General features: G+C 47.8%; 3 protein-coding genes and 2 long non-coding RNA genes across 29 annotated transcripts; all 5 read left to right on the top strand.

The window, feature by feature from the left end:
* Positions 1–2,939: 2,939 nt before the first annotated feature.
* LOC104138862 (septin-2) lies at positions 2,940–48,714 on the top strand. 17 transcript variants are annotated; one of them, XM_068911584.1, is made up of 15 exons: positions 3,106–3,155; positions 6,059–6,246; positions 7,646–7,738; positions 13,162–13,213; positions 14,305–14,404; positions 15,928–16,014; positions 16,680–16,803; positions 21,543–21,677; positions 22,140–22,257; positions 28,235–28,336; positions 29,155–29,300; positions 30,357–30,440; positions 31,477–31,534; positions 38,966–39,059; positions 47,493–48,714. In XM_068911584.1, the coding sequence occupies exons 4-14, from the start codon at positions 13,187–13,189 to the stop codon at positions 39,032–39,034; spliced, it is 1,050 nt and encodes a 349-aa protein (XP_068767685.1). In that variant the 5' UTR covers positions 3,106–3,155; positions 6,059–6,246; positions 7,646–7,738; positions 13,162–13,186; the 3' UTR covers positions 39,035–39,059; positions 47,493–48,714. The 17 variants fall into 17 exon arrangements, with proteins under 17 accessions (XP_068767678.1, XP_068767677.1, XP_068767687.1 ...); XM_068911579.1 differs by lacking the exons at positions 3,106–3,155; positions 6,059–6,246 and adding exons at positions 6,562–6,667; positions 13,638–13,761 and having other exon boundaries at positions 13,162–13,326; XM_068911586.1 differs by lacking the exon at positions 7,646–7,738 and having other exon boundaries at positions 3,102–3,155.
* On the top strand, positions 18,306–19,508 carry LOC138061429 (uncharacterized). Its single transcript, XR_011135172.1, has 3 exons — positions 18,306–18,392; positions 18,642–18,668; positions 19,437–19,508. It is a non-coding gene; the product is annotated as an uncharacterized lncRNA (long non-coding RNA).
* Positions 48,715–51,931: 3,217 nt separating the features above from the next.
* On the top strand, positions 51,932–101,833 carry SEPTIN5 (septin 5). Of its 8 annotated transcripts, XM_068911596.1 has the most exons (12): positions 69,854–69,992; positions 71,254–71,294; positions 89,210–89,306; positions 90,225–90,311; positions 90,903–91,026; positions 91,197–91,331; positions 92,031–92,148; positions 92,432–92,533; positions 93,298–93,394; positions 95,202–95,337; positions 97,261–97,363; positions 97,999–101,833. In XM_068911596.1, exons 3-12 carry the CDS (start codon positions 89,297–89,299, stop codon positions 98,053–98,055), a joined length of 969 nt encoding a protein of 322 aa, XP_068767697.1. In that variant the 5' UTR covers positions 69,854–69,992; positions 71,254–71,294; positions 89,210–89,296; the 3' UTR covers positions 98,056–101,833. The 8 variants fall into 8 exon arrangements, with proteins under 8 accessions (XP_068767695.1, XP_068767694.1, XP_009665038.1 ...); XM_068911594.1 differs by lacking the exons at positions 69,854–69,992; positions 71,254–71,294 and adding an exon at positions 51,932–52,274; XM_068911593.1 differs by lacking the exons at positions 69,854–69,992; positions 71,254–71,294 and adding an exon at positions 51,938–52,116.
* A 127-nt stretch (positions 101,834–101,960) lies between these two features.
* GP1BB (glycoprotein Ib platelet subunit beta) lies at positions 101,961–106,588 on the top strand. Of its 2 annotated transcripts, XM_068911598.1 has the most exons (3): positions 101,961–103,537; positions 104,333–104,655; positions 105,369–106,588. In XM_068911598.1, the coding sequence occupies exon 3, from the start codon at positions 105,541–105,543 to the stop codon at positions 106,150–106,152; it is 612 nt and encodes a 203-aa protein (XP_068767699.1). In that variant the 5' UTR covers positions 101,961–103,537; positions 104,333–104,655; positions 105,369–105,540; the 3' UTR covers positions 106,153–106,588. The 2 variants fall into 2 exon arrangements, with proteins under 2 accessions (XP_068767699.1, XP_009665035.1); XM_009666740.2 differs by having other exon boundaries at positions 101,961–104,655.
* Positions 106,589–107,421: 833 nt separating this feature from the next.
* On the top strand, positions 107,422–232,662 carry LOC138061404 (uncharacterized). The gene is made up of 3 exons (XR_011135124.1): positions 107,422–108,029; positions 146,878–147,153; positions 232,408–232,662. It is a non-coding gene; the product is annotated as an uncharacterized lncRNA (long non-coding RNA).
* The last annotated feature ends 31,142 nt before the right edge of the window (positions 232,663–263,804 follow it).

Here is a 263,804-nt window from a genome sequence, read left to right on the forward strand (position 1 = left end):
CCCCACCTTATTAAAGCACCTTCCCAACAGAAACATTTCCAGTGACCGCTGTCAGGACCCGCTGGGCTGCGCTGGGGAGCTGCTCTGCACTTAACTCTTCAGCACCTTGTTTTCTGCATTTGACTTTCTACAGGACACTGTAGTGTTACTGGACAAACATAACTCTGTGTTAACAACGTTGGAGGGAAGTTAGTGAGGTGAATGATGGGCCCTGTCCCAGAGCTTAAAATCTAATTTCTGTAAATCAGTATCTAAAAAGCCTGATCATCCTATTCACCAGGAAACTACACTGAATTTCTGCCTAGGCCGTGTCAGTTCAAATACTTCTCATTAATGTTACGGACAGCTCTTGCAAAAGTATTAAAGGCAGGGGAAAGAGCTATGGGAAATAAACATTGTTTCATGCCCAAGGAGCCCATTCTATGTCATGTTTCCTAGCAGGAGAACTAGAGTTTAATTTTGTCCCCTTCCAAAGTTAGCCTCCTTCCACAGACTGTGGTTTATCAGGATTCTGGTAGATCTCTTTCCTATGCAATTTATGGGAAATCACATCAGATGTCACTTTGTAAAGAATAGCATCAGCAAGGACAAATGGTATTGTTTTAAATATACATTGCAGATGTTGAAAGAAATCGGTAAAGACATGACCATGAAGTTAACTGAAAACTCTTCAGGGCTAGGGATGGGAACTATTTCACCTTTCTCAAGTGTCTCAGGAAATTCTAGTTCCTAAGAACCCAGGAGAGGCTTGGAACACCTCCTCTGATTATGCCTGATTCATTCTCAGCTGTGTCGTCCCTATTCTTAACAAAATACACTGGAGACAAGCCCTGTTACTGGGAACGGCGTGTGTCTGTTTTGTCAGTCCTGGTTCTTTTCTTGAAAGTGAAGTTCATTTCCAGTGATATAAAAATTTGGAAGAGCAAAGAAGAAAATGTTTGTTTTTACCTAGAAATGTTACCTGAATAACAACTATCGTGTTGCAGCGCGATTTCCTTCTTAGCAACCATGAGCAGGAAATATCTCTGCGATTCAGAAAAATAGTTAAGAAAATGAAGCCATGAACAAATGAAAAATGAACCAAAAATTGCCAGTTCTTGAAATGTTTGTGAAGCGCTTCAAAGAATGGCTTTTGATGGTGAAAGGACACAAAATATATCTTATTCCTGAGAAGTGTTGTAGGTAAAATATTGCTTCTTCATTGCCATAATTAGCATCTTGAAAAGGTAGGCTTGTACATGCTGGTAAATACAAAAATAACAATTCTATTCCTTGGAGACTGCTGTCGTTCAAAAAACAGTCCTCATTTCCAGTAATGCATCACTAAAAATGACTTTATTTTTTTCATCAAGGGAAAATATTTATCCCTTGCAGATTTTCTTCTGGATTACTAACTAACTTTTAAAGTAGCTTGTGTCCTGGTACATCCACAGGGACTGGTTTAATGTTCTTATACTACCAGAACTCCAGCTCTGAGCTCCACACTTTTAAAGGGCTCAGGAGTGAGATCAGCTTCCAGTGGACCTGAGATTTCCAATTCACCATGCGGCGTGCCTGCAAAAACACAGCTAAATAGAAATTTTGAGATTTTTGAACTGCTGTCCCTGTTAGTGATCCCATAGATAAATCACTACTCAGAAAAGTATTTTGATCAAATAATCAGTTTACCAAACACTAACAGAGAATGGGAAATTCCCTGTTAAATTTATGTCTATCACCACACTCAAATACTAAGAAGAACCCAAGGAATATCTAAACTATCATATCTGACATTCATTGTAGTTTTGCTCAAAGAACTTTTTCATCTGCTCATCCTTTAAAAGAGGATGGTAAGCACAGTGTGCTGCTGCTATGTATTTATTCTTAAGGGGTTTGATCCTGGAGCCATGGACTCTAATTTAGCAAAATATACACAAATATTCTGAATCTTAAACACAAACTTAAATCTCATGGAAATGAAAAGGATTTATGCATATGCTTAGGAATAAGTTGATAAACAGGACTTGAGTAATTTTGTCTCCTGGTGAGAGCTGAAGACGCTCAGTGTCTTACAGTTGTGGCCAATATCTCCATGTACTGCTCTTATAATACAACACAGATGTTGATAGCTCACCCATTACAGGAATCGTACATAATTTTAGGCTAAATCATAGATATTTGACTATGTGAAGAATAGACCCAATCCAAATAAAATCAAGTTAAATGGGATCTCATAACCGAAAAAAAAAAGAGTTTTATTTTGTCTAAGGAATATATCTTCTGTTTTGTTTTAATTTAATCAAAATGATGCCAAGCAATGTAGGGTTGTTTTTTCTCTCAAAACTCAATTTAACCTTCAGTTATATGGTGGTATTTATTTTATGATAATCAGTACCATACTATTTTCTCTGTTAATGAGCAGAACAAAAGATACAAAATATTTTTTGCTGAATGCATGAGATATTTCTAACTTGCTAAGACGTGACTCCATACAAAGTTAAGATTTGAATTCAAGGAAGGAATCTAATTGTGCTTTTGATAATACAAACCAGGCCATATCAGGAACTTTTATAAAAGCAATTAGAGCTTCCAAGAGAAGAATAATAAAAAAAAAATCATTCAGAAATAATAGTTATGGGAATGGGTGCTTCACAGTCAGACTGCCATTCACTGCGTTGATACTTCTAGACTATTAAACCATTTAGGAGGAACAGTGTTGCAAGATACAATGATTTTTCCTCTTTGAACCTCTACTAATACTTGTGAGAGAAGAGCAAGAATGTGGTACGTGTTTTGTGGCCATGCAGTCTGGATAGATTTCTGCAATACGGCATTTCTCAATTACAGGCACCAAATAGTTCCAGTTCTGCTATTCAGTGATCCTGCATACTGCAGTTTCATAACAAGTCTCTTAACAGATTTAAAAACAAACAAAAGTACATTTTCACAAAGTGCGTAATTACGCTGTAAAACTCATTGTCACAGGATGCTATTAATGCCAAAAGTTGAGATGGGTTCAAAAAGCAACTAGAAAAATTCATGGAAGAGAAAACTATCAAGATAAAACTTCTGGCTCAGGAAGTCCCTGAGCCGCAGATTGCCGGAAGCTGGGAGGATATACAGACACAGTGTTACTTTTATCTTCTCCTAAGCATCTGCTACTGGGCACTGCAGAGGTAGGGCACTGGCTGTAATTGATCTTTGCTCTTACCCGAAGTGGTCTTCCTTATGCTGCATTCTGGTACCTGGACCGTGGTGTGTGTCTGTTTTGTCAGTTCTGATTCTTTTCTTAAAAGTGAAGTTGGTTTCCAGTAATATAAAAAATGGGAAGAGCAAAGAAGAAATTGTTCATTTTTACTTAGAAATGTCATTTTACTTAGGAAAGTGCTTTACAAAACTGGACTGTTTGGGGAGGACTGTGAGTTCCCTGGAAATTTGGTATGCCAGTTGGTCAGCCAGTTTACTCACTAATGACTTCCAACATTTATTTGTATTTCTCAGTAATAAGGCATTTTAAATTTCTGAATAGTGTTTCACCCATTGCACTACATCCTGCCAAATGAAGGGAATGACAAACGTGGGAAAGCACTAGCTTCCAGTTGACTCTGTGGATGCCAATCTCTATTCTGGCATTGTCCACGATATTTTCTTGTAATTTCTTTAGGTGCTAAATAGTTGTTTGTAATATCAGTTTATGTGTGTAAAAGCCCTTGTGCATCACAGTGTTCAAATTTAATGAAAGAAAGAAAAGTTGTCATTATTGTTCCTTTGGGGATAATATGAAACATCTATACAGATATCCGTGGAATAATCTAAAAGAAAACCTTAATCTCTACAGATGGCTGAAATATCATCTTTTAATTCCTCCAAGAAGGTAGCGTATAGTAGTACTTTGTGTTATAACAGTATTACACTTTGTCCTAGGAAACGGAACCTGGTTGCACTTTCATTGACTTTTATCTTGTTCTTACTCAGACCACATCAATGCTCAGTTGATGATATGAGCACAATGTGAAGTAGCAAATAATGCCAGTCTGCCTTCAGTAGCATTTGTCTCACTTCCACATTTTCCTGTTGTGAACTGCAACTCTGTTTGCTTAGTGGATGAAAATGCAGGCAAAATAGAACTATGCCTCTTGGTATTCAAAACTGTAAGTCAAACGGGTTGTTTCTAGATCGCACATACAAAGTCTGTCCTCTGCAAAGTGTTCAGATGGATTACTAGGGGCTTTTCTGAATCCGGTCCTTGCAGCTCTTACGTTGGAACAACCCTTTCCTGAACTGCTGCTGATATTTTGCTTTAATCTTGGTGGTGGTGTACTGAGCACTTGAGCCGTGTAACACTGTTTCACCATTAGAAAGTGATCTGGTTCTTTAATCCGGCTGCAGGTATCATTTACACTCTAGGCATATGTATCCTGGCATCCTCGATACCGCCTAGAACATGCATGCCATCACCCTGTGCTTAAATGGAAGGAAACGCAATGATGCAAGAGAAGATAACGATAGCGTATGTAAAACGAGTACATGCATTTTTGCCCAGTATTTTGGAGAAAAAATTGCTTCACATATGGAGGAGCAACTGAAAAGCAAACAAACATGCATTAAAAACTTCATTACAGTCAGATGCCACACAGCTTAAGCTAGATTTCCCACTGTCTATCATACCCATCATACTAAAAGCTTTCCCACTACTAGGACTACCCCTGAAACCTGCCGTAGATGAAGTCAATCTAAAAGCTGAAAGGTATTTGGGTTGGAAATAAGGATAAAAAAAATTGACAAGGGGATTTTTTAAGTGGAATAGGCTCTGACTGTGTTGCATTGTTTAAGATCAGCTCATGCGCATAGCTCCAGACCTAGACCGTTTGTACATGACGGAAGCCAAAATTTAAGTTTGCAGGATGTAAAGTTGATGAAGTAAGACAGACTTGTATAATTCAAAGTCATTACTAATCTCACACTGGCTATCATTTAATTTAATTGGAGTGAAGTGACCACTTTGAGGGGTAACATGTGATGTGTGGCCCCCATGAGACGAGCATTTCTTCTACTTTTTTTCTCTGCGAGGCCGTTGGGATTGGGAGAGGGTCCTCATGTTGGAGCAAGCCACTCACTGATAACAGGGAGAGTCGGTGTACACTGTACCAGGAGTTTTTAGTGTTTTAGTGCAGATTTCCCAAAAGATATTTAAAGTGATATTGTGCAATGGCATTGTTCTGTCTTGAGAAAATGTGAAGCCCCAGCTATTCTAGACAAAAGAGAAGAGGCTGCTTGTGACACAGGAGGCATTAGGAAAAAAGGGATATGCTGGGTTATTATCCCCAGACTGAGTTTTTTTAGCATGTTAAGTCCTGATGTTATATTAACTATTAGTCGATAACTAAGCTACAGATTTACCCAGGGAAAAAAGCATAAAACTAGTGTGATTGTGCCAGGTTACTTTGCCAACCTGCAATTTAACTGTTTTTCCTTTCAAGAGCCCAGTTATGAAAATATGCATGCAGTCACTGTTTCCATAATACAGATTACACCGCCTCCTTGAAAAAACAAACTGACCGCATTGTATTATGGCAAAGCTCAAAGCACACATGGGAAATGAGACACGGGCATTCAAAGAAAGCGAAGAAACTGCTTTTTTTCTATGTGTGGGAATGCCGCTCCGGGGAGCGCCTGTGTTTGGGAGACCGGGTCTGCTGGACGCCGGGCGGCGGGAGCCCCTCGCCGGGAGCAGGGGGGCTGCAGCGGGTCTCCTGGGAAGGGGAGCTGGCGGGGACGGCTGGAGGGGGGCTGCCACCGAGGGCCAGGATTTGGGGGCGAGGGCCAGCTCTCCCCCAGTGCCGCACCGGGGCCTGCCCAGGTGCCGTCTCCTCCGCCGTTGCACGGAGACCCCCGGCTGCCCTCGCCACCGGAGAGGAGGGCAGCGCTGCCCTGCGGCCTGGGTGAAGCTGGGAAGAAAACCTGCCCCTCAGGGCAGGCCCTGCAAGCAGCGGCGTGGGCGCCTCCATTTATTACAGGAATAGTAGTACCGAATCTGACAGTATCTTTTTTTTTGACATTCAACTCTTGTCTTTTCTAGAAATCTAAGACAACTGCACGAGGTAAGCTGAATAGTTATGAGAGTAAGGCCTGCAGCGGAGGTGCAGTTAGGAAGTCAGCGCTTTAGCGGGTGAACTGCGCGGGGCCACATCTCCCGCGCAGCCCGGCTGCGGCCCGAAAGTGCCTGCGTGGGGAGTCCGAGGAAAAGAAGCGCCTCTCCTCTCTGAGGTGTGGGTTTTTTAACAATACATGTTGTGCACTGAATACTTTGTCGTTTGAGATTAAAACTGCCCCGGTGCGTGAGGGGAGGTTCCGCGAGAGGAAAGGGACCCCCGGGGCAGCCTCGGCCCCAGGCCCAGGCCCAGGCCCGGCGCCGAGCAGGGCGCCACAGTCGCCATGGCAACACCCCGGGCGAGGCCGGGTTCCCCGCCCGCGCTGCCACTCAGGCAGGCGGAAGAGACGCTCTATCCCTCTTCTCTGTAGTCCTGAAGCCGTGTCTCCTGGCTATCCCGGGAGGCGGCTGCGATCATAGAGTCGCGAGAAGGTAGTTAGGCGCTCGCCGCGGTGGTGTGTGGGATGCGGGAGGGCTCGGCAGGGGAGGCAGCCGGGAGCGGCGGAGGTGGCGCAGGCTCGGGGGCCTCGGGCTCAGGTAAGCGCGGGGCCCCGCGCCGCCGGCCCTGCCTGCCCGCCCGCCCGCCCCCGCGACCCCCGGCCCGGCGGAGCGCTTGAGCCTGGCGGGGTGGGCCCGTCGTCCCGCGGGGGCTTGGCCCTGGCCCGGCCCGGCCCCTGGCGCTCGGGCCTGGGCCCCACGGGCAGCCCCGGCCGCCCCCCCCCTCCTTCCCCCCGCGGCATCTGCCCGCTGCTGCGTCCCGCCGTTCCTGCTGCCGAGGCTCTGACCCGGCGGTCCCGGCGGCCTCTCCCTCTGATGGGGCGAGGGAGGGATTTTTGAGCTCCTGCGTGAGGAGGGGAGAAGCACATCCGAGCATAAACCCTGCTTTTTTATGTCCCCCTCTTCCCCCCACATAGGCTTAAGATTATAGACTGTTTTGTTCGCGTTTTTATTTGTTCTTAAAGCAAGGCATACGTGATTTTTTAGACATGGACAAGGCCTGTCTGTGCTGCTGTGGTCTGCCCAGCATAATTGAGCCAGAGATGCAGGGTGTGGAGGGAAGCAGGAAGTTCTTTATCCATTTGGCATTCCTCAGATGCTTTTAAAATTGCAGCACCAAGTGCTAGTTGCAGGGGACAAGGGGATGCAGAAGTAGAAAGGCAGGGTCTGCAGCTACAGAAAACCACTTAGATCTGGCAGCAGTTGCAACAAGCGCTTCAATTTTTTTCTTAAGTTATCATTTGCATGCAGGATACAGCCGATGTAGTATTATGGGACTTAAGCATGATATAAGAGCAGCAAGTTAGTTTTTTAAATCGTTTTATGCTATGCATTGTGTGAAATCAAAGAACTCTGTTTTCTTAAATTCCTATGCTTGTGCTTTTAATATGTGCACAACTATAGTTAAGCTTTGTAGCCCTGAGGTAGAGTTGCCTCTTTCCTGATGAGTGATCATGGCTAATGCGTTTACCTTTTTTACTTAAAAAAAAAAAAAAAATCTGCTTTTCATATTTGTAGGACTGCTGTGTGGTATTCTTCTGTGATACAGCAATTCTGGGAAAATACTGCTAAAATCTACTTGTGTAGGAAGTGCAAAAGCTGGTCGTTAAAGTGAGTTATATCACTGCCTCTATTGTGCTTTTTCAATGACTGTATTCATTGAAACAATGATAAGAAAATGAGTTGTCTGAAGTAACATGTTAATACTGAAATGGAAATTTAGGATCAGAACTCCATATTCATGCACTTATTTTTAGACCTTTCGTTTTCCTTTAAAGAACAGCATGTAGACATAGTTCTTCCCTGTCACCTCCTTAGTTCTTGCCTCCCTTTTCTGTGTGTATGCATGCTGTTAAGTCACAGAAGTGCAATATACTGCATTTTCAATGTAGAAGTTGTGACAGGACTTATCTTAACATCAGGAGGGCTTTTAAAGACACTGAAATGAAAAGCACTGCATTCCCATTAATAAAGGTAGTAGTCTATATCGTGTGTCAGTGGTTCAAACACATTATCAAAAAGAAAAATTGTAAAATTCATGAGCGCTGAATGTGAATTCTAAGATAAAGCAGGTGGTAAGCACTTAATTTGATCTATCTGCGAGTGCTGTAGTGCGTCTTTTTTGTTGTATTTGCTGTTGCGTTATGAATTCTGGGTTGGTGAAAGTGCTGTGCTCAGTTTCCTCAACCAGGGCAATGCAGAGATATATAATAAACTGTTAACGTGTAGAAGAGGATTTTTTCAGTTGGTGACAACTGTTTCTGATAGAAGAAAATGGAATCATCCCCAGCCTTTGGTATGGAGGGAGCTGGTTGTTCTTATTGAGAAATCCTCTGATGGGATTTCTAACCTGTGAGATAGAGACACGCTCCCTACAAAGCATGATCAGAGAACAAGCTCTGCTGGACTCGCTGTTGTTTGATGGAGTTGAGCGATTCATAGAAAATTGCTAATGTCAGCTACAAAAAATAGCCTTGAATTAATTGCTTTGTAGTTTAATATGCCCATTTCCAGTTTGGAATACAGTGAGATTTTTTTTTTCTTTTCCCCCCACTGGACTTCCATATTTTTTGGTATGCAAGACACTTTGAGAAGCTCTAAATTCTTTTTTTTTAGGTTCATGCCTCACTACTTGAATCTGATGCTTCTTTCATAGGGTTTTGTGACTGAGAAATCAGGATGTGATATTTTGTTGAAATATTATTGTTTTTCCTCTTGTCTGCTTTAAGTCTGGAAAAGTGACTGCACAGTACTAGTGTTGTTGAGGTCAGTTCCGGCACTCAGAAACCTACTTACTTTGCTGTTTTCTTTTGTAGTTGCTTTTTTGGTTGTCGTATACTTAAGAAACACTCAAAGCTGTATAGCATCAGATGAAAAGAAAGATGACGTTTCAGGAGGACCAATCTGCTTGTAGGGAGGGTTGTTGCAGTCACTCTAAAGTGATTGTTTTAAAATATTATTTAATATCCTTATATGGAAACACTCTGTCCATTTTTCACATAACTTTCTTTGTGCTAGTTACTATTAAGAGACTCCCAGACTGCCTATTGCTAACAGTTTACTTCTTGCATCCTGATGGGAACAAAGGAAATGACCTGTTTTCCTTCCCTTCTCTTTCTCTCTCAGTGGAATGCTTTTTCCTAGCAGGAGATGGTAGGATGGCATGTTCCAGGTCTCTGTATTTGTAGAAGGGGTGACTGCAACTGAACCTAGTGTTTATTTGGTCCCTTCTATTGTAGAACAGCACAGTATTTAGGACGAGAATCCAGTGAGGTCCAGAATTATATCCACAGTCCAGAACTTGAATTTGTTGAACATTCTTATACGATAGCTTAACTATCTCTTTTCTGCTGGATGTGCAAAAATGTGGGCTGTAATGATTTACATGGTTTGACTGCTAATGCACTTGTTAATGCAGTTGCGTTTTATCTACTCCTTTCTTTCTGAAATGTTTTATACATGCTCCTTTGTTCATCTCTTGATGATTGAGATGATCCTTTGAAAATCTAAGGGAAATAGAACAGCCGGGAGTTGTTCTTTTTCCCCCCACCCCAATTTTATTATGGAGAATTGATAAATTCAAACATTATACTTTTTGGATGTGCGGCTGTCCAGAGTGTTGTCAGACATTCAACCTCATGTTATCTTAATGTATGAATCAGTTGGATGCAGCGAGATTTCGGGAGTTTGGCAGTCGCTGACGTTTAGTGTAGTCTAGCCCGTTTATAAGGAAGTACTGGAAAGCAGTGCTTTACATGCTGCAGTGGTTTGATACTGTAAGATGATGTAAGATACTGTATTCTCTTGCTGTCTAATTTTGGTAGTCTGTAAATCTTAGTTTTTTTTTTTTTTTGCAATAATATGATAAAGCTTCAGAACATCAGCTCATGATCATCTAGGGAAGTCAGTTGACTGAATCATTTTCTAGAAAACCTCATGAGGGCAGTATTATGAATCGCGTGAGGTGCTGAGGCTAAGCAACTGAGGATTCTTTTGAACCACAGCATCATATTTAAGCACTTTGGGAAAGCATTTTTTTCTAAAAGTGTGTTAGGTGTGTACCTCTCTTTAGTATCACTGCATTCATTTTAGAATTAATAAATCATACCATGAAGATTATTTGCAATTATTATTATTAAAATTTTAGCCATGCTAAATTATTCCTAGTGGACACACTATCTTTCATAGGTATTAAAAAAACAAACGACAACAAAAACCTTGATGTGTATAAAGATTTAAACCCCTTATAAAATGTCATATGTGCTTGGATTTATGGGCTGAAGTAAAAAAAATTCTAGTCAACTGTCCAATTTCTGTTCAGCTTGAACTCTCCTACCCTTTTGGACAGAAAGGTAGAAAGAAACAGAAGACAAGGAAAAGACTTTTTTTGAAATTAATTCTGTGACGTTAGAGATTGAGGTCACTTGACCTTTAGCTTTGTTCATTTAAAATAACATTCTCTGCATGCAGTAATCACTAGGAAATGTATCTTATGTTCTGACTTACTGTTCAGGAAATCTGTCCAGTGCAACAGATAACGATCTCCTAGAAGATTCTGGAGGTTCGTGATGTGATCTGTTTCAATTCCAACACCTTCGTTGGAAAAATAAGAAGCAGGCACAGATGTCACGTGTTGCTTTTGTAGAACAGTACTTGCATTGAAAGTTGCTCAAGTTTTCCTAAACTCATAGATACATCATGTTTATGTTAAGCTGACTTTTAATGTCAGAACTGTATGGAAGAGGAGTTGAGAACCTCTGAAGGAAACGGGTTGTTAATCCCTGATTTACTGGTATTTTTTTGATTCAAGGTATTTTGTAAGTTTTTAAAAAATGCTTGTAAATGATTTACTTTTCATAAATTCCGTATGTTCATTGAGCTGTGATACCTTAATATTAGGAGGTAAGGAGCAGCAGCTACAAATGCCTGAGCTCAGGAGCAGCTTCATTCAAAGCTCATGTATTATTACATATGGGGTAATTCAATCATAAGATGCAATGCCACAGGAAACTGGCTTTATAAGTTCTGCTTGTGGAATGACTTGTGAATTTAGCTTTTTATGAGATGACAGGCTAATATTTTAAGCCAGATGTGTCATATGCAGTTGACAGTTTTTACTCACCTGCCTTTTAATTGACTGGCTTTGGTTAGTACTGCAGTAGGTGTCTACACTGTCAATTCAAAGCAGAAGTAGCTGCAGAATTTGACGTAAACATTTAAATCTGAGGTCTTTCCCTTTCCCCCTTTCACTCTAGGCAGCTGCTCTGGGTGCGTTCTCTGCTTCCACAGCAGGGAGAAAACAGCCAGAAGGCGCATCTGTGTCAGCACTTAGTGATGATTTCTGGACTCTCTTAAACTCTTGAGTTATGTTACTTCTTTTATAGACAAAAATGACAGCAGAAGTTTCCAAATGTAGCAACAAAACCTGGATGAGGTAGTGAATTGTACTTGTCAGTTAAGTTGTGGCTAAGGAACGCGCTGTCTTCGGGCATCTGTGACATTGGTTGGCCGGAAGCCTGAATGAGCCCTTACATATGGGTCAAAGAAAAATAAACTATTTTTCAAAATTATTCTTGTGGGGTGTTTCCCAGGCTGTTTTGAGGAAAGCCTAGTTAGAGAGAGTCAGAAGATGATTAGGATCAAGACCTCCTTTTTAAAAATTTTTTTCTTCTTTAGGCAATGGATGTAGTAGGCTTTCATTAGCAAGTAAATTAACTGGGTATATGGGAAAGTTGTTGGTGGAGGGGGGGAAAAAGCCTTGCTTACAGGTGGCTGGTGTCTATGCAGCTGACAGAATTTGAAATTCGGGACAATGAAGTGCCACGTGAGCTGAGGATGTGTTTTCATTAAAAATCCAAGTTGCAATTATGTTAATTTTAGGTTTTTCTTTAGCCCAAAGCTTAGCATTTCTATGCTGGGATTTGACTGTCAAACTGCAGTTGTCAGAAACTGTATGATATCCTGCTAGAGTGACTCCCGCTACCCAACAGGAAAGCATCTGTGCCTGAACACGCAGGTGCCTCCATAGGTCACTTCCTCCCTTTCCCAGGCCAAGAGCTGTGTTGTCAACAAATCAAGCTGTGAAGTATTCCTTCCACTTTTTCATTTCCTGTCAGTGTTCTGTAGCTACTCTAAATAAAGGGCCTCACTATTACCATGATAACTAATCTATAGCACAGCTAACATCCTTGAGTAAAAAGACAAGAGCTTGCCAAAATGCAGCTTTTCTGCTTTTTAAAAATAAACTCCAAACGTTTGTGAAAGAATCTTTCAGATCATGGGGAGTTTTCATGTCCAGTGTGGTTTAGCAACAACATTCAGTGTAGTGTTAATGTTTCGGGATAGTACTTTGAAGTGACTGAAAATAATGTTACACCCTTCACCTGGAAAGCCCTAGGTGTTCTGTTTTCTGGAGAATCTTTATATGCAGCCACAACTCTCAAACTTCATTTTTTTGGGCAACTGTTAAATTCAATTATCTGTAAACAATCTTTAAGAAAAGCATAATTCATCCTTGGAAAGGGTAAAAGTGGAAGAAAAAAAGGATCTCCTTCCTCTATTCTGCATGGAGGCTTAGGAACAGAGAGCATTTGAATTTCAGGTTTTAGTAGCTAGTTGCGGAACCAAAGTGAACTTAAAAAATAGTAGTAGTATTATGCATGCTCAGCTTGTGCTTTCAGTGGATGTTTTGTTTTCTTTAAATATAGGGTGATGAAAGCTCTTTAAGGGCACTGAATTTTAATATTTTGAGTTTTAAAGTACTCTTTCTGCTTTAAGACAGTCGAATATTTAAATGCAGTGTTCTGTTTTGGATAATGCTATGTAATTTCTTTTATGTGAATAGCTTCAGAGAAGCAGGCTTTTTCATTGTGGCTAGTTTATTCTGCAGCGTACAGATAATCTTCAAATATGTGACATTTCATTCTACTAGTATAAAATGTGATTATTACATGCACCTCAGTTCATTAGTTCAAAATGCAGTGAATGTAGTCTTTAAGTCAGCTAATATATACACTGTGGATTTTGTTTTCCAGCATCCGAAACTTGGAGAGACCAAACATGTCTCAATCGGGTGAAAAAGTAAAGGTAAACGGATGACTGCATAGCCAAAATTTTGTTTGGAATTTGTTCAACTTCTGAAAGTACCTCTGGCTTTACTGAAGTGTTAAAACTGAATAAATAATATATTATTGCTTCAGGTATATTTCTTAAAAGGAACTTTTTAGTAAAAACACAGCTTGTGTGTAATTCTAGACTTTCAGATATTTGCCAGATATTCCGCGTTTCCAATGGTGTCTTCACCTCCAAAAATTTCATTTGGCAGATCTTCATTTCTAATGTTGTTGCCCATCTGGGTGGGCTTTGAAAGAATTATTAACAAATAATATAATTGTCTGTTAAGTGATTTCTCCCCCCCCTCCCCCCCCCCCCCAAAATTAGAAGTGTTTGCAGTGTGGCATTGTATAGAAACTGTTCTTTTCTTATCTTTGAAGAACGCATTTTGTTACAGCTAGCTAATAAGTCCCTAAATCAAGCGGCTGTAGCTCTTGTCTAAACTCCTATTAGATTTTTCAGTCAATTTGGAGCAGATGGTGAAACAGACTATCGTTTTTATGGCCCCAGTCTTTTACCAGGTAAGTTTTTCAGGCACTTCCCCCCCCCCCCCCTGCTTCTGTGTGAGAAATTTAGCGTTGTGAAGACAGATGAACAGTTTAACAAGCAGAAGATCTTGTTTGATTGCATCTTGGTTATCTCTGCATTACTATATAGTGTTCTTGTTTTTTCTGCATGCAAGCGTCCATGTTATTTATTCTTATAGAAGATGGGAATGGCAAATACACACACTTTTGACCCCTAACTTAGAACTTTTTTTAGCTGAATTTACAGCTTTAGATTAATGGTAGCGTATTCTTATAAGCTTGCAGAATTTGTTATCGAAGGAAAACTTCTGTGTGTAGCCAAAGATACTTACTAAATCTCTACTTGTATCAGTCTACTTGGCAAATGGGCCTGTTTCAAGGTCCACCTTGCTACAGCAGCAGAAAATCATTTCATTTTCTATTTTGCCATGTGATTGTGTACCTGAGTGCTTTATAGTATAAGATTAAGTGAACCCTGTTTCAACTTTTTTGGGGGAAGAGGATCTCATTTTTACTCAGCTTTGTTTTTCTTGTCAGTTTTCTGACTCAGCAGGCTATGTGGGATTTGCTAATCTGCCTAACCAGGTCCACAGGAAGTCTGTAAAGAAGGGCTTTGAATTCACACTGATGGTGGTTGGTATGTGACTTAAATATTTTTGACTGATTAGGGGAAAAAAAAAAAAGTTTTCTTTCACATTAGCCACATATGTGTTCCTAGTTAGCAGTTGTCTGATATAAAGAAGAAAAAAGCTTTGAACCTCTACACGCTCAAATTAATTCTTTTGCTATTTGGTCGTGTTTTGTAGGAGGGAATATTTGTAGTGATTAAAGATGATGACTTTGAGCCAACAGGACATTCTTGCATTCCTGACTCATCATCAGATGTTAGGAATAGTTGCTTAATCTTTCTTTGACTCCTTTTCTCCAGATGAAGACGTGATTGCGCAAAGTGAATGTCTTGCTGTTGAAATTGTGATGCTATTCCTGTAGTTTCTTCTGTTCTAAACTGACTCTGATATTATAAGTAAACTTTTCTTCTGTGAATGAGTGCCCGTAGAAGAATTTGATAGAAGGACCTTTAGGTGCAAAGCCATTTTAAGTGATGCGTTGAATTATACTTGCATTGAATCAGTTTAATGTTGCACAGTAGCATAGGGAGTCTGAGTCACTATCACCTTTTTGTAATAGTTGCTCTGGAATTGTGTTATTGAAAAATGAATGTGAAGAGAGATGCATAACGCTTCCTTTTTCCTGTGCTCTGTAGTACTGTTTGAGATTATTTGGTGACAGCGTTTAACAAAGTCTGTACAATTAACAAGTAATTTGTGATCAACGTAGAACTTTTTATTTCATGGAGTTCGTAATGACAAATGCAGATTGTTTCTCCACCTCTAAGATTAGATTAGTAGCATCTAAAATAACTTGGACAAATTTTTCTAAATGCTGACTCCTATGAGTACTTGGATTAGAGGAAAACTAATTTTCTGAAATAAACCAGTAAATGCGATTACTAAATCTTTAACTTCAATACTTTCATGTAGGAAAAAATAATTTAAAAATGTTTATGACCTAAATTTTAGGATGATGGAACTTTTCAAGTGATTTTTGAATGACTCTTTATGATTTTTTTGTTATTGTTGCATGTTTTATAGGGTGTATATACCCTAAATATAAGGATACTAAGCTGGACTGTTAGTTTGGTATTGCTTTATTCTTTCTGCCTCCTAACAAGGTTCCAGCTTCAATTCCTAGCTTAGGAGAACTTTAAAGTTCACAAAAACTGTCAACAGGAGAGTTACAGCTGCTCACTTCATTAATTTAAATGAAAAAAACATGTATTTCCATGAAGTAAATTAATTATCTCTAGATCTAAAGTCCAAGTGCTGTATGAACTTTCAGCTTTTAATATGAAATGTATTACAGTAAACTTAGCATTTTCATGTAACATTTTTAAACGCAGTAAAGGCTTGTTTTTCCTGTGGTTTTAAAGCTATTTAGCTGAACCTTTGATGTCTTTATCTCAAAAGCTAGGGTGCATCCTGATGAACAAATTATTTTTCCTCCATAATATAGGCTTGGGGAAAGAGGAGTTTTTTTTTTTTTAAAAAGCATGGAGAAAAAGGTGTATGTGCTTAATTGCCTGATTTACTTTGTTTGCAGGTGAGTCTGGCTTGGGCAAATCCACTTTAATTAACAGTCTGTTCCTAACTGATCTTTATCCAGAACGTTATATTCCTGGAGCCGCAGGTAAATGTAGTCTCTCAGTTCCTCTAAAACATACCTCTAACCCTGCTAAATTTCATGTTCTTCCAGTTTACATTGTTTCATTCTGATGATAATTTCAGGCTTTAAACCCTTTCTTCTTGCTATCTGGCCATATTGTAACCCTCCAAATTGTAGTTTCTTGAGTGCTGGGTTTTTTTTGTATTCCCTTTCACAGGCTCGGCAGCTTTTGCTGTTTCTTTATCACTTGTTATCATAACAAATAAACAAATAAACAAAAACCCTGAACCTCTTAGGTATCAGTATGCCTTTACTCGTATCAGTATGCCTTTACTCTAATCCTAGTTTCCTCTAACTTTTTTCACCTATCATGCCTTAAATCCTTATTAGAGGATTCTGTAAAGAATCTAAGATGCTTATTATATTTTGATAATACCATGCGTATTATAATTTTGACTACTTTTGCATATTTACATGTAATACAGCCTATTTTTAGTTCCTTGCCTTTTGTTTACAAAATTTTGACCTTAAATTTTGATTAATTCTTTATAATTTTTCCTTAAAATATTCTACGTCGTGTAGGTTACAATACACTTGAAGCAGCATTTCCTCCTCTACTGTTCTCTCCCACAGGAGTTTCTGCAGCGTTTGGTAAGAGTAATAACAATTAAAATGTTTCTTTATTTTAGAGAAAATAGAGAGAACAGTTCAAATTGAAGCTTCTACAGTAGAGATAGAGGAACGAGGGGTGAAGCTGCGATTAACGGTAGTTGACACGCCAGGATATGGAGATGCCATTAACAGCCAGGACTGGTATGTGTGTAAATACTGCTTTGCTTTGACAGAGTTTATGTTTTACACGTCCACTGCAGTGAATCTGTCTGTCTTTCCCTACCTTGGTGATTCAGCTGGTGGAAATGGTGGCAGTGCATTTGACTTCTCTCTGTGCGTTCGCAGTCCAACTCCTTAAACCCCGTTGCCTTGCAGTTAAGCCTAGTTTTCTAAGAACTTTCACATTCTTTTTGTGCAAGCTTTCAAAACAAGTTTCTTACTACTTTTGTTGCCTAAAATACACAGATCTAGGAGAACAGTATTACTTGTGTATAACTTCCTGTTTCAGTTTTCTCCCCAATCTTTACTTTTTTTGAAGGACTTGGTCAGTGTTCTTCAGACTGTCTAGGATTCTCCCTTAAAAAGAATGGCTTTTGCCCCTGTAAGGTACTCTGTGACATCTGCAGTAAGCTCTGTCTCCATAGCAAGTCTCTTCACCAGAACTCTGCCCTATCTGACATTTTTTGATCATCTTTCTTTTATGTATTTCATGCAGTTTCCATCTTTTTTAAAAGACCAGTACTTTTGATTCTCTTTCCTTTATATTGTAATGCTAGCCCCTTGGATAGAACTATATTTTATTTATGATGCAGTTACTTGTTAGCTCTCTCTAGTGTAAATTTTGTTAGCACTAATAACCTTTAAGAGCTGAACTAGTTCTGTGCAAATATGCTGGACCACATGCATGGTTGCTTAGCAACTCATGAAGAAAGACTATGGTACAACAGCTATGAAGGAACTAGGCAGTTCATAGCATAAAATTAGAATTAATATGTTTGTTCATAAATGTAGCTTCAAAATCATCCTGTATACCTCTCTTCCAATGTGAAAAATTGATCTTGCAATAAGTTTATTAAACGAAAATGTGATATATTACTGTGCTTACTAGGAAGCCTAAGTTATTTCAGTGCAACTGGAAGCTAAACTTTGAATTTCCATGTTGTTGTCTCTTAAGAAGTTCTGAGGTTTTTTTTTTTTTTTTTTGCTTTACTATTCAGGAATCTTAAAGGGAACCAAGTGTTGCTGTGCAGAGAAAGGGAGCATGAAGTAAACATTGATAATGGTTTAAGTTTTTCAGTATAGCAGAGAGACCCGGAAGGAAGCAAATGGCTGATAAAAATAAATATCTACAATGCTAATAATAAAATGTTTTGTAGTCTTTTCTTGACAGGATACTGCACTATTTAGAACGTTCTGAAGAATACAATTATCAGACTTTTTTTTTCTTTTCTTTCTTTGGGGTACTGTAGAAGTCCAGCAAAAATGAAAGAGAGCAAAGGCATTTTAAGGTACATTGCATTAGTGTGAAATCTGTTAAATGAAAGGTTGAAAGTGAAGTTGCAGTGGAATTTATATCTTTATTTTCCTTCCACTTTTCTGATGTTATTAAGAATAATCAAACCTTCAGCATAACAGTAAGGCATCTTTCTGAACTGCAGTATGCTCTTGCTTATTTTCTGCAGTGTTGACTTGAGCTTCCTTCCGCTGGAGTCAAGAGCTCGGCTGCCAGTGTATTGTGTTACATAGAGCTCTTCCTGTTGATTGTGTTCTAATGCCCTTTGTTTATTCTGGTAAGATGTTTCTTAGAGACCTACGTGTTCAGATTTTTTTCCCCTTTCTCTTTAGAGGCCTGCTAAATAAGGTCGTTGTTTGATGATTCAGACTCAGTAGAACAGTTTAGTGTTATATACTTTGTCTTCTGTAGCAGTTCATAGACATCAAAGTACATTGTAGGAACAAATAATACTTGTATGCTACGATATAAAAATATGCAATTGACTTTAAATTTCTTTTTCTATCTCCGTTTTCTTAACTCACAGAGATGATTTTGTTTCTCTGAGCTGCAGGTGAGTTTCCTTTTGACAAACTCTGGTCTTTACAGGTTGTCACAGGAACTTGGACAGATAGATTCTTTGTTTTGAACTGTAGTCAAGACTAACCCTTAACAACTCTCTTCCTTCATTGTTACTTCAGAGGAAGCAGCAAGTTCATGTTCATGAGCGTTTGCTGTAGTTACAGTTAACCAGCAGATGGTGCTAGTCTAGGTTTAAGTTTGTAAACACTTTTTTTTAAGTTGCAGTTTATGCAGTGTTCCAGTTATTCAGGATGATGGATTTTACTGAGATTAGTTTTTGAACAGAGGTGAAGAAAGTCATCAAACTGGCACGACACCTGTAGGAGATGGCAGTCACTGATACTGTCTCAAAAAAGCTTTCTTCTTGAGTAGGTTTCCTAATCATTTTTGGTTTCTACCCTTGGGCTCACGAAATGGTTTACTTTTAGAGTTTGAATTTCAAGGATGGGAGCTGGGGTCAATTTTTATGTACTTCCCATCACAGAAGAAATGCTAGTAATGAGGATGAGTTGGCAGGAGATTGTCCAATGTGTGGCTTAGAACAGAAGAACAATAATACTAGATTAGAAAATGAGTTATTAGAGAATATGTTTTACTAAATCTCTAAAGTAGGTTATATATATATATTTTTAAATAATATTACTACTTAAACAGCCTGTAAGAAAAGGTAGATGCTAACCATAGTGATAACTTTTTTATATTCTGTTTGAAGCTGTAGTTGGAGTTTCAGTTCGGCTTTAACTAGAGTTCTGTGTTCTAGAACCAAGCCAACTAAATCTAGAAACACTCTTGGCATCATCTGAGCCTGTCTTTGGAGAATGGCATAATTCTTTATCGTGGGAGGCTTGAAGCACACAAAGGGTCTGCCATGTGCAAGTATGTTGGGATTGTGGTAAAACTATGTCCTTAAAGTAACATCTTTCATCGGACAGAGGAGAAGGGAATTACAGTAGAAAGAAAGAAGAAAGATTTGGTCCCAATTCTGTGCATGAAGCAGTCATCAAAGAATGATTGACAAAACAATCTACAGAATTAACTTGTTAGATGTTGCTGATTTTACCCCTTGTTTCATCTTTGTTGCAGTGTCACAGGTCATTCTTTGATATGGCTTTCTGGCTGCTGCTAATTTTCTTTTTTTACTGGCTTATGTTGAGTTGGATATGTGTTTTTTGGCAGCTTGGTAATATTGTTCATTTTTCCCCCAGTGGGCTTCTAAATGCGATGGTTACGTTGTTTGCTGTTACAATACAGGATGTGCTATCTCCTAAGTAATGATAGCACAGTGGTATAAGCCAGGTGTTTCCCGGAAGTCAGGAGGTACAGGACACTAACGCCATATTTATAAGGAAAATTATAGCTGTTAGAACTAGAAAACTGCACGTAAACTAATTACATTGCCAGAGAAATGTGTGATAGTTGCTTTCCCATTGTTTGTACTTGGTTTCTGTCCTAATACTTGTACCTCTTCAGTCTTGTTACCTTTCACCAGCTAAGAGGAGAGTATATAAGGATCAACAGGAATATAAAACATGCCCCTTTTCAATATATTTAGGTATTAAGATGCTAGTTCTTAAAAAGATTTAAGCAATACTAAGGCTTAAAAACAATAAGTGAAGGCCTTTCCATGTTTTGCTGTGTCTCCTTCTGTAGTATGATTTACAATGGTGTAAATTTTGCATAACAGAATAAAGGTATTTATATCTTTGGATTTATTCCTCCTAGATCCAAAAGCGTACTTCACTTTGGAAAATCAAGTTCCTTCCAGGGTCCCTTCCACCATTTTTGTTAGTTTACCTCGTTATCTTCATTAGAGCCATGCACCCCAGGGTTGAACTTTGGTGCCTGTCATGATTTTTGCAGTGATTCTGTGTTCATTTTCCTAATCGTTAAATATTTCTGTGCTCTCTTGTTTGTTCCCTCTTTAAATTTCTCTAATCAAATTTGCACTTTCTCAACAACAGAAATACCATTTTTCAACTTAAGCTTTCAGTTCACTTTTTTCCAAGTAGTTTAAGATATGTCCGTGACACATAATTATCTGCCTAATCTTATCTGCATCAGTGTGTTCATTTTCCTTCCCCTGCAGTACTTAATATAAAGTGTCCTTTTATATTAATGTTGTTTGCAGGTGTCTACATGCTTGGAAATATCTTAAGCAACCTTCTTAGTAATACATCAGGTTTTCTTTTCTCTTTTTAATCTCTACTCTATGTTCTGATTAATGCATGTGAACACGCTTTGTATACCTTTACTTCCTTGCAGCACTTATTTTAAATTGCCTTGAACTAAGTAGGAATTATTTTCCTTTGCCAACAGAAAAGGATTTGTAAGGTAACAAAAATAACTTAATAAATCACGTGATGTTTTAGTGCATGACTTTCAAATGTATTTTGACTCAATTCAGGCAGAGTAGAATATCGGAATTTTCTGATAACTAAAGAAACCTAGCTCTGGGGTCAGGATTGTAAATCAGTAGGATATCCGGGATATGTCAGCTGGTTTAAAAACAAATCCTCGCTCCCTACCCCCGAAAAAGAAAAGTCCTAAACCCTACGCTCCTGTCTTTGTGTTGTCTCACCTCTAAGTGCTTTTGTTCTGAGCTTGTACTTGACATTTTTATCCAATGGATAGAGGAATACTTGCAGGCAGCTCTAGGAATAAATAAATGTTCAAGGACTGTTATGAAAATATCTTTTTGCATTACCAAAATATTTTTCCTCAGTGATAGATACAATGCTAGGATGTTGAGTTTTAAAATAGAAGAGGTATTAATAAAAGCATAAAAGCTGCCCTTCTTATCTTTTCATAATTTTTATTATTATTTTAAAGCTGATTTAAGATTTCTTTTTTTTTCCCCATACTACAGCTTCAAAACAATTATCCAGTACATTGACAACCAGTTTGAAAGATACCTTCATGATGAGAGTGGTCTAAACAGGCGGCACATTATAGACAACAGAGTCCATTGCTGTTTTTACTTCATTTCTCCCTTTGGGCATGGGTAAGAAAAGCACTTGTATTTTAGGGTGCCATATCCTGTTCGTGAGTCTGTTGATCACTTGAACTGGAAACCTGGAAACTTAACTTTCATGTTAGTTAAGTTACTTCCTATACTGTCAGTTAGCCAATGCAATTAAAATGGTCTTTTGGGATTAATGCTCTCCCCTTAATTTTTGGTATTTAATATTGCTTTGAAGCAGTCACTATTACACTGTTTATCACCCCGAAGCATAAGAGCTTGTGATATCCACTTTGTCTTAGGGTGACAACTGTAATTGCAATTCAACCCTTACATGACCAGGCTGATCAACACATGCTTTTGGTTTATGCTGGACATGCTATAAATGTTATTTGTGAATACATTACTTGGTCTGCTTAAAAAAAAATTGGGTTTAATTTCTTCTTCTTCTCCCTTCCTCCCCCCCCCCCCCCCCCCCCCCCCACTTTTTTCCCCTGTTGGCAGGCTGAAACCGTTAGATGTAGAATTCATGAAGGCTCTTCATGGAAAAGTCAACATTGTCCCTGTGATTGCTAAGGCTGACACACTGACGCTGAAGGAGAGAGAGAGGCTGAAGAGAAGAGTAGGTTTAACACCTGATCATCAGACCAGTGTAGCCTATACAATGTTAAAGCCAAATATGGAGCAAATTCAAATTGAAGAGCGGTGAATGTTAGCCTTGGACCTAATCTTCAGCAAGTGTGTGGTGGCAAAACTTCACTGAGGTCAGGTGTGCTTCACCAGTATACTGAGAATCTGGCTGTTCCTGGCTTCATCTATCTGCAAGTAGTGCACCCCGATAGAGGAGGCTTGTTGAGCAAAACAGTTGGTAGTGAGGACTCGGTTCCCCCCAGTATGCATGTAGTATAGATGATATTTCTGAATAGCTCTCATTTTGTGGGCATAATGGACATCTGAATGCCTGTTAGTGGTGGGAGAGCGTTAGATGTGTCCCGAGTGTATTTTCAGGTTTAGTTTTATCCAAAAGAAGTCTGGTTTGCGTGCTTTAAGTATCGCATGATTTGTACCAAAACATGGTTAAGTTGGGGTGATTGAGGATTTGCTTAATAAGCACACCCCTGATACAAACTAAATGCTAATATTGAGGCAAGATAATTGGGCTACTGTATTAGCAGGATGGTTTTTTTTTAGCTCCACTGTTATGAGAGGGGGGGGGAAAAAACCCATATTCCCACGTACATTCTTTTCCTAATAGGTTATCTGTTCACATGAAGTACCAGAACAGACGTAGGACTACATTGGAGGAAGTTTTCCAGACAGCGGTACTAAAGCAGATCTTTTTACGTTGGAAGTTTTACTTGCTGTCTTGAATTTTTGTTTACAAACCCTTCCAAGATAGGCCAAATCACTGCGAAATATGTCATTTGTCATTTACAAGAGTAATGTATATGTGCTCATAGAAGTCTTGCACTTTAAATTTAATTTCCATTTAATCTCATCATAGACTGATCTGGCCAAGGAGCGTAAATATTTAATGTTTCCCAGTTTATCCTCTTTGATTTGGTATCTTTTTGATTATGCAGCTGGCTGGAGAAATAAATGCATAGCTGGCTAGATTGTATTAGGCTGAGAAGTGATTCAATAAAATTTATTGCAATTGCAAACTTTTGAATACAGAACTCCCTAAAAAATTGGGGTTGTACTGACTCAAAAGCCATGAGATCAGTTGGAAAGCCCTATGGCTTTGAACCCTACAAAGCAAAATGATTCTTCCTGAATTTTGAAAGTTTGATAAATCGTGCCTTGGGTATAGAGAAAATTAGTACTTCTAAAACACAATTTGTACTTTGCACCAGAGTATGCAAACTTTTTTAGCAGAAAGATTATATCTTAATTTTATATTTTATATTTCATCTTCAAACAATCTTAGCCTACTACTTTCTCTTTCTCTTGGAGGGAGTGGCAGATTTTTTTATTGTGATCCTCTGGCTTCCAGCAGTCATTTGGAATGGTGCTGGTTCCTTAATCCACGGGCTTTTGTGCATAGGTATTTTTCTGTTTTCTTGAAGAGAGATTACAGTTTTATTTTGGCCCAGAAAAACGGTCTAATTCAGATCATGCTTACAAAATAGCATGTTAGCTGAACTCAGCCTAAATTCAGAAGGTTTTTTTTCTTTTTTTCAGAGTAGATCAGTGCCCCAACCAAAGGTGTGATTGTGGTTTGTGTATATTGTAAGCAACTGTATTGTAAGCAACTGTAGTCTAGCAAGGTAAGATACTGCTAGTGGTGTAGTTGTTTGTATAGAGCTCAATGACACAGCAAAACTCACTCGAGAAACAATAAATTGTCTGTGTTTAAGTGAGCAAGTTTAAAGTGAAATCAGTTGTCTCTCACTGAAGGGGAGAAAAGGGTTTATACAAAAGTGACCAGCTTATGATGAACTAGTGTTTTTTTTTTAATTTTGTTTGTTTTTGAATGTTTGTTTGTTTTTTTTTTATATTAAAAACCAAGGCAGATAAGAGGGACCTGTAAATCTTGCTGGGAGAAATTCTGTCCAGGCTCTTGAGCTTTTACTGTGTTCCTCCTTAAATGCTATGAGGAGATGACGGGTACTATGGGCAAATTGAAAGAAGACCTAAGGGAATAAGAATACAGAGATTTGACTGTTTATGCTGGCTTTAATCTCTTCTTTTTTTCACCAACTCAATGCACTCTCAGAAATGATTTTATCTGATAATAACACTGTTCGTGGAGCAGTTAAATGAATAGGAATGTAATCTCACCAGATTTCAGTATTTGCTGTGACTGTCAGGTTTTTTTCTGCTGTGCTGCGTTTGCCTGCTGTTTGGTGGCCTCTCCTAGGGTCAAACATAGCAAAGCACACCGGACGCTTGCTGTTGGACGTTCGCTACTGTGCGTTGTTACGCAGGATATTAGCTGAAACATGACAGTAATGCAAGGAAACCAATTTCCTGATGTGAATTTGGAACTGCTTATTTTTTAGTGCAGTTCTGTAAGTGATGTTAGATTGCGAGTTTATGATGCCTGTATACTTGAAGAGGGAGACGAATCCTGATATACGTCCTGTGATGAACAGGTTAATTTAAAGGCAACCTCTCTTTGCCGTGTTCTGTCTGTGCCCGTTCATGTTTAGCTCTTTCCAGTTTAGAGCACTGTTATTTTTAACGAAGTAGTCTTTTAAAACAGTCATGATGAACAGATATGGACACCACATTGTTATTTATGCATTGAATAACTATAAAAAAAAAATCAACAGTGCTTAGGAAACAGGTAAACAGTAGTCTTTATTTTTGTCCTGCTGGCAAAGGTCATTCTACAAACTGAGTTTATACTAAGTCAAATGTATAATTTGGTTCCAAAGCTTTGAAAGTGTAGTTACTGTATATTGTTCTAACTCACAGCATCTTGGCTAACAGCATCTCTAATCAAGAATAAGAATCAAAACTCCTCTTTGCTGACGCAGCTTGAATTTTTTTTTTTTTTTTAGATGTTTCTGCCATTTGGCCATCAATCTAAAGTAAAATGTTTTTGTTTTACTGCTTTGGACTAAGCAGCAAGATCAGTTTGTGGTGCTTGCAAAGGAAACCCAGCTTGGAGTAATTCCTGTTTTGTCTTTTTGGAATTCAAAGTTATTTTTTAAAAACTCTTGAGTGGGAAGAAATGCAGGGCAGTTTCACAAGCTGTGCCATGCAAGGCTGCTAAGGAAACCTGCTCAAAAGAATGACTTCATGAGAGGGGAACTAATATTTTGACTTTTTTTTGAATTTCCCATGGGAAGGCTAATCTTTAGGAACACAGAATCCTCTGAGGCCAATAAAATTGAGATTTGCAGAAGCAAAATGCTGTTTCATTGTTAGGACCGTAAAATACAGTTTGTTTTTATTGCAATTCTTTTTCCTTTCAGGAAAGCACTAGATTTAACAGCTGTAATATATTATTCTAGCACCCCTTGTTGTTGGCTTTCCCGCTATTGTTTCACTTGAATTTTATCTTTAAGATCTCAGTCAGGTTACATGTGCTTTCTTGTTTCTTGCAGCTACTTAAAGGCAACACAGTGCAGCCCTTCCCCACCTACCCCAGCTGTGCGTGCTCTGTTACCATTTGGTGACAGTTTAACTCTCTGCCATTCTGCAAAGCAGCGGTGGCATTTATCAAGTTAAACGTAATCGAGCTAACGTAACTGTAATTGCTTATTGGCAAAACTAATTTCCAAATGTCTTTTTTCTTTTAAAAAATACTGCTGTTAACTGCTGGTATAGGTGGTAGCTGCTTGGCTGTGTGTGTCTGTCTGTGGTGGGAAGATGTTCATATACCTGGCAGAAAAACACTGTCATAGGAGTAGCTTGTGGTTCATACGTGGTCATTTCTCTTCTAATGGTGTGAGGGATTGTTTTCTTTTAAACAGCTATTTAAACTAGTTCATATCAAGTCTAGTTGGACAAGTTTTATTTATACTGTAGTTACTGGTTGCCATCACAATAGGAGATGAAGGAAGACAACAATATTACGGGAAGCTTCGTCAAGACCTTTCATGCATTCAAAGCCTAGTTGTATTTGTATTATCAAGTTAGCTTTTTTTTTTTTTTTTAATCCTTGCACAGTTATATCGGTACTAATGACATCACAAGTCCTTACATTGATATTTCTGAGTATTTTCATGATCATCTCATTTAAAAAAAAAAAAAAAAACTTTTTGAAGTTGTGGATGCCCAGTCTTTGTCTATGGTAAAAGTTCATTATTGCAGCAGTGCTTCTGCTTGATGTGGGTACTGTTTGTGGGACTGTAGTTGCAGCCCGTGTGTTACCGTTTGGGCATGCTAACACAGGAAGTTTGCACAGTTACTGTGCTTCTGTTAAGACATCCCAGCTCTCTTTGAAGACGGAGTTACTGCAGAATGTCAGCATTCCTGATGTGCTCTCCATACCTCCACGCTTTTTAGTGAAAGCAAATCTTGTCAGTGTATTTGGGGTTTCTTATTCGAATATTTTTCTTTTTTAAAAGAATGGCAGTAGAAGCTTTCTGTTAAGTTTCAGAAAAAGGATTGACTTGTACCACCTTCTGAAACTGCTAGAGCTTAAAGTTATGTTACCCACTTAACCCTACAGTGGTTTCATTATGAAAAGAATGTATGCAGAAATACAGATTAGTTTTTTTTTTTCCTGTTAATCCCAGACATTAATGACAATAAAGAAAACTCTGTATGGGTGGTTTTCTTATTAACGGATTTTGAAAGCTTTCTCCAGTTTAAGTGGGACATAGGCTTAGTCTTTTTAATTCAACTGACAGTAGACATTATCTTTTCAAATTTTATAGATATCATATAAATGAAAACATATTTTAACATAGACTGCATGGTTTCAATGCTGTAGTTAGTGAACCTCTTCTCCGAATTCACTGCCTTGCTGCTTCTTGTTAACTTCTTTTTGTTTTTGTTAGCTCCTGCTTTTTCCTCTACATAAACCTTCTGGTTTTGTTAATGACTTACTTGCAATGACTTTTTAAAACCCATTTTTCTTTCTTTCTTTTCTTTTTTTTTTTTTTTTGCAGATCTTTAGGCCTGTGTTTTTTTTGAAGGTAAAGCCTTTGAGTCAGGTGTCTTGTTTTTAATCTTCAGAAAGTGCTCTGCAAGAATATAGTGTATCACAAATATTGTGTTATTAGTAATGTGACTAATATTCATAACTGTTCTAATTCTGATGTTTGTTCCTTGAGTACAGCTGCAGACAGATCGCTGTCTGAACGTCCTGATTACGTCTTGAGATGTATTTTTTAAGTCTTTATTTCTATTGTCACTGAATATAGAAAAATACGCTAGTTAAGGTCATATGCAAACGTATGTGAAGAATGTCACAAAAAGTATTTAGTCAGTGAGTCTGTCTCTGAGTGCGCAGACAGGTGAGCTGCTCTTGATGTTTAGCTGTTTCTGGTTTTGTAGATTGTGTCACCAACAGATCTTTTCCAAACAGTGTAATTCAGAGTTCATCTCAGCAAATTTGTTGGCTTTTTAAAATGCCTTTTAGTAAGCTCTTCATAACAGAACATATGTAGTTAGCAAATCTCAGAAATGTCTTTAAGATACACTTTCGGAAGAATAAAATAGTCTTTAAAATACAGCCAGATCTAGTGTAGGCTTTCTTTGTTCCTTCTGGGAACGTGATTAATTTCCCACTTAGTATTTGTTTCCTACATGTCAAAACTTGCAGGTTGCTTGGCAAGTGGTTTTCTACGTTGAGCTGTCCTTCCTAGGATATTTAGGGACTTGAGGTGCAAGTCTCTGTTGAATAAAGACAAAATGGAAAAAATGCTGTGATTGGGCTTTTTCTTTGTTTGTTGGTTTGGTTTTTTTCTTCATAGAGTGAAATTAATACAGTGCAAGATAGTCTTGTAGTACATAAGATCCAAGAATAATTCCTGTTGGTTTCTACTTGTGAGTTTTTTAGGTGTTGTCAAACTACTTGGAGCAGAAAAAATAGAAATTCTGAGTTTTCTAGAAGTGGCAAACTGGTACATCAATTTATATGCGTAAAGCTAATAATCTCTTCCCCCCCCCCCCCCTCCCCCCGGCTTTTAACTCAGGTTCTGGATGAGATTTCTGAACACGGCATTCGGATTTACCAGCTCCCTGATGCAGATTCTGATGAAGATGAGGAATTTAAAGAACAAACCAGGGTTCTAAAGGCAAGTTTCACTCTTTCTTAGTTGATTATTTTAATGCAGTAGTTCTTTAAGCTTACAATATGTTTGCAGATACTTTGTTCCTTTATAAAATGTGTTGACATATTGAGTTTTCTTTGGAAAAAATGTTGGTTCTGAGTTACAGTCTTTTTGAGTCTGGTCCTTGCTTCATCAGAGTTCAGCTGTACTATGTTGTGGTTTTCTACTTTTCTTCTTTCTTGTTTTAAATGTAAGGAACCATTCCTCAGGAACTGCGACTTGCTGTCTGTCTCACATACAAGCAAAGAGAGAGCGTGTGCGTGTATTAGGCTTGCTATACTAATTAATGACTTTCCTCTTGTTAGACTAGATAATAAAGGTTTTACTGAAGTCATTTCCTCTTTGTGCTGTGATATTAGTGGCAAAGATACATGGAGAATGTATCTGAAATTTTCAGTCTCTTGCTACTTAATCTGTATCTGAAGTATGTTTCTGTTGGCCGCCTTCCATGCGTGATGTTATGTCAGATGACACATTATGCCCGAACTGTACTTCAACAACAGTCAAGTGTTCCTAAAGCAAAGCGTCATTTCCCTTTGTGCCGTTAAGACAAACCGATCCTAACAAAACTACAGGTGTTAGTAGTGAGAGGTTGCAGTGTTCAGAATAGGATTTATTGGTTTGGCTGATGTGGAAGAATATTAGTTAATGCATTTGTCAACACTGTTTTTCCCCTTCTCTCTTCTGTTTCTTGAGTGTGTCTCTGTGCTTTCCTAAAAAGACCCAAACAAACAAACAAAAAAAACCCCAAACAGTAACTTGTTTTGCTCTGTCTCAACTAGGCTAGCATTCCCTTTGCTGTTATTGGATCCAATCAACTTATTGAGGTGAAAGGGAAAAAAATCAGAGGCCGTCTGTATCCTTGGGGAGTTGTTGAAGTCGAAAATCCAGAGCACAATGATTTCCTTAAATTGCGCACAATGCTGGTGTGAGTAATGGTAAAATTATCCCATTTCCTTCTGTGGTGGCATAACTCTGTTATCACAGCTAGAGAACTCTAAGAATATGAATTCCTTAATTCAGAGCTAGCTCTGACTACAGTGTGGATCCACTTCCCCCTCCTTTCTCCTCCTCCCCCCCTCCCCATCAGCTTGATTTTAGTGCTGTGATCCTCTGAACTGTCACCATGGAAAATATTTTCTATATTTTACGTTGCCATATACTTGTGACGGTTCTTCATATCTTATGTGAACTGATTTTATGGCTTTACATATAAACTGAAGTTGTTTTCTTATATTTGGTTTGGCAGAGAGACTTTTAAAATATTATTTGAACCAATTAATCCATGAACATGAGTATTTTAAAAGTGAAGGTCAGTTTTCTTGGCAGTAGAGGAAATCCTATGTTAAATACGATAACCCTGCTTTATGATTTTATCTGATATGGATATTCTGGCGCATAGATGGTTTTAAGTGAATTTTTTAATGGCATTTCTCTTACTGGAAATGTAATTCTTGGGGATTTCTGATTAGTCTCTACTGAGCAGGGGTTGCCCTCTGCTGGTCATCATTTGTAGCAAGTATGGTTTTTCAGTTGCCAAAAAAAAAAACCAATATTGTTAAGCAACCTTAGCTGTCATGTAAGCCAAGGAGCTCCACCTAGTTTTCGGTTACAAATTGTTCTAAATAGGACTTAAAACAGTCAACAAATACTTTACCAATTAAAACATTTTAAAACTAAGTCTTCATGAGGTTATTACACTGCAAAGAGGGGTGTAAACAGCCTCTATGAAGTAATGAGTGAACAAGAGGAGGACAGCATTCTCTGTCTCACTCTGAAGAATATCGATGCAGGGCACTTAGGTACAAATTAACACTAATGGATGTGATATCAGTATTCTAGCTAGCTGGATGGCGGACTTGGTCTGTGAAGGTTAATTTTCCAATAAGTTCCCTTATATAAAACAAAAATAGAAGATAAAAGGATATTTTTCTTCCCTTTGGCAAGAAGAACAAAGTGTTTAATAGCCCTTTGCATGTTCTAGAACGCACATGCAGGACCTGCAGGAGGTGACCCAAGATTTGCACTATGAGAACTTCCGTTCGGAGAGGCTAAAGCGAACTGGCAAGTGAGTACCTGGGTGTGTGCCTTTGGGCTCTGCTGCTGCTGCTCCTGAGTCTGTTCTTTTCCACTGTGAGACAGGACTTGCTCTTCCTTCTTACTAATCTCTCCTTGAACTCCTTATTTCTCCAGAGACTTCAGTCTGGCGGGGTACTGGAGATTTGTGTGAAACCTTTTCTTAAAAAGGAGTAATGACTAGCTAAGCAATATGCTTACAAACAAATGTTCTTGGTTTTGTATCTACTCCCCTTTCTCTCTTTGTATTTTTTAATTGGAACATGCATAAAGAAGCAGTGGGCAGCAAGCAGGATAGCTTTCTGTTTAATAGTCTCTACTTGGAAAAAATGAACTTCAGTGGGCATATTTGGATAGGCCACAGCCTGTTTGATTTGGTAGGATGTTGCTTCTCCAGTTATAGCAAGACTGCTGTGCTGGTTTTTCTTCTTGCTCCTTCCTGTTGGTTGTATAGCTAGAGAGAGAGGTTTAACCCAGATGATCTTTTTTTGTAACATCTTTTTGTAAGGTTTGTCCTTGGCGGACCTAGTGCTATCAAGGAAGATGAAGCACTAACAGATGTGGTGTTTTTTGCAACTTATTCTTCTCCTTACTTTAGGATTTTTTTATTCTTTAAGTATTCAGCGAAACATTTTGATTTTAAAGGAGAAAGAAAATAGCTTTCACAACTGTTCCACAGCTGCTTTTATGACTGATTTTGCACAATGGATAGATGGCAGAGGAAATCTCTTGATGAGAGTAAATGACCAAAAATGTATGTATGTATAGATATATGGGTGCAGAAATCACATTTTTATGAAACGGAGGAAGAAAATGAGAGGATGGGAGTTACAGAAGTCCATGAGGGTAAAGGATGGTGTTTCACAAAAGGGAAACTTAGATTAAAGAATTTCTTTTCTTTTCCTTTTGAGAGTGCATGTAGACTTTTTTTTTTCCAGTTGTATTACCTAAAATATGAATCTTGAATCTGTTCTAGGAGCCTTTCTCTTCTGTGTTTTGTACCATCAATGTGTTGTTCTGTTCAACAGGCCTGTTGAAGAAGAAGTTGTAGACAAGGATAGAATCCTCCAGCAGAAAGAGGCTGAGGTAAGAGAGAGCTTCTAAAATTGTTTTTTATATAATATGTCACGTTCTGATTTCAGTGTTCTACATCAACGACTGTCCACAAAAAGTGTAAGATGGGAATTGTGGAAAAATAGAGACGTAAAGGGAACATGCAAGTTGCCCATACAAAGTGTTTTGTCTAGCCAGTTGTATACTGGCTTGTATACTGGTTGTATGTAATGTAATGTGTAGATGCCTGATTGTAGACAGGCATCTTTCTGTTGCAATTTTGATGCTGTTTTTCCATAAGCATAACTTCTGTTCTTTGTTAAGTATTGAATTCAATCTGTTTGCCGATTACATGTGCTGTTTAAACATAATATGTTGAGGTGGACTGATCACAAGGAAGATAAGTCTAATATTTCAATCATTGTTTAGTACGAGCAACTCTACAGTAAATTTCTTGTGTCTTTTTGCTATGGAGGAGAAAAAAGTTAATCTTTAAAAATCTCATGCTATAATTAAGGTAAAAACTGTGATGTGAAAAAGCATTTATCAAAGAGTGCAGAAAACAGGACCATCTTTCAAGACTAGCTAATGTAAAAGATTCACAGACTTGATCTCTACCTCTGTATGTGAGGACGTGTCAAGGAGGATGCTATAGCATCCTTGTATATAACCAGTTTCCATGATCCTATGGTTTGTCTGATCTCTTAATCTTTTGTGAATGTAATAGCTTGCATGTTTTTCATCTTAAAAATTTACCTGCAAGTAAAGGTTAATATTTCTTTTGTACAAGTCACTTTATGGATCTGATGTTTTCACTCCATTTTCTTACTTTGGTTTCAAGTTATTGGTAAACCCTTCAACTTACTATTTTTCTGCTGAACTTCTAAAGGTTCAGAGGTTGTTAACTCAGTATTTAAATTCAAGTACTGCAGTGCTAATGCTTATGACTGCTTGCATTATGGAATCACATAAGACTTGCTGCCAGTTGGAAGGTAGTATTTTTTCTCTTTTTATCCGGCTGAACTTGGATCCAAGTCCATAAATGGAGGAAGGCATGACTAAAAAAGTCATGCATACATTAATTGATTTGGAGTAAGAAATAAAACACAAATTTTGTGCGTTTTGGATGCGATGTGCCCTCCAATATACTAAAGTGTATGAACTATAGATACTTCAGTCTGTGCATTTCCTTTTTCCCTTGTAGCATCCAGGTTTAAAAATAGCTAACCCTGGTTAACTGTCATGTTGACATAATTAGCTGCTTCTGCATTTCCTTTCGGAAAATTTTTTGCTATCTGTCAGCATAAGTAGTAGTTAATAATGCGATTTACTGGTGACTAAATGAGACAGCTGCATTTTTATCACTGTGTAACTTCATTTCATCAACATAAGCACTCTTAATGGCTATTCATTTATGGCAGTAGAACTTCTGCAAGTATTCTGTACACTAGTTAACTGCCTTCCATTTACTGATACATGTACTACAACAGTAGACCATCAGTTGATAGCCAGGAACATTAGCTGCTTTGAAAATGTCAAGAGCATTCTTTTAGAAACGTTTTTTCTTTAATAGTTCTAAGATTTAGGCAGTAGATCTAGGCAGTTTAAGTGATAACTGTTTCTCCTTGTTTTATTTGAACTATATGCATTGTACATGCATAGTGATTAAGTGCAAATTTGAGTATCCTTATAGAATTATTTGTCTTCAGGCTTGCACCTGAAAAATTCTGATATTACTGGAAACAGTTAATATGGCAGGCACATCATTATATACTGGTCTGTTTTGACCACTTTGTGCCAATCTGCATATGTAACATATGAACATAATGTAGTTTTAATGTAATAGCTAAGGGGATGAAGTCTTGAACTTCTTGGAGGACAATCTCTGAAAGTTCCCTCTGGGACTGATCAACTCTGCTGCATAACTGCTGCTGAAGTTGCAAAGGATTATGTTGGAACTTGAAAAAACAAATAGATTTTTAACTTCTACTTTCTATTGTCCCTAAGAGATCAAGAGGTTTTGCTGAATCTTCTGTAGATAAGCTGGTATGAAATCCCTTCATCTCCAAATCATCCTAAGTTTCAGACTGGGGAGCAGTCTGGGGAAGAAAGAGGCACAGAGGAAATGGGCTTGCATTCCACGGCCTTCGCAGAGAAAACAAATATCCATTTCCCCTCCCGTTTTGCATTCCCATCAGCAGCGGTGCTTGAAGTTCTATTTACAGTTTTGTGAGGTTTACATAACCTTGGAAGGAATGAATGCTTGGGTTAGTGCCAGGATCATCATTATCAAGGCATCACTTTTGCTAAATGATCTTTAATTATGCCAAAGGATGTGGTCCCCAGTTCAGCCACTTGGAACTGCTAATCTGTCATTTTGGATTTATTGCTCAGTCTGGTTGTGCTTTCTGTTCATCTGCAAGTGATGACCTTTTTCTGCATTGGGAAGTGAAAATAAGAGTAAAGGTATCCAATTCCTTACTGTAAATAGGCTGCATTTCTATTATTACACTGTTGTACAAAGGAGCACAAACTTTTCAGGGAAGTTTATAAAGTTGTGTCGTACTTTTCTTATTCTGAAAATATGTCATAATACAAATCTTTCAAGATTTTGAAAGCTACTATTTCCAGAAAAAATGGTATGGCCATGTTTACATGAAAACAGCAAGGGACAAAGCTTTTTTCATTTTTCAAGTGATCTACCCTAATGCTTTGAGCAAATCCCTTTGCTTCACTGCCTCAGTTTCCTTTCTTGCAAAGGCTTTCTTTGCTGGATTTCAGGAGAAAAGAGATGCTGTGCGATCATATAGTAATTACTGCCTTCAGTGAGGTTTGTGAGCAATAGGCTGAACGCTACAGAATTAATCACAGTCTTGAAATTGTTTTTTTCCTCTGGCCTTCCACTTTTTTTTTTTTTTTAACCCATTGATGACATCAAGAACCCTGGTAATAGGTTTAATATTGGAGCTCCTGGGGGGACAGCCTGCAGTGCCAAGTGCTGTCCTGCCCAGCGTCTAGCAGCAGGTAGGTGAGGATGTGGTGAATGCTCACGGGTGGGAGTAATGGGCTGGAATTGCAGGTATTTGGGAAAGTATTTTCTTGGCGAGGGGAGGGGGGAGAGAGGGAGATGAAGACTATTATGTGGAGAGACAGCATGACTGCTGATGAAGGCCTGTAGACCTGAGAGAAATAAAAACATCTATAAAGTTTAATTTGGTTTTTGGGACTTTGTTACCCACTGTAGGAGGAAGGAGATGTATTCTGTGCAGAACACTACATGTTTCCTCTGTAAAGTGATCAGTCTTAGTCCTGGAAGAAAACCACGAGAAGGAAAATCTTGGTAAATAATTAGCAGTGGCAATCCCTTGGAGGCTTGAATGAATTTTTTATTTTTATTTTTTTGGAATAATTATTTTTTCTTTTGAGTTGTTCTTCGAAGGAACAATACTTGATGCCAGCATAGCACAATGACTTTGGCCGTAGCAACTCCTGCTATTTATAACGTCAACGTGTCTTATGAAACTAGACATTTTTCTTGATTGTAGCCCCTTTTCCAATCCAGTAACTTTGTCAGGAGTATTTTTCTTGTCCTCAATTAACAAGATTAGTTGTACTCCTTGGTATTGAAAGTATTTTTAACAAACAGCAGGTATCATGGGAACATCCTGATGTACTAGAAAATCCACCATCTACAGTTTCATTTTTTCCATCTTGTTTTATTCTTGCAGGCTCTTCCCTTGTGAACTTTCTTACATAAAAATATGGGCAAAAATAATCTTAGCTGGTGTGGGGAGGAGGAGCTGGTTACCAGGAAGTGGATATTGTTCAATTTTCAACATTCCTTTTCCCCTTATCTGTGTTGTTGTTACTGAAGAGCCACTCACCTTGTTCAGATGGGAGTCTGCACTGTGTAGTGCTCTTCTGTATTTTGGGCAAAGCCTTATTCTGGGTGCAATCTCATAGGTAAAGTAAAGCTGTATAATCTGTGGTTTCTTTTAATGGCATGACAGATAGGAAGCAGTATGGCTCACTTTTAATTCTAAAATCTTAACTCTTATTTAAAATGTCTATATCCTTTCCGTGTTACTGCAGTGCTACCCAGTAGTTACATGACATTTTGAACTAAATTTCAGTCCTGACATGAGCTGTAAAGTAGGTGGTGTTTATACTAAGGTTAAGTTCACTTTGTTTGTTTGTTTTCTGGGAATTCACAGGAATTGTATGTTTTAAAAGATCTCCAAACATTGTTTCCTAGCTTCCTTTTCATCATGTGCACCAGCCCTACGCTCTCAGGTTGGAGTACCTTTCTTTAGGGCGTGAATGCGAGTTCTCTGCAAAACGTATTAATGCCGCTCTCATATCAGCAAGTGCATTTACTGCTGAGCAAGACCAAAGTCATGTTATGCCCTTGCTGCTTGCAATCCTGAACAGCCTAGGGGACACCGATCTTGATAAGATAGGAGTTTGTCTTTTGTGTAGTCTTTTAAATTCCTCTTAATAAAGAGGAAAGAATCTGAAACTTGTATTGTAATGTTCAGAAATGATTCTTATGCCCTCTCCTCACTTGAAGAGGGATGTTGTAAGAGATCAATGTAATTACTACTCTGAATACAATGCAGGTTGATTCCTTTCTTTTGGGGCAGGGTGGAGGGGAGAGAAGGCACAGAAGACCCAAGTTCACCTGTTAATTTTGCACTCAAGCTAACAAGATGTATACGTGCAAATGATTTCCTCTCCAAGATATTTATATGCATTCCCCTTCAGCTATTGGCTCTAACTTTAGCAAAGCAGTTATGCAGCCCGGTTTTAGTGTGTAGTATCTATCATTACTCATAGGTTGTCTGCTGAGAATACTGTTATGAAATTGATAGTATGATTAGCGCTCTTCAGTTTTGACAGTAGAAAGCAACCATTCTGGATTGTTTGCATATCAAACGCTCAACGAAAAACTCATAATGCTGATGTAGCCCAGGATGCAGTGGAAAAAAAAATCTTTTGCAGATAGTTGTGCTTAAATACCGATTTTATATATATATATATATAGAGAGAGAGAGAGAGAGAGAGAGAGAGAGATTTTTCCCTACCTTCCTTTATTGAAAGAAACTTCAGTGGCTTCTTACATATTAATGGCCTTAGGAGACAACAGCATACCTAATCTAATAGACTTTGCCTACCCCAAAGTCTTGCACAGAATTGTGCTAAAGTAGCTTCAGAACCTTGCCATTACTTAGCTAAGGGATGAGACTAACTCTTCACTGTTAGATCACAAAACACGGTGTGAAAATGGAAAAGCAAAAATCTTCTTCCTATAAGCTTACCCAATGTTAGAGCAGAGTAGATCTCCTAATTCTTCTGTCCTATCTTACATTTAAGCCATTTGCAACATAAGACTTCTTTCATAGCGTGTGGACATGTTTAGATTTATTAAGGTTGAGAAAATGTGAGATATATTTAGGTTTTAAAATGTGATGTTGGCTCTTAGTGGAGTGCTATGTTTGAGCAAATGACCATAATACATGCACAGCATTATCTTTCCCTGTGATTATTGAATAGTTTCTATTTTGGGCGTGTTTCATGGCTCAGCTTGGAGCACTCTTGGGAAAGCTGAAGTAGGCAAGCTTCCAACAAGCTAGTTTTATTCTGATGGTAAGCCTGCAGAGAGGCAGTTCAAAAGACCAGGTGTCTTACATTTGTATAAACTGATCTTTGAAACTTTTTTCTTGGACCATGGAATCAACTCAGTTCTCTCATTTCTGAGATTTTTTGCTGCCTTTTTCTTATGAAGCTGTATGCTGTTTTTTTGATCAGAGGTCTTATTATTTTAAATATTTATCAGAAAGATGTAGATGGGTATATAATAATATTACAGTGTTTTTTTTAATGTCATACTGTATGTTCCTGTGCAAGTCTCCTTTTGTCTGGTTATCGGTACACTACAGTTACAGGAACCTGAATTAGCCTTTATGCTGCTTCAGCAGGAGATGGATACCAGTATCCAAGCTAGCTAGTTTAGGCAACCTCTGGTATCTCTAGCTACACTGCAGTCACTGCGCTTCAGCTTCTTACTGTTTCTCAGATCTGTATCCAAGGCCAGGCAAGAAAATGTGATATAGCCATCTGTGGTTAATTTTTTCCTGTTCTGTGATACTTCTTTGTAAACAGTTAAAGGAGTTAACAGCTCAACACCAAGTAGATGCATGCACTCAAGTGGTTAGTGCAGATTCTTCTATGCTGGATCTAGTTAAGTAACCAGTATCTCGGTGGCTGGTATGACTGACTGAATGACAATGTAGTGTAACTGTTTAAGCATTGCTCTTTAAGTTGAAGAGGAGTTTCATCCTCTTCCTCCCTCCCCCGATATAAATGAAACTTATTCTGTAAGTGATTATTCCTAAAGAAAAAAAGTTTGACAACAGTGTATTAGAACTACACAATTATTTTCTTGGAATAATGAAAACTTGCAAAGCTAGAGCAGATTATTATGTGATCTCCAGTGTGAAAGGGACTCATATTTTGTATAATATGCATGTAAATTGCGGCCTATTTCTTTTCCAGTTTGTAAGATAGGCCATAAAAGTACACTTGCAATTGTGTTTGTGCGGTTTCCTCAGCTGTATCTGGAAGGAAATACCTCCTTAATTGTGAACCAAATTAGAGACATTTGCATATATGTTTTGAAATTCTGTCTTAGTATTTCTTTTTCTTAGGAATATATATTTAATTTAATGTTATTTTGGGGGGAAAAACCCATGATGCATAACTAGATTTCTTATGAGACGGAAATTAACTCACCAGTGTCTTAGGAAAATGCCTTTAAAGTAGCAGTTATTTCCAAGAAAATATCATCATTTAGATTTAAAAATGTTGGTGCTTAGTATGTTTAGTCTGTCTTTCAGAATTTTGTAAATGTCATCTTATTTTGCTTTTGAAGTAGTTTGTAAATTCTGTCAACAAGTTTGGCTGTTAATGTCGCTAAAAACTTGTGGAATTATCTGGTTAGCCAGAGCAAAACAGAACAGCCAGAAGATCGCCATTCATGCGTGGTATTATGCTCCAAGCACTTGCATCAGAACAAAGTTGCTTCAGCTCACTTGAGCAATGTACCTCTGTATACACAAAGGGAAGGGTGTGCTTTTTCTTTATTCCAGAATAGATCTTAATTCACAGGTCTGCAAATATAGCTGTCTTTATAATATTTGGATTGTATTACTGAATTCTCATTATCAGTATTTTTACGAATCTTTTGTGAAACACAGATGTAATGCTATAAAGGATCTGTGAGAAGAACAAAGTATTCGATGACATGACTTAAAGGAACACTTTCACTTCCTAAAGAGGCAAATAGGGTCTACCTTCTACCATGGAAGAAAAATGTAAAAGTGCCTAGATTTTGGATATTTCCTGTTGAACACTGAGAGAAATTGTGTGACCTCTCCTATACATGTGGGTGTTTTTCTCTTACAGCTGCGCCGCATGCAGGAGATGATTGCCCAGATGCAAGCCCAAATGAGGATGAAGCCTGGTGATGATTAAGATGCTTAACATCTGGGTGCATTAGGTATGATTTTCTGACTTTTATACTCCTCTTATGTAAGGCTTTTGCAATTATTGTTGCTAATTTTTCATTCTGGACTTATCTTTACAGTAATTCTAGAAAAATTAAGATGGGTGGTGTTCTGGGTAGTCTCGAAAAAAAGATATTACTTTTCCAGCTGTTTTGAAGACTTGTAAATGCTTATTTTCAGTGCCATATTTTTGGATCCTCTGGCTTCACTTTCTTTAGCAAACACTGCCCAGAAACTTAATTTGCTTATATGGAAACAGAAGTAGAGTGTATTTGGGCACATCGACAGACTGCTGAATTAATACCATTTTTTTTCAAAAAGCTGAAAGAAATTTTAGACAAACTGGCTGCATGTACTGAATACAGACTTCCTTGATGTTAAGATCTGTATAAGATATATTAGCTGGGATCAGAATGAGTGAAGAAGTTTGTAGTAAATAGTCATGTTTTCTTTAGAATGCAACTTTTCTACTTTTTATTATTGCATTTTTAAAAAGTTATGCTAGAAGGATATGAGGAGTCTTGTTATTGTTGCTTAATACTTTAGTTTAGCCGTTTTGATTGCTGGTCTTCTGGAATGTAAAGCTTGAATAAAATGGATTATATTATCCCTTATGACCTTGTGGCAGCTGCCAACATTCCAAGCCTAAAATAAGGAGATTTTTGTTGCCTTTATTTGAACCTTCAGTCTTCCTGTTTATATTAAAAAAGGTCTCCTAAGGAATAAACTTATCCACTGGATTCCTATTTAAATAGAAGTTGAGGGTTTTACAGGTATGTGTACTATGATCTTTGAGTGAAGTAGTCAAGGAAAAAAATAATTCAAACTCAAATTTCTTACTGTCACAGTTCCAGATCCTGCAAACAGAGGAGTCTTCAAATCATGTCTTCCAGCTTCCATGTTAAGATACATACTCCCAGAACTGGAAGACTAAACGCTGAGGATAGTTCTTGTGGGCAACCGTGCAGTGTAGGGAGTAGCAGTGTCTGCCATGAAGCTCTCGTTTCCTCAGAAAGGAGATGGTCGTTTTACAGCCTGTTAAATGTCTTAGTTGAAGCTGAAGATCTTTATTATCACAGGCCAGGTTCTGACTTCTTGTGAAAATAGCTGTTTGATATAGGAAATCTTACGTACTGTTTTTAGTTTTTCTTGCAAAGGAGCTGAACTCTCACTGCAGCTATCGCATACTTAACATGGCATCCTTCAAACTGATACTGGCGAGAAAAAAAAACCCTAAATCTCATAGTTGTCCGTAATTATTGCTTGCAGAGCAGGACGACGAAAGATACAGACACAGTCAGAGCTCTTTCTTCAGTTAAGATACTGTATTTGCTGTGAAATTCAGTAGCTGAGGGCTAATAGGATGCAGCATTCCCAGTAATGGTTAGCCAGTAACGACACCAGATTCCATCTGTTTCACAAGTACCACATCCAGCATTGCCCAAAGTTTATGTAAAAAAAAAAAAAAATGGAGCATGGTTTTTCCCAGGCCGAATTTGTAGCCGTGGATACAAAAGTAAACAAAGTTCTGAGCATGATCATGTGTGTCCAAGTGAAATGTTATTTTGTAGATACTTTACATTACTGATCTGGAATACATCTTGGACCACTACATGTGTTAAGCAGGGTAGCTTTGGGGATATAACTAAGTATCCACATGATCTGGGGGTGATTTAGTTTGAACTAAATCTTAAAACCCTGAGTTGGTCTGAAATACTCAGTGTGAACAAGTTTGAGAAGGATTTGAATGAGAACTTCATGTGTCCTACTGATTCTTAAGAATCTGCTAAGCTAGAAGATTTCTGCAGCTGCTATGAAAATCATATTGTTTGTCTGACTACTTTCAGGAAAGAATTTCAAACTTTTTTTTTGGTTGATCTTGAGATATTGATTGACTTCTAAAGTAGTTTGTTGGCTAATATACATGGTTTGAACTGTGATTGCCATCCTGCTAAACCACAGTGTTGCTATGTGATCTTGTCAGTATGTTGGAGTGAATCTTCGTTCAGCGCTTAGCCTTAGGGAAGTTTCTCTCTGTTTGTGCATGCTAACTGACTTTGTAGTTTGAGAGGAATGATGATTTCAACTGCTAGCATTCCCATAAGATTTATTTGCTGTATTTGTTGGGTCTTACTATTTTCAGAGAAACCGGGAAACTGGTACTTCCCAGCAGAGGTTGTTTTACGTGGTTCAAGAAATAACCAAATTCATCCTCGCAAAGCAAGGAGTGAAATTCTTGACTAAATTAGGAAGCACAGTAATTGAACAGAACCAAAATGCCAAGAAATTTAAATATACTTTGTATCAGTCTTTTTGTATCACAGCTTACCTCGAGCATCTCTCCGGCTCTTGTTCTACAGGAATTTTAAAGCATCAGCCTATGACAACACTGCTACTGAAAGTGCGCGCTCTCATCCAGTTGCTCTTTTGTACCTTTCTTTCCCTTTATGCTGAGAAAAATATGTAAACGTTTATGTAAAATTACTGTTTTCAGTATTTTTAGTTGGGACAGAAATGTATGTCCACGTTCCCTTCCAAATTCCATTAAAATATTTTTCCTGCACAGATTTAAAGATGTTTTCAGGTATTATGAGGAAAGAGCAGGATGGTGTAGATATCTGCATAAGTAAGAACTGGAGAGAGTGAACGGTAGGATAATCAAATGTGGTAGTGTCTAAATATGTGAAATACCTGCTTTGGGGTTTCAGATTTTTGGGGGGGGGTGGGGCGGAAAGAGAAGGTTTCTGAACTCTTTTGGGTTTTCTGCAAAGAGTCTGGCAGTATGTAATGGTTCAGATGTACTGAACTCAAATCCGTGTCCAAAACACAGAGGAGTCTGTATAGTATAAAATGCTGCACAGATAGGACAACGGGAGGGTCTTTTATAACTGATCCTCTTGGAATAGGGACATCTTCAAAGGTTTATGGAAAGAGCAAAGGGAGAATTTACTTCAAGCAGTTTCCTTTGCTTTCAAGGCTAGAATGACATAGGTGAATGTTATATACAGGGAAAGATATGTTCAGAGTTTCCAAAGAGGATGGGCAAACTGAGTTTGCTGTGCAGAAATGGAAATCTGAGAAGGAGTGAATAGAAGTGCTGGTGGAGCCTGGATCAGAAGTGGGAAAGGAAAGCAATTTTGGGAACAATAGTCACCAGTGTGCAAACTGCATTTTTTTTGGCACAAGTCTGTGAGTTCAGATTTATTCTACCTGATGATGGTGACTGACAGCTTTTGAAAGCAGCCTTAACAAGGATTGGCAGGTCTACCTCACTGTCTCTCTGTTTCTGGCAGTGGACTCCTGTTCTGGCTAAACACCTTGTAGCCTTACCATGCAAACAGTGCGTGCAGAGGTGTTTGTAGCAAGCAGTCAGAGCACCGCTAGACACAGAATACCATTTGAATAAGGAGGAACAATTTTTTTCCTAGCTTCTGATGTACTAATCTTACAAGTCTGTGTGAACCATGACAAAGATTTCAAGACAGGCTTAATTTTCAGATTTTTGCTTCTACAATGCATGACTACTGTTAAATAAGTGTAAGAACTTACTGTTTCTTATATTTGAGCGTTGAAATGAAGGCCTGGCGAGAAAGGAGGTGGAGGGGCGAATAAGAAGTCGCTAAAAACAAAAGCAAATTTAACTTTATTTAGCGGTTCCATTCTGAAAAGTTTCTTCTTGCCTGTTGAAACAAGGCTGCGGTAACTCCAGCAGCATATTTACTAGTTTCTGGACTTGTCTGAGATGAGCAACTATTATGAAAGGATGGAATTTTTCTCATATGAAATGGTGGTTGATTTCTTCCCTTTCCTTCTCTATTTCTGGAAGAGTAGCTTGTTGCAATCTGTTTTCCTCTTCTTGTTCTTACAAATTTGGATGGTCTGTCTTCCACTCAGCTTCAAGATCATATTGGGACAAAATAGTAACAGAAGCCAGGCTATGGAAAACAAATATAGCCAGCTGGTAATGTAGTTATGGTTAGGGAAATGTATTCAGGAGAAAAACAAAACAAAACATTTTGCACTTAGGGTGTTGAAAATTCTTTTAGTATAGCTCATGATTTTCACGAGTACTTAAAAGCATCTTGAGCTCGGTAACACTGTTCTGGTTCTTGATAAGAACAGTATTAAAGGCACCAAACAGCTAGTTCTTTCTACCAGTGAACTGACAACATTTAACAAAACAACACAAAGCATTGTCATAGCAACCGGCCTTCTAAAATGATGCTAGCGAGTGCTGAACTGATCTGATGAAAAATGTCGTTTGAGAAAGTAAGGATTGTATTGTAGTTTTTGGCAGCTAAAATTCAAAGCCTAGAGAATGTGAAGCTTAAGCAAACGTGGAGTGTTTGGAGCAGCCGCCTGGCGCTGACAGCGGCTGTTTCTCTAGCTAGAATAGATGTGCTCCATCGTTCTGCAACTCCTTTCAGCTCTCCTAGGCTTTGAGCTAAGCTAGCTGATGAACGCAGGGTTTGTTGAACAAGTTTGAGTTTTTCTGAGAGTAGACTTCTGATTGAAATTGTTTTCCCTGTACTACTGTATGACTGAAGTGCTGAACTTATGAGGGTCTCTAGGGGTAGTGAGACCTGAAGTTAGCTTGTATAGGAAGATCCTAGCAGGGACCTTAAGAGCCACCCTGTAGCTGCTGCCCGCCTGCCCTTGTTTATAATGTGCAGGGAGCTAAGCAGGCTTCAGATGACTTCATATGTCATCTGAATGTTATATGGCTGGGGAAGGGAAAGATGAGCGGCAGAAGAGTTCAGCATTAATTCATCCTGTGACTCATTCAGTCTCTTTCCTCTGTGAAATGAAAATAGTTGCTTACCTTGCAAGGCTGTTACTTTAATAAATGTAAAACTTGGAATTCTTTGTATGAAAGTCACTATGAAACTTCAGCTGATTTTTGATGTAATGCTAAGGGGTCGGAGGTTTTTTTTTTAAGCTTTTAATCCTTGAGGTATAGGACAATAAAGCTTTCATTTGAGTTTGTTCTTCCAAAAATATTCTTTTACACATCCCTATTAGTCCATTCTGCTCTCAATTGGTAGAACAGTCATGTTCCTTAACTATAAATGGAATGTAATAAAAGATGATGTTGTACTTAGATTATAACGTTGGCTGTTTCACAGCATCTCTGTGGCCTTTGACAGGAAAAAAAAAGTTATTCAGCGCTCTTCCCAATAGGAATAAGGTAGCAATTTGTTAAAGTGATAGGCTTAAAAAGTTATACAGAAGAAATATTAACATGCTTCACAAGTCTGAAGTGTTAGTAGGGTCTGTAAAACTCCTGTTGCTAAATACTGTCTGTCTTCTGGCTCTTGAAGAATTTTGCTTATAGTTTTATCTCTCCACATCTGTTGTGTGTAAAGTTTCCAGGAATTTGTCGGGACCTATTTTTGTAAGGAAAACTTTCTCCTAGAAATTGCAGTGTATCTTTTCGAACTCTCTAGGATAGATGCATGTTGAAAAGCACATTCCCTTCAGTCTGGTTTCCAGAACTGCTATGAAGAAGGGAGGAGAGAGGAAATGGACTCCCCCACCCCTAACCGAAACACTCTATGCTTTGCAGACTTTGAAGTTTTCTAAGGAATGATGCAATGTTTGCAAAATGTAAAACAGAAAAGATGGGAACGCATATGTGATCCTTTTGTGTAGAATAAATGGAGTAATGGAATAAAATAGTATGGTTAAGAATTTTACAGAATAACACAGTCCAGTGTATCAGATTTTCCTATCAATGTGATAGGCGAAATCTTCAGCATAATAATGAAAAGATAGAATAAATTCCTCATTGCAAGATGTATTATTTTCTGATAATTTTACATAACTTCCCAAACCGTACCCGACTATCAAATGAATATCAAATTCCTAATGGGTCACTGCAGAAATCCTGTTTTGTGGGGAAATGTCAAGGGTGAGTGGAAGTTTATTTATTTGCTTTTTAGTAACGTGTAGATGCCTTGGGAAAGATGGATTTCACTGTGCAGTGGCTATAATGACACCCAATTCTTACGAATATGTGCAGTGGGGCCTTGCATTCCAGCTTCTGCCAGGCTTAATTACCCAGGAATGACACAGTTTTAAGTATTCCCACCTTTTGCCATATCTCAGTGAAACAGTGCTGTGCTAGTACAGCCGTGGGATACCTGGATGCAGCGGGTGAAGGGAGATGCTTACTGCTGGAATTCCTAGGGGGAATGCCCTAGTGGGCCTGGGAAGTGCAAAGGCCTATCAAATTCATGCCAAAGACTTCCATGATTTCGTAGTGGGCTTCAGGCAGCGTTTTGCTAAATAAACATTTTCAGAACATTTGTTACAGTTCTGGAGCTTGGAGCCTTGTATATATATGACTCAGTGGATATTAAGGCTTATTAGCATATTAAACTAACTGATAAACACCAGGAAGCAGTTCAAAGGCCAGTTTTGTAACTCTGTATACTTGGCTGATGACATTTACTATGGGGAAATAAAAGATGTTGCTAGAGTCTAGCAAAAGGAAATGGAACAAACTTGAAGCATTCAGCAGAGGATGATTGAAATAACCGTAACCCAAAATGAAGGGTGTGCATGAGAGAATGAGTCAAAACTAGCCAACAGAATGAAGGATGTGATATTCGGTACTCTTTTTTTTATTATTCCAGGAGTAGTAGCAAAATTTCCAAATGCTTTGTATCCTAATACAGAATCTCCATGATTTAAGTATAAAGCACAAGCCTCAGGAAGAGACTCCCTTTCTCAAAATTCTTGCTAGTGATTGGAGAGTAAATGCAGTAGCTGCAGCATAAAATGGTGCTATTTGAAGAAAAAGAATTTGGGTCACTGAGAAAGTTTAACTGCTTATAAAGCAAATTTCTCTCACTGGGAATACAGGCAGAGATGTGAAGTTGTTCTGTGTTGTAGTGGTGTTCCTGGATGCAGCTGCAGGCGACGCACAGGGAAACCTACCTATTCTTTCCTAAATCTGTGTGAGATTCTTAAAGTTTAGTGTGATAAAACTGGAGAGCAAATTTGTAAAGAACTGTATCAGCCTAATGCATCACCAAGTATTGTCTCCTAAGGAGACTAGGAGGACAGAGCAGTGAAATGAATCCACGCTGAAAATGCACAGTGAATGCTCAACGTACTTTGTCCAAGTATCTTCCCCAAGCGTATCAAATATGGATGGTGGGTTGCTCCTGTATATTGGTAGTACCAATCCACGGCTGCACTTACAAGTAGAGTTGTCTTGTTTATTGGAAGCTCAAGTCTTTCTGTGAGTCTGAAACATCGGTCACCATCTCCTTTCGAGACATCTTCAGTTGCAGAGAAATGTCTTTGAATTAGGCAGGCAGTGGCAGAAATTTAGTTTCTCTTTAGAACTTGGAATAGCAGTGTAGTGTAACAGTCGGCAATATGTGGGCTCTGGCCTTAAAGCCTTAGTGCTGGCTTGCTTGTTCTGTTACCTGAAGTGATGGCCTTCTTAAAACGTTAGGTAATTGCGTATTGAACACAATTGCCACTGTGAGTACCACAGAGAGCAAAGGACCTTGGCTTTCCTGTTCCTCGCTCCTCTTCCCCGCTGTACTCGGCAGCTGTTGTCTCGGAGGTGTCGCGCTGCACTTTACAGATGAGTTGCTTACTTGCCACAACAGTGTTTTCTAGGATGTTTCTTTTGTTCCATCCAGATGAATGTTGAGATTTAGCAATTTTTCCTCTTCTGAATGTAGTTTTGTGACTGGAGAATTTGAGGTGTCTCCCGACTTCCAAATTTGACATAGCTTTCTAAGAGGGGGCCTGATTTTCAGAAACAGCTGGAATTCCAGTGTCTACATAGCAACTTTTTCAGTTGGCAAGATGGAAACATCCATCGATGGCTATTTTTGAAATTATAGGACAGTATCTCTCTTTTTTTGCCATGTGAATACTGCTGTGTGAATGCTTGGAAGAAGTTATTTGTTTTCCTGTTATGTCTAAACAGTATTACAAGAGAGTATGTGCATAACATTGAGCTTGGTTACTTTTAGCCCTGCTTAGATGAGAAGCGATGTTAAGTTTAGTTTTTCTCGCCAGAAAACGTAACAGGCTGAGATGGGTTTCTGGTGTGCGTTACCATTTAGCTGAGCCATAACACAGTTTGTATATTCTCACAGACTGAAGGGAGTGTGAGTGCTTAAGAAAATATGTAACTAAAAATAGATTCTCATTTATCTGTTCTTATTAGACATTTGTGATAAATATTTGGGGCCAAACTGCATCAAGGAATTGCTACTATCGTCATCTTACTGGGTTGATTCTAGTTCTAATGCAGGTCCCTGTAATGTGCGACTTAAATTCTCTGTTCTCTGGATTATGCTACTTTGCTAGGAGTGGATCAAAATGTCCCAGAAAACTCTTACAGTGTTGAGAGTTTATCTTTTCTAATGCTCTTTGTTTTCCACTTTCATTCACAGCAGTATACGGTTCTCTAATGGATGGGTGCTCTGTTTTCTTTGACCGAATGGTAACGTTCAAACGCAAAAGCTGGATGCTGCAGACCAAGACCTGCGTTAAAACAAACCAAGTCTGAAGATTGTGTTGTAAAACAGCTTATTTTATGTATTCGATGTTAATCAAGTTATACTGTATCTTTTTGATTCTTTTGGTAACACTGTCTTCATACTTAGAAATGTGGTTTTGCTATCCTTCCTATACCTTTTGATACAGAAACTGATATAGTATACTGTTTGGACTAGTGATTGTGATGGGTTTAAGGAGTTAATCATGTTTCTGCTAGGTTATTCTGAACAGTTTTGTGATTAATACTAAAAGATTTTGTGGCCTGTTTACAGTAAATGTATGTGTTTGCACAGTATCATACCTTTTATTTGCTATTTTAAGCCATTATGTATCTCATCATTAGTTTATTCATAATTTTTACTGTGCTTTGGTTATTTTGTAGCTTCATCTCTGGTGACTTATATATGTGTAATGTATGAGAAAATGTACAAAGCACTGACGATTCACCAGTGATGCAAAGAAGCTGCATTTTCTAAATCATTGTGCCTTAAAATATTGTAAACACTATGCATGCCAAAAACTTCCATGGATGCCTCTGAAGATTTGTCTTCAGTTCTCAAGTATTGCTTGCAGGAATTTCTATCACAGGCATTTTTCTCTCAGCAGAGTGGTGGCATGTACTGAACTTTTTATATACGTAACACTAATTTTCATTGAGATTTTGTAATAAATTGTATGAACATGGAAAAATTTGAATTTTGTTTTTTAGCTAACCCATGAAATGTCATAGCTGCATCATGCACAGTACATATCCAAAGGATACACAATATTTATACTGGAGAATGAAGGCCTTTTCCAGAATATGTCTAATAAAAACTGCTTTGATGTCATTTCAGAACAACTTTAAAAACACTTTAGTTGGAAGTTAGGTAGCAAGTCTTTGCATCTACCTTTTTTCTTTTTCTTTTTTCTTTTTTCTTTTTTTTGGGCAAAGTTCATTAGATGCCTACTGACACCTTTTACGTGTCCAAGTACCTTGAAAAATCTGATCACACACCTTAGTTTACAAAATCATGAATGTTGCTATTTCCTTTATGTCATTAATTGAGTGTATGGCTACCTTTTGCATGCTTTTGTAATCTTGTGCATACATATAAATGTAAATTATTTTGCAAATATGGGATTGAGACACTTTGTCTTCTATACTAAATTGGGACATCTTTCATGTAATGATTAGCCCTAATTCTGTTGCCTGGCAATGACTCTGTTTAATCAGAATAGCATTAGCAAACAGTTTGCTTCACAGGGATGCATATTTGGCTTGTGTTTGGAGTTAAAATGCATAAAATGGACATTACACTGTAATCTCAGAGGCTGCTATAGTGAAGTTGAAAGAAGAAATGAGGTGACTGGTTTGTATTCATATAAAGTGTCTTCAGATATTTATGAAGATTTGAATTACAGACACGTCTGCTGAGGGGGCCAAGGTGGGAGAGATTTAAATGTAAACTTTTTTCTCATGAGTTGAGGAAGATGCATTCCATGATGCACACTTTTTTCCTTCAAAATTTTGTGTCATGTTTTGCAACTATCTTAAAAGGATATGCTTGTGAGAGTCAGGAGAGCTGCACCATTCCTGAGAAACCAAGACATTTCAGTTGCATTCCACATTAGTTCTCTGTGCAAAGGTAACATGAATGGTTCATCTTCCAAAGGAAATTAGGACAGTGGGGAAGCAGGCTTTCAAAAGCATCTAGTATTCACTTTTATTAAAAATAGAGCTTTCCTTTTTTTTCCCAAAGGAAGGCATCTAAAATCACTGCCACAGTTCTTGTGTGGGAAGTTGCATTGAACATGTTTTCCCAAGCAGATGCTGATCAGCAATTGATAGTCGCTGCCTCCTTCTGCTCTTGAGTTCCATTTGGAGCATTTTGGCTCAGAACCTGAGACCTGTTTGCGTGATTGTCCAAGAAGGTGTTACAATACTGCTGATACCCATTTGAGTGCTTTCCTTTTAAACTAGGCTTAATTTCTATGCATTCTGTCTATTCTTTGATGTCTTATGTTATTTCTCAGTTGCATTTGAACTTACTTTTAGTAAGTCTTGTTAGAAGACTTCACAGCTTATGGGGGGGAATGTATATTTGTTAAGCTAGTCTTTGCTGCTGTGAATGTCCCTGAAGAGAGGGCTCTGTCTGGATCCTAATTTCTCACCTTGCATTTCGTTCCTCCCTGTGTCAGGACTGCCGAAGCTGTGAATTCCACCCAGGCCTTTCCCAGGCAGAAGCACTGGGACAAAGAGTCCACACGTAACTATTCTAGTGACTCTGCTTGGCAGGATTAAGTGGGTGACTACAGTCCATTCAATCATCCTTAGATTTAAAATGCTGTGGCAGACTATAAAACAACTCATGAAAGGCTGATTGGATTGTTAGGGCCTTAAATTGTGGTGTGGAGTCTCTAATGGTCTGTGGCTGTCTCACATTTAAAAACAAGCAAATATGATAACAATTACCTTCCCCCCCCCCCCCCAATGCTTTGAATCAATGGGTAAAAAAAGAACTTACGATGGCTTAATAGGTTCTTAAAACATACATGCCTGGGATTGCCAACCTCCGATCTTGGAAGCGTCTCTCTGTTTTGATGTGAGCGATATTTTAAATGAGAAGGTGGAAGAGATGACAGGATAAGTGCTGTGATGACTGTAAGAATTTGAAAAGCTAGTACTATGGCATCGGTGGTGGTTTTGTTCCAAGATAGGGGATAAGCCCTGCAGTTGTTGCAGCCATTGCCATTTCATGCTTATGTTATCCTGTGTTCAAAAGAGATTCAAATGTGATTATTTACCCGTCTTTGAAATGTAGAAGCGATCATCTTCCCTGTCACCCTCTCCAAAAAAGTACTGTCAAAGTCAATGAAAGGAGCTGGGTTTCCTGAGGCTTCAGATGCCGCTTTTTACCATTGCTATTGAGATGTGATTTCTATGAGCTGCTCTTAAATCATTTGCTAGTACTGCTTTTGTAGGGTTTAAAATTCATTTTGGGCTCGCTCCTGCCTCTCCTTAAAACATCATACTGACAGCTTTTATCTAAAATAACTTAGAAACCATCTTAAGAGGGGATATTTAATGGAAACAACGCATTCCTGTTTTGCACAGTACATTTGCAGTATGATTCAGAGCTTCCCACTATATTTTGAGATGCTAAATCTGGAAGCTTTTACTATTTGGTCCAGTTGATTTTTTTTTAAAGTGGCTGTGTTTCTGTTGGAGAGTAAAGGAGTGCTTCAGACTGTAGTATTTGAGTCTCCGCACCTTTGTACCCGTGCATGGTTTGCAGTTACTCCACTGGGATTATTTGCATAGATAAAACGCGGCTTGGCCGTGGTGTGGACCCTGAGGCAGGCGAGAGGCTGGGTCAGGTGCCTTGGGTGCAGGGGAAGCTAGCACAGGGGCAAGGAGAGACTCCAGGCTCCTGCGGGAGCAGCATTTGCACAGTCACTCCTCCGGCCACGGGTGCGGAGCGGTGCCAGCTGGATCTGCCATGCGGGCATGCCGTGCATGCTGTGCCATGCTTTCTAAGACCATGCTGCACCGTGTCTTGCTGGATCATGCCATGCATGCTGTGCCGTGCTCTACAATGCTGCGTTGTGCCATGCTTTACAGTGCTGTGCTGCACCACGCTGGATCATGCCATGCCATGCTGTGCTCTATAATGTCATGCTGTGCTGTGCTGTGCTCTAAAAGGCTGTGCCGTGCTGTACTGTGCTGTGTCATGTCAGATCATGCCATGCTGGGCCGTGCTCTATAATGCCGAGCTGTGTCGGATTGTGCCGTGCTGTGCCAGATCACGCCATGCCATGCTGTGCCATGCTCTATAGTGCCGTGCCGTGCTGTGCCAGATCATGCCATGCCAAGCTGTGCCTTGCTCTATAATGCCGTGCTGTGCCGGATCATGCCATGCCATGTTGCGCTGTGCTGTGCCGGATCTTGCCATGCCAAGCTGTGCCAGATCATGCCATGCCGTGCTGTGCCAGATCATGCCATGCTGTGTTGCGCTGTGCTGTGCCAGATCATGCCATGCCATGTTGCGCTGTGCTGTGCCGGATCTTGCCATGCCAAGCTGTGCCAGATCATGCCATGCTGTGCTGTGCCAGATCATGCCATGCTGTGTTGCGCTGTGCTGTGCCAGATCATGCCATGCCAAGCTGTGCCTTGCTCTATAATGTCATGCTGTGCCAGATCGTGCCATGTCATGCTGTGCTGTGCCAGATCATGCCATGCCATGCCATGCTGTGCTTTACAATGCCGCGCCGCGCCGTGCCGTGCCGTGCCGCGCCGCTGGCGGCGGGGCGGGGCGGGGCGGGCTCGCCGGGATTGGCGGCGGCGGCGGCGGCCCCGGCGGCGGCGGCGGCCCCGCGGCTGGGCGGCCCCTCGGCGCGCACGGCGCTATTGTCGGCGGGCGCCGCGCAGCCCAGCGCACCGCGCCGCGCTCTCCCGGGCGGGCAGGCAGAGCCGCCGGCGCCACCATGAGCACGGGCATGCGGTACAAAAGCAAGCTGGTCAACCCAGGTGAGCCGGCGGGACGCGTGGCTGCCCCGCGCCGCCCCGCGCCCCGCGCATCCCTCACGCCCTCTCCTCTCTTGTTTTCTCTCCGCTGCCGGCTCCTGCCGCGGGCATCCCGCCCTCTCCTGCCGCCGCCCCGCGGACGCGGACCTGCCCCGCAGAAGAGAAGCAGGTAGGTGCGCTGCCTCCGCCGGCCCTTTCCCCGCGGGGATGCGGCAGCTGGGCGGTGTCCTGCTACCTGGCACAGCGGCCGCTCAGCCCTGCCTCGGCGGGCCGGCCTTTCTCTCCGGAGTCATCCGGGAAACGGGCATTTTGCTGGCTTTATCTATCTCCCTGCGTATGGGGTTGGGTTTCCTTTTTTTTTTTTTTTTTTTTTTCCCTCCCCCCCTTCTGCCTTTGGGTGTGTGGAGGAGGCTCGATTGCAGGAAGGCAGCGGAGGGGCTGAAAGGCGTTTCAGTATTAGGAGCACGTCTCTCCGTCTCTCCCGCTTCCCTCCGCACCGCAGGCGCAGACCCGTCCCGCAGCGCAGCCCCCGTGTCGGGGTGACCGGCCACCGCCTCTCAGGCTGGCAGCGTCTGGGCATCTGGGAACATCTGTTTTGCTTTGCAAAGCAAATAGCTCTTTGGAGACATGCCTTTGAGTCCTGGAGAGATGGGGGGAGTGATGTAATCAGATGACATCAGCAGGTTTTTTTGGTTCACCATTTGGTATTTGGAGGGATTTAGGGTGTTTTGCAGGAAGAGGACTTCCTTCTCTGCTACGCTTGAATGCCTAGGTGAGGGGTAAGCAGCAGGGTCCATGTGTTCCTCAGCACCGTCATCGTGATGCCAGCAGCCCCTGCTGCAGAGGGGCTGCCAAGAGCTTTTCTGTCTCGCAGGGGCGGAGGTGATGGTAACACAGCAGGGCGGTGCAGGGGGTTCTGGCAGCAGGAAGAAGCGCGCCCATTGCCAGCCTGGCTTGCACTTGCCATTGGGTCTAGTCTTTCTCTATTTGGGGTGTAATTCCCTACACACCAGACACCTTACCTACTGTGCGGTGGTACTGCATAGCCTTTCTGGACCACAGAAAAGCAAATGTGTTTTGCAGCAGCTTGGGTGTTCCACTGGCCACTGCAAGAAACGGGATTTTCTGTATAATGCAGACTTGAGCCCTGTGAAAAGACACTTGCGCATTTCTGTGTGCTGCTGATTGCAGTGATGAGAAGGGAACAAAGTAAATCTAATGGTAATAGGATAATGGGGTTGTCAGATGCGTTTTTCCCAAGCTAGTAGAGTTCTGCAAGTATTTTGTAGTTATGTGCTAGCATACTGCTGTTATTTCAGTTCTTGCTTTATTTCTGGAGGGAAACACTCCAGAATGCAGTCTGAAATCTGAGTCAGTCTAAGCTGTGAGCTTGGGAAGAGATTTGTGACCCCAAAGAACCCATGCTCTTCTTTAATTTCTTGTTTTTAAACAAAAAGGGAAGCAAGTTCAGTATAGGGTTCTTTTTTTTTGCTCTTGAGGGGAATAAGTGAGGCAAGAGATCAGAGCAATTTATTGTAGATATCACCATAACTCCTACAGGCCCTACAGGCCCATGCTGCGCTGTAGAGAAGAGAGTGGCTGGAGTCCCTGCCCCAGGGAGTTTGTCTGTAGCACAGCATAGCATTCTTCTGGGCAAAGAAGGTCTGTTCTCCAACGCATAGGTATATGCATATACATCCAGGTATTTTATGCTGAAAGTATAGAACGGGTCTTGTATGACAGAGCACAGTTAATTATGAGTTTGTGCCAGCTATGTTATTTGTGAATGGTGGAGGGGAATCAAGCTGTGAATATAAAGCAATCTGCTGAAATGAGAGTGAACGTATAAAAACTCAAGTATCCTTATTCAGTGTCCTTTGAGAGGAGGGATTTTCTTCTTGTGCAGCCTTGTCCAAATCTACTCACACCTGGCAGCAGGTATTAATTTAAAAGACTTTCTAAAGCTGCAAGTTTTGCCTGAACCATTTAAAAACAATTTATCATGAAAGCTAATTTGTATAAATAGTTATGAAGTGTGCTTCTGAGTACAATAGATCACATATAAATAAAGTAGCCTTCAGTAAAATTTTTTTTTGATTTGAGTCCAAAAAATGTAACAATGTGGTGTCAAAGAACGTGAGTTCATCTTCCCTAGTCATAGGGTGATGCATCGTCTGGGGCAAGGGGACTCTGGTTTGTGGGAAGGACTCTAATTGTTGCCGTATATGAACAGAAAATAACAGTAGTGTCCACCTCTCTAATTTCTAAGGAATGATCTGTTAATTCGTGTATTTGGGGCTGAATTCATGCACCAGTGAAATCAGTGGGAGATTTGATGTCTCCATGTGCAGGGCATCCAGCCCCTCCAAGAGGAAGGGTTGTTGTTTAGGACCTTGGATTGGGAGAATCAGTTTCTGGTCTGAGGCTCTACAGCAGGTTGTCTGGTGAGAGCAAGCTCCTTGGTCTCATGATATCTGTTCAGCACGTCCCAAATAGAGATGGTTTCTCTCCTAGAAATTCCTGGACCTTTGGACTGCTAGCTAAGAGGGGTTCTTACTGTGAAGCTGGGCAGACAGGCAAATGAAGCACTGACTAATGTCCCATGCGCAGAAGAGTAGGCACTATGTAAAGGAAACCTACCAAGAAAGAGTGTGCTGACTTGTGATCCAAACAAGGCGAGTGCAGCTGATGGATGCTCCACCAAAGCCTGAGGTGTTGCTGTGGGCGGAGTGCAGGTGAAACCTCCCAAATACCTAGTTAAACTGGAGTCTCCTGGCACGCTCCAGCAGACCATGCTTCTCAGCTCATGGTGTTGGCTTGTGTTTGTTTGGGATGTTCCTCATGGTGTCTCTGGAGCTGGCCCCTGCTCTCTCAGGCCCCCCCCCGTCTCCAATATTCTTTGAAGTCATTATTTCTCTTGAAATTGGGAGGATGGGAACCTCTCCTTCCCAAATTGATCTCTCCACCCATCAACTAGCAAAGCTGTTTGGGTGTGGGAGCAGAGACTATCTGGTGGATCCAGTTCTTTCAGTGGGTTTGAAATTACAGGGCTGTGCCTTTTGCATTCAGCTTGGTCCTTTTCTCTCCTTCAGCATGTTTTGAAGTGGTCTGCCTGTTAGAAAAACATATGTGAGGTACCATGTTTAGAGAAGATGCTGTGCAAAAGGTAGTTTGGCTGGAGGAATGGTTTCAATGCAAGTCTGGGCATTGAGAACTCCTGAATTCATTGCATTTGTATCTCAGTTGTTGAGACTCTGGGTTTTATAACTTCAGACTTTATATCCCAGCTTCTTTGCTTGCTTCTTAGAAAAAAGAAAGAAGCAGAGATTTTCATTGTTCCTGGAACAGTAGATATCACAAGAGCAGAGATGTCCCCCAACTAAAATGGCAACCATACCCACACAGAGCATCATTTTCAGGTTAACCTTCAACCCTAGTCTCACCAACCAGAGGACTTTGGCTAATGGAAATCTCTCAGTTCTCTACTGTGTGCTGACCCTTCTTCCTCCCTCTTTTCTCTGCTGTGCTTATGAAGAGACAAACCTGGATGGGTTGACAAGAAACATGTAAACCCTTAAAAAAAGTTATGAATTGCATAGAGCAGAGGAGCCTGGGATGTTTCTAGCTGTTGTCTTTGACACACTGTGGACCACTCGGGTGCAGGAAGCTACTCATGGCAAAGAGCAGATTAAGAGGAGGGAGGAGTGGTGATTCACGTGTCTCGAGCTGGTTGAGGGTGACCTTAACATGACCCTCAATTTCCATGTAGACACGTGTGTGGTGAAAATTGATCAGCTGGGCTTTGTGAAGTATGTGATGAAAAGTAGTGTGTGAGGAGTAAGTCTCCTTGTGCAGCAGCATGCTCCTGGGCAGATCTTGGTCTTTATAGAGTCCCTTTAAAGAATCCCCTCTAAGTCTGTGTCGCGGCAGCTTGTAGGATTCATACCCGTGTTATATGTTTGTAGCATTGCCATCATTCACCGAAGCAGGTGTTTTCCTTAAAGTAACAGTTCTAGTAATCTTATGATTTGGGGAAAGTTCTGCTTTCTTGTGCCTATGCTTGCAGAGAAAAACTGGGAATCCAGAAGGCAAACAGGAAACCACTGACTTTCTTTTTTAATTGTCTCAGGGTTTGACCTATGATTTTGTAGTCATGATTCTTTGAGTCATTGGGAGTGGCAATATGGATCTGTGTTGGTGTGCACAATCTATCCTATTCTGTATCAGTTCAAGCTTTGGGGTGGTCGTGGTGAGGTTTCTTTCCCTAGCAGAAAGCCAAGTTGTATTTGCAGCTGGTGAGTGGGATATCTCACCAGCTGGATAATCTTTCCTTGGGTCATGGACTGCTCTGGGAATGAGGCTGCTACACTCTGGCTCCTCATCTCAATGTCTCCAGTCCTGGTCTTGCCTTTTGGCCACCAAGGCCTGCCTGCCGGAGAAGGGTAGTGAATTAGTCACAGAATCAGGACGTAAATACTGGAAACACTCTTAAAGCAGCACATATCTCTGCTTGTTTTTCTGTTGTCCCAGGGTATCTTGGCCAGCTGTAGCACAGGAGTCAAAGCTTTTGTTTCTTTGTAAAAAGCCTTATGGAGCTTGCTGAATGTATTTTCCCCCTTCCTTTTTGGCCCATTTGGAGGGCCACAGACATGCCTTTTGGAAACAGGCAAGAGCTCAGTGCTCAGCAGCATTTCAGGAGCTGGGTGCGGCTGCAGCAGGTCAAGAGGCTCGGCCCTATGTGTCCTTCTGCTGCACATCTGTCTAAACAGTCCTACTGCAGGAGGCCCCTGTGTCGCACAGATGGGCTCTTCTGGGCTGGGGAGGGAAGTCTATCCTGGGCACTTTGACATTTTTTGTTCTGGGTTTTTTTCTTCTTCTTTTTTCTCTTGGCTTCTGGGAAAAGGGCTGTAAAAGGAGAGCAGCACATGGGCTGCTTGGTGAAACAGAGTTGCTGGAGAGCTGGGCACAGAATCTGCCTCTTGCTGCTGCTGTTTTCTCTCTTCAATTATTTATGCTCCAAATGGTTAAAATGGTCATCAGTACAGGGCAGAGGACGGGTTCAGCAAGTCACAATCTGCAGTTTAAGTAAAGGAGAAGTAGGTGCTTCCTGCACAGGGATCTTTGTACCTTGAACTTCCAGAAACTGCTCAGCTACTTGTGCGTGTCCACAAATTCTGCTGCTCCTGGGTGAATTGTGCAGGGCCATTTTAGGCACATTAGCCAAATGTGTAAGTGCTGTAGATGATGTGGCCTGATCCCTGCTGATGTCAACAAAGTAGGAGCAAGCCTGGTTTAACCTGAAGAGATGCTTGTGACGCTGTTACTCAACTGTTGGGTTGCAGCCTGCTGGGGTATTACAAAAGACGGATCACAATTGCAGAGGTGAAAACGTTACTGTCATCCAAATGAAGGAGAAAATGAGTCTCTGGATGCTTTTAGTCGCCAAGGTCAAGGAATCTCTTTCAACCTCTTTAAACTGTCAGAAGTTATATCGGCTTCACACTGATGCCATTCTTCATTTAATTGTTCTAGCAATAAATGTAATGGGGTTGTGACTGTATTTTTTTTTCTTCCTTTGGACAGAGGGTGCTTGAGCTGTGAAAGCTAGCTTAGCGAGAGAAACAACTGGTGGAATTCAGTGTCTTCTAGATTCCCTATTGCCTGACCTCTGCTTCAGTCTAAGTTGCCGTCCATTAAATACCTAGTGAGATGGACATCCAGGAAATTCAAGAGAGATTCTACATTCAGCCTGCTATTTGCTTGCTCTGCCAGGTCAGGTTGGTTCCTTGCTGTGCATCTTTAGGGCTTTGCCAAATTAGGTTTAAATGTTTGGTCCAAAGGGTTTCTCCAGCAGTTTTGGGACACCCCGTTACCTGTAGCGATGGCTCTTATGTCATGCTGCAGCAGCTGCCAAGAAAAGCCTGCATGTGCTATATCCAAGCCTGGAAAGTTCTCCCCATCTTTAATGCTTCCAGCGCTTCTTGCTGGGAAATCTCTTAGCTAAGCCAAGAGGGTTTCTCTCTTCTTATCTCTTCCTCCCAGTTCAATTGACTCTTGTGTTGCTCTTTTCTGGATAGCAGAGTATGAACTGGAGAGCACCTTCTTTGCTTACCCGCACGGCTTTCTTGCCTAACCAAGACTAGGATTTTACCTTTCTGCCCAAGGCTGAGATTTCCCTAGGATGGTGAAACCACAGAGATTAATCCCCTAATACTCATGAAACAAACATGTGGCATCTCTAATATATTGTGTGACTTCAGAATTTTGCGAAGCATATGCAAGTTGTTTCATCGCATGCTGGAATGATTCCCACATGGGCTGGCTTTTGTCTGTGTGTGTGCATGTGTATGTCTACAGTGTGGTTAGCCTCAAAGCACAGGGAATAACATTTGTCTGCCGTTACACATTCCTTTTCTCCCCAAGAGTTGTCCCTGAAGCTGTGAAGAGGTGTGCAGTCATTGTGTTCCCACAGTGGTGTTCAGGAGCTGGAATTGTGTGATGCATCAGACAAGCTGGGATGAGATCCCAGAACATGTGCTCCTCATCGGTATGCGTGCTGCTGTTCATCCACAGCTTGCTCCCCTAGAAACAGGGAGGAGTGGAAGGTGGTACTGAGTGTGCTCAGAGGGGGAATTTGTGTATGCAATGCTACCAGTGGTGGCTGGGCTGTGGAAAAGGAAAGGGATCTTCTATTGCTCCCACCTCAAGCAAGAGTCCTTTATGTTTTGAGGGCTGATGGATTAGTATCCTTAATTCCCTCTCTCATGTGAGTTTATTTCCAGTGCTTTAGTTGAAATCTACAATGATTTGCTAATATTCAGCTGTAGGCTGCTGTCCCTTCCCTCGATCTGTTGTGTCCAGCTCCTGCCCGTGAGGCTGTTACACCTGAGCTCCGTCACAGCAGCCACGTGCTAGAGGGCCCCGGGAGAAGAGCAGGCTGGAGGGCCACAGGGACCACTTTGCTGCTGAGCAAAGCCTGGCTAAGTGTTGGCTGAGGGGAGCTGCAGAGGAAGTAAAACCTTGCACAAGCATCTGCAAGGGTGTAATGCCAAGACGGGGAGGAGAATTGTTTAGTTTCACTGGCTTTAGTATAACTGTCCACTCCTGAGGTCAAAAAAATAGAAGCGGAGGCTGAAGTGCTGTTCTAGAGGAGGGGTGTAGCTGTGCCATGCAGGATAGCACAGTGCAGGGATGCTCGAATGGCAGAAACCTCTCTGGATGCAGCTGGGCAGCTTTGATTGCATCAGCCTGAGGCTGTGCCACGGCAGGGAGGGCTGAGGGAGGCTCAGAGCAAGCACAGGAGAAGCACGGTGGGCTGGAGGGTCTCAGGCTGTGGTTCCCACTGCCTCTGGAGTCTGCGCTTGCTGCACAGGGGGATGTGACCCTGGAGCGAGTGTAGTCCTAAGTCAGTGAGAGGTGGGAAGCCCTTGTAGAAGTTTTAACTACAGCTTTTCACTCACCTCTTAAGTCTGGGCTGCGTTTCTGCAGTTACACTGGCTAATAGCAGTAAGAGCCTCTGCCAAGACCGAAATCTTTGCCCTGAAGTTAGTGGACAGGGAGACAGAAGTTGCGTGGTGGCTGACCCCTCTCTGCCTGCCATGGCTGTAGCTGTACCGTGTGGCTGCTCTGACCTGAAAAGCAGGGAAGCCGAGGTCCTTCCCCTGCCAGCTCTGTTCTGCTCCGCTTAGCTCTTTGCTTTCCCTGGGAACTCAGGGAGTGCCCTATTTGTTATGAAGCTGTTATCAAGTGTGTCCAGGGCGTGTGTGTGGAGCTGGGATGGCCTGTCTCTGCTGGACCCCACCCCGGCTGCTCGTGTGTTCTCCCAGAATGACTTCTGGCAGAGGCAACCGGGAGCTGGGAACAGCAGTCTGCGCAAATAAACCACAGGATCATGAGTGCTAGCTCCTGGAGACTGGCCACGGGGTGCGAGCCCGTCCCACTGACCTCTGGAAGTTTTCAGTGCAGAACCAAGAGAAAAAAAGATCCACTAAGTCAGCTTGCGGGGAAAGAGGCTCCGAGGACTTAACGTCTTCCTTCTACTTTCTGTGTGGCAAAGCCACAGATGTGGTCTGTGCTCCAGTGACTGTTTCATTTTTCCTTGCAGACCCCTGGTGCCTGGAGCTGTGTGAACACACAAAAGAGAGCAGGCCTTGCCTTTGACTGCTTCAGTGTGCATTACAATTATTTTTTAAGATCACTTCCCTGGCGAGTCACTTTGCTTTCGGCCTTTTGTATTGTCTCCTGGCTATTTCTTCAGTGTGGGAACTAGTCTAAACCTGCTTGCCACACCGAGCTTATTCTTGCTGTAATACGTTCACACATGAAGTCTCTTCAGATTCTGCAGTCTTATGTCTCCTTTTATTTTAAATTGTATATGACATAAATTACATAGTCAGGTAAAATGTGAGTCACTACATCAGGCATCTGCTATCTGTCTGTCCTACCTTCGCTGTCTCCTTGGTTGTGTTCTTTGTAGTTTAAAGGCTCTCCCGCGTTTCCATGTTGGATGTTAAGTGATGTGATGTACTAGAAACGTATGTGGACAATATTGGAAATGCCCATGTGGACCAATAATAAATTTCCCCTGCCCAGGGCCTGTTGTCAACATGTCAGCGAGGTTTATGGCTCTTAGGGGCCTACAGATTCTTGGAGGTTCTTACTGCTCAGGGAGTAATGGAAGAAGCATCACAGCCTTTGGGGAGCTGGCATTTGCCCTCTTTTATAGGCGGTGGGGTGACTCAAGGCTGAGGGGGTTAAACTCCAAGTGAAATCGCTGGCCTGTAGCAAAGCCTTGCTGCTGTGAGTGTGCAGTGCCGAGGCGAGCAAGAGTGTGTCATCATGACAGCAAGAAATATGCTGTCTGAAATGATCTCTCATCTCCCAGAGGCTGCGCTTACAGTCCCAACTGGTTTCTGCGGCACGGCTGGGGCGGTGCTGTCGCTCCCTTAGCTGGAGCATGCAGAAGTAGAAACGCTCGTGCCTTGCTCCCGAGATGAATACCTTTGCTGTTCGTCTGCTTACTTTAAAGAGTTCTCCTTCCCTTGAAAGGAGCCCTTGGCAGAGTGTGTATTTATGAGGGAAGTGGGTACTGCGGGTACCGAGCATAGTTATTTAACAGGAGTTGGTGCTTTTTCTGGGCAGTTAATCCAGGCACGTGCTTGGGAAGGACTCCAGCTCCTTGGAGCAGCCAAGCACTCTGGATCCGCTCTTGGCTGCCAGCAGCCCTGGAGTGGACACTTGAGAAGTTCAGACCAGGCCCACAGAGGTGGGAAAGACAGGGGTGTGTTTTCTACCCCAGTACTGAGACACTGATCTGTTTGGGACCCTCCTAAACATCACTGATGTGAGCAGGAGATGTTTTCAGTGCAGTGGGAGCGTGTCCTCTTGTTGCTTGAATAAGCCTTGTCTGGCCACCCTTGGCCCATACCAGGTTCACAGGATACGACTTCACAGCTCTTTAAACAAACCCAAATGGGCTGGATGGAGCCCAGGGTTCCTCTTCCTCAGTGCCTGCTCTGTTCAGCCCGCTGGTCCTCAAACAGCAAGGCTGGGTGCCATCACACTGCTGTGTGATGGCATTATTTTCAGCAGCCCTCATTAATGCCAGTGAAAGCCTTTCTGTCTGTGGTGGCCAGGCCAGCCCTCAGCAGCTGCTCGGAGGCTCCGGTCAGTGCCAGGCGTTTTGCTGCCTGGTTTGAATGGCCGATGTGATTTGAACAGCTCCCTGCTCCTCCCGTGATCGCGCTGTCATGGGCAGGTGTCACTCAATAGCACAATTGTTCTCCCAGTAAACAAGTGACGGTGTTTTTGGAATTGTACTTCATGTAGCAGCAGTGCGGCGTGTGAGCAGGGTTGCTAATGTGGGCTGTCCTGGGGCTGGTTGGTCTGAAAGCTCAAGAACCAGCTTCTTGCGTGTCTTTGCAAAGCCCGCGGGGTTGTTTCGTGGTGTGCCTGGTTCCTGTGCTGTCTCTCATGCTTGGAAGTGTTTTGTCCTGAAGTGTTTTGTCGTGTCTCTATAGGACGGAGCTCGCAGCACAGAGGTGGGCGTTTTGGTGGACACGGATCCCGACTGTCACGGCAGTGATCCAGGAAATGTCTGGGAAAGGCCCCTGCTCTCACTGCCACGGACACCGGGCGTGCACCCGAGGGCTGAGCTAACTTGTGGCCCAAGGGGATCCATGTATATTTGGCACCCTGAGCCAGTCCTTTAGGGGTTTAGGGCTTTCCCATCAGGACAAATAACTATTTTTCTTTTTTTTCTTCTTTCTCAGAAAATATAATAAATTAGGGCAACCACCCACCTCTTGGCTGGCATCCTGCAGTGATAAGCCAGCGTGAGTTTGCAGCGGAGGAAAGCAGGTCTTGCCTCATGTTCCTAAGGCAAAGATTTACAAAGGATTATGAAAGGAAAAGTTAGTTTTCCCACTTATGGCAAAATTGCATCAGAAGAGGATCCCATCAGAGTTTCTTAAAGGCAGGCCATGATTTTGGCTTGACGCTGTTGATTCAGTAATGTACAATAGAAATAGGCTGTTCCAGAGGCACACAGGCGAGGGGGTGCGTTATTGTGTGCGTACATCTGAACTTCCTCCATCTGTGCCCTGGTCCTCAGCACTGAAGGTTAGAAATCCTCATCTTACAGATTGCTCTCTCCCCTCGTACTCCCCTGAGGCTGTGGGATTTGCTCTGATTTTGAGTAGCCTGAGGCTGCTGAGAGCCCTACGAGCAGCCATACTGGGGGCCGAACCGCCTCTCTGGGGTAGGACAGTCAGAATGGGGAGTCGGAGGGTGCTGCCAAGCCTGGCTGGTGTGGTGTGATGTTCAGAGCTCAGCTGTGAGGGGATAGCATATTTCTGTCTGGCCCGTGAGGGGCAATGCAGAGAGATCCCACACTAGACCATGACTGGAGAATAAATCCTGGAAAATAAATCCTACAAGACTGCTGTTTGGCCTCATGAGTTGGACCCCAGGCTAGAAACCCAAGAAAATCCCTTTCCATTCTGCCTGTTTGGTCCTGAGATTTGCATGGAGATGGTTAGTCTTGGATTCTTTAAAAATATAAGATTGAACTTTTTGTGCTGTACTGCAGGTCCCAAGAGCTGTTCATGGGTATCTGATCTGATTTTGCACCCGTTCTCATTAAAGGCTGTGAGTGACATGTTAGCTCTTGGCCTGCTGTGGCTGCCACTGGAGCTTTCATTGCTTATGCGTGCGTGGAGTGCTGTCTCCCAGTTAACCTACTGACTGAGCGTTGCTTTGTCCTGCCCAGCTCTTCCTGCTTGCCCGTGTGGCTGTTTCCATTTCTTTTGGGTTGCCTCCTAGGAAAGCACAATTTAGCAAATGCAATTTTTCCACTACGTTGCTTCTGAGTTCTTTCTAATGTTGGGTATTGCTGTGCTTTGCGTGTCCAACAACCATAGCATTTACAGTCAAATGACTTTCTGTCTTGTCTAATATCTTCTTTAATCCAGTTTCATTTCTCTGACTTCCAGAAATCCACTATAATCACTTCAGAAATGACATTTCCATGAACTTTACCTTTCCAGTGCCTGCACCATTAACATCCCCCTTCTTACCCGTCAAGTACTTTCCAAAGGTTGTTATTTTCAGGTAGAGCCCAAAAAGAAGAGAATGAGATCACCGATACTTCTAAAAGAAATCCATGAGAATGAGGAATTTACAATTAGCTATTCCTTCAGAGCAGGACTGTATTAATGAGTCACTGTTAACATTTTGCTACAGGGCAAGCAGAGATTATATTGATCACTGTGATTGGATAAGCTTTAAATTATAGTGGAAATGAAGACTGAAATAGCAGTAAGACCAGCGTCACAGTAATATTGTCTGCAAAGAACAGATGTTATCAAGAACCCAGTTTGTGTTGTGTGGTTAAGCTGTGTCACCGATGCAGTGACATTAGTTATTCAGCTTGGGGCACTAACCTTTTGTAATTGCTTTCTTAATCAATTTGGGTTATAAATCTTACCTCAAGGTGACCAGGTTTTTAAGAGGCATGGTCAATATGATTGGGAATGTGTTTCCTCTAACGAGGCCCTGCAAGTTTTAGGGCTTTCAATCCCCGTCTCCTGCAGTCCGGCTAGGTGCTAAGGTTCACTGCAAAGGCTATGACTTTTCTTGACAAGGAGAGGGGAAAAACCTCTCTCTCAATCTAGGAGAAAATACCATCCCTGAGATTTTGTCAGGATGATCCCAGTACTCCAGGTCTGTCCTGGTCAAACTGAGTTGTCTGGTCTGGCTGTGTTTCTTTATACTGAATGAACGCTGGTGAAATTTGCCAAAATGGCAGGTTGGGTTGTAAGCCCCATGCCTTTATGGGAGGATCATAAAGGAGCTCTGATGTTCTTGCTCCTAGTGCTAAGCCTAACAGGGCCTTGGAGCATGGCGGTGGCGTTACCAGGTGTCTGTGTGCTGATAGTAGTGACGAAGCCCTCCCCTGGGTCGCAGCCCTGCCGTTAGGCATCACGCCAGCCCAGAACTGGGGGTTGTCCCTGCCCCAAATGAAGCGATCCCGCTTGCTGTGCCTCTGAGATTGTCAGCATGTTCTGGATTGACCAAGGAGCTGATATATTCGTCAGGGCTGTGCTGATATTATAGAGATGAAAGACAATAGATGAAACATCAGCTTTTCGACAAAGGCCATTGTGGAACATAGTCATTTTAACGGCAGATCTTTTAGGCAGTTGATTTGCAATAATACAAATGTAAGACCAGCTGCTGCTACTTGTTTTTTTTTTTTTTAAATAGGGATGAAAGCACCTTAGTCCTTTGAAGTTGAGAGGAGCTGGGCACCCCATGTTTTTACAGCTCTCGTCTCAGGCAGGGAGCCTGCCCCTGTTCTCCCCCACGGCCACTCTCACTGATTTGAAATGCTGTGCAGCGCGAGCTCTCGCCCTCTCCCATGAGCAAGCTGCTGCCGAGGAGTTCGCATACCTGGTGCCAGGCTCACAGTTGCCTTTCATGTGCTGTGGTCCGTAGATTAGGTCCAGGAAAGGGGTTGGTGGAGGAAAATAGCTAGGAAAATACTGCAGGAGGTAGGTCCCAAGCAGCTCTGAATGGCCCTTTCATCCTTGCCTCAAAAATCAGCAAGAGCTGTAGAAACAGAAACTCTGTGAAACTAGCTTTGAAGGGATCATGTCCCGTTTCCTCCCTCCAGAGCCTACACATCTGGAGGAGAGAAGCTTATTTTGTGTGGCTCTGTTACACTGCTTGCAAAAGACTCCTTTTTTTTTCCTTTTCCTTCTGATGCCGCTGTAAATGTTTGCCAAGGCAGTTTCTGTGCTGGAGGTGGGCTGTCGGACCAGAGCTGGTCCCAGTGCTAGCTCCAGGCCTGCTGTGTGCCTTGGTGGCCATGGGAGAGGGAGTTCAGCTGGTCTGAATGGGAGGGCTGTATGAAGGACGTGGTTCGGGTTGTTGCAGTGGGACAAAGTGCAGATGCTGAGAGCTCTGGGTGTCCTCTTTCCTCAGCACCATGGCGTGCCCAGAGGGACGGGCTCATCCCTGCCTTGGTCTCTTTGTTGGGATTGAAACTTTTAAAATGGTCCGATCTGTTAGGGACCTTGCTTGGATGAGATGCTTTGTTGTGAATTAGTGTTCTTACATCTGCCCCCACCTTGTTCCTTTTGCAAACTGTCCTCTTTATCCTCCACTAAACTCTTCCTTAAACCCCTCCTGTGCATGCTTGGCAGCCAGTAGCTAGTAGGTAGTCACTATTTATCACACTAGCTGTGCCACTTTCTGACTGATCTGGTGCCTGCTAGTTTTCTTGTGTGTTTCTGATGGCAAGTCCTTTGGGCCTGGGCTGTCCCTTGTGCTCCAGTTGGTTCAGAGCCTCGCGGGTGAGGATGTGCTCCTGGGGCAACATAGGGCTGGTTGCAGTCCGCTCACTGGGCTGCAGTGCCTGACCCCAAGGCTGGGTGTTTCTGCGTCCCCCATGCCTGTTTCTGCTTCTCCTAGACTCTCTACAGGACTAAAACCTCATGCAGGCTTTGCTCTTGCAGATCTCCTCTTGCCTTTTGCAGGGCTGATAACTGAGGACATTTTAGCCCGGCTGACATTCTCGTTGGCCCTGCTTTTTCTAGATGTGCACGTGACATCAAGGGTAGTGAGGCAAAGTGCTTGAGAAGGGCAGCAAAGCAGCTGTTTGCTGCAGCGAGGACGTCTGTATTGACTGCGCTCCATGCAGTTTGGGAACAGGCACTTTCACCTTTAAAATCCAACTCTAAGGCTCCTGCATAAACAGTGAAATAGGATCTGCCCCAAGGGAAACAGTTTATATAGTTAAATCGAAGTATTACTGGAAAAGGAAAATACAACCTTCGTCATCCCTAGCTCTGCCAGGGCACTGTTGGCGTTACGTCTGTGGGATTCCTTTGCATAGAGCAAGCCTGGCTTGCCTGGGAGGAGAGATTTTTCTGGAAGTAGATTAATGTCTTTCTGTGGCTCTTAAAATGCTAATGAGTTCATAGCATCTCTTCCATATCCTCAGATCCTGCTGTCCAAAACATTTAACAGAGCCTCAGTGGACCTTTCCAGCCTGTAGTTTTGGAAAATACAAGGCGTGCAAGTGTGTGTTTACCTGCATCTTTTCTGTGGGTTCCTCAAACATGGTACAGTCTAATTCTTATTAAGCTGCGCTGAGCAAAGCTTTTGCCTCCAGTCTGAATGACTTTTATCTGTATACTGAACAAATGACCAAAAAAAAAAAAAAACAGCCCACATATATAAAGTCTTTGTGGGAGCAGAGTGAATGTCCGCCCTCACGTGCAGGATTATGCCTGTACGGCAGTTCGGAGGATAAAATGGCTGCTCCTTCCAGCACACGGGGAGCAGCTGAGCACTAGGAACGTGGGAAGCTTATAGGAAGCAGAGAGGTCTCCTACAAAGTGTTGGGGGGTTGCATGGGACAGAAGAGGGCTCCAGGCTTCACAGGGTGTCTGGGTGCAGGGAGAAGAGCGCACTTCTTTCCAAACGCCTTCCAGCCGGGGCCCTCGAGGACTCCAGGCAGGGCAAGCTCAGGTGTTCGTGTGAAATTCTCCTCACTGCTGTTTTAGAGGTGGCAGAACTGAAGCCCAGGACATAACACCTCTGCATTGCTGTCTGGAGGCTCCTAAGGCCGTGACTTTCAGGGATACACAGCACCTTACTGTGGTGACAGAGCGGCTCCACACCTCTGTGACTCAGTCACACAAAAACTGAAGCTTCTCAGCAGTGTTTGAGCCTCCAGAAGTCCCTTGAGCCCAATTGCTCAATGCCAGGCCTGCGCCTTCCTTGTGCCGGTGCCGCTCGGCGCGGTGGGGAGTGAAGCACACCCTGATCAGCTCGCTGCTGTCAGGTCTCCTGTCGTGACCTAGTGGCACTGTGTGTAGGATGACTGTAGCTCCTTGTCTCCCCTCCAAGGTGTAACCTATCTGTTGGACATTTGCTTCCTCACAAGGTCTTCTGCATGGTGCTGGCTTCTGCTGGTATCTTAACAAGTTACAGGTGTAAGGCAGAAAGAAGCTGTTGGGAAGGCAGCCAGGGGGCAACGGCCTGCTGCTTGCTCCGCTGAAATGTGTTAGTCCCACAGAGCATTTATTCCTAGTCCATGCCAAAGAGGAACCTCCTGTCCAGCTCAGGTCTCTGCGACCACAGAAGAGGCTCTTTTCTCTGGTGCCTACTGCTTCTAGAAGGGCTGAAGCCCACCAGGGGAAAGCTCTTGCTTTCATTGAGGTTTTGACCAGTTGTACCCAGCATTCAGGGTTATAACTTCTGGAGAGAAGCTGGGAAACAAAGTGCTCTCTGGGAGAAGCAGTCACACAGTACTTCTCCTGCTGTTCAGCGCAAGGGGCGCTGTGCAAGCCAGAGAAACTAGCCCAGGGCTGGTGGCTCAAATGGTCGTGAGTTCTAGTCCTTCATCTGCTGGTAGGAAATCCTAGGTGTATGCACATATGTGATCCATAGCTGTGCGCACAAGCACACTCTGCCCCTCGCTCCTCTAACCATCGCCTTTAACTCCCATTAGTCTAGCACCTGAGAAGGTGCCGTGTCCACAGTTGCTTTGGCCAGTCACTGCTCTGGCACATGTTCGAGGCCAGGCCATGTGTATGCATGGGCGTGGGCAGCAGTTGGATTGGGATCCAAACAGCACATGGATTGCACCAGCTGTATTTTCTTGCAAAATGGCCTCATAGACATGGTGGTTGCTGCTGCAATGAGTGACTGGGAATTCTGGAAGAGACAGGCAAAACCTCAATGCCTTCCTTCTTAGAGCAAAATCTGGGGGGAGGGGAAAAATCCATGGCCATACAGGAGGGAACTATGTGGCAGAGATGTATCTTGGCCGTTACTGCTTGAGGCACTGTGGGACGCTGTGGTCAGCTTAGTGCTTCCAAGAATGAGACAGTGATTTATCTGTGGTCACTGTGTTTTTAAAATGATGCCACTAAACTGTCAGTCTGGCTTCTCCTGGCCAAGCGTGGCTTTTGCAAGGCTCTTTTCCTCAGGACTTCCCTGGGCTGGTGACCTGAATTTCCATCCTCCTTGCTCAGCCTGATTCCTGTGGCGTTGGGTTAAGTAAGTACTGCCTGATCTGCATGTGAGGAGCAGATCTTGCTGCCACCTTGGCCAGTGGTGGTGGCCTAGCTCACATGGGTGTCATCATTCATTGCAGTCCAGACAGCAGCATAGATCACCACCGCTGACTGTCCCGAGGCCTATGGTGGTTTTACGACCTGTGTTACATCCTTGGCTCTGCTACCTCCTTTGAAGCCTGTGCTGTGACCACAGACGAGTTCATCACCCCCCAGGTTCACAGCACAGACCTTTTCTGAGGTCAGGCTTGGCGGCACGCTCTGTGCACGGACGCTGGAGAACGCAGCTGTGCTAGAGAGGCCACAGGCTTGTGGTGCTTGTGCTCAGTGCTGCGTGGATGGGGTTAATGGCCAGTACAAATTGTTTCAAGCGCTATGTGCGTGTGGAGAGAAAGAGAGTTGGGCTGCTGCTGTGCAAGTGTTTGAGGGCCAGCAGTTGGAGCTGTGCACAAGGTGGAGCAGTGTGGCTGAGCTAGTCTGACAGCACTAAGCTGCGATTTCTCCCCACTGCTCTGCTTTGGCTGGATTTGGAGGGGCCTGGGGGTCAGGTGTGGTCCCATGCAGCTTGTGACATACTCTGTTACTAGCTCAAAGCAGCTCCTGCCAGGTTTGCCCTTGCAAGGGAAGGAGGGAGGGAGGTGGAGCATTCAGATGGCAGCCGATGGGGAGGCAGAGATTAATGAAGTGTTGAGCTCCTAATGGAGAACATGCTCCGTTGGTTTGGGTTTCCCTCCCCACCCATCCAGTGCTTTTTAATGTGTGGCATAGTCTTGCAAGCAGCTTGGGAACGGAAGTGATTTCAGACTGGAGATGACCTCATCTGTCTCCAGCTCTGAGATGGAGTGGTGTTTGGTACTTCAGTCACAGCTTTTGCTGCTCTTTGAACAAGGCAGGCGAGAGCTGAGGTGGTGGGCAGAGCCAGTGCTTGCACCTACTCAGCAGGGCACTGCTGGCATGTACAGGGTAGGATCTTGCCCTGAGGCCTCCTGAAGTCTGCCAGCCCCTGTCCCTCTGCTCTCCCAAATGCTGGCTCAGCTCCAGCCCTGCGAGGTCCTGGCAACTTGCCCTAATTGCTGGTATTTAGGGCTTTTTCACAATGTCTGAGCTGCCCTGAGCTGCTTCTGCTGCTCTCTCAAGGGTTGCTACCCCTGCAGGAGGTGTGATGTGGAGCCTTTGGTGGAGGGAATGGCCCTGCTGAAGAGCGCTGGCGCTGTGAAACATCCTCTTGCATCTGCTTGAGAAAGGGAGCGTAACTGGATGCTGGCCTGCAGCACTGTGCAGCCTCACGGTCGGGCTGAGTAAGTGTAGTGGGAAGTGGGCACTGCTTTCAGGTTTTATACCTCTCTATTCTCATCTTTCTAAATGCTGTGGGGAGCGAGGTGAGTGGGAAGGAAGAGAAGACAGAGCAGAGTCCAAAAAAAAGACAAGACCTTTCTAGAAGTGTTGAGTATCGGAGCCGTTCCCCTGGATGGAAGGTCATGTGCTATCCTGCAGGGTGCTGAGGTGTGCCCTGCTAGAAGAATTGTTCAGTGCTATCCTGGGTTGGTGCCCAAGCCCAGGAAGGTGCTGAGGTATGCGTATGGAGAGATGGAAGAGTTCTGCTAGGATCTTAATATCGCAGGGCCCTGTGGATCACTAGGAAGGGGGATCGGAGCCCTCCAAGAAGCGTTGCTTTCTAGGAGTGGAGATGTGTCAATGGAAGTGCTGAGGACCTGGGGCCTAGGGCGGGGGGTGTCAGCTCCAGGTCCCGGGCAGCGCCAAGTTGCTCGGGTCAGCACAGACAGCCGCTGCTTGCAGAAAATAAGAGAATTTTCCTTCCTAACATGGCAGAGGGCCCTTTGTCCTTCTCCTTTGGTGTCTGCTCCTCTGAAACGGCTAAGATTTTCTCTTGCATGGTTGGACTCTGCAGTCCTTGGATGTGCCAGTGCCCAGCAAGCCTAGCTCCACCCTGGCTGCTGGAGCTGGTCTGCCAAGTGCATGCAGCTCTGAGCTTCGATAAATGAGTGTGTGCTCCAGTAAAAAACAGCCTCCAAGTGCCATCTTGCAAGCTGTGTGGGGGAGTCCAGCCACTTCCCCTGAGCCTAGTCTTCTGGCTTGAGCTCAAGCTGAAGAGATGCTGGGCTGTGGCGGGCTATTGCTGGGAATATAAAAGGAGTCTTTTCTAGTGCTCCTGTGGCTGTGTTGCTATGGGAGAAACTCCCTGTAGCTGGGCAGGCAGCACTGGGAGGAGGGATAACTTCACTGGAGGAATTTGCTCTTCTCTTAGCCTCATCCCAGGTGGTATCAAGACTTCTGTGTGGAGATAAACTTTCCCGATCCAGCAGTGGTGGGAGGGAATTTAACCCTTCTCAGGATCTAGCGAGACTTCACCCTCCTGCAGGGAGCAGGGACTGGGAACAGATCTCATCACACAAGTGTGTCACTGTGAGGATGAGAGTTTACAGCCCTGTTTTCCTCCCTCAGAGCTGGCTCCATGCCTGTATGTGATGGAATAATCTGAAAGCGCATGGACAAGCAGGCATTGTGTACTAAAATGTCCTCTTTGTCCCCTCTGCTCAGCATCCCGCAACTCTGCCGGTGACAAGGGAGTGCAGTGGCAGGTAAGCATGGCTGGCCAAGTGGCACAGGAGCTCTGCCGTGTTCTCAGAAGGGGCTTGGGTCAGTGGGGCCCCGAGGGAGGCTTATGCTGCTGTCAGTTTTGAAGGACACACAGTGCCGGCGCTTGCTGCTTGGCAGGGCTCAGGCCCTTGGCAGTCCCCTGCCATCTGCGGTCTCCTGTGTTCAAACTCCAGCAACATCCCAGAAAGGAGCCATTGAGCCCAGAGCCTTGTCTGTCGCCCGTGTCAGTAGGGCACAATAAAGAAGATGTGTCCTGGCGGCAGCCTGGGTAGGTCTCGTGTCAGGAACAAATCAGCCTTTGTACCCGGCCGTGCCTTCGGCGGGAAGTTTGTAAGCTCTGGAGCTGGGGTGCTAATGCTGGGCTCTGTGCCCAGCCCTGCTGAGCTGCTCAGCCCCCCCATTTGGGGCTGACCGGCAGCCTGGTGGCACGCTCACCAGCTCTGCCGTCACTGTGGGTGGTCTTTGCAGCAGGTCCTGCTTGCCTGAGCATTGCTCTGCCTGGTGGGCTGAGTAGCTGCAGGAGGCAGGACTCTCCTGCCCTCTCAAGTCCTGTTCTGGCTGCCCTGGCATTCGACAGCCTGGTTGCTTTGTGGCATGGGTGGGGGCAAGATCTGGAGGCAAAGGAGGTTGTAGATAGAGAAAGTGAGATGATCTATAGGCCTGACTGTCAGAGAAATCTTGCCTGTGAAGGGATCTCCAACTCTTCCAAAGGGAGGACTCACTGAGGGGAATTGTAGAGCCTGGGAAGGCAGGTCTGGAAGAGCGTAAGCTCTTTCCAGGCCTTGACAAACTTTCTGCTCATTCAAAAAGGAAGCAGCAACCACAGGGAAAGGGCAGTTACTGAACCCAAATGACCAAGAATTGAGCAACATGTTTCAAAGCATGAAATCTCCTGTTGAGCAAGAGAACTGGTTTCCCTCCTGAAGCAAGTGTAACTGGTAAAATGAGGAGGCAGAGTCCTCCTGCAGTTCAGCTGCCAGATAGTGCTGATAATTTCCTTAACCCTCTGCGCACACAGTGTCCCCCATTTTTCTCCCTTCCCTCTTGCTGCTACAGTTTTCAGAAACAACCTAGATGTTCCTATGCCACATGCTGCCAGTTTTATCTCCCTTGCGTGCTCTGTGCTTTCATGCTGGCTAGGCCTGGTGCAGACACCCCTGGCACATGTCTTGCCCCTTCTTAGGGTGGATGGATACATGGTTGCCTCAAGTAGTGTGCATAAAAATGAATACATGAAAAAGGAGTCCAGACAGAGATGTTCTGCATATTGTGAACTCTGGAGGACCCTGATGTAGAAAGGGAGAGGGTCTGGTAGCTGTTAATTTGGGGGTCCTGGCTCATCAGTGGCAGATTCTTTCTGGCTTTGTAGAAGGCAGACCCAAGTGATGTGGGAGCAGCTTGGATAACTCCCCCTCTGCTGTGGTGCCCTGCAGATCAGTGAGTAATTCGATGCAGTTGTGCTGTCTGCTGGGAGTACGTTCTCTGTGCCCACAGGGAAGTGTCCTGTGGGTGGATGTATGAAGGAGCTCAGAAGCAAAACCAACCTGGGAGCACTCCCATTCCTCACAGGTGTCTACTTTGCACAGAGGGGAGGTAGTAGGTCACTCTAGGGAGAGTGAATTGAGACTGTATCTGTCCCAACCGGCTGGCTGTTTAGTCCCCCTGTGCTCAGGAGAACAAAGTCTCTCCAGAGCCCTTTGCTCTGTAGCTGCTCCTGTGAGCCAGCAAGTAAATGGAAACAGATGGCATCATCTCAGTGGTCGGTAAGAGTCTCACTGCTGCAGAACTGCTAATGAAGTTTGGGGCTGGACAGAAGCACGCTGAGCTCCTGCACTGACAGGGCTTGCTGGCTTGCTGCTTTCCGCTGGGTGCTGTTATCACCTCTCTGTTGCAGGCAACCCAACGGCTGAGCTGACCTCCCACCCTGGTGAGCAGAGGTACTTCCCTTGCCTGAGTTTCCCGTAGCAGCCTCAGACAGGGTGACCTCTGGTGTCTGCCCTGCTCCTGCTCCGAGATGCCTTGGCAGCACGTCCTCTGTGGGCTGAGGGTAGAGTTTAGGCAGGCTGAGGAAGAAGTGTGGGGTCAGGAACCAAGCGTGTGGAGCTGTTTGCTGTTGTATGACTGCATCTTCTGGCTGGGCTGTTGTGCGATGCTGAGCAGCAGAGGTTGGGTTTGTTCATTTGGGTACCACAGAGCTGTCAGGACTGTCAATGTCTGTTGCTCTCGGTAAATAATCCACATGGGCATCTTTACTGTGAGCTGCAGACCTTTGCATGCGCAGCTGTGCTACGGAAGGGCCTGGATAGCACTCTGCTATCCGGCAGTCTCTACTAACACTCAGAGCTAGCTGCTTCTCCATCCAAGAGGGTCTCTTCTCTCTGTTTTACTGCAAACTCAGGCTAACACTTGAATTTCCTTACTGGTCAGCAGCTCTGATAAGGAGAAGCAGTCAGTAACTGCTGAGCGCTGTTACTGTTAAGCTTGGAAGAAACTTTGCTTAAATTCCCTTTGACAGACAGCACAATTTGATTTAGATTTTCAGTGACTTAAAGTTTTCTCCCATCATCACAGCATTTAACAAAATGCAAATCCATAGTCACACTGCAGGGCGCAGAGAGGTGGTGATGCATGCAGCAGAGATGTAACCAGGCTCAGCACTTGCTGGAGCAAATAGATGGGGGAGGAGGGGAGAGAAGAGCATTGGAAAGCCTCTTCTGATTCCCTTTTTGATTGTTCCAAAGCATCCTCCCCAGCCATGGCCTTGGCATCTGTTCTGGTAGGATACCTGGAGCCAGTGTAAATGGCTGGGTGGCCACATGGCCATAGATGCCAAATAAGGAATGGAAAAATCCAGTTCCCCAGCTTTGTCGATTGGGTTGAGCTGCATGAACCTTGAGCTGTACCAATCTTAACGCTTTGGTCTTTGATGTGTGGGTCTATCTCAGCCATTTGCTGCCTTGCAGCCCTTCTCTCTTCTCTTTTCTTCATGCAGGTAGTTGCCAGACTTTGTATTTGCCTGGCTAGTCCTATCGGTGGCCCACAGCACTGCTGCACTGGGGACCTGCTCCCTTCAGCTAGGGCTGGGGCAGCTGCGTGACGCAATGCTGCAATGTCATTTGGGAACACCATGTGACACTGCTGCCATGCAGCAGCAGTTTCTATCCAACGTGGTCAGTGATGTGCATGGTGTGCCAGGCCCAGGGAAACCTGGCCGGGCCCACCACTGGTGGAAGAGGCACTGGTCTCTCCATGGCTGCAGTGTCTCAGGCCTCCTGGCCTGTGAGCCTGCCAGCAGCACAGCTCTGTGTTGCTAGACCCAGTGCTCAGCAGTTAGCCAGTAGCATGCTGGCACAGATCTTGGGGGAGAAAGTCAGCAGCAAGCTCCTGCAATCTTTCAAAAGTCGCCTCAGAGCCCTCTCTGTGGGGCAGGCAGCAGTTTGGCATTGCAGCTGGCTGGAGAGTAGAAATGGGGCAATGCGGGCAATGATGCAGAACTGCTGAAAATCTCTCAGCAAGATGTCTCAGGAGACTGAGACCCACAGCAGGGGCTCTGGAGATTGCCAGTTTTATTGGCTCTGGAGATTGGCTCTGGAGGCCAGTGTTGCCCTGAGTGGCCCAGGGAGCAGAGGGGTAGCAGCAGGCACTTTGCACTGGAGAACACAATATATGATAGGGTTCAAAAGGCCAGAGGTGACAGATCATCTCTGAAAAGCTCAGTCTGTAGGTCTCCAGTGAAGAGGAATCTATGGAGGAGCAGTAAATCCTCACAAGCTGGCTCCTCTTCTGATGTCCTCTGTTGAGTGGAAATAGTGTCTTGTGCTTCTCTGCAGGGACGGTCAGGGCTTCTGGGACCAGCATTGCTTCCCAGAGAGCTGCTGCTTGGTGGCAGAAGAGAAGGACAGATGTCCTGTATGCAGAATTGGGGTCTCTGTGGATACTTCATCTGGGCGCACGCTCCTTCCCTTCTCTGGGATCACTGAGAGACAGCTCTGCATTGATTTCCCCAGATCTCATGGTTGCTCAGTCTCTTAGCCCATTTTTTTTTTCTCCAGGAGAGTATGCTATGGTCCTTTTGTGAGAGCATCTCACACCACTGCTGGTAAGCAGGTGTGCTTTTTGTAGGCCTTGCCTGAAAGGAATGGCTTGCACCACTGCTCGTAAATTGAGGTGTGCTCCAGCTCCAGTTTAGTTGTTTATTTCTGCTGATTAGTTTATTGCTGCTAATTGGTAACAACATCACACTCATTTTCTGTGTCACTCAGAAGAGAAGGGGCAGGGTGGCAGGTGTGGGAGGGAAACTGGGGTTTGCCAGACTGAAAAGGACAAATGCTTCCGCCATGAAATGCTCAAACTGTTGAAACAGCCCCTGCAGTTCTCTGCTGTTTATGTCGAAGCGAGAGCAACATTTGAGGAGGATGGGAGCAGAATTCCCTTCTGACTAATGCTGCTGGATCATGTGAGGCTACAAGGGAGCTGCCAGGCAGCAAAACCGAGGAAACAGGAAACAGAGAGGGAACCTAATTACCCATCTGCACAGATGAACACTGGTCCTGATGCAGGGCTCCGACCTGGGCAGATTGCTACAGGCAGCAAGGCTGGTGCAAGCTGCTCGGATGGCGGTGCTGGGAAAAGGGGCTCCCGGGGGTCCCCTCGGGGAGGGCGAATGGTCAAGTGCAGAGCTGCGGGGAGCCGGATCAGCCTGAAAACCACTAGCCATGTTAGCCTGGGGCCATGCTGCGCTGCGAGGGGCACTGCTTTGCAGCGGCTCAGCTGGGTCACGTCCCAGGGTGCTGGAGCATGGGCAGAGCTGTGCGGGGAGAAGGGTAACGTCTGGCGCTCCCTTAGCAGGCTCCTCACTTGTGGCAGAGGGAGGGTTGCTGGAGGGACACCCGCAGGAGACCCCTGGGAAGGAGAAGATGCCTGGCCCCCCCTTGTGATGGGCAGCTGCAGGCTATCCTGGGAGGATGTGCTCTGCAGAGCTTTTGGGGTTATTCCTCACACAGGCTGGGGCTGGGCTTATCCTCTCCTGTTGGTTGCCTCCCAGGGTTGAAGGTTACTTTAAATCACTACGTTTATTCCCTTTGCTAATGGAATTAATGATGTAATGAGCTAAGAGTGGGCTTGTTCTCCTTTCCTGTGGGCATCAGCTACTCCTAAAGTTATGTTAATTGTAGCAGGGAGCCCCAGACAGGAGTTGGAAACTTTCCCAAGGCAGCTGGCTTGCCTTCTCCAAATATTGTTTTCGGGAGCCTGCTAGGAGGACAGCATGGTTAAAAAGACCTCCTTGCAGAGCTGGAAGTAGCCACGAGATGGGCGTGCTAGGGATGAACTAGGATCATCCGTACTTGGGTCCCTTTTCCAGCCTTGTTTGTGCAGTGCCTGCTCTCTGCAGTCTGTGATCGGTGCGCTGTTTGCAGGTGTGGTACCCCAGTCTGGACAATCTTCCCCAGCAATGCGCTCGGGATAGCCTCCGCTCGACCAGACATGAGCGTCTCACAATGTTCAGAGGTCGTGATGTCCTCTCAGTTCACAATTTAGCCTTTTTGGTAGACAGGCTTGATCCTGCATCCCTTACTCATGTGAGCAGTTGTTTCTATTTCAATGGGACTACTCGGTGAGTAAGGATCGCAGGATTGGGACCACTACCTATAATTTTAAGGTGGACCTTCAGTAGGATCCTGTCTCCAGCCTTTTGTTGCTTATATATGTTAATATGCATCCAGAATTTCCAGAACTGCTGATGCTCTTGTCATTTGGACGGAGAATCTGAAAGCTGGAGAAGCAGTGCCCCTTTCATTTCTGAGGATAAATCACCATTATTTTCCACCCTCCTTCTCCAGAGGGCTCCCAGCCCAGCCAACTTCTGTGCCATGGGACGATGTGTACCTATTTTTCTCCCAAGTGTGCCTATTCCTGGCTTTCCGGTACTGGCAGTGCTGTGCTCTGTCTCTCTGGTTTTCCTGGCAGTTAACTTGAGATTAGAGGGAAGCAATCTACTTGATCCTTATTTGTACTGCAGAGCTGGTGGAAGAAGACACGGAGGGAAAGATGAGCCGTGGTGGTGCTGCAAGACTGCTGCAGACCTTCCCGCACAGCCTGGTTTCTCCTCTTGTCTGAACAGATGGAGTTTGGAAACCTCTGTCCTTTGTTAAGGTTTTGAACGCGGTCGCAATCAGAGAGGCTGGTTCCTGCGACCCTTCGTGAGGCTGAAGGAAGGAGGGTTGCAGGGTTGATCTGCATATTGATTTCTGTCCGTCCCCTGGTCGAGGAGAGCCGTTGTGGGAGCTCCCTGTTAGTGCTGGCTGCGCCAGCAGGCACAGCCCCGTCACCCCAGCGGCACCCGCTCTTCTGCGGGCTGGCTTCTCCCTCATGTGGAGTATGTTGGTACCACACCAGGGAAGGTCTGTTTGGAGGTGGCTTTTCCTGCACTTCTGATGGAAAAAAGAGCAACTGTTTTGTGGAAAGGTTCCAGCCAGCTTCACATCTGTTCAATTTGTTATATTTAACAGATTACCCTAAACGATGAACAGAGGAGCTGGGTGTGACAAGAGCTGGGAACTTGCTGCAGAGGGATTCACAAGTCTGAACAAGTGAGAGGCAATTTATGATCATTGGTCCTTTTTCAGAGCTGGAAATGGAGGCACCTGGTGGCTCACATGGTGCCTCTTGGGGAGTGTGAGGTACTTCAAGTGCAAGCAGGGAGCCTGAATACTTTTAAAATGCAATTTGATAGGTTTCTGGAGGGATTATGTGACAAAACAGCCATGATGTCTGAGTGGAAATTAAAGCTTGACCTGTGAGGTAAGTAAAAGAAAAGAAGACAGGAGATTTGATAGCTGTGTTGATTGTGCTTGTGGCACTATATGTACAGCGTGCGAATCCCATACTTTGCGAATTCTGCAGTATTGGTCTGGTTTCTTGCTTTTTCCTGAGCAACACAGAGTGAAGCCTGGCTAATGTCAGGGCTCTGATGTTCCCAGTAACCACTGGGAGAAATGATCTGGTTTATGAGCCTTGCTCAGGTGTTCAAGGATAAATTGATCGAGTTTAGATCCACAAGGGATTTTTTCTCAGATCAAGTCAAGGAACCTCAAGGTGAGCGTGCTGCTCTCCCAGTGACGTAGCAGCAAGAGTCCAGACCTTGTGACTTCCTTGAGACTTGCCTGTCCAAAGTTATCACTGTATCCATGCAGTGGGAGAGCAGGGAGTGAGAGGAGAAGGTAGGACCCGAGCAGCAGAGGTTGCCAGCTGCTTGCCTGCAGGGAAGGCACCTGCAGCTCCCTTAGCCTCCCTTGCCCTGGTTCTGGCTGAGGACGGTTCTCCTGCCCATGTCAGGTTTACTGCTTGATGCTGCTCCCGATTGACTTGAACAAGCAGCTTCTCTGGAGCTGTCATTCCCATCTTGATAGAAAGCAGGCAGGAATTGAATTTCCCTTCTGTGGGGAATTCTGAAAATAGCTTTGCCTGCTTCAGAGGAAAAAAACATAAATGCTGTCAGGACGTGACTGCGGTGACCTTCCGGAGGCATAGATATTCAGGGCGTCACAGTCTTCTGCACAAACCAGATCCAGCCAGGTGTGCCCCCCAAGGGGAGGTATTGCCTGGCTCTGTGATGCTCATGCTTCTCAAGGCTGTAGTGGCAGAGGATTTTCCTTCCGTGACGCACAGTGAGCGTTAAGCCTGAGGACTGCAATCTTTAGGCTGTAGCACCTCCCAGGGCAAGCCTTGTGGAGTATTGCTAAGACCAGGGTCCTTTTCTCACCTTGCTTTGCGCACGGCTCTGCTCTCAGCCAGAATCAACCCCCCGCTCCCTCCTCTGCACCTCTCCTCTGAGCTGGTGGGGGCCCTGTCTCCTTGTACCCTGACGCTTCCCCTGTCTCCCCTTTCTCTGGGTGCTCCAGTTGGGGTGAGGAGAGAGCTCTTCTTGCCCAGGCCTCTGGATTTAGCTCCCTTTCTGATTGTTGCTACTGTTCATAGCAGCAGAGCAGAGGAGCTGAGTGGTGCAGGCTCATCGTGGGCTGACATCGCCGTCAGCATTGACAGCGTATTGCTGAGAGGCCACAAGACGTGTCTGTATATATCTTACGGGTGTCAGAGCTGTATTGGCGCGGTGACCCCCAATCTGTATCGCATCAGGGCAGCTCAGCAAGGCCTGGTCCACTCAGCTACGCGATGGGTAGTGCAAAAGGCCTAGCTTGGAGGTTGCCGAGGTGAAATGATGGGAGCTCAGGGCTGCCGGGAGGAAGGCGTGTGGGGCTCTGGTTGTTGTGGCTGGAGCCTGGCCAGAACTATGTGAATTTAGCCAAGGCCAGAATTTCCTCTCCCTGCCCCCATCCCCATGTCTGATCTGTGCTTTGCTCTCCTCGTGCATCCTCACGTCGCTTCCTCTCCCTGCTTGTTACATCCACAGATGTAAAGTGCAGCTCTGCCTGCACGCACTGCATCCCCCTGCCCACGGCTCTCCGGGCCGCGTGCACCCGGAGCTGGCTTCTCGCACAACAGATCAGAGAGACTCTGCAGAAGGGCGGGCACGTGGTTTGCAGGGGCGCTGGCGGACATGCTTTAGCGCTGTCCTGGCTTCTTTGTTAGTGAGCAGCTGCTGAAGGCGATGGGAATAGCGAGGGGTGGAGCTGTGCCGGACAATGCTGACTAATTATTTTTTTTTGTCTTTCTCTTTTCCTGTCACAATTTGACAAGGAAAGGTTAGTCCATGATGTGGGATCAGCTGGATGCACCGCGCGGCTGCGTTTCCCTTGCTGCGTGCCTGGTAGGATGGGGCCGTGGGCGTTGCCCCGCTCTGACAGTCGCAGACCTGGATTCTGGTCCCGGCTCCACCACTGAGCTGCTGCTAGGACGTGACTAACGGGGAGGTTAAAGGTGCACATGTCCCACGAGCCAAGGGAAGAAAACGGTTCAGTTTTGCTCTAGATCTTGAAAGGGCCAAGACATGTGTTTCCCTGCTGAGCTGTGCTGTACGCAGCATGTGAGATCTTTTGTGCACTACTTGTCCTCTATTAAGATGTTGTATGTTAGATTTCTTGTTGGAGGAACAGGCCAGGACTTTGGGAATTTCCAGCTCCTATGTGGAAAGGGAGGCAGGTAATCGGAAAGGGCAGATGCAAAATAAGGTTTGATTTGGCTGCCTTTGGAAAGTTGGCACATGGACCTACCTGAGCCAATGGCTCAGCGTGTGTCATGCAGCACATCTGAGAGGCACAAACGTGTCCTCTCCTTGGCCCATCGTTTGTGGTTTGGCATCTCTGGCAAGAAAAGATGCTAAGATGAGCTCCTCTAGGAGGGGCAGAGGAGGCTGAATCTGCGACCAACTGATGCTCTCCTTAAGCTGTAGCATTGGCCATGCAGTGCGAGGAGGCTCTCTGTAGCCAAGACCTACCCTTCTCGGTTTCTTTTCCCAGTCTGCTCTCTGCATTCCCAGGCGTGGCCTCCTAGCTGGAATTCCTCTCTGGCTGCCCGTCCTGAGAGCCATGTATGATGTGTGCAAGCTCAACGCGCTCAAGAGACAGTAGCTCCTTGTTTCTATCTGCGCTGTCAGCACAGCTCCTGGGGCCATGAACAACACTGTGGTTTTGCTGCAACCAAATCGTTGTGGACTTCGCCCGTGATCCTAACTCAGAAAAATGCTCTGATTTGTTGCAGTGGGCTCGTGTGGACACAGCATATATCTCCATGCCCAGGCAGATGCCTGTGGTTCATGGCCATGTGGCCTGTGGTCTTCTGACAAGGGTTTACCAAGCTGTGAAAATTTGTGGAGGGTAGGGAGGGTTTGGTTGCAGCTATTGTGGCTTATAGTATGGAAATGTTGGTGAAATCTGTGTTATCTCAAGTACACTTTGATGTGTTTCCTGTGAGCCCCAAGCCATTGCCCTTGCGACCCAATACAGACAGCATGGAACCTTTATTGCTCCTCAGTCAGTATAAGCTGCAGACCCCAGCTGTGAAGTCCTCTAGTCAGGGAAGCAGGGATTAGATACTGTAAAAAACGGTGTTGTGAACATGCCCGACCCATTAGTGAGCAGGGAGGACGCTCTAAGGGTTATCGCCTTCCTAAAGAATAGGGCAGTACTGCAAAGCAGGGGAAGAGCAGCTATACAAGGGAGAGAAAGACATGTAGACCTTCCTCCTCCTGTGCATCTCACTGTCATGGACTTGGACAATCCCTCACAGCTGTAGGTTTGCAGCACAGCGTTCTCAGGGCGTAGGTGACCGTGGTGTTCAGGTTGCTTGTGCCTTCTGATTGCTTATGAGTATCCAGAGATACTCCCTTGAATGATGCTCTGCAGGCCTTGTTTTGAGAGTTAGCAAGTCCCTGCCGTGCCTGGGAGGCATCATCTAGGCCTTCTACTTGGCTCTTAAGCCCAGAGATGAATGGGAGCAAAACCTAATGGGTGTAATTTAAAGATGCTACCAGCAGGGCAGGATGGTTTGAGAAAGGGCCTCATGCATGTGGTATGACAGCTGCCATAGGGAGAGAGTTTTCCTGCTTTGGGAACGTCTCCCAGCTCTCCTCACTCTTGTTTTTATCAGTCACTAGGAACCTATAACTACCGTGATCATCTTCCCTCAGCTTTGAGGATGGCAGCACAGGTCCAGCACCTTTCTTCTTGTGTTTTCCTTTTTTTCTCTCTCTCTTTTTTTAGCATATAAAAGTCTGTTTTCTAACACCTCTCCACTCTCATGGCTGCTCCCAAACTTCAGGCCACTGGAGATCTCTCAGAAACTTGCTGCTTTATAGCAGAAGCTTGTATCGGTCATGTATGGGGCGCACAGAGAAGGCCCTGGCTTGCAGCCCTGAAGGTCACCAGGGCAGTCACACTGGTTAGGTGCTCTCTTGAGTTGCTCCAAGAGACCCGTGGTTCTTACAGCTGCAGCTGGAGATGTAGCGGGGAGAGAGACAGGAGTATAGCAGGGTATCTGTGTCCTTCCCTGTGCATAGGCGGGAGCGTGCTCAGGAACCTGCGTGGCCAGGTACAGGTTCCTCTAGCACCACCGATGTTGCTCTCTCTTATGACTTTATCATATGTGCCAAGATATTAAACCCCCAGCTTCTAAAATTGTGTGATTAGATGAGATTATCAGCTTTTCTTTGTTTCAGATGAATTAGGTTTTAGTTTCTATGGCTGCATAGAGAAGCTGGAAAGCAGGTCTTATATGCATCCCAAATGTGAAATTTAAATGATTTTTATGTTAATGCCAAGCTCTTGCTGGGCTGGATGCTTGCACTTGACAAATACACAAATGCTTCTTTATTTTGGACTTACATCAATGTTTTCATCAAAATCAAAAAGGCTTTCATCAAAGGATTGCCATAAGGTCCAGAATACATCCGCTGCCTCATCCAGGGGATGGGGCTCCAAAAGAGCCTGTGCTGGACAATAGAGAGAGCGCTGCACCGTGGGCAGGCAGATCCACCCCAGCCAGGATTAGGGTCTGGGGGTTAAGTTTGGACCCGGCTTTTTGGGAGCTCTTTGGACCCTTTAACTTTCAGACACGCAGGCAGAGGCCGCACGCTCTACCAAGAGCAGGCTTCCTTGCAGCCAACCTTTGTCTTGGCTGCATTAGTCAGGCTGGCTGAGAAATCCTCCAGCCAAATAGGCCCAAAAGGAGTCGGACCACATCCCGTAGGCACAAAACTTCTGCGCAGGACCCTGGCGGGGAGGGAGCCGCTGGCTCTGGCTGCGGCGGTGGCCGCGGTGGCTTTTGTGCTGTCCTTGCTGGCAGGCTCCACCCGCAGCACAGGCGGAGGCAGGAAAACCCGGGCAGCTGCCGTGGGAGCCCGCTCGCCTCTGCTCCTCGCCTCTGCTCCTCGCCTGGCCGGGCCGCGCAGCCCTGCGTGTGTGTGCATGCGTAGGCGGGGGGGCAGCCGCATGGATTTAGCGAAGGCTGGGAGGGAACACATGGGCTGGGTTTTTTTTTTCTTGGCCCGCGGCGGCTGTCGGTCCCGCCGGCCGCGGTTATGGATTCGATCATTATTCAGGAGCGGTTAGTGGAGAAGCTGCTTTCTCCCCGGACGCAGGCACAGCGCAGCCACCCCGCCAGGCTGAAGGTACAGGGTGTATTTATAGCACGGTGTGAGCCAGGGAGCAGCAGGGACAGGAGGGGGGAGAATGGTGCCCGAGCAGAGGCGTGCAGCACAGGATGAGACCTCTGAGGAGCAGAGGAGCGGAAGGAAGCTGGTAAGGGGGAGACGGCAGGGGAGAGAAAGGGGCCGAAGGGGCAATGCGGGGAGGGCAGCAGCCCCGCGGGCGCGGGGTGGGGCGGATCGGACAGCTGGGGGATGCGTGACATGTTTTTGTGCGGTTATTTCATGCGGTGATTGCCTGGTCTGAACGTGCGTGCTTGTGGGGGGGGGGGTGTTCAAGGCACAAGCTAGTGCTGTGTGTGCACCCAAATGCAGTCTGGTTTGTATTAGCATGTTAAATTTTTGTTTTCCTAGCCGGTTTTCTTTCTGCTGCAGCAAATGCTGAGGGCTGAGTGGTTTTGCTGATGCTCCTGTGCTCTGCCCCGGGGCCCGAGGGGGCAGCTGGACGCGGGGAGATGCCCCAGGGGCTGTTTGTGTCGTGAATTGATGCAGCTTTCTGGAAATGAAAGCAAGCAAAGGGTCTGCCTCTGCCCTGGGGATGGGCTGTGCTGGTGTGTGCAGATGCGGATGTGGCGGCCTTGCCTTGCCTGGCCGGGAGGAAGGGCGGCCTGGGAGGGAGCTGGCCGGTTGCTCTGGAGTCTGCAGCAATTAGAGGGCCCTGAGCAATTAGAGGATGCTGCAACCCACCAAATGGCTGCAGCTGACAGGCGTGGGGACATCGTGCTGTTTGTAGGCTCAGAGAAAGGGGAGCAGGCATGGGAAACCGATTTGGGGCCCTAGGTGTGGGTCAGGGCACCAGCATCCCAGCAAAAGCTCTGTCATTTTTGCAGTTTGCTCCCAACCTGGTATAGGGGCCATTCTTTGAATTTTCTGTGGCCCCGTGGTGTTTAATTTTTGCCTATTTGAATACACTCAGCAAGGTCCCATTTATGCCCAGGATAAACGGTGAAACGGCACCAGGCCTGGATCAGTTTGAACGGCACGCGGAGGAAGGGCGGTGAGGAGGGAGTCGGGAAAGCAGGAGCGATGGAGGCCGCGCTGCCTGCCTTGCGCTCCGCTGCGGAGCTGCACGCAGCCCGAGAACGCGCCGCTGTACCTGCGAGGGCTTCTCCTCCGTGCAGCGCGGCTCCCCGTGTCCATACCCCGGTTAGGAACGGGGCCTGAACCCGTCAGTGCTTTGGTCCTTGGCGCGAGCCGCTAGGGAGAGCGTTGCCTGCTGCCGGGGGCCTCGGCTGCCTCCCCGGCTGCGGAGGACGGGAGGGCCCGGCGTGGGGCTGCGCCCGCCGGGGAGCGTGTGCCGCGGGAGAGCAGAGCAGGTGTTTTGCTTGGCTTGAGGAGCGTCGGTTGATAGCAGGGCCTCAGAGGTCGGCGGCCTGCCTTGGTGGCGCTGCTGGGGCGCGCGGTCACGGCCCCGGGCGGGCGAGCGGGCTCCAGCAGAGCACACAAAGGCAGCGCAGAGGCGGCGGCGGGGAGAGCGGCCGAGCGCACCCGGCCCGGGCTGGCCGGGCCCCTTGCTGACAGCTGGCGCTGGCGAGGGCGGCGCGTTCAGCCGCCGGCTGTCCCGGCCGTGGCAGCTTGACAGGAGCTGGCTCGCGAGGGTCAGGAGCGGGGGGGGCTGCGATGCCTCCAGCAGCCCAAGTCTGGTCCAAGTCTGTCACCTGCATATTTAGGAGGTTAGCTTTCTTTTCACGAGTCAGAGAGGCACCTGCCCTCCTCCGCCAAGCCTCCCACCCCTCCACGCACGTCCTGAGGAAGGTGGTGAACGACACAGAGCTTCGAGCGAGGCAGACACCAGGCTCGGGAGGTTCCTTGGGCTCCTTAGAGGCTCCACTGACATCCCCACGCTAGCGGAGACGGTGGCCGCAGCCAGGGCGAGCGGGCCTGTCGCCCTGCCCCGACGCAGCCAGGATGGGAGCGCAGGCTGGGTGCCTCAATGCTGAGATGAGGAGTGGTGGATTTGGGCTGTTCCTGGTGAAAGCAGGGTCCGGGCCCTATCCCACACTTGGTAATAGCCAACTCAGGCCTGTCCTTGCCAGGCCGAGCTGTCTCCCTTTGAGCACTGAGTCGAGCAGCCCAGCTACGGGAACATAAAACCTGTGTGCGCATCCGAGCAGTGAAAGGACCATGCTGCTGATCTCAAGAGAAGGGCTGTCGAAAGGAGGGGATCGGATCCCTCTGCACTATTTCCCCCGCTTCTCTGGCCTTCCCCCTCCCCAGCCGCACGGACGCCGGCTCCCGGGGGGTGCAGCGAGCGCCGAGGCCGGGCCGCAGAGGCAGGGCTGGCGATGGGGCTCTTGCCCTTGCGGCCCTGGCTGCCTCGCGCTGCGGAGCGGGAGCTCTGCCCTTGGCCCTGCGCTCAGCCCTCCCTGCCTTAGCGCAGGGGAAGCAACTGCCAGCTACGGATCAAGGGCAGCAACCTGCACCGGCCAGGATTTACACATATGAAGTGACATGTCCTGATCTCACCGAGCTATGGGGAAGCAACCAGAGTTGCAGTAAATCTGAACTTTCTTGACTGGCCTGAATAGAAACAAGGGATCAGGTTTGGCCAGTTATACTTGACTCACGTAAGCCGAGTTACACCAGAGATCAGCTCCCTGGTATCTCCATTGTCAGCTTTTAGTCATCTTTTAGTCATCTAGTTTAAAAAACAAACAAATGAGAAGAAAACAGAAAAACACCCCGAACAGGCCTCAGCTGTGGTTTATTAGTGCATTATTAATGCTGTTTCACATGCAAAGTCACTGGAGAGATCAGGCAACCATTGTTTTTCCAAAACTTGGTAAAGATGAGTGCAGATCTCTTTCCTGGTCCGGATCCAAAGCTTTGCAGTATCAGAAGCAAATGAGGAAGGATGTTGCACGTTTGTGGCGGTCACCGGACAGCACTGCTATGGGCCGTGGGTTGGTTACGTGCAGGCTTTGGTTTTATTCAGGGTTGTGTTTCGCTAGCAAGCAGAGCAGCTAGAAAGCAGCCCTGGTACCGAGTCGACCCAGAACGGAAGGGGTCCTTTTTATCTTCTTGTCTGGATCTTCTTGTTACCACATTTCTCACCCTGCTTTGCACACCTTTGCACACCTCACATTTACCCTTTGTTGAGCCTTTTGGGAGGCAGTTGAGGGTTGTCCCCGGGGAGGTACCGCTTCGCAATCCAGGGGAGCCGAGTGCAGGGAGAAATGTGTAAAATCTCCTCGCGGTTACGAAGCCTCCGTTCTGCCGTCCTCTGGCACCCATCGGGGCAGCTAACCTGGAGCTGCTGTCGCTTTTCATTATGGGGTCGCTGCTGCTGGCTGCACCTCTGCTTTGGGACGCCAGAGCCTTTTAGCTCTGCTGTCGGAGCCATTGGTGAAAGGGAATGGTTTGGGCACTCTGCTCCTCTTCACTTCTCTCTGATTTCCTTTGCTCTGCCCCCTCCTGCCTCTCTGAGCCACAGCGTGGTAAAGCAGCATTGCTCAGCCATGTTAGCAAGGGGCTGAGGTGAGGGGCACCAGAGCCCATGGTCGCTCTGTCTCTCGGGGCTAAAGTGACCAGTTCAGAGACCCAGACCAAGCCTAAACGTCTAGAAGCCAGTGACGGTGCTAAAGAACAGAGTCGCTGGCCCCCAATGCTTGTCGGTCATGTCTGCTCTGTGTGCGCAGGCAGCTCTGCGAGTGGCCACCAGTTGGGAGACGAGGGCTCGTGTCCTGCCTGGCACCCATCCCGCTGCTGCTTTGCAGGGTGCTCAGCTGAGGATGCCCACACATGTGGGCATGCAGGCTAGGAGCTGTGGAGAGCCTGCTGTGGGGTTGCACTTGCCCACTTGTGATACGGAAAGTAGGTGAGACTGGGCTTTGGTGAAGCCAGACACACCAGTTAGCCAGCTGCATTTCCATTACTGAGTGGCCCAGGAATGAAGCTGGTTAAACTTACTGTTGGGGGACGGATGTCTTCTCTGCTGTGCGTGGAGAGCCTGTGCTAGAGAGCCACGGGGCAGCCTATCTGCTTGAAAGCATTCATGGCTGGGCTGGGAGCTGGGGATGGTTTTGAGGAACTCTTGGCTTCATGGATTTGTCTGTGGTGTGAATCCCAGGAGTATGTTTATTGTAAGTGATTTTGAAATGTGGAGTCTATGATGTCTCTAGCTCAGACATTTGTGAATGGCTGCTCCCTCTTGGGTCTAACTTGGAAAGTATTCAAGAAGGGCGGCATTTGACAGGGTCCTCAGCCACTGCCTCTTCGGCAGCCTGGGGAGGGGAGAGTGCCATCACGGGGAGGACGGGCTGTGAAACTCTAAGGGTGCTTTCATGGAGGCTGCCCAGATGGAGGAGCTGGGCTGCGTGGTCAGGCATTCCTCTGGCCCCCGAGCTGTGAGCACAGGACTGTGCACGGAGCCGAGCCAGAAGGCAATAGCTGGAGCAGGTCTGCAAACTCGCTCTTCCCTAGAGCCCAGGAAAACTGTTACCTCTTAAAGCCAACATTAGCCCTGAGAGTGGGGGTGGGAAGGCTCCAACTAACATCCCCAGGCTTGGGTGACTGCTGCTTCTGAGCTGTTTGTCTCCGTGCTTGAGTCCTAGGCTTGAGCTGTGCTTGCCTCTCAGCATGTGCTCTGCGCGGTGCGCGCCTCAGGCCGCAGCTGGCTGTGTTCAGTGCAGGCAATGTGTCTGCTCCTGGCTGCAGGATGTGTGCCGTGCCGTGTGAAACCCACTGGCGTGCCTGTCCATCCATGTGCGCAGTTAGTGCACTGGTGCAGAGCACATGCCACAGTTGTGGGGTGACTGTGGGTTGACAGGCTAAGAGAGCACTCTCTAAAGGGAGCTCTCTCTGGGTGAGTGGTGAGGTGGTAGGTAGTGCTCTGGGATTTGTAGCCACTTTCTGGCTCCCTGTGCACTGCTCTGCTTGTAACGTAGGCAGCTTGGATCAGCTGTGTTGTGCATGTAGCTAGGGTAATGTGTGCAAAGCCCACGCAGTGCTGGAAGTGGTATTTCTGCATGGGGAGATCTCTGTTTGGGAGCAGATACATGGACAGACTGGTGGTGAGCATTAGAGGAGAAGTTCTGCTCCATGAGCCATCCTCCTAATCAAAAAACCCACACCAAAATCACCTCACCAATGTCCTGGGTACTTTCGCGCCTCCCCACTTCCAGTGCTCCTTGGACTTCTGTCTCTTCTGAAATAATAGTACAGATTATTCAGGATTTCCTCTTACTCAGCCAGGAGTGGCTGTGACACAGCAAGAAATGATCCCTCGTCAGATCGAGCAGAAGCCAAGCCATCGTTCCTTCCTCTCGACACAGCTCGCAAGCCCTGGGAAGCTAATTATGCAGAGCTCTCCGTCATGTAACGCGCACCCCTCCCCTACAAGGAGATGTAGAAATGGCTCTGAGACCTGGGGATAGGTGGTATTTGGTGACTCCACTCTGAAGTGAGTCTGTGGCTTTGCAGGAGAAGCAAAGAGTTAGGAAAGTTGTGTGTCAGCTGCTGGCCCACGTCTGCTCTCCGCTGGGTACTGGGAGATGTGCATTCCCTTGTACTCTTTGGGTTGGGAGGCCGCCAAAGTGAATTGCCCTGTCCGCTGGCAAAAATAGCCAAGGGCTGCGTTTGTGGGGAGGTGCCCACATCTGTGCCCACCAGGCACCTGCAGTAAGGGCACCCTGAGCCTAGAGGATATACATGCCCTGGCCTGCCCCACTGCTTGGCCCTTTGGCTCTGCTTCAGGGGTTTGGGTCCTTGATTCCCCCCAACTCCCTGTCACTGTGGGAAGCTGGAGCAGGACTGGTGACACACCCTAACCTGCTGCTGTCCACCTTTGCCCTGCAGGACCATGAGAAGCAGTATGTGGGCTTTGCCACTCTTCCTAACCAGGTCCACCGGAAATCTGTGAAGAAGGGTTTTGACTTCACCCTGATGGTCGCAGGTGAGACTGCCCGGCTGTTCCTGTAAGTGCGGTTGCCACAGTAGCTGTTGGGCCTGAGTTGGGAGGATGCTGTTGGTTTTCCAAAACCCAACCCAGCCACCAGTAGTGCTCCAGTAGCAAAACACCTGATTTCTTAAGAGCCCACTGAAGCCAGAGAGATGGCTGGAGGAGGAGGTAGTAGCTAAGCGAGCTCTAAGCTGATGCCTGGCCCTGGAGGTATCCCAGCCTGGGAGTATCTGAGCCCTTGCCTGGGTATGAGGCTGCCAATTCTAAGAGAGAAACTGTAGTGCCTGGGACATTGCTGTCTTCTGGCTGCGATTCCATGCACCTGGGATTTCACCCTCTGCGTTTAACCCTGGCCCCTCAGTTTGCCCTCATCTTAACTGTTGTATGTCCCCAAACACCCTAAAGACTCCACAACCATGGGTGGAGATGGCTGGGCTGGACAGTGGGTGCATAGAGGAGACCAGCTCTCCTCACATCCAGCTCCTTTCCCTGCTCTGTTCTCTCTCTGCTCAGACCTTACTTTAGTCCCCAGCTTGTGTCACAGTCACACACTTACCTCAGAGGAGTGGGCCCTCCCTGCCCATCCATAGCCCTCTCAAGCATCGAGTGTAGCTACTCCTCCAGCAGAATGGCTGGTCTGGGTGGTGGACACAGGGTCAGCCAGGGACTGCGATAAAGGAAAGGGAGAGGGGAGGTGGAGAAGCTGGGAGATCGCATTTGTACAAGGATTGAGATATCTTGCAGCAAAAGTCCTCCCACTGCTGGAAAAATGTAACACCACGAACAGCTCCTGACAGCTGTCTCTCTCACTCTGGCTCAGGATTCAAAGGCTTGCCCAGAGTTTCTCTTGTAAATCAATTAGTGGGTCATGTTGCTTCTCTTCCCTCCTCCCCTTTGTGCTCTGTCAATTAGGAGAGTCCGGTCTGGGCAAATCCACCCTCGTGAATAGCCTGTTCCTGACAGATCTCTACAAAGACAGAAAGCTCCTCAATGCAGAGGGTAAGTTGGGGACAAAAGTGAGGCAAACAGGTTCTTGTAGCTACAGCTCTAGGCTGTCCTCATGACCAGCACTTTGGCTCCTTGCTTCAGCAGCAGCTGCGGGCTTGGCTGGGTCCCAGCCCTGTTATTTGCTGCTCTGATCTCCTTTGCTGGCCGCAGAAGCTCTAGTATTTGAACAAGAGGGGTTCAGCACCCTAAACTATTGGGACCCTTCTGTCTTATGAAGGGAAGACGGGACTGCAGAGCAGCACTAGCACTTTGGGTTGAGATGCTGAGATTTGTCTTTTGTTCTTGGGTGCAAGGGTGATGTAGGGATTCCCTTTCCCAAGTGACTGAGAGAAATGTTCAGTCTCCGGAACAGCTGGGCTAAGTGTATTTTGGAGGTTTGTGTGTTCTTCTCAGAGGTCTGTCTACTTGCTGCTGGCCTCCCTTACAGCTGCTTGAGGCTCCTTAGAGGATGGGTCAGAGTTTTTTGAAACTCATGTTACTCTCCTGCACTCAGTGATAATGAGGGAGCCAGCCTTGTCATGGGTTCAGGCTGGGATTCCCGACATTAATGCCTGGCTTTAATTCATGTATTCCCGTTCAAAGAGAGAATCAACCAGACGGTGGAGATTGTCAAGCACACAGTGGACATTGAGGAGAAGGGGGTTAAGCTGAAGCTAACTATAGTGGACACACCAGGCTTTGGAGATGCTGTTAACAACACCGAGTGGTGAGCAGGCCACTGTCTTCGTCTTTGTCCTTGGCCGTGTCTGTTTTCTGTGGGTGCTTCACCGGGAGGGAGTCTGGCAGTGGGAAGGGGATACTGCTGTCTCATAGTTCCTTGGAGACAGAGTTCTTTTAAACATATGCTCTGGTTTTGATCTGAATTACCCTCTCCAGCTGGAAGCCCATCACTGACTACATCGACCAACAGTTTGAACAGTATTTCCGTGATGAGAGCGGCCTGAACCGGAAGAACATCCAGGACAACCGAGTGCATTGCTGCCTCTACTTCATCTCACCCTTCGGGCACGGGTGAGAGCCCCTACTCCAGGGCTGGGGCATGACTCTGTCCTGGGGGAAGGGCTCATGCCTCAAGATTGCCCTGTAGTGGCTTGTATATTGGCACAGGTGAAGGGCCGGCTGGCTGCTGTCATCAGCTGAGCATCACACAACTTCCCTCCCCCTCGCAGACATGACAGATGCTGCCCTTGTGATCAGGGAGAACTGATCTCCCTCAGGTCTGCAGCCTGTTTTGGAAATCAAGAGGAAAAAAAGCCACACAGACTTATATCCCCCTATCTACTTAAGCCTGACTTGTGGGTAGGGAAGGGAGTTTTAAGCTGCCTTCAGTCTCTGCCAGGCCTTGCTGGTTTGTGTCCCAGTGTAGCCTGGAGCAGCCCCAGGGGCCTGGCCTCAGGGTGCCAGGGGAGCTGGCCGCGCTGGCTGCCTGCAGCACAGGACGGCTGAACGGAGCCCCCGGCTGCAGCTGCAATATTTGGCTTGCAGGGGAGTGTGTACCCAGCTGGTGTCTGTGTGAGGCATTTCAGCAGCTAAAATCTGAGACAGCTTTCTTGAAGATACGGCCCTAGCTGGGGGCTCTCCCAGGCTCTTGTGATGGCGTTGTCTGCAGCCTGCGTTCTCGCTGGGCCCGCGGGTGAAGTAGGGAAGGCTGGAGGGAGAGCTGCCCAATGTGTCCCTGCTAACCCCTGTCCCTCCTCATCCCTGCTGCAGTCTGAGGCCTGTGGATGTCGAGTTCATGAAGGCTCTGCATGAGAAGGTCAACATTGTGCCCCTGATTGCCAAAGCTGACTGCCTGATTCCCTCTGAGATCCGGAAACTAAAAGAAAGGGTGAGATGCTCTTTCTCTATGTGGGATTGCCGTGATGCAGCAGAGACATGCAGAGCAGGGAGGGAAGCAGTGTAGTACCTGCAAATCTCATTTTAATGGTGCTCTGAGATACCTGTGAAAAAGGAAGCGATGTTTGGAGAGAGGCCAGCTCTGTAGGTAGCATCAAATCACTTCCCCATCTGTAGGTTATGGCAAACCCATGGTAGCACAAACAGGGAATGAACTCAGCATTTCTATGTTGTTCAGTGCTGCATCTTGTTGTTGTTGCCTTGCATGGACACAGATCCGGGAAGAGATTGACAAATTTGGCATTAAAGTGTACCAGTTTCCGGAGTGTGACTCTGATGAAGATGAGGAATTCAAACAGCAAGACAGAGAGCTGAAGGTAAGGAATCAGCTCAGCAGCCTACTGGAGGTGTGGCTTGTGGGTACGTCATCTGGCCTGGCTGGAGCGAGAGCTGCCCTGTGTGTGCCCTATGTTTGCCAAAGGCCTGTGGGGCTGATACCCGGGGAACAGTCTACATTGGCTCTTGTGGTAGACAGCCTAGGAGAAGGGGGCTGATGTCCATGCTGGTGATGTACAATCAGGTGTCATATAAAGACATGGGACTTTTGGTGTCCCATCAGGCAGTGTCAGTGTTTCCTTGGCTGGAGGTACCAGCAGCTCAGGCCAGACCCTTTGCAAGCAGAGCCAGCCTTGCTTGCAAGCAGCATGCAGTATGACCTTGTCTCTCCTGCTGGAGATGGGCTTTGACTCTCTTCTGAGCAGAGGTGCGTGGCCTGCGCCTGCCTGACTGGACAAGCTCTGTATTGTCCCACTTGTTTGGTCTCCAGCCTCTGCACTGCCTTCTCTGTAGAGTTTCCTCTCAAAAAAAAGAGAGATAGAGAGACCTGCAGAGAGATAGCTTCCCTCAGGACAGCTGAGAAGGTCAGGCTGGGAATCAGGCTGCCTGCAGATCCCAGTGCCTGTAGGCTTTTCTCTGTGTCAATGTTGTGGTGTCCTGGGCTGGGGCACGCTTGGGTGGCCCTGTGCCTTTCCCACCAGTGCCTTCTTCCTCCCGTTCTGCTCTGCCTGAGCTCAGCCTGCGGAGGGGGGATCCCGCAGGCAGCACCAGGCTGAGCTGGGCTCAGCGATGCCTCTTGTTCCAGGAGAGCGCTCCCTTTGCCGTCATCGGCAGTAACACGGTGGTGGAGGCGAAAGGCCAGAGAGTCCGTGGACGGCTGTACCCCTGGGGCATTGTGGAAGGTAAGCACGGTACCTGGGAGCAGACTGCGAGCGGGAGGCGGACATATACAACGGGGGCTGCAGGGAAGAACTCAGCGCTGCACAGCCATGGCTGTGCAGCCCTGCTCCAGGCCGGGCCATCTCTGCCACCTGGCCCAGCAAAGCCCTGTGCTCTGCAGCTCCTAAGCGTGTGGCAGGGTGTAGATGGATACCTGCTTGGGAGGCCAGTTACTGTCTTCTGGCAACAGCAGGTAGCAATTGCCCTGCCTCTGAGGCCATGACAGAGTGAAGAAGAGTGGCTCCAGGGTGAACGGAGGAAGCCCTGGGCTTTGATGCGTTAGGACGTGGCCTCTGGTTAAGGGGAGCGGCTGGGCATTGCCAGTTTAGTTTCTGGGCAGAAGCCGTTGCCCTCAGCCGTAAACCCTCCCACATTCCCTTCTCTGCCGCTGCTGTCGTGTGTGCTGGGCTTGGCCACACAGAGCACAGTTCGGGGAAGAGGATGGATGCTGGGAGGTTGGCGCAGAGATCACACTTTGTCCTGGCAGGTCCTGTCCCCACTGCCCAGCCAGGAAGTGCGGCAGTGGCTCAGAAGATGGTGTGTGGTTGCAACGTACGTTCAGGGAGGAGGGTGATAGAGGGGTTTGAGCTTGTGGTTTTAGGACATCAGCTTTGAGCTCTGCGTTAAGCTGTGTTTGCTACAGCCTGACTCTGGTGCTACCGCCGTGGGGCTGGAGCTGCTACCAGCGCTGAGGCTATGAAGGTCCCTCCAAGCAGCAGTGAGTCCTAGGGGCAGGGCTGGAGGCTGTGCTCATGCACGGTGTGTTTGTCTCTAGCTTTTTGCCTGTCTAAAGGGAGAAATTTCTTAAAGCCCATGGGCAGAATGACCCTGAAATGGCTTTTGCTGCTGTTGCTGACTCCCACCTGTGTTGGCCTGCTCGTGCATTGCTTTAAGGTCACAAAAGCCTGTATGTGCACTCGTGGGCTGGTGCTGGCTGCTTGGGCTGCCCAGCTGCTGGCTCTGCTCCCTGGCTGGCCCCGGAGAGGGCAGCGCCTGTCGGGGCGCTGGTGTTGGCAGCGAGCTCAGCTTTGAGAGGCTGTGAGCCTGACACAAACTGCTTTCCCCAGCCCTGCAGAGGTAAATGGAGCGCTGAAGGAAGGAGGCAGGCAGGATTGGCGCCCAGGCCTCCTGCGGGGCTGACCGTCTCGGTAGAGAGCTCCCCATCACCATGGCGAGCACGTAGCTACTGAGCACAACACTTTCCTGGAAAGTCCCACCGCGCTGTCTAGGGCCTGGCTCCCGGGGGTAACGGTGGCTGTTCCAGCTCTCCAGACCGTTGCCTGCTTGTGGCTTTGCTCCTGTGGGGCTGTTGCAAGTCCACGGGAAAAACGATCTTCCCCCCAGGGACCTTTTGATCCGTCCTAAATTCTGAGGAGATGAGCAGTTTGTCTCCAGTGCTTGCTGCAGTCACTGTGGTTATAACAGTTACGTCCTGCGTACCTGGGAGCAGCGTCCTCACTCAGGGCTCTTCTATATGTGCTTAATTAATCCTCTTACCCAGAAAAAGTCCTGGGAACACAGTGACCTCAGCAGCCTGCCTCAAGGTTGAGAAGTGCAGCCTCTTGTGGAGCATCAGCAAGGCCTGTGCTGGGGCCAGGAGGGAGAGCCCTGGGCACTGGGAAGGAGTGTGTGGGTGGAGGGTGGGGAAGGGGCCCTGGAAGGAGTTTCAGCCCAGGGCTGAGTGCTGGGAGGTGATCAGGGGCTCCGGGCTCCCTGGACAGGGCTGGTGAGGTAGGAAATCCAAGTGCTCTCCTGTTGTTGCTTCTGCAGTGGAAAACCAGGCACACTGCGACTTTGTGAAGCTGCGGAACATGCTGATTCGAACACACATGCATGACCTGAAGGACGTCACTTGCGATGTCCACTATGAGAACTACCGAGCTCAGTGCATCCAGCAGATGACTAGGTAGGTCCCCGCTGCTTTGCCCAGGGATGGCAGGGGTGTCTCGCTCTCGGTGGAGATGGCGCTGCTCTCAGAACAGCTCATCAGTTAGGAGGCTGCGGGTCTGCTGGGAACCTGCTGGGCTGCACCCTGGGGAATGGCACTGGCAAATAAAATAGCAACTCTAAGCTCGTCTGTGCAGCCTGAGCCCACTGCAGGGGTGCTTCTGAGAATCTGTTTTCCTTTCTGAGGATCCCACACACAGGAAATAGGAAGTAGGCCTGGAGATAAAAGGTCTATCTGAGGGGTTTTTCCTAGCACTGGGTGCTAGGAAACTAATTTAATGAAACAGGAAATAAACCATCTCTCTGGTGGGTGATAGCTGTGTGCATTGCCAAAAGAGGAAGGTGTTCTGCCATGTCCCCTCACCAGCTACAGCTCTACCTAAATGACAGCATCGCCCTTGGGATGCTGCGGTTGCTCAGACAACAGAGCCCAAGCAATTAACAGTTACTGAGATTTAACACACCTCCAAAGATTTCTCTGGTTTGTCTTTCTGTTGTGCTTGACTCTCTGTGATTATGATCAGAAAATAGGAGAGAACATTTGCAGGCTTTTCCTTGAAAGCCGCCTCCTTTTTTCCTTCTCCCTTCTGCAATGGAAACATTAGTGACAGACTTAAATAAGTAGATCTTGGCTCCTCTGTTGTAAACCGTCCCCTTCACTTCCTGCCTGAACTGGCTGGGTAACTGTGCTGCCACGTTGCAGAGCAGAAAAGGCAGCACTTCACTGAGGAAGAGTTGAGTGTGTGTAAATGTGCAGGCTGGCACGCTTAGTTTGCCCACAGCATATCTCAATACTTCTGCAAAACAGACGAGCCTGTCTTTTTCAGCAGTGAGAATGCTGAGTCCCAGGATAGCTATGTGAAATGCTAGAGATCTATGAGTCACTATTTAGATAGGATACGTGTCTATTAAAAGAAGAGAACAACAGAGAAGCAATTGCTCAGCTAAAGAAATGCTTAGAAGTTTGCTACCATTTCTCATGCTGTGGCTAGTTCCCCGCCAGTGAAGTTTCAGAGAACCGGAGTGTAGCCATTTCTAGCGCTGGGATAAAAGTCCATCTCTAGAGGGACTATGTTGGGAGGAGATCCCAAGCTCCAGGGCTGGAATTGCCTCAGGAATGAGCCAATGGTGACTCCAAGTGGTGAAAGCCTGCAAGTGGCACCTTAAATTCCCAAATCCAGCTCACGCCTCTCTGCCCATCTGGCCTGCAGAGAGCTTGTGCACCTTTGAGGAAGAAGTAATCTCCTTCCTCTGTCTCCTGCCCACCCCAGCCCTTGGGGAAACGTTGTGCTATGCCATGCCTGTCGTCTCGTATCTCCTGCCTCTTGAATGTAGGGACCAGGCTTTGCTGTCAGACTTGCAGTGGTTAAACTGCTTCCCTGGTTTTATCTTTCTGAAAAAAGGGCCATGGTGAGCATGTGGTGCCTTAGAGATGCTGATAGTTTGTGATGATGCTGTGTATTTGTGTAGCGATGCACACTAGAAGGCACGTGCATTCACAAAGGTGGGCAAAAGGAGACCAGAGCAATCAGCTTTAGTTGTCTCTAGTAAGCTTGCCAGTATTTTCACATGAGGTGGTCAGAAATACCAGCCCTTTTCTGTCTGTGTTTGCTCTCAGTGGTCTGTAAGCCTGCTTTAGGGTTTTATCAATGCTGGCTGCCCACAGTCTTCTGTTTTGAAAACTTTTATCAATTGTGGTCTTGGTCTGCATCCAAGTGCATCCCGCACCGCTGTGCTAGATTGCCCCAGTGCCCCTCTGCCTGGCCACTATGTGTTGCCACATTGCTGGCAGGTCTGCGACTGGCTGCCTCGATGTCAACTCCACAGCTAGCCAGCCTGAACCACAGCTGACTGCGTTTCTCTCCTCTCTCCATCTCTCTAGCAAGCTTACTCAGGACAACAGGATAGAAAGCCCGATTCCTATCCTGCCTCTCCCAACACCTGACACTGAGACAGAGAAGCTGATCAAAATGAAGGATGAGGAGGTGAGACCCATTTCTGCCTGGACCTCCTTGGTGTTAGAGCTGGAATCTGAGGAATTACGCCAGGATCACCCCACGGAGGCTATCCTGGAGCTTTCTAGCCCTGCCTCCCATCGTCACGGGCTGCTGGTATAGAGGATGGGATGTGAACACTGTGTCCTCTGCCAGGGGGACTTAGATGATGTTCCACCCTGGGCACTGTAGCCTCTCTGAGAGATCCCTTTGTCTCCCCTAAAGGACTGCACAGTCACTCCAGCACCCCTTAAAGTATCAAATCAGTACTGTCCAGGGCAAGCATCTCTGTCTAGGCCCAGCATCTTCTGTCCTGGCCAGCCACTGTGGTTGGAAGTGCCCAGCTGTCAGCGTAGTGAGGGATAGCCTGGCAGTTGGCTCCTGCGGCTTTACCCAGCCGAGCGAGGACTCGCTGCTTTCTGCCCACTGTCCTGCCAGACCTAACAGCAGCTTCTCACCTGCCTGCTCTGGATCACTTGGAGCAGTGGTAGGGGAAGGATGGACACTTCCGTGGGCAGGAGGGGAGCCAGAAACCCTTTCCACAAGATCCCTGCCCCTTCTGGAGATCTCTGGCAGCTTGCCCCAGCAGATCCCTCCTTTGACTATCTCTTCTCTGTCTCATGCAGTTGCGGCGGATGCAAGAAATGCTGCAGAAGATGCAGCAGCAGATGCAGGATCAGTGAAAGGCAGGTGTTCAGCGGGCAAAGGGAATCTCCTGGTGACCGTCTGAAGCCTGGCTTGAGCTGTGGACCTTTAAAAAGAAGTTCCCTGTTGTGTAGAGACTTGTGGGCAAGAGCTACACTCGCACCCTCTAATTTATTAGCAGCAATGCTGGCTTTGCAGTCAGCCAGATTGTGGAGGAGGCTGTTCACTTAACAGTTTACTGATGTGTATTTCTTTTTTTTTAATTATTACTCTTTCCTTTCTTTTCTTTTTCTCTTTTTTTCTTTTTTCTTTTTTTGAAAAGAAAATAGCCTGGGAAGTATCTAAGGCATCCTAAAAAAGAAAAGAAAGAAAAGAAAAAGATTTCCCTTTCCCATGTACTAATTTCTTGTTTGGGAATGCTCTGGTATTTAAAGTCCTGGTTTCTCTGGTGTACGAACTTGAAGGTTATCTGTGTCCATGCACGTAAATGTTTACTCCCAACTGAGGTGCTCTGCCCCCCTCTCCCTCCCCTCACCCTGGGCCAGCACAGGCATCCTAAAGGCAGCTCTTCCCTCCTGTGAGTTGGACCTGCGCTGCCCAGCCTTCTCAGCCTGGGGCCAGCTCTGGCCCAGAGAGCAGGGGCTGGGGGTGTCTCTGTGCATTGACCTGCTGAGGGGTCCTGATAGGTGCCTGGTTCCCTGCCTGGCTTTTTTTTTTTTTTTTTGGTTGGTTAGTTGGTTGGTTTTGTTTTTCCTATCAACAAACTCCAGGATCTTTGCACTGAGTGGCAGGGGACAAGAGTATCTTAAGGTCAGTTAGAAGAAAGCACTTCCACTGCCCTCAGCGAGGTCTTTCTGGCAGAGAGGATGAGTTGCTGAGGGATTGCCTGCAAGGAAGATGTCTGATGATGGGAGTCAGCCCCTTCCCAGACTACCAGCCATGGTCTTCCCACAGCAGGTCGGAGGGGTTGGCAGAAGCACTGTTGCAGGAAGCCCAGGGCCCTGCAGTGGCTCTTGAGGGTATCTCATGGCTCTGGTCTTCCAGCTGCACTTTTCTCCACTGTTTGCCTGGAAAAGTACCATGGCAGCCAGAGTGTTTAGCTGTTCCTGCTCTGGAAGAACAGAAACGCTAGAGCTGAAAGCCAACCCCAAATTCAGAGCTGTACTCTGTCCCCAGGCTTGTAATTCCAAAACTGTATTGCTGGCTCTGCAGTTTTCCTGGGGCAAGGGGCAGTTTTGGGCATTTGTGCCAGAGATCAGAGAGCCGCCTGTCCCGGCAGGCTGTCTTGGGGGGCAAGAGGTGGCAGATGGGCTGTGGGGAGCTGTTGTGGGTCACCATGGCAGGTGCAGGAATGTCTCTGTGCAGGGCTGAGCACAGCCCAGCAGACTTGGCACTTCCTCCCCTGCCCTTTCCCCTGGGACTGAGCCCTTCTCCCCCTTCGCTGGTCCCCAGCTCTTCCTGTCTCAGTGCTGGGAAGGCTGGTGGATCTGCTGGGCAGAGATAAGAGCATTCTTTGGGCAGCAGCTTCTCTCCCACTCTTGCTTCCTGCAGTATTTTTAACTTCTAGTCCAGCCAGAGGATAGCCCAGGAGCGTAATGTGTCTGACAGCGCAAGACTCGCTAGAAACACTGCCATGCTCACAGGGAGTCCAGGGCTGTTGGAGGGAGAGATGCTTGGCCCTTCCCTCCAACTCCAGAGAGCACCACCCTGGACGAGGACTTTCTGCTCCTCTGGCTCCTGGCCCCATTCCTCTGTCCGCACATCTGCCCGTTGTTTCAGCTCCTCCATCTCTGGCTCTCCACAGTAGATCTCTCTGGCTGGGAATAGCCAGGTGCTCAGTTCTTTTGTTAGATGCTGCATTTGTCTGGGTTGGGTACCACACTGATTTCTCTCCATGAGGCTTTAAATGTCCTGATCAGAGCTTGTTCAGGAGGTGAGTAGGTTGGCTGGTTCCAGTTATTCACTGTACAGAGCCTTTGCCAGGCCAGAACGTGGGTTGTAGGGGCAGCAGAGAGACCCTGATGCAACACTGAAGGACAAAGTGAGGGTGGAAGCCCCTCTGCAGAAATGTGAAAGCTAGACAAGAGCAGTGTCCAAGGCAAGCCTCTTCTAAGCGACCCTCAGAGAGGTGAGAAGTGGGGCAGGGGCTTTGGGAACAAGCTCAGCGGGACAGGAGGGAACTCTCCTGCCTAGCCAATATTTTTTCTTTCCTTCTCCCCTGTATCAGGCATATAAGTGACAGTGGCGGAGCCAGCCCAGGGGAGTGGAAGGGTTCAGCCTGTCTTCAGTAAGGCCAGATGCTTCAGGAGGAAATGCAACCTTTCTTTCTGCAGTCTACATACTTGAGGAACAGAGTAGCCAGAGGTGAGAGCTTCCTCCAGGCTTTCTGGAGGAGGTTTGCTGCTGTCCCAGGGCAGGAGGACCGCTAAGTTCTCAGTTTTATTCATGCTAGCGTAACTGGAAACACCTTGTGGTATCTGTCCCCTCTCTTTTCTTACGTTAGTCTTGTCTGTGAGGAGGAGGTTCTGTTGCAAATGAGCCCTGTCCAGGTAGAGATGTTCCTCTTTTGCATAGATTCAGGTCTAAAGATGGAAACCTTTATTCTTTAGCATTTACATAGGAGAGAATACAGCCTTTATCCTGGGCTGTGTGCTGAAGTACTGTATTAGGGTGCTGGGGAGAATGCAAGGAGCTGGGGTCAGGCAAGACTGCTGAGTATTTAGCTGCTTCTCTTCCCCTGGGTGAGGAAGTCTCCATCAGTTCAGTGCATATGGCTCCTAAATCGAGTCAGTAGTTGCAGCTGCATTCTCTGCAGAGAGCAGAAGTCTTCAACTATCAGCTGGCAAAGACAGTTTTGAGTTGCACTTGGATAAAAATGCATACCAGCGAGGCATTAGAGAGACAGCTTCTGTCAAGGGGAGTGGCACTGCTGTCCCTGCATAGGAGGTTCCTTTCCCAGAGCATCAGAGCTGGGGGGCTGCCGGGAAGGGGTCAGAGGCTGACTTCTGCAGGGGCACTGGAGATCCAGCCTTTGGCTTGGAAGGTGACATCCATTTATTAAAGGAGGAATGCTTTGAACTGTTGAACTGAGCTACGCTATAAGCAGAGAAGGGACTCCTGAACGAATGTAGCTTGGCCACATGGCTCTGGCAGCCAGAGAAGCAGAAGAGTGTGGATAGGAAGGTAGTTTAACACCTCCCCTCACGCAACCCTCCACAATCTCATATGCAAACCCTGCACCCACAGGCACATTCCCACGCCTCTGCCAAGCTTTGCCCGGCTCAGCGAGTCACTGCAGGGGCTGCGTCCCACTCCTCGGGGCAGAGCTCTCGAGGCTATAGCTGGGGGCTGTCGGTACAACGTCTCGGACCTTGTGCCTGACTGGGGAGGGAGCTATGGCATGAACTCGTTGAGTGCCGCTCCTGTGCCAGTCCTGCCCGTGCAGTTCTTCTTGCTGCCTCCCCGCATGCCTCCCCCCAGAGGAGGGGGTCCCATTCTTCGTGCTGTGCGATGGCGTTCCCTGCTCCCTCCTCACAAACCCAGCTCTGCTGTAATGCTGGCTTGCTCCTGCCATATGACTTCCTCATTGACTTCCTCATCCCTCTGCTTCATTCCTAGGCTCTGTTTCCTGTCCATCTGTTGGGTTGTTATAATATATATATTTTTTTGTAAATTTCTGTTTGAACATTTTGTCATTGTGAACAAAGAAAAATGAAACCTTTTAAAACATATCCATTTTATTAAATGATTATTGTTATTATTATTAATAATGTTTACTACCTGAATTGATCAGTGAAATAAATACATTCAAAACAACCAGCCTCTTTCTGCTTGACTTTTCAGTCCCATTGAGTGCCATTGGTGATACGTTATCGGGCAGGAGAGAAGAAAACTGGCTCTCTTTATCCTTTTAACCAGTGCATGGGATTTCTGGCCTGTGTTTATGTCAAAGGCTAGACAAGATGATCCTAAAATTCTTCCATCTTTAAGCTTGACCTAGGAGAGGTAACTAATCAGCAATGGGCAGGATCCAGTCCCAAGAAATCCACTCTGTAAGTAACCAAAGCAGTATTGCTGTATCTGTGCTGTATGAGGAAGGATGCAGAGCCAGGATGGGTCTGACAGGGTTTAGTAGATTTAGTCCATGCCGCACCTGGCCTGAACACTGGGCTGTGAATAAAAGTGGCACCCAGATGCAGGAGACATGGCCATTGGTGAGCAACCTTGTCCCTTTTGTAGTCAAGATACTCCTAAATGGAAAGCAGGAACTGCGGGAAAAGCTGGATTAGTTTGTTGGCCCAAGATCCATTTCCCACCCAGTCTGCCTGCCATAAAAAAACAACTGGAATGATCTGCTCCAACCTACTAGAAAACTAAGACGTGCTTATTTTATTTTGAGCATCAGAAAGAGATTTTCTCCTTGGTTAGGACCAAATTCTGCTGTTGGTTACAGCCCTAAATTCTCTTAACATCAAAACATTCCGGGCATTCATCATTTCAGTTCTGACCAGGGTCCCCTATGTTATGCTGAATGTGAATACACACAGTGCAAGGTAATGGAGAGTTGGGCCTAGTAGGGCAACCATTTCACGGTAATTCTAAAGGCCTCTTCCTAAGAAGGAGCATAGCTGGTGCCTAGAGCGAGGCCCAAGGCAGAAAAAATGTGTATGAAGATGTGATGGCCTTGAGAAGATGAGATTCTCTCTATGCAACTTGAGTATGTTTTTAACCTTGGACTTTACTGCTCAAGTACTTGTGCGTTGCAACTTCTGAATAAAGGATGTGGCCAATTTTTCTTGGTAGCTGCAAGCTGCACTCGTACAGAGCTGCTAACTCACTTGGCTATTAAAAGAGCTGTCCCTAGGAGCACTATCTTTCCCAGCACCATCCGGCTGAATCAGTCTGTTGTCCTTCCTGTGGATTCAGCCTAGTTTATTTTGGTGTAACCTGTGGAATGCCACAAGTTATATTTTGTCCCTGTAACAACCATGAGAGCAGCTTTCTCCTGGGCTTAATTACTGACACCAGCGGAGTCTGCAGATCTTCCACTGCTATTTAGGTGTAGTAGGTTCATGTCACCGCTTTAAGGGAAACCCCAGGGTCAGCATACAGCGGGCTGTTAGGCTCACCATGCTGTCAAAAATAGTCTTGATGAGATGGGAAACTAAAGGCCACGGTGCTCAGTAAGTGTATTACAAACCACTACCAGATTAAAGCACATTTTAAGTTATTACTTTGCAGTTGACACTCAGCGATGTTCTTATTGGAAGTGGTGTCCTCCTTTATCTCCTGGTCCAGCCTGCTTGGTTCTGTGTACCAGATGCGTTCCCTGGTGCTGCTCGCACACAGTGAATCTTTATCTTTAAAAGAGAAAGCCAGAAAAAATGGCAGAGATTAGGGCTGTCATGCAGAGGAAGTGATTCTGGAAAAGAAAAAATGAGGTACTTTTGCAAACTGAATCTTCCCTCCCTGTCTCCTTCACTTCTTGTCCCAGTGCTATTCAGGGATAAAAGGCTGCAGGTAAGGTGTGTTTCTTGGACTTACTGCATATAGAAACTATTTTAGAATCTTTGCAAAATTTGTATAAAAGGGACATATTTAGGCTTATGGAAATTATTATGAGGCGCTACCCAGAGCTGTTAATCACATTGCAGCTGGCATTGAGCTATACAGGGGTCCTAAACTCCATGGCTCTCTACAGGAATGCTGCTGGAGCCAGCCTGCAGCTCCCTTGTTGCAATGCCCAGATTTTCTCCAGTATGAAGGGAAGGGAAATGCACTCCACTGACCAAACTGCACAGGAAAGGCAAGAGAGAGGTCAAACAGAAAGAATTGGGAGCAGCCTGGACTGTGATTTCTGAGCAGATTCTTTGCGTGCTTTGTTGTTGCCCTACGTGGCTTAGGCTGATTTAGCGCATACCAGGTGCTTATTGTGAGCCCTTAGGGGCTCAGCGTAAGAAATTTAACTGTCTTGTTCCAAAGGGCTGGAGGATAAAGCAGGGTACCTGGAGTAAGAAGAAGATTACTCAGAGGGTCTATATACGTGTGTTAGTCAGCTGTTAATCAGGCACAGGCTAACAGCTGTACTTTATTACTTTTATACTACCAAGAACCAAAGGCTCAAACCTGAGAAAATACTGTGAAGGAAGCCCCTCTCCTTCACTTACCCTGGTGAAAGACACAGTCTCTTTACCCTGCATACATGTATATTTTGTCTATAGAAGAATGATATGGAAACAGTCAGGCTGTATATGTTGCTGCCATCAGCAACAGCATCCTTGAATTCACTGCAGTGCTGGTCCGCTTGTTACCCAGAGCACGTGGAGCAAGAATCGCAGTCATCGATACCGTTAGCATCTCTTCCAGCAAGCGTATTCTTGCAAGCTCCCATTTTGTGGAAGAGTTAGTTGATGAAGCCTCCACTTCTGGTGACGTGCAGCAAGCTTGCAGGAAGGCCTCATGTGGGAGGTGTCCCCAGGATGAGCCTGACCCTTATCTTGCCAAGCCAGCTGCAAGGGGATCGGGGGATCTGGGAGCTCAGCTATGCAGCTGCACACACTCCTACACTGGCTGGACTGCCTTAGGACCTTCCTCTTGCATTGTGAAGCCAACAAGAAAACAAGGATTCATCTACCCTGGTAAGTCAGCAGAAATACTTTCTGTTCTTTCTTTTTTTCCCCATTTGGTTGAGGGATTGCATAGAAAACCACTGTCTTGTACCAGGTACGCATAGTTGTATGCTCCTAAAGAAGTTATAGCAGCTCTTTTGTTCAGCAATGGCATATGAGACTGCACTACAAAGACAGCCCATTGACCCATGTCTCCTGGCATGGTCGCAGCTCCAGAAAGAGATTATTCACCTGCTGGAGCGATGTCTTGAGTGGAAAACTCCACTGACTACCCTCTTCCGCCTTCGGTGCTCATCACCATCTCTGCTAGCCAAGGACTGTTTGTCACTTCTATTCAAAACTGCAGAGACTATTTTCCACTTGTGGTAACAGTAAATTCATGTTTGAACCTCCTCTTGCAGTTTCTGTGAACAAAGCTTTGCTTACTGAGTAGTGTAGTGCTACGATAAGGCAGAAGCAGTTTCGTACACTAATTTTTGGCTCTCTGACATGAATTTTCTTGGTCACCCTAGTCAGTAATGCAATCCCGAAAACACTTGCAGCTCTTGTACACTTTGGAGGACTAGTGAAAATTAATTTGATGGGGGCAGCCAAGCTTCCCAGCAGCTGTCTGTTCCATATGCCCCCACCAAAACCATGGCTAGAAGAACAGGAACATTCCCTCTCCTGTAACAAGAGACCAAGAGTTTGCAAAAAATCTCTTTTAACTCTGTTCTTTTCAGAGCTCTCACCTCTCCTGCCGAGGACACCAAGTTCACCCAACTTTAAAAGTACATCCTCAGAACAAACCCACAAAAGCCTAGGGCTTTGCTGGCTAATCCTGAGAGCAGGTGGTGTCTTCTTCCTGGGTCTCTATCTCACCCAGTCCCACTGTGTGAGTGTCCACGGGTGAAGATGTACAGTGGGATTCTCTTATTGTCCCTCTTTGGCTTTCTCCCGCATGTGATACCAACATGCCCTGTGCCATGCAAGTGTGCCACGAACATTATCGACTGCGCATCGAAGGACCTAACCATAACAAAGCTGCCAGCTGCCTTCCGCCCATCGGTTGAAGTTATCCGTCTTGGTTACAACAGGCTCACCTCTATTCCCAAAGGGCTCTTTGACAACCTGAAGAGTCTCCAGGAAGTCCACCTGCAAGGAAACCCTTGGGAATGCAACTGTGACATCCTCTACTTGCGCTCCTGGCTCCAGTGGCAGCAGAACCGGACCTTTTACAGGGATGTGAAATGTACCTCCCCAGCTCACCTGCAGGACCGGATCATCGCCTATCTGACAGAAGATGAGATCATCTCCACATGCCAGTACTGGTACTGCAGCCTGGCTCTCCTCTCTCAGCTCTGTCTGTTCATCCTCCTTTTACTCCAGGCTATCTTGGTCATCTTCATCATTATCTACCTGCAGAGATTTCGGAGAATGACTGCTGAAGCCCGGAGCACCACCCAGGATCTACACCAGCGTGTAGATACCTGGGCATCTTCAAGAAGCCCCTACGACAGTGATTAACATCACAAGAGCTTTCAGTCCTGTGCTTCTGGTGTGTGCAGGAGCAAGGACCCCCCACTCCCACCCTTTGGATATTGTTGTGCCCAAGCCATATGGTTTGTGATGCCTGGAGGGGACCATTCAGTGCAGCATCTGGTCGTGACTGCAGTCCAGAGCAGGACTTGGAACCGATCAGACACTTGCTGTATTCCCAAAGAGCCAATCCTGTGTTTTTTAATGCTTTAAATTCGCTCTGGAGCCAAGAGTCGCCTAGACCAGGGGCTCTCTCCAACCCCATTTGTGCAGTGCCCGGCACAGTGGGCAGCCGACCTCAGCTGCAGCCTCAGACGGCAGAAACCAGTGACGTGCCTCCCGCTAGTTCCCGCTAGTTACTATGTCCCTCGACTATTTTTGGAACAAAGCAAAATCGAAATAAAATAATGGTGAATGATAACATAATTTTTTTTTCCCTCCAGTCTAAACAACGTGTCTCGCCCGCCCAGGAGACCGACCGCCGCGGGCAGGGAGACGGTACCAGCCGCGGACAGTGGGCTCAAACCTCGGCAGCCCCCGGGCTCGCCATGGGCCCCTCCGAACGCGGGGTTTCCTCTGGTTCCTCTCTGCAACGTAAATGGTTTCGTGCGTCAGCAGGGCCTGGGCGAGGGCGGCGCAACCCCGCAAGCACCCGGCAGCCGTCCTGCGGGCAGCAGCGCCCGCAGCCCCGCTTGGCGGCCGCCGGGGCCTCGCCGCCCGGCCGGCGCTGCACGACTGTAGCGCAGAGCCCTCCAAAACCTGTAGAGCAGAAAACGTCCCCCGCTTAGTCCCGCCATTTTGTAGCTTGGGCCTCACGCGACCGGTCGCTGGGTGCAAGCAGGCGGTAGCTGCGGCAGAGGGATCGGGGAGGCCGGGGGAGGCCAGGAGGCGGCCGTGCCTCCTCTCTGAGGGCCGACCGACCGCGGCCACCCTTCCCCGTCGTCGTGGGGAGCGGGTCCTAACGGCCCTGGCTGCCCTCACCTGGGGAGGCCAATGGCCGCCGGCAGGGAGGCGCTGAGGAGAGCGGAGCTGCCCGGCGGCCTCCCTGCCCCGCGTCCCTGGTGCTGAGCCCGTTGGCCCCCGAAAAATGGGAGAGGTGAGAGCTGCCCTGGTGGCGGGGGAGGCCTGCCCGGAGGGGAGGTGGTGTTCGGTGTTGGGGGGGGTCTCTGTTTGGGCGGTTTGGCAGGTTTTTTGGTGGGGTTTGGGAGGGGGGAGGGGTGTGAGACATGTAGCTCCAACCTGCCTGGAGGTAAATGAGCCTGGAGGAGCCGCTCGTGTCCGGCGTTTATGCGCCGAGCGGCTCCAAGACGGGACCGCAGGGTGGTCCGCGGCGGCGCCGGGCGGCCGTTGTGCCCCTGCGCGTCCCAGTGCTAAGAAACCCGGACGTTTTTCCTGGCTTTGTTGCAAATGTTTGCTCCTCTGAAACGCCGGGCTAGAATCTCGCTTTTTTATCCTGTTGCTGAATAGCTGCGCGCGTCGGGGCTGCGACTGGTCCTGCGTCGCTTCTCCCGGGAAGGGTGGGGTTTTTTTTGTTTTTTGGGGGTTATTTTTGGTATTGTAAAGATAAAGGAGGTGTAAAGCATGGACTGAAAATCATTAAATGGCACTGGGTGTGAATATTCGGAGACGGTCCTTGAGATTCGCGATCGAATTGCAGGAGCTGCTAGTCTGGGAAGCTGCTGCGTGTGTAAGGGACCGTTTCCAGAACGGACCGGCCGGGAGAAGCCGCTTCCGCTTGGACACCTTGCTCCGAAGGCGTTGCGCGCACGTGCGAGGGCGTAAGAGCACTGCTGTAGCTGCTTTAAAGACAGAGAAACTTCCTTGAGTCACTGCGGGCAGAAGTGAAAATCTGACGCAGGAGAAAGGCAGGTGAACGTTTTTTGTCAGAACCCTTTAATTAAAATCCTTCCTTAAGAACAAAGACCTAGGGAAAGGATACATAATTGTGGGGGGTGGTGGGGGAATATAAAGTAGTTGTCAGGCACCCAGCTGGGGGGTTAGCTTGACTGGAAATGGCTCCAGAGTGGCCAAGGGGGGCGAGTCGCGGTTTCCTGGGGTGGGACCTTGCTGAGCTTCCCGGCCTCCCGCGAGAGGCGGCTGACGGAGACGCTGGTGTCCGGGGCTCGCGCAGCTCAGCAGAGGGGCCTGGCCTGTGGGGATGCTCACATCAGTCTCTCTCTCGCTCTCTCTCTCTCTCTCTTTCTTGGTATTTTCTTCTCTCCCTTACGGACTTTTTTGTGTGGTATTTCCCCCTTCCCTGAGCAGCACGCTTTCCATAGGAATAGAAAGACTGCTTTTCTGGCTAGTTCTTCCCCAGCGGCCTTTTCTCGAGATGCCTTGTTCGAGCAAACCACTGTCCTTCCCTTCAGCACTTCCTTTTCTTTTCTTTAGGTTGGTTGTACCTTTATTTTAGGTGTCTCATTCCTGCTGCGGTTTTTTCTGCACTGACCCATGCAAGGGGTGCAAAGGCCCCTTGTTTTCCCAATACTACTGCACAGTGGGCTAGCCTGTGGCTGAATGACTCCCTGTTTTTGCCAGCAGATTTTTAGCTGAATTGAATTCACCTGGATCAGAGGATGTTGACAGTGCATGCAAGCAGGTACCGACACTGCTACAGGCCTGGGCTCAGCTGGTTGCAGAGGCCAGGCTGGGCGCCGGCGCGATGCCAGCGTGGAGACTGTGCTCAGCTGCCTGCCTGTCAGCGTTGCCAGCAAACCTCCACGGCTCGGTGTGCCCACGAGGACAGAGCAACTGCTGACTTGGGTTTCACTTCCCTGGGAAGGCAGGAGGGGGCCGGACTGTACATCATTAGGTCTTGGCACATGAAAGGTTAAAAGCTTTTTTAGCATCTTTGCACCTGTGAAGAGGGAAACCAGCCATAGCAATGTGATAATGAATTGCACCGAGTGCAGAGTGATTTGTATGCCATGGCAGCATGTCTAATCCATAAATCTAGAGCCTGCATGTCTTGGCTGCTCCTGGCTCAGAAAGGCGCGTGTCACAGATGCTTTCCCGCTCCGCTGGCCTGTTGAGGACCTGCTGCGCTGCTGCTGAAGGGAGAGCTGGCTTTCCCTCCGAAGGGAGGGACTGTCCAAGGCTGCTCGGTGATCTCAAAGAGGAAATGGTGGTGTTCGGAGCTTGTGAAATATGGCAAAGACAAATGCAAGCTATTAGGTTTCTTTGCAAATCCCTTCTTAGTATCAAGGCCAGTCCAACACCTGGAGGTGCAGGGGTGGGCTGCCGGGCCTGCTGGCAGGCTGCTGCATAACCAAAGGTTTAGGGTGCTTCCAAGCAGCTCCTGTCTTTGAAAGATACTGGGGTAAAAAACCCTGAGAAACTAAATCCAGCTGTGTTTGCAGCCTCAGTGACAGAGCTCCAAACCTGAGATGTTTAAAAAGCAGGTCAGCACCAGCTAAGCAAAGGACCAAATGGCTGTCAGTGACACTAGGGAAGGCACACTGGCTCTTCCTTTTCTCAAGAGCTCTGTCTTTCAGGTATCTGTATGGTGACTTTTGTACAGTTTGCAAAGTAAAAGAAGCACTGAAAGCAAAGTAAGCTGATTTCAGAGCCGAGAGAATTTTAGCCAAAAACCTGCAGAGAAGTAAGTTTTCTGTCCCTGCTTCTTATGACGCCAGTGTTTGTGTTTTGCCTCTGGATGGCTGCAGGCACTTGCTAACAAAGTGGCGGGGTTCATGTAACTCCTAGGAGCCTACTGCTGTTGGTTTAAATAGATTCTCATGGCTTCTGCATGCTCATTTGTTGGGTGAAAGTGTTCTTTGTATGTATAAATCCAGGAACTTGTTATCATCCATTGCTATGCTTGGTCATGGAGACAGACTGATTCTGTGCAACAATCAGAGGTTAAGCAGTGCTTGGAGATCTTATGGAAGACAGTCCCATAGCGCATGGCATTTCCCTGTCTCATGTAGTCTACAGCCGAATGCACTGTGTATTCCCAAGTGGGAACATTCAGTAGATGCCCTGGTGGCAGCCTGATATGGGATGTGTTGGGTTGCTTACAAATTGCAAAAGGCTTTTTTCATGGTCATTGATATGAGACTACCTGGTCATCTTCAAACTGCTGTTTTCCCTTCATGACTGAAGTATGCAGGGCATCCCAGAGAGAGTGCCAAGAGAAGCAGAGTGTTGATCCCACATCAGGGGACATCTTGTCTGTCCTAGGATATAGAGTAGAAGAACTACTGAAAAAAAAAAAAGCCATTTCTAATATGTACACACCTGAAAACTGAGGCTTCTTCAGGTGCCTGAGCCCAGTTTTGAAGGGCTTTAATGGAGAGTACCTGGTCTAATTTAACAGGTTTCATGTATGATAAGTCATCTTGGATAAATGCCTTAAAGCAGCAGCTAGCAGTGTTAAGGTTTGTGTTTTGCAGATAATATGTGCACACATACTGTATGCCTAGATAAAGATATATATTCCCTGCAAGGACAGAATATAGCACTGCTAGAGGGCAGAAAAGATTTAAGTGATTTTAGTCCAAAAAACCCCAAATTGCCCTCTTAAATACACGAGTCATTTTCTCATTTCTTTAACGTGCCTCATGCACTCCGCCTGCTCTGAAGTGTTTGTAGTTATTGGGAACAGAATATGCCAGGAGGTATTTCTTTGTATTTCCATACAAGAGGATTAACCTGAGAGTTATGAAACTGAAATGCCAAGAATGCCCTCTGTGGATAACTAATGGTTTAGGAAGCATAACGTTCATCTGATGTCCTTATCTGTAACATGAGGCGATTACTTCTGACCTGCCTTGTCAAAGTTGTTTGATGCCATACAAGTATCACTGGTTTTCTGCAAGGAAATAGAATTTTGCTTATTGACTAAATTACCATCTGTAGAACTTTTATCCATGTTGACTTGTAATCTGGCTTTGCTCGGAAGAGGGCAGCAAATGGTTTTTTATCTTGTTGTTGCTCTTACTGGTAAAGTCAACCTGAGATGCGGGCCTGGGAGAGGGTGAAGGCAGCTATGGTGGGTGCCTGCCCGAACTGACTGATAATGCTACTCCAGACTTAGTGGTCCAAGTGGCAGATGCTGCTTTTCTTTCCATTACTAAAAGTTTAAACAGGGCCTTCCCTGTTGGCACCCCAAAACATCAAACCTAAAGCTGAGAAAGAGGACTGTGGGCATTTTATTGCTATGGCAGTGGTCGAAAAAATGCTAGTTCTCTGTGAGGTGTTTAGTCTGGTGGGTTTTGGAGGGCTGATATCTGCCTGTTGGTGGGTGGGGAAAATTTGTGCTTCATTTTAACATCGTATCTCTCGGTGACTGCAGAGGAAGCTCTGCCTCTTGGGACCAGCTCTCCAGAAAGAGCCCTGCAGACCCTTTGCAGCCTCACAAACCTCTGTCTCCCTTTCCTTGTTCAGCCTGAGATGTCTTCTCGGACAGTTCTTGGTAAACATCTTCCCAGGTTTGAAACTGAGCTGGAGCTCACTAAGGCAGAAGACTATGGAGACAGCCATGATCTGGCCAGGATCTTAGCCCGTCCTAGCCTTGCCAGGGTGGCTCAAGTTTACCTTTGAGGTGCCTGCCACCCTGTGCAAAGCTTAATCTCAGATTAAGCTCCTAAATTTTCTGTGCCATGAGTGGTGGGAGAGCCTGGAGCCCATGAGGAGGGTATGTGAAAGATCTGGATTAGACTGAATGTGATGTGTCTATCCCTGCACTGAGAGCATCATGGCAGTCATCTCTTGCAGTAAACAAAGGTGGTGATATGTTTGCCTCACGCCCCTGCCCGAAGCGAGGGGTTGAGCTCCCTTCCAGGAAGGGGATTGAATGCAATTCTCCTGCCCTTCATGGCTGGGAGTGGAGTGTCGTGGGATGACCCTATCCTGGCATGCAATCGTTCATCATAGCCAGAAATTTGCACCGAGGCCCAGTAACAAACACGTTCTTCTGCAGCAGAGGGAGATCCACCCTCTGCCTGAAGGATGCTCACCCCTGTGAAGCAGGACAGATAGGACATATGGGTCAAAGACTCTCTCCACAGTGCCCGTAGCTCTGTGGAAGGGCTGTGCTCAAAACCTTATACTGAAATGAGCAGAAAAGGCACTTAACCTGGGCACAAACTTGTGATGTGAATTAATATCTCTCGTCAGACTGACTGGTGCGGGCAGTGTTTTCTCTGCTGGTGGGCCTGCTGGAGGAGGCAAGGTGCATGGAGGGTGTGGTAGGTGGGACGTAGGTGCCCTGAAAATACCCCAGGGCTAGGTGGGACAGAGGTGCAGATGTGCTCAAAGCTGTTGGGGTTGGTCTTTTGTGTTCCCGGGACAGAAACTGCAGAGGCTGCACAGGCAATATTTAGGCATCTGGAGAATACGGATGCCCCAGCACTGGGCAGGAGCTGTGGGGAGCTGATTTCTAGATCGAAGCTCTGGTTAGCACCCATGTCTCCCATTACGAGTTGCGGCCGTTCGCTTGGCTGTCTCTTGTGGGATTAGCTGTGCCTGGAGTTGGGGAGCTCTTTCCAGCTGGGGCTTTTGCCTCTGTAGTTCCCAAGCTGACCAAGAGAGGGTGCGGGTGCTCACACTTGCTCTCTGTCTCCATTACCTGATCTTTCAACACAGTCTTAGCAAGCTGACTTTTTTCCCAGGATGAGACTTTAATTTCCTCCTATTGATCATGGCCAAAGAAGAGAGCTGAAATGGAGATTTTATTCCAGAGACAAAGGTCCCCTTATGTGCTGTGTTGTGATCCCTTTGAATGAACCTGCCAGCAAAATGAAGGCTCTTCCCCAGGCCATTTTGTACCTTTTTCAGGCAAATCTTCATATTTGATCAGCTGTCTGGATTCCTGCACAGAGAGCAAAGGGAGATAAAGTAGGAAATCTTTACATTCCATGGGGACACCAGACAAAACGACAGTCATCAGGACTCAGGCTTCAGATTTAGTTTCCATAAATCCCCAAATGTTGCTGTGAGATTGTCTTGATTAAAACCTGTAATGTGGGGCCAGTTTCCCTGTGCAGCTGTGAGTGTTTTTCTCCCTGGTGGGGCCTCCCTTCAGGTCCAGTCCAAAGCCTCCGCCCTGGGCTGCCTGTTTGCTTCAGACCAAAGCTGTCATCATCTGCCTTGCCTCATCCTCAGCTCTGCTGTGAGCTGCTGCCTGTTCTGTTGGTACCTGCTCTTCCCCACCCTCCCAAAGGCTGTCAGCGTTCCTCAAGTCATACGTAAAATATAGCTTGCTACTCTCCCATGCTTGGTTCTTTGCTGACCCAACTGCACCAAAACCATCAAACTGATTAATCTGATGATCCAGTGCAGAAGGCTTTGAAAGCAAGAGGCTGGTATGCTCATTCACTTCCTCTCCTCTTGTCCCCTCTGCCACTATCTGTCAAGAGTGACACTTTAATTATCCGTTTGCTTCCTTTGCTCTTTACCTGGAACTTGCAAAAGTGCAAGAAGCAACACTGTAATTTCTGGGCTCCCTACCCCTAAATGAAGGGAAACTTCCTCCAAGCGCTAGTGGTGAGACTGTGCCTGAACTTCAGTGTGCAAATCCCCCTGCAATCTCCAGAAATGCTTCAGTTATTTTTTTCTCTCTATCCGTTGTTGGTTCCTGATCTGCACAAAAAAAGCACTGTAGTGTTTTGTGTGTTAGTGTGAGTGAGGCACGCAGAAGGAAGGTAAGGGTGGAGAGATGGGGGGGTTGTAGTGATCAGTGATTTGAAAATGTATTGTGACAAAAGTGTGGATCTGAGAGAAGGCTCCGTGCGAAGTGGAGTGCGATTTTAAATTCGTGGTGACATTCATGCTCTGGGAGAGGTCACGCTAGTCACACTTTGAGTTGCTGTGTGTTGTAATAAACCGGTGGCCTAGTTGTTCTAGACGTGCTGGAAAAAATGACCTGGGAATGCGACTGCTGAAAACAAGTGTAACTTGGAGGCAGTGGAGACAGGGAGTGAAATCCCAGGTCTGCTCTCTTTTGCCATGGACTTCAGTGAAGCCAGGGTTCCCTGAAGGAGTCTTTGGGGTGTGTAGGAGAAATGCGCTAGGCCCTGCACACAAACTGTCAAGCTGAATCTTATATTTAGACGAGATCCACCACAGCAAGCCACTGCTGTGGGGCAAGGACACTGGATTACACGTGTCTTGGGAGTGTAACAGTAGTTATGTGCACTTAGGCAGGTACTTCCACAACCTCTGAAAGCATCCGGGTGTCCTCAGAATGAGAGGAAATTGGGATGCAAATTGGACACTGTATCCCCTACGTTTGTTCTAGTGGTTAATTAGCCTTCCCGTGGAAAAACTAACGTGTACTGTTAATCTCCATCTGTCTGTCAGTTCTCAGCATTCCTACCTTGCCTTGCCTTTATCTGTAGGTGTCTGCAGAGCCCCTGTGCCAGGCACTCTGCGTTCCCAGGGATGGGAAATTGTGAAATCCATGTGGGATGAGAAATTATCTCAGATGTTTCCCATCTCAGATGGGGGGAAAAAAGTCTATCTTGGAAGCAATTCAGCTGAAACCCAGGGCATACAAAATGTTTTCAGTGGGACAACTGGTGCATTCATCTCCAGGCTCACCCTCTTTCTTACTAGCAATGCGCTTCAATTCTTAAATGAAAGGTTATCTTCATCCAAAAAATTGGAACTGAGATATTTGTGAAATGGAAAACAGTTATCTAAACAACTTCAGAGTTTTTTTTTAATCCCCTGTTTTAAAAATAGATACATTTATACCAACTGTTCCTTTGTCCTGACAAGCTGTGATTTTTCTGATAAAATAGTTTTGCACTGAATGGTTCCCACCAGCTTTGTATTTTGTACGGTGAAAAGGGTCTCTGTCCCCTGAGGGGTCTTCTGTTGGGGTGTATTGTATGGTGATGGTGTTCACGGTCAGGATGTTAGTGAGCCCGTGGCTGGGTGGGCTGTTGCGGAGAGGTGGTTTACGGTCCATGCGGAGCCAAGGCTCTGCGGCAGAAACGCCCTGGCGGAGGCTGGGCTCTGCCTAGGTCACAGCTCTGCCCTCGCTGTGCAAGCGGCTCCCCCGACCGGGGCGCAGGGGCACCCGGCTGCAGGACTGACTACGTTTTGGGTTTCCCCGCAGCAAGCAGAGGACCCTTGCAGCTCGGATGCTGAGAGCTGATTAACTGAAGTGATCTAGCAGCTCTTGGAAGGACTCCCAGGACCCTCGGAAGCACCACGTTGCACCCGGTGACACACTGGCTGTCCAACACCTTCCATGTTGCTCCTATTTCAAAGGAAGCATCAGTCAGGAGGGACCATCTCCCCTGCTGCGAAGCGGCCACGGTGCCTGCCCAACAGGAGCTTTCGGTTGGGGTGGGAGGGCAGGCTGGGAGCCAGCGCCTTGCGTGAGGGGTCGGCGCAGGCAAGGACTAACCCATCCTCGGAGCCCTCTCCCTGCCGCTGCCCCGGTGCGGGAGGCGTGCAGCCGGGTGCTACAAAGATGGAGAGCTCGCCGGCAGCGAGGGTAGTGTTTGCTGCTCACCTGCTGCTGGGAGCTGCTTGGAAAAGGCTCCCTCGCTCGCCTAGGGAGCAAAAACATAACGGGAGAGTTCAGCATTCAGCGCTACTAATGCTCAAAGTAAGCTGATGGCAAACAGCCCTTAGGATGAAGCCGGAGCACACAGGCTTATTGGGCGAACTACCCGGGGTTAGCAGAAAAAGGGCTAAGTCTGATGGGTGGTTTCCTGGCAACGAGGAGCTTAATCTGGGCTGATTATTGAGTATTTACAAATGCTGAAGCAGTTGCTGCCTACTGGTTTGGCCTAGTTGTATCCTCAGAAGTTCCTACAGATGGAGACCAGTGGCGAGAATAACAGAGAAGGGAGGATCTTGTTACAGGCTCGGAGGGGGGTGCCAGGATTTCCCGGCCTCTTTTGATGCTGGTTCACCTTTCTGGATAGCGCTAATCCAGCCCTGATTCAGAGTCCGGTATGGCAGGAAAGAGAGGCTCTTCTGCTGGAGCTGCTGCACCCTCCCAAATGCTGTCAGTGTATGTCAAGTTGTACATAAAATATAGCATAAAATATATTGGAATTGCTGCACATGAGCTTGAAATTGAGAGAAAAGCAGGGGCACTTGTGGGTCTTGATCGTGAGACACCCTGTGGCATCATAGCAGAGCAGCTTTTGCAGGGACTTTGTGAGTGAAAGGAAAACGCCGAAATCTGTTGTAACTTTCTTGATAACTCTACTCAGAATAATCTCGGAAGTATGCTAAGTTTGAACATCTGTAAATGCTTTGAAATTGGTGAGTAAAAAGTGCTGGGTGGAGAGAAAGGATGGAGGTGTGTGGTTCAAAGCAGTGGCAAGGGTATACCTCCTGCTTACCGCTTGGCTATGCAGTTACTACTGACAAACTATTTCTTTGCTTTTGAAATGCATCTGGCTGCACTAAGTGGCATGGCATTCTCAAAGTGTTTTCCTTGGCTTGTCCGTTGTCTCCTGGCTCCTGTCCCTTCTCTCTTCCTTCCCTATTCCTTGCAAACAATTCAGTTTGAACCTTGTTTTACTTCATTTAGATCTAGTATTTCCCTCAAATATTTAAGACTATGATATTTATCTTGAGCAGCAGGCCAAGGAATCACAGAAATTCAGCGTGGTAATGTCTCACCCCCCCTTTTGCTGTACAAAGGCTTCCCCAAGCAAATCTGTAGGCTCCCTTAACTGCTTTTTATCTCATCCTACACAACATAGAGGATTTGTTCTGAGTTACCTTTTGGACAGTGGGACACTTTAAAATAGCTGCAGGTACTATTCATCCTTTTACCTAACCTGTGATGAACTTGCTGTTTTAGGAAGTGTGGGGGACATTCTCAGTAAAATAAAAAATATCTGGGTCATATGATGCTTCTCATCAGCTGATCTCAAAGGGCTTTGCCAAGGGGGCACCTGTTATTACACCTATTGCAAAGATGGGGAAACTGAAGCAGGGAAAGTTGTGGGATGTGCCCGCTCCCACAGGGCGTACCAGCAGCCAAGCTGAGATTGAGCATCTGTGCATCTCACAGCAGATTCTCTGTTAAGTGGGAGGGAAGGATACGTACCCCGAGGTGGCTGCTTACCTGGGGCTCTTCCTCACTTTCTTCTTCATGATTGCACACTGTAGAAGAGGGTCTACATTTCCCTATTCTTCAGATAGTTTCCTCCTCCTCCAGACCTCAGTGTCAAGCTGGCCTTCATGTTCTCATGTTCCTACTAGGTTTCAGCGCAGCTCTGGGGCTGGGGTGTCACAGGCTCGCACCAGGGTCTTGGGGGGCACTGCCTGCCCCTGGGTCATGCGCTTAGATCGACAGCTGTTGCCATCTCACAGAAGTCTAATAAAATGCTGCTGTCTTCTTGAAATGTTCATATCCTTGACGTTACAGTAACGGCAAGGGGAGAAGAGCATTTCTTGACGTATGGTGCAGTTAGAAGCTTCTGGATTGGGAAGGGACCTCTCTAACTTTGGTCTTGTGGGACCTTAAATGTATTCTGGGGTCTAGATAGGTGAAGAACTAGCAGTTGGAACGAAGGTCTCCAGTCCCACATGTGCTTTACTCGAGTGCACGGAGACACCAGCCAATGCCCCTTTCAGTCAGTGTGTGATGGAAGCCAAGTTCTGCTCCAGCAGGTCTGTGTGGCTCTGGAGCAACTTCATTTCTTTCTTCTAAGACACAATGATGCCTTCAGTTCCCTGATCTGTAAACCACAACACCTACTGATGGATTCATGCCTCCCCTCAGCCACCTTTCCTGGGGGCTAAGATGCAAAGGCGCTTGTGGTGTTCAGAGAAGGGAGGGCAGAGCACATGCCTGCCCTTGAAGATATTGCTTCTCCACCTACGCCTGGCGTGGCTGTGTTTTTCTAACACTTTTGTGGTTGTGTTGTTCTCCCCTTGCACCCCCAAGACCCTGCTGTGGCTCTAGCAATCAGCTAAATCCTTCTCGTGTTCCTCCCGCAGGACCCAGGCACAAGTCCAGCCAAGCATTTGTACGCATTTGCAGATAGACCTTTGCCCCTGTGGTTTGCCAGGCCTCCTCTCCACCCATGGTCAGGCGCTCCAGTGCATGAAGTGAACATTTTCCAGCCCTGAGCTGCCAGAGTTAATTAACCTCCCACTCGGGCCAGGCTGGTCTTTCTGGGAAACTAGATCCATTGGGTTGTGCATTCCACAAGTCTCTCTCTGCCTGGCGTCTCTACAGGAAAAATCCATTTCTTCCTCCATATATTTGTATTCTGGGATTGGAAGGGGCAGGAGCCTGGGGAAGAGAGATAGGATTGAGTTCCCCAAGTCTCCATGCCGCCAGCAGCTGCCAGGAATTTGCCATGGGAGAAAAGCAGCCAAATGCTGCTGGGAACACTTTGGCTCTTCCTAGGAGGACACAGAGGCCATGTCTGAGGATGTATGCCCTGAGGCAGCCTTCCCCCCATTGTCCTCTGAGGACTTGCTGAGTCTCTCCTTCCTTGCGGTAGAGCTGTCTAGTGCACAACAGTATCCCTCCTGGCCAAAGCTTCTTAGGAACTGCTTGGCATGGTTGGGTATAACACTGCGCCCCCTCATTCCCTTTCTTCCAGCTGGTTCGGCCTTCTTTCAGAGAGGGACAGGAAAGCACAAGTTTTTCCTCCGGGCACTGTTTGGTTTATTTGACACTATTGGCCAAACCCATGCAGAATAATGTTTTCAATGATATTACCCTTTTGGGCCAAGAGGCCTAGTTCCCTTCTGTGACTTGAGGTTTCTGAGGTACTTGAGATACTGTGCTCCAAACAGCGTGTGGAGGCATAGAGCAAGGATTTAGCCTGGACTCGTGCTGAAATGAGCTGTGCTCTTGTGGCTGAATTTCTAGGTCAGGCACAGACCAATCCATGGAGATGAGTGCTGACTTCTTCCCAGGCAGACTTTCATTTTAAAATAAGATACCCCTTTTGCACAGTGCCTAGTACACATCTGTGTGTTTTCAGGCTCGCACCACCTGTATTGCTGTACTTTGTCTTGTAGTGGGTTTGCGCTGGTGCAGGGACTTGAGGCCCTGACATACCAGAGGGACAAACCTGGAGTTGTTCTGTCTCCCAGTGTGTACGTGCCCAACTCCCATCGGTGTCATGCTGTATGGGGCCATTCACCTCTTCTGTGGGGCAAACCGCTCCCTTCCAAATGGTCCTTCCAAAATCAAGCAGAACGCTGGCCAGATCCATTCCCATTAACTGAGCCTGCCTCCTTGTAAGAAAAAGGAGTCTAATCGTGCTGTCTTCCAAAAATAATAATTAAAAAGTATGAGCTTGCATGAAAGCTTGTAATGCTCTTGAGAAAGAAAGATAGGGACCTTTTTGACTTGTGCTGGAGGCAGGGCGCAATGAGTTGTTTGCTTAATGTGAAAAAAGCCAGAATTTACCTGTATGGTCCACTCTTGTTTGGATAGAGGCTGCAAATTCCCCCTCTCCCATCTAGTACTGTGAGTGAGTTGCAGTAAATCAGGACAAGCTGAGAGGGTTTTTTTCTTTTTTGAAAGGCCTTTGGTTGTCCAGCCATTTTTCTCCCCTGGTGCCGCTTCACGCCACTTCTGACTTTGATTAATAGGTCTCTGAATAAAATGTTAATCTAACTAGGGGTCCTTGGCCCAGCCCCCCCGCCCTCCATGCCTTGCTCCAGAAATATCAGGGAAACACACAGAGGTTTTGTCTCCCTGCAGAGCACTTGTAGCTTTTGATTAATGGGTGGAAGGGCCCAGCTCCAGGTTCGTGGCATCTCTCCCAACTGCAGAAAAATAAGCAAAAAGTCACCAAACATGATGCAGAGAAGGAAAGTCCCAGGAGCTGCAGTGAGAAGAAAGGCGAGAGAGAGCAGCTTATAATTCAAGATGTACCCCAGTGTAAGCCCTGGTATTTGTGACTCTGAGTTCAAACCTTCACCTCCACTTTAACTGTTCTTTATAATGGAGCTCAGACCATGTTGTCAGATCCAGCAGTTTCCAAGCTCTGCGGTGTCTTAACTTCTAATATCTGCAACACAAGCAACTCTGTGCATTGCCGTGGGCTGACACTTCAAGTGTGCGTGATGAGAATGGCTGAGATGGCTTAATAAAAAAGGAGACCTTGCACTTCAAACAGGACATGTTCTTCCCTTCGCCTTCGAACTCTTGCCCGTTCTCTGAATCAAACTTCTTTTGGAGCTTCTGAAATGATCAGAAACATGTGTTTCATTTCTGTTTTCTGGCCAGTATTGAACTCAGAAAGGCTGTTCTTGTATTAATTTCATGCGGAAGCCAGACCTGCTGGAAATCTGCTTGCTCTCTCAAGGTGGATGATTTGGTGGAACTACACATATAAGAAGCTTCTCATGTGAGGGCTTGTCTACACAGAGAAATTAGGCTGGGGTGGGTTAGGAAGTTTAACTGAGTTAATTATGTTAGTCTGAAATAAAAACATCCGCCGGAGGAGCTCATCCAAAAATTTTCTGAGGCAAGCCTTAAGTGATGGAGTAGGATGTGCATAAAGTGTGAAGGAAAGGGAAGACTGGCTTGTGTACCACCTTACAGCTCCCTTCCTCTGCATCTCTTTTGTACAGCAGTCGATGCCCTGCCCTTGCCATACGAGCAAAGTGTGTATCCTTTAGCTAGTCACAGAGCTGGAAGGTACAGTCTGGGCCGGGAAAGCAGATGGGGCTGCCTAGTAGCTCCTTGTGTGCGTGCCCAGAGTTACAGCAGTCTAGCTAAGGAAAGGCTCACACCATTGAGAAAAGAGAAACAAGTCCCAATTTGGACTTCCCTGAACATCTTGAGCCTGGATTTTTGGTCATAGTACATAAAGCACTTCAATCTGTGCAGTTGCAATAACCCCTTGTGCCAAGGAAAACTCCTGCACCCTCATCCATGGGAGGGGAATATCTTCAATTAAGAAAATAATCCCGATATTGAGAGAGAGTTAAGTTTCCTTCACCTAGAAGGAATCTGTGAAGCAGCTTGGCCTTTCCTGGCACCATTTTGGACTTGCGGCAGTCGCTGTATGGTTTTTCTTCTCCTCTTGGCATCACCGTGGAGGCCTCAGCAGCCCTTGACGGGCCTGTCATGCAGCTCACTCGACATCTGACATGCCTGGAGGATGCAGCCGTCCCTGCTGACACTGGCTTTGTTTCCCGTGTGATGGATGGCTTTGTGGCCCAAGCCTCGCCATTGTCCGCTCGGCCTGTGGCCTTGCTTCAGCGATTCTTATCTCTGCCTTGGGTATCCTCCCTGCAGCAAAGGTGGGCTTTGGTTGCCAGCACTGTGCCTTCTCTTGGGTGCCTCTCCAGGACTGGGGTGGGGGGAAGGACGACGGGCATCCCCTCGGGATAAGCAAGGCTGAGCTGTGCTGTTTACCTGGCCCGTGTGGCATTCGGCTCTTATCGGCGAGGGGAAGGCAGATACGAGGGATTCTTTTCCTTAGTCAAACAGTTGGTTGTATAGGCAGTGTGGAAGCACTCGTGTAATTACCGTTCTCTGGCTCTCACACCCCTATCTTGTAAATCACCAATCCATCACAGCCCTCTGCTTTGCATTGTTCCATAATTAACTGGACAAACTGCAGGAGCATTGTCACAGCCCCCCATTTACAGAGGAGGCACAAAGACTTGGAGGAAGATTTCAGTCCCCTTCACCTTTTTTTCCTCCTCTCTTGAACGCTTTTTCTGTATCTTCTGATCCATCTCATGACTCTAAAGATGTCTCACCTGCTCCTCTGAATGAGCACTTATTTGCAAACCTACAATCAGCACAGAAAGAGGGTCCACAAAAGGACTGACACAAGGATTTTAACCCCTCTTGTCCCACCACTGTCACATGCTCAATCACTAGTGCAAGGCCTGTTTTTTTTTCTTTTTTTAATTTTAAATGAGCTCCCAGGATAGGTTTTGGACCCTTCATGACTGTAAATGGGCTGAAATTGCCTCATCAACTCTATTACGCGTGCTGAGCCTTCCCAAACAGTCTGTTTATGGCTTAGACACTCCCTAGGGTTGAATTTTGAGCTGAATTATGAGAAGGGAGATGGGAGATTTCCAAAGGGTGTGGTGTACATGGATTTGAGAAGAGTTACTGATATTTTGGTGTTATTGGCCCAGGAAGGTAGGTAATACATTTCAAGGATCCATATAGCTCTAAAAGCTATGACCAAAATTTGATGTGGGCTCTGGACTGAGGAGGGAACTGGCAGTACTTTGGAGTAGTGAAGCTGGTTTCCTTTCTGTAGACAAGGTGAGTGAGACCTCTATGCTGATGGGCAGCACGGAGAGTTGAGAGAACCTTTGGGTGATGGAGGTAGAAGACTTCAGTGAAGGTGTCCCTAAATTGGTTCGTCTTACTTCAATGGGCTGTTCCCAACAGCCTTTGGAGGGGCCATCCTGCTCCGTTGCCCAGTGAGAGAAGCCAGGGCTGCGAGTCAGCAGGATGGGGCCTGCTGCTCTGTCTCACTTCCCCTTCTTGCCCTCCTGCTACAGGAGTTGTCAGCATTTCAGAGCAGGGTGTTTCTCCTGCTCTGGCTTACTGTGCCTGGCACACTGTCGCCCTTTTCTCAGCTGGAAACTTTAGACACTGAAGCAGTACAAATAATAATGGTTTATAGATCCTCTGTTCCCTTCCTCTGCAGATTCCTAGAAAAGGTCGCAGTTCTCACAGCTGCTGCTTTGACAGCAGAATTTAGTCCTTTGTGTTGATAGTTTCACATAGCCAACTTTGCTGACCCTATGGGGATCCCTTGCAGCAGATTTTGTCTCAGAGGCTAAAGAGCTACTATTCTTTCTTATTTGAGGTGTCAGGTAAGTCTACTGGAATAAATTTATGCCTTTATATTCTGGTAGGCCAGGCCTTATAAAAAAAATTTAAAAACAACCAAAAAAACCCGTTGCTTATTTAACCTCCATCTCTAAAATCCTCATTTCCAGCTCTCAGGAGCTGCAAATTAGACCTGTCCACCCCAGGGAAACTCTGGAGGGAGTGACCTGAGGCTGACCTCCAAGCCATGGGGCACTTCTCAGTGCTACCTGCATCCCAGCGACCAGGTCACCTGTATTAATATCTGAACACACTGGATTCCCTCTTGTGAGGCCAATGAAGCACAGGGTCTCTAAGCTTCACTCGGAAAAAGGCTTTGCCACTTCAGTACATCTGAATGGAAAGGGGAAGACCTGTTCGTGTTTATTTTACAGCCCCTTTTATTGACTTGATTTATAGCCTGAGGCTGTGAGTTAATTGAGGTCTAGTCCAGGAGAGGGCACCTGGAAAGGGGAGGTGCTGCTAGTGCCACCAAGGGGATAACACGCAGGAAAGTGCTGTTATAAAGCACAGTTAGTTGTGAGCTCCTGCCCTTACTCAGTAGCAGTGAATCAAGTTCTTGCCACCAAAACTGTTTGTTCTGGCTCAGGGAGCATCCTTAGCTCGCTGTGGGTGGCATGGATTGAGGGGCAGAGGTTAACCAAGAGAAGATGCTTTTTCTTAGCATGCCCTTCAATGAAGCATCCTCCTGCCTGTCTCTTATGGGTGAAACCTAGTCACCTGTATAAGTGCGACTGTCATCGCCTTCTCTAATGGAGACCTGCTAGGGTTGTTCCCATAGCCTGAAAGCGGTTGCCTTTCAGTGCACACCATCTGGGCCTACAGAGCAGACGCCAAGGCCAGCTCTGATCTCCGGCACCCTAATTGCGAATGGGATGCAGCAAACTGGGCACCTGTTTACATGTAGAGGTTGTGTTGTGAGGCAGGCGAGCAAGCAGGGCTCTACTACTCATGTCAGCTGGCTCCAAGTCAGGTCCGGGAAAGAGCTTCTTCAGCCCAGTGCTACCCTAATGAACAAAGGGAAAATAACATTGCTGTGGGTGGCCAAGGGCTAAGCCTGCTGTGTGCTGCTGCCAGGAGGCTGAAGGTCCAGTGTATATTTCCGCAGGGGCTGGTGTGCCCTTCTCCACATGGGAAATGCCACTGCGACTGTGGGATTGGGTGCAACCTCGTGGCGTGTGCACTTGGAGCCAGCTCTGGCTGCTCCTGTGCAGTCAGATGTGCAAAAGGGTGGAGGTGAGGGATGCCAGCATCTCTACACCTTCTTCTGAGCTGCTGGAGCCTGAAATCCCTGGGCCATCCCCTGTGAAGCTGTGCTGAAAGAGGAGCATTTCTGTTTGGTAGAAACCCCTGGTAGGCCAGGGGCAGGGTCACAGCCACTTTTCTTGCTAGAGTGGCTCTCCCACAAGCACATATGTCCCTCTGTTTCCTTTCAACTATTTATTGTGTGCTTGTGTGACGAATAGTACTGTGCAGCCACTGTGCCTCCACAAGGAGACCCTTTCTGGCTCCAGGAAGGCCCTTATGCTCTGCTTTGTGCCAGGGAGAGCAAAGGGAGTAGATAAAGATGCTGACAGATGAACCAGAAGGCATCCTTCCCTTCCCAGGCTTGCATGCCACAGCTACCACGTCTTCATTCACGGCACCCAGTTACTCTGTGAATGGTTGATTCAGTAAATTCCAAGTGAACCAAACAGAGCAGCTGTGTGTTGCAGGTACAGAAACTGAAAGCAGGTTGAATGATGGAAGTCTGCATGTCCTTGTATCCCAGTGCTACTAAAAGGGATCAGCTAGCCCACCTTTCTTTCCATGTGCTGCTGTCCCAAAGTTTGGAAGTAAAGCAGAGTTTCTAGGGAGAGGCAATGTCTTCTTCTAGATAAATCGATACAGCCAGGAAAAGCAGACAAGCTTTTGTGTGCATGAACCCATCTTAAAATCTCAGTGCAATTTCAGTAAGCTTTTCCGGCTGTAGGATGTGTGATCTAATTTCTAGCCCTCAAAGGAATAATTTTGGGATCACTTTCTTTGTCTTGCACAAGCTCAGTACTGAGCACTGCAAACCAAATCCCCTTCTACTTCCGTAAGCCCTGTCCTGAAGGGGGGCACATCTCGCATGAGCCCTGTATCCTTCGGGCCCTATTTGTGTTTGTGCTGTAACCCTATGACAAATTTGTGAATTATTTTTTCAAACCACTTTAGGCTGCTTTACTGAGGAGCCCCTTTAGAAAGGGGCCTTGCTGGAAATGAGAACCAATTTCATAACTTAGAATTTGTCCGAACGGTGAAATGAAACACTGAGATCAGCCAGGCTGGAGAGAGCAGAGCGTATTGATCTTGGCAGGTTGCTACGCTGGCTTTTTCGCTACGCCCCAGGAAGGTCCAGAGTTCACAAGCGGATGCACTTTTAGCAACAAGCTCCTCTTCCTCCCCTCTCACTCACCCCCTTCATCAGCCTCGAGGGGAAGCTGCCCTGCCAGTCGTGGCAACAGTCCCCCAGCACCTCCTGGCTTCTTCTCCCAGCCTGCAATGAAAAGCAGAGCCCGCAGGCGGCTGCAGCAAGCTGCTGCTGGACAAGGCAGCCCAGTGGGTCCCCACGGAGCTGAACCTCCCAAATTTCAGCCTGCCGGTTGGCTCGCTGGAGCTGTTCGGCACGGATCTGTATTCCTAATTCATCACTAGCTGACACAAGCAGGAAATAAAAAGAGCAATTTACCCTTCATTTCTCTTGTGCAATGAGCTTTTTTCTTTAAGCTATCAGCCCCTTTATCTTATGCCGTCAGAGCGGCCATAGTGTAGCTTGTTTTCATCTGTCTCTGGACATCGCTTGAACTTTCATGGCACTTATTTAGCCCCAATCAGATAATCCCTTTTCTTTCCCTCTGAACAAACAGAGGCCTCCTGCACTGCTCTTCCCCATCCCATTGTAGTCCCGCAGCAGAGAGGGGCTGATGCGCTTCAGTATGTGCTGAAGAGGCTGTTCATTGAAAACAAATCCGCAGATGCTGGTGATTTTTGAAATGCCTTAGGCTAAGCCTTGTCCGCTGCTGACTGGAGCGGGACTGGGAGTGACAGGGATGCTGAGGTCCAGAACTGCAAACATAGCAAGTCTTTGCAATCAGACAGACTGAAATAAGGACAAAAAACCATTGCTTATCAGCAGTGATCCTCTGCTAAAGCTCTTCCTCCTGCTGCGCAGTCTGAGGGGAGAAGCGCAGGGCACGTGCGTGGTGCGAGCGCGGGCAGGGCTCCTCGGGCAGCATCGCAAGGCTCTTCCCCGGCGCTGCTCTGCTGCCCAGCCCGAGCTCGCTGCTGGCCCTGGCCTCACTCCATGCAGGCCTGGCGCTCTCACTCATCCCACCTGTGTGGTTTTACGGGGCCGCGTTGTCCCTTTACAGATGTCTGGTTGCACGGGGTACCTGGTCAGACTAGCAAGAGGGAAGGAGGTTCCTATGTCAAGGGACACAATGTACTTTGAGCCCTCAGTGTTGTATTTAACGAGCAGACTGAAGGGTGTTGGGGTTCTCCGGGCTGGTAGAGGCTGGCGGAGGCCTGGGGTGTTTCCCCCCCCTCGCTGTTCCCATCAGGCTAATCCTCCCCCCATCGGTCGGCAGAGGGCACCAGGAACCTGGAAAGAGTCTTTGGGAAGCCTTTCTCTGCTATTTCCACTGGCAAGCGAGGGAGGAAGAAGAGGCATCCTACTCTGGGGCACTTTTCTCTGCCGTTTGGGTACAAAACTTCCCCCAGCTGGATCTCCCTCCCGGTCACGCACGCCACACAACCAGCTGGTCTCAGGAATGGCTCTGGGGGCTGTTCCCACGAAATGACTTTGTGAATCCCCGTTGCCTGCCCACAGGGCTCGCGTGTGCAGACAGGGCTGTGCCCCGTTCGTCTCCGCTGCCGGTGGCTGTAGTGAGTGTTGTCAGCGGGGTCACCGGTTGGGTCGTAGCTAAAAGATGCATGGAAAGGCGCTGCTCCTTCTCCCTTCCTTTGCTTCATGCTCCGGGTGGCCTGGAGGGGTTTTATGTGGATCAGGGTGCAGCTCTTCTGCCTTTCATCCCGTGTGAATCCCCTCCAGGTCTAGAGCCAGGCAATGCAAGAGTTAGCGCTGGTGGTATGAGCACTTCCTACCCTTCCCTTGGCTTTTTCAAACTCCACCCCAAATCTGACCATCACAGCTCTGCCAGCGCTGTTTGCTGCTCTTTTCTACAAACACAGGTGAAAAAATATGTGCTGTGCTGCAGGGGCAGCCCCAGCAGGAACAGCCATGACCATATCCCATGTCATGGAGCCAGACATGCTGTGTTGAGTGGCACTAATGACATTCCTTATAGCCCTCTTGCCCTGGTGAGTATTTTTAAAAGCATGTGGTGTCTAAAAAGACATTCCTTTTTCCTTGTTTTGTTATGTCTTAAACTCTTATTTCCCTCATGGCCTGCTGAACTCCTTGTTGTTTTATGGCCTTTTAAATTTAGGAGCTGGCTCCACGTTACACAAAATTTGGTAGCCCCTGCAAGGACAATTCTATTTCCCTTTCCCCTGCTCCATGCTTTACACTAGATCTAACCCACATTTAACTGCAGGAGAAGTTGATAAAAACCTAAATAGATTATGTTTTCTTTTTTTCTGCAAATTAGTTTTCCACCAGATGTACAGCGGAGAGTGAAGCCAGCTTTCCTTTTCATTTCACACTGGGTGCTGGGTGGTGTGTAGAAGAGCTGTGCTCTAAATAAAGTGGTCCATCCTCCTGGGGCCAAACCAGCTCTGATTCTCAGCTCCAGGGGGTTTGAACCACCTCCGTGTCGGGGAGGCATGTACTTCAGTACGCCAGCTGCGCTGAAGCCGGTGACGCTATCACATGCCCACAGATGTATTGTCAGAACAGTGTGCTAAGCTCTGTTTCATGAATGAAAGTCCAGAAGAACTTTGCTGATTTTAGGAGACTTACTCCAGGTAACCATAACTCAGGCACCGTAGCTGAGATGGGGGTCAGGCTGACTGGTATCTCAGCTTTTGTCCCTGTGTGGCTTTCTATCCCATTTTAATTCCATCTGTTGCTGTCCTACTTGTGGTTGATTAGGGATGAGCAATGAGTCATACAGGAGAGTCTCTTGGTGTTGCTCATGCATTCACTCATATGTGTCACCTAAATCCCAAACCAAATCTGTCAGGTGCTTGATTTCTTTTTCATTCTTTCTACATACTGTGGCATTTTCTAGTTTGAGCTGGAGCAAAAATAGAGGCTAGAAAGTTACAACAGAGACGTTCTTGGAAGTTCCTTTTCCAGTCTGGAGATGTGGACAAGGATGTCTTTTAGGAGCTATTCTTTCCAGTCTTCTGAAGAGTTCTGCCCTAGACGGTCCAGACGTGATGGAACTGCCTGAGATAAGCTGGCTAAATAGAATAAGGAAGATTTAGCTTAGTGATGGAAATGACAGGTACATTTGTGACTGTATTTAGTCGCTATTGATACTTGCACACTGTTTAGCTTGTGTAAGTAACAAACCTTTCTACGTTCATTATCAGTACCAGAAGTGTTCATCTCAAATTCATAATTTAAATATAAATGCTGGACATTTCTAGATGTGCTTTTCCAGAATTGAATTACAGTCACCTGTAATTCTAAAGCAGAAGATTTACAGGTGTTCTGCTTCTGTAAATTGCAGAAGACAACAGTACTTCTGGAAAAGATGTAGAGTGAGTGGGCTGGGAGCTTTGTCATGTAGTCAGCGTAGGCCTATTGGATGTAGATCAAACCAGGACTGTGTCTGTGGATGGGAGGACAGGACACAGAGAACCAATCACAGGTGGTTTAGGTTAAGGTAAGTTTCTCTGGCCATGATTTAATGTCATGTAAGTTCCTCAAACCAGCTTTATCTGATCAGGAAAGCAGGCCTGACATATTCATATCCTCAATATGACACCACAAAGTCTGCCTATACCTCTTGTCAACTCTTAGCTTGCCGTTTTGGTTCCTGGGATCACTTGTTCCAGAAGAGCATAGGTTCTTCATTACTGCCCTGATTTCTTTGGTTTCCACACAGTTGTCACTGAACAGATTGCCTGCGTTGTGGAAAGTTAAATAATAACCTAGCTTCATGCTTTGGATTTGGCTGGTGAAGACCATGTGAGCTCAGAGCTGATGTTTTCTGTTGGCACCTGCTGTTCAACCACATCTGGCTATTGCTATAATTCTGACATAGGGAAGTGGTTTCAGTCTTCTGGGCTAGAGTCAATGTTTAGATTTTGCTATTTCTTCATGGAAAATCTTGGTGCACGAAAAGATTTCCAGGAAACTATTTCTTCTAGTGCAACCTAGAAAGAGTGAGTGGTGTATTACCTTAATTTGTGAAATATTGTGTTTTCCTCCTAAACGAGAGTGGGGATCTGCTATAGAAGGTACCTTTAACAAGATAAATACTTCTCAGGACATGATACTGTCAAAGTTTGTCCTTTGAACACTTGCTGTGGAACAGACTTACTAGATCTACTAATATATGACATAATGCTCTACATCAGGATCAAGCCAAATCATCTTTCCTGTAGGTAAATTTTTTAATCACAGTTTCACTCCAGACCATATAGAAAGGTCAAAGGGTGCTTTGGTTTGACCATCACCATTTTAAATGCTGAAGATTATCTTGATTTTATTACAATTGCAAAACTTTTTTGGTTTAGGTGTTTTAATTTGGCAGGCTCAGCTGAATGCCAAGGGGAGGTAGTAAAAACACTCTTTTGATATCCTTGCACTATTCTGTTTTCACAAGTGGCTGTGCTAGGAGATGGGTTTGTTACACAGGAGTGAGAGAAGAGCTGGGTTGTTACATACTTTGCAGAAGCAAGAAATCAGAAAGAGTGAATTCTCATCTCCTTTGCATTTGGTAGCATTTCTGAGGAGCAATCCCGATTTTTCTCATCTTAGAGTTGATACCACAAAACAGAGTTGATCCCCTAATCGCGACTGTGTAAGGACTCTGCTTTTTCTCCTGGCTCCGTGTCTGATGCCTTGGAGGTGTGATATAGCAGGCACCGCTGAGCCGGGGCAGTGGAGAGGTTTTGAATCGAACGCTGCCACCCCTGTGGCTTCCAAGAGTGAGTTTCTCGGGAGAAACATCCTCTCTGGTGGCCTGGGCTCGTTGGGTTTTTGGGTTACTTTATGCCCAAGACAGAGAGCTCTATGTTCAGCTTTACCCAGCTAAGAATAAGCTATGTTTGTTTAAAAAGGTGCTGCTGATATAATGGAGAAATAGAGAACGCGGGTGCCAAAGAGAAGCCCTGCAGCGAGGGCCCTGCCCCAGGCGGGACTGCAGGGGAACGGCGGAGAGGGAAACAGCCCACACAGCTAATTGAAAGCGCATCTTCCCGCCAGTCACGGGGCTCGCCCATCAATCATTCTGGCACCAACAGGATCTGACATCAGTAGGGAATTAAATAAACTCCCCTCTCTTTAGGGACCTGCTGATGGAAACCCGTAGGGGGGAAGTGAGCAGAGAAGAACAGGAAGTGTGTGCGTGGGGGAGAGACCGTCTCAGCGGTCCCCTGGGGTGGCACAAGTCTGTGTCCTTCCTCTTTCTCACACCAGTGTGTGCAGCTGAAGGGATTTTTCAGTGAGTCCCCAAAAAGGTGAATTTTAAGCTGGTAACAAGCTGGGCTCACCTGGGTTTAAAGTAACCCCAGCTGCAGCATGCGGCAGTCTGCAGCCCCGGCATCTGAGTGATGCTCTGCACCGCTCAGAAGCTGTTTCCAGCCTCGGCTGGAGTCAGTGGTCTTGGACTGGAGTGACTGAGGGGGGAATCGGGAGCAACGGGTTTTTGGAGCAAAACACCGGGGGCGAGGAAGTGGGTTAGGGCAGAGGGCCAGGAGCCGGGACCCTGCTCTCGATCCCACTGTGAACCTGGCTCTGCAGCAGGTTAGGATGTAGCAGACGTTAGGGTATTACAGAGCGGGTCTGGCTGAAATCACGGGCTCAGCGCAGATAGGGTGCCTGCATCCATCCGTGCTGGCAGGGCTCGCACCCGGCGCCCGGCCGAAGCGGGGTCCTGCGCGGAGGGCCGTGGAGCAGCTGGAAACCATTCGGGCCCTGACAAGTCCCCTGATGGACCTCCGCTGACATGGGGCGCCTTCGGTTTCAGGAAAGCCAAAGGGAACCTGTCACTAATTAGACACACAGCTAATTAACGAGAAGCAAACAAAGAGCAGCAGCTTGTGTTTTGGGAAAGCTCAGCTTTAGTAGCTGGGGACGGCTGCTCCTCCCTTTCAAACCATTTCGAAAACAAACAAAGCGGGAGAGACTTGCATTTCAAAGCAGTGCAAACACTGCCAGCCCCAGAAAGCCTTCCAGAAGGGGCGGCCAAGAGGGGGATTTAGCAGTGAAAGGAAAAAGGGCTCTCCAGGTGTAATGAGACCTTCCGTGTCCCTAGACCAGGGCCCTCTGAGTCCCCAGTGTGCATCTCTTATCCATTAGCTTTTAATTTTTCTTTCTCCAAATAAACACTCCGGTTAAATTTTTTTTTTTTTTTGGGGGGGGGGGGGGGAGGGATGGGGAAGGAAGGCAGGTGTGGAAACCTGAGCTGCCATCTTGGGCTCTGCTGCTGCCGGGGCCTCGCAGAGTTGTGTGGCATTTCGCTTGAAAAACTTTTTTGGTGCATTTTTTGTTGCTGTTGTATCCTGCTTTATTATTGTAGGGTTGGCTAGAAAGGTAGGTCAGTAAAACAAACAACTAAAAATTGCCCAGACTGTGTAAACACATGCCACTGAATGGATGAGGCTCTGTCTGGGTGCTAATGTCTTTAATAAGAGAAGTGTGCTTTCAGGACAGGAGGTATCCGGAGCTGTAATCCCAGCTTTGAGTCCTCCTGTGACCCCAAGACAACTTGCTTAGGGCCTGATCCTCCAGAGAGCCCTGTCTTGGTCCCAAGTCCTGCCCAGAGCAATAATTCTTGACTGCCTCCAAATTCACCAGCGCTTGCAGGATTCGTTAGCTGAGGTTTGCAAAGTGCTTTGAACATTAAACACAGGAAGAATGCCAAGTTATGTGATATTTGGTGTATTTCCTAGAGCCACGCATGTAATTAAAGGAGAATCTCAGCTTTCAAAAATCAGGGCAGTTTCTTGCCTTCCTCGTCATAGGAAAGAAAAAAAAGAATCTGGAAAACAAAACTCAGGGCTTAAAAATCAGGAGGCAAATGCAATAGAAAACAACAGTCCTCCAACTTACGTTATTTTAACACTAATCACATGGCTTTGGGGACTAAATCATAAAGTTAAGTGCTCAGGTTTGACACTATATGAATAGACCTTAAATATTTTTTAAAGAAAATGCATTCTTTATTTTCCTGTCCATTTAATGTACAAACCATTAATTCCTTATCACCGCTGTCTTAAGTGGAAATTTAGCAAAGCATTTGTCCTCAGATCAGCCCATGTTTGTCTATTTTCTGCTTTCATCTCAGAGGAAGGATCGCGTCCCCGGGCAGGGAAGAGGTTGGCCGTTTGGGGTTCAGAGCCGGTGCTGTCGGAGGTTTCCCGGCGGACTGCAGAGCACGGGATGCCTCCCCGCTTCCCTGGCCTGCTGGGAGGTTTAGCTCATGGGTATTTTTAAAGCTCTCTGAACCTCTTGACCAGAAGGAGTTATCAGAGCGCCTGGCGTTCACGCTGCACAAACAGATCACCGCATGCACTTACATTAGCTAGTTTTTTCAGCGCTCATCTGGTTGTGCTGCTTTATGGCCTTATGTGAAATCGCCTTACGCTCTGCTATCAGCACTGGTATTTGTTGCTGTCAAAGGACCTGTTCAAAGAACCAGCGAAGCCACAGCAGGATTCCTTCTGATATTGTTTTGGCTCAGGTCTCAAATATGTACCAGTAATTAAAAAAAAAGAACAAAAATGGAGAAAAAAGAAGGCAATGGCTTCAGGTTACAACAAGTAAGGAGCAGATCAGCCCTTTCAGGCACAGAGTGATCTCCCCCCGCCTCTCCCCAGGAATACCCGTAGCTGCTTCGGAAGAGCCATCGGAGGCAAATACAGGAGCCACTTCACAGAGAAAGCGTATTATGTGACACTTTAATTTCTCACTTTCTGGGATGCCACTTCACTTTTTTTGTTATTGAGACACTGCAAAAAGCCAGCAAGGCACAAAGCAAGAATAAGATAATGAGAATTTGCGGTCCAGTCGGCGCACACCGACTGAGGGCTTTTTCGGAGGGCATCAGGTTTCTTTAGCCTACTCAGAGCTTGAAAATATGCCCTTGATTTCAGCCCACAGGAACGTGGGCTTGTGCTGCTTTATTGTCTAATGGATCTTTCACTTGATCTCCTCATGCAAACACGTAGAGCATGTGCTTGGGTCGCTTAGAGAAAGCTGAACCCCACTCATGTTCTTACAGTGTAATCCCTTAATATTGATTACCGTGTTGCACAGGGGCAACAGGTAACAAAATCCAGGCAGGATTCGGGCCGGCAGCTGACCGTCCCACGCACGCCCGGTTCAGCTGGTGAACTCTTTGCAGGGCCGGGACCGCTTTGCCTAATCGCTTACCGCTGATGTATGAAACGCATAAATATGCTGGGATAGAAATACTGGGTTGCAGCAGTTGTTCATACGAAGCGAACAGATGCAGTGGAGGATTGTGCTGCGGAGCGTGAGCCTCTCTAGATATATCTTGTGGGCAGCTCATGTTTATCTTTTGCCAGCTCACATTAGCCCCGAGCAGGGTAACCTTTAAGCCAGTGCCTGAGGAAAATATTTTGCGAAAGAAAGGCAAGCAAGTAATTATAAAATGTAGAGGGGTTGATTTAATTCCTTTTAAAATCAGCTTTCTGTGGACCAGAACAACTCGTGGATTGGATTTTGCATGCGGTTAGGGCCACGTCTGCCATTTCCTGGCATTCTTCCCGGCTCAGAGGAAGCCCCGTTCTTCTCCATGGCTTTTGGGGACTACGCAGTACAAGTTCGTAATTGAAGTCATTTGTGGGGGGATATATTATATCAGAAGGCAGCTAGGAGTCTCAAGAGCTGTTGTAGCTTGAGGCTGATTTCTAAATATAGACTATCCTGAGACGATCTAAAATGCTTGAGTGTCTCCTTGGTTCAGTTTAATGGGAGCTCAAATGCTGGTGGTGTGAATCACAAGAAAAATGGAAAATGGGAAGCCTTACAAACACTTGAGTCGGGATGAGTGACTGGTTAAAGGTATGGTTAGTACTTGGTGACTGCTGGGCTATAAAGGGGCACTGAGTGGGGCACGGGGCAGGAGATGCCAGCTGGCTTTCTAAGCTGCCTCCAAATATAGCAAGTGCAGCTTTTGCGCCGATGGAGAGAGCAGCACATACAATACTGCTCATGCAATAAGCAGGCAACAGGCACTAGAATACGAAGGTGCAATCCAGGATACTTACTGGAAATGTGTGCCTTAAGATCACTGTATTGCGTTAGTCCCCCCTGCCCCTCAAATGCTCTCAGGTTCATCTTACGCAAAGCCTTTCCCAGTTCTCTACAGTTTGATAATTAAGAGTGTTTCTGTGACAAGAGTCCCACATGTGCCCTTTCTATGAGCCTGGGATTTCTAAAGGCTGAGTTCCTTGCAAAGTAACTGTCATAAGATTTTGGCAGCTCATCTCCCAGCTAGATACCCTGAGAATGGATTTTACACAGCATTTATATCTAAGGTTGCTTAGACATGAATTTCAAACCTGAATGCATCAGTATCCCCAGGCTATCTCGAGGATCTGATCTAAGAGGCACCTTCACACCTCCCCTAAAAGGTTGGAGACTGTTTGTGCTGTTAATTCATTTAAGACGTACAGGTTTGTGATAGACTTGCACCTTACATGTCACCTTACTAGCTAGTGAAAAATTGACCTTGAGTGTAATGCCAAATGCTGCTCAGCATCACTATATCCATGAGGATATTCATGGCTTGCACTTTAAAACTGTGGTTTCTTTTGGGACGAGAGGGATAGAGGGATGATTGTGTGTCAACATGGTAGTGAAAGAAGAAATCAAAATCCAACATGCTAAAGGGGTTTCTATAAATGGCATTTAAGGCTGGCACTTTGCTGGAAGATGATGTGTTGTTAATTCAAGTTTGACAGATTCGTTATTAATTATGAGCTCATTATTAGCTTTATCTAGTTCTTCTCTCAGTTCTGTTGCATCTGTTTGTAATATTTGGATCTTCGTCCAGATTTAAACTTTCACTCTCTTCTCACTCCCTTCCCTCCAATTTGGAGGAATTATGAATTGGGTTGACGTTTGATCCTGGTTCACTTATGAACCTGGAGCTATTTAAAAGTCTCCTTGCTTGGCTGCGCCTTACATAAAAGAAAATGTCACCAGATTTCATCCAATAATTCTTACATCAGTCCCTCATCTTTTAGCTGACTAATTTATATTAAAATAAATAATCTTGGCCAGCATTTATGGGGCAGGGAATCCTCCATTTTTCTGGGGCAAAAGCCTTATGTTTATATATACACACATACAAATGTATATATTCACACACATACATACTATATGTGTGTGTGTGTGTTTGTGTATAAAAAAAAAAATATATATATATATATAGTGCCACTTTTTACCATTTCCTGAGTAGAGCAGACGCAGGAGGACATCCCATTAGATATTCTCCCATTTGAGACATTTGCAAGATAAATGCACGTTAGCAGTGTTGCAAATGGAGGCTTTGCACATCCCTATATGTTTCCCTTCTCTCTACCTCTTTCAGACTTCAGCAGTCTGCGATCAGTGGTCAGACTGGGAGATTCAATGTCTAATTTATAAGTGACCTGGTTTACATGAGATCAGCCCAGTCCCTGGACATTTGAAGACTCTCATTTCTGAAGCTGCAGTCATATTTAGAGGCTGCTTTTTGAAAGTTTGGCTCCACTGTCCCCAAATACTGGTTTTCATAATGTATTCTAATAGCCATAGTTGGGGTCATGGATTATAGGGATTTAAGCTGCCACCTTATAAAATGTTAGAAGAATCCAGTGGGACATTCAGAACATGAGTGAATTGGAGCCAGCTGGAAACAGAATACAGGAGGTGGATTTCTCCTGCAGGGGTGCTAATAATTCCTGGTGAAGATCAAAATGAAGGACATTTGGGTTGGTTTTGGATGGCACATGGCTTTGCATGAAGAGAATCTCACTTCATTCACAGTTTAACATCAGGGTGTTTCTTTGCTGTCTGGAGGGGGGTCCACTTTCTCGTTCCGCTTGCCTCCTGAGGGGCGTATCTGTAGATGCGTGCTCTCGTTAAGCCATGCCACTAGGACACAGAGAGAATTGCATGTGACACCCCGAGACACCAGTGGAAATCCGAGACTTGCTCCCTGCCTGAGGCCTGCAACCCTCAGAACGGCCAGGAGGGGTGGGCTGGGTGCCAGCAGGGGTGGCCCGGGTGCCGCCGGGCAAGCAGAGCTCTGGGGGATCCCAGAGGGGCTGGCGGCACCGAGCGCGAGCTGGTGAAACTGCTGCCGCCGAGGAGCCCAGCCCTGCCTCCCAGTCGCCCTCCGCTGCACCCTCGTGCCACGTCGCTCGCCCGCGCGGCAGCCCGCAGCCTGGCGCGAGGCTCAGCAGAGCCCTGGCACAGCCAGGGAGCGGTCCAGAGAGCACCAGCCCCAGCGCTTGCCAGTAGATTAAAGCTGCGGCAGCCGCCAAATTTCAGGGCCGGAGATGCGCAGGGGTCAAGGTCCTCATTCAGAGGCTGACAGCTAGAAAACTTGATTCACCGGCGCAGCCAGCTCAGCAGTGCGCTTGGACACGTGCTCAGCGTTGACATTGTCCTCAGAGGGCCTTAATCACATGCTGAAACACTTTTCTGAACTGATGCTTAAGGACGGCACAAATGGTTGTACCACACGCCCCAGTGCATTAGACAAATGGCTTTGCTAGATGGGGAGGGAAGGGAAATCTGTGGAGCTTGTAACAACCTTTAATCAGTAGCGTGGTGGGGAAAGGAAGAACACTGGAATGATTTTTACATTAGCTTAAGTAAAAACATGTGAATAGATTCGATTTCTGATATTAGCACGAGAGCTGGGTTGGCTGCTGCCTCTCTGGCAGTCTCTACGGCAGCAGATGCAGCCGCACGGCTGTCAGGTGGGAGCGTGCGTGCAGCTTGGACAAGGGAAATTCAGGTATGCAGGAACTGCTACATAAATATTCCCTGTGAACAAAGTCAAGGGACCAGAGCACTGAAGAGTCTTCTGCTTTTCTTGAAATGTTGGAAAACTCCTTTTCTTACAAAGATGAGAAAGACCAAGGACTTAGGTATCTTCGGGCTGCCCACAGAGCATTAAACATGAAAAACACCCCCAGCTGTAACTCATTTATCTTCCTTGCCCAAGTTGTACTTTTTCTGATGGAATAAGTAACCCAAGCTCACAAAGGGAGGAAGGGAGTGTGCTTATCCTTGCATGGGGTGCAAGGAGAGGGAGCCGTTCCCCAGCCGCTGCATCCCTCCAGGTTCATCACTTTTCTTCCCTCTTACCCAGATCCCTAGTGCACATCGTGCGTTTCTGCGGGACGGACTAGCTACACCCCTTTGCCTGCAGGGCACCTCCATGAGGCTGCGAGCCACGCGGGTGTCTAGCTGTGCTACGTGTGCGGCTCTGCGTTTGTGACCCGGGAGGAGGCGTTTCACCCTTCCTTTTCTCTTCCTGCTCTTAGGCACTCCGTACCGGCAAGGCCTCAGGATGGTAATACCTTCACTGTGTGTCCCTGTCTGACGCACTGCAATTCACTTTCGGGGCCCTACTTCTCCCACTGCCAGTTGGCTCTGAGCAGGCTGTGGTAGACTGTAGCCAAAGGACATCCCTGTAACATTGCAAGTCCTTTTATCCTACGCTCTTCCATAATGTTCCTATATTTTGTTAAACAGCTGTTGCGGTATTCTACAGGGAAGATGGTTATTTAGAGGGAACTTGCTGGAACTCGCGTTTTGCCCTCTGAAGCTTGAGGGATGTCAGGCTACCACCTAGTGCTTCCATCTGGAACATCAGGCCATGCGGGATGCTAGGGATGCTTTTCTTCTCTCCATGTTTCTTCTGTGGGGCGGAGGCTGCTCCAAAGAGGGTCACCAAAGAGGTGAGGCCCCTCCCTTTCGTTATGCTTCAGCCACTTTGCTTCAAGGATTTTAAGGCTGCGCCCAGGCATGATTAGCTTTACAGCACTCCAGTAAGTCCGTGATGTCCTCCCCCAATTTGACCAGCCCACCTGAGTTTTATTAACCTTTCAGGTGTATTTAGATGACCTATAAGGTTAATCAATAGAAAGCAAATGCTGAACACCTGTGTGTTTATTGTGGTGATCATGAGGTTCAAAATACCTGATGATCCTTTGGGCTGTGGTACCTGACAGGCTAGGAGCCCCTTGGTAGGAGCACTGAATCTCATTGTCCTGCTGCAGGCATATCACAACCTGCTCCATCGGTGCATCAGGCCTAATAAATACATATGGAAAGCACCTGCTCACTCCTTGCTCTGAGAAGTTCTTGGCTCGGTGTTGCCCCTCTCTGAAGCTAGAGGGAGGTTTGTCACTTGTCTTTGCCAGGAAAGGATCTTACTTTAAACATGTAAGTTTTTTTAAAGTCACCAATGTTCATATGAACTTCTCAAAGCAGTGTGATGGTTAGGGGACAAGAAGGATTTCCATTTTTGTTACAGAGGGCTTTTTGCCAATTTTTTTAAGCCTTAAGAGAAAAATTTTTGCAGGGGCTAGGTAAGAAAATGTTCTTTATTGTTTCAACATGTCTCAGGACAAATAGAAACTGGTCCTGAGGCAAGATAGTATTTAGAATTAGTTTAAATTCTCTTAATTATGTTATTCCAGGGTATTGTTGATATTGATGTTTCCCAGAGCATGCATGGTACTGCTGGCTGTGGGTCTCCTCTTTTAATGAATGTTGACTTATTCAACTGACTAGAAATGAGAATAGATGAATCTCCCCTAATTTTATTCCCTTTGGACAGTAAACTGGTCAGAATACTTCCTATATGCTTGGTACTTATTCTGTTGAGTATATCTTGCAGGCTTGGAGTCACCCTGGCCCATACACCTATGTGCTATTATTTACTGAGCGTGGTGTATTAATGCAAAGTGACAGGACTCCCCAGGGCTTGACTTTACCAGCAGGTGGGCAGAGACAGACCCTCCCTCAGCAGCCGGTGCTGTAGCAATGGGCATCTTTGCAAAAGCCCCCGGGCTGCCTCCCCTTGCTGCTGTCGCGGCTACGCGACGCCGCGTGCTTTTCCACATGGAGGAAAAGCGGAGCTGCTATGTCCCGCTCGGGACGCAGGTTCACGAAGACTGTGACTTGGTATAATCTCACAGGAAATCTGAAAAGCTGAGCTGAGACACGAGCTTGGAGCTTGCGCCTCACCCGTGCGGTTTCAGCTGGTTCAGCAGCTGAGGCGCGAGGCGAGATCCTGAGCGAGGAGGCACCCGCCGATGCCGCGTGGCAGGCCAGAGGCAGGGGGAGGTCGCAGGGCTCCCCGTGGGTTCAGCGCCCGTTCGCTGCGGCACGTCCCGCAGGCAAGCGGTGCGCGGGGCAGAGGGAAGCACCGGGGGCTTCGCGCCGCTTGCCGGTCGGTCTCTGCGCTGTGCGCACGCGGCTGGGATTCCTCAAAAGCGCAAAGCGCCGGGGAAGCCGTGGCTCTGCCAGCGGCTGGGAGAGAAAAACACCCAGGTACCTGGGGAGGGAAAAGAAGTGCCTGGAGAAGTGTGAAGAGAGGCTGGGAGGTTTCCAGGAGGCAGCTCCAGGCTTGCTAGTGTATGTTCTCCCATGTGCCAAATATCTCTGCAGAAGTCCATGGCTGCAGCAGGGGCTGCTAACAGATGTGGCTTATGGCTCTGTTCACCTGCGATACACAAACGCGGTGCGAGGTGCTGCTCTGTAAACTGGATTACAGGCTCGGGTTTTTTCTTGTGCTTTGCCAAGTCCCAGCTTTTTCCTCTCTTTGCCTAGAGCAGGGAAACCGTTCCGTGGGGACAGCGCAAGTCAGAACTGCAGAGGTGTTTGCCACCAGGAAGGGCCGAATCCTGACCCAGCTGCCGGTGACAGGATGGAAGTGATGGGGAGGAGAGAATTTAGCTGCCTCCCTCTGGACACAGGCTGCTCTCTGGATGGGCACTTGCAGATTTATGGAGCTAGATAAGCATCAGGGAAAATGAAAAACGATGCCACACAAGACGGTGGAAAACTGCTTCCAAGAACATGAGTTGTAAGAGAAACACTGAAAGTAATGTCAGAAATAGTGTCTCTTCCAGCCCTGTGGGTATCTGGCAATAAAAATGTATTGATTAGCTGATGTTCTCGCTAACAGATGCTAACAAGGAATGCAGTGATTTTACACTGAACTATGTCCCGTGCTTTGAAAACCGCAGGAAAGAAATTCCCAAAGCCGCGTGTTCCTGTGGGCCCTGCTCGGTTTCCTCCAGCTGAGCCTCTCTGACCTGGGAGGGCAAACGGGGTCTTGCTTCCCTCTTCCAGCATTCAGAAAGAGTGATTTAGTTTCTGCTCTGGCTCTCCACGTCCCGTTCGAGCTCTCCTACCCTTCGTGGCTGTGGTGGGTGTGCAAGCGTGTCCTCAAACCGCGTTTGAAAGGAGTGCCTGCCCTGGCACCTCACCTGTTTGACCTGCCCGTGCTCACTGGCACTTGGGGATGCCAACAGGCATGGTCACATCGCCCACCCGACTGGAGAGCAAAGGGCCCGGGTGCTGAGGACTGGGGTGAGCAGGCACCTGCGTGGCAGATGGAGCAGCTTCTAGCAGTGACGTGTGTCACCTGGGCTGTTCTGGAGGGTGAGACAGAAACCCGGGGGCACTTTCCTCTCTGCTGCGGCGTCAAGTCCTCTCTGAGGTCTCCTCCTGGCAGGCTGCGTGAGGAGGACCCTGTGTGTGCGCTCCGGGCACGGAAACACCCTTCAGTGTCAGTGCCTGGGTCTAAACATTGCTGGGTCCCTGCGGGAAAGGTAGCGCACAGAAGTGAAATGCAGTGGTGGGAGCGTGTGATGGTAGCCCATGCCTTCCCCGCTGCCCTCCCTCACGGGCAAGGACCTCCCCTCCCCTTTTCTCATCCATCTCAGCAGCTTCAGTATGATGGAGTAAAACAAAGGTTTAGGTTCGTGTCTTCCCCCGCCGCAGGCCGTGGGGGGCAGCGCGGCTTTGCCTGGGCGTTCAGGGAGGGATCAGAGAGGAGAAGGGGAGATGAGGGGACTGCGGCTCTCCACCTGCCCCATGGAGCGTGTTCGCTCCAGGCTGCAGCGCGCGGAGGTGACCGTGAGGCTGCTGTTGCTCAGGGCTTGGCTGAGCCTGTCTCCGGGTTAGCGCGGGTGTAAAACCCTAGTGCGACCGCTCTGCGGTTGGATGTTCTGTGAGTTCTTTCATAGCAAACGAGGAACCTGCTACTGAGACAAAGCTTTCTGTCCACTTTCTAAACTTTGCAGCCAAATTCTGCAGTTCTTATTCAAATTAAATCCCTGCTGAAGTCAGTTTTTTACCTTGACGGTAGGAGAACTCCTTAATCCCCACGCTGCTCAGCTGCTTTTGGAAGGGTCTGGTCCAAACCCCGCTGATGTTAATGCCACTCTTCCAGTTGCATTTAGTAACATTTTTACTTAAATTCCTCTGTGGGATCTGTCTCTTAAAGGAGCCCAATCCCTGTGTCAGGTGGGCTCCTGCTGTCCTGTGGACTTGATGAGAAAAGCAGTTCTTTATGGGAAGATAAATCAAAGCTTCTGTCTTGCCAGGTGTAGATGAATTGGATGGGCAGCAAAAGAGGCTTTTTAATGCAGAGGTGTGTGTTAGCTTAAACAAACAAACAAGAAAAAGAACAACTAAATCTGGGCATGAATTATAGCCTGCTTCAGATTTCAGCATGTCACGTTTTGAATGGAGCTGGAGTACCTATGGCTTTTTAAAATTGCATTTGAACAAAAGTAAATACAAAGAGAAAGAAAGCAGGACAGCAAAAGCCTGCAGGAAATTCCTCTACTGTAAACAAAGTCACCTTATGATTGATGTGAATGTACAGCCCCTTGTAAACATGTCTGTTTACTTGCAGGAAACCAGAAAGAACACACATTGGGCGCTGCTGATTTTATCTAACTTTTCTTTAATGCGTTTGGCTTCCAGTAGTCACTCCAGAGAGCCCAGGAGTGATGGCTGCTCCCTGGAAAACTCACGTCTACTGTACTTTAAAATCTGTGCCTAATACTGCAGACAGGCAGAGCTGCATGGCAAAGATTGATAATAGTGTTTTGTGGCAATCCTGAGCCTCCGTAGTGAAAGCTTATTAACGGTGGCTGTGAAGCATTAATCCTTTGCAAAGGAGTTCTAGTTCTCAATGCAACTAATGAGGGAATTTTATGCCTATAAAAATGTAGTAATAACCCTGATCCTATGCTGTGAGATTCCTGTAGGCTTCCACTGAAAACTCATTGTTCTACCAAAGGCTGGCAGTGCTGCTGAGGTTGATGAATTTTGTGTTGATGGAAAATGGTGTAATTGTTTGCTAGGCTCTTTTTAAAAAAAAAGAAAGAAAAAAAAAAAAGAAAGAAAGAAAAAAAAATTGGTAGTGTCTGAGAGTGAAATCCCAGCCCTGCTGAAGTCCATGGGAAATTGGCCATTGCCTTCAGTAGGGCTGCAATTCGGGGCAAACAAATCTGGATTTTTGTAATGGGTATTTCAGAGAAATGATGGGCAGCCATGAGCTGTCTCCTGCTGGAGGTGTAGCACAGGGCTGCTACAGAGGAACCCTGCGTTGGAGACAAAGCTAATTACTTGGGTGGTGATTTAGTTTTGATCTAAGAAATCCCCACTGCCAGTTGGCTAAAGTCTCTGTCCCAGGAGCGAAAACATTTCAGGGCTCCTCCCAAAGACCTTGTTCTCTCTTTACATGGCCAGGAGTCTCGGTGTTTGTTAAGGGAGTATTGCTCAAACAAGAACTGCAGTTCTAAGGTGCTTTCAATGCTGCAAACAATTACCTCTAGCATAATGCATCCAGATCTGCAGATCTATTCCCAAGGGAGAACATTACGTCTGGGATTGTTCACAAAAATGTGCCTCTGGTCTGTAAAAATGCCTTGGCATAAAGTGTATTATATAGAAAAAAAACATTTCCCCTACTATTTTCATTCTATTTCTGCATATGGCTTTGGCATCTGAAAGGATATTTTCAGAGCGTTTAGGCTAACAATCACTTTGCACCATAAAGGTACTTTCAGAATATTGGCATCTGTGTGTTTGCATGGATTATTTTTCAAAGAAACGTATTTACATAGGTGGGAGCATTCACTGGCAGTGTTAGTCCCTGAGCCATTACTGCATTGTGTCACGGCACAAGAACCAGGGTGTGAAAGATGACTCCTATGTCATCATTTTTCTGAGGTGAGAAAAATACAAAAGATGGAGGTGTGTAAGCAGGGGCGGGGTGGGGGGGGGGGTTGACAAAATAGCAGGCAGAGCCTGAGCCTTGCCTGAGCCGCATGTTTAAGCACAGGCTTAATTTAAGCTTAAGGATGGTGGCCCTAGCTTTGCTGGGATTATTGGCAAATTGTGTTTGCCAGTTCTTTACATGCCTCTAACGTACACCCCCTTACCTGTTCCCTTTCCACCTGAAAAGCCCTGATCTCTTTAGTCTTGCCTTACATGGAAGCTATTTTCTGTTCATCCTTATTGCTGTTATATGTTTTCCAGAGCTGCTCTATGCTTTTAGAGGGAATGAGCAGCACAGTGGCCAGTGGTCAGGGCTGAGCTATGGGCATCAGGGTTTCACTATTCTTTGTCCACTTCCTAACAGTTTCTAGCATCATAGTTAGTTTTTTGGCCAAGAGCAAGTATTGAGCTGATGTTTTTAGAGAACTATCTACCAAGATTTCTGCCTCTCTTTTGTCAGTGGTAATACCTAATCTGGACCTGTCAAAGGGTTTATGGAGGCTGGGTTTCTCCGCCCGTGCATTACACGGTAGTTGTTGCACTGTCACTCAGTCTGGCGCTTCCATGCTCTGCTGCGCAGTTTGTTGAGATCTCTCTACACTTCGTCACCCTCAATTTTAGATTTGATAATCGTGAACGATTTGGAGATTGACTGCAAATGTCACTTTCCTAATCACCCTTTCCTGCGTCGTTATGAATGAGTTGCACCGAAGAGATGCCAGTACAGGTCTCTGGAACAGTCTTGGTAACTGTAGCCTCCTGTGAAAAATGACTGTTTCCTTTCTTTTAACCAGTTACTAATCTACAACAGGATGTTCTTTCTCACACCAAGACAAATAAGGACTCTTTAGTGAAGGATCTTGTTGAACTTTTAAAAAATAATAATAATAAAAAAAAATCCGCCTACATAGTATGAGCTAGATCATCCTTATCCATGCAGTCAGTGAATCCTTCAGAGAGCTATCTGAGTCTGTGATTTCATTAGCATGTATTTATCCATGCATCTACTAAGTCTGCTCCTTAGCATAGTTTCCGTTAATTCTTTCAGTACAAAGACCAAGTATAAATGCTCAAATTCTGGGATCACCCATAACTGCATTTTAGTTAGCAGATGTCTACAATGTTCAAAAATTTAGTTTCTGCCTCGTGACTGCATGTGACGCTTACGCACTCTCTGTGCAGGTGATCAGTCTCCCCTTACAATTATGTTTTCTGTTTTTGCAGCCTCTTGAATGTCTCTGAGCATGTTGTAATCTGGCTCATCATCTTGACTGGACAGTAAAGAGACCAGTCCTAATGCTTCTTATTTAGAAATAGCAACTGTTGCAGACCGAATTTAGAGAACAAAAAAAAAAATTGACTCCCAATTTGGAGCTTTATAAGGAAAGTCCAAAAGCTGAATATTGGCTCTGAGATTTTCCAGGCACAGGGGCCGCACGAGCTATCTCCAGTTCCCTTCAGAGTAATGCCAGGTGTGAAATGCTGGCACTACTGAAGTCGGGGATGTCACTAAGAGTAATGAGCTGAAAGTAAAGGGGGATTTGGGGCTAAATATAGGGAAAATTATGCATAGCAGAATTAATATAAACAGATAGACATAGTACCTGATTAAATAGTTGTCTACAGGCTGATAGAGATTTCTATCCTTAAAAGTTTGTTACTTTGGTTAGACTGAAGTCAAGGTCTGTAAGTGCAGCGTATGTTTGCTTTCTGCACTGAGACAGAGCCAGGTCCTCTGAACAGTAGCACTTTGGTTCTATGGCAAGGCTGTTTCAGAGGTGGCATCCTCGTTCATTAGCCAGAAATATGCTGGTTTTGGGCACCCAGAGTTGACCAACCTTTTGTGTCTTTAATCATGCGCTCTTTTGGTTGTTAGGGTGGAGAGGACAGGACAAGAAGAGAATTTATGCCAGACTGAGGACAAACATTGCCTCATGTGGGTGGTTTTTATACCTTAGAGGCCAATCCCTCAGCTTTCTGCCTCCTTTGCCCCCTCTTTATTTCTGATGGGAAAACAAACCAGAAGGATGTAAATCATGATCAGCTCTCCCCACCCCATCTAAAAGTGAGAAACTGGAGCAAAAGGAGCTGCCGCAAGCATGCAAAGAGAGTGAAAAGTGGAGACGGCAGAATGAATTTCTCCTTAATAAATTTGACACAGAGACTGGGAGCGTGTTTATAAAGCCCTAACTGAGAGCAGAGGAGGGTTTGTATCTTTGTTTTTTTAAAGTGCGAAATCGGGGCTGGTTTATTAGACCCATGGGATTGGACAGTGCATGGAAGGCCACCCATCTGGAAACCAGCTGATCTCTGCTGAAACTTTCTTCCCAGGCTCTAGCCTTCTCTGACAGGGTGCTGGGGTTTTATGAGAGACCGACAGCAAGCCTTTTACAGACCATAACTCCTTGTCTCAACAAAAATAGCTATAAATTAGCTGGAGAAAGGACCTGAGGGGATTGTCCCAATCTGGCTTGGGGTCCCAAGTCTGAAGTCAGCAATTTTAACAGAATAATCTGAGGTTTCAAACCAATTGTGTCTGGAAACGACCTTTATGGGGAATGGGTGAGTGGGAGGTAGGAGGAGACAGTAAAAGGGAGGCAGGGAGTGAGAGGAGGTTATTTCTAGATGGTGAAAATATAGACTGTGTAAGTCTCTTTCCCCAAAGATTTTTTAGGGTTTATAAAAGAAATCAGCTAGTCCATGGTTTCCCAGGAGTCCTTATTTCCTTCAGGCCTAAAGCAACTTTTATGTAGAACTTGGAATCACACTCTGACTCTGAGCATCCAAAACCTTAAAAGCATCGGAAACTAAGTTTGGATATGACCTTCACAGTTGTTCCCATTTTCATGATAATCTAAAGCTAAGATACCGTGGAACACTTCAGTCCTACCTGCAAGACCTGGCCCCAAAACTCTCTCTTGCCCAAATAATCAATCTGGGAGTCAGCTTGTATCCCAGAGTGGTTCTGCAGCAAAAAGAAAGTGTCAGGATGAAAAGAGATTATCTTGAATTATACAATGAGCACGGTTGAGAACTGTGTCTAGTCCCCTTATCTCTGCATGGAGTAAATCCTTTGGAAGCAGTGGGGTGATGCTATAGGAGGGAAGACAACTGACCCTTCTGCTTTTCCAAACAAAGAAATTAAGAACAAGCCAAAACTTTAACAAGTACTAGAAATTTTGTTCAGGAAATTAAGTAAACGTTTTGATACTCTGTAGGACAAGTAGCTGTCCTATTTACAGTGTTTCCAGGGAAATAGACTGGATACTTCCTAATGAAAGCCATTTAGGCCAAAGTTTGCTTTGAATTAAGAATATTAATGAAATAGGGAAAAAATCATATTATTTTAGCCATTTGTCGATAAAAAGGATAATGGAACAATTTCCTTGGGATGAACATGAAAACTGTCATAGCAAACTTTTGTGGTGTACTTTCACATTTTATGGTAAACAGGATGGCTGTGGTTGCTCACAAGTCATGTGATTTTGATGTTCTTCCTTTCCAGGTTGACTGAGTGGTTGTGCCAAGTGGTTGAGGGACAGAATGGGACTGCTTTGACAATCCCTTTTGGAGGGAGAAGGACATTTCTGGAAGATACTACTTGTAACCAGGGATAACTGCAGGAAGCTTTTCTAAGCTGGAGGACAGAAGAGGAGGACCCAGCACCTTGCCTAGGTGGACAAGTAATGGCCATGTACTGTCTGAAAGACAGAGCAGCCCACCAAAATGCAATGAGTGGGAAAGTGCTCCCTGGTCCCTCTATACCAGAAGACAACATCAGGTAGGCTGGAGAGGGCTTTGTGTGGGGACAGAGGGGGCATGTGATTCTGAGGCTGCTCTGTGAACTGGAGAGTTCTCATCGTTTTATGTAGCCTTTGTCTGAACATAGCCTGATTTATGGAGTGGTGAGGTCAGTGTGCTGTAAGTTGTCCTGCGGCATTTGCATGAGCCGATGCTGGGGCTGGATCTGGTATAAATTGGTCATAACTGGGACACGCTGTAGTTTTAAGATACTTCTTTGCCCAGCCGTAACAGTAACGTCTATTCTGCTCTTATTCGAAACTTTCACTTGAAGATCCAAGTGCTGCTTGAACAGCAATACTTAAGTATTATCAGGTTTAAAATCAAGCCTTAAAATCAAGCCTGGCTTACACAGGAACAAGGGCAAACACCCATGCCCCATCTACAGCATGAACTAGAAGGGCAGCATCTCCAGTCACTGCTATCCTCGTATGACCTTCTGTGTGTTGGTAGGTGCGCGAGGCTTTTGTGTATGGAAATGCCCAGGACTGTGTGCCTGTGCTCACTCTTCCACGAGGTACAGCTGGGGAAAGCAGGGATAGTTATTGACTGCAGAATCTGGGATATGCAGAAATTGCAGTAATTTGAATGTGAAGCAAATTCCTTAAGCTATTTGCAGGAACGCTGGGGGCCCTCAAAGCATCAGAGAAAATAGACACCCTCAATGTGTGAAATGTCCTGGCAGAAAGCTTAGCACGAAATTCCAGAAAACAAAACAAAACTTTCAGCAACTTCCACCAGCTGGAGCTGTTACTGTAGCTGCCAGTCTGCCTTGGTTCAGAAATTACTTGCTGCTGGTTGATCTGTAACACTGCTGTGGTTGAAAGATATAGTGAAAGGGAACTCTTTAAGTTCTCAGAATGTATTACATGTGAAAAGACTGAAATATACTTTGAATTAAAAAAAAAAAAAAGTTGCGAATCAGTTCCTTTGCAGTTTGCTAGGCATGCCACGACTCAGCTTTCTCCTGCAATAGCTAATCCTATAACTTAATCTGACTGTAGCTGGTCCAGCTCCTATTAAAACCAGTGGAAAAAACTGCTGGTGGAAGCTGGATTGGTCTCATCTGGTGCCCTGCTGAAATCTGTGGTGCTATACCAAAGCAGAAGAAAGGCAATGGCCTTAGACTGTAAATTCGTTGGGGCAGGGACTCTGTTTGTGTGCGCTGTGTAGTGCTGAAGACATTTGTCGACACTTCACAAATAATGAATAATGCCAGTGTGAAGAGGAAATCTCTCCACTCAACCCTAGGTGTTTCTGCTGCTAAGTGTTGAAAGAGAAACACAGAGCCCTGAACTTTGAGGACTTGGCAGGTGAGGAGAAAGGAAAAATCTTTTTGCTTCCTTTTTAGATTTAAGCTTAATCTGCATTTGTTGGATCTGGTTGAAATATTTGAGTTTTTAATTTAACTTTGCTGTTTTGGGGAAACCTTCTTGGGATGCATGGCATGAAAACACCTTAGATATGTGGCAAGGTTTTGATTTAATTTCTATTTTCATCTGTTTTCCATTACAAATGAGACTAATTGCAGTAAGAGTCTCTGCAGCAAAAAATACTTGGAGGTGTGAATTTGGGAGTTTTCTCACTTGACAGTAATTGTAAAAACAGTCAGCAAATGGGTTTTAAGTAATATATTATGGGAGGGGGCAAAGCCCGGGTGGCTTCATAGCAGCAGGACTGGTGCGATCAGGTTTTCAAAGCTCTCAAATTCAACTGGTTCACGTATACAGAAAACTACTTTGCACATTGAATATTGCATTTACTCCTAGAGACCTTTAAAATTCTAGCGCAAGCTGAAAAGCTGCTACTGTTTTCAGTGCCTCTGTGACTGTCCACATTTTGCTCATGAAAGAAAACGTTTTTTTTTTTGTTGTTTGCTTTTTAAACGACGCTTTCAGTGGGATTTAAGCGACGCTCGTGAGTAGAAGCAAGGCAGAGCAGGAGGAGTCCCATGGCAGGTCTCTTTGCACGCCGTGTCCGATAGGGACCCTGCGGAACTGTTTTTCGGCCATTCGCCCTCGCCTGGGAGTTGGCGCAGAGGCGTGATGTTACACGGCCCCTGGCAGCGGCACAAGGTGGGCCTCCCGCGTGGCCCCCCATGTCCCTCTCCCAAACCACTTGTGCCGTAGGTCTGGTCGCTGCGTGATCCTGATTTTTAAAGTGATGCTCCTCCAGCAGTGCTGCAGGAACAGGATGAAGCCATCAGAGGCGAGGATGTCCCTTCTGCCGCGGGTGGCGTGCTGGGCACTGACTGCCGTAGCGACTCTTCGCTTTAGGTACAGGCTTGCTGCAAGTTTTGTTTTGTTTCAGATAGTGTCTTAATGGAGAGCATCAGGGTTTTGAGCCATCATAACACAAAAATGGCATTAAATGTACAAAAATAGTATGGATTTCATTTTTTTTGCTTTCTTCTGGTTTTTAGTTTTTGTTAGAGAAACCTTTGATCCACTTTTCTGCTGTTGAAGATAAGAAATGGAAAGACAAGAAACCTCTTACAAGCACGATATTTTGCTGTGATCTCTCCTATAATAGATTTATGAGGACTGACATAAGCTATGGTCGAACACCGCCTTGGTAGTAGACGCGGTAGGGAACTGGTCTGGAGTGTGATTGTCGCACCGTGTGTGTATGCTCAGGGGTCCTGCTCCTTCCCTCAGCCACAGCGAAGATGAAACCCCAGGTGACTGTGATGGCACTGAGCGGCAGCTCTGTTTTTTCCCTTTTGGAAAACTCAGACCTTGCTGGCTTAGCTTGCTGTTTTGCAAGATCTGCCTGTGTCTTTTCTAAGCGTTGGTCCCAGTGATGTTGGGGAGCCGTACCCCAAAAGAACAGGACACTAAGTCCTGCCTCCTGTGATTCCGCTAGCTGTTATTTATTATATGTATTTTTAAATGTATGCAAGTCTCTTCTTATTGGGAGCAGCTCTGTGGACACAGGTCCTTGCACGCTTGGTGCTTATCTGCTCACGCTGCGCTGCTGATCTGTACGCGCTGACATCGTCTGTGTAGCTGTTGAGAGAAGCAGGAAGGAAACTGCAACGCCAAGTGAGTTTCAAAGTCGTTATCAGCCTGTGGACGAGGGACGGCTCGTCAAGTGAGAAGTGACAGAATTGGCAGGGCTGGCTCTCACGGCCCGGTGCTTCTGAAACACAGCAAGGAGCAAACAAGCAGCTAAACAGCGTCCCTGAAAGAGAGGTGCTGAGAAATGGGGTGTCACGTTTGCTTGGTTCAGCCTGACTTGGGAATCCAGGGTCCCAGTCTCACGACAGGCATTGCTGATTCTTTTAAAAAAATGTTCTCTGCGTTGCACATAGAGGCGTGTGCTGCTGTTTTGGGGGTCTTGGTCTTTGTGTGGTTGGCTCAGCTTTGAACTTGCACATTTAAAAATAAAAATAAAAATAAAAAATCCTGATACTCGTGTAGTGAAAAACTGAGCCTAAACTGAGATGTTTAAATACATCTGTGGATGTTTCCAAGAGCTGGGATTCTGTACATATGAGGCTTTGGTCTGGGCCTATCTCTAACTGTAGCTGGACCAAAAAACTCCTTGTAAACTTCCTTTCCCAAAAGAATGCAGACCCCTAAAAGCACTAAAGCCACAGAAAGCCTCGCTGGGGGACCCAGCGAGTTGCTGTCAGGAGGTGATTGTTCACCGTTGGTCTTGGCTCTTGTGGGGCTTGGGCTTAAACTCTGTCGGAAGAAACCGTTCTTTTCAGTAGTAATGCCTAGGTCTTGAAGGACAGAGCCTCTCCTTTTGCCGGATGTTACACCCTTTCTTCCCCCAGAGAATTAGTCCTCGTACAATACGGTGTAATGCTAGTTTGGCAATGAATTGGATCAGCTGATCGAGTAAGTCCTGTCTGTAGTGAATCCATGATATTGCTAGACAGGAAAGTATGAAAGGAGCCCAGAAACGGTTATGGGAGAGTACGCGTGTGGTGTTTGTTTTGGAGACAGGCAGAAGTGAAAAACGCATACAAAGTGATCTTTGTATACGTGTATTTGATAAAGCAGAATACTTTCTAGCCATATTATGCATTTGAATATTTTTAAATATCCCTGTATTCCCTTTTCTTCCTTTTATGCTGGATGCTGTCCTTGCTCGCAGGGTGAAGGATGTAGTTGGGGTGTTGGATTTTCAAGCCTTCTTCAGAGCCGATGAGCAGAGCAGACTGATCAGCTGCTTTTTCATTTGCTTCTAACACAGCAGAAAGTGTTTGCTTGCTTGTGTGTTGCTGAAAGACTTCGTAGCATCTTTTGTTGCTACATGAGGTGTAGGATTATCTTCAGCCCTCTGGGAAAGGGAGCGCTTGTGACCTAACTGCACTAGTCTGGGGAAGAGGAGGCGAAGACTACACCTGTATCGGAAATAAATGGGGAAGGAAAGGATATTCTCTACCTTAGTACTTCTGTCCTTTGGGGTCCTCTTGCCCTCACTCTAAAGAGTGAGTTCTGCATATTGAATTCTCATTAGCGCATCTTCCTCCTCCCCTTCTTTGCCTATCCGGGCAGCTGGAAGTACCTGGCCCCATCCCCATGCTCCTTGGCCCTCCCCAAGAGCTGCTTGTTACCAGTTCTGAAATCCCCTGCTGACCACAGTCTGGCGCTCTGCTCCATAACACGCTCGTCCTGCTCCATGCCTTCTCTTGGGACTCCACGTGTTGACGCAGAGGATGTGGCAAATTTTGTTCCCACCCTCGTGGGGGAACTGCTTGGGGTTAAGACGACTTGCAAGTGTGGTATTTTGTGGTTACCCTATTGCTTCCTCCTGTAGTCCCTACGTGCTCTGGCATATAGGGTGTTTATCAGCCTCCTCAGGTTGCCTTTGTGATGACAAATTTGCTCAAAGACCAGCTAGGATGGAGTGTATCCTCTGGTAGGAAGCTGGAGGGTAAGGTTTATTGTAGACGTTAATGCAGGTTCCTGAAATGCAGCATTCACTTTATCGTATAGTAGATGTGTGAAACCAGATATCCTTCAGTCCGTCTGTGCTGAATGTGGTCTGTATAGACATCTCCAGCATCAGCTGTCAGCTGCCAGCCTGGCTCTTCAATGCTAACTTGCAGCTTTCATAAGTTGCCAAAGGGACTTTCTACCTAGGATGGTCATGACATTGGCCATTCTCACCACTGCAAGGACTGGCCCTCAGATGGTGTCCTGAAAACTGCTAGTAACAGCAGCCTAAACAAGCCCTTGGACCTCCTCATCCATGCTGCACTTCCAGCAGCTCCTGCAGCTCTCTTGAGGCTGATGCAGTATGGCTGGCACTAGTGAAATTTGCTGTGATTTGAAGCAGAGGAACATGTGCTGGTACCAGTTGTGTTGTATTTGATATAACCCATGCTCATGCTAGTCGACAATGCAAGTCAGCTTGTGCAGGCTGGGCCCACCTTTTGAAGTAAGTGGTTGTGATTTCTCCTGCCTGGGCTGAAAGAGAGAAACAGCCAGACTTTCCACCCTCCTGCTTCAGAGTAACTGCTCCTTGGTAGGCAAAGTGCAAGTACAAAGGCCACTTCTGTCTACAGAACTTTCCCAGCAGCTGAGAGCACATTACTCTTCAGCAGCCCAGCCAGGATCCTTCCTCTCCTGCTGGCAGATTGATAAGGAGGGACTTTCTTCCTCCACAGCTAAGTGCTGCTCTGATTTACTGCAGCTCTTCCTTAAGCACTTCCGGAGGTCAGAGGGCTGCAGACATTAGCCCATAATGGAAGACCTAAGGTCACTCATAACCAACATGAATGAACCTGAGTGCTGTGCAGTGCAGTTGGAGTAAATAAACCTGTCCTCTGTCTTGCTTTGTAAAACCTCTCGCTAATGTGACACAGAGAGGAGGATGGAAGGATAATGGATGGTTCTCATCAGAAGAAATATACTGCCCAGTGGCTTGCAAAGTGTGCATGTTTATCTGTTATTCTTGCAGGATGCTACCCTGCAGTGCAGCTGCGCTCCCCAGGGAGGCTCTGGTGGCCACAGTGGAGACTGAGGGCTGCATTGCTTATGCCCAGGCAGCCTTTCCTCAGCCTGCTTTGCTTTATTCTTGTTATTTACCATTTATGATGGAAACTTAGAACCTCTCTAATGAAAGAATACTTTTTAGTCCAAAGGGTATCGGAGAAGTGCTGTACAGCACTGATGCTGTATTAGAAGACATGGGGTCATTTATAATCAGTGCAAATTAATCCAAGTTGGGTTAGCTGTGATAAATTCCTGATGGTCTTTGCTCTGGTAGTGTTCAGAAACCACTTAGCTGGAGTGACTGCTGATAGGAAGAACTAAAATTGCAGGTGTCCTGCAGGTGGAAGACCTGGTGGAGGTACCTGAAGGACTGAGCACCATGTGCAGTGAAGCAGACCCGGACAGCATGCACTGCTGTGTGTGCAAATGAAGGGGCTAATCCTAAATGGCTGTCGGTCTCTATTAGACACAGAGTTGCTGCAGTGGTCATGAAGCTGGGAGCGGGCAGTTTGAGTCACTTGTGATGTGAAAACTGCCAGTGCGGTGCCACTGTGAGAAGGCTGACTCTGTCTCCTGGGTGAATCAGGGAAGCAACTCCCAGCAACAGGCTTCCTAGGGAAGCCTCAATGCCATCGACGAGACCTAGGAAATCCTGTCTCTGGTGTTATGTTCGATATTGGTTGTCAACATTCAGAAGAGGTAGATTTATACCAGAGGAGGCCTACAAAGATGATCAGGAAAATGTAGCATGTGTTTTAGAAGCAAAATTTGGCATATTTAGTCTAGCGGGATTAAATGCGAAGAAGGGACTGTGGCTGGGCTGTGCCAGTACAGTAGGAGTAGATACCAGGCAGGCAGATGCTATATTCTTGCGAAAGGATGATTTTAACACAAGCATAGATGGATATAAACTGGCCATGTGTACATCTGGACTGGAAATTAGAAGGAGGTTTGTAATTTTAGGCATAGTCAGGCTTGGGAACTGCTCTGAAGAGGCAGTAGTGAAGAGGAAAGGCTCAATCTTAAAAGTAGTTAGGTATGAGGAGTTTATGGAAGGGTTTCTATGTCTCTGTATAGTTTGTAGAAACCACCTGGGATCCCGGCCATCCCAGATGACAATGTCATGTAATAGTATTGGTCATTGCCCTGGTGCCTGCCAAGCTTCAGATGCAGTTTAATGTAGGAATTCACACATTTTCAAGAGTTAAATGATACCAAGGTTGCAAAATCAAGCCCTTATCTGCTAAGAGGTGACAGAGTTCAGGTTACTTGTTTTTTCTGCCCCCTTGGCTCATCTTTACCTACCAAGTATTGCTGGTGTCTTCTGGACTTCCATCTACATTTTTGGCTCTGCAGTGATATTTACCCTGATAAAAATAGGGAGTGCAATAAAACAAGTGTACCATTGCCAAAAGATGGAAAGGATTGTCCTTATTCAGAGCCTTTCTGAGTTTGAATCTCCAGTCTGTATTTTAGTCAAAGCCTTAAGCACATGCAAGAGAGTGGCAGGAAGTCCCTTGCCTGTTTTGCTTTCTCCTTCCCAGGCCCTCCTGTAGAAATCTGGCACATCCACAGGTCCTGTCAAGTTCTTCCCCCCCCCCCCCCCCCCGCCCCCAATTTTGCAGTAAATTTGTGAAACTGAGGGTCTTGTAGGTTCCTTCCTTTCTCTTTGCAGTCAGCTGAGGAGCCTGTGAGCTCTGTATTGTGGATATAAGTGGGACAGTAGTCCAAAAATCATATGAAAAAGTATTTGATCCAATTGGGTAGGATTTTTTGCATCTGAAAATGGGAGCTCAGAAGATGGAAACAGTCTCTTTACAACTTGCGCTTGAAAACAATGCCTGTGTTTAGCACCTCCATTGATCCAATAATCCCATAACAGGAGCTGTCATCGAGAGGTACTCAGACCTGTTCATGTCTACTCCAGCTTCATTACTGGAAATTAGGTCTATTTATGCTGCTTTGAATGCTCCCCGCAATTCAAGTCCCGAGGAGAAAGACAAGCTCAATAGCCTGAGCGGTGTTTGTTTGCCTGGTTTTATCACTATCAGCAGAGGAAGCAATTTTCACAAACAGCAGGGAGCGGCAAGCCCCTGCCCGCGTGGCTGTTGATGATCGCCGTGGCTGTACCTCCAGTGCCTGTGGACCGCTTTGCACCTGAAGCCTGCCCCAGCGGCACAGAGGTGATGACAATAGCCTCCAAGATAAACAAAATAACTGAATAAAAGTGCTGAAAGCCAGCAGCAGGTGAACTGCTAAGAACAAACCCTGCACGCCCATCATCCCTGCCTGCGAGACAGGCTGAACTGCGGCTGGCCAAGGCTTATCTCTTAGGTTAATACACACGGTCGTGTTCCCCCCCCAGAACCCCCGCCCAACCCGAGTACCTCCCTTCCCAACTTTCAACAATTGTTTGATTACCTCTGTGATACAGCTAGAGAAAGAGAACATGATTAGCTGCCCCCCTTCTCCTTTCATAACAAAATGAAGAGGAAGGAGCTCTACGTGAGCTTTGTAAAGGTGCCAGGTGCTCTTGGGTTGCTGGTCGCTGCTCTCTTCAGGAAGGTAAATATTGGGCAAGAGCTGAGTACAGCTGTGTACAGAGGAGCACCGCACGGGCGGCAGCCTTTGCTCTTTCAAGGGGACCTGATGCTCCAGCACGTGTTTGCATGTTTCCTACTGAACCAGCTCTGCTGGTGAATCTTCAGCAGTAAGTAGCTCAAACCCCAGCTGCACATTTGGCTCCTCTAGTTGGAAAGATGGTGCACATAAGGAAATGCCCTTTGCAGGGTGTGAAGTAGTGTTTGTCTCTTGCTATAGCCTATCTAAAGGCAGCTCTGGCTCCATTTTGCCATTTTACTGTAAGCGAATAGAAAATTCAACTGAGAAGTCCTGTGCTCCAAAGACTACTGGTGTCACTAGGAGTTGGTTGCCTTCAGCAGGCTCTGGAGATGTTCTGTCCTTGCCCTGTGCTGTCTAGGAAGAGAGGTAGAAAGAGAAAATCTGGAAGGATTCCCTATAGGAATACATTTCCTAATGCCTCTTGTCTAAGAGGCCAACACACCCAGATGCAGCGGCACTGGGTCCCTGGAGAAGGTCTTCCCTGGGGTTGAAACAGCGATTCTTAGGGATAAAATGACAAATGTTGGTAGGCTTCGTGTCTCATGCAGAGTCCCTGTTTGTAGGGTGATGGCCATGTTGCTCTCTTTAGAAAATCTGTCCTGAAGAGACTGTAAGTGGATCATTGTTAATTTAATTTAGTTAGCTTTTGTTTTTCCTGTTTGGGAAATACCTGCAAATGGATCACAGGCTGCTTGGATGGGAATGGATTCAATAAATATCTTTGGTATCAGTGAAAGGAGAATCCCTCTGTCCTGGGCATGAGTGCTGCCTCCTCTCCATCACACCTAATGTGTTTACTCCAAAACTCTTATGTGATGCAGGCAAGTGCTCTTAGTCCCATTTTACAGATCAGGAAATGAGGCATTGAGAGGCCAAGTGAAAGGTCCCGCAGGAAGTCTGCGGCAGAGCAGGAACAGGAATCTGGGCCTCTCATGTTCTTGCCCTAGTCTCTAGGCTATTAGCAATGCTGCCAGAAGTTTCTGAGCTCTTTGGGCTTATCCTGGACAGAAGAAGGGGAGCAAAGGCACAGAGAAGTGAAGTGACGTGGGCAAGGTCATGCTGCAGGTCAGGGCAGGGCTGGACTCCTGCTCTCCAGAGTCCCCAGCCAACACACTGCCAGTGCCGCAGGCCGCCTCTCACGCTGCTCTGCATCAGATACTTGCACCCTCTGGGAAACATTTTGCTGTTTTAACAGCTGCAAGCTTTGTGCAGGATAGATTCAGAGCATGATGTGGCACTTTCTGTCAACTCCTTAGTAGGAAAATCAAGGTAACACAATGGGAATTCAGCATCTTCTCAGAACAGCTTGGAGCGGTATTAGATGATGCTTTCTACTTCCAGCAACGCTGTTCATGCGATCTAGAATTTCAAACCCCAGCAGAGCCACTGCATCCCAACCCCTGTAGCTACAGGGAGAGGAGAGTAAATCTGGGACGCACAAAGTTTTGGAGCTTGTATCACTCTAAATGGACCTCAGGGCTGGCATGTCCCTGGCAGACACACGGGTGGTATTGCCCAAAGACGAAGGGAACAGAAGGGGACCCATTTATCATGTCTTCTGTTTTCTTTTTGTATTTATTTTTCTTTCAAAAACACTTAAAAAATTAATCTAGTGTTGGAGAAAGGTGACAGATTAACAGCCTCAGAGGTTTCAGCCCTCTGTTTATCCACAGAGTGAGCTGCAAGCACATTCCCCATGCTGCTCCAGCCGCGTGCCCCAGCCCTGACCCGGGGGGACCAGCTCCGAGGACTCAGCCACCTCATCCCTCTGGCCCTCTCACGCTGCTGCCCCTCAAATGAAGCAACGCACACTGCTCGGAGCATGGGTCTGCACCAGGACCAGGGCCTCCTGCCTGCGAGGAGATGGTGGCAATCCACTCTGTAATTTTGCGTTGCATTGCACGGTCTTGTGGCCACTGCAGCGCCGTTTGGACGCCAGTGCGACTGTGTCCATGCAGGGCAGGTGTGCGGTGCTATTAGTCCTGATCATCTGGGACCCAATCTTCAGTCTTTTTTTTTTTTTCCTCCTAAAGCACAGCACAGAAGGCCTTTGGGAGGCCTGGATGTCTGTGGATGGTGCTTTCCACCTAACTGAAGCGCAGGCAGTGGGTGATGTCTTCCTGCCAGCACACAGAGCGAGACAATTAACGGAATAGCTCTGGCAGGAGTTTGAATAAGGCTGGGCGTTCACAGTGCTTGTCGGCCTCTGGAGGGTTTTCAGATGCTCTATAATCATATGGCTTTTATTTAGGGGCCTAACACGGCACATGGACTCTAGCATTATGTCACCAGCTTTGAAAAGGTTGATTTCTTATAGTAAAATTAATCCCCCATCCCTCCAGATTTCCTCACTGAAACATTTGGGTGGATTTTGTTGGATAATTCTCACTATGGGCCATTTCAGGTTCCCACAGTAAAGGCCTTTGTGGAGTTACCTTCTCATCAGCTGTGTTGTTTGAAATAACCCTTTGCAAACTAGGCATTTCCCTCTGCCTTAAAGCTGGAGCGTCTGGGTGAGGACAGGATCCTTCCCAAAACATTCAGCACTGGTTGGGATGGGGGTGGCGTTGTGGGGGGTAAGGTTTCCTGACACACACGAATGATCCCTCCTTGCAATTAGTAATGCTGCCACTACTCTCTCCCCTCACTCAAGAAGTGACATTCCCGGACGTGTATTTGGCGTTTGAACTACCCTGTCTCTCAGACCCAAGGGACAGGGGCCAGGACAGCTCTGTGGGAGGCCCCGGTGTTGAATCCATTTGGCTGGTGTGCCCAAGGGGCCTTCCATCATCACCTGCCTCCCTCGGCGCAAAGGCGTCTCCATTCGCTGCACCAGGTGGTACGAAGGAATTTTATCCAGTGTGAGTTACTCGGGGAAGAAATCCCTCCTTTTCTGTTCCTGCCTGTGGTATCGGAGGGTTGACCTTGTCCCCCTTCCTTTTTGCTGAGGGGCCAGAAATTCGATAATGGCCATAATTATGTCTGAACATTAAAAGAGCGCTCTGCAACATCAGCGCTGTATCCACTTGTCCATAATTACCAGCAATGGATGACACGGTGGCTTCAAAGGCCACCCAGTTATCATTTATGTTTACTATAAACACAGCGGCTGTTTTGGGTTACAAGGGTGGCCACTTTGCTGGAATCTGGTGAGCCAGACCCTGAAATCTCACCTGACTCTGGCTCCCTCTCTCCTTCAGGAAGGAAATTTGGAGGAGGAGTGCTCTGCGCCACCTAAGTGAGAGGGTGCATGGGCTGTGCCCCACATGCCTCCGGGGCTTGTAGCTTGCCCAAAAGCAATGACGAGGGACAGCAAGAAAGTTCACTGAGCCTGTAGCTGGTGACAGGGCCTCTGCTTGGCAGAGCCGCGGGGGTGGCTCTGATAGGGAAGATGTACCAACCTGCACACCGCTTTTAGTTCATACGTCGCACTGCAGAGCAGCGAGGAATCTGGGGGGAACGAGGTGATGGGACTGCTGGTTTTGGTTACGGCTCTCTGCTCCTGCGGGGTTGTGCAACACCTCCCTGCGGGGAGGGACAGCAGGCACAGGATGCAGGTGGGGGTTTCTGCAAGGCTGGACCCTCAGCAGCGGTGGCTGAAGGATAAGCCCAGCAGCTGTTGCACTGTCTGGGGGGAGAGGATTCATTTCTCCTTCCATGGGCTCCACAGACTCTCTCAATGCACAGCCTATTTATCATGCTATGCACTGGGCCAGGATTTGGGACTCTGCCAAAGTCACTAAAGAGCAAATTCCTTCCTTGCAGACATGTATGTACGCATAACAGTGTGACACCACAGGGCAGAGAAAGCTGTAGCCTCCAAAATGGAGAGTGGCCACGTGAAACCTTGGCCTGCTGAATTCAATAGGAGTGTGGCCGCTTGTTCTGGGGGAAGCTGTATCCCTGGAAGAGATCCAGAGCAGCCCAGGCTGCCTGCAGAAAAATGGGTCTCTAAATGAATGCAATATAGATAGCTGAGAGGCTGCGGCAGGCAGAAAGGGGAAATGCAGAGGCAAATCCTACAGGGGTAGGCAATAGACACTGAAGAAGGTCTTAGTTGCCTTAAAGCCAAGCCATTGATCAGTTAGTGAACATCTGGATGAACTCTATTTGCCTGTGAAAGCAGGCCGGAGCAGAACAGTAGCCCAGATTCCTACATCCAGAGCTAGCTCTTTATCAGGTGGCAAGTCACCAAATACTCAAAATGTAGAGGGATGAGATTTGGGCAAACCTTATTAAAATATTAAAACGTTTGCTAGCTTTTTTGATTCACTTTGCAGAGTAGGTGAGAATCCATCTTGCGGTCACAAGAAGTGACACAGCTCACAGCAGAGGTAAAGGGAAACACAGAAGCTGCTTACCTGGGACGGAGGTGGTATTGTAGGCACTCTACCAGAGTTCATGGAGGTCCAGCCTGGGGGTTTAGATCCCAGGCCTTATGCTGCTGCATGCAACGTGGAGCTCTGGATTAGAGCGTGCCTGGCTTTGCTTTTGGCTACACTTCCTTAAAAACAGGGCAGGCGTTAGCGCTCATCTATGCCACTAGTAATGATATTGTCTTACTATAGCTCAATGCGTGGGACGTTCAAGAAAAAGTCTTATGTGTTGTTAGAGCGATCTGAAGCAAAAGGCAAGGTCTGCTGCAGGGCGAGGAAATGAGAAGAGAGCTTGGACAACTATAAAGCTTTGAGGAGACAGAGAAGCAAAGAAAAGCTTCAGAGATGGAGAGAGCAGAGGACAGGCTGATCTTGCCCAGGGCTGTGGCGTAATCTGTATGAAATTACAAGCTGGTAACTCATGCCTGATGGCAGCAGCAGAATAATTTGTGAACTGTATCTCGCTGCTGCTTGTATTGGTGGGATGGAACCTACAGTCATTCAGCCAAAATATATGATGAGAGTTTTCCAAGTTTTTCTCTTAGTTGAAAGTCTTCCATCTGGCAAAGCCTTTTGGAAATAGCATCAGAGTGGGTTTTTAAATTAGGTTTTAACTGGTGTGTAATCCTTCCTGATTTCTGTTCTTGCTTCTTTTTTACTAGAGGAAACTAATGTTCAGTGATTACAGGATGGACTGTAGGGGGAGAGAAACGAAGACAGCAGTGGCTATTGTTCTGTTAGCACCACCTAATGAGATCGGAGTTGTGAAGTGGGGAATAGCACACCACTGCAAGGGGATGAAACCGTGCCCACGCGTCGGCTTCCTAGCCACACACGCTCCTCCTTTGGGCAGAGAGGGCAAAGGAGCCACCGCTGTGGCTTGTACCTTCTAAGAGTTGAAATATTGTGTTCAGCCTCACCTCACAGCTTTCTTTGAAGGCCTTGGCAATAGTTGAGTAGAAAGGTCAACCAGGCCCGCAGAGGGAGGTGGGCTAGAGGGGTGAGGCAGGTAGGCACTTGCAACCCGACTCCAGGTAACGTCGTCTGACTCGGTATTCGTCTTCCCTGAAAATGATGCTTCATCTTATCTCAAAAGGAAAGAGCAAATTGGCTGGTGTTTGCAGCAGATAACACATATCAGGATGATGTATTTATAAGGGGAGGAAAGAACAACACAGTTGGTGCCTGTTTATTTATTGTTTCATGAATTACAAAGGCTAAATAGACTAAACACTCCTACAGTCCAGAAAGAAAAGCAGTGCCAGTATGTGTGATTGAAAAATTAGCCCTCCAATAAGGTTCAGACCATTAAAATGTTCTCTTCCCAAGTAGGAACACAGATATATCGTAGCCTCAAACAATAATAAATAGTTGTGGAGAAGCCTGGAGCCAGAGAGCTACAAAGCGCTTCTGTAAGGCTTACTAACAGAAATGTTAGCTGCCATCATCATGCCATGGCACATGTATCCTTGGCGTGTAGAGTATCAGCCATTTGTGGACAGTCGACATTTGGAAGTGAATGTTTCATGTAAATTGAGGAGGATGTGTTGCACACCTGGAACGTTGCATCAGGTCTCCCACACCCTCCAAGGCTCGTGTCTAGCTACGCACGACAGCCAGTGACAGTTAATTTTTTCAAGGTGAAGATTTGGGCAGAGTTCCCAGAGGACTAGAGAGGAATAAGCAATGCGATGTTCTCCTATGTGGATAAAAGTTCATACAAGGAGTAGGAGGTTGGAAGGACTGATTTATAAGAGAAAATACAAAAAAAGAACAACAACAACCAGTGCCTAGCAACACTATACTAAGAAATGAACTTACAGTAGTAAGGAAACATTAGAGGAGACTAGGTTATGCAGCATGACACGGAGGAGGAACCCTGGGGTGAATTCTCAAGCAGGAAAATTTAATCTGAATAGCAGGAGATGTTCAATAACGGAACATAAGTGAGACTGCAAATAATCAGGGAAAGCAAAAACTGGCTTGGATAATGCACTAGAAAAGGTATCAGAGGGCATATGCTGCTTTTGGCAGTATGAGAAGCCGGCTGCCCAAATATTTGAGCTTTTTCATTTTCAGCTTTTGCAACAGCAAAAAGCCAGCCCAGACACGTGAGAGGTTACGGTTGTTCTCAGGACCTGGCCCACCTCCGCTTCAGCCAGCAGCCTGCAGCCCTGTCAAGCTGCGAAGGACCAGCTGGAGCAGGTGTCAGCGGAGATGTATCAGTGCAGAGCTTTGCTTGGGTTTCTCAGAGCAAGTGGCAGGATCTCTTTTATCACGCTGAGCCTTCTCCTGTCAGCAGAGCAGCCAGATGAAATTTCCTTCTCTGGAGACCCCCTCTCTGTTGCTGTGTAGCCAAAGGATTTTGTAGGCTCCTTTACTGTCTTAATTCTCATCAGATCTGCACTGTTGTTCAGGCTTGAAAAAAAAAACCCAACAACATAAAGCCAACTTTAAAACAAAAATCTCTCTCCAGACAAAGACCTCATCAAGGATTTCTGACTTTGACGTATTTGAAAAAATTTTGGGACGTTTTGCTTCTGAGCATTTGGTATGAGCTTGCTGGACTGAGTTGTTTTGTACTAACTTTTATAAATGTTAAACATCTGGCACTGCTGAAACTACCTCAAGTATTAATTCTGGGTCACTTAGTGTAGAGTTCATTTGAACTATTAAAGAGCAAAGATGTTTTCTGTATTTCAGTAGAGATGTGCTTAAACTGGAGAACTGTGCCATAGATCCAGCTTTGGGATGCTCCAGGGAATCAGAATTTCAATTCAGTCCTCTATAAAAATCAGGCTGTTTAGCAATTCTGAGCCACATTTGGGTTTGCTTTTTGAATGCTTTCATTGTGGGGTATTTTAGTCTGGATCATCTTCATTTCCTGCCCTTTGGGAGTAGGTCAAAGATTGCCCAAGTGTCAAAAATGCAAAGAATGCCAGGTGTGAATCCTTACCCCTAACTTTCCTTCTCACAGCTGATTTGTAATTCCAGAATTAACACAGCAACAAAAGTCCAAATATGGGAGGAGTACTGAATTATAATAGAGTATTCAGCAACCAGCTTGAGAGAGAGAACAAAGACCCAAAGAGGCAGTGATGGCACTTCTGAGAATCTGCTAATCCCTTGGGCTGCCCTTCTAGGGTTCTTGCCAGCATAAAGTGAAATAGATGGTGTTTGGATTGCACTTTTTATAGACATAATTTAACAATACTGAAAGGCAAGAAGAAGATCATGTAAATCAGGAAATCAAGCATCGCTGATGTCCTGCTGTGGTTGGCTAGCAGGACCCCTCTGTTTCGAGGCTATAAAACAATTATGAGAGAGCAGGAGGACCGAGCTTGTCTTTAAGGGATTCAGCCCTGCCATGCTCTGTTTGGGATGCTGAATTGCACGCTCGTGTTGCAATCATTGCTAAAACACGGAACAAAGCAGATCAGCTGCTTGACAGGACATTAGGCCTGGGTGAAGAAAGTCTTGAAACGAGGAGCTCCCCTTACAAGCACGGCCAGCTGGCTAGGCCTGGCGCACACTGAGAAACATGCAGAGCGCAAGTCCAGCTGCAAGGTGCTTGTGGCAGCCCTTGCAGTCTTGCCCCAGCACGAGTACGCAGCACATTGGCTTGTTCGTAGAGCCATTGCCAGGGCAGGACCCCAGGGCTGTTTATACCTGTAACTTGTTGCTGGGCTGGACCCATTAAGTAGCCTTTCGTTCATGAAGGTCCAATGGATCGTGCGAGGAGAGGAGAACTAGGAGGAAGGCAGAGAGCTCCAGCTGGTAGCTCCTAGTACAAGGCAGGAATTGGCTTGTATTCATTTGATTTAATGTCTTCTCAGGAAGTAAAGAAGTTCTTGCAGAGATTTTTAAAAAGTGACTTCGCCTGTCCATCCAGAAGGGCATAGTTGGAAGCAGAGGAGAGAACATTTTTAAAAAATAGCGTGATGTCTTATTTTAATAGTGGCTAGCCATCAAAGCAAAGTGTCTGGGACAATGGCAGATTACTCCTTCCTTGAGCTCTTCAAATCCAGCTTGGAGGTCCACAAGTATTTAATCCAGCTTTACTGAAATTGCAATGTACTCAGCGAGGTGGTTAAGGAAAATATGTTGTTGTCTTTCCTTTCTAAACGTCTTATGCTCAGCGACATATTGGACTTATATATGGATTCAATCAACAAAGAATTAATGTTTAATTTTGTACTAGTTTTTCTCTGGTTGATCCCAAGATGCCTAAAGTTAATGTAAGCCATCAAAGGGATCCTGCTTGCTATTTCTGAGTTTTCATTCTTTTCATCTTCTAAGGTTTCTTGCTATTTTAAGGTTTATAAAAATAAAATAAATCTGTAGGTCAAAGACGATCTCAACCAAATCTGTTTGGAGTCTTGCCCTAAGAGAAGTTACATGAATCTCGCAAGTTGTGTCTGTAACATTGCCTCCCATGTCCCATCACTGGAGGAGGTGAAGGAATTGGTATCTTGATATTCAGAAGTGTTTAATAAACAGAAATGTTGACTAAACACTTCTGATGATAAAAAGGACATTATCAGCAGTCTCCGCCTGTGAAAAGTCTCTGTTCCACTATGAAAGCTGTGAAACATTAATAAGGGAATAGCTCCCTAGCCCAGCTGCTAACATGTTTGTGACCAAATGCCAGTGCAGTCCTTTGAAATACCAGGGTGAATAACACATGGATTTCATTTAATTTTTCTTTGTGTCACTTTTTAAAAGATTTAGGTTACAGTACAGACAATAAAGGTGGAGGAAAGAAGACAAAGTGTTTAAAAAAAAAAAAGTTTAAATGAAGCATAGGACTGAGGTATGTTTATTGGGCTGTATGAGACCTGTCCAGCTGGAATCGGCATCAGCAGTCACTTTGACGGGTGCTATTCAAGTGATGTCTCTATTCATGTGGGATTAGACGGCTGTCTGGCTGCTGGCTGAAAAATCATTATTTTTAGTGCCGTGTCCCTCTAGTCGGTTTTCGTTCTCCCCCAGATGACATGCAGTTGGGATACATTTTATCTCCCCCCTTCCCTTGTACCCAGGATTTGAGTAAATGGAATTCTCTCTGCTTGTTAAGCAGTTCTTTCTGGCCTTTTTTTCTTGTTTCCTACCAGGGAATGATGGATTTGGTCCTTCCCAGCTGTTTTGAACATGAAGACAAAAACAAGCTTGGAGAGATTCATCGATAATATGGGAGATTAGCCTGGGGTTTAAGGCTTTCTTTCAGAAAAACTTTTCTTTTTTTTTAAAGTTTGGCTCTTCCCCGGTGTGCATGACTAAAACATCCATAATATGGAACCAATGCAAAGGCCGAGGGATCTAGTCCTCAGCTGCTCTAAACAAGCACTGCCTGAGTAAAAGCTACACAGGTTTACACTTGCTGATGAGCAACACGCGATTGAGAGATGCCGTGTGTTTGTTTGGGGCAAGCTAACGTGCACAATATGGCATTTTCTGCCTGATTTTGCAACAACCCTCCTAGTCGTTGACAAGAGACAGCAACCAGGAGGAAGGCAATGTCTTACATCAAGAAACAGGGGTCCAAGCATGGCAGCTAGTTGGTGGCATTGATGTTTTCTCCTTCCTCCCCCCCCCCTGCAGAGCCGGGCCGCTCTCCCGGCAGCCCTCAGTCCATGGTTGGAGGGCATAGCTGTCATTCCATTAGGCTTGGCTAGGCCTGCGTTAAAGCGTGTCATACAAATTGAGGGGATCCAGCATATTGACAGACAGATATTTAGCATGTAATTGCTCTGAAAGCGCAGCACAAAAGCTCTGGGAGGTAGGAGAGTGGAGGATTTGGATTGCATGAGATGTAGTTGGAGTGAGGTTTGGACATTTTTCCAGAGCGCATTTGAGCTCCAGAGCAACAGGTGGAATGGCAAGGCACAAATACATCATCCCGCAGCCACTGGGGCGCTCTGCTGGTCCTCCCCAGCCTGCTTCATCCCCCTGAAGAAATCCTGTTTGAGGCAGTATCTGTTACAGAGCAAGCAAAACCATCCCCTGGGCTGGTGCCCAAGCTCATGCGCGCTCACACACGGGTTCATTTCTCCAAGGAAGCTCAGCTACGAGCCTCGAACTCTGCCCAGACATGGCCTCCTGCCCCTTCACCTAGCCTCACCCATGCAGCCATGAATCCCAGCTTCTTCTGCATCATGCGTTTTACATCATAACATATGGGATATAAATTTAATATATATTTGGCAGTACAGAAAATAATGGGTCATTCACTTGCTAGGTTTTAGCATGTGGGTCACTAAGGAGCAATTCTTTTGGCTTTGGCCAAAACTTTAGCTCTTAGCTCCAAATGCAGCCAGGTTGCTTGTAGCTGCGTTCTCTGGGGCCAGTCTGCAGCATCCTGCGCTCGTATGGTTCTGAGCACATCCCCAAAATCTGGGGACTTCCCTAGGGACCCTTGGAAGCAGCTCACCCCCCTGATTCCCCTATTACGGCTTGTCTAAGTCCCTAAAAATCAAAACCTGAAATTTTCTTAAACAGCCTCTGAGGATGTGTACCATCTTTGTGCCAGAGGTGAGGATTTTCAGAGGTGCTGAGAGTCTTGGTTCCAAGAGATTTAAAATTATCAGGAGTCAAGTAGCAATGTGTGTTTCTGACTTAAGATGTACTGTACACGCCTGGCATTTGGGAGCCAGGCTACAGGGAAAGTCACTGGGACTTAGACTCCAAAATCCCAGAGTGACTTTTTCAACAGTTCATGCTCCTAAGTCATGTCATTTTTTTAAATATTGCACTGAGTGGCTTCTTACTGTGGTACTGTCAGTCAGCAGCAGAGCTGGAAAATGGATCCCAGGTTTTCTGCTGGCCTGGACGCTGCTCTGGCCAGCACCTGGCACTCCCTTCCTGAAGGTATTCTGGAGGATTGACTATCTGTGTCTGGGGAAACTGTTAATGATCTCAAGCTATAGCAGAGTCACTTAAGTAAATGTTGCAGAGGAACATCAGCAAAACCATCTGAACTGGCACATACACGAATAGTCTCCCAAACACCATCAGTCCAAGAGTGGCGGAGCTGCTCAGAGGTATCTTTGGGGCTTGGTCAAATGATGTGATTGAAAAGAGAAGGAATCAGTGGATGTAAAATCTTTTCAGCAGGACTGGTTGCAGTCCAAACTTTGCCTGTGTCAGCTAACGGGGAAGGAGGGGTGAACCAGTTGCTGGTGCTGGGCTGGAGTCACCACCAGCAGTGGGAGAACTTCCAGCGCTTTTGGGCTGCTGCTTTGAACCAGGCCTGGTTTTAGATTTTTAGGTGTTCTTTATCCAACTGTTACTCACATGGGCTTTGTTAATGGGAAACTTATGAGAGGAAGCTTTTAAAAGAGACTACTGAGATGTGATTCTGAGTTTCTTTTGAACACTCCTGATGGTTAGGAGTTTAGGATCTATGTTTTTGAACCTGGCCAGAAAGCAGTAGGGAAGAGGTGCAGAAACAAGGAAGAAATGGAAGGACTTCCGTTTTTTGAATTGAATGCAAATTAACATTTAGTTAACAATAACTAAATAATAGTTATTTAGTTAAACTAAATAATTAAATACAGGGACATTTAAACAAGCACTAAGCTGGCACTCAGGAGATCTAGCTTCTGTGGTTTCCAAGTTCTGCTATAGGCTTTCTGAGGGAGGGTTGGCTACTCTTCTTTACCTGTTGGAGTGAAAGTATCCCTAACTGCAAGGATGTAGTGTTCACTAAAGCTTTGGAGACTTCAAGGACAGTGACCAGGCCATGGAAATCATAAATTAGTTTGTAAATTAGCATGAAGATATTGCCTTTGCTTTAACTCCTCAAAGCAGCCGAGCTCTAAAGCCGAGTGGAGAGAACGGCCCTCGCAGGTCAGACCCCAGGACCGTGTCAGGAGGTGGGAGCTAGGTGTGGTGTGCACCCACACCTGCACGCACGCGGGGACCGTTGCTGCCACTGTGCAGCCTACGTGGATGATATAATATTGTAAGGAGCTGGGTGGAATGCAGCAACAAGCAGTGATTGATCATTGATGATAAGCTCTTGTCATGTTCACTTGATTTAGATTGTTTTAAGTGTATCATTTACTGCTGTACCATTTACTGTCTCTGTGAGAGGCAGCAGATTCCATGACCAAGATTTTTTTGTAAATGGTGTTTTTAAGTGCCCCCTTTTTTGAATGCCCAGACTGGGAAGGTTTAGAGAGAGCTAATTCCCACAAGGTACCAAGATATCCAAAATAGGAGGACGTATTTGGGGATCCGGGCTCACAGATCTCTTCCTTGCTAAAAGCGCCGCTCTTCTAACCACCGTGGAGGACCTGCAGGTGAAACAGGCGAAGCAGCGTGGCCAGCGAGCGTCGGCCTGGACACGTCCCAGGGAACAGGCAAAGCGTGAGTGACGGCGGGGTGCAGCTTGGTCCCTGCTGGTGCCAGGCGCGATCGCAGCAGCTCTGCTGACTGGCATGGCAGGACTCGCAGCTTATTCCCGTTTAACCAAGGTCAGAATGGGATCTAGCAAGTTTATGCAGTGCTTTGAGATCATCCAAAAGGAAAAGCGCCAAGTAAGCGTAGAAGGCGCGTTACTAAGCAGGGGCTGCTGCCCGTGCTGCTCGCGGCCGCACCTTCCGCACGCTTCCTCGTTGCGCGGCCCAGGTCCCGGTCGCTGTCAGGAATAAAGGAATAAAGCTGCAAGTGGGATCACGTTTCCCTTCGCTCGCTGTGCGTATGTGTGTGTGTCTTTGTTTTTCCTGTGCTGTAGCTCGGGGGGGATCGTAAATCTTGGAGACGACTGCGGTTTTTTTCTATCCTCCCGTATGACTGATGGTGCGAATTTATGTGTGGTATTTCTCCCCCCCAACCCCGTTCTGTTCAAACGAGACAGGAGGCCAGTAAATTTGCAGCAGGAGCCGTGCAGGGTTGTGGGTCCCTCACCGCCTCCTCCGTGCAGCCTCGGGGCCGGCCGTTCCTGAAAGATAATGATTTGGGGTCTTCGGCTGGGAGCGGGATGCTATTTGGCAGGGAAAACTTTGAGGTGGGAGTCAGAACAAGGTATCCCAGGACAGAGACCGAGCAGGAGCTCTTCCCGCTGGATTTTGCCTCCTTTCTAATGATGTGCTGGGACATGTCCTAGGACCCCGGCCGTCACCTCTGGACTCTTCTGATTGCACTGACTGAGCCAAGAAAGAGAGTTTTAGTGTTTCAGAAGTCTGTTGTGTTCCAGGAGGGAGCAAGTGTTTTAAAACGTCTTTTAAAATAGTTTCGTAATAGCATTTGGGTCTGCTTTTAACTCCTGAAATATTCAGGACCTTTTTCTCAAGCAGGTCCCTGGCAGGGGCCTAAAGGGACATGGCGTGATTTTACCAGGGATCAGGGCAAGGCAGCAGGGGCAGGAAGCAGTGGCCCGGCCGGGGCCCCTTTCCCGGCGGTGGAGGGATGTTCTGCGCCCCGGCAGCGTTTCACGCCTTTTCCCAGCCGCCTTCAGCTCACTTCATGCTGCAGTGCTCAGGCTGAGACTGGGAAATCTGGCTGGAAGTCTGAGCACCACCTTCTGAGTTTGAACTCTGGTAAGACAAAAGTATCATTCTCAAGATAGAAGTTGTTCTTTTCAACACATATTCCAGATTTATTCCTGTGACAATCAACATAGCAACAGGAGCAAAGACTGGAAGTTTTCACTTCTGATCAGGAATTTTAAACAAAGCAGAGATTTTTCAGAAAATTCTCTATTTTTTCCTGAAACAGAAGGATTCCTAGGTTCAGAGAGGAATTTCCAGTCAAGATGCACAGTTCTGAGCTGCACTGAGCAGCTCAGGGGCAGCAGTCCTTGCACAGAAATGGGAGGAACAGGTTCAAATCTCCGTCAGGGACTGGAACCCCTGCTCCCTGCACTTCCAGAACGTGCTCAGACGACTGCTCTGTTGGCAATTTTGCTGTCTCTCTTTTCATAACTTATTCAAAGCTCCCTGGAAGGACTGGTGAGATCTCAGGGAAAGGATGTGGAAGGGCCTGGCTGTTCCCTACCTGCAGTTTCCTCTCTGTTCTGCTTTTGCCTATCTGTGAAAAGTTTCTACCGGCTTCTTCGCGGAGGGAATATGTCGGTGTCTGTAGGCGCTCCAGGGTTCCCTGGCAAAAGGAGCCATGTGAAATCAGTAGTTTTCTAGGAGCTTTTGCTGCATAGCTCGAACCCTGGGAGCTTCGCAGTAATACGGGTGGTGGAATTTGCACCCTCCTGCTGCTAACGCAGATGTCTGGACCCTGCCGTGCAACAAGTTGAGCTAGTGACAAAATTCTGAACATCTGTCAAACAGCAGATAGCTTGCTCCAAGATTTAACTGAAACAGGCGTTAAAGATTCCCGTAATAGTGTTGGCTGGAGCTTGCTGTGCTCTCACTCCGCCGCAGTATCTGAGCAGTAATCTCAGGTGCTTTTTCCTTCCATGAACCATTTCATGCCAGTAATGCAATAGTTTTTTCCACACCCTGCCGTGCTGCTGGGCCGCGTTCTGCCTCTTCAGCTGCCTGGCAGTAGTCTCTCCCATGCAAACAGAGTAATGCGCGAGAGAGCAGCTCCTGCTCCAACCTGTGAGCTGCAGGGAACCCTCAGAATTAAGATTCACAGACATGCCTCTGATTTATTTTTAATAACAACTGAATTAAATACATTCCATTAGACTATTTAAACACTATTTAGATTAAAAGGTTTGAATGATTATAGGAATTATTTATAACTGTAATACATCTGCACTTATCTGTGACCTAGCTGCTAAGCCTGAAAATATGTTTTAACAATGTATTTGTCTTTGTGAATATGCAATAAATGTTCTGTTAAAGCTAAATTGAAAGCTGCAGAGCCAGAGCTCACAGGTTACTGAGTTTCACGTTTAATGCTTTCCCACCTATAAAGATGAATTACTAATGACGAAGAATTTAGAAACCTGACTCACAGCTGAGGTTTAATTTTCAGTGCGTAATTCTCTCTAAAGAGCATGATTTTTTACATCTTTATCAACTCACATCAGCTTTCCCCAGCTCTCTGGGTACCTAAGGCAATACGGAATGAGCCGCGTTAGAAACGTTTGCAATAAGGCTGCTAGCGCTGTAGGGATATAGTGACAGCAGGGCCTAATGCATCACCTGCCCGCAGGCTCCCAGCTCAGTCTTGTTCCTCGCTCTCCCTTAGTTCAGGCAAAATAATCATTTACGTTTGCATCTCCACCTGAAGGGATAACCGTGTCATGTGGTCCGGTTTAATCAGTTTAAAATGTCTTAAAACCAATCTGGTTTTAGTTAGGCTTATTAAAAGCACTGATGATCTTCATTTGCAACGCAGCAGGATTGTTCTCACTATTGCAGTGCGGCAACTATGGGCGCCGTGTCCCCGCCGGGACGCGCGCCTGGAGCAGCTGCGGCCGTGCAGACCCCAGAGCCGCTTGCATCTCAGAGCTGCTTCCAGCCTGCTCAGGAGCACACGCAACATTTTGGGTTGCTGCCCAAAGTGGGGCCGCTGCGAGGCCTGGGCTCCTCCTGCGCAAGCAGGGCTGGAGCTGGGGCGGTGTGGGGCTGGGGGCACAGGGCGGCTGGGGTGGCGTGGGGCTGGGGCACAGCTGGGGGCATGGGGCAGCCGGGGCAGCGTGGGGCTGGGGTGCAGCTGGGGGCACGGGGAGGCCGGGGCAGCGTGGGGCCAGTGTGCAAACCCCCGAGCGTGGCTGGGCACTGCTGGGTGCTGGACGTAAGGAGGAGGAATAACGTTGTGTTGGTTGGTTTGTTGGTTTTGGCTTTATCTTTCTGCTTTGGAAATAACAGGGGCTCAGGGCCAAAATCTGAGTCCTCTCTCCCTGCCCGTTGGTGCCTCCTTCCTTCCAGTAGGACACGTGTCAAAACGGATTAAACAGCCGTTAGGTTTCCCGTGGAAACACCAGCGGGAGCATCAGAAGCCGGGAGGACCCAGCCTGCCGCAGACGGGTCTCGGTGGGCGCGCGGCGCTGTGATGGCGTCCCCGGCCGGTGCAGCCTGTGGAAGCCGTTCGTGTCCTGCTCTGGCCCAGCTCTGTTACCAGGCCGCGGCCCGTCCCCCAGCCCTCTGGCTGACGTTTTAAGCGGCACTGAATGGCCAGCTGTAACCAAACATGCAGGGAGAAGCGGTTCCCGGAGGCAGCTTTCTGCTCCAGGGCCTTAGCCGCCACCTTTACAGTACGCGGAGAACAGCACCCTGCGGCCCGGCCGGGCGGCGCGAGCGTGCCTCAGCTCCGTTACCCTTCCGGGGGTGAGGTTCACCCGCCCCCAGCAGCGTTTGGCTGCGTGACGGACCAGCCAGACACCCGTAAATCTTTGGCACCCATTCCCCTTCGCCCAGCGCGGGGGCTTTGGGTTGCTGCCTCCGCAGAAGGATCTCGCCCGCCCTCTGGGTCTCCTCCCGTCCCCGTTCAGCAAGAGCTGGGGCGCCCCAGGGATAGGCCGTGCGCGAAGGGGGCACCGGGAGAGGGGGCCGCCGAGCTCCTGAGCGCGCCGGGAGCGGGCTGCCTCTGTGTGAGGGAGGTAGAGAGAAAGAAAAGGGTATACGTGGTCCCTGCGCTCCGCACCCCTGCGAAGCAGCGACAGCGGTACCGCCTGCCGAGCGCGGGCCCCGGAGACTGGCTTCCTCTGAAGCTTGTGCTTTCGCTATATTTTTTTTTCCTCTCGCTGTGTCAAAATGCTCTTAGACGCACATCTGTCTTAAAAACAACAATCTCCCATTAGCCCAGTCGGAGCTTTTCTGCAGGCTTTTCGTTTTGAAAAGACAAGGAGAAGCGGAGAAAGAGAACGAGCCCAGGACGATCCGACAAGTGGTTCTTGCGAGCAAAAGTAAATTGAATTTTCGTCAAGAAATGCGAGAGATTTAGAACAATGCGGTTAGCACTTAGCGGAACAGCTGCCTGACAAGCAGGTAAGACTAGCGTAATCCTCCGTCCTTACGTGAAGCAGACGCAGAACAAGAGCAAAGAAAATAGAGAGCAGGCTCTTTGCCTGACACTTTAAATCCTGAGAATACAATAGCTATGAAGACCTAGAATCAAACAGGCAGCAGGAGCCAGAGCGGAGCGTGTAATAATTCTCACTGCGGCATGTGGCTACAACCCTGACGCTGGCCAGCGCCGGTGTGGACCAGGCCAGGGAACAGGCTTCTCCCACCGGGGCTCCTGTGCGCGTCCTGTCGTTGCCGCCTGGCGTCGGCTAAAGCTCTGGCAGACCGGGGCAAAGGAAGCGTGGCGAGACGAGCGCGGGGCGGGCAGCTTTGCGAGGAGCGAGGGCGCACGCTTGCAGTAGTCGCAGTTTTTTCTTTATTGCGGAAGCAAGCGATGACGCGAAGAAGCTGAAGAGGCGGCAGCCCTCCACGCTGCGCCCTGTGCTGGGAGCCCCTGATGCAAAACCCTGCTGAGGTTTCACTTTCAGAAGTCACCTGGAAGAACATGTTTGTTTTCACAAGAAGTTGCGTGTCAGGTGAGATCCTCGACAGCTGTGTAACAGCCCTATCAAAAAAGCTACATCCCACCGAGCCAAAGAATAATAAAGAATTTCAAGCTCAAAGAATTCATGATCACAGCCCGGCCAGCACAGGTTTATTTAGCAAAACGTATTTGCTTTTGCAAAAGAAACAGTGCGTGTCTGCAATGCTCCTGACCGCCCGGTTCTCAAAGGGGGTGTCCGACCCCAAGCCAGCTCGCAGGGGAGCGTGCAGTTCTCTCAGGTAGGACGATTTTCTGCACTTGCCAGTCATTTTAAGCCTCACCTACGGCTGGCTGCCTCTGTCTCCCAAGCGCCTGCATGTACAATGCGAATTACCTGTTGTGTTATGACAGACAAGTGATTAACCTGAGACGGACAAGTTGGATCTGGCGCTGAGCTTCCTGCATATCTCCCTTGCGTGCCCTCGCAGACGTTTCCTCGGCAGCAAAAGGAGCTGTCTGTGCTCCTGGGTGCTTCCAGACAAACGTTTGTGACGGAGTTTGATCCAATTCAGCTGTGAATTCTTTAGGGCCTTGATTATCCCCTCCTGCGTTGAGATGTCCCTCTTGAAGGAGGACAAAGATTTCCTCGGGGGTCACTGTAGCACGCAGAGTAGCACTGCATTGATCGGCTGCTGCCCTCCACTCGTGCTCGGACAGGCGAGCTGGGATTTGGGCGTCACGTGGATGGTGTGCTTCGGTACTTCACCTTCTTCCACACCGCTCCGGCCCTGAAGACTTCACCTGCCCCGGTCCGGCACCAGCTGCCAGGTCAGCTGCAGCGGTGTCCAGGACTGGCCGCAGCCCCGCGAGCGCGGGCGCGAGCGTCTCGGGCAGCCTGAGAGCTGGCTGTCCGATCCGGCTTGGTGGCCCCTGCGGCCAAGCGGAGCGCGGCGCCGCGCGCCCCTCGCAGCAAGGCCGGCGTCTCCGGATCCGGAGGGAGCGCGCGCGAAGGCTGCGCCCCTTCCCGAGCCCCCTGCTGAAGGACGCGGCAGTCGCTGAGGATTAAGGGCTGTGTTCTCGCTCACGCGCTGGAGCCCTCCAGTAACTACTTCTGTTTAACGTTGTTTTCACTTTGCAAGTGAGCCTTGTCCTGCTCCGTGTTGCCCAATAAATCACACGCTCCTCCGTCTCCAGCGCTGCAGTGAAACGTAACTGATAATGTTTTTTTCTTACGAATGAAATGTAATTTGTGATTCAGAAAATCATTTAAGCACATGCTTAACGTTTTACGCAATCGGTTAGGCTTCCTTCCTGGGTAAGGATGCTTCTCTGTATTGGGCATTAAAATGGACTTGTTTGGGCCTTTTAAGTGATTTCCCCATTCGGATTAGTTCTATGAAGACATGTGCGTTGATGAAGCTTCCAGTTTTTAAATTCTACATCCAGTCTTGTGTAGATCCACTGGAAGGTGCTATCTTTTAAGACTTATTCAATAATTTTTCTTTTTATAATGATGATGCTTCACACTTTTAATCCAAGAATCTCCAGTGCTTTTCACCTCATTATTTAATAAGCTGCATATCAGCCCTGATCTACATGAAGCCACGTCTCATCTCTTTTTTAAGAGGCTAAGAAGCAGAGGGAAAAAAAAATAAAAAATCAGATATTAAGCAAAACAGTTTCCAGGGTAGGAGCAGAGTCCGGAAGTCACCTCCCTCGCAGGCACCCACTGCCCATTGCAGCATTCGCTTCACTCTTGCAGAGCTGCAACCGCTGTGGCCCCCGCACACCCAGGCAGCCCCGAGTCCCTGCTTAGCCATGTCGCCCCTCCTCGGGGCGCGTGGGTTATAGTGATGGAGTAGCCATTTACCATTAAAAACAAACACCCGGCTGTGGGAACACGAGCGGCTTCCGTTTCCCTCCAGCCTCATCGGGCAGTTTTGGGGCCGGCCGCGCTGAGGGTTTGCGCTGTGCTGGAGCCCGACGCGGCTCCCCGGCGCTGCACCGCCGGCATCAGCAGTCGGGGCAGGGGCAAGAGCACCTCCTGGCCTCTCTTTCAGTGGAAAAGGCAGCTTGCAGACCAGCACTCAGGCAGGCATTTTTTTCTTTCTCTTGCTTAAGATCCCCTTGGTTTCTATTGGGAAGAAGTTTATAGCACAATTTTTATTTTATTTTATTTTCTCAAGTATTTTTTTTACAAGGGTAGATGCCATTGAAATGCTGTAATCGCCAGAGAGCTTTGGAGAGCGGCTGTTCACTGAATGGGTGTGTGAGGGCAAAATGCTCTGATTAGTATTTCATTATGCTGTGTGACGTGCTTCGTTACTGATCTCTGCAAGGCATGACCATAAGCTTTCAAACTAAAATGCTGGAACAAAGAGGACCTGTAAAACACTCTAAAGTGCCACTAATCTCTCAAAGAATAAAGATCCTGCTTCACTTCCTCCTTCAAATGGTGTGATTCCATTGCTACGTAGATTTTATACCCATATAAATGAGAGCAAACATTAGGTCCCAGTGAGTGAGTCTAGGTTCAGTTCCTGCAATTGATTTATGTCATCTTGTCTCTTGCCATCCAGTTTGCCTTTTCCAGAGATGGAGAAACTGAGGCTGAGATGTATGCCATGACTTGATGAGGATGGCACATCCACTCCGTCTTCTCTTCCCAGCTGCACCACAGTTTCGCTGCTGCTAGCAGAGGGGAGCTGTGCTGCGTGCGTTGGGACCTGCTGTTTTCTTTTCCACGGTGACCTTGCTGCTGATCTCAGCTGGAGGAATGGACTGTGGTGGACGCTTCTTCCCCAGCATCCCTCTATATCCCACCTCTTTACCTTTTGCTATCAAAAAGTAATGACATAAGTAAAGGATCTACTTCTAATTCCTTTTGTTTCAGCAGAGAAAACCTTCCCTCTGGGTCAGTATTTGATGCTGTGTCACTGCTGCAGACCGGAAAGGTCAGACATGTCCCTCCATGTACTTTGGATATGTCAGCCAGTCTGGAGGTTGTTCTTTGCAGAAATATCTATGGCCAAGAGGCAAATGACCCATGTTGAATGGAAACCTGCTGAACAGCAAAGAGAAAGACGGAGCTGGAGTCCCAGGCTGTGAACTGGATGCGTAGCAGGCCCCTAGGAAAGCAAGCTGTCTGAGTGTTTTTGGTAGGGGCAGAGGGGACCTGCTTTATAAATGCCCATGAAGAACTGCAGCTCTGGCAAGAACTCCAGCCAGACCCGTAACAGCTCCTCTGCTCTCCTGCAGAAAGATCTCCAGAATTAAAGTTTAACAAACAGTGTGAATGATAGAGAAGCCACCACTGTTCTGACTGGGAACACCATTCACAGTTAAAAATGAATGTCTTGTTTGTCACATTAATTGATCTACTTTGAACTTAAATATCCTGCATTTCTGGATGCTTTTTTTCTGCAAGACTGAAAAGCTTATCTAACTTAATGCCAGTGTTTTCTGGAATTTTTTCAAATGCTGATACTGAATTTTCTTCCAGGGTGTTGAGAAAAATAATGAAAAGCATGTTGAACCAAAAAGCACAAGAATACATCTTTCCAGGATGCCTCCAAAAATACCCCAAGTTGATAGATGCCTTCTTTAAAATTCTTTTTGTATTCTGTCTTTTAAGTGGTTTCAGACTTTAATACATCCTGCACAGATTTTTGTTAGCAATATTTTAGCCCAAAATATCATGAAGGACTCACTGTGATGCCTTTCAGAAATATGGATGATAAGGGGTACATTGCTGCAACTGTATGTTGTCCTACTGTTGCCTGCTCCGTGCCAGAAGGTGTTGTGTGATGTCTGCTAAGGGGTGCGAGTCCTCCTTTACCTGGCACTGCATGAGACCAGCACTCATGCTCTGCCTGCCCCAATTGCAGAAGCTAACCCGGAGCATGTCAGCAATTCTGATTTATTTAGGCTCGCTACCTCCAGAAAGGGGTGTGTGGTTCCATATTAAACACTGAGCTGGCCTAAAATGTGAGCATGTTTTCCATGCATCAGAAAAAGAGTTCAGTTCTTGGGTACAAACTTGGAAGCACAGTTACAAAAGAAAAGCTTAAAATAAGAAAATTCAAACTTAAAATATACCTGAACAGTCATTCCTTTTTACTTATCAATTCAATGACAATTGCTAGACTAGCAACTTTGATGAGTTCTGCTTACTTGTGAGGACGCACACGAATGAAACTTTGCTCAAGTTTGGAGCTCAGAAATAACCTTTCTTGCCCTAAGCTTGTCCACTTGTTTTGGTACCTAGGGAATTAATTCTGTATTCTCCCCAGACAGCATGAAGGAGTACTAAGCCTCTCGCAATATCTTGCACTTTAGTTACATTAAAGCTATTATCTGTCCAACTTGGAGAGTCCCACAGTTTAGTGCAAGCTGCTGGGTTTCTATATAGACTATACAAGAGGACTGATTTGGCAAGCAGAGTGTCTCAGTTTCCCCTTTGTTAGGTTTTAAAGTCTGGACCATCAAAAGATTTGATTTCTTTCATTACTTCCATTAACAAAACTTTTAGTCTTATAAGGACAAATGGTTTGACAAGACCTATTTTACTGGGGGCTTGTTGAGGCTATTCTTTCTTCATTCTTTACCGATGACGTCTCTGGATGATTCCCTCTGATGGTTGTAAAACAGAAAAGATATTACAAATTATTTTAAAAGCCTATATATTTGCTAAAACATGGAGCAAGTAAGTGGCACAAAACCTTTGCAATTTGGCTGGAAATTTTGCAAGAGGAAAGTGAGGCCTCTTGAATATATAGGGAAAAATGTTCCCATCCAAACCCTGGGAGTTTGTCTGTTACACAACAGCTACCTGGCATTTTGTATGGTTTCCAAGAATTGACTTGCCTCCAAAATGAGAGAAAAGCATGCAAGACCCGGAATACAGAAATTCGGTTAAAACAGATGTCCAGGAAACTAAGCTCCAGCTAAAGGTCTGGAGGCTTCTCAAAAGGGTTGTTGCTCCCCACACGATGCAAGTGAGGTCTTGTCCCTTGTCCCCCTGTACATTTGTGTAGAGATTCAGACACACATTAGTGATCCAGGCGTACGTTGGTTGAGGCCCCAGATGACTAGAACGCCGGACTCAGCACGCTCACTGATGGGCGACTGGACTTCCAGTCCCTCTTCTGAATATACTGTACGAAATAGAGCACCTCTCGCTACAGATGTGACCTTCCCATGCCTGATGAGAATGGGGAGGTGAGATGGGGAGGGAAAGAGGTCTTGTACTCTCATTAGACATTATTCTGGTGCACTGCAACTACTAGGGAGAGCTCAGGGTCCAAGCAGGAAACGGCATCTGCATCTTTCTCTTAGATGACTAAGCCCTGTCTATCACCTCTTAATTTCACTCATGGCCACCCATGCTGTAAATGCAGTGGGGCTTTACAGCCGGTGGAAGTGGCTGGGGACCAGTTTGATGTCCCAGAGTCGCTACAGCATGTCCCCTCTGGCTTCGCACGTGTCTGGGCTCTGTCCTGCCTGCCTCCTGCAGCAGCCAGGGCAATCATTTTGCTCTGTTCTGTTACATTATAAGTGTCTGATTGCTTTTAATAAAGGTAAGTCTGAACCTGAAGTGTCTCCCAGCGCCCTTCACCTTGCTCTGGGCAGTCACTAATAATGGGACAGTCCTTACCACCGGGGACATAGGCCCAGACTATCTGCCCCATCTTTAAACACACAGCTGAGGAACAGCCTGTTCCTCCTGGGCAGAGACAGGCTCCTTTAGATTCAGCTTCTTGGAGACCTCAGTTACCCTTTGAATGTCTCAATTTCCCTCCCTGGACTAGTGAGGGTGCCTGGAGTGGTTGGGCTGGGTGGATCCGCGCCTTTGATGCTCCGCTGGAGATTAGGAAGCCTTGTCCCTGGGCCGGGCTGGGCCGGGCGAGACGCGCAGGTGGGCGCAGCCCTGAACTTCGGGAAAGTTCATACGTGAACTTTGCATCCATAGCCAACCCATCCTGTCAGGACATGCGCCAGGAGAGTTTGGTCAGCGCTTGTAGGGCCTGGGTGGGGGGGGAGTGGGGGAGAGCTCTTGAATAAAATGATGATGATTAATTATTATTTCATAATGAGGGATTATCACAGGCTTTGCAGCTAAAGAACACAGTACTTAGCATTTCTGCGCCGTGGCACCATGCATGTTCAAAGCGCTGTACAAACAGCAACTAAATTACTAAAATGAAGAGATTATTTCATAGCCCGAGTCTTTGCTTCTCAGGGAAGGGTGGGGAGGGTTTAGAAACTTGCCCTCGATGCTGCCACGCCGTCACATTCCAGGATTGTGGCTCATGTTGCCAGGCATGTGAGGTACTTGTTCGGCTTTTACTTTTGGGAGACCGTACTTATGAAAATAAAACTAATATCCACAGCTCACCGTGTGCAAGCGCTTTGCAGTCTGCCCCCGTAATGTCCCACCGTGGTGACTCGGTGCAGAAGTTACAGGGTGAGCTCTTTGGCCCAAGCTCTGTATGAGGTCAGCCTGGCCTTAAAATCTGTGACCCCCCCCAACATGTTTTGACCCTGCTCTGCAGCAAACCCCGCTCACTTTGTCTCGTGGAAATGCCCTGTGCTGCCAAGCGGTATCAGATTATCTCCAGTGACAAAGTTTGGATCCCGACTCCGTGCCCCGCTGCCTGTGATCCCTGCCACAGCCGAGCTCCCCACAGCACTCACCTTTACAGACTATGCTATTTACTATTCCTGGTTTTATCCTATATTGCATTGCATTATTGGTATCTTTGGAGGGAAGGGGATTTTTGGCTTTTTTTATCACAACACTGCTTGTTGTATCAGTGTACCTTCCCCTTTTTAAATAGGAAAATCTGAACGGGGAAGAAGGCTTTAGGATATTCTATGAAATAGTTATATTTACCATCAGTCGGCCCCATGGGCGATGTGTATTTGTGCAGGAATCCCTCTTCTCAGCTCTGCTGGTTCAAAGCCCTTAATGGAAGAGAGGCTTCTAGATCTGCAGCTCATTTATTTCTAAGTCTTTGAGCAGCCAGGAGAGTTTATTCCACCTCAGTGTTCGTGTTGGCTATATCTGGAGTGTTTGGGTCAACTCATACAGTCATTTTTTAGTGTCAGCTTACACGGAAAAGTTAATATGGGGCTGAGAGCATTCCGAACTTTAGTTTATAAAGTTTATCCCTCATCAGCTTTGGGGCTGGAGTTTCCATCAGCAGAGAGCAGGAAGGCACAGAACAAGCTCTTCAGAGACCTTTGCAAAGACAGCCAGGTACCTGGTCAGGAGCAGACTAAGCACAAGTGTTCAGGGCTCACTCAAAACAGATGTCTAGACGAAGAAGCCATTCAAGGTTAGAAACTGCACAGCTAGCATGTCACCCATCGTTCCCTTCCTCCCTAACCTCACCTCCTCCAAGCTCCAGCAGACATTAAGCCTTCAAGCCACCACAGAGCTGAGTAGTACATTACTTCTTCAGCTCTTCCTCTTGTACTAATTTACCCTGTTACATGATTTCCCATGCTCCAAGGATCCTTTCAGAGGGTTTGGTCTTCTCCTCAGTACTTCTCTTAAATAGACACCTAACTTAAATAAGAATTTAGGGACTGCCAGCTGGACCAAACTGTGATAGGCCCAGAACAGATGAGTAGGAAAGCATAGTGCAAGGCTACCTAAGCTCGTTAGATGTAAACCAGCTTGGAATTGGATGCAACCTGGTTGCATTAGCCCAGTGAGTCTCAGGGCTTACCAGCTTGGACACAGCGCTCAGCTCAACCAAACACGCTATCGGAGGTGCTAACCCATGCTGTACAGCATGAGGTTTGAGCTCGGCTCTCTGTGGCCTCCAGCATCTCTGCACCACACGCCATTTGGCAGGGTGGACACGCCGGAGGATTCCAGCCATGGCACGGATGTGTCCTGTTTCTCCCTGTATAAATTCCATGGCTTCAATGATTTTTGATAAACAGTATTGCTATGCATTAATTACTTTGGCTCATCCAGAGAGTGAGGGTTATCCATGTGCAGAGCCTGCGGTAACTGCTCACACCGTGGTACATCTGGCTGGGCTTGCATGAGGCACAAATTTTGGCTTGGGTCTACAGTAATGTTTCCATGTCTCGGCAGGAATTTCTTGTGTAGGTCACGGGTCAGGAATGCACTTTTTTAATATTACAGCAGTTGGTAATCAGGATTTTGTTTGAGAGTAATACAGCTAATGTGTCGACAAAAGCTGAGGTACTAACACAACAGCATTGTCATTATTTCCTAGTAAATTCTGACACTAAGAGCTTACCAAGAAATGACTATTTCAATGGCCGTTTTGAACGTTTTTTTTCAGTGAATTTGTTTGTTTTGCACAGAGAAAGGTGCAGTTACACGCAAGAAATTCTGCGCTCCAGTGTAAGTGTAGGATCATGAGATTTTTTTCCTATAGGGAAATGTATTTTTGCAGTGATTTAAAAGAATCTTCTGAACTTGGCTGATGAGTAAAAGTGTTAATTGCTCTCTAATGAGCCTAATTGCTGTTGTGAGAGTGCACAAAGCCAGAACTTCTGTTTGCCTATTGGAGTGGGAAGTGCTGGTAGCTGCTGGATGGTTGTCTGAGCTCCACTGAGGTGTCAGGAGAAGTCCCATCTGCATTTATTTTGGTGAAGTTTCTCACATTAATTCCATCTCTCTTGGGCTTTTAGGAGGATTTGGCTCTGAGCTCCAAGCCCGCTGGGGAAAGAAAGGGTAGGTTACACCTTAGCTCTGGGTGCTGGCTGCCACAGCCCCAAATTGTTTCAGCTATTGTGAGCCATTAGTGCTTTGCAAAGCTGGAGAAAGCTGGTATAGTATCGCTTTTCCTTCTTTTTTCTACACTGAACCACCCTCATTCCTTCAACGTTCCCTAAGAAGTCATGTTTTCTAAATTGCTCCCTTCCCTCCGGTTGGTCCACGTCACTTCAAAAAGCTGGGCGCTGCCTGGCCAGCAGGGAGGAGGGTGATCTGGCTGACCCTAGTCCTCTTCTTACAGTTCAACCCCGCTTTGCAGAAGCGTGAAACTCCTGTCTCATGTTCCCCTGATTTGGCCCTCTTCTCCAGCATGGCTGCAGGAACAGGTTTTGGAGGTCCCTGTTGCTGTGGGGGCAGCTACTTCCTGGGCTCAGTGATCCCAGGGAAAGTGTCACCAGGCCTGACCCAGATTTGCTCTGCTCGTCTAACCTCTGCTGGAGCCAGGCCAGAGCTCTTAACCAGCTTTCTCATTCGGCTTCTTTTTTCGCATGAACAAAAGCAACGTTGAGGAAATAATGCAAAACTCGATGGTTTCCAGGTCTCACCTGTTTGGGCCAGCTTAAAATCTCATGTGTTTTTGCACAGCTCTCCTCCTGTATGCTACTGACCCACCAACTCCAAATCTGCAGGTTGGGAAATGGTTTGAGTCTTCTCTGCCAGACACATGGGAGACGGGAAGGCCTCGCCATTCGCGAGCGGCATCCAGATGTCTGTGAGACTGATGTCTCCACGCAGCTGTTGGGTGAATTTGAGCAAGTCTCTTGTACCTCTGTTTCCCTGTCTACAAAGTGTGTGTGTATGTGTCAATCACTGCAAGAGTCTGAGAAGAAAAATCGCTTTGTAAGTACTCATTATTTATCAAATGCAATCAGAACGTAGCACAGGGACCATGGAAGATTTATGTAGCCATAGGAAAAAAAGAAAGGGGCATCTAGTTTCTAGGGCAGAAATGCACCATTTCTAATTCTAAGAGAAATTTTTGACCCTCTTTGGAAATACTGCTGAATAGTCTCATATAGATAAGGTGGACTTGGGCTGCAGAGTTTGAGATTACCAGTGTATCAATATCTTTCGGAAAATCTGGTTCTCACTCTTGTGTAGACTTGACAATCTACGGAAAGTAAGAGAAAAATATGAGAAACATAAATGTGGTCCTGTGGCTGGTGATAATTATTATTTTGTTTTGATTTATCGTTCACAGGAATTTTTTTATGAGAGCCTCACAGGCATAATTCTTTCTCGTGCATAGTTTATTTTTTGCCAAAACGACAAGAGGACAGGATATTTAGCAGAATGTGTCTGATGGGTGGGTGGAGAACACAGAGGATTTGGCCTCGTGCCAAACATCAGGAAGGCAAAAGAATGAAAAGAAGCCAGCTTACTGCAGTCCTGTATTGCTCTTTATCTTAGAAAGGGGTGTTTGCTTGAAGTGGCACTCCTAAGTCATCATGTGATTTTATTATAGATGTTGGTCTGTACTGCAGCTCAGCCGCAATTTCATAAGGCTCTTCAGCCATTTGTGTAATTGCAAAAGCCCCAGTGATCAAAATGTGTGCAGCAGCCCAAAAAAATCAACAGTGTAAAAATATGTTCTTCCTTTTGGTCTCTGAGCATTTAGGATACAGTCATTTTGCATTTTTAAGCACCTTCCGATAACCAAGAAAAGTAGCACGGTACTCCGTTATACCACTCCTTGGTCCAGCAACGGAGGCCTGGGGGAGAAACGAGCAAATACTGCGACAGTCGCAATAACATCTCAAGGGTTGGTGCACAGCCTTTGGGCATGACGGGAAGTTGCCAGACTTTATTAAAAGAAACACACAAGTGACAGTGGGCACTGCTGGGTGCTGAGTATTTTTTGGAAGAGCTGCTTCTTATTTTGGATGCTTAAACTTTTAAACTTTTGTCAGTATAGTTCTTTTCAAAATACTCTGCTTGCATTTTACTGGAGTGTAATGCCAGCTGTCAGGAGCAGAAACTCGTGAATAAATTGTCCCCATGCCAGGTGAAGACTCAGCTTTCCTACTACAGCATTAAGGCTATAACTTGTCACCTTGAAATGGTTTTAATCCTGTGTATGAGATGCCTAGGCAGTAACAGGATTTATGTATGCAAGAGAATTGGGAGACCTGCCCTGACTTGCAAAACCAGAAGAAAAAACATATGTTCTGCTCACCTGCTCTCTGATACCACACTGACTTTAAATCACTGGAAAATAAATGTGTTCATTTAAACTACTGGTCCATCCTTTTTCCTAATGTGAAACCAGTTTGCTGGAATGAGCTGAATTCTGTTAAGAGAGCCAAGTTGGTGAGTGGGTTTAGGGAAAAATGAAATAAATTAGAACTAAATAAGGAAACAAAGTGTTGATTAAATGTCTTTTCAGTTTCTAATATTTTTATTATAATTACAGTTTTAGTATAGAGATTTTTTGCCCTTATTTTCTATAAGAAAGCATGAGAGCAAAGGTGAAAGAGAGCAGAGAAAGCATAGCCTGTGTTTTATCAGGTTATACTGGTAACGGCAACAGTAAGCTCCTGTCCTGGACACGTCAGCAAATCCTTCCCAGGGTTTCTGTCTCCAAGCCCCAGTTTCGGACGCTGGTGCGTTTAAGGAGGCTGCAAGACGCGTTTCTCCGCAGGGAGCCAACGGCGGCTGTGTCGGGAGCGTGCATCGCCCGGGAGCGTTTGCAGGGCGCTCGGCTCGCCGGCAGGAGCGGCAAGAGTCACCGAACACGTCGCCTCGCACACAAATGCCCCCTCCAGGCACAGCCCGTCGCCAGTTTGGCTTCAGGAGGGATTTGCACTCTGACTGACAGCGGAGGGCCGCATCCTCTGGGGTGCTAAGCACCTCAGCTCCTGGTGCCTTCAGGGAGACGGGAAGGCGTTTGGCACCCTCCAGAACCGGGCTCTTGGGGCAGGTTTTCAGAGATTTGCCGTGCTGAGCACCTGGGCGAGTGGTGGACATGTGGCTGTTCAATGGATATTAATATAATAATAATAAAATAATAATGTCCGTGAGAAAGGAATTACATATTGGGGCTGTTAGTAGCTTTTGCAGAATTTCCCCTATTGCTCCCACTTGAGACTGAGGCCAGATTTTCCAGAGCTCTCGCACACCTGACCAAAGCAAAATTTTGCAAAAATAATTCTGAAGCAGGGACCGTGTCCTGGAGCGGCCGTGGGATTCCCTGCGCGCTCCCAGGGCGCTGGCGTGGCAGGAGGCGGGCAGGGAGCAGCTGGTAACAGCGCGGAGGGGATCGTAGCGCTGCCTGGTGCTCTGCTGGGAGTGATACTAGAGTCTGTCACTGGGCCCGTATTTGGGTGTAGCTCCACATTTTTCAAAATAAGTGGGGGGGAATGGGCAGAATGCAGAGAAGATTACAGAAATGTAATCTTCTCCAAGCCATTGGACGTAAAACACTTAGAGAGCTCAGTCCATCTGGTTTGTCCTTGAGAATAGTTAGTAATTAATCATCAGAACAAGGACAAGTGTGCCTTTTTGCACTTCTTGCTTGTCTTCAAAGCAAGAGGTGCTTTTCTGGAAGACAAGCGATGGCCAAACACAAGGTATTGAACTCTGCACAGAGGCACTGGGTGAAGTCCTGGGATGGGGAGTGTTCAGATCAGAGCCGCAGCTCATCCTCGCCTGGACTGACACTCTCTGACTCTATAAAATTGTCGTCTTCTGAAATATCTCAGTGCTCCACAGCTTTATTTCAAACACAGTGCATGGATTTAAGGTAAAAAGAAAAGCTGCTCGGCTCCACGGGAGAGCCTGGAGCACTGAAGTGAGAGCGGGCACGGGTGGCTCTGCCTCGCCGAGATGGGAAGGCACTTGCACAGCTGTACAGCCTCAGAAATTCCTGGTGATTCTGCAGAGGTCAGTCCTTCACTCAAAAATGTGTTTCTGATTACATTCTGCCCCCTTGCAGATAACAATGCAGTCAGTGACAAATCTCGGGGAAGACAGGCTTTCCGAGCAGCTACCACGCATTTACCTTCTACCGGGCTGACACAGCTCATCTGGTTTAACTTCTGCATGGCAGCCGGACGCCAGTCAAGCCTGTCGCGGCTTTCCTTGGAGAGCGCAGCTCTCCTCGAAAATGCTGTGGCTGCTCCTTCGGTGAAGGGATCGGCTCTTCTCTCGGTCATAGGACAATTACTTATAATGACAGATGTCGAGGTCAGGCAGATAGGAAAACTCTTTTACATATAAGCAGCGCTTTCCCTCCGTAGCCAAATCACGTACTGTACTGAGCGGTACAAAACGAAATGGTTCGTGTAAGACGATAAAGCATGGCTTTATCTCAGAGATCTCCATCTGATATTTTATAAAGCACGCCTGGGCCCTCTTAAATGGGGCAGAAAGGCTTGGCAAAGACACTTATGAAATGCAGCTGGGCCCAGTGAGCCTTTTACCCTCTTTCTGAGACAGAACTCCCGCCCTAGACAGCCGTGGACGGAGGAATGGATGATCCAGCAATTGAGACCCTGCTGGAGGATCTGTGTGATCTGGATTCAACACTGTGCCGCCTCAGATCTTTTGTCTGGCCCTGGGCCGGCTGCTGTGATTTGTTATGCCCCTGTTCTCCTCTTGTAAAACGGGAACAGCAGTATTCATTTGTCTGGCAGAGGTGCTGGGAGATAGGTGATCCAGGGTGCTGGGGCATAAAACAAAAAGATTAAGATTTGCCTGTAAAACAAAGCTGCAGCCTCTGCTCCGCCGAAGCTGCCGAGGCTCTCAAATCTAGCCGATCCGGGGAAGCAGTGTTGTTACAGGGGAGGCTGGGAGATACCTCACTCTGCCCGCGAGGCTGCTTGCTCCTTGCCAGCGCACGTGGGTGGCGATGGGGAGCCGGCAGCTGGGCTGGGCTCAGGTGCCAAGGTTGGGGCTTAGCCGCTGGCCTCGCAGAGCCAGGAGGTGGAGGACAGGCACAGTGCCCTGGGGTTTCTCCACGGCTTGTAGCTCCGGGACAGTTTGGCAAGCAGACTGACTGCTGAGATCCAGAGCTGCGCTCCCTTTCTGCATGTGTTTCAGTATGTTTTGTTTTTGCACTGAATCCAAAACATAATATCCAAATTCCCGCGCTGCTCTTCTCGATCGCGATCAGCTCTCACATGTATCATTTCCACGTAATAGTACTCGTGGCTCTAATAGCTCTTTTATTTTTTCATTCACAACCAATTTTATTTGGAGTTTAGCCTCAGAAGTTGCCAGTTGTGTTCTAATTACAGGCGGCTTCGAGCCAAAACCTCAGATATTATCATGCGTGAGCGGGTGGGAAAGTTAGCAAGGAGAGCAGTACGCAAACCTCGTTGCATCAGCGTGGCTCGCGTGAAGAGGCACGGGGCCGGGAGCCAGGGCCACGTGGGGCTGCAGGGCCACCTTCCCCGCCTGGTTTTGGACCACGGTGTGGTCACTAGGTCTTCATGCCTGTAACCTGCAGCTCAGAAAAAAGCTCTTTGAAAGCACGCCCTGAGATAACCCAACATGACGGGCAGAGGGCAGTTAAAGGCAGGAGGTAGGGGAAAAGGCTGCTGAGGAAGGGAGATGGTCTCTTACGGAAGGAGTCAAGTGTGAGCTAGAGTCCCCATGGGATCAGGTCGCACAGACTTTCCGTATCGGTCAGCAGGAATTCCCTCGTGGGAATTCCCTGCTCATTCCCACCTCTCTCATTTCCAAGAGGTTCTCACTGCAGATTTCTTTTTTTTGTTTTTTGTTTTAAATCTGCTGTCCTTCTCTCCCTGAAGATCCCTGCCCGCCTTTGGCCAGGGATGCTGAGGATGCTCCCTGAGCCGCCAGCTCCCCTCTCCTTCCCCACGAGATGACAAAAGAAGACGGTTGAAAGCGCCAGGGTGGCTGACGCTGTTTAATTTTCAACCTTCATCGAGGGAAAAAAAGAGAGCCCCGGGAAGTGCATGGAGCGTGTCTGCAGGGGTGACTAATGACTATTAGGCTCTTATGGCTGTCAGGTGAGCTAGTAGCGGAGCCTCAGACATGTGGTCATTGTCAAGAGGAATTTTTGACTCCCCTCCTAGGAGCGCCTCCTCCTCCCCTCCCCGGCCATTAATTACTTCCACCGTCCTTCCAAACTGCCAAGGAGTGAGGAGCAGCAGAGCTGGAGATGAAAGGAAGCAGCGGCTGCCCCGGTTTCCAGGTCTTTCAAATAACCAGGCTGTAATAACTTCCACAGCCGAGGGAAACGGGCGAGCGGTGGGAGGAAGGTCAGCACGGAGGGGAGGAAGGCTCTCGCGTAGCAGTGATGTAGTGGCTCCTAATGGAAGAAACCTGTGGAATTAATCAAGCGCCGGGCCTCATTTGTTAATGACAGCACGCCCGCAAAGTGTGCCGGCCCCTCTTGCCGGTGGGCAGCCGGGAGCCCGGCAGCCGGCGGGGCCGCGGGCGGCGAGGTCCCCGAGCGGTGGGCCGGCGCGGAGGGGCGCCGCGCGGCGGCCCGGCCGCGCGTGTGCCTCGTCTCGCCGTGGAGAGCTCGGTGCGGGGCTGGCGCTGACCTCCCACGCTTGGCTTCTGGGCTGTCATGCGTGAAGCCGGTCACGCTCGGTTTCCCCCAGCTTAGCGCGGGGTATTGGGATGACATTGTTCTGGCTTGCTCGCCGCCGCGAGCGGCAGCTCCGGGGAACCAGTTAAGGCGGTTTGGGCCCGGCTTCCACCTCCTCTCCCCCGCCACGCGCTCCGGCCTCCGGCCTTGATTTCGTGGGCCAGAGACGAGCGAGCAGCAAAGCAGGGTAATCGCCGCTAGCGCGGGGTGGGGGGCAGGTGGCCGTGCCCTCAGGCTGCCTGCGCGGGGCCGGGCCGGCCGCGAGACCCCAGCCGCTGAGCCCGGGGGCGGCCGGAGGTGCAGGCAGCGGGGCCTGGGGCAGCGGCGGCCCCTCTGCCCCTGCGGTCGTCGACGCGCTCGGCTTGGGCGAGTCCCTGGAGCGTTGCCGGTACAAACGGACAGCAAGTAACGACTCTTCTCGGATATTGCAGTCGTCCTCTGCCTAGAAAAAACAACGTACGGTCTCATTATAGGAAACATATGTGTCCTCTCTACACGGGCTGGGCAGATTTCTGTTTGAAGAAATGACAGTCGGACCCAAATGCCAAGCTCCGTCTGGTGTCACGTTACAGCCCGGAGAGGGGCTGCGTTTTCTGAACCTACGGCTCTCCTCAAGCTGCGATCCCCTTCAAAGGAGTGCAGCTGCACGCTGCCTGGTCGGGAAGGACCTTCCAAATATCTGTGAGGTCACTGTCTGATCTCGGATTAGGCCTTTCACTGCCCCATACCTCGACTTCTCCATTGGTAAACGTGAAATAATATCTACTGACCTTTCGGGAGGTTTCAGGATCCGTTGCTGAGAGTACTACAGGGCAAAACCACAGCTGTAATGAAATGTAAAAGGGTAAATTATCTTCTACTCTTCAATAGCCTTGATTTCTCTTTAAGTAATTGCATGAATTGATGCAGCAGATTAAGAGTTTTCAAAAGCCAAATAATTGGAAATGATTCCTCTGAAAGATCAGTGAAAGTGGGGAATTTTTCCAGAAACTGCAGACAAAAGCGCCTTAAAGCTCATTTATTTGTGGCGCAAATGTTGCTGTGTAATTTTAGCACAATTAAAAAGCTGAAAGTGAGATTGCCTGGCTTGGGTTCGTAGTCCCCAGCCGCGTGAAAGCCGCAGGCTGGGTAAGCATTGCCTCAGAGGGAGACGGGAGGTGCTGAGCTCTGGACCCCACGAAAACCTGGCCTTTAAAAGCCAGCCGGATTACTTGCAGCGCTCCTGTCACTGGAATAACGCTGGGCAGGGCGGCCGGCCCCGCGGGAGCTGTGGGCCACGAGCTGGAGATGGGCACCATCCGTCACACACCGCTCAACGCGATGGCTGGTGGGCTGGGAGCCCAGGTGCCTGCAGGTGCGCTTGGAGGCGTGCAGCTCACCTGCCCGCTGGCCCCACGAAAGCCCAGAAACAGGGCTTTATCAGCTCCGAAAGACGCGGAGGAACCGTGTAGCTTTTAATCTGATGATCTCAAGCTGTGTGTGAGCTTTAGGCAGGGAAGGAGGAGACGTGCACAGCTGGGGCTTCCCTCCTGGGGCCAGTGCGCTCTGCCCCACCAGCCTGGCACCCAGGGATTCCTTCGTAGCTGCCTGGCGTGTGCGGGTGTCTCAGGGAGCCCTCGTGCTTTTTTTTCTTTTTCAGCCCAGTGAATAAATTAAAGTCTTTAGCCCCATTAAAGTATTAAATTTTAGCTAAATCCTTAATTAAGCCCTCCTTGCTTTCATTAAGGCATTAAGCTGTAATTAAAAGTTAACGTATTGGCAAAATCACCTTTCCCTTCTGCCTTATCTGTGCTGGAGCAGGTTATGTCCCCAGATATCAGCTGACGGTGTAAAATCAGGAGAACCCGTCAGCCTTCCCCCCCCGTGCGTGAGCAGAGGGAAGCGCACGCCAGCGCGTGTCCGTGGGACCTGGCGCCCAGCCGCTGCACCTGCCACGGCTCCAGCAGCGCGCCAGGATGGGTGCAGCACCCACAGCCTCGCCGCCTGCCCTCTCCCAAGGCTCTGTGGGGCAGAGCCCATCCAAGCAGCCTCCGGGCACCGTTCCCAGGGACACCTGCATGGAAAATCTCCTCACGCAGCTCTGCCAGAAGCACTTCCCAGGCAACCAATGAGCACATGTTCACCTTGCTGAGCTGTGACTTTAGCCTAGGTGCAGATTTTGGTCCCGAGGCTGACCAGACTGATAGCAGTCTGGTTCAAAGCATAGTTCAAAGCATAACGTTTTCAGACCAAAACCCTCGTTCCTTTCAAAAATAGATTGTTGCAATTTACCTGGGTAGGCCCAAGATCTTGGCTTGGATTCAAGCCTCCGAAATATTGGGCACAAGTTTTTTTTTCCAAATGGCATATTGTAAAGCAGGTTTTTGACCATGACAAAGACCTGCACTTGGAGCAGGGAAGGATCATCTTCCAGCTGGCCCTGGATGGCCTCTTTGTGCAGCTCCCACGGAGATGTGTGAACGTTTCACTTAAACCTTCCACCAAAATCTGCATACTCTGACTTGTCAAAACCAGCTCGTCCCAGCTGTCATTGCAAAAACACCTTTCCTTGGAGCAGAATAGAACTGGCAAGGAGAAAACTGCATTTTTAATATGTTGTATTTCTCCAGCACTTCTCATCCAAGCACCTCAAAGAACTCTGCAACGCTGATTCCTGCCTGGGACACCCTTCCAGGTCATACATCACTACCCTGTTTTCAAGCTGAGGGAACCAAAGTGCCCTGGTAAAGCAACCTCCCAACAACTTGGCATCTGAAGTCTCGCTTCCCATTCCCTGTTTCTGTGAGTGCCCTGGTTGCTTGGCTGCAGAGGCATACATATGGCTGTCCACAGCAAGCCTGCTCTCTTCCTGATTGCACCATGGTTGAGCACCCCACACCTTTTTGGAAAAAAATTACCTGTGCCATGGGGTTCTGGGTCAGATGCACATTGAGGAAGCTGGAGCACAAAGCCGCAAAGCTGTGTGGACTCGTCTGTGCAGGAGAACGCCTTGGATCTGCCGCAGCATCCTGCCTCATCTCTTGCCTCAAACACTGGAAAGCAGGACAACTTTACAGCCTGTTCCAAAAAACTGGGCAGAACAGAAGGCTGTCCCAGGGTCACCCTTGTTTTAGGCTCCTACAGCGATGACAGCATCTCAAATACCGACTCTGCAGCATTTCCTTTTTGCTTGCAGACTCATGCATCTTCCAGCCATTGGCCTTTTGCCTGGCTTGCTGTGCTGGCAGCTGGGCTTTGGGTGCTCCTGAGGGTGACGTACATGTTCTGTTTACCCATTGCGTTGAGCAGATTAACATCTTTGGCCTTTTAAACTTCAAGATTCTGGGTCCAGCACTGCTGTCGTTTAAGCTTTGACGGCAGCTCTTGGGGCCAATGAGGTTGGACAGGGGAAGGGAATCTGGCATGTGGTGTAGTCACAGCTGCCAAGTTCTTCCTCAGCAGAGATGCTGTGAAAGTTGTAATGCTTTTTACATTATCTTCCTATATAATTGCTTTAAAATTCTGACAGAAATAATTAAAGGTTGTGTTTGAACCAGTGCAAGATGGCAAGGGACCTGAAACTAGATCTGCAGTGTAGATTTTTCAGTGAAAATGGAAAAAAAATACTATTGGCAGGAACCCCACAAAAACAAACCACATAGTCCTCCCAGCATGCGAGTACCCGTGTCGGTGGCCAGCACGTTTCGCCTGCCCAGCAGTCCCCAGCAAGACCCTAAAGCCACGTAGCGGCCATTACCTGGGCACCTCTGGCTGATGCGAAGCCCTGGGCAATGCTGTGACCCAGCGGTGACATGCTGTGACATGTCGTGGTGTGTGATTTCACCGCTAGATGTCTCCAAGTGCTGCATGACAATGAGGGAACAGCTGGTCCATGGAAGGGACAAAGCTGGAGCTCAAGCTGGGTGGAAGGTGTTGGTCTGTACAGTCTACAGGCTTTGGGTGTTTTACAAGACATGGTAACTTGGTGTATACCAAGTGGTACAAGGTAGTGTTGTCTGAAATATTTCCTGTGGACTTGGGCTGCTAAAATAGGAGCTAAGCAAACCCCACCTTCCGTCTTAACACCAGGCCTCTCAGCTATGGGAAGTAAATTTATTTATTTCCTAAATAAATTGGAATTCATACAGGAATCTATTTAAGTGCTGGCAACACCCCTGGGAGCCCAGAGATGGGAAGCAAATGAGAAAACAAGTAGCTAAATGCATCTGGAGCCAAAGATTAAACCAAGCAGCGTGTTGGCTGAATACCTCTCATAAACCAGCCCAGCAGTTTGTATCCACATCTGTGCATTGCGAGATGGTAAAAATCCCGAATTAAGGTCTGAAGAACTCCTATTCTTCTCTGGACTGTCTCCAACTCATGGAGTGGCAGATAGAGCCACAAAGGAGGGAATTTTCGCCAGTCTCAGCTCCTTGGGAAGGGGAAAGGGAACGTGTGAGAAGGCTGACAGGGTGATCCTCAGCAGATGGGACACCTGGCCAGTCTGCATGGAGGCTCCACACCAGTCATTGAGGAGGTACCACAGTAGTCTGCATGGAGGCACCACACCAGCTCTTAGCTGTGGGTTCCCTCTAGGGCCAGGCAGGTCATGAGATGCAAAGTGCTGCCGTGTTGAACTGAGCACAGATGCCCAGATGTAACGGCAGCACAACACAGAGGGTGGTGAATTCAGGCCAGTTGTATCTTGGTAACTGTTCCTGGAGGAAACTTGCTGTTCAGACACTCACCTGATCTTAATCTAGAAAGGTGCTTAGAAACTGTGACTTCCCTGTATGGCAGCAGGGTTCAGGAGTGGTCAGGCCTCCTTATACTGCACTAGCTTTCTCAGTACTGATACCTGCCGGGAACGCGGTCTCTGCAATAAACTCAGTGTTGGCGTAAACCTGGGAGCACCTCCTGGGCCATGCATTGAAGAGAGCAAGGCCCCGGCAGCCTTAGCTGCCCCAGAGCTGAGGCACGTTTGTAGTTGGGGGAACATGGCCAAAGGCTTACTCAGTAGGACCACATGAAGGGGTGCTGCATCTCTGCCGGGGATGCTGATCTCCTCCAGTCCGTTAAGTTGAATGGAGCACTTATGAAAGGCTGTTCCATGAATTTTGTGATGCTTCAGGCAGAGTTTGCATGGAGAGCACGTAAGCACCCTCCAGCAATATCTCTGGGTGGGAGCAAGGGACTGCACACTGCAGGCACCTGTTTGTCATCTCAAGGTGTCCCAGCACTCACGACAACTGAGAAGAAAGCTGCGCGTCTCTGCTCCCCCTTTGCACTGGGTACATGTGATGATAGGAAGTGGGAAACTTGCCAGGGTATGAAAACATCTCATCCTTAAGGAAATAAGTCCCTGCGGGGAGCCATTCCTGAGGAGTGGGCAAGGCAGCTTGGGAAGCGAGTCCAGGAATGCAGAAAGCCTGCTTGCCAAGGAAGCGCTGCGTCTGCTGGCTCCAGAGGAATTGCTGGAATGTTTGGGGGATCCAAGCTATGTCATTATGAGATAGGAACCCACAGGGTTAGGAATAAACCTGTAATGGAGAAGAACTACAAACTAGCCCCCGTTCGGTGATCATGGGAACTTGGCAGGCTCTGGAAGGGAAGAGCCAAGATTTATAAGTGATCTGGTGTGTTTCAGTAAGGCGGGCGCTCAGCAGCAACGCTGTAAAAGGCTTGAGTTGTGTGGTGGTGCTCTGCAAATCACACATTTTTATAGCATCCGATGGGAGCCCCTCTGCCTTGGCATACTAGAACAGCTCTCTCAGCCAGAAAAGCCATTATGCCCAGGCTGATACACTGAATGATGGACAGCATAGAGGCAAAAGAGCCTTTTTCTACTGGTTTACATGCGTTTAAACCAAGTCCTTTGGTCGCATGACTATGTGACCTGGAATGTAATGGTGTTTTGCTTTTAAAGTTCACCTTAAGCCTTGGTTTGAATGGCTTGCGAAGGAAGGAGAGGGATTAACAGGTTGGGGGTAATAACTTTTCAATTAATAGGAGTCAGGCTTTACTGGACCAAGAGAATTGCTGTCAGTTCTGAGACAGGAACAGAGGACAGGTCCCACCTTATTACTAGACATGAGCGTGTTTAGCAAAGGTGGGTTTGCGCCTCTTTTCCTGTAGAATTAGATTGGTTTTTCAGGAGATTCAGCTCTGATTTTCCACCAGGGTAATATTTGTTTTCAGCAATGCTCTTGATGATATCTCAAGAGCGAGCCTGGCCAGCATGATGGCAGGGGCGGAGGGGGCTAAGGAAGAGACTCCATGGTTTGTGTTAGGAGCTTGAGGATGGCTTCACAAATGGTTGATCAACTGTGGGGCAGTGGGGTTTTCCTTTGTTATGAATAAATATAACTGTCTTGGTTTGATATAACCGTTGACTTGCAGAACAAATTTGAAAGGTCTATGGGGATTAGCATGATGCTAACAATATAAAACCAATATTGAGGTGAAGGGTTTGTTTGAAAGAACCAACAAACCAAATGTTTTGGAGTGTTTAGTATGTGACCAAATACTGGGACAGCTGGATGCAGAATTCCTTGGGTTTGGGGTTCAGTGCCTGGAGCTGTGTCTGTTTTTCACAGAGTTGCAGCGTCTGGCTAATAACCAACCTGCTGCACAGGTGCAATTTGAGTCAGAGGGCTTCGTAAAACGTGGGATTACATGGCACCAGATGTTAGGAAACCACAGATACCAGCTTGTAATACACTTGCATATTAGTAGAAATTCCTGCTCTTTGGCTTTCAAACTAATTTGTACTCATTTCAAAGACTGCCCATGGAAATTGAGAGGCACAGTGCCCTGGGAGCAGAGAGAGGGAGAGAGAGATTACGAAAGATGTGCTCTGGGAACAGAGCAGAGATAGAGGCAGAGACTAGTCCCCTGGGAGCTGCAAATAGAGAAGGGTCTGGGTTCGGAGAGCAAGGAGGCAGTTAGGTTCTTGATGTGCAGGAGATGACACTGGGCAGAAGCAAGAGGAAAGCTGGCATGGAAGAGATTCAGGGAAAAAGATGGGCAGGTTGCAGTAGGCAACTCATCATAGGAAACTCAGTTTTAACGGCCAGTGTTACTGTAAACTCTTTGCCACAAGATCTGTAATTGCCTTGGTTTCTGTAACACACCTAACTCTTCACTGCTTGACGTCACCCTAGAGCACTTTGCCAAAGAGATAGTTCAATACCCAGATGAGAAATCTATGGCAAACGGAGAAATAAAGTGACTCATGTATGTTTCGCCAGTGATTCCACAGCAGGTGATGTGGGATTTGAATTTAGAGTCACAGGCATTTTATTACATGTATTAATTACACATATTAGTGTAATTCTATGTAATGATTGTATGCAGTCATGACTATAAAGATATACTCAAAGTTATTTATCTTACTGAGGTTTACAAAGAAGACTGTCTAACAAAACTGAAGTCTAGGCAGAAGGATGTGACCTCTACTTAGGAAAGGTTCACCTAAAGACTAAAATTCTTCAAGTCATGGCCATCTTGAAGCTTGTAGAGAAGGGATAAGAGAATGGAGCTTGAAAGAAAAAAGCCTCTGTTTGTTAGTTTTATTAGGAAGGCATTTTAATGATAATTTTCCCCTCTGTTCTTTCACAGAGTGATAAGAATCTCTTTTCTTCTTGCTTCTTGGAGGGCACTGGAAGGCATCATGGGTCAGCTAGACTGCCCTTATCCTCTCCCATCCATCACGGTTCTGGCTGGTGATGGGTTCAAGGTGTTGCAGGTTTGAGATCCTAAGCAGCTCCTAATGCCTCCTCCACACACTGAAGCCTGCCTTGTTTTTTCAGTAATCCAACCTTTCCCCTTCACCCACGAGAGAGTTTAAACCATCTGCTACCACAGCTTTCTGAAGAGAACGGGGGAACTGATAAAGGGTTTTCGTTGTGCTTTGATTTCCAGGAGAAAACTTCATACTAGGAGTAGTGTCACACTGACACGTTTTTCTTAGAGGGTCAAAAGGAAGCACCAAAAATCCCGAGAAAATAGCTTATAGCTGACTTCAGTGCTATTTTACTGATATAAAGAACAAAGAAGGCACAATCATAAACATGCCCAAAGATTTTATTTTTCAGGGTCATAGATGAGGCACAGCAGCTAAATTCTACCTTGTGCAGCCCAACTTTAATGACTTCTGAGTTGTCATGTCTTAGTATAAATCAGGACCAGCTATATATATTTAGCTCCAGGTGTTTAGCTCAGTCCAAAGGGACTAAGAAGCAACTGCGAATGAATTGTTGGCACGTTAATGCTGAGGTTGGGAAGTAAACCCCAAAGCTTCCAAGCGCTAAGTCAAGACAATTTTGTACTTCCCAGCCATGCATCCCTGTAACAGCACATGCAGTCTGGTGCAGCAACAGCACAAGGTGAGGGAGAGCTACCGTAGGGATAGCCGAGGAAGTTGAGAGTGAGAATATCATCCTTAATTTGTTCAGTCTTAAGCATTACACCCTTACCATTGTTTAGCTTTACCTGATCTTTAGTGGGATAATTGCTGTTTAACATCTGTATTATACATCCTCCTGGAGCAGGGTGTTGACAGTGCAGTCTCCGACACAGCCTGGATGGTAAATACGCTGTGCGCTGCCCTGCCCAAGATAGACATCTCCGATCTTTCCTCCAGTCAGACTAGCTTGCTTCCACGCTGACTGAGGTGCAACTTCTGTGCGAGCTGTGAAACCGTGGGGTTGCTGCCCTAAACGTAAACAGACAGAAAAATATCTAGGTGTTAAACGGAGAGCTTGCCAAGTAGATCCTTGCCATTTGTGCCACTGTCTCGATCTTAATGGCAGTGAGACTATAAACGTTCACTCTCCCAAACTGCAGGGTAATTCCTTTGAGACTGAGTACCCGACATCTGGATCAGCTTGGTCCCAGGTCTCAGGGGATTTTTGTAAAAGTCTGGTTAAAGATTTTAAATGCAAACCCTCGTAGGGGCAATGATGTCGAAACTCCCCCCTGCTCCTGGTAGCAAGCCCTAGACACGAGAGTGCCGACGAGCGGCTCTGGCGGGGTCGGAGGCATGCGGCTGGAAAGGCTCCATAAATCTCGCTCACACCTCCGGAGCGCTCCTCCAGGTCGCCGCGGCAAAGGCAACTTTCTCTGAGATCCCTTTGTACAGAACACACAGACAATGAAATTTTTGTCTTGGTTTTCATTTCATATTATTGCACCAGTTGTCCTGGATAAGATCATAAACTTGTCCTCACTGGTAATGTGCTTTCACAATGTCTGGAGGAGGCTGGGGGAGTTTAAAATTAATGCACCTCCTAGCATGAAATTATTCATGGCTCAACACTTGTAATTACCAGGGCCAGTTTTAGGAAGCCCATAGTTATGAGGAATTTGATATTTTAAGACTTAAAACAAATGTTTTACAAGCTTTATCCTTTGCCCACTGCAGAATACATTATGGTCTGGTAAAACTGCAGTGAATGTGTACCATCCCCGGTCATTCGCATCAGCTGATCACACCTGTCAGTCATCCATCACCAAACCATTGCAGTGAGATAATAACATTCAGCTGGGGGGAGGCCAGGGCCAGCCCCGCTGCCCTTGTGCTAATTCCCCACGCCGAGCAGCGGGGCTCCAGGGCCCAAGGCATCCTGTGCAAAGTTCAAAGCTTTTTGAGAAAGTAATAAGATCAGACCAATTAGGGCCTGTCTACATACACTGACATGTGTGTCAGGAGACCCGGGCAGCCGGTCCCCTCCCGGGCATGCCCTGCCCACGTTGCTGCCCCGGCTTCGGGCTCCTCTCGCCGTGCCGGGCTTGCACCGCCATAACGCTCGTGCAAATCCTCCTCGCTCACGTTCACGCTCACGCAAGAGGAGAATTGAGCCCCCGGTGCCATTTTAGAGCAAAGAAGGGACTGGCTGTAGGCTGAACGGGGAAGAGGGCTGAGTTTAATATTTAGTCCATCTCTTTAAATCATGTATCAAATGACCACCTTTTAATTCTCTTTATTACTCCATGTTGTGTGTGGCTCCCGCACAGCTCCTCGGTACTTCTGCAGCTGCCTCAAAGTGATGCCTGGTTTGGCTGGAGGCCGAGACGCCACCGCACTGGCCGTGCGTGGCGCATGTGCATGTTTCCACGCCGGCGCTGGCAGCTTTCCACCCCACGGAGCAGCAGCCCCAGCACCCATCCCCGCCGGGCTCTCCTTCCTCACAAGTAACGTCCCTCTGCGTCCCGCTCCCACCGGTTCGTTCGGGGAGAAGAGGGTTGGAGCTCTCTTTATACTAAGGAATCAGGTGTATAAATGCTTTGACCTCATTTAACAGCTGAAGTACCCGCGTCTCTCCTCAGATGTCCCCTTAACCCAGGAAATGCGTGAATGTCTCAGATGGGTTTATAACTGGTAATAAGTCATTTTTGAACTGTATGTGCCAGGTTACTTGGAGTTTTGGCATTAACTTACAGTGCATCTCCCCAGCTCTTCAGAGGAAGATGGTGATTTCAAGGTGTTCTACAATTCTTCACTTGCCCCCAGAAGGGCTCCTCCCCGCCTGAGCCCACACTCCCTGGCTGGGCTGCTGCTGATCTCCCAGCTTTCTTTGCAGTCAGCCTTTGCTGTCAGCCAGACTGAAAAAGACCCCCAAACTGCTTTGCAAGTTAGAGTTCATTTGCCTCGTGGTTGTGATTTGAGCTGCAAGAGGGAAACGGGTCAGAGCTGCTCTTCCTCCTGGTGTGTCTTAAGGGGATCCAGCAGGTTGGGAGGAAGGATTGCTCAGACTGCACTATTATCCAAAAAAAAATCAGTCATATTTTGTATTTTCCATTTATAAATATCATGTAAATTGTTGCTAAATGCCAAATATCGCTTTCAGTAATGGGTGGTCGGTTGCTACTGATTGCTACAGAGTCCAAGAGGTGATCTAGAACTTTCTGCAACATCTCCCTCTGATCCGGTCATAACCATTTATACTCTATTCATACGTACAACATGCTTGTACCATTTTTAAGTGCTTACCCTCCCTTTAGAAGTCATTTATAAATAGGACCTCTCTATAAAACACGGCCAAACTGTCCCAGTACTAGCGCACCACCAACCAAGGCAGTATTTACGGAGAAACCACATCCATCAACGGAGTCAAGCTTCTGAGGGCTGCGTGGTTTTCTGGAACGAAGCAGGATGCCAGCTGGACAGCGGAAGGTCAGGCGCATTCACTGCAGCCTGCGCAGCAGAACAGCCCAGCCCTGCTCCTGGGGAAACCTGTCCCTATCTTGATCTATAATTGAGGAACTTAGTCCATCAGGAGACATTGCCTCGCTCTGTGTTTTTCAATTAATGCTCAATTTACTGCGTGTATAGGACTCATACATGTTATATGGTCTGTCTGGATGCCATAGAAACAAGTCATCACAGCACATACTAATGGGAATTCAGGAAAATACAGCAAGGTATCAACCTATTCAGGGAGAAGAGGGTTGGAGCTCTCTTCGTATTAAGGAATCAGGTATATAAATGCTTTGACCTCATTTAATGGTCTCCCAAGGCAGCGTAGATGAGGCGTTGATGTGCACCACAGCAAGGAGGGGAGAAGAAATGAGTCACAACAACGTGTCCTGCTCAAACTGGGGTACTCGAACAGCATCATTCGGAGATTTGTGTTATTCCAGGAAGGATAACTCCTGGAAACAGTGCATGTGAGAGCCACACGGGCCGACAGCACGGTCCCATCCAGACATTTTGAATTAATGCCATAACCAAGTGTTTGGATTTTAAAATGCCTGCCAGATGCCAGCTCCCATCTCTCTAGGAGCAGGACGTGACCCTTCGTAGGAGAACCTGTCAAGATCTCTGCTTTAATCATCCCAAATGGCCAAAAGAAAAATCAATCCATCATATTGAGAAAAAACTTTTGAGATCACCCCTCAAGGAGGATTGCAAGTAATCCCTGTGCAAAGGCCCTGTAAAGTGATCTCTTTCAAAATCATATGTATGAAATTAGTTATAATCTGCATGGTAACAACCCAAATTTTCAGCCTGACTTGCATGGCACGATAAGGAGAATACAGATGGTTCTAATGGGGGGGTTTCTACATACCATTTAATTTGGCCATATTGAGCACTTCACTGCTTCTCAAAGACTGCCCCATGAAAAAACGTACAATAAATTGAGGGCGACTGTGTTTTCCTGCTACAGCCTGACCCCATGCCCTTTGAAACTAGTGACTAATTTCTTGCTAATTTTAGTGGTACAGGATCAGCACTTCATAATTTAGGGCATAATTTTTGTCTGCTGGATGGTGCTTTTACGTTCTCAGAGCCATGAACCCTAGCGTCGAGCAAATGAACCTCACAGCAGGCGCTGGTCAGGGAGCTGCTGCCTTCGCAAGCCAAAGAGCTCTTTGACACTTGCTGGTTCTTTTAATTTTATGCAGTGTAATAAAAGTGAACTTTTAGTTAACATTGAGAGCACTGCGGAGGGACTGGGGGGCACCTGGGTTAGATAGGGCCCCTGCTCCGGAGGGATCACCCTCCAGTGCCACAGGTGTGTGCAGCAGCCAGCAACAGCACTGGCCTGAGCCGGGCAGGGGGGCAGTCACGGAAGAAAACGTCAGGGCATTCAAGGACAGCGACGCTGTGGAGGAAGAGGGAATTTTGGGTGGCTAGTCCACATGCACAGGGCATACGGCTCTCTGGACATAGAGGAGAAATGTCTGCTCCTGGATCTTAGTCGCAGAGACTGGGTTTGCACAGCCCTTGGCATGGGCAGAAGCAGCTCCCCGGGTGCTCAGAGCCCAGTTCTCCACCAGCTAAAGTCTCACTGCACACAGAAACGCACAGACTTACGACAGGCGAAGGAGAGCTCTGTGCAGTGACGTACCGCAGAGCGGGCCACCCTCCTCTCCTGGGGAATCGTCCGCTGGAAACACGCAGAAGCCAAATCATGGGATGGCCCTTTCCCAAGTACACGAAAGGATTGTGTGGTCCTTGGTAAATAAACGCTTAGCAGATAAAGAGCAGAGTCTTGGATGAAGTGTAAAGTGTCCTAGTTGTTGCTGTCACAATTGAAAATCTATTCCCCAGACCAGCATCTCTTCTCAAAGAGAGACAGCAGAACACAGAACTCTGTTAAAAAAAAGCAATCAAAACAGTCTAAACCTAGGATGAAGTGGATCTGAAAGACAGAAAAACAGAGCAGACAAACTAAGGACTTCAGAGAGAGAATTCGCTTACTGGAAGAGGAAAAAAAAAAACCTGTTAAGAAAATGGTAAGTGAAAAGAACCTGTCCAGGAAAAATAAAATGTTATCAGTTCTGTTTATAATATTATCAGAAAATTATAGCAACACTGGGGGACCCTTTATAAAAGAGCTGATAAGATAAGTGGTCTATCTCCTCCGCTATCTGATTGGAGCACCAGCGTTATGTTTTCGCTAATAACCTTATCTCTTGCGGTCTAACGTCTCTGATAAGAGGCAAAGCAAATGCTGGGTTTTCTGCTGTTATGTTTGCAGTAGCAAGCAGCTTGCTAAGCTTTTTGCCTGTTCTTCCGCAGACCTCAAAAGTGGGCATCTCCCCCAGAGGAGCGGGGAGAGGAGGATGGCTGGTTGAGGATGCCTAGCTCACGTGGTCCTGGGGCACCTGCAGTCTGTCCCTGCTTCTGTCCCAGACCTGCTGGGTGACTTCGGACAAGACTGTCCATCTCTTTGCGCCTTTATTTCCCCCTAGTCCCTAGCAAACAGAGCTCCTACAGTAGCTGACGCAGCAGGACGGGGGTTTTGTCCAGTGATGCAAATAGCACCTCAGAGGAACACCTGGGTATCAGAAGAGGTCTTGTCCCCAGTGCCAGCACTTTGAGGCCCACGGGATAGTCAGGTAAGACTTCTACAGTCTGATCGACCACAACCTGCTCAGCAACCAGAAAGAGAGCCCAGGAGTCCTGCCGCTGAGTTCCTAGCTTTTACAACCCTGGAAATATTTTATGTACAACACTGTTAATTAAAACTTTGCTAGTAGACACTTGAAGTAATGAAAACTAATACACACCTGCCAGGTCTAAAGAAATTTTCTTCAGAGAAACTATTAGATCAACATACACTAAAACCTGGCCTGTAAATGTTTTGGCTCCAGGGCTTTTCTCATAGTACATTAAAAAAAACGTCAACCCAAGTTAATCCTCCTTCCAACAGTTGGTAGATACCGTTTATCTGATCAAAACGACAGGACAAAGGGATTTTACTGACTCTATTTTCATTATCATTAAAGTAAATGTTTTCGCATCTCTGCAAAAAAAAAGTTATTGGAAAGTTATCTTGTGCTGTGGAATAGAAATTGTCCTCCCATGCAAATCTTGATTCAATATTATTGTACACTACTGTAAATAGCGTGGTGTTGATTCAGAGCGATCAGCGGGAAGGTATATTTCAGTTAGTCCGTTCATTTGTTTCCAGTTCCTGCTGGGGCAGTTGAATTCCAGCTGCCGCCTTTGCTGCTTGCGCTACCTTTCCCCAAGCCTGCAAGCTGCCAGGCGGAGCAGTGCTGCCGGGGACCTTCCACTTTTTATGGCTGTTTTCTCCTGCCTCACGCTTTTAATCCTGTTTCCTCCTACAGAGTGATACTAGTAATGAGATGGTGAAACTAATTTAACATATTTGTAGTGGATTGGCCACTCAGCCCGTCCGAGGCATAAATTTAAGTAGGTACATTCAGCCCTGCCCAGCAGGGAAAATATCACAGGTAAATCAAGTAAACCACTCAAATAAAACTGAGCTCTGTTACATCAGGGAAATCCTGCACAGCACAGACCCTGCTAAAAGGCTAACCCTCCACATTTTGCCCTCATTAGGATAAAAATATGTTATTAATGAGTGGAAGGCAAAATCTCAGAGAAGACAAGGAGGTGGGCTGCTCTCAGGAGGAGGTTGCTCAAAGTTAAGGAGCATAAAGTAGCCTGGTATTTAACTCCACCTTGAGACAGTTGCCCACTGCCTTGTCTTTGCTAGGATTTCACTGCTGGCACAGATACATGCAAGGATTAGGAAATCATTAATTTCTTCTTCCTATTAGCACTGGCCAGTGCTGGACATATCCTCTGAGACCCGGCACCCGGCTGCACCTACACCTCCCGCGGGCACACAGCCCCTCCATCCCTGGGCAAGAGCCTGGCTTTTCTTTCCTAGTGAAAGCAGCACTGCTAAGGAAAACATGAAAAATGTTTGCATAAATCCCTGCAAAGCACAGGCATGGAGGGGCGAAATGGCCCAGACCTGCCTTTCATAGCACTGCTTCTTGGCCCCATAAAAAGGGATCATTAGCTAAAATCCCATGGCCTCCCAGGCTTAGCTCTCTCTATAGAGCTGTATTTAGGAATAGAAATGGGATCTGGCAATTTTTAGAGATTCAGATTCCTTAATCATTCATGGTGGGAGAATGTCACTGAATGGGGATCCGCACCTAAGCTCCCAAGATGGGAAAATACAGGGAGCTTTTGGTTGCCAAGGAATAAATGAGGTTAAACAGAGCACATATCCTTCCTTACGCAGGGCCTGTCTGGTGGGAACGAGCAGCCCTGAGTTTGGCATGCACTGGTTTGGTGTCTCTAGAAACATCTGGACAGCAAGACAGGACTGCAACTCTGAATGTTGCTCTGCACATTTCTTGCTGAAAAGCCCTGATTCTTCCTGTCCTTTCCCCATCAAAATACTTCTCCCCATGACATGACAGGGGACTCCATCTTCCACTGGGTTAAGAGATTTATTTCTTCACATCAGCTGTGACAGTGGTGTAGGTAGAGCATACGTGTCCCGTTATGGGGCAACAGACCCCAAAGAGAAGCTGCTCTATACAGACCTGCCAGGGGATGACCAGGAGGGCAGTGATTTATCTGCCATCATCAAGGACCAACCTTGTACCAGCTGGGCACAATTTGCCTCTCTTCTTTTCTAGCTTCTCTGTGAACACGATTCCCTTCTGCTAGCCTATATCCCCTGCCTTTAACCCATTGCGGTTGGGTTTTGCAGGATGTGAAGCCACAGTCAGGTTTTCATGACTAAGGCCGAGATGTTTAAATCCACTAGAGGCATTTGGATCCCTTGCACATCTGGATACCAAACTCAGATAGTGCTGTAGCAGGAACTGCTGGTGCTGAGCACCATTTTGAACCCGAACATGCAAATCAGATTTCTGCTGCTAAGGACTATTCAGATACAGAAGAGCAAGCCAAAAACAGTGATGCAGAAACAGGAGAAGCAATACTACAGCACAGCCATCCCTGGGGCCTTCTTTTCAGCTTTCTCTGGTAGGTTTGCCTCTTTTGCTAACTGTGCAAGCTACAGTTGGGTGAGTCTAAAGAGTTAAATGACTGTAAGAGCCTCACTTGGGTGCTCATTAGTTTAACTGCTACAGCTGCACACAGGGGCACAATGAGGGCTGAGTCAGGGATTTTTACAGGGTGGCAACGCACCCTGGGCTGGCAGGGCTGGATATAAAGGGCTGCTGGAGAGATGGATGGGGAGGGTGAGCTTGCTTGGGCTTATGGTGGGGCAGTAAGGGACTGTTAAGGTTGGTAGCTATGCATTGTTAGACTTCTTCAGAGCTTTCCTATTTCTATATGCACAGTTAAATGAGCTCTAGATTTTCTTTGATGTAGCTTTAGATTATATCAAGCTGTTGAGTGAGTTTTAGCTTTTTTGCCAGGCTGGGGAAAGTGAGTGTGGAATCCCAGCGCAGGGTGAATCGAGAGGTGATGCCTGTGAAATGGCTTGAGGCTATTGTGAATGCTCATCCAGAGTTTCACAAACTGGGGTTTACTCTGCAATAGCTGCAACAGGGAAATGCATTATGCAGCATTATCTGTGTGTCTCTGAATACTGAATGTTCTGTACCTAGACTGAGGGCAAAGAAGTAGCTTTAGTCAACACAACCTAGCACACAGCAGGTTTAAATGATAGAAGTCAGATGGGAAAATGGAAAGTAAATTTTGTTATGGTCTGAGTGAAATGAGCAAAAACAGAAGTTTCCAGGGAGAGCAGGATCTCGTTGCCTCTCCTGCAGGGTACAGATGTACCCAAGAACAAGGTAAGAGCAGAGACTGGCATATGCTTGTAGATGGCTAGCTGCATAAGACACAAAATACATCAGCAATGTTCAAAATATATGAAGCACAGAAGAAATATCAAATAGAAACCGTATTTTAGTGGTTATAGAAGGGCTACATCAGGAACCTTGCCATTTAAAATGCTGCAAAAAGCAATTAGGGGCAGAAAGGCTCATGAAAAACTGATCCTGTTTCCATATGCTCTAAAGGCCTATTCTTGTTTGCCAAACCGGAATAATAGCATTTTCAAATGTTCATGAGAATGGGATTTGAAACAAAAGCAAAGGGGTTTTTCCATGTGCCAGGCATTTACAGGATCTCTCCCTGATGGTCTTGAAAATACCCAGAGCTGAAGTGATCCTGTTATTCCAGATATGCTTTCATATCAATGATCGCTTTGCCTTCCTCGAGGCCACATTTATGAGCTGAAGGATTTATAAGCCTTTTGTAGGCTAAGAATATAGTGTATGTGCAGAGGGATACACTGATGATGTTCATTCCCTCCTTCCGAAAAGGTTGGGCTGACAACCGCTCAAGAAGCTAGTAGAGGGGGACAACGCTAGCTGTTCACAGCATATTCCCAAATATCAGCGAGAACAGAAGATAAAGAAGTAGATATGGAGGCATTTACTTAGCACCTTTAAGGCTTTACACACTGTATATTCATTGTTAAACATGCAACAATGCATCCAAATGAGGTTCCACATTCTTTGATTAAGTTTTCTCCCTGAGCTATGATTTTCATCTTGTGGTCATCCCTGGGATCCAGGAAAGCATAGCTAGGAAATCTGATAACCAGCTCATTGCCTTCAATTCACTACACTGGTGTAGAGTCCCACAGCGAAAATGTTGGGGGCTGTCGTTCAAAAATGGTGGAAGACCGCTGTGTGAGGTGGATAGATATAAATACCTTGCATCAGCTGCATCGTCAGGACTGGACCTAGGACATACTTTGTGTTCAGCAGCATCAATAAGAGCAATTTAAGAAGAGGTATAGGAGAATAAATTATCCGCTGTAAACTCCAGTGGGAGGCAGAGTTACCTTAGGTTTGAGCAAATAGGTGAAGCTGGAGTTTCACCATGGACGAAGGAGCCATAGGAAATGACTCCGAATGGCAGTGCTAGTTTAAGGTTAGGCTGAGCTGGTGGACATCTATCCTAGGAAGGGGTTATGAGGAGCACAAAAACCAGCCAATCAACATGAAATCTTTATTATTGTTTAGCTGTAACCCTATTTAAAATTAGCTACCTGGCAAATGAGAATTAGAAATGCCTTTATTTGTCCAGTAAAGAGAAACTGAGATGGGAAGGCACCAGAAACTCTCCCCTTCTGTCCTTGAGTGCAGTCTAAAGCCAGCTTAGAAGTGCTGCTGGGGATGGCTCCTCCATGAGCACCATTACCCAAGCTGGGCTGGGGCTGGCTCCGGAGTTATTTCACCGGAAGTGCTTCGAATGCTGAGTCAGCAGTGCCACTTCTGGTAGCTCTGGGTTTTCCGTGGATGGCTCCTGTGTGCTGAGCAGGACTTGTTTATCTGCTCCGGCCCAGCCCTGCGCAGCAGGATTGCAGGCAACGTGAAAAATAAACAGGGGATTCTAGCGGCATTATGTCACTCAGGCCGGCCCAAACGCTATAGAGCCGCTGCCAAGTTAGGTCACTTAAGCAAATACTTTGAATGGGTTTAAGAGACAGCTAGACATTTTTATGAGGAGAAAGGAGATTTGCAGATGTAGAGACAAAGCAAGGAGGTGTGTTTGAGATAAGCTTAAAGGGCCAGACTCATTGGGCCAAGTGGCCGTTTCCTGCCTTGCAATTCTTTGCTTCCTCGCATCTATTTACTGAATAGAGCGTGCCGTGCCGTGGCCCAGCGCGGAGCCCGTGCTCCCAGATACGCCTGTTGCAGAATGCAGAAGAATCGTTATCAAGAAAAACACTTCTTACAAAGGAGGTGGCAGAAAATAATCAGTAGGAGAGCCCAGATTCAAGCAAGGTTGCTTCTCCGACAAACTTGATTTGACGGTCATATGAGTCGTTTAAAAATCCCTCACTTTCTGCGTTGGAGCAGATAAGGACAAGATAGTGGATAGGAACAAGTCACCAAACCAGCGAGCACCTGCAGGCATCATTCCTCCTGGGACATACCCAGTTGGCACTAGAGTGACAGCATTTCTGGAGATGATGGAAGAAGAAATGATGGCGCTAGATGCCCCGTACTTTACAGCACCATCAGGGCCACTGCAGAATATCTGATGTTCTGTAGTAAATAACTGCAAAAAGATAATTGCATTATCTTTTACTTTATGAAATATCCTTAACTTTATTAAATGAAATGGGTAATCCACCGTTAAGTACAGGAGCTTCCAAAGGCCTTCTCTATGAAAATTGTTAGAAAACTAGATCCTAAATTTGCCCTACTTATCATAGCAGGAAGGAAGTGACGTTCCTGCTGCACCCTTTTGATGAAAGGAAGGAAATTAGCAGGCAAACTCAATTTCTGGGGACAGACTCTGGATTCCCACTGCGTCTCGACTTGCTCATCTCACAAGAAGTCTGAAATACCAGGTCGGCAGGCTTGAGACCTCTCCTTCTCGTTCCTCTGTAGTTTCTGGCTCTCTCAGAAGCACCTACTAGGCCTGAGGCAATGAACTCTCCCAAATCATACCTTTTTCATAAGATTCACAGCCTACTTCATACACAAATACGGTACTCCTCTAAACGTAATTTCTTAATCTTTCCCTTTCACAGGCATAATAATAATCAGAGCACTTGGCATCAAAGAAATTCAACTCCTGGGCAACATTAATTAAGCCTTACACCCCGCCTGCCATGACTGCTCATACGATTACATCAGTGTCATTTTTAAAGCTGACGGTGGAAAGAAGGCATACCATAGGGATGTCTCAATTTGTTTTTCCTCGCTGCTACCCTATATGTCTGGAAGAGCCTTCAGGGCCCAGCCCAGCATGAAACCTCTCAGTCCTTCAGCTTCCTCCTCCAAACTCCTGATAGGAGACATTTGCTCTTGTTCCTGACCGACAGGTCTGCCAGAGTGAAAAGTAAGGTGAAAGAAATGATACAGTATGATGTCACAAAGATTAATGGACTAAATGATACAGACCTTAGTTTTTGTTTCTGTCCCATGCTCATACCATTGCCTACTGACTTCATATCATATGTTTTCACGGCTTTAGAAGAAGAAGCTATGACCTTATATTTTAGTAGAAACCACCCGCACATCCATGACACTCTTAAATAGTAATTTTCTTTTAGTGAAGCCAAAGCTTTTCCTCATTGCTTAAGCTACAGGGATGTAAGAACAATGTCAGTCACGTTGTCTTGTACTCTCTCTTGGCAAGGACACATGCTATAGCTTCTGCTGGAACAAGCATGATGAGCAGGATGTTTGGGTCAGCCTGCTGGCTGGCCCAGACCAGAGAACTGCAACCAAACCTGCATCACGTTCTGAAAAAAAAGGAAGACTTTACTTCCCTTCCTCCTCCAACTCTTGTTTGCTATGACGGGACTTGAAGCAGACATCTCAAGAGGTTGTTTCATGGTCCTTCTGTCCTGAGCAGAGGAGCAGCATGAAAATACAGGAGACTCCTTGCAAAATTTGTTCCCAAAGGGATTTCTGGAGCAGGCATGTAGGCAAAGGCAGCTCAGGCAGCTATTAAAAGTTTTATGTCTCTGGATCTCCAGACCTCTTGTGGATAGTCCCATCAGTAGTTTGCTATGTGGGAAAAAGTGAAAGCCAGTTTTCCCCAGTGAGTTATCCCAGCTAGGTGGTCTGTCTGTACTGACGTTGTTACAGGTTCTGTTGTCCATTTTTATGAAAAATTGTTTCTTTTGCTCTTTGAAAATGAAGAAAAATTTCTCTCATGTCAGAGTGAAGGTCACATCTTGGAATAGTTCCTCCGGCTCCAAAAGAAAAGGACACATGTACACACACAAGCAAAAGGCTCAGACAAAAACAATCCATTATACAGCTTCCATGAACTTTCTAACTTTAAGCTCCTTTATCTTCTGAGCATGTGTCTCCCAGGCAACCACTTAACTACGGCAGGTTCGCCAACACGCTGCATTTCACATAATCTATCTCTTTTTTCCAAAGTTCAAGTTTAGATCCTTGCCTAAATACTTTATAACTATTTAAAGAAAAGAGAGTAAAGAAAAAGAAAATAACTTCATAATATTTTTAGGAAAGCAGACAATACCGACTTACATGACAATGCTGACATATACTAGTGTTCTCTGACTGTAATTACTTGGATAAAAGTAAATTATTGTTGATACATATCAAAAGGCTAGAAATCATTGAAATAAGCACTAAAATTATCTGACCTATCCCCTCTCTCTGTATCTCCTGGGTCTTCAAAACTGGGCTAGAAGGAAGTCCCATAAGAACTGTAGCTTTCTGTTACGCCTCACTTCTGCTTGAGCTACAAACACTTCAAGGCCAAGTGTGTTACTCTGTTTGACATTTTTGTTCACGTTCCATTGAAAAATAGAAATCTGCTTAGAAATGAAAAGGAGGAGGAGGAGAGAACTACTTGTCCTTTTCTGAATTAACGATAGAATTTAGTCCCTGTTGATCTGAGTTCAGAGTGTGAGCGGGTTTGACTGCAATTGTTAATATTTAATTGTTAATATAAATTGTTAATATGAACTTTCACAGAAATAATTTTGTGAAAATTTCACAATCAGGTCCTTTAAGCCTGGCAGCCCTGCTACCCTTTCAGGTTGTCAGCTACGAGCTTTATTACCCTTATCTCAACCTAGAGCTGATCTTTAGCCCATCTTCCTAATTGAGGCTGCCAATAAAGCATCATATATTTACCCTGGTGCTCAGTCAGTTCCTTTAAGGAAAACATTCAGAGGCCTGATAGCTTGAAGAAGGAGTTCAATGCTGAAGGATGCTCAGCAGATCAATGCTCTTCCCCAGCTAATGAAGACCGTGATGGCATATTCAGTCCTCTCCTGAGAGCGCTAAAGGAAATAGAGTTTTCTAGCATGAAAGTTGTTTGTGCTACTTCCGTTCTGTTGTCCAACTTTGTACTAGTCCACAAAATGAACTTAACGCACCTTGCATTTGGCAGCACTGCTGCTTTTGGCAGAAAATTTTGGGGTATCTTAATTTAGATTTTGAAAGTAACATGTTAGTTATTCCAAATGTGCAAAGATAAAACATTATCATAAGTTCCTTTATAAGATCGATATTGAAATGCAGTTCATTTTACAAGGGACACTCAGTCCTTTCAAAGTTGTGGTTCTGCAGGTTCCTTCCATTAAAGATAGAATATGGGAAAACATGCAGTGAAGGATTTTCAAACCTTGAATATATGGAAGAAAGTTGTGTTCAGCTTCCAATACTCTGTAACAACAACAAAAAACCTTCACAAATGGTCCTATGCGTAGCAGAACTAAGGAAACAAGATTTGCTTCAAATTTGTGGGTGTGTCCTCTAATTTTCACAAAAACCTACCCTGTAATAACTGCAGCCGTGAGCCTCGGCTGGTGCAAGCAGCAGCACGTGCCGTGGCCGGCCGGGGAGGCTGCACGCGCTGCTGCCAAACAGCGACCGCAGCTGAGTGTTGCCTCTCCTACCGCAAACACCGCCTTTCACAAAAGCTGTAGAAACTCTTTTCTCTTTGCTTCTTTCACCATTCTTTTAGAATTTTGCATGTGATGAACCAGAGAATAAAGTCATGTTCTAAGGCCAGATAAAAATCATTTAAATCAAATGTTTGAAGCACATAATGTAGTGAATGTCATCAGTTAGAGAAGAGGTATTTAGGAAGATCCTAATTTGGAATCAATATGTAAGGAAAGCAGTCGAAGAAGGAAGCGGCGTTGTATCGGGCCAGGCAGACCGTAGAGCTGTGGAGCGCTGGGGCTCCCTCGCGTGCTGAGCAGCTTCTCGCGCTGCTGCAGAAGGGAAGCGCAGGTGTTTGTGTGTAACATAGGAAGGATTTTGTGTGCTATTACCGTTAAACTAGGATTGTATAATGATAAAGCTGTGATGTGACTGCAGTCCTCTCTTCTTTCTACATGGAAAGAAGAAAGGCACTTAAAACAAGGGAAAAGCTTCATCTTGGCAGGGTGGATATAAACTTTATGTACTGTGAGTAGCTATTTAACCTCTGCAACCTTATCTATCTGGAGACTGCAGTGCACGGAGTATCCATGAAATGAAGGCCTCCGGCAAACGGCTTGCTGAGTTTCTGTGCAGACTCTCAGATGTACGCAAAACACCATGAGACACACAAAGGCACACATAAAGCAGGAATAGATTTGCAGAGAAGGAGATAGATCCGCCAAGCCCCCATACCAGGACGATAAGGCCTGTTGTAAGTGTCTCTTCATCTTGTAAGAACAGAGGTTCTTTCTATTAAACCTACCCACAAAAGTCCTATAATGGCTGAGTCCAAAGGCGTCATGGAAGGGAGGTTAAGACAGACAGTTGAATTTTCATCTTTTTTCATTCTCCCAGCTGTTCATACTCTGGCTTTTCCAACCATCACAAATCCTGCTTTGTAGATCTGATCAAGCTAGGGGCAACCATTAGCTGAAATCCAAAGAGGACTTTTGATCACAGAGCCTGGTTTTTGTTCTTTGCAGAAGAAATGCGGTGGCTGATTATCTGCAGCTCTTGTTTACATTTCAGTAATGTGAACCCGTTGAAACAAAATCCCCTCTTTCACCTGACTTTTCAAGCCACAGTGAGCTAATGGTGGTGGTTTCACAGGGTAACAACCCCACAGGGAAGAGGGAAGTTACTGATGTTATTGGGAAAGATGTCAAAAAGTGAACCCATCACAAACGGATCAGGTTTAGCGTCAGTGTACAACTGCTTCTGCTGCAGGGAAACACTTTCCCTTATTATTTCCCCTTGTTATTGCGAGGGGACTGCCATAACATAGGCCTTCACTGCTGTCTGAAGCCTGGTAGTCTCCAAAGTTCGTAGTGCCCATAAAGGAGAAGCTGTAGCTGGATGTAGCTGGAGGAGTGCATCCCTCAGTGGGGATCCCTCATCATTTGTGTCCTCCAGGAGTCCACGCTGGAGCCAGGAGTGGCAGAGCTGGCCACCCCACCTGCCGTCTGGGCTGCAGGAGCACATGCACTTGGCAGCATCTCTTCATCTCTGCCAGACTGGACTGCCAGGGGCACCGCAGCAGGGTGGCAGGTGACACTCCAATAGGGCTGGTAGGATTTTTGGCACATGCTGACAGGGTACTCATCTCTGCTTTCAAGAAGACTGATTTTTGCTGAGCGTGGGGCAGGTGTTCTTGTGGTCTGAAATGTGGATCTGTGTTCAGCTCAGGTTTGTGCTACAGACACCGAGTTAGCTGGAATACAGGAGACGATTCGTTCCAGTCGCCAGCAAGCCGCTCTCCCAGGGAATAACATGTGATTAGCTACCTTACTGGTGACCACTTTTGTGACTGGTGAGGGGGAGTCACCAGCAGCAGCTCCTGCAGCAGCAAGAACCTCAGCGCCGCGCGCAGAGAAGCACGGCAGAAACCTCAGCCAGCTGCGCCTGCCCAGCGTTTAAACCAGACCCCTTTACAAATGGGAAGAGGTCATAAAATCTGCTGTGAAACCTCAGTGCTAGCTTCAGCTGTTAGTGACTTTAACAGCAGAAGTGCCCTGTCTTGATTATAGGAGCCCTCTAGTCCATGAACTAATTGCCCAGGGGACTGGGAACAGATTGATCCCACAGTAGCGCTTCAACTGGTAGCACAGCAATAAAAAACGGGCAAGGAATAAAAGCAACACAAAAAAAACCCCCATGTGCTAAACAGCAGCCACTGCTGCTGGCTTTCCACACAGGCAGGTGCGTATGGAGTTTTCAAATCCCCTTCACAGGAGCCCTGCAATAATCCTGCTCCTGGGATGTGTGGAGACCTCAGCCAAAGGAAGACCTGCCTCTACCTGTAGAGAGGAAAATAATTCCTGCTCCTGGGTGACAAGCCAAAATTCTTCACAAGTATGCACTAGGAACTAAAGGCCCAGCCCTATTAAGAGCAATAAATTTGTACCAGGGATGTTCTTGGCCCAATAGCGAGAGTAAACTGACACTTTCTGGCACTGTTGCCTTCTGCCAAAGGGTGGGAAAAAATAACCCAGGTAATAATAAAGCGATCTCAAAGGTTTTTTTTTCCTCCAGCCTGGCTTTTGGAATGAAAGTCATATTCTAGCCTTGCGTGAATCTTTCCAAGGTTTCTTGGAGCTAAAATAGTGTGTTTCATTTATTACAAGCTGATCAGAAGCGTTTCTTGATCCAACATCAACAGTCTCAGAAAGGAAAAGAGAGAAGGAGGGACTGGAGCTGGAAGAGAGGAAGAGAGGCTGCCGGCGGAGCACGGGTGGCGCAGCGGGGAGGCAGCGCGGGGCTCGGGGCCAGCGCGCAGCCGCACGGAGCCGGGGGCCAGGAGCACCCGGACGCCTGACAGCCCCTCCGGCGCTTATTCACACCTAATCCAGTCTCAGCCTACAAAGCCAGAGCGCCGAGCACGCAGGCCGGGTGGCAGGTCCGATCCCGCTGGTGTGTCGGTGTAACGTTAAATTCCCCAGGGCGGCAGCTTTCCTTTTCCCTTTGTCAAGGGAGCTGCTGACGCTACCGGGCGCAAGGAAAGTCGGGATCTCCCCAGCGGCTGAGACATCTCCAGCCATGCCCTGGCCTGGTCCAGGAGACGTGGTGGTGGGAGTATGATAATGGAGTGAAGAAATGTGAGGGTTAGGTTGTTACAAAAAAGCTGTTTTCTCACCTTTGAGCTGTAAAACGCGTGTGCTGACAGACTGTACGGCCCGCAGGAGGAAGAGTAGCTCTGAGCGCGCACTGTGGCCGAGCAGCGTAACCTGGGACCGTCACCGCCGCCAGCAAGCGAGGCCGAGTGCCGGCCCCAGCAGACCTCGAGAGGGAGCCAGGGTGCAGAGCGGCAGCCTTGGCTACTGCAAAAATCACTGTATTTTGTAAAAAAGGCAGTGGAAAAAGAAAACCCAGCAGAAGTGGGGCATGCCAGGAGATTCCCCAGTGTCACAGCTACCCACTTCCAGGGAGGACTGCCCGAGCTTGCAGGCATCGAGGACATAAGGGCCAGAGAGCCCCAGCTCGTCTCACTGAAAGTGCAAACCGCAGCAGGCAGGGGCCGTCCCCGCTCTGCATCGGTGCTGCACCCAGGCTGATAGAGCCGATATATCAAGGGCAGCTTTGCCCGAGAGTGGCATTTCCCCACGATGTGACACAGCCGTGCTCAGCCGTGCTGCCAGGTTGAAGCTGGTGTGCCCCAAGGAGGCTGCCATGCCCCAGGCATAGCAGCACAGGACTCACCGCGCCAGCGGAGATGCCTCCGCAGCGCTGCACGTGCCTCATATTAATCTCGTGGTGTTTTGAGAAGGAGCTGTTCAAATATTTTGCTGGGAACAGTTTTGCGGGTGTGAGGAGGTGCAGCCTGAGCAAGGCGGCAGGGTGCTGGCGGCTGGAGCGACGGACCAGCCTGCCGGCAGGGGCTCAGAGGAGGACAGATGGGTCCTGCGTCAGCATCCTCCGTTCGAGCAGGGGCTAGCTCAGAGGCTGGTGTTTTCAGCAGCTCCCGTATGAAAGTGCCACAGAGTTGGTGGCTCTGTTCTTGCTCCCTTTCTTCTTTCTGGGGCCAGGTCTAGCACCAACTTCTCCCAGCCATCTTCAGTGGGTTTCTTTGCTCACGGCTGAGAGCACTACGAGCCCTTCCCATGCACAGAAGATCATTTCATAGCTCATGAAAAAACAGGATTTTAATGAGATAAAAGTGCTGTGTGAAAATCCCATGGACAGGAGCCAGCAGTTCCTGAGGGACAGAGATACCTCTTCTACTTCTCTGCCTGCCCATGCACTTACTTTTAAAATTATTTGTAAACAAGTTCCTGAATCAATGGAGCTAGCTTTCATGTATAACACGTTATGTTACAGATTGCTACCGAGTCCCTAACAAGATTAATCTCCTGTCTGGGTGGAGATGGAAGATGAGGTTCTTTCCAAAGGGAGCTATTTATATGGACTGGAACAGTTCAGACCTCCTGTAAACAGAGACGGCATGAGCAGAGGGTAGGGCATTTGATGCTCTGGGCAAGGGAGGATGGTTAATGCACAGCAGCCTCGCTGTGCAGGAGCAGAGCCAGCTCTCTGCTTGCAACGGGTGCAGTGTGTCTGGAACAACATTGCCTAACCAAAGTGTGTCAGATTTGGGACCTATATTTAATTTTTCCTTATTCCCAAGAAGTGAACACTGTTGCACGAACTTCAAAGTGGTGTAAATGAAAGAAATCCCCTGACCAGCCTTCATTTGGTTTGGCATTGAGTGGGTTTGCGAAGCAGCTAGCTCTCCCACACCCAAGGAGATGCTGTGTGCTACAGGAAAAGCAGTAAATGGGAATAAAAGGTGTGGCATCACTCCACTGCCCTCCACCTCCAGCTGCAATCATCCCTGCACCCTCCCAGGGCTCCCCCAGCATACCAGCCAGGGCAAGTTACACTGTTTGCATATCTGCCAAATGCCACATTACAGTGCTCTGCCACTTACACCTGTTTTCTGACCAACATGCGCCCAGCATGTAACCCACACTGGGATTTAAGTCACCTCTGAATTTGCTCTACGGTGTCAAATGCATTCAATTTATCATCTCCTCTCTGTGGAGCTGATGGGAGGGAAGGGAGAATCCACAACTTGCTTCCCAGTGGCAGAAGAGCCTCCATCGCAGGAGCGGCAGGAGCAGAAAGCATTACTGATGCTGCTGCAGCACGCCACAGAGATGCCAACAGGGCTGCTGGGATACAAGAAGACCCTGGCCATGCTTCGGTCTGCTTCCCCTTGCAGACACAGAGGCTGCCACCTTCCCAGGAGACCAGCAGCCTCCGAAGGCTCTGCGGAGGGCCCAGAGGGACTCCAAGCTCTGGTGTCCTGGGCACAGATTTGCACTCCTCTTCGGAGATGGACAAGACACATCCTGTCTTCCTTGTTCCCCAGGAGAACCTATGTGACCGAGAGATCACATGTCATGCTCTGTGTTGAGCTTCCCAGTGAGGCTGCAGTGAGCAGGCAGCTGACATAGCCAAAATGCCTGGCTCGGTACCCGCTCTTCTGACCCAGTGGGGCCTGCTGCCACACCAGCGCCATGAGGCAGTGAGACCTTCACCAATGCACTGCATGGGCTGCTTCCCTTGGCAAACCTGGGGGAGTTGGTAATCTGAGGATTAGAAATGAACTGTCCTCAGCTGACTATGATTCAGCCAGATGCTGTGCATTCCTTGGTTGTCCTCCAGTGTCTCGTGATCATGTTTATGAGTTCTAAGAAGTTCACCAATTTCAGCTCAAGCCAGTGATGGTTTTACATTAATTAATCTTCTCCTGTTTCAAGATATTTGCAGGATCCTGCTGGGGAGCAGAAACATTTCCTTATGATGCTGCTGACCAGCCACACAGCCTGACCCACGCTCCAAACACACAGTGTTCCATGTCATTGTCCAAAAATCCCCCATGCAGGTCATCAGGAGATGGTTTTGGATCCCCAGTCAGGGTGTAATGTTGGATGCCTACTCCACAGCCAGTCCCATGGCCTCTAGGGCAGGAAAATGTGATTCGTTGCTAGCCAGGGTATCACAAACTGATGCTTAGTAAGTGACATTATTGAAGACTCAGCAAGCAAATTGAGCACATCAAAGGTAGATGGCTCTCTGGGTATATCTTAACTGAGGGAGCGTCTTGCCAGCTACAGGGCGCTTGCCTGTACAGAATTATTTCCAGGCTCTAGCCCTCCAAAGTTACAGAGCCATTCTTGTTGGCTGAGAACTGGTTCTTGAAGAGCAGAGAAAATCCATTAAAAATAGAAAAAGAAGAAGGATATATGTTTACATGGCTGTGAGCCAGGGAGCACAGCTTTGCCTAGAATCATGACCGGCTTGCGAACCATCTTTTCGTAACAGGAGGCTTGGCTTTTCTCGGCCCTGCCACTCAGCCTTGGGCTGTGCAAGCGTGAGAAAGTCAAGCTTCTGTACAGTCCTTTACCAGGGCAAACATGATGGCCCTGCAAATGCCATGGCTCTGCAGCCATGCCACCGGTCCTGGCCGCACGGATCACACTGCACACTATTAAGAGATGTGTACCTCCACCCTTATCTCCCCTTCACTGCTCCAGGAGAAATCTCTTGCATCTATCAAGATCCTCAGCTTCAGCTGGGGTGAGGAGGAGAGAAGAGTGCAGGACAGGGCATCTGCTGTCGAGTCCATGAGGTCTTTGAGCCTTTTCACAGCAGAATACTCACCGTTTGTTAAAACGGTTGCTTTTCTCAACCACAAATAAGTTGATGCGTGGAGGGAGGTGGCATGGTTGTATCCGGGAGCCTCCATTCTCCAAGGCTGCATGGGACCTTAATCTTTATTGCTTTGTGTGACTTCCTTCTCCTTCCTTGTTTGCTTCGCCGGTGTGACTTTACATTCTGTCTGAGCAAATATCAAAGAGGAATCTCTTGTAAATAGGGGGACCTGATATTTTTACAAGCTGAGGTTTCAAGATGCATGTTTAGTTATTTGCTTTGGAATCCATACAGTGCTAGACAAACACTATATTACCCAAGCCTTTCCCCCTGAGGGGAGCCATGTCCAGTACAGTGTGGTGCAGGGCTGCATGGGTAGTACCCATGTTATATTGGCCCAGACCCTTTTGCTTTCCAGCAAGGGCATCACAGAGGAATTACCCTGAGCTCAACACATTTTATTCCCTGAAGCTGCACACCTCTATGTCTGTGTGCAGGCAAAGCCCCTCATCCACCTCTCGTTCACCTCTGCAGTTCTCCCACCCACACTGCTGCCTCATTCGGGCTGAAGACACCTTGTGTGGACTAGTCACTGCCACCATGGAGCTCTAAGTGGGCATCTTTTTCCTCAGTCAGGGTAGGAGGGCAATGTAACAGGTAGAAAATATGCCTGGGACCTAGGTCTCCTGGTTCCTTTCCCTGGCCAGTCAATGGGTGACAAGTTACTGTGGGAATGATGTTTCCCTCTCAGAAGTGTTGCGAAGCTGTAGAAAGTAACTATGCTCATGAGAAGTGGTTGTCCAAAGCATACCTGCTGCTCAGGTAATGTTGGCCAGGCAAGCACCAGCCTCGCGGATTCTCTGGGAACACATTTCTGGCAGGGCCCATTTCTACTGGCCCTGGCTTTTCAGGAGATAGATTGGTCCTGGCTTCCTTGGCTCCTCTGTCACTAAAGTGACAGTTAAGAGACCTCAAGATCTGATACTTTCATAATGGGAATAATGCAGAAGAGGGTAATGAGGACAAGTGAGTAACACACTGAACTGGGACTGTAGGGCCGACAAGCTGCCGTGTGACCTTGAATGTCTTTCCACTGCCTCAGCTACCTCCCTTGCTCTTTGTCCATCAGCCCTGTACAGGGATGAACCCGCTCCAATTTGGAGGCTGTATTATCCAGCAAAGACATACGCATTTTTCAGTGGAGCCTCAAACTGTTACCAAAGTATGAATTCTTCAGTTTTATTGATTTTATTTATTAGCCTTTATGTAAACCATCCACAGCAGAGCTGGTGTTTCTAGAGAGCATTTAGGACAAATAAACACTCTCTGCTCCACTGCGGGGACTGCCAGCCCAGCCCTTAGAGTGGCTTCAAAACCAAGTACCTTCAGCAGGGCTTGCTGAGGGAGAAACCACTCCTTTGCCACCAATGTCATAACAGCACAGTTGATTTATTGCTTCCTGATTCCCTTTCTCCAGTTCCCCAGTGTTACTGTAAGCTGGTTGTACTGTGTGCTCCCCAGCAGGGTGACTGAAACCAGGACTGGTTCCTGTCATCTACGCCAAAAGGAATGAGGTCAGGTTTTATTAGAAACAGCATGTAGACGATCTGAGCAAAGCCAGCATGATAAGCGTGCCTCCCGCTGGTGCCAGCAGTGAGGATGAGCCACGCAGCGATGCCTGGCATGCTCTCGGAGGCTCTGCTGAGCTGTGCAGGGCACCGCTTCGGAGCCAGGCCAGGGCAGGGCTCAGACTGGGATTACAGGATGCACAGCACCATGAGAGAGCGGAAAGGGAAACCCAATATGGAATGGATCACAAACTCTACTTTTTTTTAATGGAAAATAGTTTTTTTTCCTCTACTTGGAAATTCCCAGATGCAACATCCACTTTTTTTTTTTGCCATCAAAATTTCCTGTAAAAAGTGGCTACCCATCTCCCCCCACTAAAAATAAATTCATTTTTAAAAAATCAAAGGTTTTAAAGAAAACAGGAAAAAAAATTTCTTGGGCAGAAAATCAACTTTTTAACAAATTCTGAACCAGATAGTTCATAAAGCCACATTTTACATCACAATACTTTGCTAACACAGAGGTGTACAATAGCACCAGTGTCTTTTTTTTATGTGTGGGGGCGACATTCGGTGCAAACACAAATAGAAAGCTCTTCTCCACTAGCAGAGCAGACAGCCCGCTGATACGTATTGATCTCACACTCACTAGTGTTTGTCTTTCTGTTCCTTGTGCTGGAGCAGCCAGGTTTTCCTGAGCGGGTGTGGAATGTGTATTTATTGGTCCCACTGCCCTGGGGACTTTCTCTTTGGCAGGGAAAGCAAAGACGACGCCAGCAGACAGGGAGAGGGTCTAAGGCGCTCCTGCTGGGTTTGAAGGGATGAGCAGCATAGTTAATGAAGTTAAATGGATTTATATGACATGGTTGTCTGTGATTGCAGAGGACTAGACTCGACATGCAGAGGATATTTCCAGGCCTGGTTGCCAACCTGGGCATGTCGTTGGGGTTCGGCTGCAAATGCAACCTGGAGAGCCCCGCTCCATGCTTGTGTCTGCCGCCAGCCTGCTCGGGCAAGTCGCCTCCCTGCTCGGAGATGCTCAAAGAGGAAGTTACATTGGCTTCAGTCAAACTTTCTTTTTATAAACTTGCACGAGCTCCTGTGTTGACAGCTCTGTTTCAGTATAACCTGTCTCCCAGGGACATCCACAGAAGGGGCTGAATCACTTCGAACTCAAGTGTAAACTGGTACCTTAAGTTAAAGTGGTGCAACTTGCTGATGGAGACAAACTCTTCAATGCCAAATCTCCCCCACCTGGACGCCATCCACTGGGCTGAGCAATCGCATATGGTGCAACTCCCAGTGAGGCTTTGCCAGTCTTAGGCTTTCTCTAAATGGCAATTTTTAGGGTTGATATTATAAATCCTATTTTCTCCCTCTTGCTGCTTCTTCTTACCTCCTTAAATCATGCATGGTAGCAGTTGCTTGGCTCTACCTCTGACTGTTCCCTCCAAAGGGAAAGGGGAAAGGAAACTATTTTGCAATGTTAATCCTCTCCCCCTTGTTTTGGCCAGGAAAGTCCTGTCCAGCGAGATGCAGGCCACTAACAAACACCAACTTTCTGGTACCTCCAAACTCTCCTGCGCTGCCATGGAGTCAGGGGGAGGATGGTGACAGTGCGGCTTCTGGTGGGTCCAGACTCCATCCGGGTAGCCTGGCCTGGGGGCTGAGTGGCAGGGGAAGCCTGCTCTGGCAGCCCAAGCACTGCTTGATGGCTCCTCGCACGTGCAGGTTCCTTGGCTGGGAAGCACCCTCGTGACACCCGGCAGCCTGAGTGTGCACAGAGGGCTCTCACCAGGCTGCCAGGCCTCGATTTCCCCCACCTCTGCCTTCTGCTCTCCCAGAGGTGCAGACTCAGTGCGAGAGCCCCAAGCTCTCGGCACAGGGGCTGTCAGGCGGGGCTTGGGAAGGTCTGATTTTGGCTGACAAGGTTTGGAGGAGCACTGGATTTTTGGAGGATTCACAATGCACATCCGAGCCCAGCCTGTTGCGTCAAGCCCTCTGCGTCACTCCGGATGGGGAGGCAGGGTGCTCAGGTGTTGGGCCACCTCGGGTTGTTCCTCTTGGTGTCAAATTATTTATGATTCATGTGTTGCCATGATGTCACTTCCCACGAAATAGCTGGGCTAGCAACCCAGCTTGTCTCCTGCCAAAGCACTTGGCAAAGTGCCTGGCCGCCTGCCGCCCTTTTGCCAGTGACCCACATCCTGACGCTGTGGATTGACATCGGCCCCTTCCCCATGGCCCTGCCGGGGCCACGGGAGCACTGGCGCACCCCAAAGGGGCCTGTGTTTGCGAGAGCAGCTCTTGCGCCTTGCAATGCCCAGTCGACTGAGAAAAGAGAGTGAGGTTGGGTGGCTCTGAGGCACTGCTTGGGAAGGGGTTTGTGCATGTGAATGCATGTATGGGGTGGGCGTACAGACTCGCCTTGGGTACTGCTGTGGGTGGGAGGGTAAGTGCATTTTTGCAGCTCACTCTGCTACTGTTTGTTCAGCTAACACAGTTGCTCTCATTCAAGAGCAAAATCACAAGGGGATAATTTGCAAATAGCAACTGTATGTTAAATACTAATTTGTATGTACATGTTTGGGTTGCTTTCCAAAGTCCATTTATCATCTCAATCCCCCTGCATCTGCTGCTTTGAGGCTTTCTGCCAACTCAGCAGAATGGGAACTCCAGCTAACCCTGCTCGCACTTGTCTCGCTCCCAGCACCTCCGGATGAGAAGTGAGTGTGGCTGGGACTGCCATGGGATTTCTCTCTCGATGAGCCATACCTGTGCTCAGAGCATATTAGGGTTTCTATCCAACAGCAAAAGCTAAACATTTTAAAGTGTTTTTGAGCTTGCTGCAATTTCTGCCCATCTACTGTTGTCACTATTGTAAGCTTGGAAAAAAAGTCAGGAAAGTTTAGTTAGTAGAAATTATGAGTTTTTCAGCTCCCCTAAACTTGGTACAAATTCTGGATGTACAGACTAGGCTGATGTGAGACCCTCTGCCCAGTGAACATGCCGGTAGGTCGTGTTGTGGATGTGAGTTCAGCTTCTTTCCACGGGAGTTTCCAGCAGAAGGGCTGACTCCGTGTCAGGCACAGCACAAGCCCAGAGCCAGCCACCTGCCTAGCAAGCTCGTACGCTGAGTTATATCTGGGCCAATATCTAATTTGGCCAGGTGACCTCAAAACTAACCAGGAGAAGTAACAGCCCAGCTAGAAAACAGATGGAGGTGAATTTACTACCATTTCCTATGAACCAGACAGGATAGGATCAAAACAGTCCCTGCTGCCTGTGGGCCTGCAGGTGGGGGAATCGCCAGCACCACCAGTTGCACAAAGCAGATCAATACGGCTGAGTCCAGAGCCCGTTTTTCTGAGGAGAGTGGCATTGTATATAAACTGGAATTTCCTGTAAACCAAGTGCCCTTGTAATAGAAATGGCCAGGAAACAGCTGCGCAGATGCAAAGCACTTTTACTACTTGCCTGATGTTTTCCTCAGCATCACGTTTTCATAATTTTTTTTTTCAAAATGCTTAAATCCTGTGCAAACAACTTTTTTTCCCACCAGCTTCCTGTATGACAGTAGCCAAGAGAAACAGCTTCATTTGGGGTGATCCGTTTAACCCCCACACCATATTGTCTGGGAATATGGGGACTAGGGATTATTCAGTAGAGGCTGAAAAATGTTAATATTTTATCAGCCACAGAATAAACAGATAAAGCGGAAACCACTTTATATTTTTCTGAAATGTTAATAATGGGTTGATAATCTCCTAAGCCTACATACTTCCTGTGATTCAAAAGGGACTGCGTGTACTCAACAATCGCAGTGCGGCCCTGGCACAAGTTACACACCCTCTCCAAGAAAGGATACCGTTGGTCTGGATGGGAACATGGCACAGAAGCCCAAAGCTGCTTTCTACAATTTCTTAATGGAAACTGGAGAAGCAAGGTGAGGAGCAGATAGAGTGACTAGCAACCCTGGACACCAACACAAAGCCTGATCCATGGAAGTCCTTAGAACTTGGATCCAACTAGTTCAAATCCGAGAAAGACCTTTAGGTGACTTGGCACCTGTAAAAAGATTATCTTTAATTGTTGACAATTAAAATTCTGGAAGGGCTTCAAGATTTGAGCTAGGGCTCACTGGTTTGCTCCAAATCCCGAATTGCTAGAATGAGGCTCATGAGCCACTGAGGCTCACGTAAAGGGCATCCCACCGCCCTTCGGCTGCAGGGGGATGTTGTGTCTTCTTTGGCACAAGGCCGCTCCAGGACCTCTCTGGGCTGGAGCCGAACAGGCCAGCATGAATGATAACAGGGATTTGCATCCAGCACTAAGGCCAAACCTGGGGGCTAGTCCCTGCCCCTGTGAGAAGGCAGACAGTGCACAAGTGCCATCATAAGATGAGTCTGGAGAGTGAGCACTTGCATGGAGAGGCCCAAAACTGCAGGTCGCCTTTGCTTTGTGCTTAGTGATGCTGGGTCTCCAGTTCCAATGTTTTGCCTCCTCAAGAGTGAAATAAGACTTTCTTCCAACATCAGTGATTATAAGTCAATGTAGCTTTTATATATAGCTCCTTGATAGGCTTGAGTTGGTGCTTATAAGCTACCAGTGGATCTAAGTGCAGAAACGGGCCTCAGTACCAAGAATAATTTCCATTTTACCTTGTATCAGGTCTCTGCAAACTTATTCAGTGCTTACAGCCAGAATGACTGTATTGAAATCAAAATCAAATTCTTGTATTTGGTCTAGATCCATCATTTCTCTGGCTCTGCATCTGGGAACCCTGATGCTTTTCTGGCAGAAATGGAAACTTTCTGCCATTTACAGACCTATGCAGAAACTGACAGGTATAAAATTCCTTTCTTGTGCCAACTTAATGCCATTTTTGTTTTGCAATCAAGGATCTAAACATACACACACACACACCCTCTCTCACACACACACACACACACACACACACATATTCTACAACTATTGCCAAAGCCCGGGGGTGTGTTGCAGTCTCCTCTTTCTCCACAGTTTCACCAAGACTTGGCATTTTTTGACAAAGGGTAATGTCATATTAAAAGACTAGAGCCTAATCAGAGCAAACCCAGCAGCCCTTGCTGGCAGCAGAAGCTGACCTCTTCTGTCTTTGGGTTAGACTTTCAGGTCTCTGCATGCACATCCCTGTGTCTTTATTCAGGATGCACCCACTGCCAAATGCAACAGATAGATAGATAATAACTAATCTTCACTGTATTGATGGTTCTTCCTCCAAATCACAACCAAGTGTACCCCTTGCACTTTAAACAACAAAGACAAAGGGGACTTCCCTCAACTTGTTGGTAGACATAAAGCAAATAATATTCCTTGGAGATGACATTCATGACATTTTCTTTTTGCTTTTTTTATCAAATGTAACTCCAATATAAAATTTACAGAGTTTTTGCATGTCCTTTTTTGTAATTAAAATCTAGCATTTCCCCAATGTCATTTAGCTTTCATTGTGCAGGAGGTAAATATTACTGGCAGCACTTTAAATTAAGTTTAACCATACTGGGGAATTTTTTAGATTTATGAAATAATGATCAAAACTGCATTTGTCAGCAGTGTTTCATAGGTCTTATGAACCTAATGCCTATGAACTACTAATGCCTCTTCTGCAGATTGACAGATCTGAGGGGGAGCTGCCAAGGGTTGGCTTCCTCAGGCTGGAAGACGAGCGTGGCATGTGAGGCCGATGGCACTGTGCAGTGAGGTGGAGATGAACGGGAGCTCCTCTAAACCGTGGAGAGGAAGGAGGTGGTTGAAGGAGCAGCAGCGCTGCCACAGCGTGGGCTCTGGGCAGCTCTTCTAAGGAGCTGTGCACTTGCTCTGTCAATGGCTGATGGGATTTCCAGAAGCTCTGCCGCCCGTTTTTGCCCGTGGTTTCACATAAATAGTTTGGTACCATTTCCCTTTTTCAATTCCTGTTTTCCTTTGCAGGCACACAGGCAAAACGAACTCACATTCCTGAGTCAAATGTGCAAGCACATCCAAAATGCCTTAAAATATTGTTTTCTATTCTTTCCCTCCTCTTTTTTTTTTCTTTCCCTTTGCATGAGTGTTGCTGTTTCCACAGCAATGACTAAATATTGACATGCGCCATTCACCAAACAAGAAAAACAAGCACATGAATAAATATGAACTGAAGCACAGTGGCAGGGCTCACTGGTGCACTCCAAACCAAATGGTGGAAAGACAGCGCCTCCCACCCACCACCTCTGTTGGGGGCAGAGGGACCTCATAGGCGGCCTAACCACAAATGAGCCAGCTCTTGGCAGAGGCCTAGGTGCCATTGCTGGGAATTTGATGGTACTGGGATACACTGATCATCAAGGAAAAGTCTCACCCCTTTCTCCCTAGGAATCCACGCAAACAGTGTGAATACATGGGATATGCAACAGCCTCCACCCGTCCATTTCCCTGCATTCCCCAGCAGGTGTTTTCATTGAGTTACTTCTTAGAAATGTATATTTACCCAGCAAAGCTCAGCTGAGATGCAACATCTGTTTTTCGGCAAGATCTTGCTTTTTTGCACAGTTCTACAGCTGGGCTGGGGGTTGCTGGGGTTAAGTGTCTTGCTCAAGCTCAAAATGTTGGGCAGGGGCTTAGGTGGGATTAGAGTCCAGGATGCTCACAGCTTAGTCCTCGCCTCCTCTAACTGCTGCTCGGCCACATGGCCTCTTTGGGTGCAAGGAGAAATTGTTCATGACATCAGGGTGTGTAATTCTGTAGCTGTAGCAACCAGCTAATGATTTGCCTAGAAAGAAGTGTAATCAATCTCCAGTTAAAATTCAGCTTCACGTTACCATTGATGTAGGATTCATTAGATTTTAGAGTCACTCTGATGAGAACAGCTTGAAGGGCAGAAGATCCATTTCATGAAAGATGTCAAGTTTTAAAATTTGGTTTCGCTCCAAAAAAAAAAAGAACACAGCTTTCCCCAAAGTCTGTTCTCAGCTTCTCCTGGATAAACTAGGTAGATTACTTTTCATAAACCTTTCATTATATGGCATAGTTTCCAGACCGTCCCTCATTTACATATACATTCTTGTATCCATTCTTTGTATCTACCTCCTTTTTCGAGGGTAGGCACAAGAACAGGACCAAATGTTCTAGCAATGGTCTCACTAATACCTCAGGCAAAGATAATATCACTTTCCGTCTCCCACTTTAGATAGTCTCCTCTTTGTAAGTTCAAACTCTCTTAGCTATAGTTGTGCAGTGCTGCTTTTATACTCCCGAGGTTCCCTCTTATTTCTTTAGGTCTTCACATCTTGTAAGTGGGACCTCCAATTTTCGCCCTTGGTTGTTTGACTTTTTATTTGCTCAGGTTAAAGTATATGTTGATCAAAGGAGCTATGGCTCCACAGCAGTCTATGAAGCTGCTCCTTCTTCTTGTTGCCAACCACCGCAGTCGCTTGCTGAGCCAGTTTGAGGTGTTATCTCTACATACATTTCCATTTAGTTCTATATCCTCAAGAAAGAAAGTGGATAGCACTTGTTCAAGAACAGTGCCTACTAGGGCTCCATCAGAAGCAGCCCTGTTTAATCACAGTTCCTCATTTGTATCTATTTTTTGTTCTACCCATTCCTTAATTTTAATCAACTTCATCAATGCTGCACTACTTTGCAGAGTGCTTGCTCTTTTTATCAGAATGTCCTGCAGGACTAAGCATTATGTCTTACAGGAAGCTCTCTGTATTATAGCAACACAAGTATTTTTATTAGCTAAGCTTGTAATTCCATCAAAAAACAATATAATGTTAGTTTGGCAAAAGCTATTTTCCACAAAACCATGCTGACTGGCATGAAATATGCTACCTTTTAATTCTTTAATGCTTGTATCCAATATCAATCTTTCCACAGCTGAACCCAGAATCAATACCAGATTAACTGACTTAATACCACCTGGGGTTTTCTGTCCACCCCTGTTCAAATGTTGGCACAATTTGCAGTTCTAGGCAGTCTCATGGAATTTCCCTCATGTTCCAAAATTTCCTTAAAACCAACAGTAGCAGATCATACTGCTCCCAGTTCTGCTGATCTTAAAAATATATCACTTGACTGCTTCCTGTCGAAAGTTCTCCCTGGTTTCTGATGGACTAGAGAGAATGTCGTTATCACTGTCAGGGATAAATATGCCACTTCTTTTTCTTTTCAAATTCAAAGCAAAAATATGTATTTATGACTTTGCTTCCTGACTGATGGGCCTGCCATATTTAGCTATAATGAGATTTGTTGCTTCTAGATGTTTCTCTTGGTTTTACAATGCTATTCGTATTTTGAAAGGCTGTTTTTACTTCCCCTCTCACGCAGGTTAGCAGTGGTTATGCCAGTACCCTAATTCAACTGCACTCTTAAGCTCCATTAAGCTGGAGGGGCTTGGTTTCCATTGCACTTTGTCCCTCAGCAGGTTTTGATTAAACATATGTTTAAGTAAGTACTTAATCAAGATCTGAAAGATCTCTTAGCACTAAAGCGGTGACACCAGCAAGCGTTGAACTGATGGGCAGAATGAGGTGGTCCTTCCTACAGAGCTTAATATCCAGTGTGTGTGCAGCAGTGTGACGTGGTGTTATCTGATCTCTGGTGTGCAAACGCCATCCAGGGGCTTCAGGAGAGCCAGGACTCCAGGCCCGAACTAAGTGATAATATTGTCTTAATCAGAATGTGTCTTACTTTATATAGGTCACCCACTTTGAACTCTCCGTTTTGAGTACAGACGCTTGTGAGTAACCGTTTGTCTCACTACCAGATATGTGGGTGCAGATAAGTAAGGAGAGGTGTAAGTAGGAGCTGATTGAGTCACAGAAACTTTTATTTTCATCTGATGATCAACATGGAAGCCCAGTATTCGAAATCAGATCTCGCTGAGTGCAGAAAACAGCTTTTTGTAAAAGGAAGTTTTATGCTAGCCAAGCCAAGAAAGCTATCTCAAGCTTGTCTCATCTGCCAGCTGCTTTCAAGTGTGGATACATCCAGGTCTCAGAAAGAGGAGACTGTTCTGTAACTACAGCAGGTTTTCATTACTGGAAATAACTGTATTTTCAAAGTCTTCATCAGTAGCGTCCCAAGTAATGTAGATTTTCATTGTCGAGATCTAGCATTCTTCATCTCATATCTTTCCTGTTTAGCGAGAGGATTACAGACTCAAAAAAAAAAAAAAGTATTTTTGGCTGCAAGTACTCCGATGCTTTTGCAGTTGTCATAGCTCCTGAAGAAGTGTCGTGATGGTAGATACCTTTAGCAACTGCTGGTAAAGTTAATGCTAGAGATAAAGCTGATCATATTTTTCACTGAAGTTGTAGGCATGATTCTCCTTTGTCATCTTGCACCATGGCATGCACATCCACAGTGACTCTGCACGATGGTCGTCAAACTTAAGAGAGAGCTACAGCTTGAGGCTGCGTTGTGTTTTGTTGAACGCTGATAAGATGGTGCTTGTTGAAGACTTACCCAGGCTTTTCTCTTAGCCTGTTTCTAAGCAGAACCTCTGCGTTTTTTTGATGAGCCATTACCCAGACAAATCTCTGACTGTGGGTTATTAACAAATGACAGCACTTGATTTGCCACCTCAGTCCCACATAGTTTGGCTTTGCCTAGTTAGTGGCATTGTTTCAAAAGGGAGGATATCCAGTAATGTTTGCTAATAAAAGTCATCGATAATCATGCGTGTAAAGTTCATGAATTTCCTGACACTTGCCAGTGTTTTCACATTAAGCCAGCGGCTGTCCAAATTCTTGTAAGTAATAAATCACATGCCTCACCCTCCACACAACAACAAAGCTGACTTTATTGAATAAAATATTCACCTATTCATCTCCTTGGGGTTAGCACCCATTCAGGTGAGCACAGGAATCCAGTTGGGCACTGGCTTGCAGTTTGCTGGCTCAGGTGAAGTCAGCTTGGTGATCACACTTATTGCAACCTCTGGTTCCCAAGAGGTAAGGCTTTCCATCATGCCTTTGGAAGGGACTATGCACAGGAGCCACCAACCAACCTTAAAACTGGTTTCTGTGCCTGCCAGAAGGGGATTTTAGGCCATTCCTCTGCTTGCAAAGAGTTCTGACCACCTGATGCTATCACCAGGCCATTCATCTCTGGCTACAAGTCCTCTAGCCCTTTGTGCAACTCTGTGTTCAAACAGAGCAAACTGCCTGCTGCATCACATAAAGCAGACTGTCACAATAATGGTTTAACAAGAATATTAATGTCATTGGCTAAAAAGAAAGATGCTGTCTAAATGATTATTTTCCTTGAGTATTTTAACAGCAGTTTTAGTTCAGCGTAAAGAACAGCTTTGCCTCCTTTTATACGAATTGGCAGGAAGAGGTAATATTTTAGCTGACGCGTAATCTATCTTGACTCTATTGCTTTTTTATTGTTTGTCAGAAAGGCCCTGGGGGTAAACATTATTTCTTTGTCTGTTTGGTCCCTGGCTTCGAGCCAAGGACACATTTCTCACACCAAGCATGTTTCTGCATACCAGTGGGGAATAGACTGGGTGAGGACAAATTACCAGCTCTGCACACAGGCCTCTCAGGTGCCATTTACACATCTGCAGAGGGGTCATGGTGAGGGAGTCAGAGGGTGTGAGAGGGAACAGGCTGGGGGGAGCTTCCAGAGCTCCCCGGGAAGCTGTCAGCTGGCAATTTCAGTACAGTGTCTCACACTGCTCCCAAGACTTGCAAACCACCAAGCCAGTGCCTACAGAGGCCAGGGAGCCAAGTGGATACGCTCACTGTGGGTATAGATGAGCCCAGGCAATGACTTAGCAATGATCTGCTGACTCAAGTGAAACAAATTCTCCCACTGGATCTCCTGCAGTGTTCAATAAAGCAAGAGCTGACTTATTTTCTCAGGAAAGCTCTTGAGCTTTACCATTTGGAGAGCTCGTTTCCCTAGGCGCCAGTTCTGCAGTCAGTTTCCCCCAGACGCTGATCACGCAGCAGTTGCTAAGTGTAGTTGTTATCATCTGCACCTGCTCTATGCCCTCCTGTGTCCCACCATGTCTCCATCACCTCTCCAGTGAGTTGCTGAGATGTTAAGTCCCGAGCTTTTTCGGCTTCTTCAGATGAAGGACAGTTCTCACTCTTAAACTGAATGCAAACATCCCCCAGGCACAATGTTCCCAATTCAGGGGTTTAGTTTAGCTCTACTGCTAAAATCCAGCTGAATTCTCCTCTCTCACTGCTCCTACCACTGAGGGAGACATTCTTTGGACTGATTTGACCAATGAAGATACTTCCCTCTACATGGCAAAAGTGGTTGTTCTCTCTTCTGCCTCATGACTTTAACCAGGTTTGTAGACCAGATTTAGTTTATACCTACCAGAACCTACCAGAACCACAAACCACCAAACGCCAGATCCACCAAACTCATGAGTATTACACCTGCTACATTTGGGCTCAGATTTGCTGGGCATGACACAATATTGCATGCAGATGAGGGCAGGGACCCGAGAGAGCAAGTCCCTGAGAGAGTGTGAACCACCCGACCTCCACTGTAGACACTAGAGCTCTGAACAGCAGAAGGCCTAGAGTAAAGACCTGATTTTAATGAAATCTGTGGGATTTTAGCTACTGATAGTTTTTGCCCTGAACTCTACATTTCAAGAGAACTGAGCATAAAGGAAGCAATGAACAGCCAGCGGGTTTATGAGTGAAAACTGGGACTTTCAATAGGGTCAAGGCCTTTCAACCAAATTAGAAACCCTAGGTATCTGCAGTCTCACTAGGTTTCTTCTCCAAGCAGTGAGAGCTTTTGTGTTCAATGAGCTCAACAGAATTTGAAGCAGAGCCAGTCAAGCTTTAGGAAAACCTGGCTAGCAACACATTTGCTTGGGAAAAAAAAAAAAAGGAAAAAAAAAGAAAAGAACGTATCTTGTTAAGACTTGTGAGACAAATGTGAACGCAAGTGTCAATAGGGAAGGAGAAAACGGAAACACTTCCAGGTGCTGAGAGGTGCTCATCCCGCAGGGAGCTGTCAGGGTCTGAACCTCTCATCTCCAGGGGATGGCTTTGTGGATGGTGTTGTCTCCTGTCACTCAGAGCACAGCAGCCCCACCAGCTGCCCCCTACGTCTCTGTTGCCTTAGAAAGAAGGCACTGCCTGTTGTTTGGCACCTTTCTGTCTTTCCTCTCCCCAAAAGGACTGGAGGTCTCATCTGGATAGATCCATCCTTCCTACTTGACTCTTGAGGGTCATCTAGGCTGGCAATATCGAGAGAGTCTAAGCTGCTCCTGTGCTTAGGAAAGGGATCCAATAGCCCCAGGTGGGTCTCGCTGGGCAGATAGACAACCACTCTCTACCCCTGCTGATCTCCCTCTGAGTTGGATTAGATCTCTGTGTTCAAACAGCAGAAAATGTATTCCCTGAGAAGATAAGATGAGGAGAAAGCTCATCCCTGTCTGGTATTTCTTCACCAAAAGAAGCCCCTTTCCAAAAATGGCTGTTGACTGAGGATTATTGCAAGCATGGGGTGCCCAGTCTGGGACATGCAGAGCCCTCAGCTGGGATACTCTGTCAGCGGCTGCTATGACGATTGCTAGTCCTAGAGGTAAAATATTGTCAGCTGTCTCTCCTGGAAGTGGTGTAGAACTAACCCGTACATTCTTACTTTCTCAGATCTCACCGCTTAGGATTGCTGAGAGGCAAACTCTAGAGTGGGACACTGAAGATCTAGCCAAACTGCTTTGGAAATAACACGGACTTTTTCCAGTTCAAGAGTTGATGGCTCCTGTGGGTAACATATAAGCTGAACCTTCACTCCAAACATGAGGACAAAAGGCTCTGGGACGTATTTCATTAAACATCATCCCCTGAAAACCCTGCATAACTTCACAAGTCAAATTCTAAGTTGAATAAAGCATTTCCAGCATCCTTTTGAGTGTCTATTTAATACTAAGAAGTATCAGATGATAAAAAAATTCTTCTATGATTATGAGGTTCATACCCTAGCCATGAATATTCTCCATGATTTCTGTTCACTTTTTTTTTTTTTTTCCTGATGAAGTCATCTAGGGAAGTCTTTCTCTTTTCACAATGGAGACAGCAACAGATATTTTATCAGAAATCTCCAAGAGTGGAGAAACAATCATGTCTGCTCTGCAGAACATAAACACTCATCCTTCAGCCCTAGGTTCAGTTCCTGACTCTGCCACAGACCTCCTGGGTGAGTCACTGACTAAGCTGGCCCTCGTGTGTGTGGTGCGCTGTCCTCTTGTACCTGTTTAGGCCATCACATCTTTGAGGAAGGGAGTTTAGAGAGCCTATCTGTTCAGATCCATCTAGAATCTAGATAGGAGTCTCTGTATCAGGGGCACCCTGTGCTCCTTGCACTCCACTGCACCTTGTAGCAGCAAGTTAACTTTAGAGCAGTCCCACTTTACAAGGTAGCAGTGCTCTGTCAGACAAGAGGTTATGCACTGCTCATTGAAAGCACTCAGTGATGAGAGTCAGCAGGAAATGGGCCTTTAGATCAGGGGGTTTCCTTACCTTTCTTTTAGTACATCCATTAAGCTTGCTTCCCCCACATCTGGCATGCTGGGGCCTTCTAATCCTTAAATCAGCTATAAGAGAATGAATGGAAAAGGAATTGAAATTACAAAAGAAAACGTGCTCAGAGCTCCTCCTTTTTTAGGGGTAAAAGCAAGGGGAGTGAAGCAGGAGCAGATTCTAAAATATTTGCTCTTTCAAGGATGGGTGCAAGTACCGGGCTGTTGTTTTTGTTGAAAGCTCTGGGGCAAAGAGGTTTTTGTCAATGTTTTACAAGTCTCTGGATGACGGTTTGAAACTGCAGCAAGAAATGTGATTCCTGGCTTAGCAGACAGGTTCTGCAAGTCAAGCTTTCTGTTTATTTTAATATTTCAGGGATCCTTCAGTGTGTGTCACATGGACAAAAAAAAAAAAAAAAGTGAAACTCCTCCTTCTGTGTGAACACGATCACAGAATTGTCTTAAAGGTGCCGTGTTGTTGAGAGCCGCATGCCAACACACCGTTGACTCCTGGACAGGCCCCTTTCAGCAGGGAATTCCTGCTGGGCCAACTCAGCTCCATTTATAAACCTGGCCGCAAACTTGCCCTAACACCATGATATCTCAAGCTAAACAATAAGCTAAAATTAAAGGAAGTCCAGCTGGTGGGTTCTAATCATCTTCCAAGCAAAGTAAGATAAACCCTTGGCCAAGATAGTTACAGCCCAGCTAGAGCCAGTTACTCACTGGAATGTAAGGATGATTTCTGCACTGCAGGACTTAAGAGGACACACAGTCTTCTCCATCTCTAATGTAAGGGATCTCCTGAGTCAACTTCACAGGGAAGGCTCCAGAGCCAACTGTAAGAACGTAAAAATATATAACTTGTAGCTTTAAGTGCTTCTATCTGTTTCAGATGGTTATAACATACAGTTGCTGAGAGGACCAGACAGAATTTGCTCTGGTGACTGAGACTGAGTACAGAAGAGTATGTTACCCTAGAGATGAGAAACATATCTCTGGCCAACACATCATTGCAGTTAATGTTCTCATGCACATGTTTTCTAGACCCTCATGAAAGCTGTGATCAGGTGGCTACATGGCTGGCTTCTTAAGCTGAATTGGCCAAGCTTTTGCTGTCCAAATCCTTGAATTGTTTTACAACTCGGAAGGTGTTCGCTAAGAATCCCACTTTTTTGTGTGATTTCTCTGTATTTGCCATGAAATAACTGAATTGTTTGACTGATCAACTTCATCTAACTTTAAAATGGCTTCCAAAGCACATATGACAGCTGGGCAGCCAGCTGTTGAGTCTGTATGGCTAACAAAAGTGACAGTATATTTTTCTAAGGGACTAGCTGATTTTTGCAAGGAAAGTTTGCCCCAGCAGTTCAAGAAGTAAAGTGACTTCTTGTATTTATGCTGCAGAGCTCCATGGCTCTTTTGCAACCCACCTTTCCTTCCATGCTGGGATTTCCAGTACACTTTCTGTTTCATCACTGAATTTTGAGCATATCCCTGCCAAAGTGAGTCTGCTCTGAGAGGCTATGGACTCACTTCAGACAAAAGGAAAGGATATGATGGCAGCCCATGTGCTATAGTTGAAGCCAGCTGGGGAAAAAAAAAAAAAGATTAAAAAAAGGATAGGAAAATCAGGCATCATTCTCAGAGAAGGGTAAAAATGAGGGGCGGATGAGCCACTGAAAAAACAGTCTGGATTTGTCTGCATTTGCCAGCTCTGAGCATCTTGTTGTGTCCCTGTGGGAGAGGCTTTACTTTTAGATTCCACGCAATGAAAGACGCTACGGTGACTCTTCGGGGAACGAAGGTAGGATCCGAGTCCAAGAAAGCACCCGCACCGTCTCCATCCTCCAGTCGAGCCCATTGCTCCATGGCAGTGAGTGATTGAACAGCACCACGATAAGGACAAAGGGGAGTTGCTATGTTTTGAGTAGCAAGCGGAAATGCCTTTAACCTTGATTAATCTGATTAAGTTCCCAGTTTGGAAGGGAACTGAAGGGCAGACCTGGGAATTTCAGTCAAGCTATGAAAAAAGAAATCCTTGTTCCCAATAGGTAATTAATTTAATTTTACAGGAATGTTGATACTTTGCACCAATAAATGTTCCTTCATAGCCCATAAAAACTTTCCTGGTGCACAGATGGTTTGCTCTTAGAAAAACAAGGAAAAATGTGGTCCATTTGGTTAAAATAAGTTTCCCTGCTGAGGGGAGTTATAGGACAATAGAGTAGAAATCTGTTAAACACATAATCCATGACCACAAAAAAGTATGAACTTAACAGAGCTATTCCTCCAATAATCCCTTTTTTACTGTGTCATATTTAATGCATGTGCATCTATCCTAGACAGCCAATGCCTTCAATGGGTTTCCAAGTTTGGGGACGTTGACCGGATTTGACATGCAGTCATTAGACACGTCAGTATTTCTTATCTTTGTTTCACAGGACATCTGCTGGACTGGCTCCGTATTGAACAGGTGGATTCAGCCCTGATCTTTGAACCTAGGCACATCTGGGTGGGTCTTGGGTTTCTCACACCCGAAGAACGTGCAGCTCACGTAAAGCCTGGGGCATACAGTGAAAAACCATCCATTAGTCTGGGACTATACCCTAACGGAGGTAACAAAACCTATTCTCCAAAAGCTCCAGCAAGAGGAGAAACTTCATTCCCACGAGCCAGGTCTGCTCCAGGCAGGAGACGAGATTGCTCCCAGGCTCTTGTTCTTGGACAGCTGAAGTCATCCCGTATTGGGGGCAGATGGGGACTGGGCAGCAGCCATTGCTGGCTACTCCTTTGACCCGTTCATGAAGGACAAGGACAAGTTAGCAGAAACAAGACTGCTGCAAGCTACCCTCCAGAAATAAAATGGCATGGTAACAATGTTTCTAATAGCAATGTTTCTTTAAGAGAAGAGAAATTTGGGTTGAGGCTGGAAGCAAGAGCTCGTGTAGGAGCCTAGGAGCAGACTTGGCAGTAAGTCTAAGGAGACATGTATGTTTTAAGCACTGGAGCAAATGCCAAGTAACAATTCAAACTGCTCTTCGAACCTTTCTACCTGCAGTAAAGAGCACCAACTCCCCCTCCACTGTTAAAATATCCACAAAAATATCCAGCAGCCCCAAGGCAGTGAGTAGGAAATTGCAAGGATAATTCTCAAACCAATGGGAGTTCACAAAAGGCCTCCATGAGACCTTTCAAGGATGTGGGAGAACAGTTGTTTCCACTGGCAAAAGGAAATAGGACATGATAAAAGGAAATCTTTTTTGCATTGTGGCAATTAGATCATGGAAATCATTCTTGAAAGGTCCTGTAGAAACCCAAGTGCAGTAGGATAGTCAATGTTCATTTCATGTCAGCAACACAAACACCTTCAGGTATGAGAAGGATAGTCACATTTATTGAGGTAGGGCAGATATACACGTATATATACAGATAGATGGATGGGTGCTAAAAACACTTGTCCCTCAAAGCAGAAAAGACAACTACTAACTGTTCAGAAAAAAAAACCTCTTCTACTCTAGATAAACTCTTTATTTTTAATCCCAGAAAAGATTCTCCCTTGATGTACAGGTACTAGTCTGTGTCAGATATAAATTACCAGACTAGACAAGAAACAATTAATCTGATTCACACTGTCTAAATAAATAAGAGCTGACTTTGAAATATCCAGCTTCTTTTTTCTTGTGAATGCTTTGGTCATTAATAACTTTAAAAAAATTATTTCTGGGTTTCCAAGCTTTCAGTTAAAAGGAAAAAGCAGCAGAATAAAATCCAAATGCATAGAGGGGTCTAGAGCTTAAAAGCAAATTCTCTTCCCCCAAAGCTATATATCCCTTCTCTCACTTTGCCTGTCTAAGCAAGCACAGTCGGAAGACAAATGCAAAACAAAACGCCGGGATAATAGAAAAATCATGGTGAAAACTCCTCAAAGGAGCAAGACAATGAAGTCACTGCAGTCTTATCTGCAGCTGGGTCGGGAGCATCAGGGGGAACTGGGTCAGGCCAGAAATCCGTGTTCAGCTGGAACAAGGCAGAAGAAAGATCCAACAGCTCCCCAAAATGAGGGGCAGGTTAGTCTGGCACAGCCCGGCATTCTCACGCTCAGCCCCCCCTAGTCCATATGGAAGGTGCTGAGATCCAGCAAATTGTTTGCAGACTTCAAAGAAGAACTTTGTGCATCGACTCGTGGAAAAGGCTGCCAAGAACAACACTGTAGCTCCGGGATTTACATACATATCAAACCGTTTATAACACAACCTTGCACAGATTAATAGTCTGCGTATGTGTGATGGGAGAGCGAGTACCACACCAGGTCCTCACTCCCAGGTGCTTCTGATGGCACTAGGAAGAAAAGAAGGTAGTCTGAGCAAAACTTGGACATCCAAATAAGATCAAAAGAGGGGATATTTAAGGCCAGGAGCAAGCATGGGCACACCTAGGATGCTAGATGAAGCAAAGGGACTTGGCAGCTGGCATGGGTTGGATCAGACCCAGGGTGGCTCTTCTTTGTGCCTGGGTGTCCTCGAGGCCGGGGGACGGCAGAGACAAACTGGCCACCCTTGTGCTCCAGCTGCCCCAGCGTCCCCCCGCCGAGCGGCAGGACCGAGACACGGGCTGTCTAGACTGCACGTGCAGGATCACAGGCTCTGATCGGGGAGTTGGATGACAACATGTCACAGAGGCAATATTTTATTTTCCCCGTTGCCCAGTCGCAAGGGTTGCGTGTCGGGAGGACCCTTGTGGGGGCAGCAGGATTCCTGCGGGGAGAGCTGTTGGGCCGCTTTGGGGGATTTCCCGCAGCGTGTGGGAGCTCAGCAGGCTGCCCCGGGCCCAGGGTCCTGCAACCGCAGCTTGTCCGTCAGCACATTACCCCATGTGGGATTGCAATGGTTTTCACCACCCTCGCCATTCACTGTCATGTGTTTATAATCACCGCCGTTGCTCTAGAGTTACAGTGCAGAAGCATCCTATGCAAATCGGGGATGCCCGGGTCAGCTAATGAATTGGTTACACCCTTTCCTTCCAAAAAAACCCCCGAGCCCTCGGTGGCGGGATACTCCCTGTGTTCAAAAGGAAACGCAAATGAAGTGGAACCCGCGGAGAGCTGAGTCATTATTTTTTTCACAGGGCGGCTTCGCCCTAAACAGCTGAGCTTCAGCCGCAGGAGCGCGCTGGGCTGCAGCAGCTCCTCTGGGGAGGCGCCGGTCCCAGCTCCGTCCCGAGCGTCGCTCAGGAGAGGCAGGGCTGGCTCCGGCGCGCCGCGCGCTGCCAGCTCACCCGCTGTGTAATCACACTTGGCTTTAGTTTCCCCCAGCTCTAATCTGTAGAAATAGTAAAAATCCCTGCTCGCAGGCCACCCGAAAGGTAAATACAGCATCTAGCCGGAGGAGAGTCCCAGGAATGCTGTTGTAATAAAAAAATGGAGATTTTTGTTACTTGAGGTTTTAGGAAAGTCACTGCTTAAGAAACACAGTTGGCAGGGCGCTCTCCCCGTCTGCCTCCCCTCGGACTGCTTTTGCGGTTCTGTATCTCAGCTCAGACTCGTTGCACCTCTGGCCTTCAGATCAGTCAGGGACTCATGGTCCTACAGGAGAGGGGGAGCCCAAGGGGACGCATGCTCCCCGGGCGGCACCGGGGCGCGTGACCTGTGCCAGCCTCGTCCCACGCGCCACCACGCAGCCCCCAGCGGGGCCCTTCCCTGGGCCCCGGTCCCGTCCCGCAGCACCCGGCCATCTCTGCGCGCGGGGGGCCTGGTGACGCTGTCGGCCAAAGTCACCCCAGGGCAGCGCAAGCCAGTCTACGGTCCTGCTCCCTGTGCAGACTGAGCAACAAACCGTGCCTGTAAGGCACGACTTCTTACCGGGAAAGGTGGGAGACACCGCGCACGACGCATTAAACACAGGCTTCAGCTAATTTATGTGACCTGGCACTCTGAAAACTAATAAAACCAGTTTATGCTTTCACTCGCACATGATTAATGAAAGAGCTCTCCATCATATATCACAGACCATGCCCTAGCTGGGACAAAAATATACAGATTATGGGAGAAATAGGGAATTAACAAAACAGCTGTTAACTAAGCTAGACGTACGTTAGCACAGTCCCACTGTAAATCAGAGCATCGCCCTGTGACAGCTCTCCTTGGCTGTTTGTCCGCTGGGCTATTCAGAGCCGGGGACGAAAGCGAGCAGGTTCCTCTCCCTGGGTCACGGGCCGGCACCGCAGCGACTGGGCCTGCCCGGTGCGAGGTGCCCGCCAGACCCACGCCATCCGTACGGCTGTCCCCGAAGACCTTGCGACCAGGGCAAGGCACGACATCGGCACAGAGCGGGGCACTGGCTTTCCCGTGGTCGCTGGGCAGGCCGCTGGCACCCAAGGGCCTCCTGAGCTCCTGAGCTAACAATCTGGGGTAGAACTGCCAGAAAGCAATTAACCTGCAGTAACAGTTAATGTATTTCCAAAGATGCCAAATAAAAGGAGCTTCCCCTCTCAGGCAGACGGGATGCAAAGAGCAAAAGGGCCGTTAAAAGCATCGCTGCAAGAGTCACTCCAGCAGCGGCAGCTTTGCAGGAGGGAAGGGGTTGACTGCGCAAATTCACTGACCCGGAGTTGCTTTTGGGTCACAACAGCCGGACTCGTGTGAACTCATACTCCCACCGTGCTTGTCCCGGCTGCCACGCGGTGCCCGTCGTGTTGTGCACAGGCAGCCTGATAAAAGCCTGCCTTCCTGCCACTTTCCAAATAGGTTTATTTCCTGACCCAGGCAACATCACTGATGCGGCAAGAAAAAACACTGGCGAACAGGCACATCCTTTGGCCGACTCTCCAAGGGACGGAGGCAGCCCGTGCCCAGCAGGATGTGGGGAGCCAGGGCACGGCGCTTGGCCACCCAGCAAAACAAAACAAAAAAAGATGCTTCACAATAGTGAAAAATAAAATAGAGAGTAACGAGGGTATTTATGTCATTTCCTGAGGGGCGATCATAGAGCATGATAACAGGATGGGGTCCCGCTGTCGGTTCCTGGAGAGCTGAGGCTATTTCCCATAACCCCAGCAGCTAAATAATGCCGCGAGGTGAGCCTGAAGCCCGCGGGGCATCCTGCTTCCCCGTGCGGATGTCCCCCGCCGCCACCACTGACACCTGGCGTTCGTGCAGGAAGCCAGGATCCATCCCAGCGGGTCGGGCGCGCTCTGGGAACCACGAGCGACTCTCCGGCTTCGAAAGAGAGCCAAGAGCGAGGAAAAAACCCTAAAATATTTAGCTCCAAGAGGGTTTGCCCTGCGACGCGGCCAGGAGACGCTGGTTCCCGCCGCTCCTGTCTCTCGTCGGGGCCTTTGCACCGTGCACCCACTCGTGTCTAGCGAGGGATTTACGAGCTCTTATCTTGCAGCCCTGTTAGCCCCAGGTGTTTCTTTCACGCGTGAGAAGAAAGCTGGTTTTCTCCCCAGTGAGGATGTTTCCTTCCCTCCTGGCCTTGTCCTCCGTAATACAAATTGCAGCCTTCAAAGCGGTGGCTGCCAGGGTCCAACATCTGCGATAAAGGCACCATCAGTGACAGCAGGACTTGGCTGCCACGGCCACGACTGCCCTGACCCCGCGCCCAGAAAGCCCCCGCGAACGAACGTCGATCACGGACAGCTGGCGGAGCCCAGCACCGGCCAGGTCCGTCCTCCCGGCGCACCCAGCCGGCAGGGAACGGAAAGCTGCGTCACCGGGAGGGCTCACGCTGCAACGTGCCGCTCGCCGGCGCCCTGGGAGGGCACAGCCGCGAGAGCGGTGGCTCGTCCCCGAGAGCCGTGGCCAAAGGTGTCCCGGGAACCGGCCCCTGCCGGGGGCAGGTGCATTGCCAGCTGCCAGCAGAGTTACTAAAAGAAAATCTAGTTTTAGGTGAAGATAGAAAACATTGGCAAGGTTTGTATAGGGACTTCATGATGTCCAGAGTTGGACCTTCCCTTTTTTAAGAGATGTCAGCCAGGGTTTTAAAAATCTTTAAGTTATAATCTGGCATTTTGATCACCCAGTGATGTTTCCTTTCAGTTTTAATGTGGATGCTGTTTTGTGGTATTAACAGAAGGGGAATTAGACACTACTTCAGCCACACACAAAAAAGACCTTCTCCAGAGACGGGTACATTTAGCATTTTCCGCCAAATCACATATTTCAATATATTCACAAACATTCACAACCAGCTCTACAGCCTCTTACCAGTAACAGAAGCCCTTTACTAGCAACCGTGACACTTTTATAGCTGCAGACACCCTAGTAAAAACGTTAGAGAATACGTTTTGAAAGTCAGAGTCCATTATTTTGGATTGCCATCGATGTTCTTCAGTGTTATCCGATTTTTCTTCTTCTCAATTAACACTGAAGCACGTATGGCACGAGGAATCGCCGAGCTCCCAGCGCCCGGCGCAGGCTGACAGAAACGCCCCGGGCTGGGCTGCGCCGCGCCGCGCCGCGCCGCGCCGGGGACGGTGCTGCCAGCCCCGCTGGGGCCGCTCGAAAGCCCTACCCAAAGGCTGACGCCGCCGTCCCTCGCATCGAGCTCCCACCAGAAATCTGCCAGTCCTGACGCTCACGCAGAGTAGTCGAAGCCGACGACCGCATCCGCCGCCGGCGATGGTGGGCAGGACAGGCGCGACCCGTCAGGCTCCCTCCCTCCGCGCTGGCCCCGGCTCTGAGCCCGTTTCTCTCTAACCCTGCTACAGACAGAGGCTCCTGCGGCAGCCCCGCAGGTGCTGCCAGCGCCCCAAAGCCTCGTGTCCCTGATGGGAATGACGTCCCTCGGCGGTGACGGCAGGGGCAGGGGAGAGCAGCCCTTCCGACCCCATCCCTGCTTCTGCCTGTGCAGACCAAGCCAGCCGGGCCAAAGTAGACCAGTTCTTGGTCAAACATCCTAAAGGAGTTTGGAAACTGCTTTTATTAAATGAAGAGAAAGGAAATAGACTGCAAGGCAGCTTATTTCTCCATCAGACCAAAGGCCAGACTGTCAGATATGGGTTTGTTTCTGTGCCGTGTGCTGGAAACCAGCCACGGGGCAAAGGAGCTGCTCCGCTAGCAGGACCGCACCGGCAGCCCCGAGCTCGGCCCCGCTCGCGGCTAGGGCCCTGCAAAAGGATTTCCAGCTCTTTGAGAGGCAGACATGTTTTGCCTCCTATATGATGTAAAATCAGTTTCATAATACAGGCAAAATCTATCATAATCTCTTCATGCTTGGTGCTTATTTCAGAGCCAGCTGCAGCTGTCACAGCCTAATACTCGCTGCTTAGGGTCCGTGTGTGCACAGCTGGCTCCGGCCGAGCACCTGCCCTCGGCCCTCAGCCGCGAGCAGGGATCCCCCCGTCGGGTCTCGCCTCTGGGGCTGGGCGGCTGGTTTCATTTTGAAAACCCCTGCTAAAAAACGTGCCGAGGGGAGGGCACCCTATTCCGAGACAGCCTGGCTGGATTATTTGGGCTTTGAGAGCAAAGTGTCAGGTTTGTGTTTAATGAATATCCCCATCAATCATCCGGGCTGCCCGTGGCATAATTACCTTGCGGGACCCGCGGCGGCAGGTAGCGCGCTCGGCTCAGCGCACAGAGCAGGCTTTATGAGGGGCCCTTCGGTAACGCTCGCTCTTATTATCGTTTGCCTCCACTTACATTCATGGTTGGTGCTTTGCAACAGATGGCTGCTTGTGCCGTCTCGGGGGCTGCTGCCCCCGGCGCCCCCCGCTCCCGCGGTGTCGCAGCCCGCCGGGTGCTCGCCGACCTCTGGGGGATACGACAAGACTTGCCGGGCTGTAAGTTGTCTCCTCGGGTGCTGAAGGCCATACTCAGCGGAGCGTGAACCCAAGGGACTCGTGCCTGGCCGATACCTTATTCTGGTCCTTTCAGTATCTCAGCGGCACTGACTTTGAGTCTTCTGTGCTCCCGTGCCCTAAGAGGATATAATTAGCCCCGAGACACTCTCGAGAGCTGCAAGGGAGACAAGCTAGGCTAATTTTATAAAGATAATGCTAAAACAAAAGCAAACTCATTCCCCACGTAAGCTCCAGGAGCGCCTGCAGTCACCTCAGCAACGAACCTGGCCCCATGCACCGCTGCCCTCTCCGGCCTTTTTCCCCGCGCGTCCGTAGGATGACATGCCCGAGCTGTGGGCTTTGAAGGACTTTACAGCTCAGTTTACAAGCTCCATAAAATTACAAATGCTGCTCCTCACCGCACAAGTACCTTGTAAAACCTGTCCTGTGCTGTGTCGGTCGGTTTGAGGGTACCGGCAGCGAAAGCCCGGCAGCATCTGAGGGGCAGCAAGGAGGAGCGTAGCCGCTACCGAGCCCCTGGCTGGGAGAGGAGACATGGTCGGTGGCAAATCAAAATAATTCTCTGCCTCTGACTCCTGCTGCGCTTTCATTTCTCGAGTCCCTTCTCCCGGGAGGGTTCACGGGCCAGTTCCACCTTCTGTTTGTCCCCTCGCATTAAGTGATATTTGCCACCTCCGTTTTGCCCGTGCTGCTGACGCCGGAGGTCGGCAGAGCTGGGCCGCTTTATTTCTGCGTGTGGCGGTTCAGGCTGCTGCCTCGAATAGCGTCGGAGGGGAAGGAAGCGGCGCAGCGCCGCCAGCAGCTGCCCGGCGAGGGCGGCCGCGTCGCGCCCGCCTCTCCGCCCGGAGCAATTCGGCGGCGGGCGGCCTCACTCGCCTTCTCCCTGGAGCTGGGAAGAGTACTCCGGACTTGTTGCCGGTGTGAGCACCACTGCCGACATTTTTAACGCCAAGGGAAAGCGTTAGCTGAAGAAGAAAGACAAGAAGGTCCTCCCAACACCAGCTGAGCGATTGCCAGCGAGGGACGGGAAGAAAAATTCTGGGTCTTGCTGATGCCCTGCGCCAATCCATCACGTCCAGAAAAACACCCGGGCAGCCGCCAGGGTGGCGGGGCTGGGCCGACGGGCTGGGCCGGTCGGCCGGCGGCGGCGGCGAGGCGTCTCCGAGGGCAGAGCGGCGGGAGCAAGGGCTGCTGCAGCAGGAGGGCGGCCGCGCGAGGTGGTCAGCTGCAGGCTGGGCGGCGGGCGAGAGGGAGCCCCTCTCCGGGCGCACGCCGCAGTCTGGGTTGTCTCCCACAACACCCCTCCGGAAGGGGAGAGACGGGTTGTTACCCGTCTCCTCAGGCGTGCCCGGCGGAGAAGAAGACATGGAAAAACTTTGCCAAGCAGGATGCCCGGCCGGTGCCTGGGCCGCGACGGCTCTTCCTGAGGGCTGAGCAGCCCAGGCCACCCCAGGTGTCCGGCCTCGCCTCAGGGCCGCGCAGGCCCCGCCGCTCCGGCGCCTCCGCGAGGGCGGCCGCAACGGCTGCGCCCCCGGGCCTGCGCCCTGCAGGCCCCCCGACCGCTTAGGGCTCGACCGACGAGCAAACGTTTTCCCAAAATAAAAAAAAAAATCCAGCGACCTTTCATGCAGTAAGGACAGGAGAGGGGAATACAGCATCTTGCTCCCTCTAGTACCGCACGGGAAGGTTATCGGCATTTTTTTGCCTTGAGTTTTCTCCTGGCGGGACGAGGCTCGGCGCAGCCCGGACGCGGCGGCCCGGCGGTGCCCAGCACCCCCCCCCCAGGTCCGAAGGAAAACCGCTCCGGAGGCGGACGAGGGGTCTCAGCACGGCGGAGGGCCCAGGGGTTTCGCAGCTGGCTGGCGCGGGGCGGCGAGGGCCGCTGAGGGCGGCGCTGCCACCTCACGGCCCGGCCGTCGGCCGCCTCGCGCCCAGCGGGGGCCAAGCCTCCGCTTGGGAAGAAGCAAACGCTCGTGTCATCCCCCCCCCGCCCCAAAACCGCTTTGCTGGGCCCGGAGAAGACCGCGGCCCGGAAACGGCCCGGCGAAGCGGAGGTGACCGGCTGCCTCGAGCTGGAGCCGGGCTCTCCTCCGCCGAGTCCCCCTGCCCTGGCGGCAGCCGCCGGCTTTTCCAGCCGGCGTTTCCCAAGGCAGAGAAAGGGGTCCCTGTTCCCTCTGAGGGGCTCTGAGCCCTTTAAAGACGCTTTAACCCACCGAGCCAAGATTAGAGCACGCGGATCAGATGTTTTTCCTATCAAAGCCTCTCCTTCTCTTTCTTTCTCTCTTTCTTTCCCCCCCGCCAGGGATGTTTCGGGTCTCCGCGGGGCCGGGCTTCGGGAAGGCTGTTAACATCGCGGCGCGGACGCCTCTCTCTGCCCAGCTCGCAGTTTGGGTGGCCCGAGCCGAAATCTCCCCGAGGGCTCGTTACAGGTGGTAGGCAGACAGGCCTGGAGCCTCGGCCGCACCACACGGCCCGGAGAGAAATGTGTTTCCCTGACCAAAAAAGCACAATATTATATTCTTAAAACATTCCAGCCCCGTCTGGGTGTTCTCTGCATGCATTCCTGTACGTGGGATTATTATTGTAGAGAATTTATAAAGTCATTCATTTCTCTGGAAGTGTATGACATGGGTTTTGGTTGAATGGGCCCAGTGCAAACTTAGAGCCATGTGGTGCTATAAAAACACAACAGTAAATAAATCAGCAGGGAGAATTTACACTTCAGCCTTCTGATTGTTTTTACATTCGGAGGCTCAGACCTAGCGCCAGAGCGTAAAATAAATACCTGCAGCGCCGAAAACGCAGCGTCGCGCTGCTGCCTGCCAGCAATCAAAAGGGGCGACGCGGAGCGACGGGCGAAGCCAGCGTGTTTACAGCAAGCTTGCGGCGACCTTCTCTTCCTTCGGCTGCTTCCTATTTTTCTTGGTGATAGCTCAGATCTTCATTACGGGATTGTCGGTCCCGGTGCTGCTGTGAGCGAAGGCTGCGTCAGGCCTTCAGGGCTCTGAGTACTTGATTTTTTTTTTTTTTGTTTCTTTTTTCCCCGAGGGGTTATTTTTATCACGGCTCTTTAGGGGGAAAAAAAAAAAAAAGAAAAAGAAATCACTCCGGGCTGAAACTTGCCAACCCCTGGCTGTTACCAGGAGGAAATCACTCTTTTCATCTGTGAAAAACAGGAGCGGAGGGAGCCGGGCGATGGGGGTCGGGGCTCGGCGCTTTCTCCTGCAGCTCTGTCCGAAACGGCGGCAGCCCCGGGGCTGCCCCCTCGCCGGGCCGACAAGGTGACCCCGCGGTGCGGCGCTCTCCCTTCGCAGGGATGGCGGCCGCGCTTGTCCCTGCATAACGTGAGAATGTCACGCAGCTGCAATTTCACCCGCGCGGGGCCGAAGGGTGAAATCATCCTCGATGACATCAAATTGTTTTCGGAAAACTCAAGCTATTCTGAGACGGGTGGAACTTTCCTCTGCTGCAGTCAACCCTTTCCGGGCACAAAAGCGGCCTCCCGAAGGGTGCGAGGCCGAGCGCCGGTGCCTGCGTTACCCTCCTCCCTCGGATCCCCCCTGCCCCAGGCTGCTCCGGCCGAGTTCTCCTCTGCTGACCGTTGCACAAAAACAGATTTTTGCTTTACTGCCAAAAAAGCACTCGGGTTATTTACCACCTCGGATCTGGGGCCATTGCCAGTGCCAATGGACCATTTCTCGCTAGCAATTAGCATCTCTCTGGCCACCGATGTCCCCTCTAGGAGCGATCTGTGAGAGTGCCTGGCTTTTCCTGCCAGGCGGCAATCACCTCTCCCCACGCTGAACGGATGCGGGAGACTTGGGCCAGGGGTTCGGGGGACGCTGAGGCGACGCGTGGCAGCACAGTCCCTTTTTAACCCTCTGCAGAGCTTCGAGCGCCTGTGCCAGGGGCAGTCCCCCAGGCGGGGACGGCAGCGGTGCTGCGGCCTCTCCCGAGGCTCTGCCGCCTTTTCGCGCTCTCAGAGCCCGCCGTGCCTTTTGCGCGCTAGACAAAACAGCGATGCTCGTGAAGGCATCTGAGAGCATACGGGAACGTGGAATTTGGCTCGGTTAAAGGAACATATTACCAGCATTTCCATTGTCCGTATTTTCTTAGCAAAACAAATCTTGGGTCTAATAAAAAGATGAGAAGTGAGATAGGACGGCTCCATGCCTTTGATTAAAGGCGGTCAACACGCACACGCAGCCGTCCGGACCCTCCCCGGTGTACGCAAGGCTGAAAGGACCACCTCCTTCAGGCAGGCAAAGGCCTCGACTCTGTTTTGGGGCTGAAATGAGATTCAGGCAGTCTGTGCGTGCAATTCAAACGTACGTGCAGAAATGTGAACCCAAACTCTGTCTGCAAGAGAGACTGTTCCCACCGTCGTGCGGATATCTCGGCTAGTCGTGTCTCCTGTCCCAAGGTATAGAAGCCCTGAAACCGGAATCACATCAGTTCCTACGAATCCATTATACAAGACAGGTTCCTGTTATCTTTAATAAGGGATTATTTTTGTTAGCCAGGCGGAGGTACAGTTATCGGAGAGAAAGATGAAAGTATTTTCATCTGGGTCCCAGAACACCGCCCTCCAGGAACACCCCTCCTGCAGCCCCATCCCCGAGATCGTCCTCCGCTGCGCGCACGCTTTTCATGGGTGAGGAAGCTTTTGTTGAGTTTTTGCGTAATGGATCCTCTATGCTCACTTGCTTTCTGTTTGGATTGTGAAGGAGCCGTTCTGGCAAAGCAGTATTCAGTGGTGGTCTCCAGGAAAAGGCGTTTCTTGCATTAAAAACAATAAAAGGCCCAATGTTTTACAGACAGATGTCCATCAGCAGCCGGCTCGGGAGTGCGAAGAGAACACCGGATCTTCTCCATCGTCACGGTCCCGGCGCTCCGTGTAGCCCCTTGTTTATTTAACGAGCTACATTATTAAACTGGACCTTGGAGTGGGAGTGGAAGCTCAACCCCTTGAAAAGCCACACAGGAGCTCTGATCGTTTGCAAGACCTACTTGAAAGACTGTGCACTTTGCTAGGTTTGTAGGGACGGAAAAGGGCAATGCCTGAGTTTCACCAGCTTCTAGAAAGTTGGGCGGTTGGCTCAGCTCTTTAGCAGTCTTTTGACTTTGTCACCTTCGCAAAATTGGCAGTATCTAAATTAGGCACGTTGGAGGTCCCGGGTAGCTGAGGCAGCTCGCTCTGCAGAGGAGCCACATGCAGGCGTCCCACCGGTCTGAGCTGTGCCCAAGCCCAGAAACGCTGGTGGGGCTCCCCACGCGCAGGGCTGGGTGACCCTCGGCAGCGCCTCCCCCTGCCGCGGCCGGTGCACTTGGGCTGCTGCAGCGAGCGCCACGAATGCGCCAGTCCTCTGCGCGCAGCAGCTGTCCCTGCAGTGTGTCGTGGCGGCTGTTTCCCAGGACACGACAACACTTCCAGCTAGGACGGGAACACTTTATCCAGCTGAGGCTGGCTGGCAGTTCAAACGGGGAAATGTAATTACCCAGACTTAAATTTGCCCTTAGGATCGCACCCAATGCCTGTGGCTTTGCGATGAGCCCCGGGGGCTCTGAGATGCAGCATCCCTCACCCAAATACACCCTCATACCCCAAGGCACAAGAAGGAGCCCAAAAAGGCATACTAGACTGGGACTCTCGGAAATGCACTGATAACCTGCTATAGCCCCGGGCTGCGCCTGTTTTCCTCCCCGGCGGGCGAGCGAGCGGGCCAGGCCGAGGCTCGGCCCTGGTGCTCTCTGTGCCTGCTGGGGGTGGGACCCCCCGGGTGGGACCCCCCTGGCTCCACCAGAGCAGCCCCCAGAGGTGCTGCGGATCTGTGGGCTCCTGCCAAGTTCGCCTAAGCCAAAACCAGCTCTCGGCGACAGCAGCACCCAGGCCGAGTGTCTGCCCCTCGCCGGAGCAGACCGTGCCCCCCAGGGATGTGACGATTTCCCTTGACCGCGTCCATTCGGCCCCGTGCTAAAATCCCCCTAACCGCAAGGCTGGGAAGGCAGTCTGCGGCCACCGGCTGCGGCGGGACGTGGCGCTGCTCTGCGCCGGTGCGTGCCTTCGGCAAGCGGTTTTGCAAGGATGCAGATTTTACAGGAAGGGAGCCCCAAGCTGACTCGCAGGGTGCCAGCGCAAAGTTTACTACGAGGCTTTGGGCGCAGCGTGATCGTACACAAAACCTGTCTTGCACGAGGACGTGCCGCTGCGCTCGGCGAGGCGGCATGCCGCGTTACAGCTGGCGGTATTTCCCTGCCTCCGCTCGCCTCCAGAGCTGCCTGCTGCTCCTGGCACATCACAGCGCTTCGCACTGGAAGAGGCAAAACTCTTCTCCTTTTTTTAGAGCATGAAACAAGGTGGAAATCACTAAAACGCGGCATCGAAATGGAAAGTGCTCAGAAACACTGGAAAAAGCACAGTTTCTGCAGATTACTTTCCAATGGTGGCACACAGTGATTGTTTTAAAGAGATTTTACATTTAATTCAGTCTACTTAGCCAATTTTTTCTTTATTCATGTTTTCAAGAAGTCTAAAATCATTATAGCACAGTCCAGCCACTGGGCTGAAAATGTGATATTCCCAAAGCTGTTGTGGAGTCCTGGGTATTTTGGACTCTACTCCTGACACAAGTAACAAAAACAAACACATGGGACAGATATGTAATTTTAGCTAGAAGTCAGTCTAAGTTTTAGGATCATAAACAACATAACTGTTATTTATACTTGACTAACTTGCATTTCAGTGAAACCTAAAAGTTTCGGTTGTGTGTTAACCAAGGGTATAATTTCAAGTTGACCACAATATGCCTGCGCTAAAGAAAGCAAACGGAAAATAAGAAACGCCGGCTCCAATAATGCAACGAGGCAGAATAACTCAGCGCTGGATACAAAGGCTGTGTTTGCTCGCTCCGAGGCTGAAGCTAATCCTATTCAATATATCGGCTGTTGTACTGGAAAGGTCGCGGGGACGAATCAGTTGACTGGATTAACTCTGTGCGTGGAGAGCCACCAGCGGGCCCCACGCTTGGGAACTCCCATTACACAGCACCAGACCTGTGCTGCACCTCCTTGCAGTCCCATATTTCTCCTTTTGCACTTTTATGCTTGATGAACTATTCTCAGAATATTTTTGGTCCGTTTACACAGCGGGCATTTAGGTCTGTTCAACCCCCTCCATTAGTTCTCTTTGCCAGCGGCTGGATTTTGAGAGCGGCACAGAGCAATGGGGCGGTTATGAAGATGTATTGCAACACCAAGCCAGACACCCCACGCGGGAAAGGAGCCTTCCCGTAGCAAAGGGGCCACGGGATAGACATGGGATCTGACTCAAGAGACTCACAGCAGACGAACAAGTCACCTCCCATCGCCGAGCTGCCATAGCTGGAGCTAAAGCACCTTAGCTGGAGTCTCGATAAATGCTCTTCCAGGGTTGGCTTAACAGCATAAATCCCACCAAGAGTCAGTGAGATTCAAGGGAGTACTTCCAAGAGAATACGAGCATTTTAGCAGTCCGTGTCACATCTTCATAGGGGTAGAAGAGTCCCTAGTTAGTGCAGGTAGTGACTAGTGGAATTAAGCATGGTCAGGAGCTCAGGACCAGTATTGCTCAGATTGACCCATCTTTACTGGGCTTTGTTCTATCTCTCCATTACCAGCAAGTATCTGGGTACCTGCAGACCACAAGCCTTGGGTACTCGGGAGACGTGCACCTAAGTGCTTTATCACCTTTAAAAATGGGAATCCACCGCCTAGAGTTACCACCTGCGGTCCTGCTAGGAAGTAACTCATCAGTATGGACAAAAAAGCAGAGCCCCTGCGGCTGAACGGTGGAAATCGCAACAGCTCCACTGAATCCCAACAGCTTCAGTGACCTGCGTCACCTGGCCTGCATCACAAGGAATTTATTTATCACCTTTTCTGCTGTAAACCCATTTAAGGTCACGTGCCGATCTACACAATTTTAGTGCTGCCTGGTCTCTGCACACTGTTCCTCTTCTGCTTCAAGAGACCTCACCGTACCTCTAGGACAGCTGGCCTTGGGGAGCCTCGCGGTGTCCATCCCACCCCCAGGAGGGCTTGCGGCTCTCTCCGGAGGCTGAGCTGTTAACAGGGAAATCACTTGGGCTCGGTGTCCCGGCAGACTCGCGTTCCCACCAGCCGACACGGGTTGCTGCTGCGACCCCGAAGCTCCAGGCAGACTTTTCATGTGCTGCTCGGCTCACACATAGCAGAGTGATGCCACACAGGGGTGCTAAAACTTCTCGTATAAAACATCTGCTGGCAAACCCCATTGTTGGGCTGTGGGAACCATCCAGTGTGGCTCGAGGGCAGAGCCAGCAAAGCTACTCCGGGCGCTGCCCCAGCCGCCCGGGGGCTTGCCTTAGCCCCCACTCTGCAAAACAATCGCTGATACCTCTTAGACCACAAAAGTAGGAAGAAGATTATTAGTTGGGGGGAAAGCTGGGTGGAGCAGCTTGATATGGAATTTTCTTTTACAGAAAGATATGATTTTTTTTTAATTCCCAGTGCTGCTGACTTGCTTTTCTCCTGAACCCCAAGTTATCTGATGGGTTAGAGACCTCCTGGGACAAAAGAAAACTAAAGTCAGCCAAATGACTTTCTGAATAAAACCATGTCTTCTGCAGCTCTTCAGAGGACAAACTCACACCACGTAGAGGATTTTCCTACCTTAGAGCACTAATAATTCAAGGAGAAGTGCTGTCTGGCTGTGAGTGCGCTAATACACAGTGTTGCAGCACGTAGAATTAATCTCGCCATAATACGGCTCAGCGATGTTTTACGGGGCCTCCTCACCTGGCTCTCCTAAAAGGTCACTTCACCTCCGTTTCAGCTACCCTGCCGCACCATCCAACCCATCCCCAAGGCCGCGCTCGCGGCTCCCACCGGCGCCAAGTGGGAAAGCAATGCTCCCGCCAGCTGCCGGGCAGGGTCGGTCCTGTTCCCGTGGCCGGCGGGGAGCCGGGGCTGCCGAGGGCAGGGGGACCCCGGGCAGCCGCGCCAGCCCCCGCTGTGGGCAGGACCGCGGACCAAGAGTAATAAATAAGCAGCCAAGCAGTACGTCTTGACAAGGCTTGGGTGTCCCCGGGGATTTGTAACGGGATATGGAGGCTTTCACCTCCTGGTCTCTAATTCACATTTCAAATCCAGCCCAGCGCAGAAGTGACCAAAGGTCATTACCAGGCTCAGTCACCCATGTGAAGACATCAATGGCCTCATTTCTCTAATTCCTCGAGCAAGGCTGGGGGGAGGTCGAGGTTTGTTTGGTTTTTAAGACCCTGGTTGGGCAGTCCAGCAGTCCGGCTACCCATCTGCGGGTCCACGTGCCCCGTGCTGTCTCTGCCTGGCACCGACGGCCGCCCCGCGAGTCCTGGGCACAGAGCCCCGGTGCAGCGGGGCCGGGGCCCTGCTTTTCCTTTTCCCATGTATAAAGCTCATTTTGGGTGTGGAGGTGGCAAACGCTCCCCGATGTCACGAGGGGAGGGCAGTGCCCAAGTCTGTCTGAGCAAACCCCTCGCGGGAGGAGATGGCTGGCGTGGTCCCCCAGCCATCGGCCCGTGGACCTGGCCAGCTCTGATTTCCCTTGGCACTGGCTCCCTTTCTGCCGAGCGCTGGGCTGCTGCCGAGACCCGGCGAGGGGCATCCGCGACCCCTTTCTCGTCCTGCCAGCAGGGACGTGGCCTTGGTGGGACGGCGGCGCCCGCGCTCGCCCCAGCCCTTTGCAGCGCCCCGCCAGCCCACGCGTTTCCCGCGCGTGGCCATCCGACCCCATTCAGCGGCATACAGGGTCTGTTTTCCCTTGGCGGCGATCGCCAGAGCCGCTCCGGGCTGACGGACGGACCCGCAGCGGTTTGCAGATTGCTCCGGATTCCCAGGCACGGAGGTGCTTTATAAATATCCCCTGTTGTTATTATTATGATCTATTAATAACCACCTGGGCGAACAATGGGAGCACAAATAGCTTTGGTCACCCGATGCCAGCCAGCCTAGCCCCCGCGAGGCTGCGGGACCTTCCCAGAACGGTGTCTATTTGGGGAAGCGTAGCCTTTACGGAGCAGCCCCGGGGATGCGGGAGGCCCCAGCGCAGGACGGGGAGCGGCGGCCGGCTCCGGCGGCGCTGGCTGGGAGCCGGAGCGCCACGTCCCCCGGCCGCGGCCGGCCGCGGAGGGCCGTGGGCCAAGGAACGAGGCTGCTCGTGGTGGGTTCGGCCCCTGCCCTCGCTCTGCCAGGGTTGTGGCTCCGGCAGCGTCGGGGTTTCTGCCGGCTCCTGCAGTCCTGGGGTTACTCACGAGCGCAGCATTCGCTCTTTAGCAGGTTTTGGCTTTGGTTTAGCAGCCTGAATCAAGCCACTAAAGGAAATACTGAAATGGTTGGGTTCAAGTCTGGTGATTTTTAAGGCCATCTATGGATTTGGGGGACAGGGGACCGGACAGCCACTTTTTTCAGCTCCTGAGATGAGCAATAAGCCTCGGCAAGGCTTCTCCTCCAGGCTGTGCTGCCCGTTGTCCTGCGCAGGCGGGCCCAGGCGGGGAGAGGACGGTGCCAGCGTCCCGCAGGGACTCTGCCGACGACAAGGTGCCAACACATCTTAAACAGCTGCATTTTCTCTAGCGGGGCTCATTTTGGGTGCGGAGGGAGCAAAGGCTCCCGCCCTGCACAGCATCGCGGCCGTGGTGTCTGCACCGACGGGGCTGGGACTGGGGACCAGCTGAGCTGAGTTTGGGCCAGCTCCATCCTCAGCCGCACGCCGTTTTTGGGGTGAGACGGCAGGTGAGAGAGAGGGACGCAGCAGCCTTGGGCACGTCCTTCTGCAAGCTGCTGCTCGGGCCAGAGAGAGGAGCGCGTTGCTGCGGTCCTGCCGTGCCATCGGGAAGACCCTTCCAGCCCCGAGGGCCTGCGCCCGGGCGCCCCGGCCGGCTGCGCCGTGCCGCCGGCAGAGACGGCCCCGTGGGCGCTGCCACGGGGCGAGGAGGGAGAAGGGGGTGCGGGACCAGCCCTCCTCGGGGCGAGGGGGAGCCCCGCTGCCGCCGGGCGCCGCGTCCCCTGCTTGGGATCCCGCCAGGTTCACCAGGGAAAACGACACCGGCTTTTTTTCACATTGTTCCCGATGGCTGGGCACTTCCTGAACCTTTCCAGCATCGCGTGGAAGGGGAGCGAGAGGAAAACGGAACCTTTTTTTATTTTCCTTCCTTTCGCCATTTCTGTGCGATCACAAAAAGCCATATTGCAGCGAATTTTCCTGCCTCCGTTCACACGGGCGTTTCGCACGGGCACAGGACTTCCTCTGCCAGGGGCCGTTGGCTCTTCGGCTGCCCGGCGGCCCGTGCGGCACCTCGCCGGGCTCCCCGCACCGGCCGCTTATCGGCTTCCTGCGCTCAGGAGCCGGGGCGCAGGCGGCCCCGGCCCGCGGCGGCGGGGGCGAGCGCAGAGCCCTCGGCCCCGGGCCCTGCTGCGGGGCCGCGCTGGCAGCCGGCGGCCCCGTCCCCGTGCGTCGGGGGCAGCCCGGGAGCAGGACAGCCGTTTCCCTCCGCTGGGGAGAGAGGCCCGAAAACGCGGAGGGCAGGAAAGCCCCGGGGAGCGCTGTGCTCGCCAGCACGCGGCGGGCACCTACGGGGACCGTCCGCGTAGTACGAAAAGGGGAAAAAAAAACCTTTCAGTGCATCACCCCTGGCAAACCGGTGGTTTGGAGGGGCCTGGGCGTCTCCAGGGCCCGAGGAGGGCAGCCCTTCCCCTGCAGGGCAGGCCGCGGCCCCCAGGCGCCGGCTCCCTCTCGCCGTCGGCCGAGGGGGGGAAGCGCCGAGCGCCCGCCCCGAGCGGAGACCCCGGGGGCACGGCCACCCTCCCGCGCGGCCGGGCCGGGGCGCTGGGCAGGCTGTGCGAGGGGCACGGGCCTTGCCGGTGCCGCCCGAGCCTGAGCGCAGCGCCGGGCCCAGCCAGGGCACCCGCCTCCGGGCGCCCACCACCGCCTAAATCCTCCCGGTTCAGCTTTCACTCGCTTTCCCTTAGTAAGGACATTCTTTTTCTCCTTACCAACTGCAAAGCAGAGGAAACCTAATGCCAGTATTAAGGAAAATACTTTTCAAATTATCCTTTAGTTCCAACAGCTTAATGTCCTTACACACGCTTAGTGTGGAGTTTCAGCCTCATCTGTCGGCAGCGGGGCAGCCCGGCCCGGCTGGGAGCCGCGGGCCCCCTGTCATGCCGCCGGCCGCTGCCCGGCCGGCTGCAGGCAGGAGAGGCCGCGCGGGGCGCCGAGGGCTCGTGGCGGGGCGGGCTCGGGGCGGCCGGCTCGGGGCTTCGGCGCGGGCACCGCCGCCGTTGGCGCCGGGAAGGCGCCGCCGCCGCGCGCAGCTGGGCCGCGGACGGGGGTCCCCGGGGGGCTCCGAGCAGCGGGCCAGCCCCGGCCCCCCCCCCCCAAGCACGGAGCGAGGAGCGACGCCGCCAAACAGGCCGGCGGCGGGGCCGAGGCGGCACGGAGACCGCCCGGCAGGGAAAGCCAAGACGCCGCGGGGAAGCGTTGGGCTTCGCCTCTTCCTCCAGCTCTTCGGTCCCCGTCGCTAGCTGAGCGGGGCAGAGGGTTTCTGGCGGGAAGCCTGGCGGGGGCGAGCGGGGGCCGGCGGGGCAGCGAAAGGGAAGAGAGCAGAGGCGAGACGCGCGTGGCGTGTTCCCCGTCCCCGACATGGGCAGCGGGACAGGAGGAGGCCGGTACTGCGGGCCGGACGGCACAACCGCCCGTAGCCCTCGTCCCCCCGTAACTTCTGCGTCGCGGGCCCCGCGGAGCCGGCACGGGGCCGGCAGAGGCAGGAGGGAGGCGTGCGAGGGGCATTGCTGCAGCCCGGCCGGGACGCCATGAAAGCGGCCGCTTCCGTCTCGCTGCTCGCCGCTCGTCCGCCTGACCGGCCGCTGCGGCTCGGCGCGGGCCGGCGGGCGACGCAGCCGCCGCGGTCTCCGTCCTCGGGCTCCCCTGAGCTGCCAGCTGCCCTCCGACGACTGCAGGGCCCGACCCCAGCCCGAGCCTGGACAAAGGCCCAAAGCAAGCGGCCCGGCTCCTCGCCCCGCTCCCGCGACGTCTGGCTCTTCGCAAACCTTGCTGGCCCGGGAAAGGGGATTGTTCAGCTGAGATTCACATTCGCACTATGAGACCTTTATGGTTAAAAGGCAAAGAAAAGGCACCAGTGGAGTCACCGTCCCTCGTTAAAACAGAGGGGTTGTTTTCAGGCGACACAACCTGCTTTTTGCCACTGTAGAAAAACACTAACGCTGCAGGCAAAAACTGACAATCGTGATTTTCTCAAGCACGGCAGAAGAGCCTCGTCTCACCGCGACGACGTGGGCAGGAGCGGGGGTCCACAGCACCGGCCGCCTCGGGCAGCCGTGTGGCGGGCGCTTCGCAGCGCGGCAACAGCTGCGAGCGCTTCCACGAGCTGGGCAGAGCTGCGAAGACGCTTCACAGGCTTCAGGCTCTGGGAGGCCTCATCCTCTTGGCTCTGAGGGCTGGGGGCCCTTCTGGCACCTCTGTGTAAGGGCGCTAGGCGCAGCACGTGATTTTTGGCTTTGCTTTCACTGTCCTGGGCAGAAGCGAGCCACGCAGGTGCCTCAGGACTCAGGCTACCCACCCATGTAATGGGCCCAGGTGTGCCCCCTAATAGCACACAGCAGTTTCCCATCACATTTCACTCAAAAATCAAAGGCTTCGGGTTAGCCTAGCTCCTTGCAGTTTCTGCACTGGGGTTGTTCCTCAGATACATCCCTAGCAAGAAGGAGGTTAGGGATGAGATGGGATGTCTGTCATGTGGTTTCCCTGATGCGTTACTGAATGAATGGTAAGCTGTGTCTTGCTTTTGAAGCCCTTGGGGCATGTGCTGTCTCTACTGAAGTCAATGGTGGGCTCAAGCCCCCAGGGAGCTGAGGGTGGGCTGTGGGATTTAGCTTAATCCCTTTCCTAAGGGGTTCTGCAGAAGTGATCTGGATCCCAATGTCCTTGGTGCTTGCAGGTCCAGGACAGACCAGGGGCCTCTGAAACCCCTTTGCAAAACTCCTTGGTGCTCTGGAAAGACTCATCATGTGTAACAGGCACTGTTGTGCTGTGTTAAGTGCCTGACCTCAAGCAGCTTGTGCACAGTGCTTTGAGCTGACTGGTTCCCCTGACCTGGTAAAAAGCCCCCAGCTGGGGAGAGACATTGGTGGCATGGCTCTTCTGTGAAGCCATCCTGCAACCACCCTTGGTGCAAAGTTCACTGAAGCCCAGAGGAAGTCTCTGGGCTTTGGATCGAGTCCTAATAACCAGTATTTCCTTGTTTTATCAGCACTGCTGGGCCCTGCTCCCTGGGGGAAGTGCCCTGTGGCTCCCTGCCCTGCTCAGCCCTTTTGCAGTGCCCTGCTCTGCTGGACCATGCAGCAGCCCTGGCTCCTGGCACGGTTTTTGAGGGGAGGCAGTGGGTTGCCCCAGAGTGGAGCTGCCCTCACATCTCCCCCCTCCTGCTCAGCAAATAAAGAGGGAGGTGCTGCCAGGTTTGGCCAGGAGATTTCTGACAGAAAACTGAAGCCCCTGCTGTGAAGGGGGAGTGGAGACGTGGCCAAGGTGAGAGAGCTGCCGTGTGGCCCCAGGTGCTTTCTCTGGGCCCAGGGGGCTTAACCAAGGGTGCTGGGGGAGTTTCGTTCCAGTGCTAGGAAGGGGCTTGGGTACTGGCTGCCATGGGAAAGACGCTGGGTGATGCTGATCCCAGCTGTATCCCTGAGGCCACTCGGTGTCGCAGCAAACACTGTCGCGGGCATGGCTGGCACTGTGGGCAGAAACACCTGGAGAAAAGGAGTTTGTAGTGTAATTTTGAGTAAAAGAGCCTATAATTTCCTTGTGTTTTGGAAAGCTGCTAGCAACTGCTGGAAAACCCTTATAAAGCCTTGGGCAGTCCTGGCTCTTGCTTGCAAGAGTCTCTTGCTGCTCGGGGAATTTGCCATAGCGTTTTGGGCAATAAATTTGCATTTCAAGAACTTGGGTACAGTTATAAAACTGGACTAGTGCTAGAGAGCCTAAATTTTCTGTCTCCTCCCCTCAGAAGCACAGTGACTGTGGAGATGGTGTCGGGTAACTGAGACAGCCAAATCATTCATCTTGAGCAAATTTTTGCTTTTTTTTTTTTTTTTTTTAAAAGCAAATTCAAATATCAGCCTGATGCTCACCTGAGAGGGGAGAGCTGTGAAAGCCCAGCCCAACGTGTAATTTCCTTTTCTTTCCTTTTTTCTTTTTTCTTTTTCCTGGAGTGACTTGCACATAACATCTGGCATTCATCTCTACTTTCCTCCGCGTGCATGGCAGAAACCCTGGTGTGAGTCATGTCCATTTAAATATGGAAGCACATCATAAAACCTAATGGAGAGTCCAAAAGGTGAGCTTTTATGTGGTTAAAACTCATACAGAGGTCAAGATTGTTTGGTTTGAACGTGGGGGGGTCATTTTGAGCACGAAGGTGGTCCTTTAAGCCTTGAGGAAGGGCTGTTTGCTCAGCGCGGGAGCTCAGCTCGGTGGGAAGGCGCCCCGTGGTTTTGCTCTCCCCGGCCCCGTGGGGAAGCCGCAGGGCTCGGCATCGCCTGGTGGAGGGGGAAATCAGGGCACAAGCGGCATCGCGCTGCCCCGGATGCCCGGAGGAACAGGAATCAAGGCTCGGATGGGGATTTGGGTCGTCGTCTCGCTCACTGCATGAGACCAGATCAGAATTAACTGGTTGCCTGTAGAATCTTGTCTGTTTTATAGGACAGAGAGAAGGAGGAGTGTTAACTATTTGTTTTTGCCTTGTTAAACTCCCTTTTTGTTTTATTGACTCTGAATTTATGTTTAGCCACCCATTTATTATGGTTTTATTGGTGAGTTTATTGTGACTAAACGCACTGTAAAGCAAACCGTCTGGTTTGGGCTGACGTAAAGCTAGTGCTTGATCTCCAGACCCATCTGCCTGCTGCACTTCTGCTTGAGCCAACCCTGAGCATCTGTGGCCTCTTCAAGACGAAGTGGTCCTTGCCTGTTCCTGGGACAAAGTCAAGTCCTGGTGGCTATCCCAGCCTAAAGCAGAAACTGCGCCGCAGGGCGTTGGGGAGTCCCAGTCCGGGAAACATGGGCAAGATCTGTCCCTCAGCCATAGGAAGGGCCCAGCTTGGAGCCTTGGGCTCTTCCTTGGTGATCCCCAGGGCAGGGATGATTTCTGACTGTGAGCCAATAAATCTGGATTATTAAACCTGGGTTATATCTCTCTGGGTGATCAGTGTTGCTGAGGTCACGGCTTGTCCCGCTGTCCTGGCCTTGGCGGGCACCAGAGAGTTGGTCTGTCCTGTGGATGCCACCCTCAGACACCTGCCCTGAGCAGAGGCTGCAGGTGCAGGATGCAATTAAAACAATGACAGCAAGTGGCAGGGTCCCTGGTGGTTTAGAGACATTAAGCACTTGGGGGCTGCTCTGGGGTCCTCCCTCCAGCCTTGTGTCCATTACTGTAACAGCATCTATTTACTGCTGCTATCCCTGCTCATCTAATGCTAGTGTGCTGAATGTGTTGACTAATATTAAGCCCCTTCCTCAGCTGTCTTTTGAATTTTCCACTATTTAATCCCCAGTTGTTGAGTTTGCTGTAGATGAGATGGTTGGAGCTGGCTGTACCTCTGGCACAGTCATGAGCAAGGGCTGGTCCCCCAGGGTGGTGGGAAAGCTCCTGGCTGACCCATGAGTAGGTCTTGCTCCCAAGCCACACCAACCTCCAGGTCTGGGGTCTGCTGGTGGAAGCCTGACGTGTCACCTTGCTCTGGGGACGTGGGGTTGATCCTCGCACCTCCTGTCCCCTCCTGCCACCCCAGGGACATGTGATACCCTCATCTTGTGCCAACCTGCTCTGGTCCTGTCTTGCATGTGTTCATCTGTCAGCTGGGAGCTGATCTCAAGGAGAGGCTGTCATTCCTGGGGAGAGGGTGAAGCACAGCTGGATTCCTGCACTTCAGCTAATCTGTAGTTTTTCCTCTGCTGAAGACATTTCCAAGGGCTTGGAAGAAGGTGCAATTTCAATTAATGTTGCTCTGTCCTGTCTCTGGCTGCTTCCTGCCAAGAAACTGTCAGTTCAAGCAGAGCTTCCCGTTTGCTTGTTCTTTGCCATACCATGAAGTCTGGGCTCAAGTCTGTCACTCTGAAAATGGCAGGAAAACAAATCCATCTTGCCCTCGCAGGAGCTGTGCCTGCGTGCCGCCAGGCCCTCGGGTTGCTCCTCCTCTAGTCCCGGAGGCAGAGCAACCGGGACCTCAGTAATCCAGGCTGAGGTCTGGTTTGCACACAGCCAAAATCTGTCCCTGCCCAGGCTGACTTGCAGCCTTTCGTCTTGCCAAAGCTCAGAAGTGGGTAAGAGTCTGTCGAACTGGGCTGCCTTTAGACCCTGGTTTCTGAACGAGGGAGGCAGCCGGGTGCCAGCACTAAACCGCAGTTGCTCTTGCTTTTACGCAGGGTGAGACGATGAGGCTCATTGCGTTCCCTTGGCTCTGTCCCTCTGTCCCCGTCTCCTCTGCGTTTTCTTCTCATTTTCAGGTATGAGATTTGCTAGCCCTTCCAAGGGGTTTCCATTCAGGCCTGGCAGAGGCGCTGCCGTATGTTTTCCATTTTGATCAGTCCCCCTATGGTGTCTGTTATCACCCAGGTCTCTAAGATTTATTCCTGTTATTGTAGCAGTCATGTTCCCCCGTACATGTGCATTGTATTTGGAGAGCGTCATAACTACTCTCCACATCCAACGCACGCTGCAGTCAGAGCGACTCCTGCTTCCATTTACCAGAGCTTTCTACTAATCTGGGATTTCACCGACAACCACAAGCGCTGTTCGCTCCCGGAGGTTTCCCCGGTTTTCCTGCTGTTGTTTCTTGGCCGCGCTAGTGGCAAAGCACTGACCAGAGCTCTAGTCCTTCCCAACGCTGCAGACAGGCTTCGCTTGGCTTTGCTTTTCCGTCACTCTTCCATTCAGAGCCGTGCGAGGATCCCCATGCTGGGTGGGCTGAGTGTTGGCAGGCCCCGCAGACCCAGCGGGTGAAAAACCATCTAAACGGGAGCTCTCCCGGCAGGATGCCCCTGCAGCAGGAGACTGGGCACAGCAGGCCTCCAGGAGCCACCCTGGGGAGCATGCAGACCCGGGGCAAATATCCCGAGGGCCAAGCAGCACAGCCTTTCTCCCCCCGGAGCCTGGCTTCGCCTTGCACGTCCCTCCCTGCCCTCGCAGCCGTTGCTAGCGTGTCTCGAGGGGGGATGGCGTTGCTGAGTAAAGCTGGGTGCAGGGTAGGATAGTGCGATCATGGTACGGTGATGGAAAGCAGAGGGCGATCTCCCAATGCCAAAGCACCCAGCCTCCAACCAGAAAAAAATACTATGAGGACAAACATGGTTCATTTGTCACTTCCAGCCTTTGCCTCTCCACAAGGGCATAGCCAGGAGCCTGTGAGCCAGCCTGGGGCACCGAGCAGGTCCCCACGGTGCTGCCAAGAGGAGCCAAGGGGGGCTTTTGGCAGCGGGCACCCCTGCTGCAGCTCTGCCCCTTGGCAGGAAGGTGTGAAAGCGATGCTGGCCGCCGTGGGCTGGCACCGACGGCTCTGGCCCCGTCGCAGGCAGCAAGCACGACGTGGGTCCCCTGCGCGAGCCGGCCTGCCCGTGGCATCCGCAGACCCTTCCGATTCGCCCCTCTTTCATCCCGTCGCAGTTTGGTCTGCTCGTACGGAAGAAAGGAGCTCCAAATGCTTTCCGGGCCTAATAATATCCATCAAAGCATTTCCAGGGCTGAGGCGAGGATATACGCTGCAGCACGCAGAGCAGGAAATGGGCTTGGGTTTTCCAGAGCTGCCTCTTCCAGCCAGAGCAAACCACAAGATCACGGGAGGACGAGAGCGCAGCGCTCGTGGTTTTGTTTGCCCCAGAAGGAATTGATTCGATGAGAAAGGAAATTGGCTTTCTTTAATCTGTCCTTGTGCGAATTCCGCAGAGGAAGGCGTGAGCCGGGCTGTGCTGGCAAGGAAGGGCCCCGCCGCTGCATCGGCGGTTCCCGAAACTGAACCACCCTTCAGTGCCACCCGCCCCGCGCTATTTGCGGGGACGGCGGTGGTTCCCTGGCCTCGGCCCGTGGGAAGTGCCCGCGCTTCACCAGCGCCAGGTTTGCTCCTGCAAGAGCTGGAAACAACTGGGTTTCTTCTAATCTCTGGGCAGTCTGATTGTGCATCTTCACATCGCTTCCTCAGTACCAGTGCATGAGCCCAGTAGGACAAGGAGGATGTCGCTTGCACATCAGCCACATACATGAGAACTGCTCAGATCAATAACAGTTTTCCCTTAAAAATACTTCTCTTGAGAGAATCTCAAGAAACAGATAGTTAACTTCCCCTACTCTGCTCCCCCGAACCTTATCTCCTTAGTGTTTGGCTATGGGCAATCAGGATTTGGGCTGAAATGCTACTGTTCTTTCAAGAACGTTCCTGCTTTTTTTTAAACAAAAAAAAACTATCAAAAAAAGAAAAAATCCACAGGAAGGTGGATTCCTGGCCAGCTCCAGGCAGGTATTTCAGCTGAAAAGGGGGAAGTGGAGTTAGTAAGTAGGAAGAACAAGAGTTAACTAAGATTTTTTGCTAAGAAAGACCTAGAAATGGTGCAGTGGTATTTTATGTAACAAAACCTAAAAATACAATAAATAGATTATACAGAAGCTTAAGCCAAAATTATCCTGGATCCCTTTCAATGCCAAACAGCTTTCCCAAGGTGACTACACATCATCACTGCTGCTTACACAGGAGGACACTGAGACGCAGCTAGCAAGTGCCTAGTAATTCTGGGTGTCCCCAGTTTGAACTTCTCGTTTGAGCCATCACAGAAGAATGCGACTTGCAGAAAAGTATTTTGACCCTCTTCCCTTTCTAAGCCCAGGGATCCCAAGCCAAGCTTCATTTAAAAACTCAAAAAAAGATCAAAACCCCACTTGGAAGACATGAGTAGAGTGAGCAAATACCTCCTCTGGACTCCCACGGGGTGGAAGATGGACCAGGTTTCCCCCCCACACACACACTGTCCTGGAGCACCGTCACCCATCCATGTAACTGTATGCAAAGACGGGAGACTGACACATTAGAAATAGTGTCCTAAGTGCCAAGATCAGCATGCTCTGCACTCCCCTTCCCTGGCTGAGGACTTGCTGCTCACGTTACGGGGACATGGCCTCCTTCCCATCAGCCAAGGGAAAATAAACCCTGCTCTCCCCTCTCTTACCTGTTGAGGAGCTCCCTCGGGCCCTCTGCCCAGCAGGGCTGGCAGAGACCCCTGGGGCTGTGACACCACGGTACCAACGCAGCACATCCGTGCTGTGCCCCAGACAGCCCTTTGGCAGAGCGGGGGAGCCTGGGGGACAGGAAACTGGGTTTTTTGCACTGTGCAGGCACTTAGTAAGGACAGAAATAAATCCTGAAGTGCTAAACTCCACGATCCCGCTCCCCGCCACGAGCCTGCCGGGCTCCAGCATGTACCTCCGTCTTAGGCACTTCCAGCCTTTCCACAGCCAATCACTTGCATTGGACAAATTCGTAGGTGACAAACCACTGAGGATGATTCAGTGCAAGGCAGAGCCTTACTCGGGAAGTCCTTGAGTCACCGGCATGGGGGGACTAGTCTGGCGAAGCGCCGCTGTGTGTTTGTCCCATTCGCACAGACGTCCCCAGGCG

This window comes from Struthio camelus, chromosome 17 (assembly GCF_040807025.1).
Source record: "Struthio camelus isolate bStrCam1 chromosome 17, bStrCam1.hap1, whole genome shotgun sequence".
NCBI lineage: Eukaryota > Metazoa > Chordata > Aves > Struthioniformes > Struthionidae > Struthio > Struthio camelus.

Bases quoted from the DNA above. Each gene is read 5' to 3' on its own strand.
- LOC104138862 (XM_068911577.1), top strand. From the start codon at position 3,019: ATGGAAGAGAAAACTATCAAGATAAAACTTCTGGCTCAGGAAGTCCCT. The intron at 16,015-16,679 runs GTAAATGTAGTC...TCTTTATTTTAG, and splicing joins TTATATTCCTGGAGCCGCAG to AGAAAATAGAGAGAACAGTT. The intron at 30,441-31,476 runs GTGAGTACCTGG...TCTGTTCAACAG, and splicing joins AGGCTAAAGCGAACTGGCAA to GCCTGTTGAAGAAGAAGTTG.
- SEPTIN5 (XM_009666741.2), top strand. From the start codon at position 83,288: ATGGATTCGATCATTATTCAGGAGCGGTTAGTGGAGAAGCTGCTTTCT. The intron at 83,378-89,209 runs GTACAGGGTGTA...TTTGCCCTGCAG, and splicing joins GCCACCCCGCCAGGCTGAAG to GACCATGAGAAGCAGTATGT. The intron at 89,307-90,224 runs GTGAGACTGCCC...TCTGTCAATTAG, and splicing joins CTTCACCCTGATGGTCGCAG to GAGAGTCCGGTCTGGGCAAA.
- GP1BB (XM_009666740.2), top strand. From the start codon at position 105,541: ATGTACAGTGGGATTCTCTTATTGTCCCTCTTTGGCTTTCTCCCGCAT.